Below are 273,625 nucleotides of genomic sequence, written 5' to 3' on the forward strand. Positions count from 1 at the left end.
GAGTGTGAGGGCTATTCACTGAGAAATCCAAAGTGCATTTCTTGTGAGTCGAGTTAAATATGATTATAAATCTGCATTTCAGAAACTGAAAAAGTGTCTCCGTGTGTCAATGCTGACACTGAGGATAGACATCTGCAATAGCCCAGGTGCTATGTGGAAATAATTCATGCAGGATAGCAATGAGAATACTGTCTCCTGTTTCATAATGTTGTCACTCTTAAATGCCCAGCTTTGATAATTGCATGTAGTGGTCTAGCTTTTGAAAATCTAATATTCACTGACATTTTAAATATTTCATTGTCTCTTAAACCAAATGAATTTTTAAATATTCAAATGATTGAAAGATTTTTCTATCAGTGTCACACCCACTGCTACTACTTATAGCCTGTCTGACTTTTTCTATCATTATTGTTCTATCATTATTTTATATTCTAAAGTATCTGAGTTTGTTCAAAATACATGGAGGCTAGGAGAGGGCTATGCTTGAATCCTTGGTGTGTGTATCCCTATGAGTTCACATTAAGAACTCTCTAAACCATATTGATATAAGAGTAAAAAATGCATCAGTCTGTCATAATATCTTTTACTCGTATTCGCATATAAAATATACTATTCTGCAATCACAAAAATTTTAAGTTTTTACCCAGATATGTTTGTCATTTTCTAGTAGAAATCACAACTTGTAGTATTTACTTTAAACACATTTAAAAGCAACTGACTTAATTTAACTGCCTTTATAATCTAAGTACTAACAGTGGACTATCAGACCTCAGGAATATACAGAATTTGGAGTTCATCCTGTGGAGCAAAACTGATGTTAATTCCTTCTCTCCCCTCTATCAAAGGAGAAATTTAGGTATCAGAGGAAATGACTGGTGGGTAGGAACTCATTCCAAATTTACTCTGACAGAAACATTTACATCTGATGTGGAGCCCCTTCCGAGGAAAATCTACTCAGGAAAGAATCAGAAAATACTCAGCACAATGATGCCAGAGTTACTTTTTTAACAAGGTTGAGAGTAGAGAGAAGTTCGAATAAAAAATATGATTTTTTTCTACAACTCGTCTGGATTTACTCTGGAAAAAAAAATACAGAATAGTTTGAGTGTAGGACTTGTTTGCTATTAGGAAGGCAGAAAGCCAGCCAATGTCTTGCTCCTGGAGATTTTGAATTGGAAATGGAACAATCACTATTATTCCACCTCTCTATTTGGAATCTGATGAATCCTCAACCAGGAAAACCCTGCATTAGTAACAGGTCAAAGCTTGATACATTAGGATTTACAAGAAGAGATAAAAGTCAGAAGCATTTTCCTGTGGGAGAAGTTTCCTATATGAGAGAGGTGACATACTAGGATAGGCTAAGGAAGAAGAGCTGATTGAATTCAGGGGATTAAATCCTGAGGCTGTCCCTTCCTTGCTCCTTTTCTAATCAGCAAGCATATGTTATCAGTTAGTCTAATTCCTACTCTGTAATGCCTCTGGTTGCTTCCCTAACTGTCAAGTAGAGAATGCCTAAGATCCTGTGAGGCTCACCTGCTGTCAGAGTGGGGAAGACAATGCCACAGCACTCCGATAGCAGCACTCAATTCCTGTGGATCTGGTCAAGTCCGAGTGAGCCATGGAGCCACTTACTTGGACCACGAGGCAAACCAGCAGGAACTGCAGACCAGCAGGCCAAGTCCCCAAGCATGACAGGCCACAAGTTCAATTCTCTTTCCCTCCCCCAACAGCCTTCCCTGTATCATGGAACAATCTACACACCACCAGACACAGGTCAGAAAGGATTGAGGTTGTTCCTTCTGAATTATCCATGTCTTGCCTGGAAAATAGCAACAATAATTATATCCTTAGCATCTTTCTTCAACAATTTGAGAGGTTAAATATTTAAACCTGGGTGAAAAACTGTGAACTTGATTCTTTCTAAACTCTAGTTAATTGTTTTCTCCTCTGTTCATTCTCTTTATCTGATTTTGTGTATTTTCATTAAAAGGGACATAAATCTTGCTGAAGGAGCATATATTTTCACAAGTACCCTATCTGCGTAAGAAAGGAAAGAACAGTGCCCCTCAGAAAATTTTTCATGAGGACTATTTTTTTTTTTTTTTTTTTATAAAACACCTCCTGATTCAATGGCTCCTTAGCCACACCATTGATAAATCCAGGTCAGAAATGTACACAACACCAGCATATAAAGTCAACAAAACAGACAAGAGGACCATTCTCCCTTTCTAGATACACAAAACTATGAGTTCCAAGTAGCATTATGCATAGGTGTTCTGTTTTAAAATGTGTTCTAAATTCAAATAAGTGAATACTCACGAAAGATAAAAGTACTTTAATGAAATATTTACCTGATTCCTTACTATGCCAATATGCTGCAAAAGAGACAAACAGTATTGAAGTAGTTCCCAATTGTATTTTACCCTAGAATCCTGTTTGGGGTGGATGATGGAATATAGTTTACTAGTATATCTGTGAAGAACTGGAGAAAACAGCAATGTTTCATAAAACCTAGTTTGGGGAAAATAAGCCTGGGAGAAAGATTGCAAGATATGCATGTCGATTCTAGAAATAACAGAAAGATCTGACCCTGGCAGAGAGTCCATAAAATGAAATAAGAATCAACCCAGTGAGAAATAAGAATCAAACTCTAGTGTTCTGGGTTGTATTTTCATATGTTGTGAGAGACTAGCCCAATCTGTCTGGTTCTTTGGAGTCCGAAAATGATTGACAATGTTAACGATGAAATGAGGGTGGAACTTGTTTTAGGTGTAGGGTATTAAGGGAAGTTACTACTAAGGACAATTATTACTGCTGTACAAGGAGAGTAAAACACAAGTTCTGCTTCAAATCTCAAATCATGCCTGATGACCATGGTAAACACTACAGGAAAGACCAGAGATTTTGCCAAAAATGGACAAGGAAGAAGCAGATGTGGGCTTAGCAGTCTCAACAAGATAATTCTGGATGAAAAGCCAGAATCCTCCAACAAGCTCCTCGGCTAAAACCAGATAGCAAACTTTGTATAGAAGCTCTACTTCACATGACCACAGAGAGGGATCCCTTGGGTATAACTGCACTGAGGATGGGTAAATCAACCCTCACTCTGGCCAGTTTGGCTCAGTAGATAGAGTACTAGCCTACTGACCGAAGGGTCCGTAGGTCAAGGGCATGTACCTTGGTTGCAGGCCCTGAGGCTTCTCCCCGGCTCAGGTCCTGGTCAGGGCTCCTGCAGGAGGCAACCAATTGATGTGTTTCTCCCACATCAATGTTTCTCTCTGCCTTTCTTTCTCTTCCATTCTCTAAAAATAAAAAATAAAAAAAATAAAATAAAATGTTTGGGTGAGGATTAAAAAAAACCAGACAAATAATAAATAGATAAATCAATCCTCTCCCAAAGGATTCAAAGAACTGAGAGATGCTCACTTGGCTCTGTGGAAACCCCAGCATCATAACATTCCTAATTATAATGAGTGTGATGACATTATGCTAGGGGTCAGTGGTCTGCAAACTCATTAATCAACAGAGCCAAATATCAACAGTACAATGATTGAAATTTCTTTTGAGAGCCAAATTTTTTAAACTTAAACTTCTTCTAACGCCATTTCTTCAAAATAGACTCGCCCAGGCCGTGGTATGTTGTGGAAGAGCCACATTTAGGGGCCAAAGAGCCTCATGTGGCTTGCGAGCTGCAGTTTGCCGACCACGGAGCTAGGTGATATAAATCAAACAACAACAAAAAAATAATGTGTGATCTCATTTATCTGTGAAATCTTAAAACATACAAACCAGTATCAGAAGCCTGAACTGCATGGCTTTGCCTGTCAGAAACAGAAACAGCCCCAAGTATTGAGTCCAGCTTCCAGACCAATGGTTTCCACCCCTGATATCCCTGCTACCTCAGACATCTATTTTACCCAGCACTCCCCCTACCCCCACATTGCTTCTCAGTTGTTCCCTTTCATTCTCAACACATCCCCAAATAAACATAGTGCTGGTCTTAACTCCGGAACATCCCCTTGTTACTGTCCAGTAGGCTTTGTGTTTCCTCCCCATCAGCGTTTGTTCTTTAAAGGAGTAAGAGTCAGTTCTGAGACTATAAGTGAAAATATATTTAAATAGACTATACCAATTTCCAAACATGGGAAAATGTGATTTTTGTGATAATGGAATAAAATTGAGGGCCTGACAACTGAGCACAAAAAATATTTGGAAAACTCCTTGTAGTTCAGTCACTGAGCTTTTCATCAGCAAATAATAGCTCCTTTATTTTCTGTAAACACCTTTCTGTGTGCCTCTGCTTCCATGGAACAGACACCCCTGCTGTTTTCAGAGATTTAGTGTAATTCTGTGGGTTTGGAAGACCATATGTTTTAAGGGCATCCGAATTAAAGCAGGGGTAGAAATATGTCACAAATAAGATCATTTCCCAAATTTGCTTTCTCCTATGAGACTGATAATTGCTCTTAAGCAATAAGCTATGATATTCTTTCTTAAGAGTCTCAGGATCACTCAGGCAGCCGTCAAGAATAAATAGACCCGGGTATGGCAAACACCCTCAGAGGCCCCCAACAGAAAAAAAAAAAAAAAATCACAACATTTATTTCTAAAATATGCAGCAAAGCTTTTGAACACATGCTTCTCACTCTGTCATGACTCAGGCTAAGATATGAATTCTAGAAGATGATGACGTCACAACTCAGTTTCGCTCAATTTAATTTTCACTTCATAATTTTAAATTTTTTTAATATATTTTATTGATTTTGTACAGAGAGAAAGGGAGAGAGATAGAGAGTTAGAAACATCAATGAGAGTCATCAATCAGCTGCCTCTTGCACATTCCATACTGGGGATATGCCCGCAACCAAGGTACATGCCCTCGACCGGAATCGAACCCGGGTCCCTTCAGTCCCCAACCCGATGCTCTATCCATTGAGCCAAACCGGTTTTGGCTCACTTCATAATTTTAAACCAAAGCACCAACAGCCTTAATTTAAAACCAATATAAAGCCAAAAGACAAATGTTCAAAAAGAAGATAAAATATACCCATATACCATATAGCAGTCAGAGCCCAACTAAGGAGTATGTTTGAATCCCATCATTTTGGGAGAGGAGTTAACTTTTCCCTTTTTTGTTTGTTTTGTTCTGTGCAATAAGAACTTTTAAGATTTACTTTTTTAGCAACTTTCAAATATACAATAAAGAATTACTAAGTAAAGTTGCCATGCTGTACGTTACACCCCCATCACATTTTGTAACTAGAAATTTGCACATTTTGACCACCTTCACCCATTTCACTCATCCTCCACCTCTCGTCTCTGACAACCACCAATCTGCTCTATGAGTTTAAGGCTTTTGTTCATATGTTTTAAGATTTCACATGTAAATGAGATCATACAGTATTTGTCTTTTTCTGCCTGGCTTATTTAACTTAGTATAATGCCTTTGAGGTCCATGTACATTGTCACAAATGGCAAGAAATCATTTTTATGGATGAATAATATTCCATTTTTTATACACACACACACACACACACACACACACACACACATACATATTTTCTTTATCCATTCATCTACTGATGCACACTTGGGTTGAGATATAGATATATAGATTAATTAACCAGGATACCAAAACTGGTCAACCTGACTGGAGGAGGCTGCACAGGCAGCATTGGGGGCAGGAGGGGAATCAGGGGCCTCCACGTGCCTGTGCTGGGGGAGGGCCTGGTCAGCAACAGCCGTGGCTGCTTCAAGGGCTGGAGAGGAAGGCAGGGCCGGACCACCGACTTGAGGTTGGGCGGTGCCGCAAGACTCTGAATAGCACGCTGGGCTCCTAGTTGTAAATAGTGCTGAAGTATGAGGAATGCAATTTCACCTGCATTCCACTCACCTAGTAAAGCACTCTTGCATAAACTTATATTCCTAGGAAGGAAGCTGGAAAATGTGATGCTGATATACACACACACAGCAAGCCTACTTGTGTAGAGATTCATCTATCATGTAAGGATAACTATTTCCTAACTTTCACAAAGGTTCACTGAGGCTAGCAGAGATCTTAAAACTTGATAAGATGCCCTGAGGTCCTTCTGATGCCAAAATGCTAGGGTTAGCATTGGTGCAGTATAGGTATAACTGGTTCTGGAGCAACAATTTCATAAACACTAAAAATTAGTCACTTAGATATGAGTTCCGATTCCCCCTGTATCGCCACTAACCACTCAGCATTCTCATCAACACAGTGTGTTGCCTTTTTACTTACCATAAAGGGTGGCATATGCCTCAAATAAACTAAAATACTCATAAGCTGTAAAGTACTGCAAACTTTAATACATAGATTTTTAGAAAGGAGAAATAAACTAGGAAGAATAAAAGCAGCTTTTACTTGTATACTATATATGAGTAAACATAAGTTATACTAGAGGCCCAGTGCACAAAATTTGTGCACTGGAAGTGGGGAGGAGCCTTTCACCCGGCCTGCACCCTCTCACAGTTCAGGACCCCTCACTCCTTACTGCCCTGCCTGCTTGCAGTTCCTTATCACTCAGCTCACTGCTCCTTAGTTCTGCCATGGAGGCGGGAGTGGCCCCCACCACCACTACTGCACTTGCCAGCCATGAGCCTGGCTTCTGGCTGAGCATGTTCCCCCTGTGGTCAATGAGCATCATAGCGACCGGTCGTTCTGGTCATTCTGCAGTAATGGTTGCTTAAGCTTTTATTATATCCTATGTAATAAAGATGTAATATCAAATGGTCATTATGCCTTGAAGCATAATGACTGACCGTATAATGACTGGATCATGGATCAGCAAGAGGGCGTGGCAGTGAGCTACAAGCAGGCAGTGGAGAGCTACAAGAGGGAAATAGTGAACTACTGGCTACAAGCAGGTAGCAGAGAGCTACAGAAGAGGGCAGTGCAGCAAGCTATGGAGGACCGGGGGCAGTGGGGATGCGGGGAGCTACAGGAGGGTGGGGCAGCAGGTGAAGATCTACTGGAGGGCAGCAGCGAGCTACTGGCTCACAGATTTGTGCACAGGGCTACTAGTAGATATATAAAAGCCTAAGCAACCGATCAACCGGTCACTATAATGCACACTGACCACTAGGGAGCAGACATGAGCTTCCTCCTGGTGGTCAGTGCACTCCCACAGCAGGAGAACTGCTCAGCTGACCAGGATGAGTGGGCCGGGATGAGCAGGATCCATTCCTCCCAGGCTGCCTGCCACTTGTGCACTACTATGTCCCTTGGGGAATGTTGGATGCTGGTTTTAACTCGATCTCCACTGGCTACACTGAGGGGCCTCTAATAAAGACATAAAAAGTTGGAGCAAAGCAATGCTTTTAACTCCACACATCCCCAAACTTCAAAGATTCAAAACCAGAAACTGATTATCAACAGTTTTAAAGAATATTTGATGCTAGAAAAGACTCTAGTTAAATTAAAATGTTTTCTTCTTAGCATATCAGTTGCATATCATGTATATTATATTAAACTTAATGAGCCCTTGTGAGAAAGAATAATGAAGAAAAGCAACAGAGCCCTAACCAGTTTGGCTCAGTAGATAGAGCATCAGCCTGCAGACTGAAGGGTCCCAGGTTAGATTCCAGTCAAGGGCATGTACCTTGGTTGTAGACACATTCCCCAGTAGGGGATGTGCAGGAAATTTTTCTCTTTCATCAATGTTTCTCTCTATCTCTCTCCCTTCATATATATATATAGGCCACCACTGCTGCCACCACCACCACCCCAGAGGTGTGACACCCTGGGCCACCGCTGCCGCTTTCTTGAAAAGGAAAAGCAACAGAGAAGAATTTAAAAGATGAGCGGGAACCTTCGATTATCACAGTGAACAGAGACTCCAAGGTGAGCAGCTGCTCTTAATCCCAATGTATTTCTCTTAGTTAAGCACCTAAAGATTTAAAGTTGCAAATGGTAGCTATTTATCTGATGCTCAAAAGAACCAATGATATAGTCAAAGGCACAGCCAAAAAAAAACGTTTCTGTTGAACTCAGCACAGCAATATGTGAGGGAACTGAAGAATATTCCAGAGTCATATTTATTATACTTTAATTACAACTTTCCCATTTTAGAATTTAAATCATACTTAAAATTTTATTTCACTCTGTTATATTGAATATTTCTAAAACCTATTGGAAGGCCTTCCTAATGAATCTTCCCTGGCTCTAACCTTGACCCCATTCAACTGACCCTTTAAGAGCTACCAAAGTGATCTTTCTAAAATGAAACTCACAGCATCTGTCTCCCCTGATTAAAAGCTTTCCCAATGAAGTTTTATTACTGAGAGGAAATGCCAAGTTATCTAGTCTGGCATAAAAGTCTCCCCTTGACTTGCCCCCTAACTGTTCTTTTTCATCTCATCGTGCTAACATCCCAAACTCACTGAATGCTCCAGCCAGACTGAAGAACTTAAGATTTGTTCTAGACAACAATTATTTACACATGTTCTTCTGTATGCCTGCAATGACTCCCGCCCTTCTTTTCTTCTAAAACCTAGTTCAGGTATTATCTTGCTTACAAATCTTCCACAAGCACCAACAAAATTAATTTTTTTTTTTTATCTGTGCTTCATTTATACTTTTGCGTACTTGTAGTCTAGCGTTTTTACCCCTGTGCTATCACTTCACTAGATCATGAATTTCTTAAAAGTAAACACTAATGTTTCCAGAGTCTGGTACAATGCTTGATTCATTAAAGGTGCTCTATAAATGGTTTATAAATGAATCAATAAGGGCCATGGCATTAGCTTCTCACTTTGTATCCCAGTGTCAGCTAAACCCCTTCACCATTTTCCTCTCCCCTAAATTCAGAATACATATACTTCTTCTTACTTTTGATTCAAGACTGTCGTAATTTCTCTCTGAAACCTAATCCCTGTCAAGGAGATTTATCTATTCCCTAGGACTGATTTTATTACCAGTGTTGTCTGATCTTCTAAATACGTCATCTTTGGTTATATTGAACCTTACAGTCTAAATGGCTAACAACAAAATGTATTTCTCACTCACATTAAAGGACTGAAGTGGAAAGGAAAGTGATCTGCTCCATCTCTCTCCAAAGTTCAGGTTTTAGGCAGAAGGGCAGCCCTTTTCTGGAGAGTTCTTCTCTCTCTGGGATGAGCCAAGGTAGAGACAGTAAAGCAACTACACAATCACACTCAAAGTTTCTGCTTAAATCCACTGGAGAAGCACGTCATCTGTCTGACCCTGATGACAGGGCAGGGAAAAACCTGCCCTCCCCCTACAGGGAAGCACGGAAAACACTCAGACATAGAAGGGAACAGATAATACAATAACACAATCTATAGAGAATCCTTGTACCACATCATCCCTTCCACTATAATTACACCAGATCTTGAGACATCAATGACAATCCAAGTAAAAACCACTCAATTATTTGGCCACCACACTGGCCCCACCTGACTAAGGCACATTCTTCTGTGTGATTATGGCAGATATGGCATGAAACCTAAGGAAAAAGAAAGCAACAGAAAACTTCATAAATTCTCAACAAAGAGCATTTTTAAAATGTCTGTTCATATATTTGACCTCAATAAAGTTGACAATAATCAATATCAAATGGTCTCTTCTTGACAATGTACATATTGTACAGGAGCTTTAATTTTTAAAAACTGTATTTTCATATAGTTGTAACAAATAAAACGGTCTCAATTGCACTTGTGAGATGAGAGTGCTGATTGTCTCCCTGTGTTTGCAAAAGGGAGAGGGGCAACGTCAAGACGTAACATTTCTAAAACTTACTTTCCTCACTAAGGAGAGCTTTACTGTAAGCCCAGCATCTTTTTATTTAGCTATAAAATCTTTATTCCCATGTGAATATTATCCACATCAACAAAATCTAATTAAAAATTACAGTATTATAAGCAAGCTTGTTATGATAAAGAATTTCCACTCACTAAATCACACATTTTAATCACACATCTAGAATAAACCAACAAATAAAGCAGACACTGGCCATCTAAGTTTGAATGTCAAGGGTCATCACATCTAGTAGTAAATTCTGAGAGGGAATAAAATGTTATTTTTTATTAGATATGTCACCTTGTTGCTGTATGAACCTGAAATTGTCCTCCTTTCCTATATAACATAACCAACTACTTTGTCAAAACCTCCTGTGCCACTAGATAGATTTTTCCTGTGATGGCATTTCAGGAATAATATATTCAGACTTGGGCACTTTCAGTTATGAAAATAGCAGATTATCAGTTATTTTTAAATGTATTTACATGTATTTTTTAAATTTACAACGTATCTGATTCAACATTTCTGCTCTCTTCATATGGGTTACGCTTGTCCTGCTGGCTTGAAATAAAGGTGTGCTGTGCTCACTCTCTAATCAATCTTAAATTAACTGGTTTTCTACCCTAGTATCATGGTGAAGTGGAGAAAAGGAAGAAATAATATTATTTACTGAGTGCCCATGAAAGGTCCACTTCCTTCTTTATGTTGATATCACCATTGAGCTAGACTCAGTGACACTTAAATCACCGGCAACTACCCCAGGCAAGATGTAGTGTCATCAAGATAATTCTTTCACACCATCCTCCCAAACACCCACAACTCAGCCTCACAAAGCATCTTCCTTGTTCTGCTCTAGTGGTGAGCCCTGGCAAGCCCACGGCTACTGCTCTATTTACCATCTATTGTGCCAACACAGTGAAATTCATCTGTCATAGCCCTTCAGACCAAGAACTCAAGGGGTGGCCTCCACACCCTCAGCATCCGGCCTTGGTTACATCTGCTACGCTGATATCTTTCCAGGGTTTTTTTTCTCTAGTTCTAGGTAAGGGGCATAAGGACAAGTCCATTAAGCAAGCAGATATGCAGTAGAGGAAAGAAGCGAGTCTTCCTTCCTGCCATACACACAACAATTTTATAAACAGATCCAACCCCACCCTATCCCTTTATCTCTGCTGAAGAGATATACTTCCTTACCTCTGCTATGCCTTTTCAACCTTTCCCAAAAGTAAGAGAAAGGGATAGGTATTGACTTTCTTAAACTGTATGCCCCATAAAAGTGGTCTGTCTTACCTCCAAGTGCTACTTCTTTGTTTCCCATGGTTTAAAAAAAAAAGTTATTTTGACTTATTTTACAACTAAGGCATCATCAACTCCCTCCACAAACATGGCCTTCGTTAAAACAGCTTTTGGAGAGTTTAGTAACTGCTTTCATCAGGCACTTTCACTATAATCCCTAAGCAATTGGTGATTTGGGTGGATGAATACGCTCCTCACCAGTGATTTATATCCTACTGTTATGTGACAGTCACCTCACATAGAGACATTCTACAAATAATCAAATATCAATTTAAATATACACAGTGTTCACTGGGCATATCCATCCTCCTGGCAAAGGAGCTATTTTACTACAGTGTTTAAAATTTCTATGGCTTCTTAAATTCCTCTTGTAATTTGATCTCAAATGCAGGGTCAGGTTTATCAAAGACATGACTTCCGTGTCGTAGTTGCAAATCCAGAGGAAAGTAATGATGCCATTGAATAGCAATTAGAATTTACCCCTTCATGGATATTTCCACAAATTCTGTTATACATAAAAGCTGCCAGGAAATCCCATAAAAAGTAAAATATTAATGGCTAGATATGTAATTGTGATAGAATATGACTCATGTCTCTATTCAGTAGTAGTAATATAAAGCATGTGTCAGTATTATAGAGCCATTTCAAATCAAGAAGGTGACTGCAGAATAGAGAGCCATTCATCACTGCCATGATTTGCAGTAACAAATGAAGTACCCAGAGGCCATGGTTTTAGAGACGCTCAGGATGATGCATAACAACAGATTTATAGTCACTCTTCTAACCTTTAACTCAAGGCTTGATTACTAAAAGCTCTGCAGGAAGTACTTATAGAATATTCACAAAGCATTTAGGATTTTTTATAGCAAAAAAAAAAAAAATCCATGTGTATTTTCAAACATAAACAATATTCAGACCCAAATTTAAATGAGAACATGTTCATGCATAACAACGTTACAGTATTATATCCTGGAAACATTCTCCATGCACTAAGTTGTTTTATTTTCTATTCTCCATTGAAATTAAATGCTGATCATTTCCCTGAATCACAGTCTTAACTGCAAGCCTAGAAACCAGCCAGCATATGTATTTCCCTATGATCTCTCAGGAAAAATGGGTACACTCAGAATATACACATATGGAGGCACTTTTGTTAGAGTTAAGTAGGATCTATATATATGAAAGCCTAAGTGACCAAATGACTGAACAACTGGTTACTGGTTGCTCTGATGTGCACTGACCACCAGGGGGAAGATGCTCAATGCAGGAGCTGCCCCTTACTGGTCAGTGCACTCCCATAGCCAACTTTCCATGGCCAGCGAGCCTCCTGTAGCAGACCGGCCAACCTCCTACAGTCCCTTCCCCAAGTCGGCCAGCCTCCCCTCCTCCAATCAGCCCCAATGGGAGAGGAGGCTAGCCAACCTCCCATGTCCCTCCCCCCAGCCAGCCACCCTAATGTGGCCCCTCCCCCTAGCCAGCTGCTCTTCGCCCCCCTCATCAGCCCCAATGGCCAGGCAGGGGACCTCATCCATGCACAAATTTGTGCACTGGGCTTCTAGTTCAGCAATAAAACAAATAAGCAAATCTACCTAATGAGTCCACATACTCAGGATTATCTTCATCCCATGTTCTTTTATTACCTGTGTAGGGGAGTACTCAGTATCACAAACTCCCAAATGCTAACCCACAAAACTTGACAACAGATCGTTCAGAAAAGCCAAAGCACCATACATGGGTCATGTGTTAGAGTTTTCCCAGAGTCTGAGGGTCATGGGCATTAAAGTAGCTTTGCATCATTCTTAGAAACATCTTTAAACATTACACTTTGTTCAACCTTCCACATAGGAAGTTTTTCTTAGCCTTTTTCAATCATGGTTCTAATATGGTTCTTTTAAAAAAAAAAAAAAAAAAAAAAAAAACTTTATTGATTTATAAGTAACTTTCTAGTCCAGCGTTTTTCAACCGCTGTTCAGTGGCACACTAGTGTGCCGCGAGATGTTGCCTGGTGTGCCGTAGGTGCAGACAAGATAAGAATTTTATAATTTTTCACTATTTTGTTTACTTAATATTTCATAATAAAGTAATTATAAAATACTTTGTGTTTATTTGATTCCTATTCAAGAGAATTACTTTATATATAGTCAATATAGGCACAGAGTTAAATTTTTTAACATTTTCTAATGGTGGTGTGCCTCGTGATTTTTTTCATGAAACAAGTGTGCCTTTGCCAAAAAAAGGTTGAAAAACACTGTTCTAGTCTGTTCCCCATCCACCTTTGTTCTGTCAGATTTTTACTTATAGCCTTTGAAGTTCTGTGATTAGTGAATTTCGATTTGTTATGTCTTTCTAACAAAATTATCCCTTTTATCATTATGAAACATCACACTTTATTGTGTGTAATACTTTTATCTTAAAATTGACTGTGTCTGGTAGTAATACAGTTATTCTAGATCACTCAGACTTTTAGGGGAAGGAAGGACCTCAGAGAGGAATAAAAGACTAGGATTGCTGGGGCTCTGACTTGCCATGGAGAGCAATTACAGCATACATCCTTCAGACAGAGTCTTTTCTTAGATGACATTCTCCTGCAACAAATTGGTTTGAAAGAAGAAATAGTGAAGAAAGATGTTCTGTAGTGTTTTTTGGATATTTAGAGGTAAATGCTCATTTTTCTTCCTTCTAATTACAACCAGAGTGTGCCCGAGTAATCACCGGGATCCAAGCAGAAAAAAGTGGTAACTAAGATATGACATAGGAAAGTTTTGTTACAGCTTATTTTTTATCTTCTGATGATCAATTTCAAGATTTTAAATGAAATGAAAATAGCCACATATAAATCACAAACAATTGCAAAACATAAGTAGACTGTGTGCTCTTTGTCTTTGTAACTCTAGAACTCTCTGGTGTTTGGAAGAAAGGCCAATATACTGTGTATAGAAAAAATCATTGAATTAGACTAAACCAAATTGAACTATATGCTACTTTCATAAAGTCACTGCCCCAAGTACTTTAAACTAGGAACTTGATAGAAACCTCTGAAGTCTATCATTATCAATTTCTACTTCTCTTCGGAGGGAGAGGAAGGGGATGCAGAAAAAGCAGAATAACCATCCTCTGGTCACCTATATGACTTTTTACCTTTCTTATAACTGATTTTTCAATACCTCAAGCATATGTCACCTCACTTAACTACTGTTAAACATAAATGGCTATCTTTCCTCATCCTGACAAAATACTATTGCTTAATGTGCTTTGGACTACTGACCTTGAACAAATTCAAAAAAATTTTAGTTATATATGATTTAATTTTAAAATCACTTTAGAAGTGCAATAGTCTGGAGTGTTGTTTCTGACTATGTTGAGTGGCAATGTTCACCACCCTCTTTCATTCTCACTTAGGTAACAGGTCTTGCTGGATTCTAAGTGGTGAAAGGACAAGTGGAAAAAATTCAACATACTTAATACATTAAAGATTTGCAAGCCACCTCAGAACAAATTCACACTCAGCTTTCACCTAATGATAATTATCACTACATATTTTTTAAATGCTTGTATCACCCTGAAGACTTAATGGAATCTCAGCAGGCACAGACTCTGCTTGTAGTAATTCTCCCAAAACCTTTCTAACTTCAAACACTGATTGCTTCACTATATTTACTGACAAAATTTGTTTATCTTATACAAAAACATCTAAATGATTTGTGTATATGTTGTCCGATGGGGTATAAAGTTTCATTTATGCTAGGTGAATTACTTCTCAGATCTGTTTTGCATATATCCAAACTCATCAAATTGTTCAGACTAAATACGTTCAGATTTGTGAATATCAGTTATACCTCAACATAGATATTAAAAGTAATTTGTGTATTCCTCAAATTATTCAGAAGGTATTTCATAAAATATTTACATAGTATTATTGGAGACGCTGATAAACTATAAATTATGACATATATCACTCAACAGAACTCTAAACATTAACCCAATAAATTTAGAAACCTGCCTAGCAGACTAATATTTTTTCTCTATTTTTCATGTTTGTTGTTTTGTGTTTGATATATGCACTCACATTTACCTCAAATATTTTTGTCTGTGTTAATCCTCACATACAAAATGTGAGGATATTTCCCATTGATTTTTAGAGAGAGTGGAAGGGAGAAGGAGGGACAGAGAAACATCAATGTGAAACACATTGATTGGTTGCCTTCTACATGCATCCGATCAGAACCAAGGGCTTGCAACCAAGGCACATGCCCTTGACTGGAATCGAACTCTGGACTCTTTAATCTTCAGGCCTAAGCTCTGTCCACTCCACTGAATCAAAGTGGTTAAGCTAAAATATATTTTTACTCCATGATAAACACTTCCATTGCATTATACAATAATTGGAACACTCTTGCAATTAGCAGAGTTGAAATGGTCGGGCTCATTAACATGGATCAATATTCTAAATGATTTTCTTTCCAGAACACTTGTGTTCAGAGGTTGGAAAAAGTAGACGTACAGCTGTGAGTACACAATACACATAGCTCATTCTTGTATTATTTATTAATCATTGTATTATTTGTATTATAATTGTAAATCTACTTTTGCCCAGTTCATATTTGTTTCTAAATTCTCTGTGTCATACTTCTGTGAGGAGGCAGGAAGGAATAAAATAGAACTATTTTTTACATGCTCCTAGGGAAAGCAGAAGTAGAAAATTGTGATAAAAAGGAAGGATTAAAATAATGAATAAGCTACATTGTAAATACACCTACTCTAGCAACTGCGAATTTACAATGCCTACCACTTGTGTCTCTAGGGGGCAAAAGATTTAATTTGGAATTTGGGAGTTTTCAGCCAAGGACCATCTTTGGCTTTACTGAGTAATTCTGTTTAGTCCATTGTCTTGGGGTCACCAATATGATTGTGTTGAGTGTGTGACTGACTGGGAAAACTCAGTTCCACATATATTTTCTCCCTTCCTCCCTCCACGTGACTTCTCTTTTCTCTTCCCCAACAGGCCCTTCCTTCCAAGTAACCTGGACTTCCTTAGGGGATGGAAGCTGTATTTCACAGCCCTGCAGCACAACCAAGTGAATGTCCAGCGATGTTCTCAAACTGATGCTTCCATTAGAAAATCCTGGTGTGTGTGAGGACTAGTAAACTACTATCTAAAGACACTTTGCTTTTTCTAAAATATAAGCATAATGTCAACATATGTGATGACATGGTAAGACATGTAAGTTATCTCATTTATTCTAATCCACTGAAAATTTACTGGACTGCCTATATTTTTATTGTGCTAAAATCTTTATTACATAAAATTTGCCATTTTTAAGAGCACAATTTGGTGTCATTCATTACATTCAAAATGATATGTAACCATCACCATAATCTGTTTCACTTTTCATCACCCAAAGTCACTCAGTAACCCAGTAAGCAATGATGTCATATTTCCTCCTACTCCCAGTCCCTGATTATCTCCTATCTCCTTTCTCTGTCCATAAACTAGCCCATTCTAGTTACTGCATCTACGTGAACTCATACAGCATGTGCCCATCTGTGTCTAATTTACTTTTCTTAGCATAATATTTTCAAGGCTTTCCCATGTTGCAGAATGCATCAGAACTTAGTTTCTCTTTATGGATGAAAAATTTTAATTGTACATATTTACCACATTGTGTTTAACCACACATTTAGCTACTGAGAACAATGCTCCAATGAACATGGTGTACATGTAACTGTTTGAATGCCTCTTTTCCTTTTTTTAAAATTAATTTTTGAGTACCTCTTTTATTTCTTTTTGGCATATACCAAGGAGCAGATTTTCTGGGTCATAGAGTAATCCTGTTTAACTTTGGAAGTAGAGTGACTGTTTTATATTATATACATGAGTAGATACAAAAATCCATTAGTCTTTCCACTTAAATACATTTGAAGTTGTGTGTGTGTGTGTGTGTGTGTGTGTGTGTGTTTATTTTAAACATTTGTTTGCATTTTTCATCCATACACATAGTCAGCCATAGACATTTTCTGTTTTCTGCTGTGCTTTTTACTTATTATTGATTTATGTATTTTATTACTCAGTTGAGAATACATATGTATATATTTTGTTTAATTTGACTATCTTCACCCACCCCCTAAACTAGCTGGTGTGTTTAAAACACCTTTTATCTCCAATATTCCTAAAACTACTCTGCCATTTTACCCTGCAACCTGTTGCATGTAGCCACATAAGCTCTGTGAAGAGGAAAGTAGTTTTGATACTCAAGTCATTGCACCTGAACTGAGGTCTCTCAGGACTAACATATGATAGCACTATTTTACTATTCCTTAAAGGAAGGGGAAGACTATTTTTAAACTCAACTTTAAAATATTTATTAACTTTTAATTTTTCTTTATTGCTCTTAAATAGCTGGAAGCCACTGCCACTTGCTTATTAATAAATGCAAGCAATGGCAAACAAGTGAATATCAAAAGAACAAAGCAGAAAACTCAGGAAAGAGAATCTATTTCTATTTTATTTTTACTAATGTGTGTGCCGAGTGCTTACTTTTCTATAGACATAACTGGAGAGAAATTTGCCAATAACTAATTAAGTGCATGTGTATATGCTAAAATTGAATCAAACCATGTCTCACCCAGATCCAGCACTCCACAGCTTAACATATCTCACAGCCTTGAACTTGGAATGTTACAATCATTATAACTGTCAACTGTTTGGCAATTCATAAGATCAGGGGAAATGCCATCGGAGAATGATTGGAGAGCAGGAAGGCAATGAATCAGCAGAGCAAATCCATATGCCAAATGCAGAGTCACTCTCAGCAACCCAAGACCCAGACATTCAAGCAATGTGTTATGGGACAATAGATTTTGTTTTTGGCTCTGTTATATCTTAAGAGACATCTTAATGAAAGGGAAATGATTAATGAGCAGCCTAGCAAGACCTGTACTAGGATTAATAAATGGGAAACCTCTATCACCAACCCCATCGAAGGAGGCACCGATCATAACTTGTCATCTTAATAACATTTTAATGCCAGCTCCAGATTCATTACATTTTTATGGAAATTTAAATCAGAACCAAGTGTGGAACACCTCCAATAATGAGCATGAAAAGGCAAAGAGATTTGGATTAGCATCAGCTCCTGAGGAACTGGAAATGTTTCACGAGGAGCTGAGGGGCTCCCCAGACGCTTTTGGGGTCTTTTAATGACCTAAGTTCAGTTATTATATTTTCAGTATGTGTGTGCACTCAGACTGTAACTATGAATATTGCTTTTTAAACTAAGATTTAAGGGAATAAATTTTTCTCACTATGAACAGTTCCTGTCACAGACCATCCTAAGATGCTTTATTCACCAATGCACTTCACACGGATAGAAATTTTCTATGCACAACTTTACTCCCACAGCTGCACGAAGTGGAATACAGCACAAACCTTCCCAACTTGATTACAGGAGCAAAATAAATAAATAAGTAAATACGGTAATTTTACTTCAGAAATAACATCAGAATTTGTACGTCAGATAACTTCAGAACCTGCCCTCCAAATTACATAACTATCTTTGGTACACACCTCAATATGGTATTTCCAAAAAAGTAGATCACACTGACATTTGATACAGTGGAAGTCATTAAAATCCTCAATGTTTTGCAAAACAACAATGCCGGAAAGTAAATGAGGTTTGTTGGCATCTCTGAAGCGGAATGGATACATACCATCCACTCCGCAGGTGACAGAATCTAGGTAATAACTTAAGTGATATTTTGATGGCAACAATACCCTTTTCCCTTTTTCAGCATAAATATATAGGAACCTTAATATATTTTTAAAACTATACTAACTTTGGATTTATATTTAGTATCAAATGAAAAGATTATGGGATTAATTTTAAAAGGAAAACTTTCTCACTTCTTTGCCACTATTATGTATATACGTAACACTTATGCATTATTAAATAATTTACAATGTCAATAAGAAGGCCAAACATGCTTTTATTTAATGCCACAAATGTCAGGTGCAAGGGCACAAACTATCTCTTCCATTTTCCAGTAATGTTATCATCAGGAATCCACTCCCCCTCCAGCCCCATCAGACTTCTACCTTCTCCTTCATCACCTCATTACTTATTGCATGTCTGCATGAATCCACTTACTGATTTATTTTAAGCATATACTTGTGCAAGGCAAAAGACTAAAGGCAGAAATGACACTATCACTATTTACAATGTGTGATCCACCTGAAATATTTCCACATATTTTTGCAAATGGTTTTTCTTTCTTTGGCATACCCCCTTCCTTTCTCTTCTGTCCACTCATCATTGCCATCCACCTAATGTAATGCCTTTCTTAGCAGCCTTCCCTTACTCATCCACCAAGAAATACTAAATTGCCAGGACCGGTTTGGCTTAGTGAATAGAGCGTCGGCCTGCAGACTGAAAGGTCCCGGGTTCAATTCCGGTCAAGGGCATGTACCTTGGTTGCGGGCACATCCCCAGTAGGGGGTGTGCAAGAGGCAGCTGGTCGATGTTTTTCTCTCATCGACGTTTCTAACACTCTGTCCCTCTCAATTCCTCTCTATGTAAAATCAATAAAATATATTTTTTTTAAAAAAAAAAGAAAGAAAAATACTAAATTTTCTCTCTTCAATACTCTCAGTACTGCTTGTACATGACTCTGTACATATGAGTAGGAAATATGAGTTTACATATTTGTCTATCACCTACCGGACTGTGAACTTTGTATGAACAGGAACTATGACTAATTCATCACAGTGCTTGGAGTATAGTCAGCATTCAAGACATCGATTGGCTTGAAGATGGAATGAAGTAGCTTCTTTCATTTAACATCTTTCCCAACAATTATTTGGCATTTGTTCTGTATCTACATATATTTTTTCCTACCCATAAGTACATATTTAACTTATCTTGATATAGGAAAAGAATTTCTAAATTGTGAAAAAAAATTCACAAAATAAGAGATTTTGCTATAGAAATACTAACAAAATTATAGGAAAACATCATCAAAATTTTAAAATAAATGATAAGTGGAAAAGTTGACCTCCTTAAAGATGACAAATATCTAATTTCACTAATCAGCATTAAGTTGATCATTGGAATGTCAGCTAAACAATAACGAGATTTGTATAAGGGAGAACTTTCCCTTTATACAACAAATACAAACAATACTTCTATTTTCTGGGGTGGGTGGGTGGGGGGGAGGAAATCTAACCCTAACCCTACTAATCCATCATCTGAGTAGAGTTTTTGTTTTGTTTTTTATTCAGTACCATTAAGAATATAGCAAGTGGGCACATACATATCCAATAGGTAGATGTATACTTTCTGCATATTCTAACCACATTCAGCTGGCCTATCAAAACCTTCCCCTTATACAACAAATACAAAGAAAACTCACATTTTTTGCAAAGGTTAAGTTGTGATTAGAGTTGAGTTGTAATCTAACAAACACCAGTTGACTGTAATCACTAGGAACAAATCATGGTAATACATTTTTAGTCTGTTTCCCCCGTCTCCCCACAAGGCAATAAAACATTTACTGAAGGTCAACAATATGTGTATTTACCCATTGTTTTAAGAAATTCAGAACACCAGATTACAACTCTTCACATCCATAAGCACACACTCAAGGGGCTGATTCAGTGAGCACCAAAGACCCAATGAAGCAAGTCCTGATTCTATTCCATTCACCATGACCTGCAGGTTCATAGCTAGATGCTCAACCACTGAACCACACCAGCCAGATCATGTCTGTGACTTTTTAAAAATATATTTTTATTGATTTCAGAGAGGAAGGGAAAGGGGGAAAGATAGAAACATCAATGATGAGAGAGAATCATTGATCGGTTGCCTCCTGCAAGCCCCACACTGGGGATCGAGTCCTTAACCGGCATCAAGCCTGGGGCCCTTCACTCTGCAGTCCAATGCACTATCCACTGAGCCAAATCAGCTAGGGCAGTGGTCTATAAACAGAGCCAAATATCAATAGTAAAATGATTGAAATTTCTTTTGAGAGCCAAATTTTTTAAACTTAAACTTCTTCTAACACCACTTCTTCAAAATAGACTTGCCCAGGCTGTGGTATTTTGTGAAAGAGCCACACTCAAGGGGCCAATGAGCCATATGTGGCTCACAAGCCACAGTTTGTCGACCAGAGGGCTAGGGCAATGTCTGTAATTTTTAAATCAATTTGCTAGCCTATAACTTCCTCTTGGATTTTAGACCTTATATTCAATAGCATACTAGAAATTTCCATGTATAGGATTAATAATTCAAATATATCATATACAAAACTAAATACATAATCTATACCCACCCACCCAACCCCATCACATTGCCTCCTTTTTGTTCCCTGTTGCAGTGACAGCACCCCCTCTATGCAATGTCCACATCCGAAGCCTGGACTTAGCCTTGCCTTACTTATGGCCTTTATCAAGTTATAGCAGAGTCTTGAGGATTTTATTTAACATACATCTCTACAATCTTTCTTTTTGTCCCCATTATCCCTATGAATTACTTACTCCCCATTCTTATCACTAATTCTGGCTTACTGCTACTGTCCTGTAACTGATCTCCTGGCTTCCACTCTGCTCATCTATAATTCACTGTCATATACTGACTTACCTAAATTAAAAATAACAGGTCAGTCCCTCTTTAAATTTTTTAAAAACCATTAACATGGACCACATAATAAAATCAGAAATCCTTCCTAAAACTTACAAACCCTTCATGATCTAGTTCTCTGATTAACTCTTCAGTTATCTCCATCACCATTTCCCTCCTGCTCTTCCTTTGCTCCTAACACACCATTCATCCTATCATTTGTTCTTTTTAAAACACACAATTTGGTTTTGATTGGCTTTTTTCTCTAAGCTTCTGCACATATCTTTTCTTTTACAGGTAATTGTCTTCCCCTGCTACTCTTTCCCTAGTTAGCTCCCAGTCTTTCTTCCGATTTAGCTAAGACATGTCTTTTTCACTTCTTTTGCCCAAGAGTTCTTCTGAGTAGGTCAGAAACTCCAGCTGTGCCCTCATCACAGTTCCCTAATTATACCGTAAGTGTCCACTTATTGCCTTTATTCCCTACTGAATGAGAGCTGTGTTGGACAAGAATCTGTTTTGACTTTATCCTCTCTAAACCATGGGAGAGTACATGGTAGATTTTTTAATAGGTATTGAATTAAGTATTTAATATTCACATACTGGCATTAATTTCTTAGCAATCCAAGGGCCATCCTGTGATTACATGCAAAATAATAAATGATTATAGACCTCTCAATTGATTATAGGTCTCTGAGTGTGAAATGAGTATCTTCTTTCAAGAGCTCAATAGACTTAAAAGCGAGCCTTTAAACTTCTAGAGCAGTTCTAGACACAGAACTGGGAAGCAAAGAAGACGCTTCAAGCATATCTCAGTTAAGATATTATAGTTCATTCTGTCACACATCATTTCTGAAGGCATACCTCTGTCTGTTCTTAGTATAGTTTCCTTCATCCATAAAGTGATCATCTGCCATTACAGGTCTCTTTCAAGGAAAAGCCTCAAAAGACTTAAAATTTTATTTCTGAAAAGGACACATTGATATTTCTCAAATGAAGATAATCTATGGATTAAAACTATATTCCAAAAATAAACACAACCAGTTTGATTCTGTGAACAGCTGCCAATACTCACTAAAAACACCTGGTTCTATTCACTTTGGTAAGGGCTCATTGGCAGAAACAGTTAAATGTCTTTAAATAGCCTCCTCAGAATTACAGTTTTCAATGGGATCCCAGACTATCATGGAAAAAAATTTAATTGACAAAATTGATACATCCTCCCATCTTCCTCCACTCCTCTAAATTCTTCCCAAGCTACTTCTCATTTCCTCTCAAGATTAGATAGAAAGACAGATGGTAAATTATGGATGCAAAGATGGATGGGACAGATGATAGATAAGATAGATTGGATGGCTGGATAGATGGACAGATACATTGATACACAGATAGACAGTATAGATAGAAAAATGGTAGTTAAATAGAAAAAGTAAAAAAAAAAAAAATGTAGGTAGAGAAACCAGTAAAAGGAAGACACTGCAATGATACAAATTACTTTAGAAAATACTCTTGAACTACTTCAAAATGTCAGCAGGCCCATCCCACTTTGTTAATAGCAGCATGAGGTACAATTACTTTTTTCCTTTTGACAAATTATTGTATTCCAGGAGTCTTCAAACTACGGCCCGCGGGCCACATGCAGCCCCCAGGGGAGTCTGATCCTGCCCGCCAGGTTTTTTGGGCAGTGAGCGCAGCCAAGGTGTTACAGTAGGAATTAGTAGTTCATATAGTCCAGCCCTCCAGCTATCTGAGGGACCGTGATCTGGCCCCCACTTTAAAAAGTTTGAGGACCCCTGGTCTACACTATACTGAGAGATAAATACCCATAGTATATAGTATATTGACATAAAGATTACCAAAACAATATTTATAGTTGCATAGAACATTATGGGCATAGATTTCTAGATGTCACAACTATAATTTAAACACTATATGGTTAATCATGGTGAAATTTACATATTATACAACAAACTACCAGCAGTGAGGAGACAAATGTCAACAGTCATTTCCCTTTTGTGTCATTTTTAAGACCTTGCAGAGAAAAAACAGATTCTGAGTGGTAATATGAAATTATCTTATAAAGACAGGTATCTGGATGGCTTTTTTCTTATCAACAGCAAGTTCCTATGCCATCGCTGATTAAGGCAAGGCCATAAGAATGTTGGCAGTAGGTGGTGTTCCTTGCCTGTCGGCATTTATGGATGGTCCCTGGCTCTGTGTAATCCCACTTTCAGTATCCAGAATGCTAACTACAACTAGTCTTTTAGTGAATCACACATATACTAGTATACTAAGAAGTTCTCAAATATTATCATATTCAGTCTTCACAACCTGGAAAGTATTATCACCATTTTACAGAGAAGGAAACAGAGGCTTGGACAGATTAAAGATCTGCCCCATCAAAACACAGATAGTAAGTAATGGGACATGAATTAAAACATTTCTTCCTGAATCCAAATCCCAATCTTAGCTTCAGGAGCTTCTAAAAAGCAGAAGCTTTTGGAATAAAGAAGTTGAAGCAAGGAGGCCATCTTAGAGCTACCAAACTCCAGTCAACAACCTGCTATCTAGGGAGTGCCCAGTAACAAAGAGTTTTAGGAGGACATTTGTATTAATGGGCATCCATTTTTAAATAGCGCATAACTGTTTTCATTGCAGAAGTCTCTGCCACAATCTGGAGTGAGCCTGTGAGCCTTCTGATTACAAATTACCACTTGAAGATTTGAAGATGTCACAGTAGCCTGTCCTTAAACACAGGCCATCAGCTGCCCTTAGGACAACTTCTAGAAACTCCAAATGGTTGAGGCTTGTATAATTATTACCTTACCTGCTTTGGTTTTTTTTCACTGAAAAAAAGATCCAAAGAGTTCCTTAAGCTGCCATTTTAAAATTTGCAGTCCTCATCTTTATTATTATTATTATTCAAAGGTTTAATAATATTTTGTATAAGAATATCAATTTTTCAGATTAATAATTTCAGATTATTGTTTATTGCAGTACAATTCCATGCAATAAAATGCAAAGAACTTAAATGTTTGGGGTAATGGGTTTTTATGGCTATATTACACCTGTATAACCACCACACAAAATAAAATATAAATCATTATCATCACCTTGGGAAGCTCCCTCATGTTCCCCCATTCCTAGCAATCCATGGCCCCATACTCCACCCCCTCCAAAATAAAACACATCCTCATATCTATTGCCACAGGGGAGTAGGGAAGTGATTTATTTTGCTCAGCAAAATATTTGTAAAATATGTCCAAGTTGTTGTGTGCTCAGTGACATTTTAATCTAATTTTTTCAATTTAGTGGAGAGCAAATGAACTTCTTGTTACTCAGAACAATAAGTATTTCTCTGGAAAGATTATATACTATTTCTTTATGGATGAACTAGAAGCATCTATATTTAACTAACTGGATATTTCCAAAGCACAGAAAATGCGTTGGGAGAAACAGCATCAATACAGGAAAAACAGGCCAGTTATTGGCATCAATTGTGCCTAACAGACTAAAGTTTGTAAAACATTCAGACTTCATGAAATCCTATAGTTTAGGATATTGGATATAAGGTAAAAAAAAAAAAAAAAAAGCACTTGTTTACTCCATAAGAAACCAGTGCTACTCCAATGCCATCGAGGGCATTGATTTAGCTCTGCCGTTGGGAAACTGATCAGAAGCATTACCCTGCACCCATACGGACACAATTTCAGGACTGAGTTTTGTGACCTGCAGAGAGAAGTGTTTCTCCCATCACTTGCTGCAGTCTCCCACCCACAATTCCCACTATAACATATGTATTTTTTAATACAAAGTATTAAGAAGCACAGAAAACTCCATTTCACTTAAATCAACCAAGGACGCTTTAAGACCTTGACTGCTACTGTAGCACTGGCATAAGTAGCTGAAAATGCATTGGTGTGATAATGTAAAATATGCCAAGAGTTACAGAGAGGATCATCTCCTTGAAATATGTTGTCTTTTAGGTATAAAACTATCAAAAGCAAGTTGATATAAAGCCCAGTGGCTGCTGTACGGTTTGCATACACTATTTCTCATTTTTAAAAGTAGCAAAATATATCTTAAAGCAAGTGCACTGCTAAGGATTCAGAGTTCAGCTCAGGCTTGAATCCTTTGTTGAGGGTCATGGTAGAATCACAGTGTTGGACTGCAAAGCACCTTCGTATTTTACTGACGAATAAATTGAATCCTCAAGCCCATGCTGCTGGTCAGTGGCAGAGCCTACTGTTGAACTTTCCTGATCCTAATCCTCTGCTTTTACCATGATCATACATTGCATTCTTCTGAAAATCTTCTACCACTACTCATGCTTACAAAGCTTATGTTGAACCTCACTCCTATTTCTTTTCAGATTGTAATAACTTTGTCTTAGGCTTTTTACTTTTTTTTCGATTAGAGAATTATAGTTAAAACTCTTCCCATAGGAAAACAAGACAGCATTTATTTTTTATTGATTTTAGAGAGAGGGGAAAGTATAGAGTGACAGAAACATTGATGAGAAACATCAGCTGCATCCCATCCCCCCTACCACCACCACCACACACACACACACACACACACACACACACACACACACACAAACACACCACCAGGAATCAAGCCTGAAATCTAGGCATGTGCCCTGACCAGGAATTGACCCAGTAATCTCTTGGTTCATGATCAATGCTCAACCATTGAGCCATGCTGGCCGGACAGCCTTTTGTGTTGAGCCCAAAACAATAAAATTGTAAAATCTCCAGCACATTACCATCTTCTCAGTCCCCAGCCAATACTATTTCTGAGAATACAACCTTAAGGTGAAGAAAAAAAAGAGGTGGGGATAGAGATTGGTGAATTCAGAAAACTATCAATAGAGATTGTAAACTGTTCACTCATCCCCAGCCATTACTCTGGACCCAAAGATGGACTGGAGTCAGTACACTAAATGTCAGCGCTATAGGGCAAGGCTCCTGACTTCACTGCCCTAATGCTGCCAAAGCTAAGATCATACTGCTGCTTTAATAGCATAAATAAAATTCCTTACATATGTGTTCCAGAGCCTCTGGGATTCCAGATGAGTCCGGCAAATGTACAAAGGCCCCTGTCCCTGGCTGGAGACATATTATTCTGAATATTTTTGTTTTTGTTTTTGCCTTTTTTGTAACAGTTACCACCTTATAGAGACTCCAATTTATTCATGTGCTCTTCTGCTTCTAGGTTGTGTCAACATCTCGACTTTTAACTACTACTAGTAGGATCCATGGTTTTTAAGGAGCTGAGTTCACATCTCCTGTGTATGATATGTTTCTTACTGAATGACGGTAATAGATTATATCAACTAGCAACTCAAAGAACAAATCCATGATTATACTACATGCAAACTACACAACAAAGTCACCTACTTTGCCACTGAAAAATTCAACTTTAACAAATTATTGCATGCTCACCTCTGGATTCAATGATTCCCCAAAACCATGGCTTATATACCTCACAAATACAACAGCTTTTCAAACCTTAATAGGGCAGGATCCTCTTTATTTGAAGCAGACTTTTATTGAGCTTCTACTCTAGGGCCAGAGCTAGAGCCAGGAACTACCATACAAAGTCAGCCAAAGGGGCAAATTGAATCTGCGGAAACAATTTGAGAATACAGATCTGTTCCATTAGCCATAAATGATTTCATAAAATGATTTTCAAATAAAAAAAAAATCAAATTAAAGACTGTGAGGATAATCTCACATAATATTGGAAAAAAATAATATTGACAATGAGCACAAACCAATATAGAAAATAAGTCTTTCAGACATTCAATATAATCAAAATGAAATTTTTGAAGTCAAAATGTAAAATTAAATTTTGCTGAAAATGGCACTTTCTAGAACAGATTGAGCCAGTCACTGCAAACTGTATTTTAAGAAAGAAGAGACAAGTTTTCTTTAAAGATTATTTTATATGAAACCTTTATCGTTGTGCTGCTCTTTTGCACTCATAATTTTCAATGTCTGTCTAAATAAAAATACTTCCTTCGATTGGATCCATTTGATTTTACAGCATAATTCTTTTCAAGATAACAATCAAGCTGGAGCCTGATTTCACCACTTAAGTGGAAACTGTTTCCTAATGGAAAAATACACCAAAATTGTGTCAATATAATTTTGGGGCAAAGTCATTTAACAATACAAAATTCAACACCAACTCTGTACTTTGCAGAATTCCTCTGCAAATTGTTTCTCAGGACACCAAGCATTCTGTTTTCATTTTTTTTTTTTTTTTTTTTTACTTATTTGGTTATTTTTTCCATTTTTTGTTTTATTTTATTCCTTATTATCTTGTTAGTCCATTTCAGAAATCTGTCTATTTAATGCAAAGATGAGCCCTTGCTAATGGAAGAATGACTACCACAATTTATTTTTAACATTTCTTTTTTGGGGGGAAAAAAAAAAGCTTGTACTTTAACATTAAAGAACATGTTCACTCTAGCAAAGCTAAATGTGGCAATTAAGCACCAAACTCATTGATAATTTTAAAGAAATCCCAAGGAAAACACTTTGGAGTCTCTTTTGCTTTTTAAATTTTTTATTGTCTGTACAATTCCATATTTTAGGTATCTGAGAGCTTTCACAGAAAATCAAAAGCATCACAAATTCAAATTTTACATTTTCTTAATTGTATATCAAGTAAGGCCTGCTTATACCCTATCATCTAAAATGTCATCTAAAAATACTGAACAGAGACCTATCAGGTTTGGCTCAGTGGATAGAGCATCGGCCTGTGGACCAAGGGGTCCAAGGTTCAATTCTGGCCAAGGGCACGTACCGTGATTGCAGGTTCCTCCCCAGCCAAGGCCCTGGTCAAGGATCTTGCAGGAGACAACCAATCGATGTGTTTCTCTCACATGGATGTTTCTGTCTGTCCCTCTCCCACTCTCCCTAAAAATCAATGCACACATATCCTCGGGTGAGGATTAACAGCAACAACAAAATACTGAATAGAAAATGATCTCATTAATCAGCTAATAATTGGAGCTGTTGTGTGTGTGCCTGTGTGTGTGTTGTGTTTTTTTAAGTTGTATAGCAAGGGGAATTTTTTCTACAGAAAAAACAGTACCCTAGAAATTATATGATAAAGGGCCTCTCGGACTGGCGGGCTGGGCAGGGAGCCGGGGCCGCGGGGAGTCATATCCCATGATAAAATGAGCTTCTTGGCATAGAAGGGAGTTAAAGAATGATGGCTTCATTCCAGCGCTCCAATAGCCAGGACAAAGTAAGGAGGATAGTTGCAGAGGAGAGTCGCACAGGAAGAAATCTCATAGCTTGGAGTGTTCCAGTAGAAAGCAAAGATGATGACGGAAAACCTAAATTTCAAACTGGTAGGAAACCGAAGAGGACAATTCCGGGGACTCATAAAACTACTAAACAGATCGCCGCGGTAGGTTGTAAAATAACATCCGCACATGGAGATAAACACTTGGATAAAAAGTCCCACTAAGACAAGGCACCCCCGCAAAATTGATCTGAGAGTTCGCTACTGGGCATTTCTGTTTGACAACCTTCGCCGGGCCGTCGATGAGATCTGTGTCACTTGTGAAATCAGATCAGAGCATGGTAGAATGCAAGGAGGTGCTGATGATGCTGGATAATTATGTAAGAAATTTTAAAGCATTGATTAACTGGATCCAACTGCAGGAAAAGCTAGAGAAGACTGATGCTCAGAGCAGACCCGATTCATTAGCGTGGGAAGTGAAGATGTCTCCGGGACGCCACGTGATTCCAAGTCCGTCCACAGATAGAATAAGTGTAACGTCAAATGCGCGGAGAAGTTTTAATTTTGGGGCTTCCCCAGGCACAGTGGCTGCGCCCTGTGTGGCTTCCGCAGGTGTTAGTTGGGCCGAGAAGGTCAAGGCTCATCATTCAGGGCCTGCCGCTGCTTCAGACCGAGCGCCTGCGCAGTCTTGCCTCCCCAATGGCAGTGCAGAAGACTTCCTGCAAAAACGAACGGAAAGATGCTGAAGGAAGGGAGACTGTGCAGAGAGGGAGGGCTGTTCGCTCACGGTCCACAGCAGGGATGCCAAAAGTTTCGACACGGGCATTAAGGTCGAAGGATGACAGCGATGAGGAAAACGTATTTCTTTTGCCGGATGAGAGCATACAGAAAGGTGAAGTGGGAGACGGACCTTCTAACGCCATAGAGGCTCGGCCCAAAGACTCATCACATTCATGTGAGCATCCTCTGGTTGAAAGGACCCAGTTCACAGCAAGTACACTGGATGACAGCAAGAACTCTGGCAGTAGTAGTATCCTACCAGATAGTTCTGTGTGAAGTTCTGAAATGTCTGCTGTGCAAGGGGATACCGTGTGTGTTTCAACTAATGATACCATGTGTGTGTCTCAACTAATCAGCAAGATGACTCACCTCCTTTGCAAACCAACAAAGAGAGATTGTCAGCAGAGAAAGCACGAATAGAAACTGAAATGGACTCTTCAGAGATTTCAAATTCCATGGCGGAAGTTCTGGCTAAAAAGGAAGAGCTGGCAGATCGCCTAGAAGAGGCCAATGAAGAAGCCATTGCTGAGAAAGAACAATTAACCAGAGAAATCAAAGCAGAAGAAAACAATGACATTAATATTGAAGCTGACAACGACAGTTATTTTTCTGCCAGCGTGGGTGGTGTAAATGTGATTTTCTGTGGTCTATCAACTGGAATGATGTCCTTGCAGATTATGAAGCTCATGAATCTTGGCGCCAAAATACCTCCTGGGGGGATATTGTAGAGGAGGAGCCTGCAAGACCTCCAGGGCACGGAATTCACATGCATGAGAAACTCTCCTCCCTGTCTCGCAAAAAAAAACAATTGCAGAATCTAAGAAGAAACATGAAGAAAAACAGATGAAAGCACAAAAGCTAAGGGAAAAGTTGCGTGAAGAGAAAACATGAAAGCTTCAGAAACTGTTAGAAAGGGAAGAAGCTGTCGGGAAGTGGAAGGAAGAATTGCTAGATCAGCGACGGAGGATGATGGAGGAGAAACTGCTTCATGCTGAATTCAAGCGAGAAGTGCAGTTACAAGCAATTGTGAAAAAAGCACCAGAGGAAGAAGCAAAGGTAAATGAAATTGCTTTCATAAATACCCTGGAAGCCCAGAATAAACGCCACGATGTGTTATCGAAACTGAAGGAGTAAGAGCAGAGGCTGAATGAGTTACAGAAGAGCGGCAGCAAAGACAGGAAGAAAAGTAAGCACGTGGCGAAGTTGTCTAGGAACGAAAGCAAGCGCGGGAGGCAGAGCAGCCGGCCCTTGTGGAAGAACTGCTAATGAAGAGGAAGGAGCAAGAGGCGCAGATTGAGCAACAGAGACAAGAGAAGGAGAAGGCCCGGGAGGACACCGACAGGGAGAGAGCGAGTGGCTGCTCTCATGGCCGCTCAGCAGGAGGCCACGGAGGAGCTGCAGAAAAAAGCACAGCGCAAGCAAGGATGAGAGCATCAGAAGGCACATGGAGCAGATGGAACAAAGGAAAGAGAAAGCTGTGCCCCTGAGCAGTGGATGCAAACACCGACTGAGCCCCCAAGCTGACCCCCTACGAGAGGAAGAAGCAGTGTTCTCTGTGCAACGTGCTGATCTCGTCGGAGGTGTATCTGTTCAGCCACCTTAAGGGAAGGAAGCGCCAGCAGGCCGTGAGGGAGAGCAGCAGCATCCAAGGGCGAGAGCTCTCCGACCAGGAAGTGGAGCATCTTTCCTTAAAGAAGCACATCGTTGACATTGTGGTCCAAAGCACAGCTCCACCCGAGCCTCTGAAAGATGGAGAAGAGAGGCAGAAAAACAAACAAACAAAAAAGCCAAAAAGAGAAAAGCCCGCATGAACTCCAGAGCCAAGGAATAGGAACATTTAATGGAAACAAAGAAATCTGGCTCAGATACGCCTTATAAAGCAAAGCTCCAGCGACTGGCCAAAGACCTGCTGAAACAGCTACAAGTCCAGGACAGCGGGTTGTGGGCCAACAACAAGGTCTCTGCGCTGGACGGGACCCTCGGGGAGATCGCCAGGATCCCGGAGAAGGAGAACGTGGCCGATCAGATTGCATTCCAAGTCGCTGGCGGATTAACCGCCCTGGAACACATTCTGCAAGGAGTGCTCCCGGCCGCCAACGTGAACACGGTTTCCCGAATCCCTCCTAAGTCTCTCTGCAACGCGCAATCAACGTTCACAGCCTCGCCTGCAGCAACTGCCCGGAAAACTGCACCGACGTCCTGTTCAGCAACAAGATCGCCTTCCTGATGGACCTCCTGACACACCAGCTGACGGTGTATGTTCCAGATGAAAATAATGCTTTTTTGGGAAGAAATACAAATAAGCAAGTTTTTGAAGGTTTGACAACTGGACTTCTCAAAGTCAGCTCTATGGTGTTTGGCTGCCTGATTGCCAATCAGCCAGATTTGCAACATTTGCCAATTTCCATGGAGTGAATATTACCATCGTGGCCAATGACTCACTAAGGGGACTCTGTTCAGTGAGAAGTTAGAAAGAGATGAGCAGTTATGTAGTAATTTGCCAGCAGCCATTAGTCCATGTGTTTTCTGACTTTGATAAACTCTCTACACAAATTGGATGGCCAAACACATACCCAAAGCACTGCCCATTGAGAATTTTGCATCTTCACTTTTTTTCTATTCTCTGCCAAAATCACCACAAACTGGGACTTTAGTGTGACTATCTTTGATTTTTAGTTCACACTCACAAAGTGATCTAACCCATTCACAAGCAAAGCTTATGCTTTATCTCTTCTAGCAGCTATCCTTAAAAGAGTTCCCAAATGGCCATAAGTTCGAATTGAGGGAGAATCGGCGTCTGAGACACTGGGGAAGCAGAGTGTCCAAAAGCCTAAAACTTTATAATTACAACCATACAGGACAAGAAAGTAAGCTACAGCTTTAATTACATAGAAGCAGATTAATTGAGTAGAAGCAGGACTCAGATTAAACAGATAAGTATTAAGAGGGGATAAATTGGCTCAATAAGTGGGAATTCCAAAGGAATGGAGACTTCAGACAGGACTGGATCAAGGCATTCAGATAATGTGATTTGGAATCTATTTCTTCCTTCGTCAAATCTTTCTCTCTCCACATCATCTTCATTTTTCAGGGGTGCTCTTTTGGTGACAAATATAGATACCACCACATGGTCTTATATTGCACTTATTGCTAAAAAATTATTCCCAGCAAAGTTTCCAAAAATGACTCTGATTCACCTTGCTTAGGTCATGAGCCCATCCCTAAATCAATCCTGTTGATAAGGAATGTGAGGCATTCTAACAGACAGGAACTGAGAGTGTCAACTTCTATATGTGGGTTTTTGAGTTTTGAGGAGAAGCCACCCATAAAGCAGGGAAAAAAAAAAAAAAAAAAAGAGTTTCCCATGAAAATAGGTGTTTTACTATTCAGAGAAAAGAATCCGCATGATGGGCAGGCAAAAATGCAATGCCAAAGATGACTTTATATTATAAATGTTTTTAATTTCTCCCTCTTTGCCCTCTCCCAGTTTATATCACATTCTTAGGCTTTACTGAGTGACTTATGGGTCACAAAATGACTCACAATATCTCCTAAGTCTCATATTTATTTTTTATTTTTTATTTTCTCTCTTTTTTGTTTTTGTTTTTGTTAATCTGCACCTGAGGATATTTTTTCCATTGATTTTTTAGATAGAGTAGGAGGAAGAGAGAGAGAGAAAAACATTGATGTGTCTAAAATAAATTTTCTTTTCCAGATAAATTGCAGTTTGATTGTTTTCTACCTTACCCATAATTAGCCTTTTATTTGTTTGCTATCTTTACAAGTACCCAACAGCTTGTACAGAAATGAATTTAGAAGGATTGTTGGATTACTTGTAGTTCTTATATGAGGCACTTGATTGGCAATTTATTTTCTCTGCTATGGAATGTAGACAATTTCAAACACAAGGAAGAGACCATCAGCAGCACTCAGTATCCTCCTCCTATTCCTTAGAATATGAAGAAGCAGGTTAGCAACGAGGCTAACCTGCTTCTTCATATTCTATGTTAATATAGACTATTGTTGAAAATTTTTCATTTTGGTCATCATTGGTAGTGTCACTGCCTTTTTCATGGTGCTTCAGTAATGTGTTCTGAAATGCCTGTTACTCAGTTCTAATTGAAAGAATTTTGTGAAAAATAGGAGTTCTATTATTCAGAGTAAAGAAAGAGCAGCTCTTATAATCTCATTGGCCAAGATTCTTAGTTTGACATATCTTAATGATATAACCATTGGCAGGACTGAAAGACATTCATTATACAATTTTAAACATGTGTCTCAATATTGTATTGGATTATAATGCCCATAGTAGCTGTAATTAATACACTTATCATTATGTTGATCATAACAAATCTCATAGATTGTATAATATGCAAAATAATTATAAGCAAAAGCCTTAAATAAAAACATCAAAGTGTCAAATGAAAAAAAAAAAAAGAGAGATAGTGTATATTAAAAGCATTAGTTTGGCCCTTGTCAGTATAGCGCAGTTGGTCGAGTGTTGTCTCCTGCACCAAGAGCTCACAGGCTCCATTCCCCATCAGAGCACATACCTGGGTTGTTGCTTGATCCCTAGTTGGAATGTAAAGGAGGCACTAATTGATGTTTCACTATCATATCAATGTTTCTCTACTCCTTCCTCTCTCTCTCAAATGTTGTTCTATTTAATTCTGCATTAAATAGATGTATGTAGAGGTAGAGAAATTAGCAATTTTGGGTAGTAATCTATATTTGTCACCAAAAGAGCACCCCTGAAATACAGTTCCAGCACTGTATTGAGTCTTCTGCATATATTATTTATATCTCATCCTATATAATAAAAGTGTAATATGCAAATCAACCAAATGGCCAAACAGCAGAACGACCATCCGATGACCATCTGGGACCACGCTATGACACCCACTGGCTCCAGGCCAGTCAAGGTGGGTGCAAGGTGGGTGCAATGCCGGCCATCACCCCATGATTGCCCCATAGAGGGAGGACCAGACCACCGGCCGGCAGGGTGATCAATTGTGGGGCTCCATAATCAACCCCACAGAAGGAGGCCCAGGCCACTGGCTGGCAGGCTGAGGCAGGTGGGAGGGCCTCCCTCTGCAGGGGAAGCCCAGGTCCCAGATGACAGAGGGAAGCTAATGCCAGCAGCCAGGGGAAGGAAGCCTACTCTTGCATTAATTTCATGCATCGGGCCTCTAGTATTATATAAGCAACCTAACTGTTCATCAATGGGTGAATGGATAAAGATGTGATACATGCACAATGAAGTACTACTCAGCCATAAAAAATGAAGTCTTGCCATTTGTGACATGGTTGAAACTTGAGTGTATCATGCTAAGTAAAATAAGTCAGACAGAGAAAGACACATACCATCTGATTTCACTTTTACATGGAATCTAAAGAGCAAAACAAACAAATCAAAACCCAGACTCGTAGATACAAAGAGCAGAATGATGGTTGAGAGAGGGAAAGGTGTCTTGGGGTTGAATTGATTGAAAAGGAACAAAGGGTACAAACTTCGTCATAATGTGAGTCATAGGGATGGAATGTACAGCATGAGGAATAGTCAACAAGATGTTAACTTCGTATAATGACAGATGATAACCAGACTTATTCTGGTGATCCTTTTGCAATGAAAACAAAGGTTGAATCACTGTGTTGTACACATGAAACTAGTGTATCTGTGTCCATAACTTTGCATTCAGAATAGGTGTTATGTGCATCCATTTATATCTGTGTACTTATGGCTCTTTAATTCAGTTGTGGGAAAAAATACGTTTCATACTATACTAGAGGCCCGATGCACGAAGATTCATGCAATAATGGGCATTCCTTCCCAACTGCCAGCACCGCCTTCACTCCAATCAGAGCCACCTTTCTGCCTTCCCACACTGCTCAGAGGCCCGGAGCAGTTGGGGCAATGCAGAACGTCTGCGTCGTCCCCATGGCAATGATACCGTGCCCTGCTCTGCACCCAGCTGCTCGGCACCTGAATATGCAAATTAACCCCATCTTTATTTGTTTAATTTGCATACTCACTCCTTATTGGCTGGTGGGCATTGCAAAGGTATGGTCAATTTGCATCTTACTCTTTTATTAGTGAGAATACTTCTGCCCAAATTGCTTGGAAGAAAGGCTTTCAGCTATTCTTTTTAAAGTTGTCAAGGTTTCAATGTATAAAAAACCTGAATAATTCTTTAAAATAATTTTTAAAATATGAAACTTTAGGTTCATTTTAAACTAACCCACATAGCTGCTTACCAATTATATAAAGTTATTGCACACACACTAATGATACCCGGAAGCACTGCGATATGCATGAAGACATTTATTAGCCATTTACCATTATTCTAGCTTGTGCTATACTCTGATCTCTCAGGTTTAATAGCCTTCTGCTGTCCTTATAGGAATGTATCCAATTGTACAGTCATAGAATATGTCTCGGGTCATTAAAGGGAGAAGCCCTTATTCTTGCAAGTTATGTATTCTCTACTTCATTTCAAGTAAAACTAAAGAATATGCATAAACACAATTTTGTTCATGTGGGAGCTTTTTTGTTATTGTTATTAAGGTCTCTAGTTATAACCTCTTTAGGCTTGATGGTCTTTTTAAAAAATTCTCTTCGGCAATATGTGTCTCTGTGTGTGTGTGTGTTATTGTTATAACAAGTTGAAAATCATGACACATGGATAGAATATTCTTTCTGTTAATTAAAAAACCAATTTCATTAAAACAGCTCTTCTCTGAAAAAAAAGCAAAACAAAAAAAAGCCTGCCAATATTTGTACTAATTATTCTTTTTATCTTTTAAAACTAGAGAAAATCACATTCAATAAAGAAAAAAAATTACATTGTCCATCTTTACTTTTATACTTATTTTCGTAAATTATTTTAAAATGTTACAATAAATTTTTATTTAGAGCATGGGAAACAGGAAAAATCTTTGAGGAAGAAGCAATTTTTAAGTGTAGGTCTTAAAGATCGAGTAGGATTTCAGCAGATGGAGATGAGAAAACTATAGAACACAGCTTTTTTATTTTATTTTATTTATTTTTAATATATTTTATTAATTGTTTTTTGCCCCCATCCCTCTCTCCCACATATACCCTCCCTCCTCAGAGTTTTGTATCCATTGGTTGTACTTATATGCATGCATACAAGTCCTTCGGTTGATCTATTATCTCCCCCAGATCTTCCTCCCCTCTCCACTGTAATTTGACAGTCTGCTTGTTGCTTAGAACACAGCTTTTAAAAAGATGATCATGATAATAGTTGTTATTTACTGATTGCTTACTTTGTTCCAGTAGTGTTTACTTTTCATTATACTTATATTTTTAGAACACAAAAGTTAGGTAAAATTATATCCATTTCACTAATTAGGAAACTACAGTTATGATATAAGAAACTGCCAGAGGATCACCCATTATGTATTTGAATTGACATATAGCATGCAAAGACTTAATCCAATATGCAATGATTTACTGTCTACCTAACAAAAGACAGTATCTTTCCACTGTGAAATATTAGATCATAGTCACCAGTTTCTGGTACGGTGATCTTTCTAGTTTATTTATTTTTTATTTTTTACTTTTGGCCAAGAGATAGACATTGTGCAGTATACATACGTCACACCTTAATAAAGAAATTTTTAAAAATGATATTACATTTAGAAAATAGTGATATAGTCTCCATTTTAAGTAAAAAAAAGTTAAATATAAAAATTAATCTAAAGATTCCTGACCCCTTAATATTCCCTGTCTGACATTAATCATTAATCATAGTTATCTTCAAGCCTAAGGTAGTGCCTGGCCTTAGAGAATGAGGCCCATCAGTATCAGAGTCAGCTTCACTTTAATATTAACCCCTTACTTTCCTTGAGAGAAGAAAATCCTTTGAAAAACTAATGTGTCCAGTTTGTAAACCATTGTTCATGACACTACCACAGATGTTCAAAGAGATCCAACTCTGTCCTATCATTTGGTATTTCTGTGGACTTTGACATTTTTATCACTTTTTGGAGACCCACCCTTCGTGGGAGAGATACTATATTATTCTGCATTTTGAGAGTGTTCTGAATTATGGAGTTTAGAACATCGGTTTTCATCATTTAAAAAAAAAATTAAAAAACACTAAGAAAAATAGGTGGTTTTCTCATGAAAAGGTATTTATGCACAGTTTTGATAAGCATGATACTGATATATCAATTTACATACTACTTTGGATATGTTATAAGACCTACTTAAAAAAAAAAAAAAGTCTTCAGGCCTTCCTAGGGTTACTCAGTTTTTTTTGTATAGTTGTTTCACAAAATGCATAAAACTGCTAGGCCTTTTCATTGCTCACTAAGGAATATACTCTACCGCTCTGAATGCAACAATGTGAGGAATTTTCTAAATTATAAAGCTATTCATAACAAGCACAACGACTTAGCTGTCACCAATGGTGTATGCTTGTTGAGTAACTAAGGAATTACCTGTACAAATCGGGACTTTTAGACTGAATATTTGCATCTGAATGTCACCTAAAAGTCTTCCTTAGTCACAAATTGGTCTGAGATATCAACAATTAAATCTTATACTACTTGCTTAAATTATGAGTCCAGGAATCTTGGATATTTAAAAAGAACCCATACTGCCCAGCTGGTATGGCTCAGTGGTTGAGCATCAACCTATGAACCAGGAGGTCATGGCTCAATTCCTAAACAGGGCACATGCCCAGGTTACGGACTTGGTCTCCAGTGATGTTTCTATCCCTCTCTTCCATATATATATATATATATATATATATATATATATATATATATATATATGTATATGTATATGTATATGTATATATATGTAACAATCCATAACATCACAAATGGATATCATAAGTAAAAATAATTTACAAGGAAAGTGGAAGAAGGTATAGTGATGGAAGGAGACTTGACTTGGGTGGTGAATACACAATAAAATATACAGATGTTTTGTTGTAGAATTGTGCACCTGAAATCTGTATTACCCTAATTCAATTTTTTAAAAAAAAGAAAATAAACGATTTCACTTGTGCTCTCTCTCTTTCCATCTCTCCCTTCCTCGCATCTTTCTCTTTCTCAAGCACACACACATACTTCTGGAAGAAATAGCTTCTAAAAGACCAACAGAAGAAAATCTGATCTCTGGGCAACTAGGGTTCAAACAGTTCATTTTCAGAGGTTAAGTAATTGACACCATTAGTAAGCGGTGACACACAAGTTTCAAATGCTACCTTCAGATTCAAAGAAGCAACAAATCAATGGAATTTTCTTCCATAGATACAGTGAGTACTGCAGTAAAACCTTATGTAATGGCTGAGCCATACAAATAAAATATGACATCCCTAAGATTAACTTGATTTTGTAACACAGGAGTTTCAGAAACCACTAAAAAGATCAAAAGGAAACTGATGGTGTAATCTGTACAAATAAAATAATTTCCATCTCCAAGTGAGTGTTTTCTAATTATTTGGAAAAAGTACTGCTAAGATCTTAAAGGTATGTGGTAACTTTTCTGTCTTGCTTGCCTTATTTCATGACAAGTCTCCAATGATTAAATCTGAATAACAGTTGGAGATGGACATGTCATTGGTTTTTAATGAGGCCTAAAAACTAAAGATGTTCTTTCATCTAGAACTAAATTTGTCATTTATAATCATAATCTTACTATGAAGAAATATGTTCAAGTCAAATTTTTAATAAATTTCTAAAGTCTCCCTTTGTCATCGATATTTTAATTACTCTAGAACACAATATGAATATAATATAGTGTCATAATTTCTGGGAACTTACTACCTTAAATCTCAATTCAATACGTAAAATTTAATTTTTTATTAAATAACCTCTGAAAAATATTTAACCAATATTATTAATTTAATTGGCTTCAAAGTTTGTATCAATCACTTCATTATAGCAAGAATAAAAAGAAGGAAATCAATTACAATTAAAACTGTAAAAACTATTTTTTAATCTGAAAAATACCAGAAAATTTGTAAGAACACCTCAAAAATGTATTTGAGTGTGACCTGTTGAGATGGTGCTACCCCTCACCAAGTACACTGGTTTGTGTTCCTCACAAATGAAGACTATTGTAATAATCCAACACAGAAACTGAAATAAGGATATTACTGATACAATGTCTTTTGCTTTGCATCCTATCAGGAGTCTCAGGATTTAAACTTGTTCCATTATTGATGACTAGAGGCCTGGTGCATGAAATTCATGCACAGAGGGGTGGTGGGCAGGGTCCCTCAGCCTGCCTGCACCCTCTCGCAATCCAGGACTGCTGGCTTCTAACCTCTCACCTGCCTACCTTCCCCTAACCACCTCTGTCCACCTGCCTGATCACCCCTAACCCCTCTGCCTGCCTGCCTGATCACCCCTAACTGCCTCTGCCTCCGCACCTGGGACCCAGGGCAACTTGAACCAAGCCTCGGCTTTGTCAGGAAGGACATCTGGAATGATGTACAGAACATGCTCAGTCTCTCTGGTCTAATTAGCATATTACCCTTTATTACTATAGATGTTCACTTTAGTCAGTAATTAAAGTGGTTGCCAGGTTCCTCCACTAAAAAGTCATGTTTTTCCTTTGTAAAAAATGAGTACTTTGTTGGAAGTTATTTTGGGACTCTGCAAAAATCTCATTCCTATTCCAAAATTCAATTTCTTTGTTTAAAGCAGTATGAACATAAGACACCTATGTCATAATCCATTACTATCATTTTTTGAGACTTTTTTTTTTTTTCTCAAAATTTGACCCTTGGAAACTCCACCAAAGCTGGCTCCTATGTACTTTCAACACATACACATTATTTTTGAGTACTTACTTACTCATGGTCCAAAAAGTTCCCATCTCATTGGTACATTCTCTGTCCCAGACCTGCCATTTCTTTATGGAACCATGTGCCATCTTTTCAGATTACTTTTATTTATTTTAATATATTTTATTGAGTTTTTACAGAGAGGAAGAGAAAGGGATAGAAAGCAAAAAATATCGATGAGAGAGAGAGACATTGATCAGCTGCCTCTTGCACACCCCGTACTGGGGATGTGCCCACAACCAAGGTACATGCCCTTGACTGGAATCGAACCTGGGATCTTTCAGTCCTCAGGCTGACGCTCTATCCACCGAGCCAAACTGGTTTCGGCTGGGATTACTTTTATACATGTTGTAACACCAAAGTGCATTGCTGAGACAGCAATTTTTGGTATGTGTGTGGGGGGTAGGGGTTGAGGGGGACTTTAAGAGCAAAAAATAATTTATATCACTGCCAATAGTTGGTTTTGTCAGATCTTTGGATTTTTGCCATACAAATAAGTGTGTAACGATATCTCATGCTGTTTGAATTTGAATTTCTCTAATGATAATGTTGAGCATCTATCAATATGCATAACACTAGTATTTATCATACATTATATTCTTCGAAGTGTGTTAAAACCCTTTACCCATTTTGTTAAATTGTGCTGTTTTCTTCCATATGTTTGAGTTTCAGGAGCTCTTACTATAGTCTGGTTGATGAATCCTTTAACAGAGAGGTGATTTACAAATCTTTTCATAGTCTTTTCTCACTTCGAATGCAGTGTGTGTTCTAGAGCAAAAGGTTTAATTTTGATAAAGTCCAGTTACCCTTTTTTACTTTCCTCAGGGATAACACATTTTGATTTTGTGGTAAAAATGGATCTTCACTTGTGTCCTGGTGGGCACAGGGTTTGCTACTCTTCTCTCAGAGACTAAAGCTTTCGTTTCATAGGAAAGTGGGGACCCTGAAGCCTTTCCCACAGTGCTGGGGATTTCCCTTGTCCCCACTCCACCTCCAACCTTTCCTGTGGGTGCACATTAGAAGTTCGTGGAGAAGATCCTGAGGATGAGTGCAAATTCCCTGTTTGCCTGTAGAATGATGGAGGGGTAATCTCACCAAAGTCCACATTCAGCCTTCAGCAATGTGTTAGAAAGTTTAACTGGATTCTTACATGCCCAGCATCTCATTCTCCCATTAGGCACAGTTGAGACTGTGTGAAGGGATAGGACTGCCTTGGGTTCTATACCCTTAGAGGGACCCGATTTTCATTAGATATCTGGTAACCTGCTTGTCCTACAACTTCAGCTCTCTTGTGAATAAAAAAAAAAAAGTTACAAATTTTAAGTTTTATTTCTTCTATTCTTGTGTTTGGTTGATAGTGACAGACTTTTTCCAATTTTCTATATCCCAGGAAGAAGCAAAACTCTGAATAATTTTAATTATTTCTGCATTAAAAACTCAAGAGGCTCTAAGCAAACATTTTTCCAAAATAAAACTCCATGGTAAACACCTCAGATGATGCACCAAACTTGCTATGTATGCATTTGTGTGTGAGCATTCATATACATGAAAGTGAAAAGAGGGAAGTTTCCATTTTGTTCTAATAAGTTAGAAAGAAGTTAATGAATATTTCCAAAAACTGTAACGTGTGACACAATTTATTGTACGACTTAGCCTAATTTTATAGTTGATTTATACACTGGCATTTTATATTAGATGCCACTGAACATAATGAGATATAAAATTATGGGACTGCATAAAGCTCGTAAAGAAGACAAGAATATGTACCAAATGGCAGTTACTGTTCAAGGAAATTGCTGATCATCTTTCCTTTACCCTGGCTTATTAAAGACCAATGTTTTCAAACATAATCTGAGGACTCAGCCTGGGGATCCCATCTCTGCTGCCACTATGGGTTATACAAATAAATATCAATACTTTATGAATTTGAGTCTTCAAATACTTCACATTGTTTTATGGGTTTTTTGTTTTTGTTTTTGTTGTTGTTGATGTTGTTGTTTTTGGTATTTTACCTCATGATATAAACTTTATAGCTTTGCCCTAGTCAACTACCAAAATAACATTTCCACCCAGATTTTGTAGAAATTAACCCAAAACCCCTAAAAAAAAAAAAAAATCGAAAGGAACCAAATTATGGTGTCATCTTCACTGAATATGCAGCACTGGCTCTGGACAGCAGACCAAGGATAGGGCCACTGCAACCACTTACTTGCCACTTAAAAAACCTGCTGAGAAAGACTGATCTGTCAGGATGGGGGGAGGTGAAAGATAAGAATAGGGGGAGCACCCAGGCTTCCTTGGAGAAGACTGCCACAGCGGGGAAGGGCACCCCGATGGTGTCTTTGTAGACAAAAGGGACCACATGACAAACTCGGGAGGCCTGCATGGCGGTCTTGCAAACCCGGAGACCTAAAGTAACCACAAAGGATGGTCTGAAATTAAACTTTAACTAAAAGCAGTTATGGTGGATAGTTACATCTGAGTATCTTCACTGACAAGGTGAACCTTTACCTTAACTGAGCCTATCTGTCTTTTTGCATCTATGATAACACCAGTGGCCTAATGCACAAATGAAGATTCATGCAAGAATGGGCCTTCATCCCCCTGGCTGCCTGCACCGCCTTCGCTCTGCCAGGAGCTGCCTTTCCACCTTTCCACACTGCCCAGAGGTCCAGAGTGGCTGGGCTGGTGCAAAATGCCTGCACTGTCACTATGGCGATGACACAAACACCCCACCCATCCCCAGCCACTCTGCACCTGTGTATGCAAATTAACCCGCCATCTTCATTGGGTTGATTTACATATTCATTCCTGATTGGCTAGTGGGTGTTGCAAAGGTACAGTCAATTAGCATGTTACTCTTTTATTAGGTAGATACCCTTTGAAATCTCTGGGTAACTTGTAACTTCCCTTTTTCTGGATACCGTGGGGCACAACCTAATGTGCCAGGCATCAGGACAGATACCACAAATTCCTTCATTACTATCATGTTAATGGTTCCTGCACCCACCTGAGTATGTGACTATCATTTTACTTTTTATCTAATCCTAGGGGTTTCCCCCACTTTACTTTCTCCCATCTCTCTAGTCTATCACCAGTGGATTTCACGTAACCCACCTACATCCCTTCCTTTGATTGCAATGTATAAATACAGATGTAACCTGCCATTCTCTGGAGCATTATCTCAATTCGTTGAGGTTATGCTTCCCATCATATGTCGACAGTTTGGCTCAAATAAATTCACAAAAATACTTTACAGGTTTTAGTGGCTTTTTACGTTAACATCTTGAATCATTCACCAGGCAGGTGGGTGGGAGAGATCCAGCCATGCTTACAGTGGTAACTTGATACAATAATTTCTTTGGTAAAATAAGTTTTTTATCAGATCTATTCTGGAACTTATAATCTTCACTCTATACATCTCCAGGTTTTGTGGGAAATTCGAGAAAAATGAGCATCCTGTCTAGTCACCAAGAACTTTAAACTTAAAATGACATGAACACGTGGAAAGCATTCTGATTTCTTTAAGGCTATGCAGCGATGTGTCCAGGATGACATGGATCCATGCACACTGCTCTCACCAAATTCAAAGAAAACAGAATTTCATTGTCTATTATCTTTTCTAAACTTTCCCACATTTCAATACCTCTTTACAATCCTTCAGTAAACCAACTAACCCTTAAGTTTTTTTTTTGTTTTTTTTTGTTTTTTTGCCAGGTGTCAGTGAAACAAGAATTTTTAGGGCTGAAAAAGGCATGTTTTAATAAATTTTAGAAATTAAGGGAGCATGAAGGAAGCACAGTGCTGCAGAGCAGCAGAAGGTATATTTCCATGGAATAGGGGAGCTGAAAAGCTGCAACAAGTACATTTCCATAGAATGAGGGAGCTCGGAACAGAAGGTCTCTATTTACAAAATAAAGAGAAGGAAGCCCTTTATCCAGAAGGAGAAGAAAGCCCAAAGGGAATGAGAAAACAATAAGGAAGGAGGGGGGAGAACCTCACCTGTTCCATGTGAGGTAAGATCTTTGAGCCCAGGAGTTACTATGGTGACCAGTCTAAGGGAATAGTGACCAATCAGAGGGGGTATTGAGGCACCAGGATCTGCAGCCTTTATAAGCCATAGGGAAAAGGAACTCAATGGGACCCTTTCCCCATGTGGAAGTCTGTACTTGTTCTTTAATACCTTTGCTATATACCACGTTCTATCTGTGGATTCATTTTTCAACTCCAGCGGACAAAGAATCTGGGTTCCAATCCAAAAATTCTGTATCTGCCACAGATTCTCATTTGTCTACCTCTTTTGCATGTCTATCCAAAGACTGTGTTTAAAACTGGAATGAAGCACTGTCCGGGAGCATTGCTGGGCCAGGCTTAATGAAAACCCTCCTAGAAGTTAAAGAATTAAGTGCCAGAAGTGAAAGGTAGCAGCTGTGGAGACCAAGACTCAGGAATTCGGTTTACTCTGGTCATTTTTTACTCAAACCAAATTATTTAAATCTGCTTATAACATTACTAGTGAAATAAAAATCTTTCTGAAACCCTGGTGTTGACTAATTAGGCTATCGTGGCTTCAAATTCAACATGCAAAAAATCCTATGCCAATATTGTAACTGGACCAGGGTGTCACTTTGTTTACCAAACTTGCCTTCAAACACACTCTGTTCAACTCTGTTCTCATTTTTCCTGGTCATATTTCAAACATATCACATGACTTTTGAGTCATTTAAAGTGCTCAGAACCCATGTTCAACTAGATTCACATTCAGACACAAAAAGAAATTCATCCACTCTAAGTCAGAAGTTTAATCTCATTTTCAATCCAAAGGTTTCCTCCCCCATTAGACACCGGCACCATTACTCAGGATCTACAGTGAAAGAGTTAAGACATGTTTTTCATTTTTATTTTACTTCTTCCCACCCCCACCTGTTTTCTGGGTTTTCCAGAACCTGTGAGAAATTCAGAGAAGCAGGGTGAAGTTTTATATCTACATTTCTTTCTCCCTGCCTCACAGTGGCTGACTTCCAATGTCCCTCAGGTTGGCAGGTATAAAAATGTAGGCTTTTTGTGTAGCACAGGTAGTGCTCTGTGGAGGCCCTGGGAGGGCTCAGCATTTCACGTTTTCTAAACATGGGCCATTACCCTTGAACTTCAGCCTTGTCATCCATCCCTCCTCGATTCAAGGTCTCCAAAGTGCTCAACACAACCTCTTACTCTGGGATTCTCTCTGCCCTGGCATGCTAAGGTATTGCTTTCCATTTGCTATCTTGGCCAGTGAGAGTGGAGGACAGAGGTAGTCCTTTTCCACTTTGGCATACAATTCCAGTGGCTTTTCTTGTGGCACTTATTTAATTTATTAATGTCTGTGATTCTCCCACGGGGAGAAAAGTGTTTAAAGATAAACACTAAAGACCAAACACTGGTATAGTCTAAAAGAATTAACAATTAGTCACTCTGGGATGCATCATTGCAGTAAATAATCTGCACACAGTTGATCAGCTCAGCCTCCTTTCCTATCTTATGAAAGCATTTGACTTATGTCCATTTGCAAGACATCTGGAAATAAGATTAAAGCCTCCAACTCCTTTTCATCTAAATCTATTCTTCTGAGACAGTGAGAATGCTAACAATGTCAAAAAGTGTCCTTTGACAATATCAAATGTAAATACACAGCCACCAATTCCCCTTACCTCAGCAAATTTTCTCTGCTTGTCTATTGCACTTCTCTTACTTTGTAAAGGACTAGCTAAGAACCTGAGTGTCAGTTCTATTCAGAATAATGAGTTTAAAATCGCCAGTAGAGGAAACTTATTGTCTATTTACATAGGAAAATGTAGTGGCTGTTACAGACCGGACATGATAGTTTTTCATCATCGCAGATCCAAAACATTGTAGAAAGCAAAAATGCCTAATAATTCGCACATGGGCTAACATAGGTCACAGCAACATAGGCTAACATAGGTTACATGCTGGAGTTTGCCTAAAGTACCACACACAATAGAACTAAATAAGTACACAAATTTCATGTGCACACTACACGAGGCACACAGTTAAGAACAGGGTATACAAAGCGAAATATTTATTCTCTGGAGACAAGCCTTAGACCATGTCCCTTTCTTCAAGACAGCCTTCTCTTTGACCTGATGGGAAACCAAATTGAACTAATTAGGGAAACCAAATTGAACTAATCCTCCTCCCCTACCTGCACCGTTCCTTAAGAGCATGCCAAACATTAGACACAGTCTTGAAAAACTAAACATATGCACACATACACAGAAAACCCTCAGAGTTTCCTGTTATTCTCCATACCTTTTGTTTGCTCTTCCAGTTAACGCTCCAAACTTCTGCACTCCTAACTTTTCACTCCATAATGAGAACCAGAACAGAGAAATCCACAGACACACCCCCAAGCCTTTGCCCTTCTATGTGATTGGACCAGCTGAGAGCCAGGCTGGATATTGGAGTGGAGGATAGTGATAAAAGGGTAATCATGGATTTATCCGCCAGTTCCCCCTGTGAGAGGTCACCTTGGACTGGCAACACCCTTCACCCCAACTGAAGGTCACAGCTGCTCTTTCTGTGACTCCCTCCACAGGCTCTCTTCCTCCAAATTCTGGAAACCACTCCCTTCTTTGGCTTCTTCAGGTAAAGAGTGGTGACATCGGACACTGTTCCAGGATACAGCCTCCCACCACTTCTTAAATATGCCTTTTATTTAACTGTTCTTGATTTATGTAATTTGGAGTGTGTCATTGTTTCCTTCTGGAAACTTGGCTGATGATAGACACTAGAGGGGACAATATACCTGCTTCCTTCTCTGCCATTCACTAAGTAGGTCGCATAATGCATGACAAGGGCGCATAATAAACATTTCATTCAACAAAGGAGGGAGGGGAGGAGGCAGGGAGGAAATCTGCCTGCAGGACAGATTTGTATTCCTTCCTTTGGTGATTACCTGGGAGGGGCTTTATGCCAACCGAGTACATCTCTGCCTTATGTCTTCCTTCCAACATCTCAACTGAACTCTTTAAAAAGCTTTAGCAGTTTTACTTTTAGGTATTTGATTTCTCTAAAAATGCATGCCTCAGCCAGTAGCTCCAAACTTCTCACAGGCTTGTAGATATAGTCCAAACTCTAAAACTTGCCATCTCTAGTTCCCACCATACTCTTTAGACTCATCTGTCATTCTGACAACTCAAATAACCTAAAGACTCTTCACTCTGACAATAATTTGGCATTTCCCCTCAAAAAAAAAAAAAAAAAGACTTTCAGCAGAATGGAAACATTTCCTTAGGTCCAATATAGTATGGAAGCATATATAGGGAAAATATTCTAAAAGTAGTGAATATGAAGGAAAATGAGTAAGATATTCATCAAATGACAAAGTTCAAACTTCTTGTCTTTACACTTTAGATATAATAGTTCCCTATTTTATATCCCCTATATTGTTGGAATCAATCAGAAATTTTGTATTTATTGCTTCAACATAAAGTGATTGGTGAACATGATCCAAAAGGGAATTTATTACAAAACTGTCAGGTAAGTCAGAGATTGATGAGAATAACAAAAGATCTAAATTGGGTAAAAGGACAAAAGCAGAGACTCTGCATTCCCATGCAGGCCGCCACCACCCCTGGAACGCATAGATGCCCGCTTATTTTCTCTTTTCTCTGTCCATTAATTATGTGAAGTGATCAGGATATACACCTAAGATTTTTACTATGGGGGAGGCATAGTTTTCTAAAGGGAAATCAAGTGCCATTATACAGAGAATGGAGACTAGATGCTATGGTAAGGACAAAAAGCCACTATGAAATAGCAAATGTTCACTGAAATTAGATTGTCTTTTTTTTAATTTATTTAGGAAATGAATACATATATACATTTTATATATATATATATATATATATATATATATACATACACACACACACACACACACATATATATATATATATATATATATATATATATATATATATATATATTGATATAATGTGCTAATTAGACCAGACAGCAGAACAACCTTCCAGATGAAGCCAGGGCTGTGAGGGCCCAGTCCCTTGCATGAATTACTAATTTTGTGCACTGGGCCTCTAGTGTATGTGTGTGTGTGTGTGTGTGTGTGTGTGTGTGTGTGTGTAGAGAGAGAGAGAGAGAATAAGAAAGATAATGATGGACTTTTAAATGTAGGCTATAGAAATAAAGTAAATATGATGAACTAACAGAATAGTTTTAAAATGTGTTTTGGATCACAATATTCCATTAATCTATATCTAAGTTACTATTACCAAACTAAAAGTAAAAACTCCCTTGAATATTTTTATTATCTAATGATTTGTTTGTGATATAAAATACTTTAACTTTTTTAAATATGTTTTTATTGATTTTTAGAGAAAGAGGATGGAGGGAGAAGAGATAGAAATATGGATGAGAAAGAAATAAACATCAATCGGCTGCCTCCTACACGCATATGCCCTGGCTGGGAATCAAACCAGTAACCTCTTGGTCCATGCGTCGATGCTCAACCACTGAGCCACACCAGCCAGGCGTTAGTTTAACTTTTTAAATGATTTTTCTTTTACTGAAATACTTTAAGACTTCTTTTTCCGATTTCCCCCCTGTAAGAATTTGTTTCAGTGGAGGAACACAGCTAATCTAAGGGGAAACTTGATGCAATAAACAGATTTGATACACCAAAGAAATATCACATTATAGGAACTGCTCAGAAAAGCAATCAATCAATAGAGTTGGATGCACTTATTCCGTGTTATTCCTGTCGTGATGTGCAAACTAAACACCATGCTTTTCGTTGCCATTTCACTTGGCTTGCAGAACATAATTAGAGAATTATCGGCTGTCTACCCAGAATAGATGTCTAATCTCAAAAGAAGGCACTCGCACACAGCTTGTCCCATTTGTTTTGGTCCCCTTTAATATCAATTGCAATGACTGCCGGTTTGACACAATTTTAGCACAAAGATTATAAGATTATACCTGGTTATATATCACCCATGGAAGGAAAATTAAATGTTTTTCAGCTCTATTACACGAGCCTTTTTCCATCTGCCTTCAATATTTATAGCCTTCTAAGGAAAGGAAGCATCAAAGTGATAAGGCCCCATCAGGAAAGATACAATAAAGCAGCTACATATTTCCATGCATAAGCTCCTCGTCTACTGGTTACATTTAGGACTCTTGGTTATAAACCAACTCACACAAACTTAAGTCAAAAGGCAATTGTTTAGAGCAGCAATTTTCAACCCATGTGCCGCAAGATTTTTAAAGCATGCAATGCTTGACTATTTAGTCAGGGCACTGACCTCTTTTCCTTTAAACTGTCAAAAAAAATATATTACAATAGCAATCCAGTGTAAATGAACCAAAATTATACCTTTGTGTGTGTGTGTGTGTGTGTGTGTGTGTGTGTGTGTGAGATTGGCAAAAATATGTATTTTTTTGTTTGCCCCAGAACTTTAATCATTCATTTATGTGTGCCATGAGATGAAAAAGGTTGAAAATCGCCGAGTTAGTACAACACAATATTGAGTCTGACTTTGCCTTTTGTCATGAAGTTGGGGACTCGGACCCCGAATGAAAAGGGAGTCCTCAGACATTCTCCATTTTAGTAAGGTTCTCCCCATCGTTAGTGAGTGTTTCAGGTTAAAATTCCAGAAAGCAGACTCTGAGACAGAGTTTAGAGCCCAAGGTATTTATAAAGGAGCACCTTTAGGATCAACAGTGTGGCGGGGAAGGCAGGAATCAGAACTGAGAAGAGAAAGAGGCCAAAGTGCTGTACGGGCTTGGAATCATCTCTACCTTCTGAGCTGTCTGGAACAAAACAAATGGGCCTTTCGTCTCCTGCTGCTGTCAGTAATCTGATGTGAACTGACCCTGGGAGGACATGTTGGTAGGTGAGACAGTTCTTCAAGTCACACGGATCCCTCAGGAGGCGAAGGCTATTTGCTGTAACTCCTGGGGTAGCCAGACCTTCCTTAAAGAGGGGCCTGGGTGGCATGTACTTCTATCCACACATCCCTCCTCCCTATGCACCACTGAGATCCACCTCTGCTTATATGTCAGGGAGCAGCATCCTCGGAGTCCAGTAAGCCACACTTCTCCGGAAAAATGGAAAAGCAGGTGTAAACTTCTGCCCCGTCCACAGAGGATACCGGTTTTCACTGTCCTCCGCTCCCCGTGATAGATGTCGCTGACTCTCCGCTACCACCTCAACTGGGCCCAGGGGCTTATTTTATGATGTGACCCACACTCTCATCCCAGAGGGGACTGGGCCATACATATGTCAGTATACCATTTTCAGCTGGAGTTACTATTACTGTTCATGTAAAAATGGGGCAATGGGAGTGCATTAGCCTGCTTGGGCTGACTTAGCAGAATAACAGACTCAGTGCCTTGAACAGACATTGTTCTCACTGTCTGGAAGCTAAAAGCCTGAAATTGAGAGCCAGCAGAGCTAGTTTGTGGTGCAGCCTCGCTTCCTAGCCACTTTCTCACTATCCCTCACATGGCCTTTCCTCTACGAATGCAGAGGGAGAGCAGTATGTTGTCTCTCCCTCCTCTTACAATACCAGTCTTATTGGATACAGGCTCCTCTGTTTGACCTCATTTTACCTAATTACCTCTTTAAGGGCCCTGTCTCCAAAGGAAGTCACATTGGACATTAGGGCTTCAGCATGTTAATTTGGAGGAAGAGAATTCAACCCATAACAAATAGCACCAAGCGTGCCTGAGCAGTTCCCCACGGTTCCTTAAGTGGTCCCGCAGCCCCAATAGTGGGTGAGAACTCCTAAGTCCTCCTAATCAGCATCAGTGACTCCTGCCAAGATGGTCTCGTTTCGTCTCTAAACACAAGAAGCTCACAGCGCCAAGCTGGCTGATGCAAGGAATTTGGATAGGACCCTATTAAGAGTGTGCTTACTTTGGGGACCAGGCATCTCACCCTGCACAGTTTAGAGCTGCAGGGACAGGATGTATGCAGCCCAGCGCAGGTCATTATGAGGAACAGTAGCCAAGATCACTCCTGCTTTCACTCTGTGGTTCTGGCAAAGATAAACTCAGTTGAGCATTGGCTAAAGCTGTGAAAACATTTATTCAGTAACTACTGACTAGAAGAGAGAGAGCTTCGCTCCATTCCTGTTTGTGCACAGGTCAGAATGAGGGAAGGGGAAAGATTATACATATAAAATATCCATTTTAGCCCCAGCCGATTTGGTTCCGTGGATAGAGCATCAACCTGCGAACTGAAGGGTCTAGGGTTCAGTTCTGGTCAAGGGCACATGCCTGTGCGGAATTGCATCAACCTACACGCTGGAGTATGTTAGGGGAGAAAAGGAGAAGGCAAGATGTATGGTCACAGAATCCTATGTTGTCCCAGCCTGCATCACCCTGAATGGAGGTCACCCACCCCCTGAACCACTGCACAAACATTAATGCATTGTGGGATATAGTTCCCAGTTCAACATAAGTACTTGCTTAAAGTGGATTCCCTGTCTAAAATTCCCTGAACTAAATAAAACAAAGCGCTATAACTTTTGGTTTTATTTAAGTTGTCACATTGCCATCTGCTGGCTGCAGCTGGTAGAAGAGGACACGGATGATCCCTGGGAGGCCCTGGTGCCTCTGCTTCGAAATTGGCCTAAAACAGGAGGAAGGATATCATCTCAACTGCCTGAGTCAGGAGAGGCTAACAATGCCTCATGGCTCTTACTGGCAGCTATAGAATCAGCTAGAATACAGTAGAACTTCTATATATAATATGGGAATGTGACTGCTGAGCAGAAAAAGGCATCTTATAAGTTAAGTATAAGGTAAGTAGAGATTACATTAAAATCTGAGATGAACTTGGTACAAAATATCATATATGCCTCCAGAGAAGGACAATGAGGTTATTTTCCCAGGACCAGGTACTATTTTCTCTAACTTGGACAATCACAGAATAAATGCTTCTCGGAGACATAAATTGAAAATCCAATTCATTCAGCTACAGACTGCCTCCTTGCCCTGAATGGGTGGCTCAATTGTGTGGTACATCAATTCCTACACCAAAAGGTGGTGGGTTTGATTCCTGGTCAGGGTACATACCGATGTTGTGGGTTCAATCCCAGGGCGGGACATGTATAGGAGACAACTGATCAATGTTTCTCTCTCACATTGATGTCTCTCTCTCTCTCTCTCTCTCTCTCTCTCTCTCTCAAATTAATAAACATATCCTCAGATAAGGATTAAAAAAAAACAACACAGAAGCCACCCTAAGCAACTCTCCCTAATTGGTTGATTTAAAAGCTTAAGGAAGGCCTGCATCAAGACAAATATAACCCCATGCCCACTTTGCTGTCTTAAATTACCAACTTTATTTTATTTTTAGTTACTTTTTTCTTTCTTTAAAAAAAATTCTTCATTTGAAACATAAATGGCATAACCTAGTATGGCTGCATATTAACACCTATGGATTCACGAATTGGTCAAAATTTTATCTAAAAGGGAAAAGTAGGAATTTTGTAAAACATAATTCCTTTTCTAGAATATCCTAGAGTAGGGAAATGTTCAAGAGAAAGATGTATTGGGTGAGCAAGTAAGCAGTTCAGGGAGCCTGGGAGGAGGGAAGAGGGAACAAAAGGCAGAGCAGGGCATTTAAAGAGAAGTCACAGGATCTGGAAGGTTGCACTTTATGCCACCTAGGACTGCTCTGCAATCCATAACCATCACTGTCTCTGTGGCACTCCAAGAATACTTGCTAGACAGCAAACAGCAGGTCCCAGGGCACTGCCACTGTGACCAGAATGAGTAACCGCAGGCTGAAGAGACTTGAAGGCCTCAGCTTTTCTGGTAGAACCTCTCAAAGGGAGTTCACCAAAAACACAGATTAGCTGTACTACACAGGATATTTATTTCTACTAATTAATAATATCAAGGCAAGAATAAATTCTTGGTATTCTTCAACTTGCCCCAGATAGTCATCAAACTGTGGGAAGACCTAAACTGTTTACTAGGTTTGAAGTGCCATTTTTCATTTCCTTTAAGTCTTCAAATTTTCAATAATCTTAAAAATGTTATGTTTTCTTAATATAGTCTTCTATTGATTCAAGATATGTGGATTTTCATAAACAACAAAAATATGTGTTTCTATCTCCACCTTGATAAATGATGTATACCCTTTGTATTTAATTGTGTACTATTAAGAGATATGTAGTCATTATTTAGGAAACACTGTCCTTATAAAGAGTGTGGCAAAAGTAGGTTTACCATTGTTCCTATGGAAAATAACACAATACTTAATGATAGTACAAGAATAAATTCTGGCCCTGGCCAGTGTTCTCAGTAGTTAGAGTATCACCCTCTCATTGAAGGGTTGTGGGTTCGATTCCCAGTCAAGGTCATGTACCTACCTCTGTTGCAGGTTTAATCCCCAGTCCTGGTCAGGGCACGTGCCAAAGGCAACAAATCAATGTGTCTCTCACATATCAATGTTTCTCTCTGTTTCATTCTTCCTTCCCCCGCCCCTTCCACTCTCTCTAAAAATCAATGGGAAAAATATCCTTGGTTGAGAACAACAACAAAGAATAAATTCTGTGTTTCATGTACTCACAACTGTAAACCTACTTTTGCCCAGCCTGTATGTATGAATGCTCACTTAAGAATTTAGCAGAGCTATCACCTCATCTCAGATAATGTCCTACACTTTCATCACTATGGTAATTGCCTGACAGTGATCAGCACATTACTATAGACATTTAGAAATGAAATTACAATATTTTTTGGAATAGAAGGAAACAATAAAGAGAAATTATTTTATTATAAGTAAGAATTCTATTCATCTCAAATATCAAACCTCTAAAGAAAAAATTGTTTTAGATAATCCTTATAAAGACAAATATCAATACAGATATTTTGGGTTTAAGAAAATTGAAAATAATCTATGAAGAGGAGACAATCTGGGAAATTTGAAACACTGGTTCTAGTCTCAATTGAGATCTTTATTTTTGGGCGGAATAGTTAATTAAAGGAACAAAATTTGAAAAGTGAGACCACTGCCAAAGCCGGTTTTGCTCAGTGGATAGAGCGTCGGTCTGCGGACTGAAAGGTTCCAGGTTTGATTCCGGTCAAGGGCATGTACCTTGGTTGCGGACACATCCCCGGTAGGGGGTGTGCAAGAGGCAGCTGGTCAATGTTTCTCTCTCATCAACATTTCTAGCTCTCTATCTCTCTCTCCCTTTCTCTCTGTTAAAAATCAATAAAATATAAAAAGAAAAGTGAGACTACAGTATAATATTTACATGACAAAAAGTGTAATATTTACATTACAAAAATTGAACCGGTACCAGGTTCGGTCAAACTTTAAGATGCACTTGTGTGTATTTCTGTTCCTGTGTTGCAGAGGCTCCAGAATGAGCCCACCTTATGTCTGAGGATGGCCATGGAATGACTGATGTCCACACGAGAGAAAGTATGAAAGCAGGTAAGTTTTATGGCCTGAGCTAATCTTCCTCAGCTGAAGGGAAAGAGATGCATGAAGTCAGCCTATACTCAAAAGGAAATCTGAGCCAAATGGTAAGTGAGGCTACAAGCATCTGTAACTGAGCTACATTCTTGACATACTAGACTTGGTTCTAGTCCTGGAGGAAGAGTATGTGAACTTGAATCACAAAATCAACATTCTCTCCAGTTCTGCTAATACTCATCATAGCTCTAGAGACTAGCACCCACCACTCTGAGTCCCAACTTTGCAAGTATCAGAATCTAGTTTCTGGCACTGATTGATATTGTCAGGGTGTGCATCAGCTAGAGTGACAGACACATAGCCATGTTTTTCATAGCCAACAGGCATTATGGAAAAGGCTGCAGCTACAGCAGAAGAATAAGGCAGATGTTCAACAGGGCGAGTGAAGAGAGAGAAGTCTTTTACTTCTTCTGCCATCTCCCCTCCTGGTGGTTTGGCATAAACAGTATGCTGAAGAGCAAGGTTGCTAACATTTAACAGCCTTGACTTAAGCTCACCACTGAGAGGGTCATTTATCTGGCTTGAAATTTAACGTGTTACAAAGCCATAGCTTATCTCCTTCTAACTGCTTCACAAATGTACAGAGCAGTACCAGTGCAGATTACTCACCTGAAGCCTTTACCAAGATTGAATATTGCAAAGCAAGACTAGCCTTTTGTATGCTAATCTTCCTTATGCAAACTTACCCAGACCAGAATTTTTTGTTGCTGATTATGTATTAATTTGGAAGCATGCACTTAATTTTGTGATAATCAGTTGAGCTCCCAGTTGGCCTCTGAAAAAAATTACACATTTGATATGACAGTGTAATTAATATGAAAAATCATAATTGGTTAATAAATATAGAACACTGGAATTACATTCATTTTTCTGAATACTTTCAGTGTTTTCTCAATTCGATTAACTATCACATATTTTTCACTTGGAGTTTCCACTTACCAAAATAGGAAAGATATGAACATTAACTTGAATAAACCTCATAACAACAGGAATATCTACATCTACAGTTGCCCTAGACAATAATGAACATGAGGCTGCTGCTATTCTGGCTCCATTCAGGGCCTTGTTACTGATGGCCAACATTCCTCAAGGCATAAGATAGTCAGATCAGGAAAAAAAAAGTCACTGAATATTCTTAGCTGGCTCAGGAAATTTTAAAAATACATGAAAGTATAGGGGTAATTCTGGTGTCTTACTTATCATGTTTCCTTTTTCTCAGTAGAAGCTTGAAATGGATTAGCAAGAAAAGCAATAAGTAGAGGATGAAGAATAAAGTCAAGATTGAGCAGGAAGACAACTAAGCAAGAGGGAGAAACTTGACCTTAACCACAATAACCACTAAAATGACTGGGGTAGGCAGGTGTGGTTGGAGACAAAGACTGAATTTACCTACCCCAGTGACAGCTGCAGAAACTATCATGTTGTCATTCTCAACTCTGGTCTGAGAGAACAGTCTCAACCCAAGCTCAACAAACTACCTCATTTTTTCAAACTCCATATGGACTAACTAGCACAACCACTTTTTTCAAGTTTTACTCAAGATATCTTATATTTAAATACAAACCAGTCAACCAAGTAATTCCAAAAAGAAAAAAACAAAAACTAAGCTTCTAAATTGTCTTATAGAATATCAAACACATAGACTAAGTAGAAATCATAATCCATTATGATAAAAAAAAGCAAAAATATTTGTTCATTCCCATCTAATATAAAAGATGGACCTTTTCTATTACCAATCAAATTTCACTGATTTTTTAATAATATATTTCCCTTATATTGAGAATCAAATCAAAATCATAGTCATTTGTAGTTTTGAAGACATGTAGTCACTGAAATTAAAAATACATTTTAAGAAATTCTATGACAATATCTCCACCACTGTTCTTTGTCAGCCTCAGATTTTCCTTGTAATGATCACAAATCTACTTTTCACCTGCAAAACTTCATTTAATTGAGCTCTACTAAGACATAACTTTGTATTTTTCCTTTTTACTGAATCATTAAAATTAGAGATTTCATACAAATCTCTACTGAAAATCTTCTTTGAAGTTTAGTTTTTCAATTTTTTGGCGATGCAAAGTGGTGCCTTTAAATTATTATAAAATATATATACACATATAATTTTTAAAAAGCTTATTTTCAAGGTATGAGCTAAAAATATTTACATTTGTTTTTATTATTATTTACAAAGAAAATATACTATTTTTCTTTACTAGGGATCATTTTAAACACAAAAATGTTTTGATTAGTTGTATATTTCTGATATCTAATAAAAATTACTTTTAACTTACTTTTATTAAGGGACACTAAAGAATAAAACTGCTTTGTCAAATATAATACAATAGATGAAGGTCATGAAAAATACCATGTTAAATTCAGGTTAAGTAGACTTTAAGGTGGGTAATTTTCCTTATTGTGGCTCTTTATCTACAGAAAATAATTCCATTGCAATAGCAAAAACCATGAGCATTAGCATTGAAAACAACTCCACCTTACCAATTTCCTTGTGTTTACCATGTTTCTTGACATGTAAGTTCATCTATTTAGTCATGATATTGGTCAGAGATCCATCCATTGCTTCATCTTAATTCCCCATTTATATTCAATTTCTCTCCTCCCAACAATGATTGCCATGTTCCTGTAACTGCTCTATTTCTCTCATGATTAGGAAGCTCTTGCTAAGTTATTTTAACTCACACCTTCATCCTACACAAAGGAAATAAAAAGTGTTTTGAACTTTAAGAGTTTATACCACTTATAGTATTATGGTATAGATGCCTACATTTTCCAAAAGTTCAAATATGCTTTTTTTCCATTGAAATAAAGAACAAATGGAGACCAGCCATGAAAATTCCCCAAGCAGACAAAACCATCTTAGTCATACATACAAGCAAAATTTATTTGGCTTATTCCACAAGATTACCTTGACCTGAGTCATTTCTTGTTTGTGACCCTGAAAACCTATGCAAACTTCCCAAGATGGATATAAGGTAACCACTGACCAATTCTCTTTCATATAAAAAAATAAATAAATTTAATAACCAGTCAATGTTAAGAACCAACAGTCACTGCTTTCTCACTGTAGGAGCTACTTTATAACAACAATAAATCCCTCAACCTAATTGCCATGTTTCAGCTTGAATGCTCCCAGTTTGTGAACTGACTTTTGATATGTGTACAATAAATATTTACTGAACACTACTTCTGTTATTTGATTTTTTGCCACCACATCCTCCAAAATCTATGTTTTAAAAATACCATTGTAGGATTTCTATCTCTAACTATAGAGGATGAAATTGTATCTTACCACTCTTCTAAAAAGAACAAGGAAAACATAGATAAAATACTTTTTAACACTGGAAATGCTTTTAATTTTTATTAACCCATGTCATCCCAATACATTTAATTAAAAATTAAGCATATAGTTCAATAAGACCTTACAATATGTGTTTGTTTTTTATCTCTTTGATAACATAAGCCAAGGCAGGCAAGGCTTGAAGTTCAAAGATTACATGGGAGAGACGGACTTCAAAAACGCGCCTGGTTTCCTTCTCCTCCCATTTGCATCCACTACCATTGCAAATTGATGCTGCAGACCCTCCTGTTTAAGATGGAAGTTTTCCCCACGCGCCCGTGCACAGGTGGGTTTGGGACACACTTTTAGCCAATGAATGCAACTGCAGACCTGCCCGTGCCAGTTCCAAGCCTAATGGGCAAGACGTTACCCCTCTGCCCTGTGCACGCGTTTAGTGGATGAGACACAAGTAAACATGAGAACAGCGACAATGCCCTGGCTAACAGCAACCAGCCTTCAGAAGGGCTGTCTAGTTGCTTGTCACTGGTTTAAAAGAAAGGAGAAAACTCAGCCGAAACAAAAGTCCTCAACAGAGTCCAGCCCAAATTACAAACCTACAGAATCATAAACAAATGCTTGCAATCTGAAGCTACTGATGTTTAGAGCGGTTCACAGCAGTTGCTAAGCAGCACAGCCCTGGGAGAAAAGTACAAACACTGCTTTCCAGTGAAACTCTCTCTGGGCAGCAAAGGATAATAAAGACATTCTCCAAAAGGAACATTAAAAGACTTACCATTGAAGGATGGCTTCTGCCTCTCTCGGCGCACCTCCTCTGCGAATCTCCAGATGCAGCCACAGACCAACCCCCACCCGGGTCCCTGCACCAGGAGCAGCGGCTCACCGCATTGCCTGGGCACCGACCGCCTTCTCCTACCTTGAGGTGTTCCCGCCGGCCCTCGCCTGTCCTCCCGCCTGTCCAAGGCCAACAGCATGGGCAGCTTCCATTCGCAGTGGCCTTTGCTCTGCAATGTGGCCTTCCGGGCCTCCAGCAACTGAGCGGCTTCCGCAAGCCCTTGGCGTTTTATGGGCCGCAGGTGAGCCAGGTGGCTGCTCACACCAGGCTTTGGTGATCGCCCCAACCAACAAGGTGCAGCTGCAGGGCCTCCATGCCGCTTGCTTCTCGTGTTCCTGGAATAGCACCAGCTGGAGACACAGAACATTAAAAGTGGCCTCGAAAAAAACTTCCTGGAAATGTGAAAGTTTGGAAACCATATCGGAGGGGGGCAGTAATAGCTACAAAGAAAACTGAAAGTTCCTATGTAGAAAAAAAAACACCATTTCAAACCAAAAAAATATAATCCTGTTGCTTAAAGACAAGCTAATTCTTATGAGAGAGTAATTTGCATTTGACTAAATAAATAGCCTATTCCTGAACTCAAGCACCTATTACCACGTCTTCAAGGTGCCAGTCTCATGTTTAGCATTGGATGTGTTTATATTTTCTAATAAGAAAACTTCACTCTTTAATGGAGCAAACTGCTGTCCCAGCAATCACAGAGACATTATTTATCTAAGCATATACAGCTTTCTCACCCAAACCTCAGGCTGCCCAGCAATAGATTCAGATACAGGGGGAGAATAATCTAAGGTGCTAAATCTGGGATCATTGTCATTGAATGTGAATTGAAATTAAAGTCTGTATTCTCTAACTCTACCCAGCCATTAACCAGCTATATAATCTCACTTGATACTAACAGCATAAAATCACTGCCAACGATAAACCAATGGCCCACATCTGATGCCCCTCAGATAGAAATGTTTCATAAATGATAGGTGTCTGCTTAATGGTCATTTTCACTCAATTCCACATATTCTTTTCTTCCCTGTGTGTGTGTGTGGGGGGGGGGGGGGGGGAGAGACTGGTGTAGTATTCTTCCCTTTTAAACATATTTAGGTTCTTCCCGGAAGAACTTGCCTCTTTAGTTTTCTTTGCTCACTGGGTAAAATTAGAGGCATGTTGACCATTTCTATGATTCATGCAATTAATTCTCCCTGCCCATTTCATATCATTCCAATTCTGTAGGTTAAAAAAAAAAAGTGGCAGTAAAAAGTTTTAAATGTTGCCTCCAACAAATAAAATAATGGAAAAAGTCCCTAGGTTTTAGGCTTTTCACTTATTCAAATCCATTTAATCGGGGGAGAAAAACTTTGTAAGGAATGTAGCTTTTCACCTTAACTTGGGAAGCACAGTCCTAGTTATCCCAAGCTGTGATCAAGCTGACAGTAGATTGAGTAGCATCAGCTAGAAGAGGGGGTGATTTGCATGGATGAGGAAAGCCAAGGTTTCATTTCTCTGAGCCAGCTCAACTGTGGGGCCATAGAATTGGCGGTTCCATGTCCTTGCACTTAGAATCCACATATGCCCCTTCCCACTAGTCTAAGTCCTAAAGAGGCCTTGTTTTCACTCTCCAGTGCCTTTTAGAAGTGCTAAGTGCAGATAATTTTATCACCAGAACACAGCTTTACTGTCCAAAAGTAACAAAAGAAGTTACTCTGGCCAATCCACACCACCAGCAAGTATGAAGGAAAAAAAAATCTCTTTTCTAAAAGCATCTTGCCTAGTAGTTCTCTCATTGCTGCAGGATTGGTGGGCTCCTCCTTCCCTGCTAGAGAGGAAGAGATACCAGACCAGAGAAGTGATACACATGCTCCTACTCATATGCGAGGAAGTAGATTCTGGAGCATTAATTTCTCACCTGCTCATCTGTCCAGCAGCTATAATGCCCAGCCCTCCTCCACCTGTGACAACTGTGGTGCAGGGTCCTCTGTCAGAGTTACTTCCACCAGAGCTAAAGAGTTGCCACACATCTCTATGAAGGGCTCAGTGGTGACAGGGACACAATGCTTTCCCTGAACTCCCTTTTGCTGGCACATGCTCCAATGGTTAATGGATGTGAAATACTTTTCCATTCTTCCCTAAGCCCCTTTCCATTCCTGTCTTTACTCCCCAGACTTACTATAAAACATTAGTAAGATAAGAATTAAAAGTCACATGAATCCAACTAGGAAAAAAAAAAAGGCTAGATGGAATTCTTCAAACAGAAAGTAAATGATAAAAGAAAGAATCTTGGAGCATCAAAAAAGAAGTAAAATGGGGTAATGAAATAAACTGTCTTTATTCTCATGAGTTTCCTAATGAACATAAATTTTTAAAATGTTATCAGATCAAAACCAACAAAACATTTTACCTAATAATAGAAAAACATGTAAATTGACCATACCCCTGCTATGCCCACAAGCCAATCAGGAGTGATATGCAAATTAACCCAACAAAGATGGTGGTTAATTTGCATACACAATCACAGAGCTACCATGATGCTTGTGTCAGCACCAAGCACCTATGCAGGCATTCCACCCCACCCCTGGTCTCTCTGGGCAGGGTGGGAAGGTGGGGCCAGGGTGGAAAGACAGTGCCAGCAGCCAGGGAAAGGAAGGCCTATTCCAGCACGAATCTTCATGCATTGGGCTTCTAGTAAAAAGTATAATATCTCATCTTCAACTGGATTTTATCCCAAGGATTAGAGATAGTTAATATTTACAATGTTAATCAATGTATTATCTGCTAGAACTGCCATATCAAAATACCACATAGACTGAGTAGGTTAAATAATTGCAATTTATTTCCCATAGTTAGAGGCTGGAACTCCAAGATCAAGATGTTGGTAGGTTTGCTTTTTCCTGAAGCATCTCTCCTTGGCTTGTAAATGGTTGTCGTCTCACTGTGTCCTCACAAAGGCCTATCTCTGCTATGTGCATCCCTGGTGTTTCTTTCTCTTCATAAGGGCATGAGTAATATTATATTAGGGTTTCACCCTAATCACCTCCTTTAACCTTAACCATCTCCTTAAGCCCTTGTATTCTAATACAGTCACATCAGGAGTTAGAGTTTCAACTTATAAATTATGATGGGACAAAGTTCAGCCTATAGTATCACCCACCAAGATTTTTGGGCCCAGACATATGACTTGATTTATCAAATAGAATGTGACAAATGTGATGCAGAGTCATGAGCCTAGATTTAGGAATAAGGATACAGCAAAGAGAAAGTAGCGAGCCATAAACAATACATCTTTCCAATAATATAATGAAAAGTCTCAGTGATTCAGGAAAAAAAAAACAAAAAAACACACTACATAAAATATGACCCTATAAACAAAAAAAAAACAAAAAAAGGAAAGAGGTAGAAGGAAAAAGGATAAACAATGACATACATAGTCACATGCCCTCTTCAAGGCTTTGGCCCAGGTTAGAGTCCGAGGATAGTATATGGGTTAGTTTGGAAGCAATGTTAAGGACAAGGTGCTTGGGAAAAGACATTGCTTTGTAGGCTGACCCACACCACCTTGCAGGCAGCCATGTTAAGGGAGAAAAAACCACACCGAGTCAGAAAATATGGATTAAACAAATGCCATACCCTTAGATCTATGCTAATCATATCTTAAGTGTATAAAAGATAACTATTCTCCTTGCTATCAAGAAATGCACAATTGTTTTGGAGGATAAAAAAAACACGACATTAGTACTACAAATAATACTACACAGATGGTCATACTGAGGAGTCATATCATCAGTTATAAGGAAACAGTGCCCATGTTTTTGCTGCAGAGTATTGTGATGCAAAACTGGTTGTAAGATCAAGCTTGGTATTTGAAAGGGAACTCCCTGCCAAAAATCTTGCTGCAGTATGTTCCAAAGTACATTTGTACATAAACGTTTCTTCGTCGAAATGTCAATAAAGCCAAATGCCACACGGCTTTCCAGTCTCCATGCTATGAGGTAGCATATTTATAGTTATGGAAACTGAGCCCATATTAGCCACTAAATAAGTGTATATCTGGTGTCATCTTAAGGAACCCATTAGACAGGTGGAAATTAAGTCAATTAATGATGCGTGATCTCAAGCCCTTTGAGTGGTTTTGCTGATCTTATAATTGATTTCAGTTTGAGAGGGATCATTTGTTTATATGTTGTCATGTTTCTATGTGGTCTCAGGCCAAAAAATTCCAATCTGCAGGCCACTTCTCCCTCTTTCACGTATGGTTTTAGAGCCAAGGCTAGAAAATGTACTTGGTGCTTTGCTTTTCATAATTGAAGTATAGACTTGCTGAAGGGGTTGAGTTCAGGGCACATTTCATTACACATTATAAAACACTTAACAGTTTTCAATTATATCCAGTCAGGCAGCAATATTCAAAAAATGATTTTAGTAAAATTTCATTCCTGTTCTTCCAAATAAGCAATGCTTTTCATCTAAAGCCATGTTTTCCAAAGTGGAGTAAAAATTTCATGTGGACATATAAATTTTTGGCAATGCAGAGTTCTGAGACAGGCCTGTATCTTGAATTTGTTAACAATTCATATTATTTCCATTGCCATCATTTTTTTTCTTTGCTTCTGTAGAGATCCTTATTGCTCTGTTGTGTGTGTGTGTGTGTGTGTGTGTGTGTTTTTCCAGTTTCTTCTCTCTCCTTCTCTCTCCTTGGTGTTACCTTTCTCTCTCCTTGGTGTTACCTTTATTCTCTCTCTCTCTCTCTCTCTCTCTCTCTCTCTCTCTCTCTTTCTCTCTCTCTCTCTCTCTCTCTCTCTCTTTCTTCCTCCTGCCCTTTTTTCTCCCCTTTCTCCCTCATGCACACGCACAAGCATTTTTTTTTCTTCCCCTATTTCTAATCCATAGCACATTAAAGAAACCAGAACCTGATTTCAAGAAGTTTGTTCGACCCATACAGTGTTACCTTGCAAGTGACATGAAGCTAGTCATGAACAAATAATGACACTTCTGCAGCAGCAGGAGTCCCTATTCTCCAGATAATCTGAGGTGGACAGAGTGCTCCAGGCTGGTAGGGGGCAGGTTCAATAAGCAAGGGAACTATAAGACAAGTAGATTTCTGCACCCACCCATCAAATCATAAAAAGTTTATATAGAATCCTTGAGTTTAGTCATGTAGCCAGGCCAGATAGTCTCACTAACACATTTCCATCTCAAGGCTGTGTGCTTGGGCAGCCTCTGGTATAGGGAAGGCTGTGGGGCACAATGGAGGGAGTGAGAGCTTCCAATTGCCCCAGCCCAGTTTGCGAGTCAAACCAGCCTTCACATCTTCTTGTCTTCTTAATGGCCTTCCCCAACAACTGATTGTCCCTACTTCACATCAGCTTCAAAGTGGTATCCCACCTTTGCATCTTACCTGTCATATTACATTGTCTTCCTAAATGTAATATAAATGAAGTAGTGTTTCTCCCATTTAACTCTACAACCTAAACCATGTCACTTATAACACTGAAAATTATCACTGCACAAAATTTTTGTCTTATATCCTATTAGGGTTTGTAGTAGAGTTTGTAATACCCCATACCTTTCCATCTAAAGCTACTTAATTCATAGACACTCTTGCATCCTTAGTTCTCATACTTAATCAGAAGTTAATAAAAGTGATCATAAATGACCCTGCCCCTCCAAGTTTATTTTCCTTCCTTTGTCTCATTCTTAAATATATATATATCAGAAAGGAAGGGAGAAAGAGAGAGAGATAAAAACATCAGGCAATGTATACTGATGGGAATTGAATCATTACCTCCTGGTTCATAGGTTGATGCTCAACCACTGACCTATACCAGCCAGACCCCTTGCCTCACTCTTATATCTTCCCCTCAGTTAGTAAAGTTACTTGAAGTTCTTATTAAGTACTCTATGTGAAGTATGAATTGGGATGAAACTATTACAGTACTCAGTTGAGAGGCTATGTAACTGGGACAATATAGTGGCAGTACAAGAAATGAGTTCAGGATGTATTTTTGAAAACTGAGATGACTACTGCTCATGGTCAGGTTGTGAAAATAGAAGGCTTATATTGATACTGAGGGACTATCAGGTTTGGGAAAAAGAGGCTTAGGATAATAAAATTTTATAGAGAGCTCTAGTAGACATTCAAGTACAGAAAATCAAGCAAGCATTTAGTTATTGAGTTCAGGAACGCAGTGAGTGCTTGTGATATAAAATGGGAATTACAAGTGTAGAGATTGTATTTGAAGTTATAAGATATAACAGAGCATTTAGAATGTGAGTATAAATAGATAAAAAGGAAAGACATGGGGTTGAGCACCAAGTGTCCCAATATTTAGTGATTCAAAAGAGGAGAAGAAACCAGAAAAATGATCTGAAAAGAGGTAGCCTCAGGTTGCCCCTGAACTATGGAAGCTGTGGAAGGGTGCCAACAGTTTTGTTGCACCCTAGCAAAAAGAGACAGTAGATCAGCAGGAGAGTAAGGGATTGGTATCAAGAAAGTGCTATGTGAAGAGACTTCATGATTGGTGGCAAAAGGTGGAACGCATGCACTCCAATAGTAATTCCCTATTTAATTAAACAAGGAGGCCATGAAACTGAGGTGGCACTAGTGCTGTGGCAGCCTATGTAAGTAAACCAACATCTAAGCCTGCAAATTCCTCGAGGTTACAGAATTGAAACCTAAGGACAAGGGATTACAAGCACCCAACTAGGCTTTAGCTAGAGCCAATCAACAATTTTTAAATTTTGCTTCTGCCTTTTTTCTATAAAATCCTCTCCCCCAGCTCCTGCCGATGGAGCATCCTAATCATGCTGCCTGATTGAAATCAGTTTTTGTTCAAATAAACTCTTACAATGTTTAATATGCCTTATCTTTTTAAATTTCTGTTTATCTCTTGACATCACTAACATCCATGAAATCAGCACAGCAGTCACTAATTTAAGGAATATATAGGAGCAGTCACTCGAAAGTAGAAACCAGACAAAATCACTTGATTCCAGAGATCTTGGCTCCTGACACTACTAGGTGATCACATAAGAGCCCCACATCATGTGTACCAGATGGCATCCTGGCCAATAGTTTATAATGATGAAAATTTATTTTGAGATATCAAATCATACCCCAAAGAATTAGTTATCAAGTAACCTAAATTAAAATTGTTTTAAGTTGCTGAATTAGAATGAGTTTACTGTATTGTAAATTAATTTACTGAAGCGGGGTTGGAAGATGATGAGAACTCTGTTCCCCCTATAGGGTCAAGGCATTGCTCAGAAAAATCATATATATTATAGAAAGTAAAGAAGCACTTTAATTCGAACATGTAATTATAAAAAATAAATGTTCAATCCTAGTACATGATTTCACATAGTATTTCTTATTCCTATAAAATTTATTTTGTGAGGAAAGGATGGTAGTCCAATGCCTAGCCTTATAATTCTGTACCTTTTCGATATATCAAGATAGAAAAAATAAAATAAACTCATGCAACTTTTAACCTTTAAATAGGAGATTAATAAAAAGGATTAGACTCTAGTAGAAAGAGAAAAAATGGAACAAATAATGCAGCCCCATAGAATTAAAATATATATATATATATATATATATATATATATATATATATTCAAATAGCTGGATTTATTTGTAAGGTTAGGAATTTGCTTTGCTGTTTCTTAATATTAGCTTCTCCCATTTCCAAATTTCAAATGATAAAATGCAAACATGGGATACTAGCAATGATCTAATGGGATTTTTAAGCATGTGGCCTCAAAGCTGGATTATGTTAAAATGAGAAAGAAAATTTGTTTGGGTAAAGTAGCTTTTCCACCGTCAGCAGGCTTGTCCTTGCTTTTATTATATGCTATCCACTGTGGTAAGAAAGCATGTTGTCCTTGCTTTTAGATTAAATAAGACTTGCCATTGCTCATAATGGCTACCCCATGTCATCTTTGTACCCCATGTCAACTTAACTTTTTACTTAACTTTATTTACTTAACATCTGCATTCATAGAGTTACAAATAAATGATATAAAAGAACAGGGCCAGATATTTAAAACAAAGAATGAATACAATATTATTATGGTAGTCATTATTACAAAGCATTGGTACTATATTTTTATGATAATACCATATTTTGTTATTTAAATCCAAATGTTACAAAAGAAAACACTAAGTTTATTTGCATTATTCTGAAGGCAATCTTTCTCTCATTATTTGCTGCTGGGCCCTCTTCTAAAATATTATAACTGGAGATAGAAATCAATCTCCATTTTCCCATATAACTCTTGTAAAACATCAATGACAAAGATGAGCAGCAAGAATCTGGAATTATGGCAGTACTTTATAACTATAATTTCATTTTATGTTTTCATTAATTTTAAAGTTCTTCTACTAGAATGAACCTTTAAAGGTTTAAGAATGATGTCAAGAACTTTCCAGAAACCCCAGATTCTATTATCAATTTTTGCTATAATAATGCTTTTGCAAATACCACTTGCTTTTTATTTACTTAACTTTTTGCTACTTGAAGAGAAGCCTAATTCTTGAAAGCAGTGATTCAAAACTCTCTAAGCATTCGAATACTCTGAAAGTGGAAAGTACAAACATCTGCATTCCTAAAGTTACAAATAAATGATATAAAAGAACAGGGCCAGATATTCAAAACAAAGAATGAATACAATATTATTATGGTAGTCATTATTACAAAGCATTGGTACTATATTTTTATGATAAGAATACCATATTTTGTTACTTAAATCCACATTTTTCCCCCTCAGAATTTCACTCTAATTGAGGGATATGTGAGTAGTGTGCAAGCATCCATGTTCTGATCTATGGTTTCTTTTAAATTCTTTAAATCTCACCATTAAACAAAGAATAATGAGTGCATTTAAGAGCTCCTTTTTAAACTCTGGTTTCTCTTCAGATCGCATAAATCTTTCGCCTTTTAAGAGCTCCTTTTATTTACAGACATAGTTAATTAAAAATAAAAGAGTACTCTTAATTGAGATCTCCATTTCCTAATATTTATTCCTTTTAACTACCAATTCCACAGAATATAATGTATTTAATCATGAAAAAAAGAAAGACAAATCATCAGACCTTTCGTGTTAGGTTCTGAATGTGGAACTTTCGAGCAACCTTGTTGTCGGGAAAAAAGAAAGCAGTCAGTGTGCTTGTACTCTCTGTGGTGGATCCTTCTCCAATCACAAGGCTGCAACCAGACCTGCAGGGTTTCCTTGCTAAGAGAGTTTTGCAGGATAAGCAAACAAAATCTTACAGCCAAGTCTTTTCTCTGTCCTTTGAAAAAAGCATTAGTCTAATGAAGATATTATTTCAAGTGTGATGAGGGGGTAGGGAATGAACCAAATCTTCCACAGGATTCTTTTTGGGAAATAGGATATTGGGAAGTAAAACAAAGGCCAAAGGAGTAAAAGTAACACAATTCTCTTTCAAGAGGACCACAGTCCTGCAGAGTATGTCTAAGTATTGTTCAGCACACCCCAACTCTTCAAATTGCCAGCAGTGATAAAAGCTGAGAATGAATGGATTGAGAAGGTGGGCAGAAGGTCAAGCGGAGATTAGAGGAGAATGAAGAGGCCCCTGGAGGGGAACTGGAATTCCTTTTCCATCCTAAACCCCCTGACTGTGGGCTAGTTACCTTTGATCAACAACCTTATTTATGATGTATTTTGTGAAGTAAATGTTTAAAAAGGTAAATGTTGATTATAATTGATGTTTTATATTGCTCTTTCAGTTTATTTATAAAAAAAAAAATGTTGTCATATAAGCTTGATAGTTTCCTGTGCTCTTCTCCTTACCAAGGGTTTCTGCTAATATACAGTAAGTTTTAAGATACATGATATTATCTCTAAGGATTGAAACATTTCCTGGACTATGCTTAGTTATAGAGCTGTTCAGAACAATTATTTGCTGAGTCCAAAGCAGCCTCAAAAAGACCCCTTTTGTGTGTGTTTGTGTGCAAAAAAGAACGAGTGAGGTCTTCTTATAACTAGGTATACACAGCTTCAAAATGTATTATTTCTCTTATTTTATAGACTGTTTGAATTACAGCCATTTAACTTTCTCAAATCTCCACTTCCTCCTCTATTGAACCCTCCTCTACAGGTTGTGTGGAATAAAGAAGTTACTACAGATGAAGACACCTGCACTGGTTTCAGGAACATGTGTGACTGGGATGCATGTTCTCTGCCCTAGATTTCTGAGGCACAATCATGACTAAGTTAAGAGCAGAACTGAAAGCATGACCAATGAACTTATCACATCTCAGCGTTCTGTCCCTGGCAAAGATTTACGCGAGGTCCCTGACGTACTTTCTGCCTGGGCTACAGGAGCCTCTCTGCCAAAGCTCCTTCAGCACCGACCACATGTGGAAGATTTAAAGTCATCTGGACGAGGCACCCCGGATCAAGATCCAGTGTGCGACTCCTCTCCCCTCTCATCATGCTCCGTCATCATTCCAGTCATGACCTTTCTTTATTGCTTAGGGGGAAATTTCTAACAGGTCATAGATAAGCCACGTCGAAAATAGCAAGCTCATAATAAATATGCCATGAAACAAAATGACTGGCAGCCAATGCCCCGGGAAGGAAGCAAGGTGGAGAGGGGACCCATTTGCTAGATTTATGTGGCAAGAGATGTAATTTGTATGATTTGTTTAAGACAGGGGTTTCCACATCTTCCTTTCAAAAATGGGCAATATGATAAAAAGAAATATGTGTTTTATGTTAGCCCTGTGAGGGCACTTGGAAATTTCATCTTCTGACAGATGTTTTGCAAGGTTGTCTCTGATATTTCCATCCATCAGTAGCTGAGTATATAAAATTGTGAATAGGTAGTTTCTGCAAAATCACCAAAAACCTTTGTTTGGAGAACTAACTTGAATATTTTCGGTCTGTATAGTTTATACATTTTAAATGTTATTTTAAAGTATTAGTTTAAATTATAAGCCATCGACTTCCTGACACTGCCAATCTGCTCTATTTCTAAGTCAAAACTGCTCCCGGGGCTAGAGAAGTCCAAGGTGCCAGGAAGTGTGGCAGCTGTCTGTGAGTAGCCCCCTTGGGATGGGCTGAGGACATGTGGCTGGGCATTGACAATTTTTTGTACAGTAAAGAATGCCAAGGAGCCCAAAACATGTAAGACGATTGAAATCTGTGTGACTCAGAAGTGAGGAATAGAATAAATACGGTTGAAAAGAAGAGCAATGTGTAGACTCTAAGTCCAGTGTCCATAGCACTGGGTATGTGAAGCTAATGGAACAATCAGAATGTGTGTTTGGTACTTGAGTACTGATGTGGGTGGCCCTTAAACGGTATAAAGAAGGAGACTGGGAACAAGAGGAAAATGGACATCCAGGAGGCAAGAAGAATAGAGCCACCCCCAACCCGCTCCCAAAGAGAATAAACTTAAAGGTTGAAGAGCTAGATATCACTACATTGTTATCTGTATTTTTATTAAACTAATGAAATTAAGCTAGTTTTGCAATCTTCAGATTATTTATTTGCCTATAACATTAACTTGGAGATGTACCAAAAGTTTATTTGGTTTTGCAATGTTAAGTTTCATCCATCACCGATTTAAGAATGGTTATATGAGAAAATATATAGATTAATAGTTACAAAAGTAGACATTCCCTAAAGCATCCGTTTTTCAATATTGCTGAATAAATTGTTCTTCTATTTTGGGAATCATCACTCTCAGGAAAGTCTGAGAACAAATGTTCGAAGACTGAAATCAAAATGAGGTTTTATTTTAATTAATTAAAAGTTATTGAAAACAAGTTATTTTGAAAGCTAGTTTGTAACATCAGTTATTGTATTCATTGTCACATACCCCATAATAACAGTCAGATGGTCAGATGACTTTCCCTTGCCTTTGTTTAATAAAAATCTTGTTTTGATTTTTTGGAATTTAGCAAAAACCTAAAATAACACTGCTGTTCCAGAGTTAGCTTTTTTGGGGGAAAGCAAGTGTTGTTCTTCTAAGCAATGTCACATTTCCAGTACAGGTACCTAGCATTTCTATAACTAGAGAAAACCAGGTGCAATAAAAGCATGTTAGAAATTTACTAGCAAGAGGAAAAAGACTGTTAGGAATTTTTTTTAGGAGATTCTTCAGGCTTATTATCTCTCGTGGCAGTAGCACAATCTTAGCAGTGTGATGAACTGTGTTCTTATGATTAGTTTAATGTTAAAGCTTCTGGTCTCTAGATATTAAATGAACTCAGTGATGATTTTAGTAAGTTATTTCTCATTTTCTCAGCTCATAGCTTAATACGGCTTATCGGTAACAGAGAAATAATGATTACTTTGATTTTCACAGTGCTTTACTGTTACTTACACACAGATTTTTGAACAAAGATCTTTGGAGCCCATAACTAGTAAGGCACATATTGAGCTAAAATGTATCCCGTATGAATGACTCACAGAGCTTGCCTTTCTCAGCAACTCCTGATTATTTTCATGCTATAAGCTGCCAGTATTTAATTTTCAATTAAAAAAATGTAAGCTTGTGCTTCTCAGCATAACAATAAAGCGTTCTGTCCCCATGGATGTCTATTACTCTAGTCAAGAAACTTTTTCAAAGCCCCTGACATCAGGACCAACCACCCACCCTAGCACCAACCACCCATACCCTAGCACCAACCAATCAATGCAGATCACAACCCTGACCATGACCCCAACTGCCTTTCTCCCCATGAGTAATGATGTGTCCCCTATATAAGCTACCTCCTAAAAGCCATCAGGGAGCCAGGTCTTCGACATTAACCTGTCTCTGGGCATGGGCCCCTTCCTGAAATAAACCCTCACTTTCTTTGCTGCAAGCTCCTGCTCATGTCTTACTGGGCTTGGATACACACAGGCAAATGGACCCCATTAATCCAGTAATATGCAACATATTTCTTCATCAATTAAACAGCTATTAATGTATAAATCCAGCAGTTTCATGACTAGTGAAGAGAATGTGACACTGGAAAAGTCTGTAGCTAAATGAGCATAGCCTACTGCATCGCCACTTTTTAAGGTTTCATGTGTAAACATCGCATATCTGCAATGCAGCTAATTACTGAAGGATGAATAAGGAAAGAATCAGAAAGAAGCTAGCCTACATGCCATTGTATGTGTCTGTCTACCCTTATAAAGAATGGATTCATGAACCATTGCCAAAGAAGGTCATCCACTGTAACTGGAATGAAGCACAATAGCAATGTAATTTTCTTAATCTCCCGTACGGCTTTCCTTCCGTGCATTACATTTCCATCCCTCATTTCTTTTGTCTCATTTCATGTCTTCTATTATAGTGCCTTTAATATGCTTACTCCCCAATCTCTTATTGGCCCACGTTCAAACCATTTACTGTACGTAATTAGCTTCAGTGTGTCTGAGCCTGTGATACCGCTGCCTGTTCTGTTCACAGCAGTCTTTTATGTGCTCTCTTCTTCATTGAGGATGTAAAGAGTCAAACTCAATGTCTGCTAAGGACACTGTGGCTTCGTTTTTCACAGTTTCTAGCAACTAATTGTTCTATTATACTCTTTTGATTAAAAGCACAAATCCATTGACAGATGTGCTGTTTAATTATAAACTAATAAGATAAGTCAGAATAAAACTTAAGAAGGGCTATTATATCACAGGTTCCCTAATCCAAAATCAAATACCAAGCAACTCTACAGATATGCTGCATAAAATGTGCTCAGAGAGACTTTAGGGCAAATTGAAGTCAAAGAATTTGCATCCCCTTGACCAAGGCAGCCTTACCATTCCCTCAGCTCGCCTCACTGTTAGAAAAGCTTCTTGCTGACTCCAGGCCCTGACTCCCCCGCTGAGAGCCTTTACAGTACTTTAGAGACCTGGTCATTGTGAAATCTTTCTCTGCCCTTAGAGGTGTAAATATTTGTATAAGTTTCTTGGCTGTTTTACAACCTAGGAAGACAGTCCCCCATTCCTCAGGCCCCCATTTCTGTGGAATAGGAGCCTCATCTCAGTGGGTTCCCTGATGTGCATTGTAAAACTGCCTCCAGTCATGAAGATAAGAGAAAGTTTACTTTTCTTTTCGCTAAAGCCAGTGGAAAACACAGATGGCCTGTGATGTCTCCGTCTCCTCACCTCTTAAAAAAAAAAAATAAATAAAATATATATATATATATATATATATATATATATATATATATATATATATATACTGCTTTTTGTTTCTGTGGAGTTGACTGAGTTCTAATCTCCTGTGAATAAAGTCTTTCTTACCTATTTAAATACGCCCAGTACAATTTTTGCTTTGACTTCATAATGCCTGATGAAATTATTTTAAAAATATTCAAAACCACCTGTTTTATTTCGTAGCTTTCCCCCAGGACTGGCTCTAGCCAATATGAGTGAGTGGATTTTCTAGAGAAGGGAGAACCTTGAACTCTTCGGATGTGAAAGAGGAAGGGAGAAGAGATTAAGGTGTCCTGCAGAGCGGTGAGCAGGTCCTGAGAAAGAGAGGGACTCAGAAGGAAGCGAAGGGACTAAGCTGGTAGATTACCTTTGACCCAGAAGAGCCTCTTTCCCACTGAGGCGGTATGAAAATCAGACAAGTGTTCATTGGTAAACAGGATGTAAAGAGACGTAAATAGAAGCTGAAAGGAGTCCTATTTGATGTCTGTCTCCTTTCTGTAAAGCAAAAAGCAGGACCACCTGTGGAAAATGAGGTTAGGATGCAGGTTCAGGGCTTCTGAATGCCCGTTCCCATGGGGAGCAAGCTCTGACCAGACCAGTTTGAGCATAAAGCTGAGCAAGTCATTTGTGACCAGGTTTCACTTTGTAATATGATGTCAATCTATCACTTTCTAAATCACTAACACAGCTGTCATTCTCCCGCATAAAAATTCCAGATAAGAGTGTTGAGTCACTCCCATTGTGCGTTCTCGTAACAATTTAACAATTTCAAACTCCTTATTATATTTCTTTACAGCTTTATTGACTGTAAGCACAGACTTGAGAGGGGCGATGAGGTAGGATCAATATTTTTGTTTTATCAGTGCTGTGCTTGACAGTAAACTCCTCTACATAAAAAGCCTGGTGATAAAAGTGAACTCTATTTTAATATAATTGATGAACTATAATTTTACTTACAAAAGTCCATGAGACTCAGAGGAATATAGTCTGTTTGGAGATCCAATAGTTCCTGGAATTAAGTAAAAGGCCAATAAATGTTTCTGGAAGCTGAATGTTTTGATGTTTATTTAAATCTTGAATTGTTGTACTTGTTAACTCTGCACAAACTAAGGCTTTATTTCACCAATTAGATACCAAGTTTTTGAAGATAGTAATTCTAGTCACAGCACTACATATTATAGCCCCAACTGAATTAAAAAGAAACTTTGAGAGAGACAGTTTGTAAGAGGACTATAGAACATAATGCATTTCCTGGCTAGCCAAAAAGGGTTTAAGATTTAGAAACATACTTATATATAATTAAAGAATATAATAAATATGAGAATATACTATCTACTAGTGGCCTGGTGCATGAAATTCATACATGGGAGAGAAGGGAGTGTTCCTCAGCCCGGCCTGCACCCCCTCCAATCTGGGACCCCTTGAAGGATGTCCTACTGCCAGTTTACAGGGATTGGGCCTAAACAGGCAGTCAGACATCCCTCTCACAATCCAGGACTGCTGGCTCCAGCTGCTCACCTGCCCGCCTGCCTGCCTGATTGCCCCTAACCACTCTGCCTGCCAGCCTGCTCACCCTCCAAAGCCCCCCTACCAGGCAGATCACCCCCAACTGCCCCCCATGGCAGCCTCCTCACCCCCCCAACTGATTCACCTGCTGGCCTGCTTGCCTGTACCTTCCCTCCCCACTGGCCTGCTCAACCCCAACTACCCCCCACCACTGTCCTGATCACCTCCAATTGACCCCCACTGATGGCCTGCTCACCCCCAACTACCCCCCACCACTGTCCTGATCACCTCCAATTGATCCCCACTGATGGCCTGCTCACCCCCAACTTGGCCCCCCTGCTGATCTGCTTACCCCCAACAGCCTCTGCCATCCCATCCTGGCCTGATCAACCCCCCACACCCCCTCCCCCCACTCCCCACACCCTGCCCCCGCAACCCAAGGTCCCAGCCCCTCCTTTTCTTTCTTTTTTCTTTTTTTTTTTTTTTTTTCAAGCGCCTCCTTGAGTGGAGGCTAGGATCAGCTGGAAGCAAGTATCTAGGATTTATTTATCTTCTATAATTGAAACTTTGTAGTCTTGAGCAGAGGCCAGGGCAGGCCAGGGTGGGCAGGAAGCTTGGCTTCTTCCATTGCCAGGGCAACCCAAGCCTCCTGCTTGCTCCAGCTCTGTGGCCACCACCATTTTTGTTGGGATTTATTTATCTTCTATAATTGAAACTGGTAGCTTTCAGCGGAGGCCAGGGCTGACCAGGGTAGATAGGAAGCTTGGATTCCTCCATTGCCAGTGCAACCCAAGCCTCCTGCTTGCTCCAGCTCCATGGTCAGCCGCCATCTTGGTTGGGTTAATTTGTACACTCACTCCTGATTGGCTGGTGGCCATTGGCTGGTGTAGTGGAGTGATGGTTAATTTGTATGTTTCTCTTTTATTAATGTAGATATCCTCAAATTCATTTTTTTAAAATTCTATTTTCAGATGGTCTTATAGATACTAATGGCAGGAAATTCCAGTATAACAGTAAAAACATTAATAATTTTAGAATTCATGTTTGCCACAGGAGAGACTAACTGGTCAAAACCTAGAAATTTATTATTTTTGCTATTTCTTTTATATGCTTTATAAGAAATACTATTTAAATCTGATGAACAAAAAGATAGATATGGTGACAGTAAAGCAACAAACTATCAAATTACAGCAGGGAGGATAGAGAGATATGGGGGAGATAAGAGATCAACCAAAGGACTTGTATGCATGCATATAAGCATAACCATTGGACGCAAAACTCTGGGGAGGAAGGGCATGTATGGGAGTGGGAGGGGCAATGGTAAGATATGTACACATATAATACCTTAATAAAAAATGGGAAAAAAAAGAAACACTATTTAAATAGAAAATCATTTTATAGCTATTTGGTGTTTAAAATAAAAGATAGACTATCTAAAATTCATTCTTGTCCAATATATGGATAGAAAAACAATGAAATTGGAAATGTGTGCCATTCTATTTTCAAATGAGAAAAAAAAAAAATAGAATTAATGAAAGCTGCACTAACAAATAGCTCTCATTAGTTAAATAGTTTTTCTTCTAATTGGAAATCCTTCCCATTACCTGCAATGAAAAAATAATTCTGTAAAAATCACCAGAAATATAGGAACAATGATAATTTAAAAATGCAAATAACATTTTGACCAAGGAACAAGAAATACTCCTCGGTTAAGAAAAGAAAAAGGTTCTGAAGGCAAAGTATCTACTGTGGTAATAAAAACAATACTGCCACCTTCTGGTAAAATTTTAAATTGCAACCTGGAAATAGGAAAGGATTTAAATTTAACACTTTTTTCTGTGACCAGCAAATCTTATATGTAATGACTCAGATTTGCTTACTAACTATAACTTCATGAAATATAATTTTTAGGATTGAAAATATTCATAATTAAATTTGTGAATTTTTAAATTTTAATCTATGTACTTTATCCTCAGCATATGCCACTGAGGGGAAAAGGCCAAGCTTTGGAACCACATATACTTGGATTCAAGCTTCAGCTCTGACACTTACTAGCTTTTTGGCCTGGAAAATGTCATTACTGGGCTTCACTTGTCTCTCATGTGAAGTAACTCAGTATTACAGAGTATAAAATGAGTGTTACATCTAGCATTTTTCCTCATACTCAATAGGTGAGCAATAACTGATATTTTCAATGAGCAATAGCAGCCTCATTTTCACTAGAATTACTTGATCTTTGTTGTATTTTTTTAAGTGTTTTTCATGAGCCATGTTAGCCACCAAGTTCTGTTGCTTATTTTTCAGACCTTCCAATTGCCTATCAAAGGCATGTGATAATTATTATTACACAATTCACTTATACGTTTACAAGGAAAGCCAATAATAGCTTAACTTACTCTAAGCAAGGCAAAAGCAAGATGTGTATAAGACAAGAAAAAGAAGAAAAAACTGTGGATAGCCATGGCCGATTTTGCTCAGTGAATAGAGCATCCGCCTGCAGACTGAAGGGTCCCGGATTCAATTCCGCTCAAGGGCATGGGCACATACCTCGGTTGCAGGCTCCTCCTTAGGCAGGGCCCTGCTCAGGGATTGTGCAGAAGTAAACCAATCAGTATGTTTCTCTCACATGGATATTTCACTCTGTTTCCCCTTCTCTTCTATTCTCTCTAAAAATCAATGGGAAAATATCCTTGGGTAAAGATTTAAAAAAGAGAGAGAGAGAGAGAGAGAGAGAGAGAGAGAGAGAGAGAGAGAGAGAGAGAGAGAGAGAGAGATATTTGATACAGCGATTTATTTTTAAACTGCTTTGCTGGCAACTAGCAAATAAACTAGTCAGAGTATTATGTCATTGGGAAGCCAAGAGGGGTCAGTTGTTTCCAGAGTCTTTGGAAGATTCAAGAATATAGTTGAGCTGAAACCGGTTTGGCTCAGTGGATAGAGCGTCGGCCTGCGGACTGAGGGGTCCCGGGTTCGATTCCGGTCGGGGGCATGTACATTGGTTGCGGGCACATCCCTGGTGGGGGGTGTGCAGGAGGCTTCTCTCTCATCGATGTTTCTAGCTCTCTATCTCTCTCCCTTCCTCTCTGTAAAAAATTAATAAAATATATATTTTTTTAAAAAGAATATAGTTGAATATGTGCCAGGATGTCTCTTTTTTTATGTCTGTCAAGTGTGTTAACCTGCCCACTTACTTATGTCAAATCTCCATTTTCCTTTAACAGAATTTCTCACATTATCACCACATGGTGCCATACACTCAACCCTAACCTTGGCTCTCTCTAGGAAATATCCTATGTGAGTGTTATGCCCACATTATTATAGAAATGGCTCACTTATGCCAGGAAAGAAGGAATTTATCAAGTGCTAATCTCCAAATTCTTATTGCTGAAATGAAGAGCCAAGAAAAATTTAAAAACAGGTAAACTTCTTTGTATTACTCTCCAACTTTTTGGCACCTTTCTTCCCCAAATCAATACTTTCCTATTTTCAGAAGCCCCCAAAGTTACCCCATTATCCCCTTTCTAGCCTTTGCTTTCAATCCAAACTTTTATTCTCTGAGACCAAATTAAAAATAAGACATAATTAAATCAGTCACAAAATGTGATCTACGAACTTTGCCTAAAATGTACTTAAGCAGTTTCTAACTCTGATTTCACTTTAGGGTAAGGTGACCAGACGTCCCGATTTTTAACAATCTGTCCCGTGTCCAACGGCGTTTTAAAAAAGTCCCAATAATCTTTCCAAAAAATCGGGACTTTTTTAAAACGCCGCAGGACGCAGGACAGATTGTTAAAAATCGGGACTGTCACGCCCGGTCAGTTTATTTTAAGGTCACCTAGAAGATTTTGTTACAAGTGAATTTAATTGGTTCTGGAGGGGGCTGAACAAGTGACTTCAAGTTTAGGCATGTTGTTAATCACTCAACCCAAACTCTAGTTAATGATTTTCAAAGAGTAAAAAATTAACTTTTCTCACTAGAGAGAAAGAAATATACTAAAATCATAGTGTTATTTCCTTTAAATAATAGGACACAAAGATAGTAAGGGAACTAGAAAAGGTGGAACTCATGCAAACAACCTCATCCCATCGCTACCTCCAAATACTTTCTGTAGGATCTATTCGCTCCACCCCCTTAACATTCTTGGAGATTCCGTACCTGGAGGCCTGTGAGGTCTCTGAAAGGTCTTGGTGATCTCTTGCCCCCAGATTAGAACTAACTTGTAGAAAGGCTTGTAGAACTAACTTGTCCTATTAGAAAAGGGATAATAAACTCACTAGTCCTTCTCATCTTCTGTATTCTCCTGCAGAGGAGTGGGAAAGAGGCAAAAAGCCGACACCACCAGGACTTACATAATCTTCTCTTGTAGACCCTGGCTGACCTCCATGCCCTCCTTTCTGGCAGGCCTGTAAAAATGCTGGCTTAATTATAGGGTGCAATTGTAGGTCCATAGTGACTTCTGAAGTGATCAGTTCCCAGACAGGCTGGTGCTCCCTTGAGCCGACTTATTATACTGATGGAGAATATAAGACATTTTTTGCGGGGCTAGCAATCTGAGTCTGTGCCAGTAACCTGCCTCCTAGGGCACACTCTTGCTAGCTGGTAATTAACTCCATTGATGCCTGTCCAGCCTTGCAGAACCTGTTTTCCCGGAATACTCCCATTTTACAGAGGCCATAAGCCAAGAACCATACACAAACCCCAGAGAAGGTTATCAGCACTGGCCCCAGGCCGGGCCTTTGGGTGTGGTCTCATCCCCTATCCCAACTCACAGGGCTTTTCCCAAAGCCTGCGAAAGGTCCAGAAGCCTGATCCTCATTTGGCGGACAGACAAGAAACCAAAGGGTATAAAAGGAAAGCTTTCTCTATATTCACTCAAGATTTGGAAACAGGCTCCCCTTGGTCACTGTACTAGTACATCTGAAAATAAATGGGTTTTTCCTGAATCTCCGAGTACTCCCTGTGTATTTTTCGGTCGCCTGGTAAATTCTGTAACACACCTACTCACACTAGCTCCTGCCTAGACAGATGCTTACCCACTTAAGATGAGATTATGTCCCAATAAACCCATCATAAATTTAAAATATCACAAGTGGAAAATACGTTTAATACACTTTACCTACTGAACATCATAGCTTAGCCCAATGTACCTCAAACATGCACAGAACATTTACATTAGCCTACACTCGGGCAAAGCCATCTAACACAAAGCCTATCTTATAAAAAAAAAAAAAAAGTGTCGAACATCTCATGTAATTTATTGAATACTGCACTGGAAGTGAAGAATGGTGGTTTTAGAGGTACTCACCATTCACATACACAGCTGACAGCACACTGGGCCTGAAGAATGTTTGAAGCATTCAACTACAAGACACCCTGGCAACACAGTGCACTGTGGAGTATCAGGGTTTACCCTACTGATTGCCTGCCGCTTGCTTCCACTGACCAGTATCACTAACCTGGGAAAAGATAAAAAATTATCTTCCTACTCAATGTTTATTGCTTTTCCATCATCACAGAATTGAAAAATCGTAAGTCAAACCACTGTTCAGTGAGGGAGCCTCTACAGGACCTCACAGCAGGCAGCTCACTTGGGCAGAATCCCATGAGGACTGCTCAAGAATGTTGTTTCCTGGACTCTCAGGGCAGAGAAATTCTTGTCTGCAGGTCAATGCAGCTACTCCTCAGGCTTCCTGTCTGGATGTGGTGCTCTCTTGGCTTAAGCCAGGAACCCAATTCTGTGATCCTTTCTTCCCTTAACATATTGGGGTTCATACTCTTCTGATGGGAATGAACTCAGCAAACGTCCAATTAGGAGGAGATACCAGCCTCCTTTCTGAGAAACATCTTCATCACTGGCATGATCCCCAGCGACGTTTTTTTGTTAGTTTTTAAACACTGCTTCTAATATTTCTTCTTTAAAATCAACTTCACTTCGGCATAATTCACTCATAGTAAAATGCATCATTTTAATATGTAAGTTCAATTTTTTTAAGAAGACACGAACATTGCCACCCCACGAAATAGTTTTGCCATGCCCTTTTGTAAATATGGCATTAACTATTACTCCGATGCTAATTTCCTGTGTTACATAATTGCTCTATGGATACATACATGTTAACATTAGGGAAAGCTGAGTAAAACATAAGAAAACTGTGTGTACTATTTTTAAAACTTTTAATAAGTCTAAAACTATTATAAAATTTTGAAGCCAGACAAATCTAAAAAAAAAATAGGATTCAATTATTTAGGATGTAAGGTAAATTTATTTTACTAAACCATTAAAATACTCTGATCCAATGTACTGATTCCATTTTTTAAATATAGAATTTTATTTATTGTATTTTTCAGCACTCACATATAACGTATAAGTTAATGTATATTGTTTGTGGCACAAAAAAAGACCGAAGGATCCTGAATGTGTTGTAGTGAGGGGAAAATGACATATCTCAAATTAATGTCCAATCTGCTTTCTTTAAAAATTATTACACTATTTGGATGACCCACAATAAATTTAATATAAACTTTCCAAAACATTAGTTTGCAGTGTCAGGTATTTCACAACCAACCATCTGTAACATGTATCCTACTCATAAATCTTATATAGCTATCTTTCATACATGTAAACGACTGGGTGAAGAATTTTGGTACATGTTTCATAATGTATGTGGTTTATATTGAATTAAATACATCTGTTGAGATACCACAAATCACCGGATTAACTAAATCACATTCACCAAGTTCAAAAGTACACTGCTTTTCCCTCTCCCAACCATCATATGTGCATGTATTCATAAATAGACAAAGCATATTTCAAAATCTGTACCATTTAATAAGGTTAAATATTTAAAAGCAACCAGTATAGTCTCATTTTAAGAAAAGTATGTATATACATTTTGCACAACTGTTCACAATAAAAAATTTTTGAAAGAAAATAGAGATAAAATTTTATTTATATTTTCTTCTATTTTACATAGCTAAACCAAATGTAAAGTTCTCTTCCTGTATAAGAGTTTTACATTTGGAAGGAAATTAAAATATTAAAATACAAGTTTAAGACATATGTAATTAATCACATACCAAAATCACAACAGGTCAACTGACAGACTCAAGCTTACTTAAAAATCATTACAAATTGTGAAAAATATATGTTATGCAAAATATTGTTTTTTTAAAAGTAGTATAATACCAACCCGTATAATTTAGGTGAATTCAAAAGTATAATGTTTATAAATTACAGTAGTGTCTATAGTGCCCTGTCATGAAAGGAGGTATTCTTTATAAATATATATATATTATAAATAAGAGACTGAGTTCCTTCAAGTGCCAACATTATTTTCACTTTAACCATTATTTAAAAGTTTGGAAAATGTATCAGAAAACTGTACATAGAATACAATAAAACCCCTGAAACTAAAAATCATTACGAATGCCAATTATCTAGTGACTTGTTCAACAAACTATTTGTACGTATGGGGTGATTTTTTTCCTTCTTTTTATTATGTGGCCTTAAAGGAACATGTTTTCATAGTTATTGTTCCCTCTCTTGCTGCTGTTTCACATCTCTATCAATGAGTTCCTTGGAATTTGCCATTATTTTACATCTATAAATTGACTTTATTTTTATTCAATTCCCTGCTTCCACATATAGACACAGAGAGCCTAAACTGTCCTTTAGCCTTGGCTCCAACAGGGGCAGCATTGAAAATGTTTGACTGGGTGGAAGGGAAACTGATTCTGAACTGAGGTATCACGTGTTTCTTTCCAGCCTCCCTTGCAATGTCTCTTTGGTTGTTATTAATTTCCTGCTTCCCAAATACCTGGCTTTTGACTACCCATCTGGCCTCAACCGCTGGTTTTTATATGTCCCTGGTTTAAGTTCATCTGTCTCTCTAATTCCTGACCCTCTGCTCCTCTAAATCTACACCTGTTTACATTCCTTCCTTCTTATATTTCTAGACACAAATGCTACTGGTTTCTTCCATCATCACTGGCCACAGATTACCATGAAACATATGCTCTTCAATTCTGTGGGTTTCCTACCAGCCCTTTCCTCTCAGTCTGCTACTGTCTGTTATTTTGGTCACAGCATATATATAACACATTGTTTGTAAAAAAGCTAACCTTATTAAATTAGTAATCTTATTTCACAAAAATTTCAAGTGGGTATGACTCAACAATTTTCTTAATCAGTAAAATTCCTGACCAGGCAGATATTGTTTTGGTTGATGTTCACTGATCTATTTTCTTCACATTCTGAGTAAACAAAGTTGACTCAAGTGAATTGATGGCTGACCTGAATTGATGGAGTGTTACAACGCTATCAGACATGTGAAACAGCCTATCTTTCAAATGAATGGATTGGTTACAGAGTTTTTTTTAATCAAGAATAGTGCATGCCTACTATAAGGAACACACTATTTTAGGTGCTATAAGAAATGTACTAGCTAATCATTTTTTAATGATAAAAATTAAAGTACTGAGTATCTAAGCATTGATCAAAAGTTTATTAAGAAATCTTTTCAAAGAAAACCAATAAAATGCACCTGTCTTTTTTTTTTTTTTTTTTAAAGAAACCTTTTGTGTCTAATTGGCACTTTTATTTCCTGAAGCTAGTATTCTTCCCAGGAAGATATGTAATTGAATAACACTTTTACAGATTCATATCAAGAGGTAAATGTTAAAAATCAGCAATATCAACAGATTATCTCCTAGATTTCCTGAGTTAAAGTGAAAATATGTATCGACAATGCTGATATTTCTAAATTCACTATATAGTGGGACACAAAGAAGATAACCTGTGTTATAATAGTTTGGTAACTTTCTGTGATAAAGGACAGATTAGTATATGTCAATTTCAAAAGAAATTATATTATCTAGCTGGTTCTAAATTCATGGGCTGTCAATAATAGCTTTTGAAAATCACTCATAAAATTAACTTTTTATACCATAAATTTTAACTAATTATTGGCTATTTTTTCCTGGTTTAGTTTATTAATTGGGAATTTCATACCTAGAGGATGAATTTCATACCTAGAGGTGTGTGTGTGTGTGTGTGTGTGTGTATGTGTGTGTGTTTTGAGGCATTTGGTGAGGTTTTGAAGGCATAGGTCTGTTTCTTACTTTAAAATAAAACAAATGAGTTCATATATATATAAATATATATATATATGCCATAAATATACAAAAAAAACCACATTTAATTATAAAACATCAATTTTTAAAACGATTGTCCACATTGAGTAGATAATGCCCCAATGGCAAAGTGCATTCTTACAAATGGAGGCCAATTCTCCAGCGGTAAAACACTCTTCTTTTTCTATTTCATCCTTCATTTCCTGCTTTGTTGAGGTCAAGGTCCACTGAAACAGTAGACAAACCTGCATTCGAATTTTGAAATGACACCTCTGTGTCTAATGATGGCGGATTATACAAAAAGATTGCAAGCCCATTGAAGAAAATGGTGGTAATTTTACAAATAACACCTAAATATAAAAAGAAAAATTAATCATGTATCAGGCCTTTATTACAAAAATCAATTCTCACAACTAGAAAGTCTTCACAACTAGAAATTCATTACTTTAAAAAATAGAAGTGGATAGGCATCATAGTTCTATGTTTTAAAATTCTAAAATTTTAGGATGAAAAGTGATATTCTTCAATAAAAAGGATACATTTCAATGAACTATCCTGTATTTTCTTTCTAAGCAATAAAAACATGCAATAATTATTTTATTCTTGGTTATAATTGTACATATTTATAAAATAAGTGTTATATAGATGTAATTCCATATTCCGTTTCTAATTTTATTAGTAACCTATCTATAAAAAACTATAATCAAATGTCGATGACAAAGAAAAACAGCTTATAACATCCTTGAACATGAAATAAAAGTTGCAGAGTTTTCATGTTCATAATGGAAAATAACTCTAAAAATAAAAAAGCTTTGAAGTTCTTAGGAGAAAGCCTCTATGAAAATATATCACATTCAATACTCAACCAAATTTACTTATAAGCATCAAGTAAAAATACGAAACATCAAGATTCACTTCACAAGCTTTCATTTGTTTTCAAAGAACTCAGATTTTGAGCTCAGCTATAGTAACAGAAACTAGTTCTGGCCACATCACAAGCATTTAAGTTCCCGTCAAAAAAGCTAAATGGCCTTACAATGCAGTTTTTGCAGTGTAGCTACTTTGCTTGTGTTAATCATTAATATTTTACTCAAAATGTGTATTTGAAAAACAGGAATGATCTAAGTATTTCTAGGTTTATAGGAAGATTAATTACATAAGTACCGTCGTTACAATATTTTTGAAAAATGTAAAAGTCTATATGTTTAGGCATAAAATTAGTCACATTTATCACAGTAGGAAAGGAAATAATTTGTTATCTGTATCTTTTGGTGAAAGAGTACAAACATAATCAATTACATTTTTAAACATGAAGACGTTTTGAACATAAAATGCTTTTTAGCAGGTAAAAGTAGTAGGAAGATTAATTTTGTCTATTCTAATCAATATTTAATTTTCTTTGTGTGTGTAATTTATGTATTTATTTAGGCAGTCGATGTTTTATTACTCTGTCATCATAAATTCAGAGAGCATACTCTGAGGCTAAGCACATATAAGAGCAATAAGCTGTCTTCATACATATGCCAAAACAACTGCAACCACAATTGCAATAAAAATAACACATCATGTAAATATTTTCTATATATAGAATTTGTTTTAAAATATTCTCATTTCTTAGGTTGACTTAAAATTTTTCTCTCACTCTTACAAACTAGATGCCTTGCTTTATTTCCTTTATCTTAATTTTCATTTATGGTTTAACCAAGACTGTGTAAGACAGACTGCCAAAGGTAAAAGAGGTTGAATATCATGGCTAATCTTCTAAACTTAGGAAAAGATTCCCGTAACATGCCTTAGAGCCAAGGACACTTCCCTACCTCAGTTCTATGTGCTTTCCAAAGCCCAGGTACCTAGGTGAAAACATTCCAGCGTCTTAGAATTCTTCTTTGAGAGAAGTTGTTAAGAGAAAATTAAGCGATATGTGAGGTAATGAAAGCTATAATGTTCTTCTGTCGTAGACTGAGTCTTACAGACTCCGAGTAAAGCCTTTGCAGCCTGCGGATACCGATCTCTGCTTCAGGAATGAACATTTCAAACCCGAAGTAACAGTAACTTTTTTCTTTTAATCTGGACATCATCCATCTGCTCTGAAGTTATTAAGAAGTCACTACTTACTTATAACCACAAGCATACGGGCCATCCTGATGTTATCATAAATCCAGCAGGCTCCTTTAATTCCACATTCATTAACATCCCAGAGAATACATGAGCTGTCTATTGTGACCCCAAAAATAATTGGTCCAGGTATTGAGCCTAGAGGATTGTATGTGAAATACACATAAGTAAGGATTACAGTTTATAGTTACAGGTGTTTTTTCTCTCTCTTTTTTAAAAAAAATATATTTTATTGATTTTTTACAGAGAGGAAGAGAGAGGGATAGAGAGTTAGAAACATCGATGAAAGAGAATCATCGATCAGCTGCCTCTTGCACACCCCTTACTGGGGATGTGCCCGTAACCAAGGTACATGCCCTTGACCAGAATCGAACCTGGGACCTTTCAGTCCACAGGCAGAGGCTCTCTCTATCCATTGAGCCAAACTGGTTTCGGCATATAGTTACAGATTTTTATGTCCATGATTATATATATATTATACAAATAAGAATAGCATTACATTTAGTTAAGCAAATATTTTAATTCACTGCTTTTCTAATTTAATATGTGTCTTTGAAATTAGCTATTATACTTCTAATGAATCAAAATAAATTATTGATGCACAAAGTAAGTACTAAAAACAGTATGTGTGTTATATGTGTGTATGCATGTGTGTACATGTACTTATCATATTGACATATATGTGGATGCATGAGAATGCATGTGTACACACCACTATTAATACTAACATGCTTAGTACTGCTATGTTGAACACACACCTTCCTCCAAATGAGGTTAGAAGGCACAAAAACTTTCACATAATTAAAGAGCTTCCAATTGTTACAAATCAAATATATGATTCGAAGTGGTATTTCTTAGACAAAAGTTTCAGCTATATCCAATCCATTCTTTCATGACCTGTGGCATGACAGAGCACTGGACAGAGTCAGGAGACCATTTTCCTATTCTCATTTGCACCATTAATTGTGTAACTGTAGGCAAACCCCCGAATCTCTCTGCGCCTTCATGTATCATCTGAAAAATGGGGAAGTTGGTTCAGGTGACCTCTAATGTTCCTACTTTTGGTGAGTTTTAAAAAAAATGATCTTATTAGTATGTGTATAATATGTTTGTCTTTCTTATTCTTCCTGCATCTGGTACCTTATAAAATTTTCTAGTATAAATTATTTCTTCCATCAGCTCTTAACTATTTTTTCATTATTGATGAAATATAATCATGCCCCAGAGATAAATGCAGGAATAAAAAACATTACAGTAGTTATAGATAAGATTAGCATAATTTGTAGGTAATGGGTTTTATATGAATAGGAAAAACTGTCTCTTATTATGCTTTATTAGAAATGCATTAATGATAATATATTATATTTCAAATAAATATGATATACTCTTTAAGGTTATATTTGCGTTTGAATTAGAAACAATAGCCAACAAAGCAGGTAGGTAAAAAGTAAAGTCATTATTTTCTTATGTAATATACAAATAATATATATTTAATATTGGAAAATAGTTTCTTCAACAGCAATGATGTAGTTTTCTACTGCATTTAAATTAAATACTTTCTTGGCACATATAAATAAATAAATGACACTAATGAACAAAAATAACCAAGCTACTAATGAATTGAGAAAAATGGCATACCTAATAATCGAAGCAACATAAACTGTATTCCCAAGGCTAGAGACCGTTGCTTTTGATTGACACACCTGGAGATAGTAAATACACATGAGGCCAAAATGGTTGAACAGTACATTCACACAGTATCTCAAGTATGATGAGACACAGTGCTGGGACACGAGAGTCAGAGAGAGAAAAGAGATCAACTAGTCTTTAAAAATAAACTTGCAGTTGAAAGGTGACATAATTTTTTTCAAAATAAATTTAAAAAAAGCAGAGTCCCTGTTTTCTAAATAACTCTAATTTCCATGTAGTGAAATATTAAGACTCTTTAATGTTTTTAGACCGTCTCAAAAGCTTCCATTCATTAAGAAGTATACAAAAAGGTAAGTAAGCATCAAGGAACCAAAAGTGAAAAGAGCAAAGTTTATTAGGAGAGAAACAGAAAGGCTGATGAGATTATGGAAGGGCAGACAGGAAATTTTTAAAAAAATATATATTTTATTGATTTTTAACAGAGAGAAAGGGAGAGAGATAAAGAGCTAGAAATGTCGATGAGGGAGAAACATCAACCAACTGCCTCTTGCACACCACCTACCGGGGATGTGCCCGCAACCAAGGTACATGCCCTTGACCGGAATCGAACCTGGGACCTCTCAGTCCGCAGGCCGACGCTCTATCCACTGAGCCAAACCGGCTTTGGCGACAGGAAATATTTTTACAATGAGATGTAGGAGGAAGAGCAACAAAAAGTACACAACACTGAAGAGCCAGATGACAGTGGGCTTCTTATTAGTGCTGTTCACAGGAAGGCTTAAAATCACAGCACCTACTATCTAAGGTAGAATGCATGTTATTCTGATTCTGGCATAAATGGAATGCATTGTACTTCCATCTTATTCATATAAACTGAACATATTTCACCTTATAACTGAAGCCTCAGGAAAGAAGCAGAGAAGCTGAGTGACAGGTGGACAATGTCAGGACACTTTTCACATACATGATCTCATTTAAACTCATACATCTGGTGTTCAATGAAGTAGGTTTTTTAAAAGCACCAAACTAATGATCTTGTAAGGGCTGAATTAATATTAGAACAAGTGGTCAATATAAACCAAACCTTTTTTTTTTTTTCTTTTTCTTTTTCATTGAACATGCTGCCTTAGGGAGGGCAAATTTTAAAATACAATACATACCTTAGGATGGACACAGTGACAGGAGTACCGGCCATGAAGGTAAAAACAATTGCAGCAAAGAAAATGCCAAGGAATATGGGCAAGTTCGTACATCGAGTTTCACATTTTCCAGCTTTAGCTTCATAACCAAAGCTTTCTGCAGGATGTGTTATTTCTGTTTTCATTTCAATACAGGAACAGTTGTAATATGCCTAGAATATTAGACATAAAAATAGCGAAAGTGTTTAATTTGAAAACATGTTTTATCATTGTAAATTAGGCGATCTGTAGACTTGGTTCTCTCCCGCAGTCTTCATCCATACACAACAAATAATACAGAGAAAGAGTAATAAGCACTAAGAAATTAAACAAGGGAAAACAAGCAGCCATATTTATGGAGCAGAATCATCTCTATTTGTCTTTTGGGTACATTAGTTCAATTTTTAATCTATTATTGACTCAGGATTTGTAAAACAAATTGATGAGAATATAGCAATATGTTATCACACTCATTCTACACTGTTTTGAATGAGCTTAACTGTTCAAATAATTTACCTGCTCATTTTCTTCATTTCCATTCTAGGACACACAAATAAAGCATCATAGTGACAATCTCTCCATTACACTAGTTTGAAATAACAAACACTATAAATAAGTGCTTTAGTAAAATTAACTAATGTGTCACAAGAGTTGGGGGGAAAATTGATGCTTTCAATTAAACCTTTTTACTATAATTTTCTGAACTTATTGAGTTGTTTTACCAAAAGCAAACTGTCTCCCTCTTAAGATGGCATATTTATGAATATCAAAATCTAGAAGTGATTATATTATCTGGTAGGCTATTTTATATATAAATAATATACACATATAAATTAAAAAATATGAAATGTTGAAAGGCAACATGTAAATAAATCACAAGTATTGCTTTTGCATGAAAAAATAAGATATTTTAAAAGTTAGTCATGTTTAGTTTTTAAAGCCCTTTTACATCTTAATTCCATCCCTGCAATAAATCTTTTTACATATTAAAAGACTCATGAATGAAGTCAGCAGAGCCAGAGAGGTCAAAAGGAAGTGGTGCTTTTATTGTTCTGAAGTCAGAGACCTTTTTGGTTGCTAAAATGTCTTATGGCCAGTGGTTCTGATTCAGGATTCCCAAACATACCAATGACACCCCCCTTGGACTATTTGAGATTCAGGAACCAGATGCATCAAACTATGAAGTAATGTCAACTTTTAAAATTTTCAGAATAAAAAATGAGAAGTTTTCTTGTCTTTTTTCTAAATGTTTGTTTTTACAATTAAAAAAAAATTATCACAGATGTCCCTCTTCCCCCTTAGTCCTTTTCCAGTTTTGTCCTGTTTGTGATGAAACTTTACAACTTTCTTGCATAAAAAATTATATATTTGCCTAAATATAGTTGTAGTTAGTCAGCATCTGTTTTTATATTTTGGGTCACTAGTGTGAAATATTAAAATTAATATTTCTGTGAACAAATGTGTATATTTAATACATTATTATCAGTGCATTAGCCTATCTGAAATATTCTGTAAGAAAAAAAATCCCAAGAAAAAAAATTAGTTGTTTTACATGGATGGAATATCCTATATATTAAAAGCCTACTATGCAAATTATCCCTTCCACTGGGAGTTCAACCACTCGCTATGACATGTGACCACCAGAGGGCGGCACAGAACATGGCGGGTGTCAGCGACACTGCATTGGCAGTGGGTGGCAGTGGGACTGCTGTGGGATGGTGGAGCAGTAGAGCCAGTGGTGCCAGGCTAAGACCGGTGCAAGTGGGATCCAATCACCCTACCAATTGCCTCACAGATAGTGACCATCAGAGACAAGGAACAGGGCTGCTGCTAGCTCCCCGGTGCTGAGGGAGCCAACGGGGTGCCGGCCCTATCAATCGCCCTGCAGGCAGGATGGTAGAGGGGTTGCGATCTTTTTTTAAAACATATTTTTATTGATATCAGAGATGAAGGGAGAGGGAGACAGAAACATCAAAGATGATAGAATCATTGATCAGCTGCCTCCTGCATGCCCCCTATGAGGGATCAAGCCCGCAGTCCTGGCATGAGCCCTAACCGGGAATCAGACAGGGAATCAAACTGTGACCACCTGGTTCATATGTCAATGCTCAGTCACCGAGCAACACCAGCCAGGCAGATTTTACTTGCAATCTTAAATTTATTTTTATAAGGGCGGGGGGAAAAGAATGCTATTTCACTAGTCCATATTTTAGATACTCAAGATTATGTTCTTTTGTTACCTTATTCATGTGTCCTTTTATATCATAATATATATTTCCCACAGATGTTTTTAGTGTTATCACATTATCTATTATTGCCTAACATATTATGTAGTACTAGAGGCCCAGTGCACAGATTCACGCACATTGAAAGGAAATTTAGAAGAAACATTTTTAATATCACAATTCATCCTTTCTCTATAATACAAGTGTCAACCAAATTCACAATTGACAATGACATATGGAAACACACGCGTGTGATTGGTGCCAGCAAGAGCTTTATACGTATCGTGCATGTGTGAGTCAATGTTTATTTTTAAACTGCTAATGTGCATCATATGTACCAGCCAGTCGGTCAGTCAGACAGATTGAAAGTTGGTCACTTAGCTTTTTATATACCGTATTTTTCGGACCATAAGACGCACCGGACCATAAGACGCACCAGTTTTTAGAGAAGGGAAATGAAGAAAAAAAGATTCTGAAACAAAGTGTCCTAAAATATTTTATGTGCATTAAAACCCAACATCACAGTCATAAACACATGTAATCAACCCTGTAAAGTAAACAGCCGCATTTAGAACCATTTTAGAGCCGGGCAAGCAAACAGAGACCACACAGAGCCGGGCAAGTAAAAAAACTTTTTTTTACAGTATATGTGTAGGCTATATTTGGACCATAAGACGCAGGGACTTTTTCCCCCCACTTCTGGGGGGAACTAAGTGCCTCTTATGGTCCGAAAAATACGGTAGATAGAATAGTAATGTGACTAGTTTCCAAGACTCTTAAATTTAGCTAAGATGAAATCTTTAGATTTTATATATATATATATATATATATATATATATATATATCCATTAAACTCTATTGGATTCTATTAAAACAATTTGACTACATTTAAAAATAAATATCTAGGTAAAATGATACACATTCCAAATACAGAATTTAAACTAAATTTGTATTTGAGATTGAGATAATGATTTAATATCCATATAATAAAAGCCTAAGTGACCTGTTATGGTGAAATGACCAGAATGACGGGTCACTATGACACATACTGACTGCTATGGGGCAGACGCTCAATGCAGGAGCTGCCCCTGGTGGTCAGTGTGCAACCACAGGGGTCATACCACTGAGCCAGAAGCCAGGCTCACAGCTGGCGAGCGCACAAGCCAGGCTAAGGCCCCCTTCTCCCCATAGTGCATGAATTTCGTGCACCAGGTCTCCAGTTTTTAAATAAATCCATTGTGTATCAAATGAAAGCAACAAATATTTATGATGTTACTACTAAGTACACTGTAGTTAGCAAGAATAGGACAAGTTCCCTGACTTCAAGGGAGGTGTATAGTTGATAAAAAAAATAAATAAAACAATCAAAAAAGATAAATAACACTTTACTGCTGTAATAGAAGTAATGTTACAAAGATGTATGTAACTGCTAAGTTAATTTTTTGACAACAGTTGCATCTCAGGTTTAAAAGAAGGCTCTTTCTCTATTGGTGTGATCAGATTTTTGGTGTGTGTGTGCACACACGTGTGCGCGCATGTGCATGTTTAAGGTAAGATCTACTATCTTAACCAATCCTAAGTGTACGATACATACTTGTTGACTATTAGTACAATGTTGTGCAGCAGATCTCTAAAGCTTATCCATCTTGTGACTGAAGCCTTATGCCTGGCTTCTGAATGGAGGAGGTGGGCCCGGAAGGAAAGAACAGGCATTGTGTGACTCCATAGAGGGACCAAGAAGGCCATCCATACATAGACAAATACACTGCCTCTTTAAGGTGAAGTAGCAGACACAAGTTACCTCTGAACGTTTCATTGAAACAGAACTTTTACAGCCTGCAAAGCAGGGAGAAAAGTATTGGACTCCGTCTCTGCCACAGACAGGATAATAATGTGACCGCATGCAGTTACAGTTGGCATTACAAGGAGTGGTCAAGTTTCCCAGGTTTCCTGTCCTGTCAACAAGAAATGAAAGATGGGAAAATTATCTCTGTTGTAATATTTAATGAACAGTCCAGAAGCATTGGTATTTTTTCCAATGTAGTCATTTATTCACTCACCCAGCATATATTTAATTATTAAATAAATAAACAAAATGTAAAAAAAAAAAATCTGCCTTTTCCCAGAGTTTAATTTTTGTGGAAGTGAGAAGCATTTGAAACAATCTGTCTATATAAAACTCTAATATGCAAATAGACCAAATGGCAGAACAACCAAACAACAGAACATGGCAGCTATTGGCTGCAGCAGGATGATAAAGCAGGTGAGGAGGGGGAGCAAGACCAAGGTGGAGCTCTGGTAGCTGTCATTGGGGAGAGCCTCTGGTAGTTACTGAAAATTCTTTGCTCCCACACTCCAAGGTCCCACCTAGCGCTCGCCAGCACCACACCAGCCCTGCTCATACCTGCTGCCAATGCCAAAGCCGCCACTTGCACCCACCACTGGCCCCGATCACTAGATGCCATCAGCAGATGCAAGTGGCGGCAGCTGCCAGTCCCAATCGCCCCTGAAAGCATCTCCATCTCCCCCTGCTGCTGAGTGTGATCCGGGCAGCAGCCACTGGTCACATATGCTGCAAGTGCTGACTATGATTGCACCTGCTGCTAGCGGCAACCCAATCACTCCGCACTGTCAGTGGATGCGAGTGGGGCTGGTGCCATCAATGAGTAGGAGCGGTGGCAGAGAGAGTGGGGCTACCGACAGACAGGGGACTAGGGGCTGCAGCAGGAGAGGCCGGGAAGGGTGCAGAGGATGGGCCAAGACCCACCCCTGTGCCCACCACAGCCTCGAGGCCCACAGTTCCTTTCAAGGTGCACGATTTCATGCACTGGGCCCCTAGTGGTTATATATTATGTCAGTCAGTGAGAAGAAAAATAGGCAGAGTAAGCAAACATAGTTTATCATTTGATAGCAGAGAACTCCTTTTTTTTTAGAGAGGAGGGGCTGATTCTGAAGACTACAGGGTATTCTGCAGCATCCATCCTGGATGCCAGTAGCATCCCCTTAATTGTGACAACTGAAATGTCCCTAGACATTGCCAAATTTCCCGGGAATACAAAGAAATTTTTAAAGCTAGAGAGATGAGTAAAATCATGGTATTCAACATATTCATTTTAGCAATAGGAAAAATGAGACCCACAGAGATTAACTTACTACTTTCCTTTCTTTGCCAAATATATTACTCCTGGTTCCCAGGCTCAGTATTATTCCAAGCTACCTCTGAATAGGAGGCAATATAAAGGGTTACCCTAAGCAAGGAAACCTGTCCAATCCCATATTTATTCATTGATTTAGCCAATTATATTGAGAAAGTGCTGGGCCCTATGCTAGCTATTGGGAATACAAAGCTGAGTACGCAATCCGTTGTCCTCAAATATTTCAATCTGGGAGCAGAGAGAGATGGACACATAATTATACACAGTCTGGTGAGTGTGGTAAAGGTAGAAAATACCAAAGGGACTCACATCTATATCATTCATCTGTCAAGGTGATAAATTAGTGTGACATTATCCAAAACTTTATGTTCTTCCAAGAGGAACATACAAAACAAGTCATTTCTTGGGACAGGTTTGGGTGAAGTTTACAGATGAGAAAGCCAGGTCTGCCCAACTTCCACAGTCCCAGGTATTTTTCTACTATTTCCAGACACAGGACTGAGTCCATTCAAACAGGTTCCTGAGCCAAGCCTTCATTTTCTAGCATTTATTGGCTTAACATATCTTCTCTACTGTTCCCTCTTCTAAAATCTTCATCTCTCAAAACTTTTCACATCCTGAAAAGATATTTAATCCCATTTTTCTCTTATGTCACAAAGCTTTCCTGAGTCTAGTCAAAGGAAACTGAAAAGCTCTCTTTGAATTCCACACCCTTTGTGTGTCTCTCATTACCTAATGCATTATTCATTCACTGTTTTGTTTCCCAGTCTCTCCTTTTACAGGGAAAACTCCTTCAGTGCATAGGTTTTTGCAATAAGTTCTGCCAGAGGGAGCAGTCAACAAATGCTGACCACATGCGGTGGAGCGGAACTAAACATGGCTTTACAACACTCAGCATCTCATTAATGTAAAAGAATGACAGACATGAGCAGAAACTACCAGTCATAACTGTTAATGGCAAACTTTTCCCAAATATATCTCCTCAGATTATCTGAACGCCATGTCATACGAAATCATGGAGTCCCTGACCTGGAGTACCATCTCCCTAAAAAGTGTCAAACATATAAAATACACTGCCATGCAACCTCCTGGTGAACCCCTGCTCAGGAACTCGGACTTCAGTGTGAAACAAACGAGGCAAAGAAAAGCAGAACAGTTAAACCAGTCATGGGTAGAAGGCACATGTTTATAGATCAGAAGGATAAGAAGTAATTTATTCCACTATAGTAAACCTGACCTTCTAAAGCCGATAAAGCAATGATTAGTATCACCTAGGACTAGCTTCATTTTAACTTCTCTACTAACCCATTTTCAGCCCACCTAATATAAGACTTTCGCCATAGGGAGGCATCTTCATTTTTTAAAATTCAAATTAATAGGGACATACAATGTGAAAGCCTCCCTACGATGTGAATCCCCTCTGGGCAAAGATTCTGCTATATTCAATCATTATAACCCTGAGCAAAGTACTCAATACAGAATAGTTGCTCTCTGAATAAAACCCAACTTAAAAAGGTGCCTATTCTTACAAAAGAAAAAGCTTTTTAGTTAAAACATTAAAAAGCCAATCTCTCATCACTTTACCATATATTTAGAAATGTACACATGGTTCGTTACTCTGATATTAATATCAAAAAGCATTGAAACATACTTACCCATTATATGATTCAGACACTCCAGCAAATGGCTCATTTTCACAGCTGGCATAAACAAATACAAAGCTCAACAGAAGTGAAATTAAAGTTGTGTTCAAAGCAAACTTCATTGTGTTTTTACATGTCATCTTGAACTTCGAAACAAGAACTCCACCTAAAATCTGACCCAGAGCAGCACCAGGAATTAAAATAGCCCCTAATGAGAAAGAAGACAAAAAGCATACAAATATACTCAGTAACTCCTGGAAAACATAAAAAACAAATAGCAAATTGGTTTTAACATACGAAAGCATTAGTGATTTAGACACGAGTAAATGATTTGTTATACTAAGAGATTAAGAAAATTAATGTTTTAAATATTAACATTACTATATAGTCTCCTTAGCTATATAGCTATACAGCCTCTGTACCTATCATGTTCATACAAAATATTGTTTGATGTCAGAAAATCAGAAACTTGTATCAAAATCAGTATAAAGTTTAAATTTCAATGACTCAGCTAAACAAAAGTATATGCTATTACATTAGACATTTAAATTGGTACAGTAAGATTACGCTAGGACAAAGAAAATGTTTTACCTCCAAGGGTAGCTGCAAAGCTGGATGACAATCCAAATTGGTTTTCTATAAATTTAGGTAAAAATGTAGCAAATCCAGTAGTAACTAAGGCTTCTGAAGAAGTTGATATAACTAAACACATAAAGACAGTATTCCTCATGGACTTCTAAAGAAAAAAATACAGTTCATCAAATGAGTAACTATGATACAGCACAGAATGTGCAAAATACAGCACAGAATGGCAACTTTATAATAAAAACCATACGCTTATCCATAACATTTCAGCTTTTCCCTCCAACACAAAAGTATAAATATGGGTTAAATAGCTTTATTTAGACAATGTTGAGAAAATGTATCTGTGAAGCACTTGAGAGAATCGACAAATGATACATCAGTAGGGTGACTGTGCCTTTATCATATGCAAGGGACCTGAAAAAGGAGGTATGAACCACTTGGAAAGCCTACCCTTCCCCAGTCTTATAAAAGCTTCATACAATAAATCTGTCCCTTATCTGACATTTTTATTGTGTTCTGAATTGCTATGTCCAGTAAGTGAGCATAGAGAATGGTCTTTAAGTATCAAAGTTGTAGTATTGTTCTGAGTCTATATCTCAGTAGTTCAGAAACTTAAATAGGCAGAGAGCTAAGTCATTTTAAAAAGGTGTCTATGATGTTAGCCTTCTCAGAATGTTATCCATCTATCAGAAGGGAGTGTAAACATTCATTAATTCAATATACTTAATCAAATATTGAAAACCAAAGTATAGTTCTGAAATATTAAATACAAAAAAATTCATAAAACCAATACAATACATACAGACACATATGTGCACACACACAAACACATGAGTCAAAGGCAGATGTGATCTAAGAAAAAGTAAATAATTTCAAATCTCAAAAAGATAAAATTACAAATTTCTTTATGTATAAAACTTTTATAATGCTAAATAGAAAGAATGCTTTTCTACTGAGTTCAAAAGAATAGATCATAACACTTGTGTCTTTAACCTCAAGTTCAAACCAAGTAACCACTAACCTCCTCTTCTTTCACAAGACAAATATTTAGGTTTGGCATTCTCAAATATATATTTACCATTCAGTGATAAATGATTGATCCATTATATAAAGGAAATGGCATGGACTAACAGGTTATTGAGCTAATAAAAGAACCACTGAATATTGATATTGCCAATAAAGTAACTCATGTTCTTTCAAACCTTCTATTCTGAAATATTTTTCATTTACTCTAAGTTCAAAGTTCAAAAAAAATTAAATTTGAGGGTTTTTTACAAGAGCTAGAATAATAGTAAATAAGAAAACAGCAATGAATGCATTGTGGAAATAGTCAAACAACAATGCATTGTGGGAATATTTGTATGGATATGTGTTTATGTACATATGTAAAGTATACATATATCTACATATGTATCATATGTTTGAGGGTGGGTGTGTATATAAACCATGTTATTTTACCTTTAGTGCAGCTGGAAAATCTTTAAAACTTTCCCCAAAATTCTCATCTATATGATCTAAGGAACTATTACTCTGATGAGTCTGGGAAATTTTTCCATCTTGAACTTTTGCTGTACCTAAAAAAAAAAAAAAAAAAAAAAAAAAGGTAAATGTTCTTGCTCTATCACTTCATTCTTCATTTAAAATATACTTTTTAATTGACACATTCTTCTACACTTATATAAATTTCATAAGAATCTAATTCCTCTTTTTGTAAAAATAAACAAACAAACAAACAAAAACCTGTATAAATATCCAAGTCTACAATCTGGCAAGCATTAATATTTAATATTTTTACAATTAACTAAGGAAGTTCCAACTGGTCTAAAATTTAAGATGAGACAACCTTCCTCTAATCACATATTTATTCTCTATTATAAAACTTTCTTTAAAATTATCTCTTTTGCTCAAATGTTTTTCTTTCACGTCTTTTATATATTAAACAAAGTATGTTTGTGGCTTTTTTTCTTTTACTCTCTTTAATTCTAACATACTTTGCAGATGAAACAATGTTTAATATCTATTACCAGGTCCCTTTGATTTTTAATAATGGTTCCATGAATAAATCTGAGAAAACAGTTAATATATTGAATAATAAGTTGGATGGTCCAAGGTATAAATAAATAAATAAATAAATAAATAAATAAATAAGCCCAGCCAGTGTTGTTCTATGCTTGAGTACTGACCCCAGTTCAATTCCAGGTCAGAACACGTGCCCTTGGCTGCAGGCTCAATCCCCTGTACAGGGCATACAGGAGGCAGCTGATCGATGTTTCTCTCTCATCAGTGTTTCTATTTATCCCTATCCCTTACTCTCTCTAAAAAATCAATAAAAACAACTTTAAAAAAAAATAAAAAGCAGTGGTCCCACCTACTTCTACTCTGTCAATATTTGTTTTGCCTATTTCCAAATGGTAATCTTCTATCCTTTTTTAAGTAATAGAAACAATACATATGTGTGTATATATAAGAAAACAACAATGCATTATGGAAATATTCAAACAGCAATGCAAACCCTATCTATTAAGAGTAATATGCAAATAGACTATAACTCCACTACACCCACAAGCCACACCCACAAGTCAATCAGAAGTGAATATGCAAATAAACCCAACCAAGATTAGCTGTGGCCATGGAAAGAGCAGGTGGGAGGCTTGGATTTCCCTGGCAATGGAAGAAACCAAGCTTTCCGCCTGCCGTTGCCAGCCCAGGCCTCCACTCAAGGCTACAAAGTTTCAATGATAGAAGATAAATAAATCCCAACAAAAATGGTGGCAGCCATGGAGCTGGAGAAAGCAGGAGGTTAGGGTTACCCCCAGAGATGAAAGAAGCCAAGCTTTCTGCCTGCCCTTGCTGTACACATCCTCCACTCAATGATACAAATTTTGATTATAGAAGATAAATAAACCCCAACATAAATGACTGTAACCATGGAGCAAGCAGGAGGCTTAGTTCCACACAAGGCTATAAAGTTTCAATTATAGAAGATAAATAAATTCCAGATACCAGTGCCTCCGCTTGGGTTGCTGGGAGACTGTGGACTGGCCAGTAAACCACCACAGGTCCCTAGCCTAGGCCACTCCACACCCCAAGGGAACACCCACCCTGATCCGGGACACCCTTCAGGGCAAACCAGGTTCCCAACCATGCACCAGGCCTCTGGCCTATCTAATTCTATCTAATAAAAGAATAATATGCAAATTGACCATCACTCCAACATGCAAGATGACTGCCCCCATGTGGACACAAGATAGCCACCACAAGATGGCCAGCAGGGGAGGGCATTTAGAGGCAAACAGGCTGGCAGGGGAGCAGGTAGGCATCAATCAATTATTATTTTTTTAAAGATGTTTTTATTTATTTATTTATTTTAGACTGGCAGGGGAGTGGTTAGGGGGTGATCAGGCTGACAGGCAAAAGCAGTTAGGGGCAATCAGGAAGGCAGGCAGATGAGCAGTTGGGAGCCAGAAGTCCTGGATTGTGAGAGGGATGTCTGACTGCCCCTTTAGGCCTGATCCTCGCACCTGCTCTCTCTGTGGCCTAAAGGGGCAGTTGGATATCCCTTAGGGGTCCCAGATTGGCACTGTGCCTCCTAGAGTGTGTGTGTGTGTGTGTGTGTGTGTGTGTGTGTGTGTGTGTGTGTGTATTAGAACTTCATGATTATGCAGAAGCAAAATGTCAGAAAGAAATATTCTCTTCTATTAATCTTTTCTTTTTTTTGAACAGACTAGTAAAAATTAGTATCCTACAGCATATCTTTGATGATAATTGAAAGAAAAGCACTTGTACTTTTAACAGCAAATAATAAACATCAATGATTTAAAGCAGATGGGCTCTTGAGTTTAGTGACTAACTAAATACAAATAGTTTAAAAGATATTATATCTTATATAGATATATACAGCAGGATTGTAGATAACAAATAAGTAACAAACTTATTAAGTATATAGTAAATAGGTGAATATGTAGTTTTACTGATTACGAATTGAAAATTAAAGGAAACCATGAATATTAAGATTTCTCCCTAATATTTCCAAAAATAGAGAAAGCTATTCAAAAGTTTGCATAGGCCAAAACTGAGATTCTAAAAAACAAATAAATTTTCTATGCTTCTTACCACTCATATAGAAAGCAACACTTAACCTAGAATTGGACTAAAACTTTCTTGTCTTAAAGATATTATTTTTACCTGGTAAATGTTTTGGAAAGCAAGAAAAAGGTATTATTAAACACCAAGCACAGAAACAAGCCATAAGAAATCCAATCCACCATGCTCCGAGCCATCGTGGGTCATCCTCAGTTATATCAGTGCTATATGACAGAAAAACAAAAGGTCAAAAAGTCTTCATTCTCTGCTATATTAAATACGTCTCACAGCATATCTGACCTATGTTAAAAGCCCATACACTGTGCTTCAATTACAGCATTCTTTTAAATATAAATCTTTGTAAAATGATTCATTACATTTTTACAATGGTTTCATATTTTATAATAATAGACTCTTCCCCAAAATACTACCTCCACTCCTACAAAACTTATGCAATTCTCCACTGAAATTAAAATGTCCTTTCTTAAAATCAGCTCTCTGCTTTAAGGCTTCCCCTATCACCTATTTCTATAGTCTTTGTATAAGACAAATAAATATTACCTTTTACTTTCCTCCATGTTCAGTTATTAAAACTGCACAATTGTGATCTCTAAGATATCATTAGAGATACTAGTTAACTTAGCCTGAGAATCATATACTTTCGACTCTTCAAGCTACCTACCTCCTGTTAAATCTACTAAAATCATAACTAATTTTGATTAAATTCTTTTGAATAATCTATGGCATCTTATATGTGCATAGAAAAATTATACCATGTGACTATTAAATATCCTTATTTGTGAATAATAAATGTTTTATACAAAAAGATGGTATGAATTAACTCATGAAATGTAACCAAAACATTACATAAAAATTGTGTGTATTTATCAATAGTTTTGTTTCCTGAAAAAAAAAATCTTCATAATATGCTAAAGAAATACTGTGAAAATATTTCTATGATGCTAACACTAAAATAATAAAGTAAATTTAAATAAAAGAAAAACAGATATTGCCTTGCCTTTGTTCCAAACCAACATCAATGTACACGGTTAACAGCTGTCCTCCCAGCAAATAGCCAACAGCAGGGCCTAATATTGACATAGAATAGCCAATTCCTAAAAGGACAAAGACAAGAAAAATTGTCATCTGTACAAGTTTGCTTTAAATGTCTAACAATAGTAAAGATACACATAATTTACTATAGAAAAATCAAAATGGTTAGAATTACATGAAAATTACACATATTAGCCCCAGCTGGTTTGGCTTAATGGACAGAGCCTCGGCCTGAGGACCAAAGGCTCCTGGGTTTGATTCCCGCCAAGGACATGCATGGACCTTGGTTGCAGCCTCCTCCCCAGCCCCGGTCCTGGTCAGGACACCTGCAGGAGGCAACAATCAATGTGGTTTTCTCACATCAATGTTTCTCCTTGCCTTTCCCTCTCTCTTCCACTCTCTCTAAAGGATCAATGGAAAAATATCCTCAGGTGAGGATTAATATAAAAAAAAAGATACAAACAAAAAAAAATTACACATATTTTCACACACACACACACACACACACACACACACAAAAATGTGATGCCATTTGAATAATATCACTTGTAAAAAACAGCTTAAATTATATAATTTAAAAGCTATTACACTGAAATAATAATTCCAATAACAATAAGTACAATAAATCTAGTTATTATAAATCCATGAGGGTTATATCTTTAACTAGTGACAGGGGTAATACATTGACTATTATCCTTTATAGATGGTTGTATTAATTATTGTTTACAATCCTTATGGAAAATATAGGAAAGTATAAGCCTTTTCCACTCTGTACACACTACAAAAGCCTTCTTTATTTTATATTACAGCAGCTGATAAAAACCTGGATCTGGTCATTAGTCTGTTCCTTAAAAAACAAACAATTCATTTAGCCACTTGCTTTTAGTGAACCTCCCATTTTTACTTGCAGCAGAATTAAACGGACCTTATTCTCTCAGATATGTAAAAATTCATCATATGTAACATTTAAATTTTGCAAACTAACCCTTCACCAAACTCTGAATCAGTGGGTACTCTGATTTTGGGCTTCCCAGCCTCCAGGAGTTTTAAGAAATAAATGCATGTTGTCCATAAGCTAACCAGTCTATGGTATTCTATTATAGCAGTATGAATGGACTAAGATAGTCCTCTACATCACTAGTAGAATAATAAATTGATAAAGTAAAAACTCACGTGCAAATAAATTGCACATTAATTGGCTATCGGGCCTTGGATTGGCTGTAGGGCCATTTAGCTCTCCCTTGCAGGTACATCTGGTAAGGAATTTGAGATAAACTTATACTATCAGAAAATCAAATCACAAAGAGCGGGTGGGGTGGGGCGAGGGGAAGAATCCAATTATATAACAAAAGTGTTAATCTGAAGTGAAAAATTCCTCAGAGTTTCTGGGCACTATCTTGTGTTTTCTTTTGTTGACTTTAGTCAGTAGGATGGAGTAAGTCCCATAGAGTGGCAGAGCTGCATCTCCACACCCTGTGTAAATCAGCCTGGCATTCAAGCATTCTAGAGAGTCTACCACTTGAACAGCCCTTCCAGGAAGGTTGGCATGCCCAGTATAAGAAATAGTGCAGGACATTCAACAAAATTCAATGGAAAGACATGTTATGTCAGTAAATAATAATTTTTAAAACAGCAATATTGCATGTATCTGATAGACACTCTTATGACACTACAACTAATTTTAAATAAGCATATGCTATGTTTTACTTATAAATTTAAATATCAATAAGATGAAATGATACTCAGACATTCATATTACAGAGCAAACTTACCTATATAGAGAGAAGATTTGTGTGTGGGTACAGAGTCATCAAGAAAGGCTGTTCCCAGCGTATAGAGGGGAGTTCCTCCTGCTCCCAGCAACAGTTGTCCCAAGATGAAGACATACAAGAAGTTGGAAAGTGAAGAACTTGAAGAGGTACAACTGGTACTATTCCTTGCTATTGAACAAGTATCTTTAGAAAAGGAAAAATAAAATTGTAAGCATAAAGAAATCCAGAGAAAGACAAACATCATATGGTTTTACTTACATGTGGCATTTAATGAACAAAATAAATCAACAAACATAATAGAAACAGACTCATAGAGAACAGACTGACAATTAAAAGAGGGGAGGGAACTGAGGGGCTGGATAAAAAAGGTGAGGGATTAAAAGAAAAAATGAAAAATAAAACTTATGGTGATTATCAGAGGAAAAGGGGAGTGGTGAGAAGTAGAGGAGGGCATTAAGTGGTGCCGGAAGGATAGTTGATTTGGGGGGTAAATACACAAAACAATATGCAGATGATGTATACAGAACTGTACACTTGAAACCTATATAATAGTATTAACCAATGCCACCCCAATAAATGCAATAAATGAATACATGAGCACAGAAAAAAAAAATCTATAAAAAAAGAAATTCAGCCGAAACCAGTTTAGCTCAATGGATAGAGCGTCAGCCTGTGGACCGAAAGGTCCCAGGTTCGATTCTGGTCAAGGGCATGTACCTTGGTTGCGGGCACATCCCCAGTGTGCAGGAGGCAGCTGATCAATGATTCTTCTTATTGATGTTTCTAACTCTCAATCCCTCTCCCTTCCTCTCTGTAAAACATCAATAAAATATTTTTTAAAAAAGAAAAGAAATTCAGCTAATAATTTAAATATTTATCTTGGAGAAATGGTTGATTCTAGGACTGGGCAAGAATTATACAGGATGAGCCTGGATCATCTCATAGTGCCAACAAGTAAAGAAGTGTTAAAAACAAACAAACAAAACCACACAATGATGGAGGTCTGTCAAAGGGACACATGAGCCAACTGAAAGGATTCTGATAGCTAAAGCTGGAATAATTTGAGCAACAAAATTAAGTAGTGTTGGAATACACATATATCCACACTGAAAATCAAAAGGCTAAATAAACAAACAAATGTGGGAGAAAAAGACAAGTCTTTAGTTCAGAAGCATGTCTCGTAATTTATGTCAGAAGTCTACCCTCAAAGGGGTGGAGCATAACACCCCACTTCTAAAGTGTGCGAGCACATAGTGACTTTCTTCCAAAGAGTATGTACGGAAGGCAAGAACAAAGAAGAGTGACTTCACAGTGTATCAACCTGAAAAACAGTACCTCAATCAGGTGATCAAGATCATCATCAAGAGCGATAAGTGATGTTGAGAATGTATACCCTTGATGTGATGAAAACGGCATTTTGCCTAGGTGATCCTCTCCTAAAAAACCCATAACCCCAGTCTAATCACCAGGTAAATTCCAGTAGAAGGCTATTCTACATCTGACTTGCACGTCTCAAAACTAACAAGGTCATAGAAAAAAAGGGAAATATCTGAAAAATCATCATAGCCAAGAGAAGCCAATTGAGCATGACAACTAAATGCTACACAGTACCCTGGATCAGATCCTGGAATAGAAGAGAACATTAGATAAAAATTAAGGAGATGTGAATAATGTATGCACTTCAGTTAATAATTATAAACATTAATGGATAACATATCAACATTAGTTCATTAATCGCAAGAAATGTAGCATATAACGTTAATAATAGGGGGAAATGGAAACTATATACTATCTTCAGAATTTTTCTGTAAATCTAAAATTGTTCTAAAAGTCAAGTTTAAAGTACAGAATAAAACAACCCATTATAAAATACAGGCTTAAATGCTCATAAAAATTAATAGTAAGTAAATAAATAATAAAAATTCATAACAGCAATTTTAATTAAGCAGATTCCACCAGAAGATGCAAGAATAAACAGAAAAAGTTAAAACAACAGAATTTAATTTTCATCTTTCTAGGTCCAGGAGCACAAATTGTTAAAAATAGACAAAGAAAGAGAAAACCTCTACAATATAATGGGTAACATTGAATTTAGGAAAGCATACCAAATTCCATTCTCTGATTAAATGTGCCTTCAATTTTTAGGTCCCATGGACAAGTCTAAGAAACACCAACCAAAATATTACAATGCAAAAATGTCTATATACATTCCAAAGACTAAATGACAATAAAATCTATGATCAAAATAAAACAAAACTAGAAACTTCTAGGCCCTTCTATTGAAAATTCAAAAAAAAATTTAAACTAATAAATTATTCTTAGGTCAAAAAAATTTGGAATTACAAAGTTTCTTGAAATGATTCTAGAAATAAGGCAAATCAAAAATTATATGCTAAAACGACTATAATAGTTATAAGAAAGAATCTTATTTAAATAGAAAAAAACACCAAAAATAATAAAATCAAAATATAAAATATATAAAAATAAATCACACATTAATGACCTGTGCCTAACACTACCACCACTGCAGCTAGATGAGATTATAGAAAATCTATAGAGAAAATAACACACAAAAGAATACCTAGAAGAACAATGAAAGGGGCAAGCAATTAAGAGGCTTCCCAAAAAACAAACAAAAAACAGAAATCTGATTAATGGAATAAAAAAATCATAATTAACAAAAAGAAATTTGAAATAATCAGTAAAATATGCCAGTAGCTAAAATAATGAAAAAGAAGAAATTATATATGTATACAAATAATACATGAAATAAGGAATTAAACTCTAAAGCACACATGTCAAACACAAGGCCCACGGGCCAAATCCGGCCCGCCAATCCTTGCAATGTGGCTGCACCGCGCTGTCATCACTGCACTCCGCTGCGTTCCATCACAATGACGCACAGTGACATAGGAGGCTTGTGATCTCGCCGGCTCGCCTGCGCCCTGCTTGCTATCTATTACGCATGCGCATAGATAACAAGTCACAGGAGATTCAGGAGGCGTGACCTATAGTCCAGCATCCGATGTGGTTGTGCGGGTGGCAGAGCAGAGGAGAGACTGAGTGTGCGGGCATAAAAAATACACAGCAGAAGCTGCCAGTTCCTGGCATAAAGTGCAGGCATAAAAATCGCAACAGAATCTGCTATCTGTACCCAGCCAGGCATTTATTGACTGACTTTTTTTTTCTCCACTCCATCTGCCAAATCAAGCTATCCCTGTGCAGTTTTCAACTTTCTCCTTCTAACGCAGATTTCCAATAAACTACATCTTTTACTGCCAATATTGATCCCAAAATGTCCAGGAAAAGAAAAGTTGACGGTGAAGGCAGACAATTTAATGACAAATGGGAAAATGAATACATGTTTGTGCTTAGAGAGGGCAAACCAGTGTGTATATTGTGTTATGAGACAGTGTCGGTGATGAAAGAGTACAATATACCTCGTCATTTTGACACCAAACATAATGTTAAGTATGGCAAATATACTTTGGAAGAAAAGCATAAAATTGTTAAAGAACTAAAAGGCAAACTACAATCACAGCAGCAAATGTTTACAAAGGCTACAGCGAAAAATGATGCTGCAGTGAAAGCAAGCTTTATAGTGGCTGAAGAAATTGCCCGTACTTCAAGGTGTTTTTTAGAGGGTGCCTTTTTGAAGCAATGCATGCTAAAAGTGTGTGAGCAAGTATGCCCAGACCAGATACAGAGTTTTCAAAATGTCAGTTTGTCAAGAAACACCATTGCAGATAGAGTTCAAGAACTCTCAGGAAATCTATCATCACAGCTGGCCGAACAGGCATGCAGTTATCTCGCTTTTTCACTTGCTATCGATGAAAGCACAGACAACACTGATACAGCGCAGCTGTCCATCTTTATACGTGCTACGAAGACTGACCTGTCACTGAGGAACTTTTGGATGTAGCTGCCATGCATGGGACGACGACTGGTAGAGATATATTTGAGGCTGTGGAGAAATCTATAAATAATTTTAAATTACCCTGGGAAAAGTTGGTGGGGCTAACTACCGATGGCGCACCTTCAATGTGCGGAGAAAAGAAAGGCTTGGTTGGACTAATGAAGGAAAGAATGCAAAAAAGTCACTGCCACACACCCTTGATTACTTATCATTGCATTATCCACCAAGAGGCTATGTGTGGAAAAGTTCTGGACATGAATGACATAATGACCACAGTCATTAAAACTATTAACTTTATACGGGCACGTGGCCTGAATCATCGCCAGTTCCAGCAGTTTTTACAGGAGGTGGGTGCAGAGCATGGAGACGTGCCATACCACACAGAAGTAAGATGGCTGAGCAAGAGCGCAGTTCTCAAAAGATTTTTTGAGCTCAGAGAACAAATTGCTCTTTTCATGGAAAGGAAAGGAAAGCCCTTGCCTGAACTGTCGGATCCCGCCTGGCTATGTGATTTTGCTATGATGTGTGACATATGCGAGCATCTCGCCCAACTGAATCTGAAGCTGCAGGGACGCAAACAAGTCATCACGAAGATGTCTGACATGATCACAGCATTCCAGCGTAAACTTCAACTATGGAAGTCCCAACTGGAACAGGACAATCTTGCCCACTTTCCCGTTTGTTTGAGTATCTCAACCACTATTTCTGGTACTTTTCCTTGCAGTCGGCTGGCTACCAAAGTTAGCTGTTTACTAAGTGAATTTGAGCGGCGCTTCTCTGACTTTAGAACACAGCACTCAGGCTTTGACATCTTTGCCAATCCTTTTACAGTTGATGTCAACAATGTGCCCCATCACCTTCAGATGGAGATAATCGAGCTTCAGTCTGACAGTGGCCTGAAATCAAGGTTTCAGGATGTTGAAATTGAGGACTTCTACCCTCTACTGCCCCCTGACTCAATGCCAGAGCTCCGACTTCATGCTGCCCGTATTCTATCCATGTTCGGGAGCACCTATCTTTGTGAACAGATGTTTTCAATAATGAATCTGAACAAAAACAAGCACAGATCACGCATTACCGATGACAACCTCCATGCTGTTTTGCGGGTTGCTACAGCCCAAGAAATAAAACCGAACATTGACTCATTGATCCGGGGAAAACGGTGTCAGACATCTAGCCAGAAAACAAAACAATGAGCATTTTAGGTACATTCCAATATTACTGTTTTGCTTGATACCAATATTACTGTTTTGCGTGATAGCATGTGAGTTGGTTAACAGCACTGTTAAGGAAAAGATTGTTCCACTCATTTTAAATTCACATTTCTGGTTAACATTGTCAGTTTATGACTGTTCAGTAAACCATTCGGCCCGCGATTTAGGCTGGATTTTAGATTTTGGCCCCTTCTCTGATTGAGTTCGACACCCCTACTCTAAAGAGAGGAATTGTTTTTTTTAAATCACAAGAAATTACTTAGAACAGATTTCTAGCAAATAAATTTGAAAATCTAAAATGATTAATTCTCAAGCCCACATTCAGAGATGAATTTTACCAATCTTGTAAATATTAAGTAATAATGACAATAATAATGCTACTTAAAACTATTCCAGAACATAGAAAAAGGGTTAAAAAGTACCAAATGTTTTTATGAATTGAATACAAATTGACACCAGCATGTGAAAAAGTTTAACAACAAAAGAAAAATACAGTAGGACTTTATATGTATATTTAATTTCAGAGAGAGAGAGATAGAAACATCAATGATGAGAGAATCGTTGATGGGATGCCTCGTGCATGCCCCCTAGTAGGAATACAGCCAGCAAGCCGGGCATGTGCCCTGACAAGGAATTGAACCGTGAATTCTTGGTTCATGGTTTGACTCGACCACTTAGTCACACCATCAGGCTCTTCTTCAACTTTTCAATAATGTATTAGAGCGAAAGAGAAAGGAACTAGAGGCTTACAAATCGGAAATGAAGAGGTAAAGCTATCTCAATTTGCAGAAGTTATAATTGTCTTTCTGGAACACTAAAAACAATAAATGAAGAAACTACTAAAAACAATAAGATAATTTATGAAAGCAGTAAAATATAAAATTAACATATCAAAAAAAATCAGTAGGCTTCATATGCCCAAGTTAAATGAAAACATTGTTACAGAATGTTCAACAATAACACAGTCCCGTATAAAGTTATTGGATTTTCAAGATGAAGAAAAACTTATTTGAACAGTCAGGGAAACAGTTACACTTAGCTGACATCAGACTTCTCTACAGCAATACTAATCCCATAAAGAAGTAAAGGAATGGGAAAAGTAACCAGTGAAAGATAATATGACTCACAATGTTATGTTCCAATAGTCATAGGAACATAAAGGCAAACGACAAATATTTAAATATATTTAAAATCTCATGAAATTAACTTTTCCTGGAAAAACAAAAACTATTAACTAGAGAGTACATTTCAGAGATGCCATGAGGACCTGAAAACCATACATCACAAGTAAATATTAAATAACTTACTACATTACATCTGTTAAAAACATCTTTAAAAATAGCTACATTTACCTATAATGTAAACTATGTGGTATTATTTGCTGAGAAAACTATTTGAACCTAGAATTTCAACTTCTAATGGGGAATAATAAAATATCTGAAAATAATATTTATATCACCAATTTAAAAACATCTGATTTGACAATATAACACAAGAGGGAGCTCCTCTGTTGTGTATGAATGTGGAGCATTGTTCATAATAAAACTGAGACATAGAACTTCACTAAATGAACAAACTAGTGATCTGTCTGGCCTACTAACATGGATGGGAACTAAAGACAAAAAAGGCTAGGGGGAGGGGTTTGGGATGGGAAAGGAGGGATGAGGACAATTATGTGAAACCATAATCATTAAAAAAAAATAAGTAAAAATAAAGACAAAAAAAAAAGGCAAAATAGCATTTTCCTTCAAATCTTGGAAATTTAAAGGGGCTCTTTTCCTGGGAGTTTATTCTGCTGCCTTCAGTATAGCAGGATGTTGCTGTCTGAGATGACATTCCACACCCCCAACAACAGTTTTGTGAGAGTATTTTTAGGAAGTATCTATATCTCCTGAGAAGCGGAATCGTTTTCTGGGGAATCAGGTCTGCCTCATTGGCTGCACCAGGTACTTTGAGGTGGCTAACTTTAATCAAAAACAGTCTCTTCTCCAACAGCATGGATGGAACTGGAGAGCATTAGGCTAAGAGAAATAAGCCAGTCAGAGAAAGATAAGTATCACATGATCTCACTCATTTGTGGGATATAATGAACAACATAAACTGATGAACAAAAACAGATCCAGAGACAGAGAAGCATCAATCAGACTGTCAACCTCAGAGGGAAGGTAGGGGAGGGTGGGAGTAACGGGGAGAGATCAACCAAAGGACTTGTGTGCATGCATATAAGCCTAACCAATGGACACAGACAACATGGGGGTGAGGGCATAGTGTGTGTGTGTGTGGGGGGGATTTGGTGGGTAATGGGGGAATAAGGACACATGTAATACCTTAATCAATAAAGAAATTTTATAAAAAGTCTATTTCTCCCTTTCCATCTCTTTAATAAACGGTGTTGGAAAAACTGGACAACTACATGAAGAAGAAGGAGGAGGAGGAGGAGGAGGAGGAGGAGGAAATAGACCACCATCCTACATCATACACTAGAATAAACTCAAAATTGGTAAAAGACGTAAATGTATGTCGCCTAACTATAAAAATCCTAGAAGAAAACATAGGCAGTAAAATTTCAGACATCTCTCATAGCAATATTTTTGCTGATGTATCTCCTACGGCAAGGCAAAGAAAGGACAAAATAAACAAAAATTGGACCACACCAAACTAAAAAGCTTGCACACTGAAAGAAGCCATCAAGAAAATGAAAAGGGAACCCATGATATGGGAGAACACATTAGCCAATGATACATCTGATAATGGATTAATTTCCAAATACATAAAATCTTACACAAATAATATGGTTTTAGAAATGGGTAAAGGACCTGAATAGATACTTCCAAAGAAGATACATGAAAAAATATTCAATGTCACCAATCTTCAGAGAGATGCAAATTAAAACCACAATGAAATACTCCTCACATCTGCCAGAATGGCTACCATCAATAAGTCAACAAACAAGTGCTGGTGAGGATGTGGGGCAAAGGAAATCTAGTGCACTGTGGGTGAGCATGCAGTCTGATGTAGTCACTGTGAAAAACAGTATTGGAGTCAGCAGTCCCACTTCTGGGAATATATCCTAAGAATCATGAAACAACAATTAGAAAGAATATATGCACCCGAATGTTCATAGCAGCATTTCTTACAATAACTAAGATATAGAAATAGCCCAAGAGCCCATGAGTGGATAAAAAAGCTGTGGTACATTTTCACCATGGAATATCATGCAGCCGTAAAAAGAAAGATCTCTTACCCTTGAGACAGCATACAGGGACTTGGAGAGTATTATGCTAAGTGAAATAAGCCAGTCAGAGAAAGATAAGAATCACATGATCTCATTTATATGTGGAATCTAATGGATAAAATAAACTGAAGAACAAAATAGAATCAGAGGCATGGATACATGGAATAAACTGACAGCTTTTGGGGGGAACCGGAGGGCTGGATGTAAGAAGGTGAAGGGATTTGCCAAAAAACATATATCCATAACACAAAGACACAGAAAACAGTATGCTGATAGCCAGAGAAAAAGGGTGATGGAGGGAACGTGGAGGTGGGCAAAGGGGTGGAAAATGGGAATGGAAAAAGTCTTTGGGGCAATGGGCTCACAATACAGTGTGCACATGATGTCTTATTGAGCTATACACTTGAAGCCTGTATGGTTTTGTGAAATAATGTGACCGCAATAAATTCAATTACTAAAATTAAAATAAGATTTTAAATTTAAAAAAATAATAATTAAGCAGCAGTATGGTAGTACAGAACAAGGCTAAGAAGTCAAATACACTTGTAGTGTTTTCATGACAAACTATTTAAATGAATAATTATAATAAAAAGAACAATAGAAAATGTTAATAGCCAAAGGAGATCATATGTACACATTAGTGAAGTATGTAAGGGAAAGAAAAAAAAAATCAACACTAACATAAATGAATAAAATACTGAAATACATAATTTCAAAAAACATCCTTAATATTTAAAGTATATATATAAACCCATATACAGTACTTCAATATGCATAAATGGGTGTCAGAGAAAGATGACATTAACAGCCATAACTAAGACACAGCTTAGTATGGACTTTCAAGAGATAATTACTTGCATAGACTTATTGACTACTGAGACTGCTGCATTCTTTTTAGAGTACCAGCAGAATGCTGTATATCAAGTATCAAAAGCACTTCTAAATGACTTCAGAATACACAGGTGAACAGAGGCTACTGAGTTCTTAAGTAATGTAAGAATGGGATAAGAAATTCTAAAAATATCAAATTACGGAAGTACAAAGGAAAAAAAATAATGAACCTATGAACATGAATAGCACCTTCTGAAAAATAATCCCTTAACCTTTAACTACAAGAAAATATATCCTATTTTACACATTGCATTGTTCGGGAGGAGAAAAAAAAAATATACAAATATTGTTAGACTCATGGTGCTTCTCAATACTCAAAGCTTTCACAAACATTCCCCTGTCTAACCTTCATAACTTTCTGCAAACATTTAATAAATTAAGAAACTAGAAACCCAAAGTCACATTGTGCAACACAAACCAATAATCTGATTCCTATTCTTCTAGTCCTCCAATGTATTCACCATGAGCTTTAAGCTACAATTTAATAAATTGGACCATCCTCTAAAAGGGTATAAAGCAAGATTTCCCCAAATATATTTTATGAAACCCCTAGGCTTCTGAGAATTTCCCTGAACAAAAGGGTTTGACTTTTAGCTTGAAATAAATCCTAGCTCTAGAAATCACATCTTCCTCCCCCTCTCCTGTGGCAGGATAAAGAAAACTTCTTAATCTAAGCTATGTTTCAGCTCCTGAGCCCTAAGGTAGAGTGACCTCTTCGCTGCTTTCCCATGAGAGGGAAGAAGGGACACGGGAACAGACCTCAGAGCTGTTCTTAACACCTGAAGAAATGATTCAGCTCCATCATCTCACCTCTGACCAATCAGCCCCCAACAGGACCCCAAACCCCGAATCCACAGTGTCCTGTGCTATTGCCCTATACAATCTGTAACCTATGTGCCATCAGGGACTTCAGGCTTTTGAGCATAAGCTTCCCATTCCCCTTCATGGCGCCATTATAATAAAATAACTAATATTCCTCCAATTCTTACTGTCTAGTGTTTGGTTATGCTAGTAATGGGAGAACAAACTCTTTCTGTTTGTTTGTTTATTTATTTACTAGAGGCCCGGAGCACAAATTCATACACAGGTGGGGTCTAGGCAGCCTGCACCGATGGGGGCCTGGGGGCCATCAAGCTTGGATGGCAGATGGAGGGGCCGTGGGTGGTTGGCCAGGGTGAGGTGAAGGGGGACCAATTGGGGGCAAGGCCGGCCAGGTGGGGGGCCAGATCAAGCCAGTTGGCTGCTGCAGTGTGCATCATAGCCACCAGTCGTTCTAGTCACTGGAGAGAGAGAGATATATCAATTTGTTGTTCATCTATTTGTGCATTCAGTGGTTGATTCCTTTATGTGCCCTGACCAGGGACCAAACTTCAACAGTGACTATCTGAACAATGCTGTAACCAATTGAGCTTCCCAGACAGGGTTTTCTGTTCTGTAACTGGTTCTATTGTCAAATTAGTTTGCAAAACACTGTATTCTATTACTTCAACTCTCCTCTTACAGAGTAATACAAATGCATTTATTTGTAGTAGAACAAAGTTTTTGTTTGCTTTTTTAAAATATATTTTATTGATTTTTTTACAGAGAGGAAGGGAGAGGGATAGAGTTAGAAACATCGATGAGAGAGAAACATTGATCAGCTACCTCCTGCACAACTCCTACTGAGGATGTGTCTGCAACCAAGGTACATGCCCTTGACCGGAATGAAACCTGGGACCTTTCAGTCCGCAGGCCGACACTCTATCCACTGAGCCAAACCGGTTTCGTCAGTAGCAGGACAAAGTTTTACATACTATCAATCATAGAGCTACCTTTTTTTCTCCATTAATGTCTATCATCTCACAGAACCAGTACTCTATAAAACACAATCTTGAAAAATACTTGTCTGAAGTATGACAAAAGTATCAAGTAGAGCAAAACAATCCTGGGCAATAAAATTTTTAAAATTTAATCCTTATATAGATAAGACTTAAATCATAGAGAGTTATTCTTATCAATCAATGATCACTGAATGATTCCTACTGTCAAGATTTAGGATTTTCTCTTTTCACTTTCTCCCTTACTATTCTCTCTCCTTTGGAATAAACATCCACTACCACGGATGTAGAAACTATGAAGATGACTACAAATTTCAAAGTTGAATTTCCAGTATCTCTTATGATCTAAAGCTTCATTTTCAAATGCCAAATATCTACCTCTAAAACAAACTTTCTCACAAAACCAAATTCTCTGATTTTCTAATACCTGTTTATAACATCCATTTTCTAATCAAGTTTAAAACATAAAAACCCTTCAATAGCATATTCCTAGCTTATAATGACCACACATGCTTTTCCTACTGAAATTTTAATCATTGTTCAAGCCCAGCTCAAATTACACTTATTAAAAGTTTTCCCCTAAATTGCCCAAAGGGAATTCTTCTTTAAGTGACTATAAACCACATTTTAATTGCCCGTGTGACACACCAGATTCTTGCTTATCAAGCCAAACTAATCTCTTTTCTTCATTTATCTCAGTAGCAATAATTATACTAATATTTATTTCATGCTTATCTTAAGCAAGGTCATTCACTGGTATCATTATCTAAACTCCAGAAATATCCTATGAAGGAGTTACAATTACTTTCCTCATTTTACAGACCAGTAAAGTTGGGATTAAATTAACTCCTACAATAGCTCTAAGTCTTAAGAGGCTAAGCTTTCAACAGATTCAACTCAAGATTAATCGTGACATAAAGTAAAAACTTACCAGTTGCTTAAATAACCTGAGATATAAATTCAAAACATTTCTATAAGGGTTTCTATCAAGATAAAATAAAGAGACAAAAGCTTTTGACATAAGATCGAACAATCTCCTTTATCTTTTTGAAAATGCAAATTCATGACCTAAATAAGAAATTTGAATATCTCTTAAATAAAAATATTGACCATGGTGATATAAAATTTGAATGAAGCCATAATTCTGTAATAAGCTAAAGTGAGACTCAAAAGTCTACCTCTGAAATCAACCTAACTTAAATTATTTTTCTAGAGAATGTGTTTTAAAGCTCAATAAAAAACAATCAATTCTTGACTTAAACTGTCTCAATATAGAAAAGAAAAATAAGAAGTTCCATACTTGTTATAACAGCATTAGCACATCCCTGGCCTGGTTGCTCAGTTGAAGTGTCATCTCGTGCACCAAAAAGGTAGCAGGTTCAATTCCCCATCCAGGTATATGATTCCTGGTCAGGCATATATCTGGGTGGAAGGCCCAATCCCCAGTCAGGGTGTGTACAAGAGGCAACATCCAAATTGTAGGTTTGAGTCCCTGATCTAGATGCATATAGGAGTCAGCGAATGGCTGTTTCTGACATTGAGGTTTTTCTCTCTTGCTCCCTTCCTCCAAAATCAATAAAACATATCCTCAGGTGATGATTAAAAATATATGTATATTAGCAAAATTTCATTTCAAAACAGCAGTCATTTATGAGAAGGAACTTTAAATATTTCTTAAAATATGTAAGTTAAAATATGTGTATGGATATTTTTATGTATCAATTAAGGCTGAAGTAGGACACAAAAGAAATAACTAAAGCAAATTAAATATTTTTTAATGAATGTAGATTTTTAACAAATATTTTTTTATTGATTTCAAAGAGAAAGGGAGAGGGAGAGAGAGATAGAAACGTGAATGAAGAGAGACAATGACCGATTGCTGTTTCCGCATGCCCCACACTGAACCGAGCCCACAAGCCAGACATGTGACCTGGTCTGGAATCAGACCGTGACTTCCTGGTACACAGGTCAACACTCAGCCACACTGGCTGGGCTATGCAGTAGACTTTAACAAAGGCAGAGTTTAGAGAACAAACAGTGAGGGCTACTACCACTGGACAGTTACAGGAGCCCTGCAAGTTCCATAGCTGTAAGGAGCAACCTCTGTGAGCTGTGGCCTGAGGTAGAAGCACACAGCAACCTTTGCAACATGTCTCGTGGGGAGCAAATGAGGGAAATAAACACTACAATCTCTTCTCAACATGCAAATTCCCTTTCACTGCACTCAACTGGAAACCAGGAGGCAAATGTGCTGGGGCAATATGGTCCATGGGAAATGGTAAAACAAGTGACAAATAATGAATGTCCGATCTGGGGGCATAAACAGAGACTATCCAGCACTGGCCAATATTTTCTTTGGTACCTTAGCACACACTTTTATCTTCATTCAGAGGAAAAAAATGTATCTCCAACACAAGAAATCCACAAAAACCTATCAGCAAAATATCATCCTGGGCAACATCAATCCAGTTATTCTCCCATCTGAACCCAACACTGAGATGTTAGCCACCAGAGGACTCTACATAAGTGGTAGAGGAAAAGAAGGGCAGTAGGACAACTAACAAGCTTCCTTCTGCAGCTGGTCAGAAAGCCTGTGCTGACAGTCATTGCTTATTTTCCCATCACGCAGGTCAGGTTACCTTTACTTGACTGGCACCCCAGTTGGTCAGCAATTTTATGTTGTCTTTACAAGTCTTCAGCTGTTCTATTACTATTGGTTGCTGCAGTTTTCCTTTTAACAAATAGTACTGGGTGTGGGAGTGTTCAGAGGCACCCACATGAATTCACTCAGTCCAAAATACATCTTCTTTGTCAATATATAAAAGCAACCCAACTTCCTCTTGTTAACTAGGATCTCTCACTTGTGCCAGTTCAGTGACCATCTCTTCCCGATTATTTTGCATGAACAGATAAAAAATGATCAGAGAACAACGTCAGCTTTGATTCTAAGGGAATAAGGACTATGTTGCCTGATAGAAGCATTCATACTTTGGGGACTAGGACTCCACAAGACCAAGGCAGGAAACAAAATATTCATAAATAAAATTTAAGGTACAGCAGTAAGAGACACTAATCCATAGACACTTCCTTGCTCCCTTAAATATGCATTCTGGCTAAGGAAGAGCCAACAACGTAAGTAGTTTCTGCCTTATTTAACATATATGCCATGTCTTAGATCACTAGTTAAGTATACAATTTTACCTATATGTTCCCAAAAATTCTAGTTTAGCACTTCTTAGTTGGGATTCAGGAATCTGTATTTTAACAACTCCACCAGGTGATTCTCATCATGAGAGAAGTTTGGGAAACACTGTTTTAAGGGAAGGAAATTATTATTCTGAAAGTTGAGACAGACACCATTCTAGCAAATCAGAGGCTTCTGAGTACTGGGAGACAAAGACAAGCCAATTTCATGAGAACGAGCATGTTACCATACTTTCTTTTTGCTGCAAGTGAGTTTCTTGGTCAGGAGTGATGATATATATATGACACAATGAATAAGGCATTCTGTAAGTGGAGCAACTCTGAGTGTGGGTAGAAGCATTGCTGCCAGAAGAAACAAACTCATATCTAGAATATACTCTTATCTCAGGAGGATAAATTGCAACCAGGATAGATATATTTTGGTGCCCTAGGGTATACTGGTTGCTCTGGGGAATGCTGCAATACCAGGAGCTCCCAGGACTGGCCCCTACAGTTTGTAATCAAGCAATGAATCTGCAGTGGAGGTGGAGGTAATTAGAACAGCCTTAAAGAGGGAAAGGGCATGTTTTGTTTGTTTGTTTGTTTGTTTGTTTGTTTTTACTCTGGCTTAGCTTCTTTTTATGCTATTATATGGCCACCTTTAACCTGGGACAATCATATAAGTGCTACAGTGACCAGGGAAAAACACTGACACTCACTGGACAGACCATCTTTTCTTCCTGATTGAGAGCCTTTTCCACAAAGAATGCCCTCAAATGAGCATTAACAAATGGCAAAAAAATATCTTTGTATTCCGGGTCCATGCCAAAAGGCACACTACACATCTCTTAGCTAGAACTCCTTTTACTTTGTAAATAACTTTCATTTTAGTTTTTTCCCCCGAGCTTCTGACTGGCCAGCTTATCTATTGTGTGGTTCATGAATCAATATAAATCTGTAGTTTATCCCTATCAAAGGGAATTTCCACTTATCACTGCTTTTCTGGGACATGCTTAATTATGGCTGTTACTCAAGAGCTGTCCACTTTTGGTAGGTGCCAACATACCTAACATACCCTCGGTAAACCAGGCTATACTTCTTCCTCTAAGAGCCAGACACAGGGAACTCTGAGGTCCTTATGATAAAAGCATCTAGGTTTTGTTTTGTTTTTTTAGTAAGGCCATGCTAACTTCTGCCTACAATGATAACCTTTCTGCATTTGAAGAGAGAAATGCAAGACAATAAAAATAAGTGGCCATGCCTGGCTGGTTTGGCTCAGTGGATATAACGTCAGCCTGTGGACTGAGAGGTCCTGGATTTGATTCCGGTCAAGGGCATGTACCTTGGTTGTGGGCGCATTCCCAGTGGGGGATGTGCAAGAGGCAGCTAATTGATGTTACTCTCTCATGGATGTTTCTATTTCTCTATCCCTCTCCCTTCCTCTCTATAAAAAAATCAATAAAATATATTTTAAAAAAATAAAATACTAAGTAGCAGTAGTCTGAGATAGATGCCTAAATAGCTACTTGTGCCTTCCAAACCTACTTGTACCTAAGATTTTATTTAACAGTGAAGGGTGCCTTACACATCTAATATTTGTGATTTGTAATAGTAGATACCACATACCTCATGATCGGAGTTCAGATCACAGGGTGTTCATAAATCAGGCTTAATCTCACAAACCAGTGTCAAGGAGCACACCAAGAGTTTCTTTTCAAAAGGAGAATGGTGTAGGCAGAAGGATGATCTTACTACAAAAACTCAGGGTTCTTACTTGAGTATTGCCATGCAGACTTGCCAGAGGCTTCCTATATCCTCCCTGCCTTAATCACAGTCTGTATCTGCTGCAAGAACTTCATCTTGCTCCAGCCTTATGCATTATCTGGTAAATGGTTTGGAGCAATGCACGCAGGTGTGGTAGATGATATCTCCCAAACCCCAAGGCCTCAGCAAGTGCAGAGTATACAATATGCAAAGTGGAAGCTCAAACATATGGCACAAGCCACCCGACCACTAAAAACTTAACTGTTACGGTATGACTCTTATTAAAGTTTTTGTGGTGTATCTCATATCTTCTGGTACACACATGCTTTATTATGGCAACTAAAATACTTCAACTCACCAAGTCCAACTAGCTTAATACCTTCACTATAGAGTCTAGCATGATCATGGTACCTGTAGACTAGAGTTCCACATTGACACTATTGACATTTGGGGCCAGATAATTCTTTTTTGTGGGGGGCTCTCCTATGCCTTGTAGGATATTTACCAGAGTCTCTGGCCACCACTAACTAGATAAAAGTAGTACCCTTCATCCTAATTATAACAATAAAAAAGCATCTCTGGAAGTGAAAAATTGTTCCCAGTTGAGAACTACAGCTCCAGACCATCTTAAGATAAAGAACAAGAGGATGTGTGTAATACTGAGATAAGATAGTGATAAGCAAATTGTCCACAGAAAAGCAAGTTATCTAGACTGTCTTTGCAGTTGAGAAGGGAAAGAAAACATTTGTTAGATTAACAACCACAGATTAGGTGTCAGGGTCTGTGCTGACTTGCTCCTGAAGAGGGAAGTTCCAAATGTGGAACCATAGCTATAATTAGTACACCACCTGATTATGTTTACAACTATCTAAAGGCATTTTCTATTCTTTATTCTGCATCTGCACCAAATACATAAAAAAAGAGTGTAGTACGAATCACCACCCCTGTCTTTCAAATATTTAATGGTATCACTAAGCTCCATAATTCCTTATTGGTCTACTATCTCATATAGGGGGTTCTACTTAGCTCTTCCTTCAATAATATCTCTTATTCCACAAATCAGGAAAAAAATGTGGGGATTCTGCCAGCTGGTATACCTATATCCTTTCTACATCCCCTGATTAGGAAAATAACTACAGGATGGATCCACTGTGAGATAGAGTAGTCTTGGGCCACCTTTATTATTGGAACTCCTTTAGTCCTCATTTTACAAGAGGACCATGGAAGTATTCTAGAGTTCCAGAGATCAGATCAGCTCAAAGTCATTATTGAATTACCACCAATGAGTTTGAATACCACACTTTCCCCTCAAACTTGGGATAAAAGGTGTCAAGATAGGTTTACGGGAAGAGAAACACTATATACTTCTGACTGTGTTGTAAAGTTCTTTACATAGTTTTATCTTTCCTACCTCTCTATATAAAAACCTAATATGCGGGAGTTCGACTGGGAGACCAATCACTTGCTATGACTTGTGCTGACCACCAAGAGGCAGCACGAAATGAAGGAGGCCCCAACCAGCAGCCAGAAGGCCCTGATTGGCCCTGATTGCTGGCCAGACCTAGGGACCCTACCTATGCATGAATTTTGTGCACCAGGCCCATAGTCAATAATAAATTTACTTAGGCCTATAACTGGTTTAAGGGTTGTAAAAACCCACCATACTGATTAAGATAGGGTTCCTGCCCATAACAATACTCATATCTGACAAAACAGACTTCAAAACAAAGGCCAAAAGAGACAAAGAACATCACTATATAATAATAAAGGGAATGATAAATAAGAAAAATATAACCTTTGTGAACATATATGTACCCAACATAGGAGCACCTAAATATATTTTAAAAAACTCTTACAGGACATAATGGGAGAGATCAATAGCAATACAGTTATAGTAGGGAACTTGAACACCCTATTGACATCATGGATAGATGTTCCAGACAAAAACTCAAAAAGGAAACAGCCACCTTAAATGACACAGTAGATCAGAAGAATTTAATTGATAATTACAGAACATTTCACTCCAAAGCAGCAGAATAGACAATCTCCTCAAGTGTACAAAGAACATTCTCAAAGATAGACCACACATTAGGATAGAAAATAAGTCTTTACACATTCAAGAAGACTGAAATCATATCAAGCATCTTCTCAGATCACAATGGCCTGAAACTAGAAATCAACTACAATAAAAAAAAACCCTCAAAAACATCCAAACACATAGAGGCTAAAAAGCATGTTATTAAACAATGAATGGATTACCAATGAGATCAAGGAAGAGATAAAAAACTTCCTGGAAACAAACGAAAATGAACACACAACCACCTAAAATCTCTTGGAAGGGGCGAAAGCAGTCCTGAAAGGAAGTTCATAACACTACAGGCCTACCTCAAAAAACAAGAAAAATTTCTAATAAACTATCTAGCCCTACACCTAAAAGCATTAGAAAGAAAACAAGAAAATCCCAGAGTAGGCAGAGGGGAAGGAAATAGAGACTAAAAAACAATACAAAAGATCAATGAAAACATGAGCTGGTTCTTTGAAAAGATGAACAAGATTGATGAACCTTTAACCAAACTTAACAAAAAACAAAGAGAGATAACTGAAATAAATAAAATCAGAAATGAAAGAAGAGAAGTAACATCTGACATGCCAGAAATACAAGGATTGTAAGAAAATACTACATATAACAAACTGGACAGCCAGGACAAAATGGAAAAATTCCTAGAAACATATAATCTTCCAAAACTCGGTCAGGAAGAATCAGAAAGCATGAATAGGCTGATAACAACTAAAGAAATTGAAGCATAAATAGAAAAACTCCTAGCAAACAGATGGCTTCACAGGCAACTTAACCAAACATTCAAAGAACTAACACTTATCCTCCTAAACTATTCAAAAAAAATAAAAAAATAAGAGAAGACTTCCAAGCAATTTTTATGAGGCCAGCATTATCTAACTCCAAAACCAAATGAGGTCACTACGAAAGGAAATTGCAAGCCAATATCTAACTCCAAAACCATATGAGGTCACTACTAAAGAAAATTGCAAGCCAATATCCCTGATGAACATAAATGCTAAAATCCTCAACAAAATATTAGCAAATCGGATCCAGCAATAAATTAAAAAAGATCATATTCCATGACAAAGTGGGATTTATTCTGGGAATGCAAGACTGGTACAATATTCATAAATAAATTATAACAAATAAATAAACATGATACAACACATAAAAAAAGGATAAAATCACATGATCATATTAATAGATACAGAAAAAGCAGTTGACAAAATTCAGCACCCATTTATGATGAAAACTCTCAGCAAAGTGAGAATAGAGGAATGATACCTGAACACAATAAAGGCCATATATAAAAAAAACCTACAGCCACCATTATACTCAATGGGCTAAAACTAAAAAGGTTTCCCTTAAGATCAGGAACAAGACAGGGATGTCCACTTTCACCACTCTTATTCAATATAGTACTGGATAGCCATAGCGATCAGAAAAAGAGGAAGACATAAAAGGCATCCAATTTGGAAAGGAGGAAGTAAAACTTGTCATTAGTCATAGATGACATGATAATTGTACATAGAAAATTCTAAAGAATCCACTACCAAAAAACTGCTAATAAATAAATTTGGCAAAGGAGGAGGATAAGAAACTGAAGGCATTTTTATATACCAATAATGAACTCTTAGAAATAGAAACTAAAAAAAAAAAAGCAATCCCATATACCATTAAAACAATAAATAAATAAGATACCTGGGAATAAACTTAATAAAAGCAGTAACAAACCTGCACTCAGAAAACTATAGTCATTGAAAAAGGAAATAGAGGAAGATACAAACCAGTGGAAGCATATACCGTGTTCATGGATTGGAAGAATTAACATTATTAAAATGTACATACTACCCAAAGCAATCTACAAAAGTTCAATGCCATCCATGTTTCAGATCTAGAAAAAAAATTTTTTAAAAATTATATAGAACCAAAAAAGAGCCTGAATAGCCTCAGCAATCTTGAGAAGAACAAAATTAGAGGGATCACAATACCACATATCCAACTAAACTACAAAGCTATTGTAACCAAAACAGCCTGGTACTGACATAAGAACAGGCATGTATATCAACTGAACAGAATAGACACACCAGAACTCGACTGATGCCAATATGGTCAATAAATATTTGACAAAAGAGACAAGAGCATACAAAGAAGTCAAAACAGTCTCTACAATAAATAGTGTTAGGAAAACTGACAGGTACATGCAAAAAAAGAAAATAGAACACCCTCTTACACTATACACAAGAATAAACTAAAAATGGATTAGACTTCAAAGTAAGTCACAAAACCATAAAAATCCTAGAAGAAAACATAGGCAATAAAATTTCAGACATCTCACATAACAGTATTTTCACCCATACATCTCCTGAGGTAAGAGAAACAAAGGACAACATACACAAATGGGACCGCATCAAACAAACAAACAAACAAACAAACAAACAAAAAAAGGAACTCCCAACAAAATTAGAAGGGAACCCACGGTATGAAAGAACATATTCACCAATGGCACTTCTGGTAAAGGGTTATTTCCAAAATACTAGTATATAAAGAATTCATACAACTCAACACTAAGAACACAAACAATAAAATTAAAAAATGGGCAAAGGACCTGAATAGACACTTCTCCAAAGAGGACATATAGATCACCAATAGACATGATCTCAGCCATAGTTCGTTTGGCTCAGTGGCTAGAGCTTCAGCCTGCAGACCGAATGGTTCTGGGTTCAATTCTGGTCAAGGGCACATGGTCGGGTTGCAGGCTGATCCCTAGTAGGGGGCGTGCAAGAGGCAGCCTATCACTCATTCTCATCCTTCCTCTCTGAAATAACAGATCTCAGAAGGGATAGGGCTTATAGGGAAGGGCAAGCCATTAACCAAAGAACATATATGTACACTAGAGCCCGATGCATGAAATTCATGCACAAGGCTGGGGGAGGAGGGGTGTCCCTCCGCCTGGCCTGCATCCTCACAATCTGGGACCCCTCGGGGTATGCCAGACCTAAATTGGCAGTTGGACATCCCTCTTCCAATCCAGGATGTTGCATGCACCAGTGACCATACTTTTCATACAGGTGAAAGGCATCTTGCTGTTGTAGGGGCAGCTACAATTTTTTTTTTTTTGCCCTGATTATAAAAAGTAGTGCATAACTGCAGTAAGTTACCTTCTACACACAGACCTACACTATGGAGCTTTGCTTTCCAGAGGTTTGTGGCATTTACTTAGACACATGCCTATTGCGGATGATTAAGTGAGAAAAATGTTACAAAAATATCTACAGAATATGCTTCCATTTTTTTGTGAATTAAAACCACATTCTCTACAAAAAAAAAAAAAAAAATAGTGCATAACATGATCCTTCTGAGGCAGTAGTACCATTTTCCCCATCTTATGGGTGGAAAAACTGAAGCAGAGGGAAGTTAAGTAATTGGCTTTATCACACAGTTATAAGTGTCAGAATAAGGGCTGACCACAAAATGTGCAAGCCAGAGTCCAAGCATGTCATCGCTGCAGCATCCTGTTTTCTCAGTGTTAAGAGTAGCCTTGCTGGGTTTTAATTTTTAAATCTAAGAGACTGTTCCCAATACAGGTAGTCTTGGGGACACACATCATTTCGTGGTTACGTCGCCATCTCCCATTTACAGTTTTATAAAAAAAAAAAGTTCCGTCATTTCGATGTATTTACATATGTGCTTTATGTTTTTCTATTATTTATTTACCACAAGTAAAGATCAGGAATTGTTATCTTCCTTCAGAATTTTTTTTTTTTACTGTTTCACTTCATTGCTGCTGTGTATGTGCTCCATGTGAGTGATGTAGGTGCTTAGGTGGATGGGTCCCAACTTACAGCGAAAATTGCTTTACATTGTGCTGTAGCAACAAGATCTCCAACGTTACCAGAGGACCTGCTATATATAGGGCAGTGTCCCTAGGCCTGCCCGGCAATCAGAGCCATCTGTGGGGCGGCTGGCAGGAGGAGCGATTGTGGGGGGAGAAGGGGAGGCCTGCTGGCACCTGCCTTGGCTAGTGGCCTGGCGCTGCCTGCTTGCCTGCCCTGCCCCTCGCCACCATGGCCAGTCGCCCCCCTCTTCAGGGCAACAGGCGAGTGGGGCAATGTGGCTCCCCCTTCCCCCTGGCACCTGCCTTGGCTAGCAGTCTGGTACCTTCTGCCGGACAGCCCTGCCCCCCCATCTCCACAGCCAGTCACCTCCCTCTGGCGGGGAGGGAAGAAGGCAGATGCTCAACACAGGAGCTGCCCCCAGTTGGTCAGTTTGCATCATAGGAACCAGTTATTCCGCCATTCGCTTGATTTGCATATTAGGGTTTTATCATATAGGATATGCATAGTCCATGTACACAGACAATAGTGTGGGGAAGGTCAGGGATGGGGATGGGGGATAGGTGAAAGGGAGCAAAGTGAGGGAAAATGAGGGACATCTATAGTACTGTCAACAATAAATTAAAAAAAAAAAAAAAAACACACAACAAAGGAGGTTTGACCAAATAGATAAATTATCTATAAAATGAAATAATATAAGCATATTCTATATCTCTTTTTTCATATATAACAACGTCCAATATTATTCTAAGTAAACAAAAAAGTAGAGATCCACAATTTTAAAATCTTGTTTCCTTAAAATATGCATTTGAATGTGTATGTGTAAATGTGATATAATGAATATATGAGTATAAGTAAGATTGTGTGAATAAGACTGTATGCTTACTATGCAAAATACATGTGTGTAATTATCTGATTATTTGTGAATGCGTGTATAAATATTTATATACATTTAAAAGTTTGAACAATATTAACAGTATATCTAGGTTATATTATGAGCAATTTTTTTTCTTTTTTTTTTTTGTTCCACTTTGTTTCCTTTTATTCCATTTTTGTTTTCTATCTTCTGAATGTCCTGCAAAGGACGTATTAAAAATTTTAAATTAGGAAAAAAAGATACTTTAAAAGAGGCAAGTTGCCATTTAAAAGGCAGTATTTCAATATGATTCTTTAGTGGATCCAATTAATCTGACCTACATCAAATAAGTTTATTTACTTGCCTCATAAGAAGAATACAATACTGGAAACATTATCTAAGTAACACCCTTTCTAATATATTATTTTGAAAGTGGTTAGCTTTACTTTGGGGATATGTCAATATCAAGTGATGCCTACAAAAAAAAAAAAGAGCCCAGCCAGGGTGTGGCTCAGTGTTTGAGAGTCTACCCATGAATCAGGAGGTCAAGGTTCAATTCCCAGTCAGGGCAAAGGCCTGGGTTGCAAGCTTGATCCTGTGAAGGGGGAAGTGTAGAAGGCAGCAGATTGAGGATTCTCTCTCATCACTGATGTTTCTTTCTCTCTCTGTCTCCCTCTTCCTTCCTCTCTGAAATCAACAGAAACTTATTTTGTTTAAAAATGCACCATATTAAAAGACTTGTAGTTATTCATATTAGTTTTAACTACCATTGCCAATAACTAAACAAACCAAGATAGGCAGTTTTTTTACATTAGTATAGCCGTTACTGAATTATCATTAACATTATTATTATTCATTGCTCCTACTTACTGAGCACTAACCAAACCAAACACTAGGTTCAGCCTAGTGTACAATCTCCCACAAGGTAGCAGTTTGTATCATCCTCATGATATAGTTGCATAAACTTGTCCAGGGTCACATACCAGTAATACTATTATACAGTGCTGAAGCAAAAATGTAAGCTCAGTTCTGTCTGCCCCTAATATTCCTGCTCTACTACTGCATACTTTCACTTAATATAATGGGCCAATAGCATTAAAATTAATTTTAAAAAAACAAACAAACAAAAAAACACACAAAAAAAACACACACACACTGCCTAATTTGTGCATTTCTTAAGAACACTAAGAAAATAGAATTTCCTCATTTTGTTCTTTCCACTAACCACATTTTAACCAACCTTTCAGAAGAAGCTACAAAAAGCATTGCTTAATCTTTACCTCCCACATACACTACATCTGTATGTGGGAGGGACATGATCCACTTGAATACCCTGTCAAAGCATTCCCTTTTGCTCTATAAATTAAGATAAATAAGGCCTTGGCTAGTGTGGCTCAATTGGTTGGCCATCGTCCTATGCCCTAGGAGGTTGCCAGTTTGATTCCAGTCAAGGGCATATGCTTAGGTTGCAGGCTCCATTTCTGGTCTGGGGGGTGAGGAGGAGAGAGAGTGTAGAAGGCAGCCGATTGATGTTGTACCATTGATGTTTCTCCCTGTCTTTCCGTCTACCTTCCTCTCTCTCTAAAAATCAATAAACTATTTTAAAATAATAAAATAAATAAATAAATAATCCTGACATTTCATACCACCTTAGAAGTACAATAGATACACAGTGAAATAATTAAGACAAAAACCAAAAGCTACTCTTTCTGAATATTCTTCTCATTTTAGCTTCCTGTTCACACTGTAAAATTTTCAAATCCTAATTCTTACCCCAAAAAAGTTCATTTATGGTAAAAAAATAAAATAAAATAAAATAAAATTTGCCTCTGATAAAACAATTCTTCCCAAATTCAGTGACCAAAAGGAGAGAAAATGCCCCATTAAACTTTCAGCCAAGTTTATGAAAAATGTGAACAGAGAATCACAATCTGCTTTTATCTGTGATTACCTACTCTTAATGCCTTCTGTGGCAGCACAAGTCATCAGATTCCTAATATGCCTCCATGAAGGGATCCATTCATTAATTTATTTGACAACTCAACACACATTTCCTGATCGCCTACTATCTCTCACATGCCGTTCTAAGTGCTAGCCATAAGGACATTTCTAAATTCAACAAGAGCTTTCAAAATCGCATACAGTACTTAGATTCACAAAATTCACTCACTTTTACAGTGATGCAATGTAGATACCTCTTTAACTTCCCCCAAAACTCACTGAACCATAGAACACATTTTTAACATACTCTTAATATCTTCAGAAACTATGCTTTGCAGATCATACTGTAGGAAATTACGGAGACGTAGTTTCTTGGTCAAGGCCATGCATTTTGAAAATGTCTATCTTTTTACAAACTATAACTGTGAACAGAATTGAGACTGTACTAACTTCTCATTGAAACATGTTTTTCTACTACTTATTTATTTCTGTGAATTTCCTCTATTTCAGACGTTTGGTCATTTGAATTTCAACAAAAGTGACTACATTAAAGTGCCTAGTATTTCATGAAGGTTGTGAAACTCCTACATTAAAGGAAGATATAAAGCCACTAAAGGCCCAGTACATAAATTCATGCACCAATAGGGTCCCTCGGCCTGGCCTGTGGAATAGGGCTGAAACCAGCTCTCCGACATCTCTCAAGGGGTCCCAGATTGCAAGAGCGTGCAGGCCAGTCCGAGGCACCCCACCAGTGCATGATCAGGGCTGGGAGGGACGCAGGAAGTTGGCCAGCCAGGGAGTGACCATAGGAGGGCTCCAGGGCGTGTCTGCCCCCTCCCAATCAGCTGTACCATCACAGCAAGCTAACCTACTGGTCAGAGTGTCTGCCCCCTGGTGGTAAGTGCACATCATAGCAACTGGTCAATTGGCCAACTGTCTGCCCCTGATGGTGAGTGTACAACTGTACATCATAGCGCGCAGTTGAGCCACCTTAGCATATCATTAACACATTACGCTTTTATTGGTTAAACAGCTGACTGGACGAATGAAAACTTAGCATGTTAGGCTTTTATTACATAGAATAATCCTGAACTGAAAAGAATCCTTTCTCTTTATGCCCACAGTTGAAACTTTTCAATTAAACACTAAAAATAATTAAACACTAAACTGGGCAAGAGTTTCCAAAAATAGACTAATAAGATAACCTTGGTAATTTTTGTTAAATATAAATTCCTGAGTTCTCCTCCAGACTTACTGAATAAGGATCTCCAAAGGACATTAATAAATAAGGGTAACAACCATACAGAGTAATTCATATTATCTAGGAATTCTGGTGAAGAATAAAGTACTTCTGATATTAAAAAATTGTGGTATTTTATATGGAGCACATCTAGCTCTTTTATTCTGTGTTAACTTTAAAAATATTTCTTAACAATTTGTTTTATTACAAAATTAGATCTTCTAACCTAAGAAATCACCTCAATTCACTTCAATTATATGGACCCTGAGAACACTGTCTACTAAGAAGGGTTCCTGGTGGCTTAACTGGACTTAAATTCTAAAAAAACAGAGCCTCGAAACCGGTTTGGCTCAGTGGATAGAGCGTCAGCCTGCGGACTGAAAGGTCCCAGGTTCGAGTCCGGTCAAGGGCATGTACCTTGGTTGCAGGCACATCCCCAGTATGGGGTGTGCAGGAGGCAGCTGTTCGATGTTTCTCTCTCATTGATGTTTCTAACTCTCTATCCCTCTTCCTTCCTCTCTGTAAAAAAAAAAAATCAATAAAATATATTTAAAAAAAAATAAAAAAACAGAGCCTGGAAGCCATTTCTAGAGAGGGGCCTCGCACACAAACTGTACGTCAGGGAGGATCCGGCACTACACTGCCTTCCTACCTTGTACATATTTCTGCGATCTGAACCAACCCTTGAGGAATTCCTGGAATCCTGTTTCAGCCAATAGGACTGAGGTTTCTCCATCCAATTGAAGCTGCATAGCTATATCCCTAACAACATATTCACTGACCAATCAGAGCCATTCTATTCTGACCAATAAGGACAGTGCCTTTTGGACTAAACGGGGAGGAATCGGAGACCTTATGGAAACTGGACCAATAAGGGACCAGAGGTGGGACTTCTGTCTATATATGCCAATGTGGACCCATTTTCCCTTCCACTGATGACTGTGTTTCCCCAGATGGAGCTTAAGTACCAAAGACATTGTCTCGCCAGAGCAGAGCAGCTCAGACAGCAGACCTGCTCAGCTAAAGGAAGCCCTGGTCACAGGGCTGCCTCACAGTCCTGCTGTACGTATTACAATTGAGCTGTTCCACAACCATGCTATATCACCGCCATTCTGTGTCACTCACTGTTCCTTCTTCACTGCACCCCAGATTGGGGATTCCTGTTGGCGTCAATGGCCATCACTGAACAGTTACAACAGAATTAAATCCTAAGAAAAATAAGTTATTTTCTTTCATAAGAAGTAATATCAAGAACAGGCCAAGCAAAGTTAGAGCATCGTATATTAAATAACTCTTGAAAAATTAAGATTCTCAGCACAATATCTGTACCAATCTAGGCCAGTATTCCATACTTAAAAAAAGGCCTTGAGAATCCAAGATAAAAGACAAAACAGTAACTAAAAATTAAGGGCAATGTTGAGTTCTACTCTAATTACTTTCCTAGTTTAACTTTATTAAGTAGTCACCCTGCATAACCATAGTCCTTTGTTGCAAAATTCTCCCTAAAATGTCAATTAACATTAGAAATTCAGTGCTAAAGCAAAAAACTGTTGAGAGCTACCTTTTTTTAAGAGAAGAGGATGGGAAGGAGAAACAAGAAAAGAATACAACTTAAGGAAAGTTATTCAAATATTGGTCAATAAATAAAAAGAGCTTTGCCAAAACCGGTTTGGCTCAGTGGATAGAGCGTCGGCCTGTGGACTGAAAGGTCCCAGGTTTGATTCCGGTCACAGGCATGTACATTGGTTGCGGGCACATCCCCGATGGGAGGTGTGCGGGTGGCAGCTGGTTGATGTTTTTCTCTCATTGACGTTTCTAACTCTCTATCCTTCTGCCTTCCTCTCTATAAAAAATCAATTATGTGTGTGTGTGTGTGTGTGTGTGTGTGTGTGTGTGTATATATATATATATATATATATATAAAAGAGCTTTACTGGATTAGTAATTATTCTCTTTAATTCCTAAGTATTTACTAACGACTAATGACACCCAGCCCAAAGTCTCAGAGAAAAGATTATTTTGCTTAACAAGATTACATTAACACTGATCCAAAAGGAATTAAGCAGTGCTTGGATAAAAAGAAAATGTAATATGATAAAGATTGATTTATTACTTTTTTTTAAATATTAAAGTTTTATCAAAATGTTGCATTATGTTAATGTAATGTTAAAATACATCAAAAGTGACAAAAGAATTTACTTGAAAATGTTTTCTGACACCATTTTATTTTTCAGGTTAACATATGCAAAAATTGACTCTTAGAAGCATTCATATCTCTTAATTTTAATTCTTCCCCCTTTTTATATACAACAGAAACCATCAAAACTTACTTTTAATAAATGTTTTTATCTCCCTTCAAATTAAGAAAATCACTTCTCACCCTTATATCTCCATAAAAGTGCCCCTTAAATAACACTTTCCCACCCTGGCTCCTGTGACCCAGTTGGTTCGAGTGTCTCCCGATCCACCAAAAAGTCCAGAGTTTGATGGTCAGGGTACATACCATACCTAGGTTGCAGGGCACTGGGGGCCTGTATAAGAGGTAACCAATCAATGTTTCACTCTCATATCAATGTTCTATCTCTCTCTTCTCCTCTCTCCCTTCCCATCTCTCTAGAATCAATAAAAAGCATGTCCTTGGGTGACAAATAAATAAATAAAATACTTTACGAAAGTACTTAAATTTATTTTTTTTACAAAATAGAAAATTCAAACTGCTTCCAAAAACACTTTTCTACCTTTTGCTAAATCCTGACCTCCTTTTATATTCTCACTCCTATGGAAACGTTAGTATCATACTTCACATTTTGTTTTCTTCTACTTACCAACTATATTATACTACTTTAATCTCTTCTTACAGAAACTATCTCATCCAAACTGAGCCTGACTTTGACTTAGCTCAGATTCAAAAACAAAGGCCACAAAATAGCACACAGGGAATATGTTAATTCTTTCAAGGACAGTTTCAAATTAAGTTACATGTATGATTTAATTAATAAAATAACTTCTTAATGTTATGGGCTCTAGGCAATTTATGTTATGTTACCTAAGAAGATGTACATCCCCCGGCTTCTAATTTATCCACAGGATGTTTCCATCTAATTTGTTTCCTTTTCCCACATCAATCTTCAGTTTTCTTCTACACTGAATAATTCAGATTTTGGTGATAGGGTCCCATATTTGCAAAAGTAGATTAATTCACTTGAGCAGACTATTATGTTTTAAAGGAAGCACAGACCAGCCCTGGCTGAGTGGCTCAGGTGATTGGAGCATCATCTGTACACCGGAAGGCTGCAGGGCTGATCCGGGCGAGGCACACATGGGAGGCAACCACTTTGTGTGTTTCTCTTTCCATCTCTCTCTGTGTCTGTCTCAGTCTCTGTCTCTCTCAACTTCCTCTCTCTAAAATCAATAAAGGTATATTCCAGGGTGAAGATTTAAAAAATAACAATAAAGTACAAACCATTATAACTGGCTATTTGTAACTGGGGGAGAAATTATTTAAATCATAAAAATATCTAAATTACTCAATATAGTTAAAAAAAAAAAACCTACTACAAATAATAACAATTTAGAAAACATTTAAGAACTAGTATTAGTTTTGGTTCTTATTGAACATCTATGAAATCACTTTTAAGTTACTTCACCTCTTGTCCTAAAAGTTCTACATCGCAAAAACAGGGATTTCTGATTTCTAAAATTTCTTATGTTCTAAATGTCTGAGTTCCTTTAAATATATAATGCAACTTCAGTCCTGAGTTTTGTATCTGTTACAGTGACAACACCTGCACATACATACCAACATATAATAATATTTCCATTAAAGAAATTTTTCAGGTAAAAATTCAAAATAGCAGCTGGCCATTTTCATATTGACTATGGGAGAGTAACTGCTATATTCCTTCCTAAAAGTCAGTGTGACATTATCTATGAAAAATTAGAATGAGGAAGCCCTTCAAACCCAGTATTTGCACTTCTAGGAATGAAGACTAAAGAATGACTTGCACATTTACATGAACTTGTGTGTTCACAGATACATATTACAACACCAGATATACAATATGCTGCTCTACATAGTGTTCCACATTCTAGCAAAGGGCCCCAGTAGGTCAAGGCAAATATCAAAGACTCATTCTTCATTCCTCCTTCACAACCAATCCACTAGAAAGTCCGATCTCTTTTTCCTTTAGAATACACTGAAAATAGTCACTCCTTTCAATCTCTTCAGCTAACAACCCAGTCCCAACCACCTGGGTCTCACCTTGACTACTGTAAAATCCACCCACCTGAGTGATTTCTTCCCACTTAATCTTACCCTTCAGAACCACAGAAGCCAAAATGATCATTTTAAATAAGACCATGCACTTCCCTGTGTAAAACTCTCTCTCTCACACTTTCCATTGCCTGCCTCTCCAAGCTCATCTCACACCACGTTCTCCTTTGTTTTGATCATGCTAGGCAAAACTGAGTCATAAAACCTGCCACGCTCTTTCCTGCTCCAGGTCCCTTGATCGAGTTTTTTCCCATCCTGGAAAGCATCTTTTTTAAAATATATTTTTATTGATTTCAAAGAAGAGGGGGGAGACAGAAACATCAATGATGAGAATCATTGACTGGCTGCCATCTGCACACCCCACACTGAAGATTGAGTCTGCAACCTAGGCATGTGCCCTGACCATAAATCAAACCGTGACCTCGTCGTTCATAGGTTGATGCTCAACCACTGAGCCTAGCCAGCAAGGCTGGTTAGCTGCTTTTAAGGCTGGTTCCTCATTTTCAGTTATCAAAATAGCCTTCCCTTTGACACATATCTTTTCCTTTTGTACACTACTACTTTATATTATCTGTTCCATTCATACGCTCACCTCAATCTTTATCTTGTTTACTTACTTAATTTTCTATTTGTTCACACTAGTAAATAAATGCAGATGGCATCAACTATTTCACTTCTATTTTCCCAGCAACATATAGTTCATATCAATATTTATTTCACAGATGACAGACTAACATAAGGGCAACCTGAGTTCTTGCTTTCATTCGCCACAGGTAAGCTATTATTTAAATTAAGAGTCTTAGAGTAAAAATTTTACAGACAAGCCAATACCATTATCTAACCTACTTCGGCTAAAATATGAAAAAAAAATATCAGTAAGAATTCGGTGAAGCCAAAACCAGTTTGGCTCAGTGGTAGAGCGTCGGTCTGCGGACTGAAGGGTCCCGGGTTCGACTATGGTCAAGGGCATGTACATTGGTTGCGGGCACATCCCCAGTAGGGGGTGTGCAAGAGGCAGCTGGTCGATGTTTCGCTCTCATCGATGTTTCTAGCTCTCTATCCCTCTCTCCTCCTCTCTGTAAAAAATCAATAAAATATATTTTTTTAAAAATTTTAAAAAAAGAATTTGGTGAAAATTTACACAGTATACAATAATGTACTAAAAGTTTATGATTTGGCTTCAGCAATCTTCTTGGCTTCATCTCTGGCCCATACTGTAACTTATGACCATTTCCCTGTGGGAAATATAAATTATCCAGATTGTCTGCAACTCTGGGTGAATGGGACAAGAGACAAAGCTAAGAAGATTGCTGAGGACAGATCAGGCTTTTGTACTGGAATAGGTGATTATGGTTTATAGAGTAAGAGGTTTGTCATCAAAGTTTGTGTACTACATGAACAAGTAGGGCATCTGAACTGCAAGAGTGTGAGATTAGACTCAGTACAAAGATTACCTCCTACATGCTATAAACATTGTAATGTTCTTACCATCATAAAATCAGTATCGTTTCTTGTGTGACAAACTAAAATTTATTAGATTTCAAAGGTGTTATACTAAAGCCTATACACCCTGTTCCGAAAACTACCCCAGTGAAATTATATTGTTGGCTTTATGAAATATTGTCCAATCTTAGATAATGCACTAGAATCTACAGAAGCCCTTTGGATCTTGGTGCCACCCCAGGCTGGGGAGGGACGATTTGACATTGGCTCCAGGGTGTGTCCAGTCTGTCTAACCAAGTCCCGACATGCTGGCCACCTTCTAATTAATTTCCCTTCAATGTACACAAATCCATGCACCGGGCCTCTAGTCATTCTATAATTGGGAATTTGGTCTTAGGAAATGTTAACATTTTAATATTCATTTTAATATTAATTTTTAATATTAATTCTCACAAACTTAATCTTAACTTTTAAAAAGTAATGCCAAAATTGCAGAAGACCCCAATTCTACTTTCTTTTTACCCTAAGCCTTTTCTTCACTTACCCAAGGCCCTGAAAGCTTCTGATTTGGTAGCCCTCTATTTTATTCTATGTTACTATTAAGAAGCCAGAAGGACAATAGAAATGATAACATCTACTTTCACTAGTACATTCCTCTGGTAATACCATAATTATTTTCCCATTAAGAGTTATTTTTTCAGAGAAAAAAAAAAAGAAAAACAAATAATCAAATTTCTTTTTTAAGACCCTGAATAATACTTTTGCAACTAACTTGAACAACACATTATATAACTCCTGAAGTTCTGTGCCTCTGGGGACTCTTTTTTTGTGTGTGGAAGTATTTGTTTCCAACTTTATTTGCAGGTGAATAGTACACTGACAAAACATATTTTGTACAATCAGGTCTGCACTTCCCCCCCACACCGTGGTGCTACGGAAGCCATAGTCCCTCCAACAGCTAGACAGTCCCAGATAATGAGCTTATGAAAAACACTTTCTCTTCTTCCTCCAGGAACTCTTAAATCCTTCAGTTCTTAGGAGAAGCTTAAGTTCTAGAAATTTTACCTCTTTTTATCTCAAATCAGGAATAAACAAGTCTGAGTACAGAGCTGTAAGCACAGCAAATAAAAGCACAAAGGGAAAAACTATAGGTCTTAGAACCCGTGAGGTCACAACCTCAAAAATAAGTCATCATTTTTGAGGACTGTGTGTAATATGGGGAATGAGTATCAGAGGACTAAAAGTTTGGAACCACTGAAGTGAAGTCTGATGCACAATCTGTCTCTGTAATCTACTTCACACAACTCCCATCACAACAAAGCACTGAGCAATGGAAGAGACCTTACTCTACTTACCTGTACAAGTGAGTTGCAATATGTAGCTAATGGCCTAGTTTCATACTACTTCTTAAAGTAAAACAAACAAAAAATGCAACAGAAACTTACCTTCAAAAGGGGACCCCAACTGGTATTTTCCACTAAAAAATTTTGGCAATGAAAATACAAGTGCTCCCAGTCCTATCATAAAAGATGCAAATGCGAGCCATCTTGGTTTGTGTCCTCTTTCGCCAACATATGAAACAAATAAAGACAACAAGCAGAATGCGATATCATAGCTTGATGATATCAGGCCAGTCAGGGAACTCTTCATTTCATAGCGCTTCTCAATAGTAGAAATACTAATATTTACTAGGCCATTTACCACAACACCTAAAAGAGAAAAAAAAAAAAAGTATGGCATTACAACTTTATCAGATAGATGATTATTACCAGCACAATGTACCAACATTTGGTTGTTTGTTATTTTTTTATATTTTTAAATGTACCAATTTAAAAAGACTCAAGGTTTCAAAGGTAGGAAACTTTAAACATACCTGCTCACAAAATCAGTTTGCTCTTAAATTGAACACTTGAGAATTTTCAGGTGTTAAATAAAATTGATGCTTACTACATCCTAAATTGTAGCTAACTTCATTTTTCTTTAAATGGCAATCAAAAAGTGAGACTGGTAAAGTTCCATGCGGACAGTTTGCCAGTTTCCAATTGTATCATACTTTTACCACCCTAACTTAGAAGAGTACTAAAGTACAGCTGATTCCAAAGGTCATTTGAGCAATGCTCAAACACTTCCCAAGTTATTAAGTCCTTAAACATATTTATATATAACAAGAGATCCTTGACTTAAGTCTTTAAAAGTTGAAATTGAGCTCTCAAGCCTTTTTCTTTCTACTGCTCTTGAAGATATCAAAGTTAAAGGTCCTGGAGCAAAGGTAAACATAAATTGCCCTAGCCCTAGCCAGTTTGGCTCAGCGGATAGAGCATCAGCCTGTGGACTGAAGGGTCCCAAGTTCAATTCAGGTCAAGGGCACATGCACAGGTTGTGGGCTCAGTTCCCCAGTAGAGGGCATGCAGGAGGCAGACAATCAATGATTATCATCATTGATGTTTCTATCTCTCCCTCTCCCTTCCTCTCTGAATTTAATAAAAATATATTTTTAATGTAAAAACAAATTAAGAGCATTATTTCAACCACTGGGATTCTAAATCATAGGAAAAGTAAAATAAAAATAAAAAACCTTACACTTCATCTGTTTATTATAACTATGATGGAGGCATATAATGCAAAGAAGTAAAAGCTGAAAATACAATTTTGATAGATGACAAAAATATCCTGTCCAAATATTGAATAAATTTAGTTCATACATTACTATAAATTGAAAAAAATGGCATCTGACCAAATTACAAAGTGTTTAATTAGTTACCCCTTTTACTTAAAAGAATATCATGAATTGTTTTCATTTGTTTATAAATAGAAAAAGTATACAGAAGTTATGATGTTTGTAATTTTTTAAGATTTTTCTTTATCAAGAGAACTGCTAACAAGTTTCTAAAAGCTCTAATATACTTGCATGCCAGTTTAAATCTATAAGTAAATTACAATTACTAACATGTTAATGAAAAATAAAGTATCTAAAGTACCTAGGAATGACAATTTAACTGGTATAAGGAGAAACACTTTCTCATCTAAAAATCAGCTTCCTAACATATTTACCATACTGATTACAAGTCATTCATTTGAACTCCTTGCCTTTATGGTAAAACTTCTGAAAACATTCATTTGTAAACTCTTATGGAAGTACTAGAGGCTTGGTGCACAAAATTTGTGCACTGGAGGGGGTGTCCCTCAGCCCAGCCTGCACCCTGGGACTCCTAGGGGTATGTCCTACTGCTGGTTTAGAGATTGGGCCTAAATCATCAATCAGGCATCCCTCTCAATCCAGGACTGCTGGTTCCTAACCTCTTGTCTGTTGGCCTGTCTGAGAGACGCCTGAGATGGCACATGGACATTATTTTAATTCTTATCAGCTGGGCCCAAGGGCACTGGCAGAATCCAGTTATCAGTACTGATTTCTTATCTTTATTCATGTGCTTGGAATGAGAAACAAATAGGACCTTGACTTACCCAGATCTTGATATGCCAAATCTTGTACCAAAAAATGAGGAGCTTACCCAGATCCTGATGAATAGGATGTGGGCACACCCAAAACTCCTTTTGACCTTAAACTTCCCTTTGGAAACCAATAAATTATGCTGTGACTTTCTCTCCATCAGAGAGATGGCACCCACCTAGCGCCCAGCTTTATGAATTTATTTCTGCCTCTTGTCTCTTTCTTTCTCTAATTTCTTAATCCCCAGCTCCTCCACTCAGGAACCTGTCGTTTTCCGTGCGGGACGCAGAAAACAGAGAAATTGCCCACCTCAATTGCCCCTAACCACTTCTGCCTGCCAGCCTGATTACCCCCTAACTGCTCCCCTGCTGGCCTGATTGACACTTAACTGCTCTCCTGGCAGCCCAATCACCCCCAACTGCCCTCCCTGCCGGCCTGGTCATCGCAGTGGAAGCCGAGGAACAGCAGCTGGGACCCCCACCCCCCACCCCTCCACACCCCATCTCACCGCTGAGGGAACTCCAGAAAGCCACTTGGAGCAGCAGCCGGGACCCACCCTCTAGCGGCCCAGGGAACTGCAGGGGCAGGCGCAGGGAGCAGCTGGCCCCACTCTGCACTATGCAAGCCACCATCTTGTGACAGCATTATGGCATAGGGTTAATTTGCATATTACCTCTTTATTATATAGGATGGCACTTTAAGCTATGAATCTGAATGTGAATTTTATGCTGCAGAAGTACTAAGAACTCTACTTTAAGAAAGAAAAAAAAAAAGAAATTCTATGAAATACTGCATATTATGCTTGAAGTTAGGAAGTATGCTAGGAAATTATGTCCTAAGAGAAATCCTGTTTATCGCTGAAAAATGTTGGGTTAAGACAGTGGTCCACAAATTCATTAGTCAAAATGAACCAAATATCAACAGTACAAGGATTGGAATTTTTTTTGAGAGCCAAACTTTTTAAACTTAAACTATATACTTTAAACTTAAACTATAAACTTAAACTATGTACCTATGTAGGTAGGTACATTGTTATTAACTTACTTAGGGTACTCCTAGACTGGTCTTTGCTAAAACCTCAAGGGGCCAAAGAGCCACATGTGGCTCTTGAACCACAGTTTGCCAACCAGGGGGTTAAGGAAACTCACTTGGTAAGGTTTGGGGTTCTCCTGCAGTTAAACATGTATTCATATACAATGGAAATGGTCTTCCCAAGGATCATGTTTGAGAGAAAAGGTAATAAAGCGGGGACCTCTGGGTAGATGTAGCTGCAGGCTAAACACGTTTTAAGAGTGACAAGTATATTTTATAATAATTTTTAAAATGTTATATTAATTATAAAATTATGTCATCTGGAATAATATAGAAATTGTAGAATACCTTTTAAGAGAAAACACAAGAATTTTTTTGTTTAGGTCCAACTGTTATGGAATAAGAAGCTAGGAAAACTCCAGAACAAGCATAATAGGGAAACTAAGATAGATAGCTACAGAGCAGTTTTCAGCCACACAGTAAATCCTATCTTCCCTAAACCAAAGATGCTTAAGACTAAACTGTTTATAGCTTAAATCAACCTATTCAGGGAGACAGATAACAGAAATCCAATTAGTGCCTTTTCCCAACCACACCTAATGACTGAGAAATTAAGAGAGAAAAAAATCTCACTTTGGTACATCAACATTAAGCTGATGAATTTTCTATAGATTCTCCCCTAAGACCTCCCCTAAAGGCCCAGCCTTTAAAACCCCTGGAAAGGAAGGTCTCATGGACCTCCCCCAGGCCATTTCCTTCCCCCTGTCTCTTCCCCCCAGGCACTATCTCCTAAACTCTAAGGGACCTGGAAAGACTTGCAACCAGGGGAGCAATGGCAGCAGCCGCTCATCCAGGGCTAACCCTCAGAACTTGTCTCCAAGGCCCCCCTTTTCTCTGACCCCCCAGTGAAACAGGAATTTTGGGGGGTGAAAAAGACAGGTTTTAGGAAATTTTAGAAACTAAAAGAACCATAAAAGCACAGGGCTGCAGAGCAGCAGAAGGTGTTATCTCCATAGAATAGGGGAGTGGAAAAACTACAATAGGTAGATTTCCACTGAAGGAGGGAGCTGGGAACAGCAGAAGGTCTATATTTACAAAATAAAGAGAAGGAAGCCCTTCATCCAGAAGAAGAAAGCCCACAGGGAATAGAAAGACAATAAGGAAGGAGGGCTCCACCTTTGAAACCAGGAGTTACTATAGTAACCAGTCCAAGGGAATAGTGATCAATCTGAGGGGTTATCAAAGCACCAAGATCTGCAGCCTTTATAAGCCATAGGGAAAAGGAACTCAGTGGGACCCTTTTCCCCTCCCCACGTGGGAGTCGGTACTTGTTTAATAAATCTCCACCTTTGCTAACTTTGGCTGACAAAGAATCGAGGTTCCAGTCCAAAAATTCTGCTTCACCAGTGAGCCAAAGTAGCTCAGCTGAGACTCTCCTGTTGCTGCTGCTGTGCCCTTGTTTCACTGATCTAAGTATATTTTTGCTTTGGTCAATAAGTTCTTGCTTGCTTTTCTACACTTTGCCTTTTGATGGAAACATTTCCTTTAAGGAGACAAAATCCTGCCGTGGCTGGTGTGTTGAGTGGTTAGAGCATTGGCCTTCGCACTGAAAGATCTCAGGTTCATTCCCAGTCAAGGGCACGTACCTGGGTTGCTGGCGTGTACAGGAGGCAACCTATGTGTCTCTCTTACATAGATGTTTCTCTCTCTCCCTCCCTCCCTTTCCACGCTCTCTAAAAATCAATGAAAAAATAATCACAGGTTTTGGACAACTGAAATCAAGAAATTGACTAGGATGAAGATATTGAGAGAAAGTGAACTTTGGCGCAGATAAGAAAGGTGGAAAGGGAAATAGCTCTAGCATAAAACTACCTTTAGTAGAAAATCTGAAGTTAGTCCCACTTACAATCAATAAATACTTAACACCTAACTTATGCACAGCAAGGGGCATTATGTTCCTTTGAAATAGGGGAGCAAATATGTTTATATTTATTCTTCTGTTAATCTTAGAAAAGAGAATTTTCAACCCCTCCGCCAAAGTTGCCAAAGTTTCTTCCATCAGTCCTTGCTTGCCTCCTTACACAATATTTTTAAAAATATGTGCATATCCTTAAACTCTAATTAACCTTCAGCATGTCCTTTCACATGCTCCACCTCAATGCCTACGCCTCCTCTCTGTGTCATGTTCCTGTGGGTGTCAGTTCCCATTTCTCTCAGGCCCCGCATTAGACCACCCTCCGCAGCTTCCACCTTCTCTGTGCTCCCTGCAGGGAGCCACTCTCCTCCACCCTGATCCTCCACCCTGAGACTCACTCCTCCAAAGCAGCCTTGGGGGCAAACTCCTGAGCGCATAAGCCTGGACTTGACCAGCAACTCCCAAGGGAACGTAAAAGAAACCCCTGAACAAAAACGGAGGCTGCATCCCTCTGCTGTTAGAAGGACCTCACCCTCCACACGCCTGAAACCTTTGCGAATTGCACTACACTTGCGCCTTCATACAACTCCGACTACATATATAGCCACAAAATATGAGAACTTAATATCCCACCTACACTATACTGCTCAACAAGCTGCTCCTTTGAGAACCAGCCTACCCTCACCTGCAAATTTCTTAATTAATACGTTCCAGGAACTGTAAAAACAAAAATCCCTTCAATTGGAGGTTTAGCAAAATGCATACTTTTGTCCCGTGGAACGAATCCCCTCTAGCACCTCCCCACGGGATGGCTCGATAATTTCAATCTTCCCCGGAGGGACCGAACCTGCTAAACCGAGGCAGGTAGGACACCAAGGAGCAAATGCTGCGTGCAAAGTTTTACAACATCTTAGCGACTACAGAGAAGCTGAAATGTGGAAGTCTGAGCCTCGCTGGTTACTGTGGACCGGAGCTCCTGCAAGACCGCGGCCCGGCCGCCTCGCGGGGCAGGCGGACCCGGCTCCTGCCCTCGCCCCCCGCCCGCACCCGCACCTCGCACCCCGCACCCGGGTCCGCCCGGCCCCCGCCCCCCGCGGCGCGGACCTCACCTTGGATGAGGGCCAGGAGGCAGTAGTGGATCAGAAAGCCCTGCGGCGTGTTGCAGGGCTGCAGGCACCGGGGTGTGAAGCTGCCCCACCCGCACGGCCCCTCCGACCGCGACTCCGGCCCGGGCGGCGCTCGGGGGTCCGGGGCCGCGGCGGCCGGCAGCGGGGGCTCCGGGGGCCGCGGGGGCTCCGGCGGCTCGGGCGGCAGCGAATTCTCCGTCCGGGCGCCGGCGGGCAAGGCGGGCACCTCGACGGGAGAGGGCGATGCGGAGACGCGGCGGCGCGGGGTGTCAGGGCTGGAGCTGAGGAAAGCCGGGTTCTCAATGCCTCCGCCGCGCTTCATGGTCCGGACGGGTTCCCCGCTTCAGGGTGTCTGAGCTGGAAAAAAAAGAAAAAAACCAGGTCCCGCTCTGGCTCCTCCCCGGGCAGGTGACAGCGCCCCCGTGCGGGGAGACCCCGCCTCCCCGCTTCCCCTCCGGCCTCGCCCCGGCCGCCGGGCGCCTCCAGCGCCGCCTCCCGCGGGCGGGTCTCACCTGCGGCCGCGGACCCGCCGGGTGCGGGGCTGGGCGGCGCCCAGGTGAGGAGGCGGGAGGGGCCGGAGGGAGGGAGGGTTCGCCGGCCCGCCGCCCTGATCCTGGCGGGATCCCGGGCACCGGGAACCTAATAGAGGGTGTAGGAGGCTGGTGACCCTAAGCTCTCCCTGGGAGCTGGCAGCAAAGCTGCGAACACAGTTGCATCAGGAAATCTTTGAAGGAAATATCCCGCGGCTCTCTTCCCGGGCTGCGTGTGGACTCCAGGAACCTAGCAGCCGCAGGTACAGTGCTTTGGATTCCGTGAGCATCCTGGTGAGGCTTCTACCTGTCATCTCCCTAAAAAAATTCCTCCCCGCCTCCTCCCCATCGTAACATAGCCGCCTTTTTTTTATTTGACTTCCCCCAAACTGAGAGAAAGGGAATTAAGAAACTTTAAAAAGCAGGTATGTGATTTCTACCTGTGGAATACATTTTTAAAAGCACACTGAAGAACTGAACACCATTTATACGGTAGTGGTTACAATTGATTCATTCATTCGTGGAAATGTATTTATTTCCTGGGTGCCAAACACTGCTCTAGCCTCTGGGGGTACACGCGTGCCTAAAAACTGGCAAAGACCCCTACACTTATGCTGTTTGCATTCTATAATAATAAGAGAGAGAGAATAAGTAATAACTATATAGTACATTTCATTGTGATAAGTGCTGGTGGGTGGGGGTGTGTGTGGGTGGGTGGGGGGGGGGGGGGGAAGAAGAATAAAGCAAGAGCAGGCTGGAAAGTGTGTGTGTCCGAGAAGGGGAGGAACACAATGCACTTTTAAATTAGGTGGTTAGGGAAGGCCTCCTGACTATTGAGCTAAGACCTGAAGGAGGTGAGGGAGAACTGTAGCTGGGGTAGAATGAGATAGTGGAGAACAGCAGGAGTCCAGGCAGGTAAAGGGGTGCAGGTGGGGTGGAGGAGAAGTGATTGGGACCAGACTTTGAAGGCCATTATAGGACTTTAGCTTTTATTGTGAGTGAAAGACGAAAATGTGGAGCCAAGGAGTGACATGATCCTGACATGATTAGGTTTTTCAAAGGATCCATTCTCTCTCCCCTTTCTAAAGATAGACTAATATATCCCAAATATATTTGAAACAATGATGTTTTTAAAACTACATATTAAGATCTTAAAATGTTTCTTTCCCTAAATTAAATGTTTATTCCAATAAGGAACATAATAAAACATACATGTTCTCTTTTTGCCCGTTTCTCAAGGCTACATACACAAAATTGTTGTGCTTCATAAGACTGTACAGTGTTAAGGAACGCACTTCCCCAGATCTAATTACTGATTATAAAATATCTCAAAACAGGTCTCAGATGTTACTGGATACGATACTGCTATATTATATGTTTTTTCAATACACTACTACTATTATTCACATATAAGGTCCCCATTTTATTAGACATTAGAGTACTTCACTACATATTAATTCATCGCTCTATTAAGTTCTACAGAGAATTTTCAAGTCTTGCTATCTTAATTTAACACATGGCTGATTGCCTACCCAAGAAGCTACTTGTATGATAGATTCAGTGCTAAAACATCTCAAATAGCCATGATTTGGTAGCATATAATAGACATATCCAGTTGTAGCCTTTAACCTAGAGAAGAGAATATGGTGATAAAAAGGCTCCTAAAATAAGATGGGTTTTATTTCTTCTAACTATAGACACTAGGCTCAGTTAAGACGGCTTAGAGGAATGTTTTTCAAACACTATTACTTCTAAATAAACTAGAATTCAGAAGAAAGAATTGCATAAATGCTACTTTGTGAAAATTTAGTTTCAGTTATATATGCTTTATTTACTGAATCGAGAAATGAAATTTTAAAAATATATCGTACATCCCGTGTTTCTTGTTTCCTCACAGTCAAAAAAGGTCTAGACTGACCCAAGGTATAGGAAAAGAGTAGAAATAAGAAATAATTGATGAACCAAAAGACAGATATAAAGACAATAAAGCAACAAGCAGACTGTCAAATTAAAGCGGGGAGGGTAGGGAGATCTGGGGGAGATAAGAGATCAACCAAAGGACTTGTATACATGCATATAAGTACAACCAATGGACACAAAACTCTGGGGAGGGAGGGGATGTATGGGGGAGGGGGCAATGTTAAAATATGTACACAGATAATAATTTAATTAAAAAAATGAAAAAAAAGAAATAACTTTTTTTTTTTTACATTTTTAAATTAAATTTACTGGGGTGACATTTGTTTTGAAATTACATTTTAAATGTATGCCAATATTCCATTATTAATCTTTATACAAGCAGTAGCTATTATTATCTACGTTTTACACAGTAAAGAGCAGATTAGTAACTCTCCCTAAGTCATACAGGATAGCTAGTAAATGGCCTGCCACTTTTTAAGGCTATGAAGTCAGTTCTCTCAGTCAGATATCTTCCCTGGTCTTTGCATTTTTCTCTTTTAATTGCTACAGCCTAACTCTGTTGGTTAGAATTATTGCCTAGAAATTCTAAGAGATTAAGACTCTATATACCAGATGTTGTTGAGGTTTGAAGATGAATTCTGTTCTGAATGCCCAGAGTTTTCAGATATCCACATTAGATTTAGTATGCAATCTGCCTAGGCTGTCTATCAAAAAAAAAAAAAAAAAAATAGACAGATATGGACTTAAAGTGGTATCACCATTTTATCTGTGAAATATGAAACAATTTAACCAATAAGCAAATTATCTTTCATCAGCGGTAATTAAATACAGTCATATCTTAGGGGTGGGGGGTTGGAGGAGGATATAGGGAGGATAAATGGTAATACTCAGAGGCTTGACTTGGAGTGGTGAACACACAATACAGTGAAAAGATGATGTATTGTAGAATTGTTCACCTGAAAGCTGTATCATTTTTTTAACCAATGTCACCTGATTAAAAATTTCAATTTAAAAAATAAATCAGTTCAAACCATACTATCAAAGTTAAAGTAGCACCATCATCATGCACTTAAATCTATACTAAGGAGAAATCTCTACTCTTCCAACGTTCTAGAATTTTGTTGACAGACTAGCATAAGTACTATTGCTTCATTTTAAATACAAATTGCTCTTACTGAAAGTGCTATCAACACCACTTTCCTGTTCCCCTACATCCTTTATGCTGCAATGATAGAAGGAAGGTTCAGGTTTGCAACAAAGACAGATAAGCAAAACAAAACAAAACAACAAAAAAACTTGATGGGTTTTGTTTGTGCTAATTCTATGGAAAATTATCTTTTACAGTAATACAGTGATCCCATTATTTTTTTTTAATTCTTTGGTCAATCTAAGGTAAATCTAGTAAGCATAGTCAAAATATACCATGTTAAATTTCAGAAGGTAATTAATAAATTGCTATTAATTTTGTGAATTTTATTTGTTACATTTTTGAAGGTGAAGAATGGAAAAAAGAATAGTACTCAAGCCGAAACCCGTTTGGGTTAGTGGATAGAGCATCGGCCTGAGGACTGAAAGGCCCCAGGTTCAATTTCCATCAAGGGCATGTACCTTGGTTGTGGGCACATCTCCAGTAGGGGGTGTGCAAGAGGCAGCTGATTGATGTTTCTCTCTAATGGATGTTTCTAACTCTCTATCCCTCTCTCTTCCTCTTGTAAAAAGTCAATAAAAGATATTAAAAAAAAAAAAGAAAAAAAAAAGAATAGTACCCAAATTTTATAGTGAAGCTCCAACAATCTCCAGAGGAGCAGATGTCCCTGCCTATGGATATTCTCTAGGTTATATAATAGGTAGGTCTTCCTAATCAGGCACTGAATAAACCAAGGAAAATGGCTTAATGAAAAAAAGCTGTCAAGATTATCTCACTTACTCTTCTTGCTCCAATTCCATGCTTAAAAACAATCTTACGATTATAATTTGGCCTTCCATGTAGATATACACCAATAGGATGAAGTATATGCCTGTGTCGAGTATTTTATCATTTTCCTTTCTGCGTACTTTTAATATGGTATTAGTTCCCTTATAGTTGTAGATCGACTGTGACTCCGTTATAACACTGAGACTCATAGAATATTAAAATTTGAGGAATCTTGGAGAGAGCCTGAATGCAAACATGGACAAGGGCAGATACTGTTGAAGTAAATTACAAATGCCAGTATTGAATGCTCTTCCCTCCTCTTGTCAAAGTGGCTTCTTCCTGGTGCTCCTATCTCAGTTTACATGCTTCCTTTTCAGAGGCCTTCCCTGGGCCACCCACCTAAGCATCCTTTATGACATCACTGTATGTGCATCTTCCACTTTTTACTAGATATTATTTCCTTATTTATCTGCTGTTGACCTGTCTCCAAGGAATATAAACTACTTGAGAGCAGAGATTGTCAAGCTTGTTCATTGCTGTATCCCCATAGATGGAACTCATAGTTGTAGTAGGTACACAATAACTATTGCTTGAATAGATGGATGGATGGGTGGTTAGATGGATGAGTAAATAAATGATTAAAAATATATCTTGTGAAAAAAATCCCAGTATTAAAAATTTTTTAATGCCACTTGATCTCATATTACTAAATAAAAGCAATGAAACAGTCTAAGTGATCTCATATTCTTCACTTTCTTTGCCATTTAAATGCTCCCACAAAATGTGTAAAAATAACAAATTATGTCTAAGAAAAGAAAGTAATGCTGAACTAGATTACTTAAAATAATGTTTTGAATTATAATTGTATATAAAAACATTTATATTAAAAAAATTGCAGCTATATTTTTTAGTCACACTAACCATAAATCATTAAGTACATACATAAACAAGGATGATCATAATTTTTTGAAAAGAAAACAAACATTTAATACAGTAATCCCATAAGAAAGTTAACCCAATAGGTTGTGAAAAATAAATTACTAGTGTAAAACACTATATTGTATGAAGTTAAGCTTTTAACTAATATGTGATAATTACTATAATTTATTCAAAACATTATGAACTCTATAAAAGCATACTTACGATACAAATATCACAATGTTAGATATAGTGAAGGAAGCATTGTTGGACTTAAGTATATTAAGAAATGCTTTAAACTAGAAGAAATTATTCTATTGTACATTAGAAATTAGGATATAATTTCTAAAACATATTGCTTTTCCACTCAAGATCTGATTTTGATGCCTAGAAACAGTCAATAATATGCCATGATCCTATAGGATATATGTAATCACAATTTTATGATCATGACAAAATACAATCTTTACTGAATAAGCTAACTACAACTCTTGATAGTCCCACCAACCCACAATTTAATTCCTATCCGTTTTTTAACAAAATGAAGTAAATGGTGAACATTATTAAAATTTAGATTTATAGAACCATGAGGGACATCAAGATATCATTTGTTCCCTTCTGGGAAGATTAATGTCAAGTGCACCCAAAAGCTTAATGCAATAAAAAGCAGGAACTAGGCCAATAACAAATAAGATGAGTGGTGAGTGAATAACTTGTATATTTTTTCACAGTAATCTTTCCATAATTTACTGGGAATTGGGAGAATTCTAGTGTAACGTTGACAAGAATATAAATTTATTTAAATTTGTTTCATCAAACAACTATTTAGTGTCAGGTTCATAATTAGAATTCTGCTGTCTTTCCATCAGACCATATTTATTCCTTCTCCTGATTGTAGTCCCATAGCTAGCAACCTTGTTTTCCACCAGACCTTGGCTAGGCAGTAAATAGACTGTGATCTAGTCTAACTGGAACTACTCATGAACTCACTGTTTGTGAGATGTTTGTTTGTTGTAACCATCTTTCTTTCTTAGTATTTTTGACTGAATAGACAATAAATCTCATGCTTCTGAGTAATGTTTACCCCCACCCACTCTGGTTTTCTTTTAATGTCTAAGACATTAAAAGTACTTGTTAGCAAGGAGAGAAAGGTTCAGTTCTGGGTGGGAAATAAAACAAGAATGAAGATACTATCTAGTTTTGATGTCATTCATAGAGTGAAATGAGTCATGACACAGTAAGGTACATATAGTTATACACAAACAAATACTTTTTCAAATAATGGACCTAAACATAAAGGTTATATTGCCACTCCAGACTGCCTACAACAGTATTCTAAAACAGTAAGTATGGTATGCAATAAGCATGAAACTACTGTAGGCATAAACATTAATTAGTTACTATAATGTATATGTCATATTCAAACATCAATGTTGATGACAAAATTTTGGATTCAATTACACATTTATACTAATAAAAGGGTAATATGCTAATTAGACTGGGTCAACCAGACATCTTCCGAATGTCTGACTTCCTTCCGGAAGTTAGGGGGCAACCAGGCCAGCAGCAAGGGGGAAGTTAGGGAGTAGCAAGGCTAGCAGGGGAGCAGTCAGGGAGAGGCCAGGCTGGCAGAGTACCAGGGGTGATTAGGCTAGCAAGCAGAGGCAGTTAGGGGTGATCAGGCAGGCAGGTAGAGTGGCTAGGGGCAATCAAGCAGGCAGGCAAACGAACAGAAGCTAGCGGTCCTGGATTTTGAGTCGGACATCCCCCAAGGGGTCCCAGATTGAAGAGGGTGCAACCCAGGCTGAGGGACCACCCCCCTTGTGCATGAATTTCGTGCACTAGGCCTCTAGTTATTTTATAATGTCCATGTTTCAGAAACTTATACTCATCTTTCCTTTTTCCCTAAACCTCCCCCCCCCAAAAAAAAAGTTAAGAGTAAAGGCAAAAATCTTACAGTGAAATACAACTAGTAAAATAAAATTACCACAGCATACTTAATGACACCAGACAGAAGAGGCTGGAAAATAATTTCCCACCAAGCAATAGGTGCCAACCTGTGGCTGTCCCAAACTTAAATACTAAAGAGAATCTCAATAGTCCCTAAATATTTTTGCTTTTATTAAATGAATATATAAAGAGATGTCACATAATTATTATGGTTCCTATTTCTTATGTAGTAGGTCTAGAAATGTTGATTTTTTTTCATCCGAGAAAAGCAAAAGCTAATACAGCAGTCCCTTCATATCTCCAGGCGATTGGTTCCAGGACCCTTCTGGAATATCAACATTCACAGAAGCTCCAGTCCCTTACTTAAAATGGGGAAGTATTTGCAGATAGGCTAAAACAGGTTATGCCTGGTATAGGTGACAAATTTAAGTTTTGCCTTTTGGAACTTTCTTGATTTTGTTGGTTTTTTTCCCCCAGAATATTTTCAGTCAGTATTTGGTTGAATCTGTGGATGCAAAACATAGGGATACGGAGGGCTGACTGTTTTCCATTTTAGATGTTCTGAAGAGAATAGATTTAATCATAAAGAATAATTGTTATATAGGTTTCACTTCACATAAAAGGTATATGGAACTTCCTTGCACTATTTTTTGCAAACTTAATTAAGGGGCATTCTACAAAATAACTATCCATTCTGAAAAATGTTAAGATCATGAAACACAAGGAAAGAGGAATGATTATAGATCAAGGAGACAAGACAACTAAATGCAATGTGACCTCCTAGATGTCACATCCTGGAACATGAACAGCGGTGGAAAAACTGGTGAATTCTAAATAAAGCTGTAGTTTAGTTTTTTAACATGTGTTGCGATATCAGTACTGAGACTAGGCTACAGAAGACTGTGATTTCCATCTTGTTTGCATTTACTCTCTGCGTCTCCTTGCTTGTTACATGGATGAAGCAAGTTCCACGATGTGAGCCCACATAAAAAGGCCCCCAGGCATCTGAGAGTGGCCTCTGGTCAAAGCCACTGAGGAATCCCTTGAGAAAAATGAATCCTACCAATAGCCATGCAACTCTCATATGATTGAGCCTAAAAGCAGATTCTTCTGCAGGTAAGCCTTGAGATGACTGCAGCCACAGAGGACACATCGATTTCAGCCCTGTGAGATCCTGAGCGGTGGAACCCAGGTAAACTGTACCCAGGATCCTGACCCACAGAAACTGGATCATATATGTTGTTTTAAGCTACTAAGTTTTGTATTGGTTATATAGTAATAATGAAGACCCATGTTTCTATACAATTATTATTCCTATTTTTCCAATGAGAATAGCAGCTTAGAGATAACTGTCCAAAGTTACATAATTGACAAAATGCATTCAAAAGCTGGTCTCTCAAGGTCAAAGTCTATTCAACAATAAAGATAAATTGGAGGGAGAAAAAAGACCCTTGAATATTGCTCACTCATTTTAGGTATGTTTCTTCACAAATGTGTACTTTAAATGCTGTTCTCTCATATGCCTTTAATTAGTAAAAAATTTAAGATTTTGGGTGTCAAAGTCTATAGTTTTAATCACTGAGTTATAATGTGCTCATAAGATCCCTGAAAATAGTGGTTATATATAATTTTTCTTTTTAAATATATTTTTATTGACTTCAGAGAGGAAGAGGAAGGGAGAGGGAGAGATAGAAACATCAATGATGAGAGAGAATCATTGATTGGCTGCCTCCTGCATGCTCCCCATTGGGGACCAAGCCGCAGTCCAGAAATGTGCCCTCACACCTCAACCTTCTGGTTTATAGGTCATAGCTCAACCACTGAACTAAACTGGCCAGGTGTGGTTATATTTCTTAGTTAAATGATTCTAAACCAGAATAAAGGTTTACAAAACATTCGAACCTATTGCCAAATAAATTTAAGAAAGAAAAGTATCTCTTAGAATATAACTACGTCAAAGTAAAACCCTGGGGTTTGGGGTTTTTTTTTTGCCACCATCTAAATGGGTGATATTAACTAATCCTACTTAGTTGAGTTCTCTCAGCTACTTGGAAGTACTTTTGGCAATTAACATTTAGTGGGCTCAGCAATGATAGATAAAACCAGACATTCTATAAGATTCTGTAGTATCTTCATGGAATTTCAGGGCTGATCAAAGAAAAAGATATGACCATGACCATGAGATAGCAGTAGCACAGATGAGATTTGGGAAACCCTCTGACAAGTTTGCATGTGGGAGAAATCCCTCACAGCTCAATGCCATGAGAAGCTGTAGCAAAAGGGAGAAGATGAGAAGCAATATCCAGAAGGGGAGGAGGGCCAGGGAACGCTGGTGGAGAGGAGACGGAGAGAAGGGCTTGCATGTCCAGGTGATGTCATGCAGCAGATGAGCAGGGACTCTGGGTCAGGGAGCTCTGAAAAGTCAGCAGCAGTTTGGGGTCTTGGATAGCTGCAGGGTTTATTTTATCTGTCGTTAGCGATGTTGGGCTCAATTTCCTGTGATAGGCAAAACAGTTTCCGATGGCATGCAAAATGGCTAAAAACCTGTTTATTTGGGCTATGTTTAAAACAATTGGATGTGTAAAAATTTTAGTTTGGCCCCAGTGGTCTTTTGAGCTAAGAGATCTCAGAGACCACTATGAAGAAATAAACAACTTAGGGACCAGCTCTGGTTCGTTTATATAACAGATTGGCACTTAGGTTCTATAATTGGGTCAAATGGCAACAACTTGCCATTAAAAACCACGAGGCCACGATAAATTTCGTTATTTGGCAGGTAGCTACCAAAGAAGTATTTGTTCAGGCATACCAGAGGCTTGAAGCTCTTTGAGAAAATATTGGCTTCTTGCCAGCCATTACTGTAGACTCTGCCCCAGGCACTTTCATGAGGAGGTAAGGTTACTTGAAGGAAAAATAAGAGAACCTCTTTCTTGACTGGTTTAACTATCTGCTACTGACCATTGTTCATAAAGGTGTAACAGTTTTCATTTCAGGCACTAGTCACAGTGCACAATTTAGAATTGTAAATATTATGTGCTAAAAGTGCATATGGAATGTAACAAACTAAGCATAATGTTATAAAATCTAAATTCCATAAACTCTATCTTCAAGCCAGAACTCTAGAAATTAGAGAAACTTAGTTTGTGATAGAAATATTTTTACTAAGCTATTATTTGGTAACCTTATTTTTTATGATAAACTATGTCCCATTGCAATAACAAATTACCACTCGAATTGTGGTGGCTTCATATAATAAAAATTGTATTTCTAGATCAATGTTAAATGAGGATTTGAGTGGATTTGCTATGCTATACATAGTCACTCAGGGGCCCAGGTTGACTTAGGAGTTTCCAGCCTGCTGTTGTACCATTTGAACTCTATGGGCACAGCCGAAGAAAAGAATTTTGATCTGAAAAATTTCACTTCTCACATTTCAGTGACCAGAATGAATAACATCTAACATCAAAGGGATTGGAAAATGTGAGGGAATATTTGATGAATATTATTTCCGTGACAATGCCATTCCCACAAGTTTCTGAGGACTAATATGATAGATGTATTAGTTTCTTATTGCTGCTATTCCAAATTACCACACAGTAGTAACTTAAAATAACACAAATGTATTACCTTATAGTTGTGAAGTTCAGAAATCCAAAATTAAAATCAAAGTGTCAGCATTTGGCATTCCATGGCTTGTTGCCTTCTTCCTTTCACCTTCAAAGCAAGAAACGGCAGTTGAATGTTTCTCACATCACATCATTCTGACAGTTAACTCTTTTGCTTCTGTATTCCACATTTCAAGATCTTTGTAATTATGTTTAATTTGGATAAACTCTCTAATTTTTTAAATAAATAATTTTTAGTGATTTCAAAGAGGAAGGGAGAAGGAAGAGAGATAGAAACATCAATGATGTTAGAGAATCATTGATTGGCTGCCTCCTGCACACCACACACTGGGGATTGAGCCTGCAACCTGGGCATGTGCCCTGACTGGGAATCGAACCATGACCTCCTGGTTCTAGTCCGATGCTCAACCACTGAGCCACTTCGGCTGAGCTAAACTTTCTATTTTAAGGTCAGCTGATTAGAATATTAATTCCATCTGCAAACTGAATTCTCCTTTGCAACATAACAATATATTCACAGGCTCCAGAGATTAGGGTGTGGACATTTTTGAGGGGCCATCATTCTGCTTACCAAGTAGGATATAAAAAGCATTTGTGGCCGAAACCAGTTTGGCTCAGTGGATAGAGCTTCGGCCTGCGGAATGGAGGGTTCCAGGTTCGATTCCAGTCAAGGGCATGTACCTTGGTTGCAGGCACATCCCCAGTAGGGGGTGTGCAGGAGGCAGCTGATCGATGTTTCTCTCTCGTTGATGTTTCTAACTCTCTCTCTCTCTTCCTCTCTGTAAAAAATCAATAAAATATATATTTTTTTAAAAAAGCATTTGTGCAGCTTTGGCACATCTGATATTAAAGATAATGCATATTATAGCTGGGTCCGGTGCGGCCAGGCCCGGAGCAGCAGCAGCCACGCCCAGAGCAGCCAGGTCGGGAGCAACAGTGGCCAGACCCGGAGCAGCTGGTGGTGGAACGGACCAGAGCAACAGAGGCCAGGCCCGGAGCAGCCAGGCCCGGAACAGCTCGCTCCTTGCCTGCCTCCGCCCCAAGGCTGCCTCTCAGACATGGTTGGAAACTTCTGGGGGAACTTGAGGGTCTGCTGAATCAAATGAGGAAGGCTTAGATCTGGATGTGTTGAGTTAGTATAGCGCTGGGGTGTTGATCTGTGAGTGCCTTGTGTGGGGCCTGGATGAGGTTGGTTGATCTATTTGGAAATGTCTTTTGTGTGAAGTGTATCCATGGGCATGTGGAGGTATTATTGATTTGAGAAAATTCTAAGTAACTGATTTACTATCTGAAAAATTTAAAGTTCTGAAAGTTTAAGGTCTCTTGCCAAAAAGAGGTTTTAAAGCTAACACCTTAATTTTAATGGAGAAAGGGAATGACAAGCCCTTCCCACCCAGAACAGGTAATCCAATTCCAACCAGCAGCTATGTTTAAAAAATGTGTCCATTTACACTTGAATGGCTACACCTTTTGATAGCCTAAGGGCAAGTTTACATGTAAACAAGTTTGCTCTCAATTCCCAGGGCAGAAAAAAAACAAGGTTTAAAATTATTAGATTTTAAAATTTATTCTTAGAAGTGTAAAAGTTTATTAATTAAAAAAAAACAAAACAAAACAAAACAACAACAACAACAAAAAAGGAGATTGAAAAACCTGATGAATAATAATAGGGGTTCATTGTAGTAGAGTCGGCGATATGGGAGGGGAGTGGACTGACTGTTCTCGCGGTGGGGGGGCGGGGGGAGGAAGAGACTGAACATAAACTGTGCACCTATCGATGAGGACAATGGGGGGTGGGGAGGGGGCGGAGGATGGGGTGGGAACCTGGTGGAAGGGGGAAGAAATGAGGAACCTTTGTAATAATATGAACAATAAAGATTGATTTATAAAGAAAGAAAGAAAGAAAGAAAGAAAGAAAGAAAGAAAGAAAGAAAGAAAGAAAGAAAATGCATATTATGTTAGGCAATGAAAGACTAAGGAATCTCAGAGAGAAGGGGGAGATTAACCAAGTAATTTATATGCACATATGGATAATCTATGGACTCAGACAACAGTGTGATAAAGGCCTGGGGAGGGGCAGAGGCATCAACAGGGGAAAGAGGAGAGGGCTTCTGTAATAGTTGCAATAATAAAGGTAAATTTAAAAAAAAATTTTAAAGTATAAGAACTGGCAAGTTTCCTTTTATCAGTTCATGGAAACAAAATACAATGTTTCCTTTTAGAGACAAGGAAGAAGAAAACTTAATTTAGTAATACATTGCATACCCATTTCAGTATCAGTTTCTGGAACAAGTAATTCCTGTTTTCCTAGATAGTCCTATAATCTATTTCTCCTTTTAAAAAAATGCACCCTCATCCAATGCTTTTAGAATAAAAAAGTATTAAGAGTATGTACATTAATCAAAATAGAGAATAATAATGTTAGCATTGCTGAATCAAAGAAAAATTGTAGAAATTTGGATGCAAAGTGGGAGGAAAAATAAATACTGAACATTATTCTGCAGAATATACTTATCCTTATATTTTATTTACAACCACACAGAGATCAAAATATATATGAACTTGGAAGAAATAATATTCAGAGTGATAAAACAGGATCTCTTTATTCAAGAACTATGACATTTTAGAATGACAAAACCATATCCAATAAAGCATAACTAGCTATACCTAGCATGAAATAAGCAGAAATGTATAGAATCTATACTATAGATCAATGCTATAGGAGTTTCATCAGGAAGGGGAAAAAAAGAGAAATATATATGTGTGTGTGTGTGTGTGTGTGTGTGTGTGTATACATATACAAACATAATATACATGTATACGTATACATACAATACATACATATATACATGTACATATATATATATATATATGTATATACCTAAGCGACCCTCAGGACCAGTCCACTGGAACGACTGGTGCTGACCCCTGGTAGTTAGTGTGCTCCCACAGCAGGAGCGCTGCTCAGCCAGAAGCCTGGCTCATGACTGGCGAGCTCAGCTGTGGTGGCGGGAGCCTCTTCCGCCTCCATGGCAGTGCTACTGAGCAGTGGTAGCAGCAGGCAGGTGGCAGCTGCAGGTGGTGGCAGTAGGTGCGATGGGGCTGGTATGAGCAGGAGTGGCGAGGTGCCAGCCCCCACTCAGGCTCCTTCCTAGCCACCTGCCACTTTAGCACTGCTATATCCCTCAGGGGATGTCAGACTGCTGGTTTCGGCCTGATCTCCAGCAGTCCGACATCCCCCTAGGGGTCCTGGATTGCAAGAGGGTGCAGGCCAAGTGAGGGACCCTACCTGCACATGAATCGATGCACCAGGCCTCTGGTTATATGATAAAAGGTCTAATGGGACAATCATTTTTTTAATAATAGATTTTAAGTTTTAGAACTGTGTTTTAGGTTAACAGCAAAAGTAATACAGAAACTTCCCATGTACACCCTCTACCTAGTCCTATTCATGCATAGTCTTTTCAATTATCAACACCTCCCCAACAGAGTGGTACATTTGTTACCACTAAAGAAACTACATTGATAAATCATTGTCACTTACTTGACTTCATTCTTGATGTTGTACATTCCACGGTCTTGGACAAACTTTAAAGACATGTATCCATCATCATAGTATACAGAGTAGTTTCATTGCCCTAAGAATTATGTTCTCTGCTTTTGCCTTCCTTCCTTCCTTAGCATCGACAACTATTATCTTTTTACTGTTTCCATAATTTTGTCTTTTCCAGAATGTCACATAGCATGTAGTCTTTTCAGATTATCTTCTTTCAGTAATATGCATTTAAGTTTCCTCTATGTCTTTTCATGGCATGGTAGTTCATTTCTTTTTAGTGGTCCCTGAGTTGTTTATTTCTTCATAGTTGCCTCTGAGATCTGTTAGCTCAAAAGACCACTGGTGCCAAACTAAAATTTTACACATCAGCCACATATATAATATCACTCGAAGTTGCACCCCTCCTTTCCTTTGTGCCTTCTGATATTAAGGAAAAAGTCCTTTCCCTTTACACAGTTAACCTTTCTTCCTGTGATTTAGAATCCATTTTATCCCTCTCCCTCCTTGATTCATCTAGCCTATTAATTATTTTCTTGCTCTTTGATCACAGTCTCTTCCTACTTGCTCCTTCTCACCAGCCTTTGAACATGCTTATGCCACCGTTGTGACACTAATAGCAATAACCACCACATCTGCCATCCTCAACAAACCTCAAGTCTTCAGCAAACTACTAGCTTATGTCTTCTGTTTACAGCTACACTTACAGAAGTTGTTTACATTTGATGTGTCCAATTGCTTATATCCAACATATTTCTTAATCTATTAGCATTTAGTATCTGCTTCTATAATTCCTGAGAAACTTCTCTCATCCTAGTTTCCAACTAATTATTTGTGGTTAAATCCAGAAGGCATTTTCACTGCCTACTCCCTTGGTGCCTCAGCAACATGTGACAATTTTGACTACTTCCATCATCTTCATATTCTCTCTTATCTTACCTTATATTGATTTCTTCTTTCTTCTTCTTAGTCTCTTCCTCTAGCCATTTCTTATATAATATGTTCTTCAAAATTCCTCAGTTTATAGGCTTTCTCTTCCTGGAAAAATTTATCTTTATCCAATAAAGATAAATAATTATTTTTATACTGATGATTCCCAATTATGAATCCAATTGAGCTTCATATCTATATTTTCAATGCCAAAAGTCATTTAGCTAACTCATGGATACTTCAAAATTAATATGCCCACAACTGAATTCTTATCTTCTAAATCTTCTATTCTACCTATCCCATCTATTAAAAGAGTAATTTCTTCTTCTTAAAATAATTTTGTGCATTATATATGTCTCTCCCACACTGCTTATGGGACCTAGGGGAGCTGATTGCATCTTCAGCTTCAAGGCCAGGACCTAATTAAACCATCCAATTATACCAATTATATTCCCCTTGGTATTAATTAATTTAGGAGCTCAAATTTGAGTCAATCTGTTATTATTTACTTTGCAACTGTTATTGACAGGCATGGAACCAAAAGTCATCCTACCATACGGAAGGAAGTGAGTATTTTTATTGTTCTTTTTAAACTTGGGAAGATAGTTTTTCTCCTCCAATGAATGTATGCTATGCAGCATGTTAGCTTTGCTGCTGCTAATAATATTTTATTCCCTTAAACTTCTTTATGTTACAGATATATATTTTCATAAATAATAAAATAGTATGTTATAAAAACCTGCAATTTGGAATTTTTTGTTCAAAACTGTTTTTGTAAGATTTATTTATTTTGATAGCTATACATCAATTTTATTCCATCTTCTAGTAGTATGCTTTCCATTACAAAAATATAACACATTGTATATGTACATTATCTTACTATTTATATTGTTTCCTTTATTTCCTAATACAAACCAAGAATATCTATAAACATGTTGAACATTTCTCTTTTTGGACATATGTAAGAATTTTCTAAGATATATATTCCTAGAATGAAATCTCTGAGCTACAGGGTATATACTTCCAATTTAGAAGATAAGACTAAATGCAAATCCATAATGCTTGTACAATTTTCCCACTTTTTCAGCAGTCTAAGAGAGCCCCTATTTGGCCAAATCCTTTAAAAGAAATATTGTCATGCCTTTTTAATTTTTGCAATTCTAATGAATGCATAATGGAATCTTTCTCAATTTGTGTTTTCATGCTTGCTTAATTAGGTCAAACATCTTTTCATATGATTATTAGGCAGTTGTGTTTCCTCCTCTATGAAATGCCCATTATTTTTCTACTAGAGGCCCAGTGCATGAAATTCATACATTCAGGGTTGGGGGGCGCTGTCCCTCAGCCTGGCTTGTGCCCTCGCAGACCAGGAGCTCTTGAGAGATGTCCCTTTTACATTAAGCTGGCAGTCGCACATCCTTAGCACTGCTATGGAGGCAAGAGAGACTCCCACCTCCACCACTTGCTCGCCAGCCATGAGCCCAGCTTAGGGTTTCTGGCTGAGCAGTGCTCCCCCTGTGGTAGTGCACTGACCACTAGGGGCAATTCCTGCATTAATCATTTTCTCCCTGGTTGTCAATGCTCATCAAAGCAACCAGTCGTTCCGCTGTTTGGTTGATTTGCATATTATCCTTTTATTATATAGGATAGGTATAGAGTTCCAATTTTAAAGATGAAAATAGTTACAGAGATGGATGGTGGTGACGACTTACTATTTGCAACAGCATGGATGGAGCTGGAGAGCATTACGCTAAATGAAATAAGCCAGTCAGAGAAAGATAAATATCACATGATCTCACTTATCCTATCTAATAAAAGAGAAACATGCAAACTGACCATACCTCTGCTATGCCCACAAGCCATGCCCACCAGTCAATCAGGAGCGAGTATGAAAATTAACACAACCAATATGTCAGTTAATTTGCATAGAGTGCAGAGTGAAGACTGAAGACAGCATAGAAGGAAGCAAAGTGCTACATAAGGGAGCTAAGCTGCAAAGAAGCAAGTGGGGCGGCAGGGAAGCTGGCTGGGCTGCAGAGAAGGAAGAGAAGCAGGCGGGTGGCAAAGAAGACCACAGGAAGCCCTATTCTTGCAGGGATCTTCCTGCAATGGGCCTCTAGTCTGTGGAATAAAACAAACATTAAACCCAAACTAATAGAAAAATAGATCATATTTGTGGTTACCAGAGGCAGGGGTTGGAGGGTGGACTAATTGGATGAAGGTGTTCAAATATGCAAACTTCCTATTATAAAATAAACTAGAGGCCCAGTGCATGAAATTTGTGCACTCGGGGGGGTCCCTCAGCCCAGCCTGCATCCTCTCAGAGTCTAAGCGCCCTCAGGGGATGTCTGACTGATAGCGTAGGCCTGCTCCCCGTCAGTTGGATATACTTAGCACTGCCGCGGAGGAAGGAGAGGCTCCCGCCACTGCCGCTGTGTTCACCAGCTGTGAGCCTGGCTTCTGGCTGACGGTACTCCCTCTGTGGGAGCACACTGACCACCAGAGCACAGCTCCTGCATTGAGTGTCTGCACCCTGGTGGTCAGTACGCATCATGGCGATCAGTAGTTCAGCCCTTTGGTCTATCTGCATATTAGCCTTTTATTATATAGGATATGGACTGGTAATGTAATGTACAACATGACTATAGTTAACACTGCTGTATGTTGTAACTGAAAGTTAAGAGAGGTGATCCTAAGGATTCTCATCACAAGGTAATACACATTGATTTTCTTTTTTTATCTATATGAAACAATGGCCACTAACTAAATTTATTGTAATAATCATTTCACAACATACGTAAGTTAGGTCATTATGCTGTGCACCTTAAACTTACACAGTACTGTATGTCAATTATATCTTAATAAAATAAGAAAAAATTAGAGTAGACTCAGTGCAAAAGGAGTTATATGCCATTAGTAAATCAAAACTTGATACTTTTTCTATTCTACATAAGAAAGATTACATGCTTCATTTAAAGCAGAAAACATTCAATCCAATATACAAAAGAATCCAGAAAAGGGAAATCTTGAAAAACTAGATTTTCATAGAAATTATTCCACAACTTTAGAGAAAATGTTATTTGAAAAGTACAAATAAACTCTCATCAATTCTAAAATATAAGCATTTCTGCTATAATGTCATATACCAAATTCCTTTAAAACGTCCCTTTTAGGTAAAATTAAGCACCAAAAATAACTAGGTTTAGGAAGAAAATATTGCAGAAGTAAACCACTCAGAAGGCTATGCAACTTTGTAACCTGTCCTAACAAAAACAATCTGTCTTAATAAATCTTAGTACAGCTAAAGTCCCACTAGTCTTTTCACCCAGCATAGTCAATCAATTGTAGGTTTAAATGCTGGAGCTCACCTTTCTCCTTTGACATGCAGCTCCCTGAGGGCATGAATTCTCAATGTTGATATTTCATCACAAATTAAAAATATGATACTTAGACATATTTACAGCTTCTTCATTGGTACTTACAGCATCACGAAATGCATTAACATTGTAGAAAACACAAAGATTCTTGATAACATTAAATCATTCAAAACTGATTCTAGAAGAAAAGTATTTCTGTAGAATTTTTAGCTATTTTTTCTTAAAATGTAATTGATTGCTAAGGTCTTCTCTTTAATAGTGAGAAAACTTCCCCAGATTGTTTCAAAAGCCACAAAATTGGTATTAATGAATGGAATGTCTGAGTTATATTTACATCATTTCTCTGAGTTGTATTTACATCATTTACCAATCCTCTATGAACTAGTCTCTGACATATGAACTATTGTATGCTCTAATGTAGCAGAATGTTATATTCAAATTTAAAGTCTTAATGCTACTCCTCAAATTAGTATAATTTTGCTTATACTTTTACTGGCTTGTTTTTTCGTTTTGTTTTGTTTTTTTAACAATGCTATTTGAAGAGTACAAATAAAGTCTCATCAATTCTATGATGATATGTATTTATACATACATACACATTACTAGCACCTTCAAAATGGATCTGAATGCTATTGATTTACCTTATTTCCTAATTATATAAATTATCAAATACTATTTTTAGCCAGTAGAATGTTAAGAAAGGATATAAGTAACCCAAAACAATTAAACTTCTAATTCTCCTACAAGTATCTATGTTGCAAACTAACATTTAAAATCCTATATATATTAAAAACATATTAGAAATGTTTCATAAGAAAGTACTTTATTCTGAAAAGAAAGATTTCTATAGATACTACTTAGGTAAATATTATGTCTGATTTTTCTTTTTGAATGTGAAGTACAGCAACACATTTTGTAGAATCTTTGAAGGAGAAACTCCTGTTCTCAAACTCTGATCCTCAGATGTTCTGCAATCCTGCTGGTTCAAATAGAGAAGAGCCAAGCAGTTAGAGTTTCATGTAAAGACTAACATAAATTTTTATAAATTGCATGTCGCAGTTAAGGAAGAAACTTATATAGTATGATATGAATACTCCTTGCTTCACATTTCTTTCTGTCATAGATGACCTCAAATAAAACTATTTCTACCCTTACACACTAAATCATTGACTAATATGAATAACAAAGGAGAAATGTTATCAGTTGTTCTTTCTTCCAAGAGAATAAAAACCATTGTAGAAAAATTTTTGTTTTATAACAATCTGATTTTCATTCCAATATTTGGAAAATTGCTAAATAATTTGCATGGATGTTCAAAAATACATGAAGTAATTATAACAAAAACATTTTATTGACACATTTAAACTGAAGAAAATTTGCACAAATGGCTGAAACACTTTCTACATAAAAATTTGAATGTGTCTTCACATGAAATTATTATTATTAATCACAAAATTAAATACAAAAGAACAAAAATGGATATCAAGTCAGGTATCAGGTACTAGTTTTTAATCAATAAAATTCAAGTGAAGTTAAAAATAGAGAGGTATTATGGATCAAACTGAATTTTATTCTATTGATACTAAAATTAAAGGACCATGGAAATATGTATTGTAAACTGGCCAATTAACCAGAGAAATTTTCTAAGAAAACCTTTCCATGATCAAATGAAAGTTAAGTAAAATGTTAATTTTGTAAAAGTTTAAAAAAAATTTAGAATAATTATAACATCAATTTAAAATTTTATTATATGAATTAGAATGGCAAATTTAATTTTGTTTTGAAAACTTATTGAGAAATAAATATCCACAATGCAAATAAAAAGCAACAAAAAGAAAGCATATAAAACCTAAGTAATCTAATATAACCAAAGGCCAATAACTAATATGTAACTTGAACTAACTTGAGTTAATTGATCATATAGTGTCTTAAAAGTAATTTTTATGTTTCAAGTTTCAGAAAGTTAATATAGTACAAGTATTATTAAATACTCAGAATTAATAGTATTTTCCTACTTCCACTTCATCCTTTTCTTTAAAGTATTATGATTCTATTAAAAATATCAACTGTATAAGAATATATTTTAAAAATTCAAAACACAGACTATATTATTATATTTATACTAAAAATATAATAGGATCATAGGTATCACATTTATTAATTAAACATACTAGAGGCCCAGTGCATGAAAATTAATGCATTGGAGGGGGCATCCCTCAGCCTGGCCTGCCCCCTCTCAAAGTCTGGGAGCCTTCAGGGGAAGAAGGCGAACCAGTGATTGGGGGAAGGCAGCACCCCATCACACTTCTGCTGCTGCCACTGCTGGCAATGCAAGCCTCAGCCAGCCCTTGGTTACCTGAGCCTTGGTTGGTCCTGGGTGGCTGGGCAGCCACCATCCAAGGCTTGCCTGTGCCTTACTGTGCACTTGGCACCCCAGCGGGGCTGAGGGGACTAGGTGCCACCAATATGTGACTGTGGGCGCCGCCATCTCTGAGGGTGGGGTATATTCCATTTTTATTGGCTGTGGACACCACCATCTTTGCAATGGCGTGAGGGTCAATTAACATATTCCCTTTTTATTAGATAGGATAATTATATTATTTTTAAATTTAAATATTCAATAAATATTAATAATATAAACATAACATAAATAAATATAATAAATATACTATAAATATATAACATGCATAAATATTAATATAATATTCCACTGATAGGCTGACAATGCATAATTCTTACACAATGATAATCCACTTATAAATGAGTTTTCTTTTTTTCTTTTTGTTTTCCTTTTGGGTTCCTTGCATTTGGAGTTAAGGCATCACTGTTTTCCCTTACAAACTTTTTGTATAGGACAAATGCAATACCAGTGAAGACGATGGTGGATAGTTTGCCAAGAACACCTAAATTAAAAAAAAAAAATACAACCATCAGATGTGTCAATTTATTTAAAGTAAAAATGTTTACGGAAAGACTGTCACTCACCAAAGAAAAGTAAGTATATTTTATCTCTAAATGTACCAATTTCCCAATGTAATTAATGTCATAAAAATATCAAGTTATTTAAAGGAGATTTTAGAAATGTTTACAAACTTTCTTTTTTTTTATTCCTCATCCAAGGATATTTATCCATTGATTTTCAGAGAGGGAGTGAAAGACAGAGAGAAATATTGATATGAGAGAAACACATTGATTGGTTGTCTCCTTCAAGTGCCCCAAACAGGGTATGTGCCCTTTAATGGGATCAAACCCGGAACCCTTCAATCCACAGGCCGACACACTATCCACTGAGCCAAACCAGCTAGGGCTACAAAACCTTTTAGATTTCTTAAACATGAGCCCTAGAAATATGCAACATGTGCTATTATTTTACAGAATATCAAGATGTCTACCTTCAAAACTTAATTAGTAATAAGAACTAGAACCTGTTTAAGTCATTTCATAAAACTTTACTTTTCTTGAACTATTTTTGATTTTCCAAATATAAACAGAAGTGTTTTACAAATATCAATTGATTATATAGTGTTTTAAAAGTCATTTTCATGTTTCAAGTTCCAGAAAGTTAATATAGTACAAATATTATTTAAAAGTAGTTGAACTTGCTGAAACTGGTTTGGCTCAGTGGATAGAGCATCGACCTGTGGACTGAAAGGTCCCAGGTTCGATTCTGGTCAAGGGCATGTACCCAGTAGGGGGTGTGCAAGAGGCAGCTGATTGATGATTCTCTCATTGATGTTTTAACTCTCTCTCCCTCTCCCTTCCACTCTGTAAAAAAATCAAAATATATTTAAACAAACAAACAAACAAATAAATAAATAAAAGCATTTGAACTTTGGGTGAAAATAAACATGTTGATTACAGTAAAAAATATTGCCCTGGCTGGTGTGGATCAGTGGCTAGAGCACTGGCCTGTGGAGTGAATGGTCTCCAGTTGGATTCCAGTCAAGGGCAAATGCCCAGGGTTGTAGGCTCGATCACAGTGCGGAGCGTGCAGGAGGCAGGTGATCAGTGATTCTCTTTCAACATTGATGTTTCTATCTCTCCCTGTCCCTTCCTCTCTGAAATCAATAAAAATATAATTTTAAAAAATATTTCAGAGCCACAATATCAATTATCTAACAATATTAATAATAGTGGCTTCAAAAGATAAAATAGAAAAAATTAATGAGTATGACATTTATAATGACACAATAATATTTCATACATTTAAATACTATAGCCAAACACCATAAACAACCCCAATGTACATAAAGGAGAACAGATAACCTATAGTACATACACAAAATTTTTTTAAAAAATTTAAAAACATTAACTACTGCTATAGAATAATATGAATGAATCTCCCACAAGCATGACATTAAGCAAGACAGACAAAAACAAACAACAACAAAAAAACACCAGTATATACTGTATTATATTTGCATAAATTTATAGAACAGGCAAAACCAACATATTATAATAGAAATGTGAAAGAGGCTTATCTGTGGAGGAGAGAAATTGCCTGGAAAAGGGCACAGGAAAATTTTGATAGCTTATTTTAGCGCTGATTCCACAGGTGCATTCAATTATCCAAAAAGCCATCAACCCAAACACTTAAAATCCATATTAGATAATTGTATATTAATTACAAAAAATCTTTTTTTTTTTTTTTTTTACATTGCTGCTTGATACATTCTTCACAAACCAAACACAGTATAGCCAGCAGCTGGGCAAAACAAAACATTTGTCTACACCTCAGTGGCTTTCTTCATGCTTCTTTACATTCATTAACCCAAAAAAGTTTAATTTTGTTTGGTTTAGAAATATTTTATAGCAAATCAAAATTATGCAAGTGGAATCATACAATGCATATTCATTAATGTCTGGTTTCTTATAACATTTTATAATTCATTCATATTTTATGTAGTTGTGTGCTTTCCTTTTTTGTCATTGTATATATTCTATTATTGATTTTATTATAACTTATTGTCTATTCCATTGTTTATTGGCTATTTGATTGTTCACTTGTGTGAAAATTCTTTCAAGTTTTTTTGTCCACTGCTAGGGTCTTTCCGCATTAAAGGGTTCATGAATCTGGAGAAGAGCTGTGCATAAATAATGAATTGAGAGACTAGACAAGAAATATAAATTTGGGAGGCATGTTGGAGCCAGAGGAGGCTCCACTTTCTAGTGAAGTGGACTCTGAATCTCTGGACCCATGGCTTTTTATCCCCACATTTTTCCCATTCACAAAACAAATATATATATATATCAAAGAAAAGGCCTGATAAACAATAAAGAACCATCAGGTTGGGGGAGCTGCCTTAGGCTGTTCCAGCAGCAGGTAATAACTTAGATTTTCAGCCCTGCTGCAGGTGTCCAGCAGCCTCCCGATGAACTTCTTTCATTTATTATGCTAACAACTGGAATTTGCTTCCAGCAGTCTATGATACTTTTCTACTAAGTTATCTCTCCTTTGCTTTTTACTTGTTTATGGGAGTTCTTTATATATTTTGGACATAAGTTATTTGACACCTTTTCTACCTTCCTCACTATCTTCTTCACTGTAGCTCTCTGTTTTAACTTTGCTTTTGAGCATAATTTAATAGTTTTTAATACAGTCTGATTTTTCTCTTATGGCTAGTGCTTTTTGTATCCTGTTTATGAAATCTCTTCCTACTATAAGGCCATGGAGATAGCCTCCTGTTTTTCTCAAAAGACTTTATTATTTTACCTTTTATATTTAGATCTACAATGAATTTAGAATTGATTTTTGCATACAATTCAAGGTAGGGATCAAGATATATTTTTAGATATGCATATATAAAATGAACCATTAGTCTTTATTTGAAGACTGTTTTTTATCATTGTAGTGTCTTCTTTCTTTGCCATAAATAAGTTGAGTGTGCATGTGTGGGTTTCTTTCTGGATTCTCTATTCTGTTCTATTGGTCAGTGTGATAATAGGTTTTGTATCTGATAGTATACAAAATCCTTCAATTTTGTTTTATCCTTAATATTCCCTTGATAATTCTTGGACCTTTGGCGTACTACATTTTTTATGTTATATTTGTGCCTGGTATGTAGGCACACAATTAATATTTGTATACTGATGTATAATAAGAAACCTTACTAACTTTACTTATTAACTCTAATGTGTTGTATTTATTTATATGAATTCTAATTACAGGTATGTTCACTTAATAAAAATGTGTTGAGTTATACATTTATAATCTGTATTCTTTACTGAATGTGTATGTGTGTAAATATATATTTCAATAAAAATTCCACCAAAACATACACACACACACAAACATTGTGTTTTAAAATAGGAAATACATGCAAAATACTTATAAATCATCTCTCTAGTGCAATTAAAGAAAGAGCTGACACCCAGTGGGTGTTGCTCAATATTTGAGCATTGACCCAGGAATAAGAAGTCACTGGTTAGATTCTGAATTAGAGCACATTGTTGGGCTGCAGGCTCAATCCCCTGGTAAGGGCATGCAGGAGGCAGCTGATTGATGATTCTCTCTTATCATTGATGTTTCTCTCTCTCTCTCTCTCTCTCTCTCTCTCTCTCTCTCTCTCTCTCTCTCTCTCTCTCTCTCTTCCTCTCCTTTCCTCTCTGTCTAAAAAGAAATAAAAACATAAAACAAACTATGAATGTAATGTAATCTATACTAATAATCTATACTAATAAAAGTATAATATGCTAATTAGACTGGGTTGACTGGACATCTTCCAGACATTCATTCGACTTCCTTCTGGACAAAGCCATGGTGGCAGGGGCCAAGTCAGAGGTAGTTAGGGATGATCAGGCTGGCAGGGGCACAGGCAGTAAGGGGCAATCAAGCTGGCAGGGGAGCAAGCAGTTAGGGGCATGATCAGGCCGGCGCAGGGGAGCAGTTAGACAGCAATCAGGCAGGCAGGAAGGCAAGCAGTTTTGAGCCAGGGTCCAGATTGTGCAAGGGATGTCTGATTGCCAGTTTAGGACCAATTTCATGTGTAATCTCTGTGGGATCAGGCCTAAAATAGCAGTTGGACATCCCCTGAGGGTTCCCAGATTGGAGAGAGTGCAGGCCGGGATGAGGGACAGCCTCCTGCCGGTGCATGAAATTTGTGCACTGGGCTTCTATTTTTTAAATATATATATAAAAGGGAGAAAGCTGACGGGAATCCTTCATTTGAGGTAAAAAGTATGTAACACGTCATTCCAATAGAAATTTAAGATTAAGAGAAAGAAAGATCAGAAGAATTTTCTTGCTGCCAAAGGGAACTGATTGATTGATAGTATAAAAATTTTACCAACTTTTTCTGAGTGATAAACTATTTGAGATGATAAATGCACCACAGGGGAAATTTTTTTGGACATAAAATGAACAAAAATAGAATTTTAGGATTAAAAAATCTACTCATATTCAGTGTGGGCTTCTAGGGTTCATGGATCCCTTTTGAATAAGCCTTGATCTGTAGTAGTAGTGTGCATACAACTTCTTGTGTAGTGTTGTACATCCACACTGTCCAATAGAGCAGTCAGTTGTGACCATTAATCATGTACAAGTTAGCTATTGTTACTGTGAAACTGAATTTTTAATTGCATTTAATTCTATTAAATTTAAATAGCTATATGTGGTTAAGATGTACCATATTAAATAGTGTAGCTCTAGAATCTCTTGTCTTCCAAATTTACTGCTTATTAAATTTAATGCTTTATTAAAAATGTATATGTCTACCTCTAATCCTGATATTCAAATTCAGAGCCTCATTACTTATATTTTTAGAAAGCACTCCAAGTTTTTTTTAAATGACTCATGGAATACACTTTAAAATGTACTAGTTTACAATGAAATTGCCACAAATGTATATTTCTATTAAGTTTCCTGTGTTTTCTTTCTCTTACTGTAATTTCCTATGTTCTTTATTATTGTTATCTTACTTTAGTAGCTCCTTAGCAGGATCTCTAGTAGTTTATCAACTTTCTCAATTATATGCAATGTTTTAAAATAGTTAAGCATGTTACAGTTTTACCTAAAATGAATATTTAAAGGCTCAGCAGTATTTTAAGAGGAATTCGTAATGGTTTTGTTGAATTATCTCTGCAAAAATTATTTTGACTTCTTAAATGTCATTTTTACTTTTTAATATTTTTCTTAAATTTACTTTATTCAGGTTAAGTGTTGACTAAGTTTGCTGGAAAATTAATTTTTGAATTAGAAGGCACTACTGTAAACAGATAATTGTTCCTGTTAAATATTAGAGCCTATCATTATGTGGTTCTTTGAATTACTGAACTCAGTAAAATCACAAAACATAAAAAAGCACTTTACATTATTTATCACACCAATAGCATCTATTAGTATACAATAAAAATCATTCAATGTTAATAATGATTAAGACTTCAGAAATTATGTAGTCTAAATCCTCTTTTCACAGATGAAAACATTGAAATACAGGAAGATTAGTGATGTTTCCCAAGTAATATCTAGACTTCCCCAACATTATCCCCAATAGCTCAGACCACCCTAGTATCTCAGTTCCCTATATCTTTTATTTGTTCAATCATTACTGGATGCTTGCTATGTGCCAAGCACTGTTATATCATTGAGCATGAGACTATATGAAATTTACATTTAAGTGGGGTAAGAGTATGTTGATGCTCTTTAGTAGTGCCAAAAAATAATTTTTAAAATATTTTTATTGATTTTATTTTTTATTTTTTTAAAATATATTTTATTGATTTTTGTACAGAGAGGAAGGGAGAGAGATAGAGAGTTAGAAACATCAATGAGAGAGAGTCATTGATCTGCTGCCTCTTGCACACCCCCTACTGGGGATATGCCCGCAACCAAGGTACATGCCCTTGACCGGAATCGAACCCGGGGCCCTTCAGTCCCCAAGCCGACGCTCTATCCATTGAGCCAAATCGGTCCCGGCCCCAAAAATAATTTAAAAACATATATATATTTTATTGTTTTTTTTACAGCGAGGTAGAGGGATAGAGAGTAAGAAACATCGAAGAAAGAGAATCATTGACCAGCTGCCCCACCCCCACCCCACCCCCCGCACACCCCTTACTGAGGATGTGCCCGCAACCAATGTACATGCCCCTGACCGGAATCGAACCTGGGACCCTTAAGTCCGCAGGCCAACGCTCTATCCATTGAGCCAAACCAGTTTTGGCCAAAAGATAATTTTTAATCAGACAATCTTTTACTGTGGAAAGTAAAAGGGTCACAAGATCAAATAACTTGGTTAGATAAATATATATATACAGGCAAAATTACTCCTGAACTGAAAATTCTGATAATCACCACTCTCTACTCAAGAATAATATAAAACAACAGTGTATTTAATGTAGTGACCCAATTATTTACATAAATTCTATAGTACTTTAGTTTCAAAAATATTTCCTATGTAATGATATAAGGCTTCTTTAATCATCAAAGTATCCATTTGTTCATTGTTTATTATTACTGTACTTTACTTTAAATAACCATAAGGTTTTAAAATAACTTTACTTCTTTATATTTCTTTAATGGATATCACTTACATATTCCTAAAAATAGGTAGGCCATTTTTATTCGGTCATAGATCCAACAACTTCCTGTGCCTTCACACTGTCCACTATCCCGAAAGGTACAAGAAGTTTCTCCTACCATTTTAAAAACTATTGGTCCAGGTATAGTCCCTATGAAAAATGCAGTAATTGTTAATTCTGTATAAAAACATTATAGGTTGGTATCAGAATAATTTTCATCCTAAAATTAAATATCTATCTATCTATCTATCTATCTGTAATATATTTAGTTACTATCACTGTAAACGTAACATTTTAAATTATCTAAAAATTGGTCCTGGATAATAATATAAAATAGACTAAGAATTTACTTATAGATAATATTATTAATAATTAGAAACAATGTGTTTTTGAAAAATCCTTATTCTTGGTAGAATTGAATCTTTTCAGAATAGTGTGGATGATGTCATTTAGTTGACATCTCAAAATTGTTGGGAATTTTTGAGTGAAATATTTAAGAAAAAGGAATTTTAAACATAAGATACTAAATATTGATTTTAAGAACCACTATCCAATATCAGAAAACCCTGTCTCAGTAAGTGCTGTCATGTTGTATATAATGGCTCAAGGTAAAAAATCCTAGGCCTATTACGCTTTTTCTCCATTTCCCATGATAATTTTCCAATCCATGAAAAATCTTTATAACATTAACTCCAAACATACAGTATATTGGAAGTGTTGATTTCTCTTTGTCTATACTGCAACCCCAGAATCTAATTTATTGTGAATATGAATTATATTTTAGAACCTCCATTTCCATTTTCTGCACATTATATTCTATTATTTCTCCTTCAGCAGCAGAGTTATATTTTAAAAGCAAATCAGGTAAAATAATTCCTCAGTTTAAAATTCTCAGATGCCACAGCCCTGTCTAGAAACAGTCTATATCTGAAATATCATCTTATTCTACCCACTCCCATTCAAAAATGCATGTCTCACTGGGTTCTTTTCTGTCTATGAATTTGCTGTTTGTTATGCTCCATCTTCCATTAACCTGTTGGAAGCAGGACGTATAAATATGTCAAACGTAAACAATATAGGGTACGGGTAGGACGTATGAATACGTCCTTGAAATATATGTTGCGCCCTAAAATGGGCAGGATGTATATTCCGAACAACAGAGGTATTAGTCATCCATACATGACTCCACATGAATTTAAGACATGGAAGGAATCAGTATAATTTCGCTAGTGAGAGTGGTGGACGTGTTCAACAAGAATTGTTTTGGAGTTAACACATGACTTACTGAATAAAGGGTATAGGATTTACTTAATTTCTATACGTCAATTCATTTGGCTGAACTCTTGTGTCAAAACAATACAGACATTGTTGGAACAATGAGGATAAACAGAGTCGGAATCCCCAGTGAAATAAAAACAAAAAATTACATAAAAATGAACATATAGTAAGATTCAAAGACAAACTTATGGTTTTAAAATGGAAGGATAAAAAGACGTATTGATGTTCAGTTCTATTCATAATAACGAAAAGAATGATTGAAGAGAGAGGAAGAAGGCAAGAAAAACCGAATGTTGTCCTGGAATATGGATGGCGTAGACTTGGGAGATGGAGTTATGGTGGCCTACACGGCTGCCCATAATAGGGTAAAAATATTTTATAAAAAAAATTTTTCTACGATTAATTGATATGTGCTGCTTCAATGCATATATTATATATTGGGTCGGCAGCTAAGTAATTGCGGGTTTCACACATATATGGCTTCAGTTGAATTTTTAGTTTGCAGACGTAGTACAAATGTAAAACACATTTTGTTATTTGATAGTTGGCTATTCAGCTGTTAATTAGTAAAAAAAGTTTTTTGATCTGTTTTATAGTTTTCGTTTGGCGTTCGTTGAAAAATGGAAAATCAAAAGGAACATTTTCGTCATATTTTGCTTTTTTATTTCCACAAAGGGAAAACGCATTGCAAGCTCATAAAAAGTTATGTGCTGTTTATGGTGACGAAGCCTTAAAAGAACGGCAGTGTCAAAATTGGTTTGCCAAATTTCGTTCTGGTGATTTTTCACTCAAAGATGAAAAACGCTCTGGTCGTCCAGTTGAAGTTGATGACGCCCTAATCAAAGCAATAATCAATTCGGACTGTCACAGTACAACACGTGAGATTGCAGAGAAGCTTCATGTATCACATACATGCATTGAAAATCACTTAAAACAACTTAGCTATGTTCAAAAACTCGATACATGGGTTCCTCACGAAATTAAAGAATCACAGTTAACGCAACGCGTTAGCAGCTGCGATTTGCTAAAGAAACGTAATGAAAATGATCCATTTTTAAAACGACTGATAACTGGCGATGAAAAATGGGTTGTTTACAACAATATCAAGCGGAAAAGATCGTGGAGCAGGCCAGGTGAACCAACTCAAACAACATCAAAAGCTGATATTCATCAAAAGAAGGTTTTGTTATCAGTTTGGTGGGATTACAAAGGAATTGTCTACTTTGAACTCTTACCACCCAACCGAACGATCAATTCTGATGTCTACATTGAACAACTAACGAAATTAAACAATGCAGTTGAAGAAAAGCGGCCCGAATTGACAAATCGAAAAGGTGTTGTATTCCATCATGACAATGCAAGGCCACACACATCTTTGGTCACTCGGCAAAAATTAATGGAGCTTGGTTGGGATGTTTTGCCACATCCACCATATAGTCCTGACCTTGCACCATCTGATTACTTTTTGTTTCGATCTTTACAAAACTCCTTGAATGGTAAAAATTTCAATAATGATGATGATGTCAAATCATACCTGATTCAGTTTTTTGCTAATAAAAACCAGAAGTTTTTTGAACGTGGGATTATGATGCTGCCTGAAAGATGGCAAAAGGTCATTGATCAAAATGGGCAATACATTACAGAATAAAGTTATTTAGTTCCATGAAAAAATTGTCTTTGATTTTCTTTAAAAAATCCGCAATTACTTAGCTGCCGACCCAATACAAAAAAGATAAAGGTCATTTGGATCGATTACACTTTTTGGTAGGGTGTGTAGAGAAATTGGTAGATAACAACATAGTGAAAACCCACCCAAAGACATCAACAAACAGCTGTACATCTAAACCATCATGCTTAGTTGAAAGGCATTTTCCAGAATAAATGGAAAGCGATATAGGAAAAACTAAATCCAGGAAATGCCAAGTTTGCTACAAAAAAGGTGTTAGGAAAGAATCTACATACTGGTGTCTGGATTGTAAGGTAGCACTATGTATCAACAATTGTTTTAAAATATATCACACGGAAGTTGAGTTTTGAATTTTTACATCTATATTTCAATTTTTTAAAACTCAATATTTCTATTTTATTTGTGTGCTTTTGTTTATTGTTCTGTAACTGTTAACTTTTTAATATTTTTTATTGTGTATCAAAATAAAAAATATAGATTTTTTTGTAATCTTTATAATTGTTTGTAAAATTTATAATTTTTTAATTGGATGTTTCCATTTTTTTGTTGGTATTCTTTTAGATTTGTTTGTAATTTTGTATTTTCCTTTCTGCTTTATATATAAATAAATGAAAAAATATATATTTCATAGTCTTTTCATTTCTTTTAAGTATAAATAAAAAAAATAATAATATGAAATTATGTCCTCCGGGCGTGACGTACTGACACGTCCTAGTGAAAGAGTACGCGCCCGTTATATGTTGCGTAATTAAAAAGGGAACTCCCCGGTTAACAGGTTTTAAAAGTCTGTCCTTGTCTAGTGGACCATTGTTCACTATAAAAATATCCTCTATTTTTTCCCCTGTTAAAGCTAATTTTAACCCTGCCTACTAATGTAGCTATGGAATGATTTCTCTGATCCACATCAGAGCCACACTTAAATTTTTCTACATTCTTTTTTTTTTTAAACGTTTGTTGTTTTTTTATTTTTATTTATTTTTTCTATTTTTCAGGTTTTTTATACATATATATATCTTATTGATTTTTTACAGAGAGAAAGAGAGAGAGATAGAGAGTTAGAAACATTGAGAGAGAATCATTGATCAGCTGCCTCTTGCACACCCGCTACTGGGATAGTCCCCGCAACCAAGGTACATGCCCTTGACCGGAATTGAACCTGGGACCTTTTAGTCCTCAGGCCGACGCTCTATCCACTGAGCCAAACTGGTTTCGGCCAATTTTTCTACATTCTTAACTTCATTTATCCTGTCTTTCAGTCTTCAGTTTAATCTTATTTCCTTACCCCACCAATGTTTTCAATCAACTTCTTGAATAGGGGTTCTAATAATAGTCATAATGTGGATTTGAAAGCTAGTTTTTGCTATTTTAAGAAAGCCTGGAGTACAGAGTGCATTACCCTCAGCAAAATTAATTTGTACTTTGGATACAAATCTTTAAAAACATCAGATTCAGTGACTTTGGTAATGAAATGTATAAAAGCACTCATCTAAGTTATTGACTTCTCAAATAAAAAGTAATGAATAATTATTATGCTTATATGTTTTATTTCAGCTTCACACACCAATTGGATGAACCTGGTGAACATACTTCTGATCAAATAAATGATCTCTTCTAATTGAATATAATATTAATGCATATTTTATGTGACAGGATGGGTTATATTATCTTTTTACATTGTTTTGTCTCCCCCATTCACTTGTTTTGCTGATTGCCATTATTATCTATTTGAAATTGTAAATGTACATGTGAAAATATAGACACATGAAAATATGAACATTTCAATGCAATAAAAAATTGCTAAAAGTTCATACCAAATACTCGCAAAAACACATAGGTCAAACCAATCGCTAGAGAACGTTGTTTCTCAGCTACAATCCTGCAAGCAAATAGCAATATTATTAAAACATTGTTATCATTAGCTTCAGAGAATGTTTTCTAGATTCAAGGTTAATTTTTTTCCAGTATATGAATTAAACTAAGAATCTTTGGACAATTAACAAAGTTTGATCTGCTTCAATTAAAAAATTACAACTCCTCCCATTTCTCCATATCCTGCCCTTTGCCAACCAATTCTGAGATTTTGCTCTTCACAAGGGGTAAGCAGTTATGGCCCAAATCCCTGCCCCAGAATCCTGAAAAAATAAATAAATAAATCATAGTTTCCCCACTTCTCTTTCTTCATTCTTTGGTTTTCTTTCTTTCTTTTTTTAAAAAAAATATGTTTTCTTTCCACGCACCCACCCTCCGCCAGCCTTCCCTTAGAGATTTCTCACTCTGTTCCATGCTTCTATGTTTTTGGATGAACATTTTGTTAATTAGATTCCACATATGAGTGAGGATCACATAAGACTTGTCTTTCTCTGACTGGCTTATTTCACTTAGCATAATACTCTCCAGCTCCCTCTATGTGGTCTCAATGGGTAAGAGATTCTTCTTTTTTACTTCTGCATAGTGTTCCATGGTACAAATGTACCACAGCTTTTTTATCCACTCATTTACTGATTGGCACTTTGGTTGTTTCCAGATCTTAGCTATTGTTAATTGTGCTGCTATGAACATAGGGGTGCATATTTCTTTCTGATTGGTGTTTTAGGTTTCTTAGGATATATTCCTAGAAGTTGGATTATTGGGTCAAATGGCAGTTCCATATTTAACTTTGTGAGGAAACTTCATACTGTTTTCCACACTGGTTGCACCTGTCTGCATTCCCACCAGAGGCACAGAAGCATAGAACAGACTGGTGAATATCAGAGGGAGGGCAGGAGAGGGTGTTTGGGTGGGCAAAGATCAACCAAAGTACTTCAATGCATATATGTATAACCCATGGACACAAACAATAGGGTGGTGAAGGCCTGGGGTGGGGAGTGGGGACAAAATATAAAGGACAAATGGGGAGAAAGGAGGATATATATAATACTTTCAACAATTAAGATTTAAATTTTTTAAGAGTCTAAAAAATAAGAAGAGGGGTATGAGGGGAGCAGGCTGGAAGAGGTTTATGAGGGATAATGGAGGACCTATCTAATATGTAATACTTTTAACAATAAAGATTTTTTTAAAGTAAAATAATAAGAAGAAATAAAATAAAATTATGTCCTAAATTCTTTCCTCTTTTAGTTTTCCCTCTTTCATCATCTTCCACACTATTTTCAAGGTACTCTATCTAAAATGCATATTTGAAAAATGAATACATAAGTAAAATGCATATTTGGTCACTTTTACTTCTGAAGTTTATTGTCAATGACTTCTGGGTGTGCACGGGATAACATCATTCACATTAGCATGGCAAAGAAAACCATACGTTATTAGGTCCTTAGGAAGCTCAAATCTCCTTGTCCCGTTTCACCATTATGTTACTCCTGTCATAACAAAACTCCTTGCCCACATATTTTATGTGTTTAGCATCTATTTTCACTGCTCACTTTTCCTATTAAAAACTTGTCCCCAGTCCACTTGCATTATGAGAAATTACTTATCTTTATAACTTAGTTCAAGTGTTACACCTTCTGTAAGTTTTCTAAATTTTCCTAAGTAAAAATTACCATTTTCTTCACTTTGTTCTGGGTCAGTTTTATAAGCTTTAATCAAGGCACCTCTAACTATTCAATGTACTTCTTTTTAAATGTTTTTCTCCCCCTATTAAACTCTAATAAACTTAAAGTCAATGTCCATATCTTATTGGTCCTTATAGTTTCAGTGCCAGACATATGTATGTATAAGTAATAAGCCGAAACCGGTTTGGCTCAGTGGTAGAGCGTCGGTCTGTGGACTGAAAGGTCCCAGGTTCGATTCTGGTCAGGGGCATGTACGTTGGTTGCGGGCACATCCCCGGTGGGGGGTGTGCAAGAGGCAGCTGGTCGATGTTTCTTTCTCATCGACATTTCTAGCTCTCTATCTCTCTCCCTTCCTCTCTGTAAAAATCAATAAAATATATTTTTAAAAAACGTATAAGTAATAAAAAAGCTGCTTTCTATATTTATATGTCCAAGTTTCATCCTCCATTTCAGTTGCAACCTCATTGCCCTGGCCCAGTAGCTCAGTTGGTTAGAGTGTTGTCCTGCTAAGCCAAGGTCTTGGGTTTGATCATGGGTCAGGGCACATACGAGAATCAACCAATGAATGCATGAATAAGTGGAAAGCAAATCTCTTTCTTTAAAATCTATATTAAAAATGTTTTTAATTGCAAGCCCATTTAAGGAGAGACCACATGTGCCCAATTCAGATTTTATTTCTGCACATATTTATTCATGTTCTCTAGTCTACTTTCTTAAGGGGCAAAAAAATTGCTCCCCATGACTTAAATTCATATGTTAGTCCCTGGGAAAAATAATTTTAAAATAATGACCCATTTTTCTATTAATGTGATAAAAAATATTGTCTATTTTACATATTCTGGAAAAACAAAAGAATAACAAATGCTATTTTAATTTAGAAAAATGTTAAACAAATGTAGCAAAATTCTAAAAATTGTGTTCCTTTGTTGATAATACTGATGTTTTTTCATAGTTAAATTGGCTAATAGAGAAGTAAATATTCAATAAATACCTACAACCAATGACTCAACATTATAATTTGATCTGTGTTATAATTAAGAACTTTCCTATATTTATGAATTTTCTGGGTGTGGTACATTAAATATTTAAATTTAGTTTTGTTTTATGTTAAAGCTAAATTAAATGGGGCATCTATAGACTATTCAAATAAATTAGATAAAGAATTAGACATACACATAAATTTTGATGATGTAACAATTTGCCTATATATGAATTTTCTATGTTAAAGCTAATTACTTAATTTGAACTAAATTTGATATCATTGGACTTTATGCAAATAAATTAATCAAAATAGAGAATTAAACATACACATTAATTTGGAGAATGTAACAATTTCCCCTCTAGCAGTAACCTACAGTGAAACAAAATAGTAAACAATTTACTACTATATTTTAGATCTTCCTAAAATTGTCTTCTTATATACTAAAAGTAAATTACTATGAATAATAATATACATACCGAAGGATGGTCAACATGTTTGGTACACCAGAGAAACCAGCAAATACAATCATTGAAAAGAAAAAAACAACGAACATAGGTAATTTATAGCAATCTGATTTACATGTCCCAAGTCTGGCATCAATAAAATCACCTTGCTCATCTGATATTGTTATTCCTTCATCAATGCAAGAACAATTGAAATATATCTATGATAAAAAAGATGGAAAATTATCTTTTAGAAATATAATCATAAAGAAAAAACTTATTACTGTAAAATAAAACTAAATCAATAACTACATGGAAACTAGCCAGTTGTATTAGTAAATGCCCTTACATTAAATATGCCAGTCATCATTTAGAAATGAAACAGTAATGATAAGTCCAAGCTATTTTACCTAACAAAAATTCAAGTATTTGTGTGTGTGTGTGTGTGTGTATGTAATTATAATTACTTAGAAAAAATTCTATTAATTTAAGAAATTCCACCAAAAATATTTACACCTAATAGCACAAATAATTTTTGGAGAGCTATGTAAATTGAGGGGAATTAAGTATAACGTAATAAATAAAATTGAGCTTTAGCTGATATGGACAGTTACCCAACTGTGGAAGGTTTGGGGACTATACTGCAAAGATAAGACTTTATTTTATATGTAACGATGGAAGGGATATTATATATTCAGCAGAATAGGCATTGTTTAGGGCACTAATACATTAAGGACACACACAACTGTTGTAATTCCAGTGTCTTTTAAAATTTTTTTTAAATATATTTTATTGATTTTTTTACAGAGAAGGGAGAGGGATAGTCAAAAACATCAATGAGAAACATCAATTAGTGCCTCTTGCACACCCCCTACTGGGGATGTGCCCACAACCACTGTACATGCCCTTGACTGGAATCGAATCTGGGACCCTCGAGTTCGTAGGCCGATGCTTTATCCACCAAGCCAAACCGGTTAGGGCTTTTAAAAATTTTTTATGAATATAATAATAATGAATCATACTAGTTCAGGTATATATTGATTTTTAAAAATTAATTTAATTTTTTATTTTTTTATTTTGTTGCTTACAAAGGCAAAGTACTTAGGGCCAATAAAAGGCACAATATATCCCTAAGTGGGAGCCAATGAAAATTTGGGGTAGTTGTTGTAGGGCTGATAATTCAAGAAAGATGAAAAAGTGCCGGGACCGGTTTGGCTCAGTGGATAGAGCTTCGGCCTGGGGACTGAAGGGTCCCGGGTTCGATTCCGATCAGGGGCATGTACCTTGGTTGCGGGCGCATCCCCAGTGGGGGGTGTGCAGGAGGCAGCTGATCGATGATTCTCTCTCATCGATGTTTCTAACTCTCTATCCCTCTCTCTTCCTCTCTGTGAAAAATCAATAAAATATATTTTTTAAAAAAAAGAAAGATGAAAAAGTGATATTTCCAAGAACTAACCAGATTTTGATGATACAGAGAACAATTAGGAATTTACTAATCTATTTAAAATATTCTAGTTTAAAAAATTATCATAAATTCAACAGAAATAGGGAACTAGGTTACTAGTGAAGGTATAAGAGGTAACAAAAATTACTTGAATCAAAGAAAAGTGAATTAATATTTTTAGTATATGTGCTGCCGAAGCGAACACAATTAATTTTTTTAAATGACTTGAATCTGAATGATTCATAAAATGATCATCCAAAAATCATCTGTTTGTAGGAGTTACTAAGTAGTTACTAAATATGCCCAAAAAAAGAGATAGAGAGAGAGATATTGGGGGGTGGGAGGATGGGGAGGTAATGGGGAATAAGGACACATATGTAACACCTTAATCAATAAAGAAATTTATTTTAAAAAATTAAGTTTAAAGAGAGAAAGAGAGAGAAAAGAAATATCTAAACTGCCAAATTACTCATTCCACCATATTTTTTTAGTGCTGATGTACTAAATACTAAACATCATTCTGGGTGTTATGAAAACACATTAAACAATACAATAGAAATGTAGGGCTTCTAGGGGTAAACTTATCATAATGAGTGACTACCTCAATGACTACATCTCAGGTAGGAAAGCAGAATCATGCTTCATAAAAGCAAGGAGAAAAATGTGGCTGAAGCAGAGTGAACATGAAGCAAACTAAGAGAAAATAAAATTAGTGAGGGGAGATTCAATTATACAAAAACTGATAAATAATTACAACACCAATTTAAGAACTTTGGTTTTTAAACTTAGTGAGTGGCCAGATTAGGTTGGCTGGCCTGCCTGCTGGTTGAACTCCTGGTTGAGGGGACAATTTGCCTATTAGCCTTTTATTATAATATATAGGATATACACTGAGTGGCCAGATTATTATGCGTTCAGAAATCATAATAATCTGGCCACTCAGTGTATGTTTAAACCAGAGGCCTGGTGAATGAAAATTCATCCACTCGGGGGGAGAGGGGAAAGGGCCCTTCAGCCTGGCCTGCATCCTCTCACAATCCTGGAGCTCTCAGAAGATGTCTGACTGATGGCTTAGGCCTGCTCCCTGGGGACTAAGCTGCAGTCTGGCCTCCCTCTGTGGGAGGCAACCAGGTAGGCTGATCAGGGGATGGCGTAGCCGGTGAGTGGCTGGCCCCACCCCCCAGTCACCTCTCTGTCGCCACTGGTCACCGCCAACCCCCAATCACTACTATCCCCTCTCTCTGCCCACTGATGCGCGCATTGGCTGGCCTTGCACCACGTGCTTGCCAGCCCCACCCCCATCAACCATCGTTCAGCTATTCAGATGCACCTTTATTATATGGGACTAGAGGCCTGATACACAAAATGTGTGCAAGACTAGGCCTTTCTTCCCCCGGTTGCTGGCACCAGCTTCCCTCTGGCACCCAGGACCCAGGCTTCCCTCCAGCAGCTGGCAGGCACCCAGAACCCAGCTTCCCTCAAAGCCCCAGCTTCATCCGCAAGGTCATCTGGTCTAATTAGCATATTATCCTTTTATTATTATAGATGATATTTTTTAATTAAGGTATTATATGTGTACATATCTTACCTATAGATGATATTTTAAAATGTCACTTGGTTATTATATTGAGACTACTGGTGTCACCTATGATTGTTAAGGTGAAAGCAGAGACAGCATTAAAAAGCTCTTGAATCAAGCCCTAGCCAGTTTGGCTCGGTAGATAGAGCATCGGCCTATGGATTGAAGGGTTCCAGGTTTGATTCTGGTCAAGGGCACATGCCCAGGTTATGGGCTTGATCCCCAGTGGGGGTGTTCAGGAGGCAGCTGATCAATGATTCTCTCTCATCATTGATCTCTCTCTCCTTTTCTCTCCCTTCTCTCTCTCTCTCTCTCTCTCTCTCTCTCTCTCTCTCTCTCTCTCTCTCTCTCTCTCTCTCTCTCTCCCTTCCTCTCTGAAATCAATATCTTGATACAAGGTACAAGGCAATAGTGATTGGGATCAGATTAAGGATCAGAGGTAGATAGATCCAGCATTTATTCTGAAAGTAAATTTGAGCAGCCATGCGCAGCCCGCCCTGGTCCGAGGAGCAGCAGCTTGTGATCAGCCCACCCCTGATTTGAATGAATTTTCTGAAGGACCTTAAAGTAGAAGTGGTTATCAAAAGGAGATAGTTATGTGGAGGCTTCCCTGAAAGAAACTAAGACCTTCCATCCAGAGAGGCCATTAGTCCATGGTTCAGAGAGAGAACCCAAAAAATAAACACAACTTCACTGTTTTTTCACCATCTTTCTGATTTTTCCACTAGAACTCTTACTTTAATCCACCCAGAAACTGGAAGGTAAAAGAGCTCTCATTCTATAGATGAGTCTCCTGGAACAATGAGAAGGGTAAAGAAAGATGAAAAGTAGATGTGGATCAGACATAAGATATATAGTACAAAAAATGGTTGCATGCTATAGAACCTAGGCTGACTAAAAGCAGAAGTGAAATTATGAAGAAGGTTTAAGTAACAGATTATAGAATCACCAGATATCAGGCTCTGAGAGGATCAAAAAACTATGGAATTCTATTCAAAGAGATAGAACTAAAATGCCAAAAGTTATATAAAAATTAAATAGTAAAATATATTTAATTCAAACAATAAAAAGAAAGGTAGGTCTTTTTAAAAATATATTTTTATTAATTTCAGAGAGGAAGAGAGGGAGAGAGAGATAGAAACATCAATGATGAGAGGGTATCATTGATCAGTTGCCTGCATGTTCCATACTGGGGCTCAAGCCAGCAACCTGGGCATGTGCCTTGACTAAGAATCAAACCATGACCTCTTCATTGATAGGTTGGTGCTCAATCACTGAGCCACACCCATGATCAGGAAGGTATAACTTAACCCACCATGGCAATAATTATAATAAATGTCAATACTCTAAAATATCCAATTAAAAGGCAGATTAACAAAATTGAAGAAAAAGCAAAACCACATTATATGCTGGCTACAAGAGACACTTTACACATAAAGACACAAATATTTGAAAAATAAAATGATAGAAGTAAGATGCACCATGGGAAAAAATCACCAAGGAAAGCTAGAGTAACTATTTAATATATAAAATGTAATATATTACTTGAAGACAAGAGTATTACCAGAAATGGAAAAAGAGATTTTATAAAGATAAAATAAACAATTAGATGTGACAATTATAAAAAATCATGCACATAATAACACATCCTGAAAATACATGAAGCCAAATAATAAATATGATATGAGTTATTTTTCCTACACACCATTTAGGATTTAATATAATATTACAAGGTTTATAAACTGATAAGAATATTTAGCTTAAAATTAAGAGAGAAACAAATATAAATAGACTCATAGTTTATCTAGATAGTGGACTTAACAGAAAGAACTTTAAAATCACTGATTTTTTTAAATGGATGGTAAAGTGGATAAAATATCTTAAATGATGCGAAATTTAACAGGATTTGGATTTGACAAAAATTTAAATGTTAGAAGTGAAAAATATGATGAGTAAACTTAGAACCTCTTAATGGGCTTAAAAGTAGATACTGGAGAATAGAGAATGTGACAAGTCAACAGAAAGTACATACATTTAAGCAAAAAGGTGGAAGGAGATGGAAAATAGAGAAAAGAACAAAAGAGTACTGGACACAGTGGAAAGGTCTATTTGTAGTCTGTGGTAGGCAGAATTCTAAGATGGCACCTAAAATCCACCCCCCTCTTCATGGGACATCATACCTAGGACCGTGAATTAATGGATTCTACACATTTTACTAAGTTACATTATTATATGGAATAGTTGACTTTTAAAAGGAGAAAGTAAAGCTCATTTAATCAGGTAAGCCTTAAAAGGTACTGAGCTTTTCCTGAAGTCGGAGATTCAAAGCATGTGATAAGGGAGATTTTCTGTTGCTGGCCTTGAAGATGGGGGGAGTCATGTGACAAAGAATTGGGCCCTCAAAGAGCTAAAATTGGAGCTAGCAGACAGGTAGCAAGTGAAAAGGGGCCCCCTATTTTATAGACCAAAGAACTGAATTAACCAACCTAGTAAGGAGATTCTTTCCAAGAGCCTCCAGAAAGGAATGCAGCGCAACCCACACCCTGATTTCAGCCTAAGACCCTGAGCAGAGGAGCTTGTCATATCTGTCATAATTTGGACTTGTGACCGTAGAACTGTGAGCTAATAAATGGGTATTATTTAAAGACAAAATGCATTGGTACTTGCAAGAGTATATTAATACACCTCTCCCTTCCCCGCAAAACACACACACACACACACACACACACACACACACACACATACACACACACACACACACACAAGTGAGACAGAAATAATAGCTGAGAGTTTTCCAACTGATAGACAGAAATCTATAGACTAAAGATGTTCTATGAAACCCAACCGAAATAAATACAATGAAAACGATATCTAGGCACATTAAAGTAAAACTACCGGGAGGGGGAGAGAGAGAGAGAGAGAGAGAGAGAGAGAGAGAGAGAGAGAGAGAGAGAGAGAGAGAGAGAGAGAGAGGGAGAGAAATTCCTAAAAGCAGCCAGAGACATAGATAACATAATGGCTTTCAAAATGCCAATATAGAATTCCAAACCCAGTGAAAACAGGTGGTTGTTTTTTTGTTGTTTTGTTTTTTTAAACAAAAGAAGGTGAAATATGGTTCTTCAGGAAGAAAGAAAATGATCTCATATGAAAGCATGGAAATGCAAGGAAATGATTAGGTAAATATAAATGCATACCAACTATACAAAATAACAACAATAATAGTACATTTCATTAAAAACATATGAAAATGTATGAGATTAAGAAGTATATTGAAAAAAGCACAAACAGACTTGGGTTTGAGTCAAAGATCTATGCCTTAGGGGAACCATGACTTTATATAGCTTACCTACTCTTCTGATCAGTTCCTCAAGCTTACTCAAAACATGATATGAACTTTCATTTTGTAGTTTTCCCAAGTATAGTAAGAGAATCTTATGACAAATATCATGGAGCAAACTTTATATATATATATATATATATATATATATATATATATATATATATATGCACATATATTTTTAAATAAAATACTTCTACAATATATTAAAACAAAACAAAACATATGACAAAAATAACACAACAGAGAAACCAAGATGTCAGCATAGGTAAACACCTAAACTGCTGCCTCACACAAAAATATGAAAACTACAACTAAAAGACAGAACCTCAGGAAAGCTGGTGGAGTAGAAATTCTACATCTAGAAAGGAAAGAGAATCAGAGGAGCTGATTATTATAACTAATAAAGGAAGGACTTTACTGCTTAATAAGGGAGGTAGTATGATGTCTATAGGTCAGGAAATACATGTCTCTGTTTTTCTCCCCTTTACAAAACTACCCAGATGAGAGAAAAATTGAATTTTTAAAGCCTGAATCCCTACTTCTGTTCTACTTAAAGGGGAGAAGCTGAAGTTACAGTCTATTACTTAGATAAAAGCTCATTTATGCAACTTTGGATATAAGAAAATGAATCTGGAGTCAAACAAGTAGCTGAGTATTTAGCTGCTTTCCATGATAAAAAAAAATTTGTCTATGGGTTAGTAAAAAACCTAGGGAAATAAGGAATTCTGACAGAAATGGCCCCCAAAATGAATATATAGGGGAATTTTAAAATGAGACCTGATTCATGTAAATATCAAAGAACAAACAGGGAAAACAAATGTTCAATTTTAAATTATGTGCATAGCTGCCATAAGGTAAACAGCATCCACAAGCTCAACCCCTTACTGGAGAGAAAAAAGCATAACTCAAATAATTACCTTTTCATTTTGAAATGTTTTAGATTGATTACAGCCTGCAAAGCAAGGAGAAAAATATGCAATATTATCTCTTCCACATACAGCAAGATAAAATGAAGATGAGCATCTACAATGAGAATTGCAAGGAGCTGCCAGGTTTCCCAACTTCCCTGTTCTGTAAAAGAAGAGATTGAATGTGATTATAATGCCATTGTATAATATATTTATTAATGTATACATCAAGGTACCAATGAGATCCATAAAATATTTCTTTTTTAATTGCTTTATTAAAGTATAACTGACATAGAATAAACAGTATATATATATATATATATATATATATATATATATATATATATTCTCTCCCACTCCCTTCCTCTCAGAGAGGAAGGGAGTGGAGGAAGGGACTGGGAGAAAAAGATAGAAACATCAATGATAAAAGAGAATCATTGATGGGCTGTCTCCTACACACCACCTACTGGGGATCAAGACCACAACCTAGGCATGTGCCCTTGACTGGAATTGAACCTGGGATCATTCAGTCTGCAGGCTGACACTCTATCTATCCACTGAGTCTAACTGGCTAAAACCATCAGCACAATCATATTAACAATCAACTGCCCCAAAATTTTCCTTGTGCTCCTTTGTAATTCCTCCACACCCTGGCATCTGTCTGACACTATCATTAGCTTGAATTTCATAGCATTTTGTGAAATATAGTAGTACATTATGTCCGTTTTGTTTGTCAGGCTTCTTTCATGTAGCTGATCCTTATGTGGTCTTTGTATGGTCATATACTTTCATGTCTCTTGAATAAATATTAAGGAGTAGAATGTTTAGATAATATGGTATGTGTTCATTTAACTTCTAAGAAACTGTCAGTTTTCCACAGTGGTTGTGTTATTTTACATTCCCATCAAAAGTGTATAAGACGCCGAAACCGGTTTGGCTCAGTGGTCTGCGGACTGAAAGGTCCCAGGTTCAATTCCGGCCAAGGGCATGTACATTGGTTGCGGGCACATCCCTAGTAGGGGGTGTGCAAGAGGCAGCTGGTCGATGTTTCTCTCTCATCGATGTTTCTAGCTCTCTATCTCTCTCCCTTCCTCTCTGTAAAAACATCAATAAAATATATTTTAAAAAAAAAAGTGTATAAGACTTTCAGTTGGCTTTCTGTATTCCTCATCAACACTTGGCATGATCAGTCTTTTTTATTTTAGACATTCTAAGAAGAATATAGTAATTTCATATTGTAATTTTTAATATGAATTTCCCTAATGACTAATGTTGTTGCTCATCTTTTATCATATTTACCCTTAAGTATTTATTTCTCTTGATATGAACATCAATATTTTTATTTAATATATATGTCCAGTTGTTTGTAAATAGCACATAGAAATACTATACATTCCTGTATTATTAATCTTTTCTTGATACTATTGTTAACAATATTATTTTTAATATTAATTTCTGCCAATTTTATGTAGTAAATAGAAGTACCATAGAATTTTGTATGTTGCTCTTGCATCCTTCAAACTTGCCAAACTCATTTTACAAGTTTTAAATTTTCTATATAGACAAATAAACACAGGTGTACTTCTACTTTACCTATCTGAATGCCTTTTATTTATTTTTCTTCCAGTAATGACTAGAGCCTCCAAAACAGGGGTCTTCAAACTACAGCCCGCGGGCCACATGCAGCCCCCAGGGGAGTCTGATCCTGCCCGCCAGGTTTTTTGGGCAGTGAGCGCAGCCAAGGTGTTACAATAGGAATTAGTAGTTCATATAGTCCGGCCCTCCAGCTCTCTGAGGGACCGTGATCTGGCCCCCACTTTAAAAAGTTTGAGGACCCCTGCTCCAAAACAATGTTGATATAGAAGTCTTCAACACAAACATTCTTTTTTTTCAATATTTTTTTTTTATTAAATTATTATCTGTGTACATATTTTACCATTACCCCCCACCCCCCAAAAAACAAACAAACATTCTTATTGTATTCCTGGTCATTCAGTGGTTTATCATTCTCTTAGTTTGCTCAGCCTGCTATAACAAAACAATCAACTGGGTGGCTTAACCAACAGACATTATTTTGAACAGTCCTGGAAGCTAAGTCTAAGCTCAAGATGCATGCAGTTCTGATGTCTGGTGTAGGCTCTCTTACTGGACTGAAGACCATAATCCTCTCAGGTACCTTCACATGAGGAATAGAGGAAAGGCTTTGGTCTTTTCCTCATCTTCTGAGGTTACTAATCCCATTGTGTGTGTGTGGGATCTACTCACATGGCCTCATCTAATCCTCATTATCTCCTAAAGGCTCTACCTCCTAATATTATTAAACTGATGATTAGGGCACATAAATTTGGTGGGAGATGGAAACACATTCAGTACAAAATAATCACTATGTATGATGTTAGTTTTATATTTTCATAAATTCCCTTCCATCCCTAGTTTCCTAAATTGTCAGAGTGCTCTTTTGGCATCTATTCACATTATATAATTATTTTCATTTTTAGTTTGTTGATATGGTGAATATGTATTTTAAACCTCTATTGTTGAAAGTAATACATTTGTCTTCTTTTCCCCTCCATTGACTCCTCCTAGCCCAGCCCTCACCCACCCCACCCGCATCCCACCCCAGTCTTTCACCACCCTGTTGTGTGTATCCATGGGTTGTGTAATAGTTCTTTGGTTGATTTCTTTCCACTCACACACTTTCCCCCTCCTTCACTCTGGGATTCCACAGTCTGTTCCATGCTAGTCTCTGGATCTAGCTTGCTCCTCAGTTTATTTTGTTCATTATATTCCACATATGAGTGAGATCATGTGATACTTGTCTTTCTCTGACTTCTTTGTTTTGCTTAGCACAATACTCTCCAGGTCCCTCTATGCTGTCTCAAAGGGTAAGAAACCCTTCTTTTTTTCTTTTCTGTTTTTCTGCTGCATAGTATTTAATGGCGTATATGTGCCACAGCTTTTTTATCCACACTAACCCACACACAGTTGAAAGTTTACATAACTTAAGTTGACCCTCTGTATATGTGGATTCCCAACTTGCAATTAAAGTTACTGTTTTCCATCCTTGGTTGAGAATCATCAGAGGTGAAACCCAAGGACACAAAAGGCTGACTATATGTTTATTGAAAAAAATATACAGTCAGTGGTCCCACACATTCAAACACATGTTATTCAATATCTGGATCATATTGAATAGACCTGTGGGTCTATTCTATCATCTGTTTTGTCTCATAGATTTTTACCATGTCCTTGGCCTGCTTGGTAATTTTTTTAATGCAAATCTTTGCCAAAGATAATTTATAGCTCTATATATCGATATTATCTTTTGTGCAGAGCACTGGATGTCTCATTATGCTGCTAGGTAGAATGCTTGTTGATCACATCACTCTAAAAGAGAACAAATTAATTTCTGGCTAGGCTATAGTACTTTAGAAAGGCCCTCATTCATTGGTCTTAGCCTTTCATTGAGAACACGTGTTCACCAGAGTTCCTCCCCCTAACACATTCTAATCTCCCTAACACATTAATCTCTTATGTAAAGAGAATCACAATACTGAGAAAATGTTTCTCTGCTTTTTCCAAGATTCTGCTCAATTTCAGCATCTTACCTTCCTAATTGAATGAAAACCCAACAGAGTGTTATCTCATTTGTCTACCTCTCTCTTAATCTCTGATATTCTGCCCTGTCCCATGCTCTATTTTTATCTCTTTAGAATCATAGGTCAAAAATTTGTGCTGATTTCTTGTCATATTACTAGATGCTTATTGCCTGGATCCTGTGTCCAAACTCTCAGTTTCTCATCAATATACAAAGTTAGCAAATATCCTTGGAGAGGGGTGGGGTGGGAAGGAGAATTACAGAAGGTTGTTCCTCCTCTCAAAGGTTTGCCTTTTTCAGGATTTTGGCTTTTAAATTCCTACTTGCCAAGCAGCTTTAAACAAGATTTTAAAAAATTTATATAGCTTTTCTAGTCACTAGTGTTCTCAGTGAGAGCACTGGTCTGCCTTAAGCTAGACCATTGTAGCTGGAAGTGGAACTTTATTTTTATGTTTTACTTGCTCAGTTCTTTGGTTTCCAATTCCAGTTTTGTTCCCCTGTACTTAATATCAATCTCTGCCAAGTTCTTTTAATTTTTGTATGTTTAGCTTAAAGGAGACATTACTCATGCATAATTTCAGATATACTTCAATTATATTCTTTGATGTCTTTAAGAAGGCAGACATACCATTTCAGAACATTTCAAGGTAAGTCTAGCTTTGTACAGACAGTACTATCCTGCATTGCTAGCCACTTTAGCACACAACTCTACTTCTAGGTTCTGAATCATTTCAATGTGTTTTTTCTTTAGTATTTTATGCATTCATAAACAATCATGTAATAAGCTATCATTGTTGTTTCTGCCTTTAATATGAAAGGTAAAACTATGTTTTACATTTTTATATGTTCAATAATTCTAAGAATGATAAAGTTATAAAAGTCACTGGATAAATAATAGTTAATTGACTAAAAAAATACATTGTTGGATTTGGATGTAAATATCTAATATACAAAATTACATTTACCCGTTATAATCTTCACTGATCCCAGCAAATGGTATTGGATCACAGTGTACAAAAATGGCAAGCATAACCAGCACAAGTGACATAGCAGATGTAGTCATTGTAAATCTCATAAGGCCTTTGCAGTACATATGTAACTTGGAAGCAATGACGCCTCCCAGAACCTGGCCAAAAGCACCTCCTGGAAGTAAAACAAGTCCTAAAGGGAAAGAGGAGAAAGAGGAGACACAATTAAAGATAATCAACTAAAGATGGTACAGAAAATTCATACATGGATGCATTCCTCTCTGCTCTAAATATATAGCAAACGTAGATTTAAATAAAAAGACAGAAAATTTGATACAGAAGGCATGATATACATTTCAATAAGCCTGAACCTTAAAATTAATAAAATTTTGTGAATGGGGTGAAGCTATAGGCCTAATGGAATTAAGGACAGAACTGGTCAATTTTGTTCCGATGGTAGCAACGATATCTAGGATAAACCCAAAACTTAATCCATGCAAACAGAATATGACAACTGTCTTATTGAAAGCTATTAATATATAGCTGCCTGGATTTATGGTTTGTAGCAAGAGGCATGCCCATAAGGACAAGGGTTCACAAACAGAGATTTGTTACCAAGTACCCTGTTTCCCCGAAAATAAGACAGTGTCTTATATTAATTTTTTTTCTCATAAATTGTGCTAGGTCTTATTTTCAAGAGATGTCTTAACTTTTCACGCTCTAGGTCTTATTTTCAGAGGATGTCTTATTTTTGGGGAAACACGGTAGTAAACCAAGCCTCCCATTTCTTCTGTGTAATGTCAACAATCTCACAACAAAGTGGGACTCAAGAATAACCATTCAGAGATATAATTTTCTTTTCCATGAAGCCTAATGGATTAGAAAGAGATAAAGCACAAGAAGGAGAGAAAAGGAGCAGGAGGAAGAGAAGAAATATAGTTAGAAAAAAACTCAGATAAAGATAGCACAGTAATTTCATACATTGATATAATCTCTGCACCAAACATATAGAAATGGTAGGTTTAAATAGGAAAATTGGAAGATAAATATAAGTAAAAAACAAACAAAAATCTCATTAACATCAGATTAAATTTATAGCATAGAATCATCTGACAGTCTTATAAATAACTTTTAAATGCCTGAAAAGATTGACAGTGTAATTTCAATGAAAATGAAGAAGTACAATCATAAGAGAATGTAATAAAAAAATAAGAGCAGGTGGATAAAAAAAAGAACAAATGAGAAGCCTGGATATTTTTAAATTCAATTGTTAAAATAAAAACTCAAATCCCAGACGAGAGACATTTGAAACTGAATTAATAAATTGGAATAAAGCATTATGTTAGCCGAAACCGGTTTGGCTCAGTGGTCTGCGGACTGAAAGGTCCCGGGTTCGATTCCGGTCAAGGGCATGTACCTTGGTTGCGGGCACATCCCCAGTAGGGGGTGTGCAAGAGGCAGCTGGTCGGTGTTTCTCTCTCATCGACGTTTCTAGCTCTCTATCTCTCTCCCTTCCTCTCTGTAAAAAATCAATAAAATATATATATATATTTTTAAAAAAGCATTATGTTATTCATCCAGCATGCAACTTTAAAAAAAAAGAGACTGAGCCCAGCTGGTATGGCTACGTGGTTGAGCATCAACCTATGAACCAGAGGTCACCATTTGATTCCAGGTCAACGCACATGCCAGGGGTTGCAGACTTTGTCCCCAGCAGGGGGCATGTAGGAGGCAGTTGATCAATCATTCTCTCTCATCATTAAAGTTTCTATTATTCTTTTCCTCTCTAAAATCAATTTAAAATCAATTAAAAAATTAAAAAAAGAATAACTAAAATAAGCATTTAAAAGACAAATGAGTACAGTGGAGAAATTTGATACACATCACCTCAGCAAGATGATGGTCAAATTCTAAAGTAGTATGTTTGTGGTTTTCCTTTCAAAACCCATAACTCCTGTCTAATCATGAGAAAAACATTAGATAATTTCCAATTGAGAAACATTCTAAAAAATACTTGACAAGCACTCCTAAAACTGTCAAGGTCATCAAAAACCAGAGAAGTCTGAGAAGCTGTCATAACCAAGAGTAACTAAGGAGGCATAAGAACTAAATCTAATATGGTATTCTGAGTGAGATCCTGGAACAGAAAAAGGATATTATGTGAAAGCATAAGGAAATATAAATAAATGTTGACTTTATTTAGTAATATTAATATTGATTTACTAATTCTAAGCAATATACCATGCTAACATAAGATACTAACAAAAAGGAACCTATGAGTATATATATATAGAAACTCTACTATCTTCAATTTTTTTTCTATGAATATAAAACAATTCAAAAAATAAAGTTTGTTTTAAAAGACCTTGACAATTGTATAAGAAGTTCCACAAAATGTTTTACAGTAGTCATGAGAAATATAATGAAAGATATACCAGAAAAACAATATTTGCAAAATTGTTACTGAGAATGAGAATTTTCCATAATTAAAGAAACATTAGTCTTGAGAATAAAAGTACATTTCAACTGCTGAGAAGTAAAAAGTGAATAATTAATTGCATCTTGCATATAAAGAAGCAAGCTAAAGAAATTCACAACATCAATACTAAAGCGAAAATTATAAAAAGTTGTCAGAGAGCATGTTATTTGCAAAATAATTACAATTATAGCTAGTTTTAAAAAAGGTAATATTAGTAACCTAGACCAAACACATATGAATGTACACACACACGCTCCTGAAAAGTAGGGGTAGTGAACTGTCAGTGGTTAGTTAAAATCTCCTAACCCAAATGAGGGAGGTAAAATGAAGAAAAAGAGATGATTAATAAACAAAAAATACAAATAAGTTAAAAATTATTTAATAAGCTAGAATTTACAATAATACTAAATAAGTAAAATTAAACTATTAAAAAGACATTATTAAATTGGATATTTAAAAAAGCAAACTTTGAAAATAAAGTTAAAAATATATAAAATATATTATGTAAAAACTGCCCAGATTTCAAGAAATTTAAAAATCCAAAATCAAAATGGTATTTTAATTCAATGTTTTCAAAATAGACTTAGCTTGTAACACTATTAAAAATGTTAAAAATTAACTCTTAGAACAATCAGTTATTTTAAAAGAGAAAGAAACACATATATTTAGCAACTGAAAATCTCAGTAATTCATGGAATAAATAAAAATGTGATAATAAAAATTAAAAATGATTAAAAATAAACAATAATAAAATTATATTTGAATGTATGAGAGGCTACTAAAGAAAATATATAAATAATGATACCTTCATCATAAGATTGTTAGGACAACTAAATAAATTAATATTTAAGTGCTTAGAATAATATCTAGTTGCAGAGTAAACATATGAATGTTCATTAAAAGGCAGACATTTTCAGACAAATTCATTTATTAATAAGCAAAAAAGTACAGAGTAGAGGCAACATTTATCAAGAAAATTGTGAGAGTGGAAATTGAAACAGGAGACTTCATAGGGCAAGCAATAAGCCTAAAGATAAGGAAGTCAAGAAGAAGCAAAACACATTTTACCCCAGAATCACAGAAGTCAAGGGCAGTAGGTACCAACAAAAACAAGAGTGAGTAAGTTATAAACAAGAGGAAGAATGGAAGTTTGTATAAAATGTTTGATCCTCAAAATTTCTCTTCCCAACTGCATGGCCTGTGCTTGACCAAGGAGAAGAACTTAGACTTACTCAGTTTGTGCTTGACAACTATACATTTTGGAAAACAAAACACACCTATAATCGGAAAACTGAGAATCCAACTCAGGTAAGAAAATATTGGCTGTCAGTCTTATTGGCCTAAGCCAGTGATTTTCAACCAGTATGCAGTGGCACACAGGTGTGCTGCAAGAGTTTCTAAAACATAAAATACTTGACTATTTACTCAGGGGCATTGACCCCTTTTCCCTCACATTGTCAAATTTAAAAAATGACAACAACCAACACAACAATAGCTATCCAGTGTGAGTGAATCAAAATTATATCTAAGGCCATGAAGACCTTTTTCTATGCCTTATTCTAAAAAGCTTTATTATTCAACTAGAGGTCCAATGCATGAAATTTGTGCAAGAGTAGACCTTCACAGGCTCGGTTGCCCTCGCAACCCCGCTGACTTTGTATGGAAGGTCATCCAGAAAGTTGTCCAGATGATTTTTCTGCCATTCAGCAGTTCGGTAGATTTATATATTATGCTTTTATTATTATCTAGAATTTGTGTTTGTGTATGTAGTGAGGTAGAGGTCAAGATTTATCTTCTTTTCATAAGAATATCTAATTGACTTAAAATCACTAATATCTAATTAACTCAATTTTAAATATATTTTAAATTTATATTGTTGAGGGCATAAACATGTATAATTATATTACCTATCTCACTTGTTGACTCTTCTGACATTATATATGATCTCTCTGTATACTAAGTAATGCTTCTTGCTTTGAAGAATCCTATATTTAAAATTATTATAGTTACACCACCTTTTGTTTTGGTTAGTATTAATATAGTACAACTTTTTAGATTCTTTGACTTTCAACTTTGTCATGTCCTCATATTTTAGCAGTGACTCTTTTAAGTAACATAGTGGATTTTCCCCCTCAATCTGGCAATCCTTATTTATATACACACTTGGGGCCCGGTGCACAAATTCATGCATGGGTGGGGTCTCTCAGCCTAGCTGGCTGGTGGGGAGAGACCGTGCAAGGTTGGCTGGCTACAGGAGGTTTTCTGTGGGAGACCACTGACCACAAAGGGGAAGCTCCTGCATTCAGCATCATCACAGTGACCAGTGGAAGTCAAACTATTTGACAAGCCTTATTTGTCAACATTCGAATTGTTGGGTCATAAAGGTTGCTTAGGCTTTTATATATATAGAAAATGGCCATTCTATTTATCGGGCAAAAACTCTCCATTACCCTCTGATGCTGTATACCCTGCAAACAGAAGCACTGACTACTGTTTGTTCTGTCATTTCAAAGATCTTTGTACAGCGAACAGCCTTGGATAATAGAGGTAATGTCCTCCTCCAGAGTGAAGGCAGGGTTGCTTCCAGTTTTTGGAAGACAGAGGTAGCGTCCCCTCTGGAACTAAGAAAAGACAAGTGTGCTTTTATTGGATATAATAAAAGTTAACATTTCCCTCTGGATCAAAAGGCATGCATGATTACTATCCATTATAAAGTATTTGGGTTCCCTAAGCTCAGGGAATGTAGTGCAATCCACTCCTGTAATGCAACCCATGTGCGTGCAGGTATCACTGGCTCTCCTTCACATCATCCTGTGGGGTTGGGGCTCAGAAAACTCACACACACACACACACAAAGAGACAGAGGGAGGGAGGAAGGGAGGGAGGGAGGGAGGGAGGGAGGGAGGGAGAGAGAGAGAGAGAGAGAGAGAGAGAGAGAGAGAGAGAAAGAGAGAGAGAGAGAGAGAGAGAGAGAGAGAGACTCCAGCTATTGCTATTGCTGTAAGTCACAAACTTCCCTTCATCTCTGACGAAGGAGTCTTAGGTCTTCTGTTAGCATCTATGACATTATAACAGACTAACTTGTTAGCTTTTAAAGAGAGTAAAACTCAAACCCTTAACAGATCTTAGCACTTACGGTGACAAAGATGGGATGCTGACAGAGATATGGCTTTATGAGAGATGAAGAATGATAGTCTCATAGACCAAGTAATAGGACTTTACAGAAGTACTGGGAATCAGTAGTGAACATGCTGATTATTGCCTATTAGTGATAAAGAATTGGGACGGTAGCTGCATGCTGAAGTAGACTTAAAAAGATAGCACCAAAGAAAGTGCCATGGTAGGAATTAACTCTCCTCTGGGCAAAAGGACTTCCTCACCAATCTGATCATTGGCCTCAGATTTGCCCATGGTAACAACTATTACTAAGATACATCCCGGCTGGACAGAGGACTCCTCCTAACTTCAGACAACAGTTACGAAGGTGTGCAACCACACTGAGTGTGAAAGTGGGAATTTTATAAACACTGTGGACACAAACTTGTGAACAATCAGAAGTTTAGCTAATTTGTTTGTTTGGTTATGGAGTGGAGTGCGTAATTGCTTGTTAAGGTGAAATGGCAATAGGTGGGCTATCTTAGCAACCAAAGACACAGACCAATTTTCATTCATGCTGCAAGGCCACAATTATGCATTCTCAGTACTCCCTCAGGGATACCTAAACTCTTCTGCCATTTACCTCAAGCATTTATTGTCACTACTACTACCCTCTGATGCCCAAAACGTTCAATGATAGATGACATTCAGTTGGCCGGAGGGTCAGAAACCACAGACTCAATGGCTATGACTTTGGTGTTATCACACCTTCATCAGCAAGGGTAACTGATGATGCCCAAAAAACTAAGAGAGATTCATAATATCCAATACCTCTGGCAGTTTAGGAAAAGCAATTGTCTCCCTTCCCCGCAACCAAAAGGTAGCCTGGCATCACTTTGGACCCTGAGTATTGGAGACATATATGACTCACTTGGGCATTCTACTTGGTCTTTTATATCAGCTAACCCACAGGGAGTGTAATCTGAAGACCTACATTGGAAGCTAATAAGCAAGCTCTCACACACTCCCTACTTTGAGGTAGCACAAACCTACTGACCCATTTGATCCGCAGGTCCCCATGACTGATGATTTTGTGTTGAAGCCTTTGGAAAAGGGAGGTAGCCTCCACTCAAAAGTGTCTCTTAGGGTATAGGACTCATTAACTCCCTGAAACCTCTACATTTGAAAAACAACTCTCGGTTTACTATTGGTTTTCTGTCAAAACTTAAGCCCTAACAACAGAAGCTTTGATATTCTCAATTTTGGGGTAGACCAACTCAGATTCATAACTAACTATTTGACAAGCCTTATTTGTCAACTGGAAATGATAATATTTAAGAGACAGGCATGTTCATAAGAGACTTGTAAGTTCTTAAAGAAACACCTCCAACAAATCATACAGCCCTCAGAAGACAATAGAAATCTCTCTAAAATAAAATTCCTCTTAGTTACTCAGGGGAGCTTTTTGGAGAGATTACTGAAACATTATTTACATGCACTTAACAGTTATCTCTACAATAAGATTAATCAAATTAGAAAAGGTTCTATAGGAGAATCCAAGATGGCAGCATAGGTAACACCTAACTGCAGCCTCACACAATTTCAATAAAATACAACTAAAATATAAAATGGATATTACCCAGAAATAGAGGAAAGTCGACTGACTGGAAATTCTACAACAAGAAGGAAAGAGAAAACCAGAAGAAAAATCAGAAGAGCTGTAAAAGCCTAAGGTACAGAGACACATTGCGCGCGTGAGGAGAGAACGGAGCCGGAGAGGAGGGGGAGGCTGAGTGCCTGGCTGGAGTTCCCTAGCGGGAAGGAGATAAAAGCTCTGGACTGTGCTGAACCCCAGATCCAACAGCATTGAACCCCAGTTGTAGGCCAGACTCTGGGGACCCAGGCTCATACAGAGGGAGCCTAGGCTGTTAGGCGGAATCTCAGGAGAGCGGCCAAAGGCAGAGCCCCTGGAGGCGCGCACATTACACGCAGAGGATGGACTGTTGACTCTGCTGGTAAATTGCCCTAGTGGGAAGGAGACAAAAGCTCTGGACTGTGCTGAGCCCCAGTTCCGACTGCACTGAACCCCAGTTCTAGGCCAGACCCTGGGGACCCAGGCTCATATAAAGGGAGCCCAGGGTGTAAGGCAGAAACCCAGGGGAGCAGCGAAAGGAAGTCCTGGAGGCATGCACATTGTACCCAGAGAACGGAAAGGTCGATAAGACCTTGAAGATATGAAAAGGGATCAACTAGAAATAATAAAGGATTAACAAGAAATAATAAGGAATCAACAAGAAATAATATGGGATCAACAAGAAATAAAGAATATATTGTCTGAAATAAAAAATATTATACAGAATCCTAAAACAGAATTGAAGATCGCAAGAATCAAGTTAAAGATTTGGAACATAAAGAGCCAGAAGATACTCCTCCACAGAAGCAAGAAGACAGGAGAATCCAGAAAGTTGAAGATAATGTAAGAAACCTCTGGGACAACTTCAAATGAACCAACGTTAGAATTATTGGGGTCCCAGAAGAAGAGAGAGAGCAAGATACCGAAAACATACTGAAAGAAATAGTGACAGAAAACTTCCCCCACCTGGTGAAAGAATTAGATCTACAAGTCCAGGAAATGCACAGAACTCCAAACAAAAGGAATCCAAAGAGGACCACACCAAGACACATCATAATTAAAATTCCAAGAGCAAAGGACAAAGAGAGAATATTAAAAGCAGCAAGAGAGAAACAGGTAGTTACATATAAAGGAGCACCCATACAATTGTCAGCTGATTTCTAAACAAAAACCATGCAGGCCAGATGGGAATGGCAAGAAATATTCAAGGTGATAAATAACAAGAACCTACATCCAAAAATACTCTACGCAGCAAAGCTAGCACTCAGAATCGAAGACCAGATAAAGAGCTTCACAAATAAAAAGAAGCTAAAGGAGTTCATCAACACCAAACCAGAATTATAAGAATTGCTGAAGGGGGTTCTTTAGGAAGAGGAAAAAAATAAAAGATAAAAATTATGAACAGCAAATATGTAACTATCAACAAGTGAATCTAAAGACCAAGGGAATTAAAAAACCTGATGAACAATATTAACTGTTTGTTTTTAAAAAAATATATTTTATTGATATTTTACAGAGAGGAGGAAGGGAGAGAGATAGAGAGCTAGAAACGTCAATGAGAAAGAAACATTGACCAGCTGCCTCTTGCACATCCCCCACCGGGGATGTGCCCACAACCAATGTACATGCCCTTGACCAGAATCAAACCTGGGACCTTTCAGTCTGCAGACCAGGGCTCTACCACTGAGCCAAACCGGTTTCAGCTATTAACTGTTGAATATAATAGAATTAGAGGTATGGAAGGGGAGTGGACTGACAATTCTCGGAGAAAAGGGGAGTGGGGGGGGGGGTGGGGGAAGAGACTGAACATAAACTGTGCACCTATGGATGAGGACAATGAGGGGTGGGGAAAGGGCAGACAGAGGGTAAAAATGAGAAACTTTGTAATAATATGAACAATAAAGATTTGTTTAAAAAAAAAAAAGAAGAAGAAAAGAAAAAGAAAAGGTTCTACAAAATTTGTCTCTGGTTTAGTTGAACTAATCAATGACTCCACCTCATCCCTTGAAAGCACTCTGGTCAGACTGTCACTCATCAGCATTGTTATTTGTGGTAATGGAATTGCCCAAAACTTCATCCTTGCAGGCCAAGGTAAAATATATGCACTAGCTAATACATTCTGTTAAACCTGGATTAACACCTCAGGCTAAGAGGAAAGGTCAATACAGAAACTTACAGAGAAATCCATATTGTTTCCTAAGGTAGACCCTGAAGGCCAGTATATTTATTTAGCTGGCTGAATACAGGACCTTGCCAGCATGGTTAAGGCTGATATGGCAGGTAGCCTTATCCTGTTGCTTAGAGTCCTTGTTGAGATCAGCTTTAATCGAATACTGTATGAAACAAGTGCTGAATGGATTTAGTCTCAATCTCTATTAATTAGATGAATCATGCTGGCAAATAACGTAGATACTCATTTGAAAAGTTATCATTATGACTCTTGAAAACTGTACCATGTTTTTGGTTTTTATATTATTTGCAGTCTGACAATGCCACGCCCTTGATCACAAAATCTACTCAATAATAGGCTGATAGTGTTGTCTCACATCTTAATGTTTGTTTTTTATTTGGCCCACATGTTTTATGTTCTTTGCTTTCTTGTTTCTTTTACTATTAATAAAAAAATCCCCGAATTGGTATACTTTTTACCCTCCTTCTATTGGTTACCTAGTAGTTATAGCATGCATCCTTGACTTTTTTACAGCATAAAATAAATGATTACATTTGCCACTTCATCATTAATGCTGGTACCTGAAAACATTTAATTCCTCTTTTGGAGAACCAATTGTCAGTAGCCAGTAAACTGAAGATATACGCAGTAGCAATTACCCTTCAATAACTGAACCCAAAAGCTTGTCAACTTTTACAAATGGGCACGAGAAAACTTATGCAAGCCTAGTGCTAGTGTACTGTTTGAAAGAGAGAAAAGGTTGGAGGCAATTTCATGTCCATTAGTATGACAATGGATAGATAAACAGTGGTAAATTCATAAAATAAATTCCTATAGAACAATTAAAATGCATTAAATAGACAGAGGTCAACATAAATCCAATCAACATAATTTCAATGACAGTAACAGAAGAATATGTACAAAATGATACATGAATATTAGAAATAGATTTTATATGGATAGGGATATGGGCACTGAAAATAAACAAACGTGGGGAAAGGATACACTCTAACTTTAGGAGAGTGGTTACCTATGGGGAGGGAGGAAAATCTATGGGATAAGGGAAGGGTGCAGAAGTCTTACAAAATTTTATATGTTAAGGAATGCTGATGCATTGACGTCAAAGTGATCATTTTTAAAAATTTGAGCAAACGGTATTTAGGTATTTAAAATCTTAGCAAACACTATTACTCCTCTACTTTCCCCTTTTTGAAATATTTTATAAGTACCATATAAAAATTTTACATAAAAATTTTCAAATTAATTACAATGAGCATAAAAGTTACCTGAAAGTGTAGTTGCCTGACTAGGTGTTAATATAAATTGATTTTCTAAATATTTAGGCAAATATTGAATAGCTCCAATTTGAAGTAAAGATTCTGAAGCTTTGGTCATAGCTAGACATACAAACATTGGAGTCTTTAACAGAATCTGAAATAGAAATGTTACATATGGATTATTTTATTTTGTTAGCTAAAGAATCAATATTCCATTCATATGTTAATAACCAATCCACAAAAATTTAACCTTTCCTAATGCAAATTGAAATATAAAAATACAAATTGAACAGAAATTTACAATTCACCAATCTACACATAACATGAAAGACATGTAGTGTTTGAACCATTTTTATTTGTAATTTGATCTCTATACTGCCTGTAATTTTTACTTGTGGCTCTACAGTTTGCCAGAAAGATTGAGAAAAATTATAAATATCGATAACCAGGGAAATTAAAATTTCTCTTAACTTTATTTTTTTTTCTTAGCAAATATTTTCATTTTCTAAAAATAGACAAAGAAAAATTAAGCAGCACTAAGGGAAAATCACTAGGATTGAAGTCAAGAATCTATAATATTTTAATCCAGGAAATTCCATATACTAAAGAGTAGAGTCATTTAAATTCTGCTTTTATCCCATTAAAAAATGGGCAGAGGACTTGAACAGAAACTTCCTCTAAGGAGACATACAAATGGCCAACAGATATATAAAAATATGCTCAACTTCACTAGCTGTTAGGAAATGAAAATCAAAACTACAATGAGATACCACCTCACACTCATTAGAATGATTATCCTATATAATAAAAGGCTAATATGCAAATCAACCAGTTAGTGGAACAACCGGTCTCTATGATGTGTACTGACCACCAGGAGGCAGACACCCAATGCAGGAGCCACTCAGCCCGAAGTTGGGCTCATGGCTGGCGAGCACAGCGGTGGTGGTGGGAGCCTCTCCTGCCTCCAAGGTAATGCTAAGGCTGTCTGACTGAGGGTTCCTTTCTCTCTATAACATCTCCATAAATAAAACTTGTGATTACTAGTTTTATTGATAACTAGAGGCCTGGTGCACAAAATCCCTCAGCCCAACCTGCACCCTCACACAATCCAGGACCCATCGGGTGATATCTGACTGCCAGTTTATGCCTGATCCTACAGGGACTGAGCCTAAACCAGCAGTTAGACATCCCTCTCACAATCCAGGATCCCTGGCTCCTAACCACTCACCTGTCTGCCTAATTGCCCCTAACCATTCTGCTTGCCTGCCTGCCTGATTACCCCTAAGCACCTCTGCCTCAGCCCCCACCACGATTTCATCTGGAATGACATCTGGAAGGTGGTTTGGCTAATTAGCATATTATGCTTTTATTATTATAGACTAAAGGCCTGATGAATGAAATTTGTGCCAGGGGTTCAGCCCTCACAGCTTCGGTGGTCTGCCTCAGCCCTGGCAGCCCCAGCTTCATCCAGAAGCTTGTCCGGAAGGACATTTAAAAGGTTATTCAGCTGTCCAGTCTAATTAGCATATTATGCTTTTATTAGTGTAGACTATAAGCCCAATGCACAAAATTCATGCAAGGGGCTCAGCCCTCGCAGCCCTGGCTTCTTCTGGAAGGTTGTCCAGATGGTTGTCTGGAAGGATGTCCGGATGGTCATTTTGCTATTTGGTCTAATTAGCATAGTAGCTCTTTATTAGATAGGATAGATACTATTCAGAGTGATTAACTCTGTATGTGCCTGTCTGGTGTTTTTCAGTGGTTGAGAATCAACCTATGAAGCAGGAGATCATAGTTTGATTCTTGGTCAGGGCACATGCCCAGGTTGCAGGTTCAATCCCCAGTGGGGGGGGGCATGCAGGAGGCAGCCAATTAATGATTCTCTCTCATCATTGATGTTTCTATTTCTTTATTCCTTTCCCTTCCTCTCTAAAACCAATTTAAAAAGACATGACTGTAAATTACATTAAAATATTAATTCTCAAACTAATTTCTGTATTTCTTTCATATGTATATATTTTGGAAAATATTTACTGGTTGTTTTATGTTTTCATATTTTAAAATTAACTTAAAAATTCTTTTTCTGGCCCTAAACACTGTATTTTAAAATTTAACATATTCTGTGTATTCATCTAATTTGTCTTCTGAGTGCTTTACATAGTATAATTCCACCATATTTATCTACTCCCATAGGGTTAAATTCTTAGGCTGATTTCAACATCCTACTGTTACAAACAAGGCTACATTAAACATCCCTATGCATGAGCCCTTAAGGGCCTAGGAGAAAGTGTTTAGAAAAGAATATATCCCAGAAGAAATTTCTAGGTGACTAGAATTTGTTATACTTCATTCCATTATCTGCAGATTCTTTCTCCATACTGTATTAGCTTACACTCCCAATATAATGTAGGAGACTTTCATTTTCTTCCTTTAATAGCTATACTTTTTAAAATTCACCAGAGAAATATTTCTGATTCCACATCCTTTTTCAGATTTACCATTCCCACCCCTACCCGCCCCCCCCCGCCCCCCCGCCATGAAGAGGCATTGAACATGAAAAGTTCTTTCTCACTGTTTCAACAAAGCAAGTACAGACATGGGTCACTTAAATATGTGGACATGTTCTAATTGGTCATTAAGGGATTTGGTCATTGTGTGAAATCATAGAGTGCATTTATAAAAACCAAGGTTGTATAGTCTACCACATACTTAAACTGTATGGTATAGCCAATTGCTCTTAGGCCAAAACCTATGCAAAACAACACAAGACTTAATTGAAAACAAGATAAAATGAGGCAATAAGAAAATGAGGTGACCCTGGCTGGTGTACTCACTGATTATAGAGTCATCCATGCACCAAGGGGTTGTGGGTTTGATTCCCAGTCATGAGCATGTATCTGGGTTGCAGATTCAATCCCCAGCCCTAGTAGGGGTGCATGTGGAAGGCAACCAATTGATATATCACTTTCACATGGATATTTTTCTCTCTCTCTTCCCCTTCCTCCTTCCTTTCCACTCTTTCTAAATATCAATTTAAAATATCCTTGGATCTGGGGGAGATAATATCAATAGATCAACCGAAGGACTTGTATACATGCATATAAGTACAACGAATGGACATAAAACTCTGGGGAGGAAAGGGATGTGTGGGAGGGAGGGAGGGGGGCAAAAAAAAATCAATAAAATATGTAAATAAATAAATAAATTAATTAATTTAAAAAATTAAAAAAAATATATCCTTGGGTGACGATTAACAAAACAAAAACAAGGAAAAGAAAAAGATGATGTAAACACAAGACATATAAGGCTGCTGTATAACATGACATATTGTTTATCAGCAAACTATTTTATAAGTAAATTGAGTACACTCAAAAATAATAATAAATAAAAAGTATAGTAAATACATAAACCAGTAACACAGTCATTTATTATTATTACTAGAGGCCCAATGCACAAAGATTTGTGCAAGAATGCGCCTTCCAGAGAAACCAAGATGGCAGCCTAGGTAAGCACCTAAGCTGCTGCCTCACTCAATTTCAAAACAACAACTAAAAGATAGAATGGACATCATCCAAAACCACAGGAAAGCTGGGTGAGTGGGAAATCTACAACAAGAGAGAAGGAGAGAGGATCACGAATCAGGGGAGCCACAAAGCGCTGAGTTAGGGAGATGCACGCTTGCAGAGAGGAAGGGCGGCAGAGTGACCGGCTGGCGGGAGGGGAAAGGAAGCCCCCAAATGCACTGAATCCCAGCCCCGGCCCAAATCCCATGGACCCAGGCTCATACGGGTGGAATCTGGACTGTAGAGAAAGGCACCCAGAGACTCAGAGACTGGGAGACTCGAGGGAGCCAGGAGCTGCAGCGGGCAGGGTCTACAGATGCACGTGAGTGAGTGCACACAGAGAGGTCTGACCATGGAGGTTGCAGTGGCCTCTCCATAGGAGAAGGAATCGGTAGCTCCAGACAACAGAGACTCAATTCTGGGCGAGCCCCTGGGGCACCCATGCTCTTGACAGGAAATCTGGGCTGTCAGGTGTAAACTCAGGGGAGCCGTGGAAGGCAGAGGTCTGAGGCAAGTGCACAAGGGCAGAGCTGACAGGAAGCCAAGACTGTCAGCTCAGCCCTGAGACTCTGCTCCATCCAAGCTGAGCACAGAGGCTTTTGCAATTTTGTAAGTCTGATCCTATAAGACTGTCTCCAATACAGAAGGTATCCTGGAGTAGACACAGCTAATACTCACATTCAATTGGCCTGGAGGTCAATTCCTCCCAGTGATACAAACAACAATCAAGACTTACCTACAATAAGGCTGTACATGTAGTACACAAAGGGGAGCACCAAGAGTGTCTTCCTCAGGTAACTGGGGAGACTGAGCCACTGGGCCATATAGGACACCAAATACGCAAAGCCATCCTACCAACTCAGGGAAGCAGCAAAAATGCTGAGACAAGGAAAGAGATCTCAAATGAAAGAGATGGAGGAGAACAAAAGACTGGATATAGAGTTCAAAACCACGGTTATAAGGTTTTTCAAGAATTTCCTAGAAAAGGCCAATAAATTTAATAAGACCCTCAAGGATATGAAACAGGACCAACTAGAAATTAAACATACACTGACTGAAATAAAAAAAAATATACAGAGACCCCATAGCAGACTAGAGGAATGCAAGAATCAAGTCAAAGATTTGGAATACAAAGAGGCAAAGGACACTCCTCTAGAGAAACAAGAAGAAAAGAGAATCCAGAAAGTTGAAGATAGTGTAAGGAGCCTCTGAGACAACTTCAAGCATACCAACATCAGAATTATGGGGGTGCCAGAAGAAGAGAGAGTGCAAGATACTGAAAACCTATTTGAAGAAATAATGTCAGAAAACTTCCCCCACCTGGTGAAAGAAATAGAATTACAAGTCCAGGAAGCGCACAGAACCCCAAACAAGAAAAATCCAAAGAGGACCACACCAAGACACATCATAATTAAAATGCCAAGGGCAAAAGACAAAGAGAGAATCTTAAAAGCAGCAAAAGAAAAGCAGTTGGTTACCAATAAGGGAGCACCCATATGTCTAAAAATTCTTAACTAATTCTATTTTAGCAATTAGATGGGTATGGTTCTACCAGGTTGTAATAAAATAAAACTTTTTAAAAGAGTAACAAGTTATTCAGTTTATCGTTTTTAAGTTATCCCATTTAATCTGCATACCAATTCTTACCTGGTAAACTGAAAGTACTGTAAAAACTTCTCAAATTATTATTTACATAAAGTCCAGATGGGTTTAAAGCAAATCAATCTCACTTGAAATGAATGTTTTGCTCTTGTCCAACTTTGGCAATAGTTGTGTTAGGAATAGCACAAGATTATTTGTGGTTTTCCTAACTTTTCTTCTTCCTGGGACAGGCACTTATCATGCACTAAAAGTACAAGCCAATGACATATGCAGAATCTGCTCTGTACTTGTGCTTTCATAATTAAGGTTCAGTAGGAAGATTTTTGATAAATTAGGTCAGTGATCCTCAAAGTATAGTCCTAACTTCCAGGGTTTTTAAATAATTGTTGAAAAATTTGCCAATTTCATCCACTGTGTTTTGGAAGTGAAGATTTTCCAAACTGCTCACTATAATATTTTAGAAGTAACACCTTCTAAGAAAATTTTAAAAGAATTAAGATATCTTCTACTTGTCTAACCAGACAAGTTCCAGTCAGAAGTCTAAGACAGTTAATAAGGCATTATTGTTGTTGTTGTTATTGTTGTTATTATTATTATTATTATTATTATTATTATTAACTATTGTAGAAGCCAGTGCATGAAATTTGTGCATGGGGAGGGGGTCCCTCAGCCCAGCCTGCACCCTCTAATTGGGACCACGCCCCCCCCCCCCCCCCCCCCGGCCTGGGGATGTCTGACTGCCGTTTTAGGCCCCATCCCACCTAAACCGGTAGTCAGACATCCCTCTTATAATCCAGGACCACTGGTTCCTAACCACTCACCTGCCTGTCTGCCTAATGCTCCCAACTGCCCTCCCCTGCCAGCCTGATATTGCCCCCCCCCTCCCTGGCCTGATCACTCCTAACTGCCTCTGCCTTGACCCCCACCACCATGGCTTTGTCCAGAAGGAAGTTACACATCTGGAAGATGGCCAATCAACCCAGTCTAATTAGCATATTACCCTTTTATTAGTATAGATAAATTATATAGATAGGATTGCTTAAATGGGTAGGAGAGGTGAAGCCTTTTTCAGCATAAGGAAATGTTCTTTTCAGACAAAAGTTAATCCTTATATCTGGACTGATAGCCAGCCATATGTACTATACTGCCAAACTGGTCATTAAAAAATGAACCTTACACCAAACAGCTGTTGCCCTTAAAACCCCTCCTCAGCCCCAGCATAGGTTCTGCCTTTGCAGTTCATCCAAATTAGGTTCTGATTGGTCGGTTTCTATGTCATTCAGCGTCAAAAGTTCCACCTCCTAGGCAGCCCTTGGCTCCTCTGGGAAATCCAGAACGGCCCCACCTTCATGTTAGCATCAGCCCTTCAGTCATGCCCCCAGTCCACAACTGGGTATATTTCTGGCTGCTCTGAGAAGTGGCACCTCAGGTCTGTGCTGGTAGCAATTTTGAATTCTCATCCCTGCCCTAACCTTCTTACAGTGCAAGCTCCATAAAGGCAAGCATTTGTCTTGTTCATTCTTAGTTCACTCATAGACTTTACCTGTGTCTATACATCTATGCTAGCACTGTATGGTGACTGGTCGAACAGTCATTTCAGTAGTATTGGTCTCTCTCTCTCTCTCTCTCTCTCTCTCTCTCTCTCTCTCTCTCTCTCTCTATATATATATATATATATATATATAATTTTGTATCCTAATAATAATCAAAACACTATATTTCCAAGAGAGAGGTATTGAAATTGACTTGGTTTTATTTCTTGCACATTTGTCTTAGAAAAGACTTAAAATATTTACGTTTAAATTTTCTGAAAACATTTTTAACAATGTAAAAGAAGCTATACCTAATTTATTTCTATATTGTTAAAATATATGAAATACTTTGGTAAAAGTTAAAGTTACTAGTACATAAAAATCTAAATAAAATATAAACCACTACTAGAAATGTTTCATGATTTGATAAAAAGATAAAAACTTTTGTGTTTAAATGAAAACAAGTAAACAAGATTTTATACAACATAGCTATTCATTTTAAGAAAAATTAGATGAATTTAATAAAAAAGTACTATGTATATGTTTATACCATATATACATGTTATGTTATATTATATTTTTAATAAATACCTAAAGCATTAAAGGAGAAACTCATTAAGGTAAGATTGACAAAGAGGTTTTGTCCCAATGAAGAAGAGAAAGAAGAACATTTGAAGTTGAGAGATTCACATCTAAAAAGGTACAGAACTACTAAAGTATCCAATGCATCCATGAAACAGCAAGTGACTGAAATGTGGGGAAGATGGGGTAAAATTCTGAAATAATGGAGGAAAATTCAGTTGATGCTATTGTGAAGGGTATTCAAAGTCTCATTAAAAGAATATGGAATTCACCAAAACCAGTTTGGCTCAGTGGATAGAGCATCAGCCTGGGACTGAAAGGTCCCGGGTTCAATTCCGGTCAAGGGCATGTACCTGGGTTGCGGGCACATCTCCAGTGGGAGGTGTGCAAGAGGCAGCTGATCAATGATTCTCTCTCATCAATGTTTCTAACTATCCCTCTCCTTTCCTCTCTGTAAAAAAAAAAAAAAAAGAAAAAGAATATGGAATTCACCTACCAAGTAATATTGGAAATGACTTGATAAAAACTACATGTGAGAATGATAATTCTGCAGGCAAACTAAAGGGTAAAGTTGTGAACAGAAAGGAAAACAAGTTGAATGTAGGTTGGGTGTTTTTCACCCCACTCTGCCTGCATTGTATAACTCATTTCTCACCTATAGAAACAGAGTTCATCTCCATTTGATATTAAGATGAAATATTTTTAATAAAATATGATGTTTGTAATAATATTGTTAACTTCTAGAGTTCTAAGACATTTAAACATAATAAAAAGATATATAATGTTAATACTTATATTTCATCAGGGAAAAAATAAACACAAAATAATATTTAAAAAAAATAAAAGAAGGAAAAAACTTGGTACCAGACTCTGACATTAGCCAAGTTCTTGGCAATGCTTGCTAGGTAATGTCCTGTTTTCCCATTATCCATTAAATGAATAGGTTAATTAAGACTTTAAAAGTCTCACTCAGATTTAAGTTGAACACTTGTTGGTTATTTTCTTAAATCCACCATATAAAATTGTACAAGTCAACTTAATTGGCATGTTCTACTTTACCCAAATAGAAGCAAATAAATCACCGATACTAGTTCCAAATTCCTGATCTTTATACTTTTTGTCCATTAAATTAGGCTTTTGGTGTTTCCCAGATTTTATCCTTGATATACCTAAATGTTAACAAGCAAAAGAATCTTATGACATGTTCAAGTAAGAATAAAAAAATATGAACAATAAAATGGTAATAAATACATATCTATCAACAATTAAATCTAAAAATCAAAATAAATGAACAAGAAATCTATGAACAACATAAACAGATGAATAAAATAGAACCAGAGGCATCAGACTTGGAACAGACTGAGGAATCTCAAAGAAAAGGTGGGAGTAAAGGGTGGGAAGAGATTAACCAAAGATTTATATGCATATATGCATTACCTTTGGACACTGACAATAGGGTGGTGAGGGTTGGGAAATGAGTGTGTGTGGGGGGGAATGGGGAAGAAAATGGGGGACATATATAATACTTTCAACAATAAAATTAAAAAATAATAAAAATAAAACACATGTGAAACATATACACACACATCCTAATAAACCTAGTTTGTCTTGGAATGCCAAGTGAGCTATTTTTGAACAAGCTAAAGTCAATCTAATTAACTAAAAGGTACATTCTTCCTACAGTGCCCTTCTAAAGAACATACTGTTATAATGAAAATTTTCCAATAGCTAAGCCATTAAATACTCGAAACTCACTCCTATGACTGAGTAAATGGATTTCTAATTTAATTTAAAATTTAAATAGCCACATGTGGCAAGGTTCTACAGTATAGTCCTACAATATAAAATAGTAGTCTTTAATGTTAATAAAACATTTTGTGCCAATAAAATGTACTATCATAAAGAGAATATATTATTTCTCTGTTTTTAAAAGAATTTTAATAATTTTTATTTTATACTAGAGGCCTGTGTCATGGTTCCTAAGCCTGGCCTTCGATCAAGACCATCTTCTCCAGCAGCTGCAAGCTGGCCCCATCCCCCACCATCTACCACCCCCGGGTTCCACATTCGCCTTTGCTTTGGGTGATCAGTGCCTGACAGCTGGGGGAAGGGACCAAGAGGTCGGTGTTCCTGCCCACTTGCCGGCCCCGCCTCCACCTCAGGTGGCCATCAGGCCATTGGAGCCTGTCAGCCAGGGAAAGCGACCAAGAAGTGATCAATGTGCCTCATAGTGACTAGTCCAGCAGTCATTCTGCCGTTAGGGTCAATTTGCATACTACCCTTTTATTATATAGGATTACAACAATTCCATGAGGTAGTACATATATTATTGGTAAATAATGAGAAGCCTGGTGCACAAATTCGTGCATGGGTGGGGTCCAACCAGCCCTGGCACCGATTGGGGGTGGGAGAGCTGGTTGATGGGGGGTCTAGTCTTGGGGAGGGACTGTGGGTGGTTGGCTGGCCAGCCCTTCCCCCTGGTGGAACTCCCAGTTGAACTCCTGGTGGAAGGGAAAATTTGCATATTAGCCTTTTATTATATAGGATGCTAGATAAATAGATATATTTCTTTAAGAAAACTTATAAACTCTCTATATAAACCATTTTTTCAAAATAAATGACAAGGAGCAAAAAAAAATATTCACTTATGAAAGTCTGGTACATAAATAAAATAGTATCTGGCCACACAAGGCATCATTTGTTCTGATAATACTATCCCATGTCTCTGTATATCCATGACAGAGAGAAATGTAGTACAAGCATATTCTGGAAATGAGGGGGTGGGAACAGGGGAAGTGAGGGTGGGACGAGGAGCCTACATTAGGCTCCTTTAGTTAAATGAATTATATCAGTATAATCACCTTTTATATGCCGTGGAAAGCATGAAAATCCTATTGATGTAGACCATGCTATAACTGTGACAAAAACAAAGCGAATCCACCAAGTACCGAACCAGTATTTATTAAAAAAACCGGCATCAACTCTAATAGAGAAAAGCAAAAAAATTTAAGTTTGTGTATTTTATTACAAACAATCTACAATCTAACAGAGAAAGAAAAATAAAGAGAGAAATGAAACATTTTCTGTCAATTTGTCCCTTTTGTTTTCTTTGCTGAGAATGAATAGTTGTGAGTCTTTCAATTATGGAGTTCCCTTTTGTCTTGTGGGACCCTAAATTTTTCCCTTTCTTTTTTCTCCCCTGTCCACTCAAGTGGTGATGAGTAATTCTTTAATATTTTTAAACCTTTCTTCTCCAACAGAAGCTAAGCATTTGGAAGACTTTACCTTTAAATCTCACCTCTCCTTTTAAATCAGCCTTGCCACTTTAAATCATGTACCTAGCCCTTTAGTGAAAACCTCCCCTTTAAGTTGCACAATTAACCCTTTAAATCACGTTTATTATGAAATCTCTTTCTTATATTGCCTTCTCTGAACTCTCAGACTAAGAGTGAGTTACCTTCTAGTGATCATACCTAATCAACCTCAGGACCTGTCATTTTTCTTGCTCCACCTTTCTAAACCACAAAGCCTTACAGTGGAAGAGTGGGATGGGAGTGTGAAGGATCCTGTGTTGGGATTTTAACATTTTATCTTTTTCATCACAGATTATAATTTCAGCATTCCTTGTCTTCCACAATACTGCGACTATGATCTTGTGGAGAATTTTCATAGTTGTGAAGTTATTTTGTATAATTTAGGGAGGAGATTTAGGGAAGTAATTACTACACAGCAGCCACTGTCTTCAGTAAGACTTTGTCCAACCAGCCATCGTGGGGAAATGCCCACAACCCCAGGAACCACAGTTTTGGAGGTGCTGGTTTCTCACAGGTGACTTTATTGCCAACAGACATACGATGAGTAGCTTGCTTATAGGTCTTATCTCTCATAGAATGTGGGCCAACTCCTTATCCATTGCTATATTACTCAGGGATACCAATTTCAAAGTACAATGACAAAGGATTGCAATCTTGATTTCCATTGTATAGTATGCTATGCCTAGAACGTTTCAACTCCTGATTGTCAAGAGGGGTACAAGTTTTCTTATTTTTATAATTTTTAGGAATTTTATTAGATTCACTTTTGAACCCAGTATATATTCTAACTATATTCATTATGTTGCATATAATATGATAAAAGTTATACACATTCATGTGAATAACTGAGTATCTAAAAATTAAGGAAAATAAACTTTAAAAAAACTACAAAGTATAAGCAAAGAATTTAATAAAGTAATAGATATAAAAGAAACTTAGAAATTAATATCAAAATCAAATATAATTTACTAATAAAAGTAAATGATTAGTAAATGTCATAATACAGTACAAAGATTCCAGATTCCATGCACAACACTAACAGAATATATGAAATCAGTAGAAATAAACTTCATAGGATATCTTCAATAAATAAAATCATAAAACTTTAGTGAAGGGAATAAAAGAAAATAGAGCAATATACTATATATTCTTACATAGTCAGTTAACAGTTATTCCCAATTTGACACATAAATTCAAGTATTTCAAATTAAAATGCTTTGATTATAACCTGAGATTATTAAATTTATCTGAAAAGTAATTTTGCAAACACAGCCCGACTTTTAATGAATAATTATGAGTAGAGTCTTATTCATCAAAATAGCAAATTATATGATAAAGCTTAGTTATTAAATATAAGTAGTTATATTTATTTTTATATATTTTTCTTGATTTCAGAGAATAAGGGAGAGGAGAGATTGAAACATAAATGATGAGAGATACTCATTGATTGGCTGCCTCTGTAGGCCCCCTACTGGGGATCAAATCAAAACACAGGCATGTGCCCTGACCAGAATCAAACCATAACCTCCTGGTCCATAGGTCAACACTCAACCTCTGAGCTACACTGGTGAGACGCAAGTTATATTTAGTAGTTATATTTAAAATGTTTTAGTATTGGCATTAAATAGAAAAATATGTCAGATGTCCAGCCAGCGATGTGGGCCAGTGGTTGAGTGTAGACCTATGAACCAAGAGGTCACAGGTTTGATTTCCAGTCAGTGCACATGCCCAGGTTGCATTGTAGGGCTTGCAGGAGGCAACCAGTGATTCTCTTTCATCATTGATGTTTCTATCTTTCTCTCCCTCTCCCTTCTCTGAAATCAATAAAAAAAAAAAATTGTTTTTTAATGGGGAGAGCATAAGACGGAGGATGGCAGGACAGAGCAAGACACCCATGGTGTCAAAACAAGCCAAAGGAAAATTGTTTGGGCAGAAAATGAAAAATGATCCCAAGTCAAATTTATTAAAAATATTCCTTTAATAACTTTTGGTCAAAAATGTTTGTATATTTTCAAAAAACAACTCCAAGACCATGTGGATTCCTGCAACATAGAGGAATTGACAGGACTGCTCCAGCCATGAAGACAGAAGAGAAGCAGTCCAGAGATGGAAGATGCTGACGTCACCTTGCCATACTAGCAGTCAGCAGCTGTGCATCACTGCAGGTTGCTCAGGACCAAACCAGAAAGGGTCAGACCTGCATTGCCTCCATTTGTCTACCATTCAGAAATGAAATATCATTGCTGACATGTACAAATAAGGAACTATCTGGCATTGATATTGGGACTCAAAAGAACTGTTGGCCCAGAATGAAACTCACTACAGATTCATTTGCCTCCCAGCATAACCATTATTGCTTGCCTCATTTTTGGTTCTTATAAGTATATTTTTTATATCACATGATCTCACTCATCTAGGGGAAATAGTGAACAACATAAACTGATGAATAAAGACAGACCTGGAGACAGGGAAGCATTGATAAGACTGTCAAACCTCAGAGGGAAGGTGGGGGAGGGTGGAGAAAGGGGGAGAGATCAACCAATAGACTTGTATGCATGCATATAAGCCTAACCAGTGCTCATGGACAACAGGGGGCTGGGGGCATATGTGGGGAGGGGTATGGGATGGTAATAGGAGGATGAGGACAAATATGTGATACCTTAATCAATAAAGAAATTTTAAAAAATGTCAGAAATGGATTAGACAAATAAGAGAGAAGGAAAAAAACACATTTATGGGAAATGTAAAGTATGATAAAAATGGTATTTAATATCAGTAAAAACAAAAATTGAAAAAAAAGAAAATGATCCAAAAAGTCATTAGTACAATTAGCTATTTCTTTGAGAGAAAATAGAATCTTGGCCCATGCCTCCTATTATAGGCAAAAATAAATTGAAATTAGATGGCTACTACCAAAAAACAAAACAGAAAATAACCAGTGTTGGCAAAGATGTTGAGAAATTGGAACCCTTGAGCACTACTGGTAGGAATATAAAATGGTATATCTACTATGGATAGCAGAATGAAAATTCCTTTTAAAAATTCCATTTCTGCCCCTGGCTGTTGTGACTCAGTTGGAGTGTCCTCCAGTTTGGGTTCAATTCCCGGTTAGGGCCTACACCGGTCCCAATTGGGGTGCAGTTGAGAGGCAACCAATTAATGTCTGTCTCTCTCTCTCTCTCTCTCTCTCTCTCTCTCTCTCTCTCTCTCAAAAAAAAAAAAAAAAAAATTAATAAGCATGCATATCCCTGGGTGAGGAACTTTTTTTAAACAAGCCAAAGAAAAATTGGGAATATATCACAAAGGATTGAAAATAGAATCTCAAAGAGATATTTGCACACTTATGGAAATTGTAGAATTATCCACAATAGCCACAAATAGAAAGTAAACTAAATGTCCACTGTCAGAAGAATGAATAAAGAAGAAAATTCTGTCATACACTACAATATGAATGAAACTTGAGGACATTATGCTAAGTGAAATAAGTTAGTCATAAAAAGACAAATACTGCATGGTTCCACATATATGAAATATCTAAAGTAGTCAAACTCTTAGAAACAGAAAGTAGCATAGTGATTGCCAGGGGCTGGGGAGATAGGGAAAAAAGGGAAGTTGCTGTGCAACAGATAAAAATTTTCAGTTTAGCAAGATAAAAAGACCTAGATATCTGTTGCATAACTAAGTGCATATAGTTAACACTGTACTGTACATTTAAGAAATGGCTAGGATGATAAAGTTTATGTTACATTTTTTTTTTTACCACAATTTAAAAAAAATTATATGCAGAACTAGAGGTCCGGTGCATGAAATTCGTGCACAGGGAAGGGGAGAGAGATCCCCTCAGCCCAGCCTGCATCATCTCCAATCTGGGACCCCTCAGGGGATGTCCGACTGCCAGTTTGGGCCCGATCCTATGGATTGGGCCTAAACCGGCAGTCAGATCCCTTTCACAATCCAGGACTGCTGGCTCCTAACTGCTCACCTGCCTGATTGCCCTTAACTGCCTCCTACCCCCCAATCCCCCACTGGCCAGCCTGATCACCCCTAACTGCCTTTGCTTGCCAGCCTGATCACCCCTAATTGCCCCAAACTGCCACCCCCACCCCCACTTACCTGATCACCCCTTATTACCCCCATGCCTACTTGGTCGCCCTCAAATGCCCCCCTCTACCAGCCTGGTCGTCCCCGACTCCTCCCCCCCCCCCCCACTAGCCTGGTCACCCCGTGCATCCTGCTGTTCAGTCATTTGGTGGTCCCTCACTATCCCCCCTGCCGGCCTGCTCACCCCACACAGCCTGTTGTTTGGTTGACTATTTGGTTGTTTCTATCATGATGGCCCCTGGCTTTTAATATATTAGGATTACTATTGATAGTTAGCTTGTTATTCTAAGTGGTGTTTTTTATATTCTATATCAAATAGTACCATAAAAATACACATTTTAGATGTATTTATATGTACATATATATGCATATCAGTCACATTTACATATATTTTTTAAAAATATGGTCATTAAAAATTAAATGTATCATACATAATAAAAGTATAATATGCTAAGTGTCTGATCAATTGGTTGACCATTTGGTCAACTGCTTGACTAGTTGCTATAATGCTCACTAACCACCAGGGGCCAGGTGCTCTGAGCAGTAGGTAAGCTTGCTGCTGGGGTCCGGTCACTTGAGACTGGGCAAGTGAGCTGGACATGCCTTGGAACCCTCTTATGGTTCCTCCCAAGCTGGCTGGCTTCCATCAGCCCTGATCTGGACTGGGTGAGAGGGCCCTGATTGGCCATGATCACAGGCCAGGATGAGGGACCCCATGGGTGAACAAATTTGTGCACTGGGCCTATAGTCTATTTATAAGCTAACGTGTCTATTGAATAAATACTTTACATAATGTAGGCAAAAAAAAGGAAAGAAAACGGCTTACCTTTCAATAATACTACTCTCTGGGGTGGTAACCAATGGTGCTACTATCGCATGACCGAAAGCATATCCAATTGTTACTGAAGCTTCCATTAAGCCTATAAAATGAATATTAAACATCAAACTACTATATAAGCAAGCTTTGTCACAAGATAATAAAAGTTACATCACTAAAATGGATTCCTTCTTAAAGCTTCATAGTATACTTTATTAGTCAGGGTGCTCTAGAGAAATAGAACAAATAAGGATTTGTGGGTGTGTGTGAAGTGATTTCTGAACAATTTTTTCCCCCCCACAGATGACCATCTCCTGTTTTTCTGATCAATATCTCTCAGTGGGAATTATTTTTTCTACTTTCTTTTTAAATGGAAAGATTACAGTTTTAATTACTTAAGAATGCATTTTTTCTACTGCTCTATATTTTTTAGGGGGGCCTTCAGATGACTTATCTACAATTCCAAATCTCAAGCAGCTTTTCAGAATTAAGTGGTTCAATGTGATTTTAAAGTTAAACACACCAGTTACCATTTATTACAATCTATACCAAAAAGAAGGGTAAATGCTAATTAGACTGGGAGACCTTCCAGCGGTTCTCTGGACAAAGCCAAGGTGGCAGGGCTGAGGCAGAGGTGGTTAGGGTAGTCAGGCCAAAAGGGGAGGGAAATTAGGGGAGGTCAAGCTAGCAGAGGGGAGAGAGCAGACTGGTATGGAGGGTAGTTGGGGGCAAGCAGGACAGCAGGGGATCAATTGGAGCTAAGCAGGCTGCGGGGGGGGGGGGGGACAGTTGGGGATGAGCAGGACAGCAGGGGGGAAGTTTTGGGCTATCAGGCCAGCAGGAGGAGGCAGTTAGGGGTGATCACCCTGGAAAGGGGGGCAGTTGGGGGCAATCAGACCAGTGGGGGGACAGTTGGGGGTGATCAAGCTGGCAAGGGGTAGTTAAGGTTGAATAGGCTGGCAGGGGGGCAGTTGAGGGCAAGCAGGACAGCAGTGGGGGCAGTTAGGGGTGAGCAGGCCAGCAAGAGGGGGCAATTAGGGATGATCAGACTGGAAGGCGGGGGAAGTTGGGGGCAATCAGGCTAGCAGGTGGAGTGGTTAGGGGCGATCAGACAGGCAGGCAGATGAGTGGTTAGAAGCTAGTTGTCCTGGATTTCAGATTTTTAGAGGGATATCTGTCTGCTGATTTCGTCAGACATCCCCCGAGGAGTCCCAGATTGGAGAGGATGCAGGCCAGGTTGAAGGACACACCCCTGTGCACAAATTTCATGCACCAGGCCACTATGGTTATTATAGAAGTCAATAATTAGCACCTGAATATCATTTTAGATATGCACACCAAAATATAGAAGCTCAATAAAAATTCAGAACTGGTAAATTATATTAGAAAGAAAAAAACTTGCCTAGATAAGTACCAACTGAGTATCTGGAAATGCTGTCATCAAGAAAGATTACTGTCAGGATATAAAGAGGCATTCCTGCTATTCCCTGCACGGCCTGTCCAAGCACGAAGAAAGTCAGATATTTTGAGTTGAATGAAAAGGATTTGCAAGCTTTGAGATTCTTCATTTCTTCGCAAATATCTTTTGAAAGGATAATTTTAATTTTTTGTTAAATGAGTCAAAACTTAAACACACAACAATTCACAGTGTATTTTATGAAATATTTTACCTTTTATAAGATATTTCCACCATTATATTTTTTCTTTTAGTTAAGATTTCATTTACATTGAATGTAGTAGCTCTACAATTAATCAACATGTTCTCAGAAAAATGCAATGATAAAATAAAATTTGTGGGAATACTGAAAAAGATGCAAATATTATATATAAACCAAACATAAATGCATATGTATAACTATATGTATACACATACTTGATTGTATAGGTAAATATACATATCTTAAATTTGGCATCTGATAACTCTGACTTTTGACCTAGGATAAAAGTACCCTTTTTAGATTATCTGAATTATTAAAGATTACCTTCTGAGCTTAGTTATATATCTACTTCTCTGACAATTAACTTTGTGTCACTCTGATTAAAATAATTTCACATTTCATACCCACTAACTTCTAAAACATATGTCCATAAGGACAAGGCATTATACCAGAGATTTTTAATAAGTGCACCATAAGAATTTTTAAAACATGCAATCCATGACTAGTTAGGGGCATTGACCTCTTTTTCTTTATATTGTCAAATAAACAAAATGACAATAACCAACACAACGGTAGCCATGCAGTGGGAATGAATCAAAATTATACCTATTTACTGTAACTCTGTGTTTTCTTCTTTTTTTTAAATTGATCTTTGTTACTGAAAATATTACAGATATACCCCCCTTTTTTCCTACTGACCCTGTTTACTCCAACAGATTGGCAAAAATATATATTTTTGGAGTGCCACGGAATTTTACTAATTGGTTTATGTGTGCCATGAGATGAAAAAGACTGAAAATCACTGTATTACACAATAAAATTTTTTGTTAGTCATTGTATAATAATCCACTAGATTTTAAATTTTTTACAGGACAGCCTATTTCTTAAGCTTTTTTTTATTCAGATGCTTATAAAACAATAGTAAATAAATGTTTGTTAGAATTGCAATTGTTATTAGCCTGGTGAATCTAAACAATGCTATTAGATCATTTTGATTATGTACATTGATTGGAACTTAACAAATGTTCTGAAAATATTACTGTGAAAAACTGGTTAATGTGTATATTGCAAAATAGTACACTAATGGAAAATTTCAGCTGGTTCAGTATTCATATGGACTATTTGATTCCATGTTAAATAGGAGGTCTCTAGAATTGTTATTCTAATCACCAATAATTCAACTTTATATAGACATATCAGTATCAACACCCTAGCCCAGTGGTCAGCAAACTGTGGCTCAAGAGCCACATGTGGCTCTTTGGCCCCTTGAATATTTAGCAAAGTCCAGCTTAGGAGTACCCTAATTAAATTAATAACAATGTACCTACCTATAGAGTTTAAGTTTAAAAAATTGTCTCAAAAGAAATTTCAATCGTCGTACTGTTGATATTTGGCTCTGTGGACTAATGAGTTTGCTGACCACTGCCCTATGTATTTGAATTCCACTTAGCAGGTATATAGCTATTCAATTTAAACTTTCAAACACAATGAACTACAAACCTTCTTGAATTGCAATTTCAAGCATCCTACAAACATCTTTACCTTTCTAGCTCACTCCTTCTAGTAACCCAATTTCACCAATCCCTAAAACCCACCAGGACTATATAATCTATTGATCTTGCTCCTTTTCACTATCTCAAGGTCCCTTTTTACCCTTACTTCTTTCATTGTCATCATAACACTTTTAAATCCCTTGCTCTCTTGTATGTCATACAATCCCTCAATGAAATTGCAACCCTAGTCAAGTTAAACTCTTCTCCTTACTCTATACTTACACTTTAAAAATTGAATGTAGCCATAGGAAAACACACAACCATGCAAATCTCACTTTGAATTTATGATTATTAAACTTAAGGAGGTCCTTCACCCTCCTTAATAAAATATGTCCCTAATCTACTACTCTTGCCTTCTCCTAGAAAATTCAGCTTATTGGTTTCCTTTTCCTAGAGCTCACAGTCCTGATATTCCTGCTATCCAATATCTGAAAACAAATATTTTCCGCAAATAGGATAAAACTAATCTTCTAACACCTTTCTTCAGATTAAAAAAAAATATTTTATTTGGACTATAGTTTCAAGAAGGGAACAGTCAGTACTATAAACACTGGGGTTAGTTCAAGTACTAGAACAAGTCAAAAGTTTTAATTATATTAAATGACATGAATTATGTTGGTGGCTTGGTGAAAATAACTTTATTGCAGTGTTTAGGGTTTAAGCCATGCTCAAGTGGGTTGAAAAAAAAAATGAAATAATGTCAGAAAGCTTGGCCATGTCTTTCAAAAAAAATTGTCAATTGAAAATGATGAGATTTTGCAAAGTGATAAAAGAACGAACTGTGAGTTATATCTATTACTGTTTTTGTTTTTAAATGGTGGGAATAACTTGAGCACATTTAGGTGTCAATGAGTACCACGAAAAAAAGAAAGGAATTTGCAGAAGGAGGTACAGATCATCACTGGAATAAAGTTCCCAAGTAGGTAAGAGAGAACAGGATGTTTAGCAGGAGGATAGCCCTTTCATTTTAACAGGAATGAAGAAGTAAGGAATGAAAATATATGTGAAGTTATAGTTTCTATACTATAAGTAAGAAATTAAGGCAATTTCTTCTTATGGCATGTATTTTCTATACAATACAGAAGATAAGTTAAGTGAGTACTATTAACTGAAGTATCCCCCCACAATTCATATGTTGAATTCCAAATTCCCAATGTGATAGTATTTGGAGGTAATTAAGTCATGAAAGCAGAGTATTCATGAATGGGATCAGTGCATTTATAAGATGAAACACTGGGGAGCTTGCTCTCCCTCTCTTTCTTGGCCACGGCAATATGAGGACATACCAAGAAAAGGGTCCTCACCAGGAACTAAACTGGCAGGCACCTGGATCTTGAACTCTCAGCCTGCAGAGGTGTGAGAAATAAATTTCTGTTGTTTAAGCTACCCAGTCTATAATATTTTTGTTATAATAGCCCAAACTAATTAAAACAAGAGGAAAGTTGTGAATTATAAAAGAGAGTAGACTTTAAAAAAATGTCAGGGAATGGATTCATGTAAGAACAGAATTGAGGTTGATAGTATCAAATTCATTGTGGGACTAACTGGTCCTTTTTTTTGTGATTTTTCTCTAAAATGCTCCTCAACAATGTAGGAAAGATAACTAGTTAGATAAAAAAATTTTCCACCCAGGAACAAAATAGGACAATGGGACAGGCATTTTAGGATTATGATTAGAGTATGTTTGAAATCTTATATAATAAAGAGGTAATATGCAAATTGACTGTCACTCCAACACAAGATGGCTACCCGTGTGGTCAAAGATGGCTGCCCCCAGGTGGACATAAGACAGCTGCCACAGATGGCCGGCAGAGGATGCTGAGCGATCAAGTCAGCAGGGGAGGGCAGTTTGGAGGGACCAGGCCTGCAAGGGAGGGCAGTTGAAGGTGATCAGGCCTGCAGGGGATGGCAGTTAGGCCTGCACTAGCTGGCAGAGGAAGGCAGTTGAGTGTGACCAGGACTGCAGGGGAGGACAGTTAGGGGAAACTAGGCCTGCAGGGAAGGGCAGTTGAGGGTGATCAGGCATGCAGGGGAGGGCAGTTGGGGCAACCAGGATGGCAAGGGAGAGCAGTTAGGGTGACCAAGGCCAGTAGGGGAGGCAGTTGGGGATGATTAGGCCTGAAGGGGAGAATAGTTAGGAGCGACCAGAATGGAAGGGGAGGACAGCAAGGGGCAATCGTGCCTGCAGGGGAGCCATTAGGCATCAATCAGGCTGGCAGGGGAGCGGTTAGGGTGTGATCAGTCTGGAAGCAGAAGCAGTTAGGGGCAATCAGGCAGGCAGGCAGGCAAGCAGTTGGAAGCCAGCAGTCCCGCTGGATTGTGAAAGGGATGTCTGATTGCCCATTTAGGCCAGATCCCACCCTAACTGGGCAGTCAGACATCCCTCTAGGGGTCCCAGATTGAAGAGTGTGCAGGTTGTGCTGAAGGACACACACACCCCTGTGCACAAACTTCATGTACCGGGCCTCTAGTACTTAATATAATATTTTATAATAAGGAATATAAATTTAAAAACTGATGAGGAGAGCCTAATTAAGGAAGAAAGTAGATATTAATAAATTTAAGGTTCTAATAAAAGAACTGTGGTTTTAATTATATGAGTGAGTTGGAAGAATGAGTGGGTATAATCAGAGAATGGGATAATAGATATTTAGGAAGTTCCTGGTGAAGTGACAGTTCACTGCAACCATGGGAATGTTAGGTGGCCAATCACATGTAAAAATCTAGAAACTAAAGATCAGAGTGTGATACAAGTGTTTCCACAGACTAATGAAGAAACTTCAGTTTTAACTGCTAAATGATTTGATGGAATATGATACCTACTTGTTGGTTGAAGCAGGCCTGAAGATCAACTTGTCCTAGGTATGGAAAACTGTGATGGGATGAGGGAGTGGCAGGTGGTGGTAAATGGACTATTTCAAAGAAAACATAAAAATTATACACACACACACACACATACACTAATGTGTGAACAGAGTAGAAAATTGGTTATGTAAGAGATAAACATTAAAATAAAGCAATATATCTGCATAGATAGGTGTATGAAAATATCAAAGGGAAGCTCCCATTTTGAAGTGGGAGGAGTAGCTAGAAAATATCTGACCTTTCTTTTTTTGTGTGTAAGTTTTTTATGTTTGTATTTGTGCTTGTGTGTCTGTGTTTTGAAGTCAAAATAAGTGGATTAATTAAAGCTCCTTGTTTTGAAGTCAAAATAAATGGATTAATTAAAACACAGGAGAAATTACTGAAATTCTCAAGAAACAGATATAAAAATTGATAAAAGAAAAACAATTTCACAAAATAATTATCACAAAGCAGTCTTTGTTATTCCTAGACCCATCTCTTACATGAAAAATTATGATCCTGAGAAGATGAAAGAATGGACATATATTACTAGGGAGCTACAATTAATTAGCTTAATGAACTTGATTATATAAATAGATACAGGTGGATGGGTATACAGACAGACAAGTATTATAGTCTATTATAAGGTCCTAGAGGCAATGATTTAAAGGAATAATTATTTGATGTATGACAGTAACATTTAAATCTTACCTTCAGTTTCTATTTTCAATTGATAATCTTCACCACTGAAGTATGGATAAGCAAGTAAAAGTGATCCAAATCCTACTAAAAAGGAGGAAACTGAAAACCAATGTAGAATGTTTCCTCTCCCTCCATAGTATGCTATAAACAATACTACCAGGCAAGATGAAATATCATAACTCGATGACAACAACATACTCTCAATGGTTTTCAGACCACTGCCCCTCTGAAATGTGTCAATGCTCACATCCATAAGAGCAAACACAATACCTAAAATGTAGATAGAAAAAAAAGAACACAATAATATGCATTTTAAGAGACAAAACAGATCACCATTGTAAACATTACAAAGCAAAACGTAATTTACAGTGACTCAAACTTATTTCACTTTATTTAAATGTGTTTAAAATTTATGAGCATAAAATGATCCTTTTTATAAAACCCAACAAGCTTTAACCTCTATGAAATATTTGCCAATGGAATTACTATATTTATTTTTTAAAATACTATATTCATGAGTAATTTATGAAGAATATGATCTTTTCAATCATCTCGGTATTAATATTTATTTTGATGTATTATATTTCAATAATAAAAGTGAATAAGTGACAATCTAATATATATCATCCAGAACAGAAAATAAAACATAATCAAAATGGTTGAAGTCCAACATGTACTCCCAAACATATTCTTCTCTCTCCTTCCATAACTCATATCCTATACTTGAAGTTCACCATTTCTTAGCCTTTTTAATACTTTTTTGACAATGTGTATACATCTTTTAACAATACTACTTTTTTGTCATGTTCTTGAACATGAAATAAATGGTATCATATATGCCCATGTCCATCACTTAACATCTAATGGGGAAGAAGGGGTAATCATACTAAATATTTGAAACAAAAAAAAAATTGACATAGAATATAGAAGATAGCTGCTGACAGGAAGGCAGCCTACAAGATAGTGTGTGAATGAGAGAATGAAAGGAGAGTGTATGGACGTATGGGGAGTGTCTATTTGTGAGTGAGGGACAGCTACATTCCAAGGGACTGTTGAGAACTGCCGTACCAGGCTCCCCTGACCAGGCAGCCTCCACTGCTGCTGAAATCTCTCCCAGAGTAACCAGCTTTGCCACAGAGACTGTGCCATCTTGAAAGGAAGAGTGGCTGTTATCGGAAGCCTAGCCTTACTATCAATTGCGAAGAACCGGATACCTCCCGGGACCATACAACCACAACACCCACAGACAGCTGTGAACCCACAAATACCAGGTCTCAAGCAGCGCGAATACACTGACTCGGACAAGCTCTGCACCTTCTCACGGAAAGGTCAGGTTTCCCCCAGAGAAAGGTGAGTCTACAATTCAGGCTGAAGGAAGAAATGTGTGCAGCAGGATCTAGAGGTTCAGAGGAAGCCTGCACCCCACAAAACCTATGGATGTGGGGCCAGCATAGTCCACAAATGTGGAAGGGGGTCCACAGGGATGCACAGAAGGGAACTCTAGGAATAAACCAATAGCTGGGCTGGGTACAAAAAGGAAGCCTGAGGCTTTACCAGTAAATAAGCTGCACTGTGCCAGGGGAAAAACACATGCACAGAGACATGTGCAGAGTCACACGCAGTGCCAGGGTGAAAAAGTCATAAGTTTGCGCACTCACTCTGGTTCTTTTTTCTCTTTAAATCCTTGCTTATGACTATTAAGCCCAGTACATAGGATCACCCAATAAAAAACACTCTCAGAGACTACAGGGAAAAATTGTTTTTGTGGAACCTGGGAATCAGAGCAGGGAGAAACAATCAGAAAACCAGCTCTGGGGCAGTCCATTCCCCCAAACCAGTATTAGGTGCAGCAGGGAAAACAAATTCTAAATACTGGGTAGAGAAGACTTATAGCCCCAGATGTCAATACAGAAACACCGCCACCCAGGGTTTGAATCACAAACTGACTATTGGATAATTACAACCACAGGCAGGCTGAGTAATAAATAAATACTGTCTACTTGAAAACAAGATTGAGGCTTATGACACAGAAGAGCTGTGGAATACAGGGAACTTCAATACTGTCCTAACTACCTGACAGGAAACAGGTGTGCCAAACAGAACAGTAGAGAAAGTGAATGACCTTCACATTTTCATTTTTTATCTTTCACTTAGGAATCTAAATTTCTTTCTTTTTTCCTCACTTGATTTTACATTTTTAATTATTATATTTTTGTTTTTAATCATTATTATTACTACTATTATTTTACCTCTTTTAAAGTTTCATTTTATTTTCTCTTTATTTTATTCTGGGATTAGTATTCTATATTATATTTTAATTTTTCCTTTAGCATCATTTTACTCTATCTCATCTTGATCTTTATGTCAACACTCTCTTCCTCACTTTTTCCCTGTTGTTGTCCTATTTCCCTTACCCTATTTCTGCTTTAGATTTTCCCTATTCCTTCTTTTTCACCCCATGCTAAAAATTCATTCTACTAATATATATATAATTTCAAATCCCCTGTTCCAAGTTCATATACACTTCTCTCTTCTCTTTCTTCACTATCCAAATTTTTTCTCTCTTCCCTTTTTTTTAATTTGTTTTTTGTTTTATTTTGTTTTGTTTTGCCCTTCTTTCTGTCCTATTGTTGTTGTTTGTTGATTAGATTGTTTTTGTTTGTTTGTTTGTGTGATTGTTTCACTACTTTTTTGCTTCTGTTTTTCCTCTCCTCACTTATTATTAGTTGTTATTTTTAATTTGCATTCATCTCTGGGTATTAGTTGTTTGTATTTTTTTGGATTAGTTGTAGTTCTATTGGAGTTTTATCCCCATATAGTTTTTTTCCCCCTTCTTTTTTATTCTCTTTCTTTTCTCTCTTACTTTTTTCCCTATTCTCAATGTAAGTTTTGCATTATTTAAAAAACAAACAAACAAACAAACAAAAAACACCCTAATTCTTTTTTCTCTAGTGGTCAGCTTTATTTGGGGTTATTAGTATCATGAAAACATTTAAGTTCAGTGCCTTGTGCATTGTGCCTTGTTGTGTTGTGTTTTGTGCCTTTAAGTCAATGCAGGTGAGAGAGAGCTACATAACCAGACACCTAGAGAGGAGAGATCATGAGGAGAGACAAAGAAACAGTTCATATATGAAAGAAAAGTAGGCATCACTAGAAAAGGAAGTAAACAAAATGAAAGCAAGCAAAGAGAAAGAATTCAGATAAATGGTCATGAGGTCACTGAAATGGTTGGAAGACAAATTCATCAATATGTTTAAGAAACAAGAGGAAATGAATAAGAACCAAGAAGAAATGAAAAATTACATCACTGCAATAAAGAACTCAATAGAAAGCATCAACAGTAGACTAGAAGAAGTAGAGGACTGCATCAGTGCGCTAAAAGACAAGATAGGAAAAAAACACCCACACATTTAGAAAAAAAAGCTTAAAAAATATGGGGAGATCCTAAAGGAACTTTGGGACAATGCAAAACAAAACAACATCCACATAATAGGGGTGCTAGAAGAAGAGGAAACAAAGTCATTGAAAGGAAGGGTCTAAATCCAAGAATACTGTACCCAGCAAGACTATCAATCAAGCCGAAACCGGTTTGGCTCAGTGGTAGAGCATCGGTCTGTGGACTGAAAGGTCCCGGGTTCGATTCCGGTCAAGGACATGTACCTTGGTTGTGGGCACATCCCTGGTAGGTGATGTTCAAGAGGCAGCTGGTCGATGTTTCTCTCTCATCGATGTTTCTAGCTCTCTATCTTTCTCCTTTCCTCTCTGTAAAAAATCAACAAAAATATATTTTTTTAAAAAAAGACTATCAATCAAAATTAAGGGTGAAATCAGAAGCTTCATAGAGAAAAAAGGACTAAAGGAGTTTATCACCACCAAACCAGCAATGCAAGAAATGCTAAAGGGTCTGGTGTAAAAAGAAGAAATAGGAAGTGAAGAAGGAATACAGTCATAAAAATAAAAATGGCAACAAACAAGTACCTATCAATAATAATTTTAAATGTAAATGCATTAAATTCCCTAATCAAAATACATAGGGTAGCTGAGTGGATAAGAAAATAAGACTCATACATCTTCTATCTCACCCACTTCAGAAAAAAAGGATTCACACCGACTAGTGGTAAAGGGATAGAAAAAGGTATTTCAGGCAAATGGAAATGAAAAACAAAACAAAACAAAACAAAAAAACGGAAATAGCAATACTTATATCTGACAAATTAGATGTCAAAGTGAAGGACCTAACAAGAGAAAAGAGGGCCACTTCATAATACTAAAGGGAGTAATCCAACAAGAATATATAACTCTAGTAAATATATATGCACCCAATACAGGAGTACCCAAATACATAAAACAAAAACAAACAAACAAAAAACTCCTGGATGATATCAAGGGAGTGATTGACACCAATACAATCATAATAGGGGACGGTAATACCCCACTAACAACACTGGACAATTCCTCCTAAATGACACACTAGATCAAATGAAATTAATTGACATCTTTAGAACATTTCACCCCAAAGCCACAGAGTATACATTTTTCTCAAGTGTACATGGATCATTTTCAAAGATAGACCATATGCTGGGACACAGGCAAAGTCTTTGAAAATTCAAGAAGACAGAAATCATATCAAGCATCTTCTCAGATCACAATGGCATAAAACTAGAAATCAACTACAATAAAAACAATTTTTAAAAATCAAACAGCCTGGAGGCTAAATAGCATGCTATTAAACAATGCCTGAGTTACCAGGGAGATCAAAGAAGAATTAAAAAACATTATGGCAACCAAGGACAATTAAAACCCAACAATCCAATATTTATGGGGCACAGTAAACGCAGTCCTAAGAGGAAAGTTCATAGCTCTTCAGGCTTACCTCAAAAAACAAGAAACATTGGTAATGAATTATCTAACTCTACAACTCAAAGAGTTAGAAAGAGAGCTACAAGAAAAGCCCAGCATAAGCAGAAAGAAGGAATTAATAAAAATCAGAGCAGAGATAAATGACATAGAGACAAAAAAAAAAAAAAAAAAAAGGAAAAAGAAAAGATCAATAAAACCAAGAGCTGGTTCTTTGAAAGGAACCTCTAGCCAGGCTCATCAAGAAGCAAAGAGAGAGGACCCAAATAAAAAAACATCAGAAATGAAAGAGGTAAAGTAACAACTGATCCCACAGAAATGCAAATGATTATGAAAAAATACTATGAACAACTCTATTCCAACAAAATGGACAACATAGTCTTAGAAAAATACAAGCTCCCAAAACTCAACTAAAAAGAATTTAAAAACCTGAATAGGCCAATAACTACTGAAGAAATTGAAACAGTGATCAAAAATCTTCCAACAAATAAAAGCCCTAGCCCAGATGGCTTTACAGGGGAGTGCTACCAAGAATTCAAAGAACTAAAACCTATCCTCCTCAGACTATTCCAAAAAATTGAAGAGGAAGGCACACTTCCAAGCTCTTTCTCTGAAGCCAGCATTACCTTAAATCCCAAAACCAGATAAAGAAATGACAAAAAAGAGAGAACTACAGGCCAATATCCTTGATGAACATAGATGCTAAAATCCCCAACAAAATTCTAGCAAATCAAATTCAACAATAAATTAAAAACATTATACACCATGACCAAGTGGGATTTATTCTGGGGATTCAAGGATGGTACAATATCTGCAAATCAGTAAGTCTGATATATCAAATAAACAAACTGAGAGACAAAAATCACATAATCATGTCAATTGATGCAGAAAAAGCATTTGACAAAATCCAACATCCTTTCTTGATGAAAACTCTCAGCTAAGTGGGAATAAAGGGATCATACCTCAACATAATAAAAGCCCTATATGAAAAACCTACAGCAAACATCATACTCAATGGCAAAAACTAAACTCATTTCACCTAAGAAGAACAAAACAAGGATGCCCACATTCACCACTCCTGTTAAACATAGTATAGGAAGTACTAGCCATAGTGATCAGACAAGAAGAAGAAATAAAAGGCATCCAAATTGGAAAAGAAGTAAAACTGTCCTTATTCACAGATGACATGATACATAGAAAACCCCAAAAATTCCATTAAAAAAACTACTAGACCTAATAAAGGAATTTGGCAATGTAGCAGTATACAAAATTAACACATTAAGAAATCTATGGCCTTTTATACACCAATAATGAACTCACAGAATGAGAAATGAAAAAAAAAAAAATCCCATTTACCATGGCAACAAAAACATTAAGATACCTAGGAATAAAAATAACTAAGGATGTAAAAGACTTGTACTCAGAAAACTACAGGATATTATGGAGGAAGACATAAACAAATGGAAGAACACACCATGTTCATGGACTGGTAGAACCAACATCATTAAAATGTCCATACAATCTAAAGCAATCTATAGATTTAACGCAATACCTATTAAAATACTAATGGCATATTTCAAAGATCTAGAACAAACTCTGCAAAAACTCATCTAGAATAAAAAATAAAAAAAATGGACCCTGAATAGCCACAGCTATTCTGAGAAAGAAGAACAAAGTTGGAGGGATCACAATACCAGACATCAAGCTGTATAACCAAACCATGGTTCTCAAAATTGCCTGGTACTGGCACAAGAACAGACATATAGACCAATGGAACAGAATAGAGAATCTGGCCCAAGTAATATGCAAATTGACTGTGACTCCAACACACAAAATGGCCATCCCCATGTGGTCAATGACCACCCCCATGTGGACATAAAATGGCCGCCACAAGATGGCGGGGAGGGGAGGGCAGTTGTGGGCAATCAGGCCAGCAGGGGAGGGAAGTTAGGGATAATTGGGCTGGCAGAAAAGGGCAGTTGGGGCTGACCAGGCCTGTAGGGGAGGACAGTTGGAGGAAACCCAGGTCTGTAGGAAAAGGGCAGTTACGGATGACTAGGCCAGCAGTGAAGAGCAGTTAGAAGCGACCAGGCCTGCAGGGGAGGACAATTGGGGGCAACCAGGCCTGCTGGGGAGGGCAGCTGGAGGTGACCAAGCTTGCAGGGGAGGCCAGTTGCGGTCAACTAGGCTGGCAGGGGAGGGGAGTTAGGGGTGATCAGGCTGGCAAGAGAGGGCAGTTAAGGACTGCTGGCCCAGCAGGGTAGGGCAGTTGGGGGCAACCAGGCCTGCAGTGGAGGACAGTTAGGGGCAACAAGGCTGGCAGCGGAGGGCAGTTAAGGGTGACCAGGCCATCAGGGAAGTTAGGGGCAATTGTGCCTACAGGGGAGCAGTTAGGCTTCAATCAGGCTGGCAGGGGAGTGGTTAGGGGGTGATCAGGCTGGCAGAAAGAAGTGGTTAGTGGCAATCAGGCAGGTAGGTAGGCAAATGATTGGGAGCCAGCAGTCCTGGATTGTGAGAGGGATGTCTGACTGGTTGTTTAGGATAGGCCTTAACGGCCAGTCAGACATTCCTCGAGGGGTCCCAGATTGGAGAGGGTGCAGGCTGGGCTAAAGGACCCCCCTCCCCCCCAACCCCATGTACAAGTTTCATGCACTGGTCCTCTAGTCGTATATAATAAAAGCCTAATATGCTAAGTATCCTGGATTATGTTGACATTTTGTGATTGACAAGACAGGCACTCAGTAGTGCAATAGCTACATCAGCCCTGGTGAAGATAAATCCACGTATTCAGTTCTTTCTTGTATAACTTACATTCTTAATATAACTGTCATCATAAACTTGAGTCCTCTGAACAAGACATACTAGTATAATGGCGGGAAAAGAGGCTGGCTAATATTCTGAGGTTGGTTACCTATCTACCTCATTATTGAGAGCTTCCTCCGCAATGAATTTCTTTATTGAACATTTGTTTAGGATAATTCTGCCCATTCAGATTGACATACCGCTTACCCAGCCCTCCTAGTTACCAAATGGTCAACCATTAGACAATGGCAGCATGGTTTCTAGGAAATACAATCAAATTTTACTACCCAACATTCTGCCCACTAGGAGGACTTCCCTTTTCCTCTATTTTTTTCTTTTTCTTCAGGGAATCCCCTAAGTGGGACTATAACGTTACCAAAACATACTTCTACCTTCAAAAACCACAGGCACATAATATTGTTTCTTTCTTAAAAGTAAATGGTACAAATGAAGAAACTTCTCTTTCATTTCAGAAGAGGTAGCCCTGCACAATCCAAACCAATTTTTCTGAAGTAACAGGCACATTTTTAGTGTATAAGACACTCCCAAGACAAACTATATGTTGGTCATTCTGGAAGGCCGGGATCTCATTCTAGTTATGAGTTTGGCATCAATAAAGGGCGATGGGGTGTGTCATGAGAGAATCAGCATTCCCTAAAGTCGGGTGAGGTAAATTCCGTATCTTTAAACAGAAACTTTTTTCCCCCCCAGTCATAAGAGAAAATGTTGCTCTTACTGAGAAAGGAGACTTGGAATTTCAGGGTTGATAGGTCTCAGATTCACTGAATTCCACCCAATTTCCAGGGTCCCCTTTTCTCCAGTCAATATCCCAACTCTCACATAAGTGATTTAGTGAATCTGTGAATTCAAATTGTATTGTAATTCTATAACCATGAATTAGTGTTGGTACTATTCAAAATATGCAGTGTGTGACTAGAAGCTCACACATTTTCTAATTATGCCTTAAACTCATTTTCTTTCTGTAAACTTTTCAGTACAGCCTGAAGCAGTCAGTCAGCCAAACCCAGAAGCTCTGTAGTCTAAAGTTTCACCGTAGAAGTCAATTGCAGAAGCTCTTGGGTCTTCCAAAATCTTGCCTTCAATAAGAACTTTATCTCAGGCAACGTTTTAAATAAATTTGTCATTGCATGTCATGGATTTCTAGTGTACCATTTTCCACAAGATACTGTTGTTTTTGCTGCTTTCAAGATCAGTTAGCTCAGATAACCAATCCCAGGTTCCTATGCTTGGGGATGGTTCGGTTGTTTTTTTCCTGGTTTAATGGTTGGCATAGACTACTGTTAGAGTAGGCAGCTAGGTAGATATGAGCTGGGAGAGGTAGCTGGGTCTTGGAGGGAAACGAAACAAATCAAAAATAGACAATGGAGACAGCAGACCACTATGTGAAAAGGAAAGACTTAGGGTTCCTACAGGATGTGGTCTAACTGTGGCTAACACCTGTGTGAAAGGGCCTTATAGTTTGAAGATATATTTTTTTGAGATGTGAGGGATGTGGTAACTTGCTCCTTGCCTAGAGGTGTTCCAGCCTAGGGGTATAAATCCTCTGAACATCCAAATATCAGGGCTCTTGGTTTGGTTTAGGCTGGCTGAATTGCCCACTCAGGTTCTATCTGAGTGTATTTATTTCCTACATAAATAAACCCTTGCCTGCTTTTGTTGCTATTTGTTGTCTCTTGTTTGAATTCATTCCTACAAGCAAGAGCAGAACTAGGGGCACAGAGTACTATCTCTGGCCAGGGTCTATCTCTGGCCAGATACCCCCTTGACCCTCGCTGACATTACTGTATCAAAACTTACATGATTCTTATAATTTATAGATAAATTAGTTTTATTACATTGGTGAAGCTAAAAGTTCAATCAAGAACTTTCAAATATCTTATTATCTCATAACATTTTTGAAAGGAACATTACTTTAAACAATTTCTTAACCATACTTATCTTTAATAAAATGTTATTAATATTTTTTCTGAAGAATATATATTTTTAATATGATCTGATTTCTATAGCTTTGCAGCAAAGGGTTGACAAGCCTTGGTTGCCCAAAAAAGACCTATCTTCAAGACTGACCTTTGGTTGTCTCCTGGGAGATGACTCTGAGTTCTTGAATATTGTGCCTGATAAGAGTGCTTTTATATGCCTGAAGCCTTAGGCCACACAGTACCAATTGGATCAGATAATTTACACTAAGAAGGTGATTTAAAGTGAACATCTATTGTTGAATGCCTGACACCTTTGGCCATGCAGTATCAGTTTGATTAGTTTATGTTAACAATGTATTTATGGGAAATGCCTTTTTTGGTGTATGTGTGAGGAGGGTGTGTTATTGGAGTCTGAGAAGCTGAAGTTAGTCACAAAGATGCTGCATCTCTACATGACTAACCTCTCAAAAATCTTGGACACCAAGGCTCGTGTTATCTTTCTTGATGGGCAACTCTTTGCATGTGTTATCTCACATTATTGCTGGAAAAATTAAGCATCTCCATATGTCTCCACTGGGAAAGGACACAGCAGCTTGGGCTTGGTTTCTAGACTTTATCCCGTTTGCCTATTCCCTTTGCTGATTTTATCTATTCACTCTAAGAAATCATAACCATGCATAAGACATCTTTCTCTGAGGCCTCTGTCCTTCTGTGGGAGGCAGTTAGAGAGACATGAGCAGAGCAAGGACAATGGGTCAGGTACAGAAGGTCACCAGAGTAGAAAGCAAAGGACAAATTGTAGGGTGGGACCTTATCTGGGGTGACATTTCCTCCCCTAGCATATCTCTGGTCTTAGGGTTTGGACCTGACCTATCCTCCCTAGAGATAACATAAAGGAAAAGTTGTATTTCATCTCCAGGCCCAGAAAAGCAACAAAATGAGATGCATGATTAATCTCAAGACCAGCTGCATTGGGTAATGGTCCCGTGCCCTGGTGCCAACCAATCAATCAGTGGAGACAAGGCCCTGAAAGGACATACTTGGAACATCTCTGGCTATTCTATTAAAATTTACTCCTGGGTCCTCCCCTAAAATCTCCAACCAAAACTCTGAGGATGGAGGACCCAATGGGCTCTCCCTCCTAGGAGCATGCCCAAACTTTTCCCTTTCCCTTTTCCCTCCCCCAGCCCCTTTCTTTACTCCCGGGCATGTTAACATTAGCTTCCTCACTCCAAACTCCTAGGGCCTTCTTTTACCTCTGTAACTTGTTTCTTAAGCCCATTTCTTTTAGGAATTACTTTTTCTATCTCCATGATTTACCAAAAAATGTTCTTTTACAGTTTGGGTCTTGGCTCTGAATTTTTGCCTAGCCAGAATCCAAGTACTAAAGTCGTTGAATCCAGGTTTGGTCTGACACCCCCCCCCCCCCCCCCCCCCCCGCTCAGGCACCTGGAGCCCATTCCTGCCAACCTACAACACTTCTAGTCAATCATTCAGTCTGAGTGAGGTCTTAGGGACCTCCAGCATAATAGTTAATACATTTGAAGTTTGTTAAGGCCTCCAAATGACCCTTCACTGTAGATTATAATATTTTAATTGAGAAAAGACTTCCTACAAATATCTTGCCTAATAATAGAGAAAAATGTAAATTGAACATACCTCCACTTCACCCACAGCCAATCAAAGTGATGCAAATTAACCCAATAAAGATGGTGGTTACATACTTGGGTATTGGGAACCTCCTAGGCACCCAGGTTACTCCCAGCCGGCCACTGGGTGGAGGCTTTAGGCTTGGGAAGGGGCTGAGCCTGTGACTGGATGGGTGGGGTGTTGGGGAAGTCCTTCCCAAGCCCAAAGCCTGGGGCAGAGGCTGTAGGCTTGGGAAGGGGCTTAGCCTGGGACAGGAAGGAAAGAGATAAAATCAATGGAAACATCCTCTAGTGAGGATAAAAAGAAAAATAAAGAAAGGACTGGAGTTGTGTTAATGAAAATACCTTGGCGGCTGCGGTGACTGGCAGTGGCTGCAGCAGTGGGGTAATGGGGCTGGCACTTTCTTCTGATCAGCCCAGTCACCTCCAGCAAAGGGAGTCCAGACTGCAGATTAGGTCTGCTCCCAATGGGGAGCAGGCCTAAACTATCAGTAGAACATCTCCTGAGGGCTCCCTGTATGTGAGAGGTGTCAGGCTGAAAGGAGGGACACCTCCCCAGTGCAAAAATTTCATGCATCAGGCCCCTAGTATATCTAAGAAAACACTACTGTCTCTGTACTGAAATATTTTATCCAAAATCATTCAGAGATTTTCTTTTTTACAAATACTTTATAAAACTCTTCAAATAAATTGTCTTTATTATTATTTTAAACTAGAGGACCAGTGCATGACATTTGTGCACTGAGGGGGTGGGGGTGGGGCAGAGCTCAGCCCAGCTGGTGACCTCTTGCAGTCCGGGACCCCTCAGGGGATGTCTGACTGCTGTGGAGATGGGAGAGGCTCCCACCACTGCCACTTTGCTCACTAGCTGTGAGCCCAGCTTCTGGCGTAGCTGCGCTCCCCCTGTGGGAATGTACTGACCACCAGGGGCAGCTCCTCCATTGAGCATCTGGCCCCTGGCAGTCAGTGTGCATCATAACGACTGGTAGTTTCCACTATTTGGTTAATTTACATATTAGGGTTTTATTATATAGGACTAGAGGCCCAGTACATGAAATTCATGCACGGGGGGGGGGGGGGGGAGGGGGACTTGTCCCTCAGCCCAGCCTGCACCCTCTCCAATCTGGTACCCCTTGGGGGATGTCCAACTGCCAGTTTAGGATCTGGCCTAAACTGGCAGTTCGACATCGCTCTCATAATCCGGGACTGCTGGCTCCTAACCGCTCACCTGCTTGCCTTCCTGATTGCTCCTAACCACTTCTGCCTGCCTGATCAATGCCTAAGTGTTCCCCTGCCAGCCCAATAACCCCCATTTGCCCTCCCCTACCGGCCTGATCACCCCCAGCTGTCCTCTGCTGCCGGTCTGGTCACCCCGAACTGCCCTGCAGGCTATATTGTGGTGGCCATCTTGTGCCAACATGGGGTGGCCATCTTGAGCAAGGGCATTATGGTCAATTTGCATATTACCTCTTTATTATATAGTATGTTTTGTTAAAGTTAAATGTGCAAAGCTTGGGGCTCCCTTAATTTCATTCCAATATATGAAAATTAATCAATGTAATTCACTGTATTAAGATAATAAAGAACAAAAACAAATGAATATCAGAATGCAAAAAAATATTTTTACAAAAACCAAACACTTTCATAATTTAAATAGTCATTGAACTAGAAATAAAAGGTAACTTCATTAAACTGATCACGTACATACAGAGTGGGCCAAAAGTAGGTTTATAGTTGTAAGTACATGAAACAGAATATATTCTTGTATTATTACTTATTAATTGTTAAATTATTTTCCATATGAACAACTTTAAACCTATTTTTCCCCACCTTGTATATGAAAATTCTACAACGTAATTATAAAGTTAATCATGGAGTTACCATATGACCCAGAAATTCCACTCCTAGGTATATGTCCACACAAAAACTTATAGACCATTCTAGCTCTACATGTAAAGAACTTGGAAGTCACCACTGTATCCTAACAGGTTACAAACTGAACAGTCTGAAAAAATTAATAACTCTTCTTGGATGCTTAACAGAGGGGAAGAAACAGGGCAAACTGGTGATATTGTGAATTCAAATGTCTTTATAACTCATTAGCCCATACATTTAAATTTTGTGTTTCATTCCCAGAAACATCAGCTTTACAGTTAAATAAATAAAATGAGAACTTACTTTATTTAGTGCTTTGATGGGAGTTTTTAAATTCTCAGACCATGACTTGAGCTGAAATTTGAGACCTGAGTTTGCCATTTCTCTTCATAAATTCATAAGGGCACTGAAAACATTCCATTCAACACCAGAATCCTTATAGTCAACATTACTACCAAAGTGCAGCAGCCACTTGGGCTTTCAAGGTACATGCTTCAATTGACACTTCATCTCAATAAACATGGTGAAAACTTGATGAATTGTGAACTTACTGCATGCCAAGAATTACTATCCATTTCCCATTGGCAAAGAGCTCAGCACTTGACTCAAGATTAAAAGCATAACAAAACCAATTCTAAATTACCATCTTTATGAGTATTCTAATGATCTGATGCATAGATTTATGCACCTTGAAAGGAAATTAATGAGAAGGTGGCTGGCAGGATGGGACTGGGTGAGAAGGGCCAGACACTCCCTAGAGCCAACCTCCCATGGTCCTTCCCTGGCCAGCTGCACCTGGGTGGCTCAAAGGGCATCTGTGGAATGAGTAGGGTCCCTCTGGCAGGTGGGTTCCCTCGTCCTGGCCTGTGGGGATTAGGCCAAAACCGGCTGACATACCTCAAAGAGTTCCAGAGTGCAAGAGGGCACCCTGCAAAGTTGCTGTCGTACAGGGTGTGGCATGCAAACGCAAGTGTGCAGTAAACCAGATTCGGGCTGACAGTGCCCTAACAATAACATAACCCACAGCTGATGGTGGAATCATGTGGCCCCACAAGGAATTAATTCCCTCCTCTCTGGTTTCAGGGTGAGTCACCCAAGAAACACTGCTGCCAAGTCACTGCAGCTTGGCAGCTCCTACATTGGACATCTGCCCCCTGGTGTTAAGTGTACATCATAACTACCAGTAGGATGGACACTTAGCATTTTAGCCTTTTATACATATAGATATTTATGAGACTAACCCCTGATACCAATTCCATAATAGTCTGAATCCAATCAGGAGAGAGAAACCACACAGTAATTTGAACAAGGACAGTTTGCTATAAAATAAATTATTAACTATAACAGAGGATTAAAGTAACAAGGAATTAGCTAGTAAAGGAAGTAAAGACAATGTCAAAGAATATAGAAATATCTAGCCTAAGAAACAACCACTTCCCCTAGGACTGAGATGGAAACTCAAGGGCTAAAATCCAGACCTAGTTGAAGAAGACACAACAAACTTTTGGCAAATTAAATCTAGTAACATATCCAAAAGATAATAATTTTGTAATAAGGGTTTACTCCAGGAATGCAAGGTTGGTTAAGTATAAAAAAAATAAAAGAATGCAATATATAATATTAATAAAATAAATAAGAAAAATTATATAACTGTCTCAGAAGACACAGGGGGGAAAAACTTGATAAATTTCAAAAACCAATTGAAGATAAAATTTATTAACCAGCTAAGAATAAAAGATAACATCATCAAAATAATAAGGGGCATATACAAAAAACTTACAGTTAACATATTTAATTGAGAAAGGCTAAGTTATTTCCACCTAAAATCAGAAAGAAAAACAACTTCTCTTTTCAAATATCTACTCAACATTGTATTAGAGGTCTTAACCAGTGTAACAAAACATACAGATTGGAAAGAAAGAAATAAAACTGTCCTGACTCACAGGTCACATGATTATGTTTGTAAAACATCCTAAGAAAACAAGTTAATTTACCAACATTGAAGGATACAAAACCTAAATAAGAAAAGAGGCATACCATGATCAGGCATGAAAACACTCAATATTGTTAAGATGTCAATTTTATGCAAATCTACAGAATCAAAGAAATCCCAATTAAAATCCCATTAAGTTTTTGTAGAAATCAACATGTGGAAAAGGCAAAGTATCTATAACAGCAAAAACAACTTTTTATAAAAAACAAAGTCAAAAGAATACCTGATTTCAATAAATATAGTAAAGCCACAGTAACCAGTACAATATAATATTTGCATAAATAGATAGAACAGAATACAAAGGTTATAAAGAGACTCAGAAAAAGATCAGAATTTCAACAAAAGTGCCAAAATAATTCAATGAGATAAAATACAGTCTTTTCAATAATCTTGGAATAAGATTTTATATGGAAAAAAGATAAATTGTGATCCTTTCCATACACACACAAAAAAAATTTCATTCAAAATGGATCAGAGACCTAAACATAAGGGCTAAACTATAAAACTCCTACAAGAAAACAAAATAGAAAATATTCATGACATTGACTTACACAATACTTTTAAAAATAGAAACCAAAAAGAACAAACCATTTAAAAATGAACAAACTGGACTTCATTAGAACTGAACCCTTTTTTTCATTCAACAAGATCAGGTAAGAAAATGAAAAGACAAACCACAAAATGAAAAGGCAAACCACAAATTGAGGGAAAAGGGGAGGGAGAGAGGCAGACAGGCAGGCAATCATGCATGGCCTACAGCCTGATCATAAAGAAACATCAAACATACCCAGGTTGAAGTTCAACATATGGAATAAAAAACCCATATACTTTAAGACTTGCATGGTCACAATATATGTAAGGGGGCTTGAGGGAATGAGAAAGTGTTACAGATTAAAGAAGACATCCAAAATATGACAACTAAATGCAACATGTATTCCTGGATAGAATTTTGGGTGGAAAAGGAAAAGGAGACTATTCAAACAGTTGGCAACATCTGAGTGAGATAATCAGTTCATAGTTTGATGGTAGTGTGCACTGACACAGTCTTGACTGGGTGGGTGAATGGCGGTTATATAGGAAAGTGTCCTCACTTTGGGAAGATGTACACTGGAGTGTTTAGCAGTAATGAGGCACCATGTCTGAAAAAAATCTATATGTTCAGGGAAAGAAAAGGTGAAGGACAACATATGTGGTAAATGTAAACTACTAGAGAAATTGGGTGAAGGGGACTCGGAATTCTTTGCACCCTTTCCATAGGTTTGAAATTATTTCAAAATCGTTTAAAACATAACAATAAATATATCAACTGATGAATACATAAGTGAATAGATATGTCATTTTTATGAATGCAAGACTCAATGTTATACCTAAGCTGAGCCAATGGCCTGTATAGTCAGTTAATAAATAGTAGAGCTAAACATTCACTGAAATCACTTGTTTAAGAAGCTTCAGTGGCTCCTCATCACCTACAAAATAAGGAGGCTATATTAAGTGAGAAGAAGCCTACAAAGCAACTCACTAATTGCCCAGTACACTAGTGGAAAGGAAACATCTTCTAGTATCCTTTCAAAATTCTCACTCGGGTATTTGAAGACCTTCATAGTATGGTTACAATTTGTATTTTCCTTCCTTTTATTTATTTTTGTATTCAATAAATATTTATTGAGTGTCTTTACTGCCTTAGTCACTATATTAGTTCTGGGGCAGGGGTTGAGACAATAAAGAAAATAAGTATAATTATACTTTTTGGTGCTTGGGTGAAACTATTATCCAGCCAAATCAGCCACTCACCATTCTGAAACAAGGCTTTCCTGTATCTGAGTATTTATTCATCAAAACATCACATTCATTCACTCATTCATTCATTATATATATTCCTTAATTACATTCCCAGCTCTCAGAACTCTACGTTTATCAAGGTTTAATTCAAATGCCTATTCCTTAGAGAAACTTCTTTGATGGTATCAAGAAAAAAAATCTAATGACTATTTATTTGCTCCTCTCATATGATTCTAACCACCTTTAGACACTTTTATTACAACATAGCATTTTATTACAACATAGCTTATTTCAACATATCATTTTAGAACAAAAAAGATACCATGTTTAGCACACTCCAAGGACATCAGGGGATACAGACTACTAAAGAATGTAGGTGCAAAGGCGGTGTTGAGGGCCATGGCCACATAGGGAAAGCATACCCTTCTAAAGGCATTCAAATCCACATTCTTCTTCAAACTGTGTGGGCAAAGATAAATACCTTTGAGTTGCAGTTGGTTCTCTCATATAGATTGTTTGAAGCCTGATTTGACCTCCTGTATCCACACATGAGGAAATAAGATCCAGGAAGGAAATGGCTTGGCCCATGTGTCTCAAAATTGTGTTCAGAAGCAGAAACAACCTGGCAGTCACAGGTCTTGTTTGCATCTTTAATCCCCCAAGTAACTCAACCCTGAGCTTCTCAGAGTTGGTGACCAAACAACAGTAATGACTCAACATTACTCTCTCCAGGTGGCTCTCTGGAGGCCAGACCCCTATCACCCACACTGTGAGAGGTTAACTGTGCCAATAAGGTGTTTGAGGACAGGAGCCCAAACCCATGGTGGCAGCCCAATTAGCCAGCTTTTATCCTAGTCATACCTTTCAATGTTAGAGAGGACTAGCTGCCTCAAACTGGACCACCTGGCCCCTCTCCTGCCTCCCCCACTCAGACAACACTGAGCGCCCCCTACTGCCCCCTCCCTCCCCTGGCCCCCAGCCCAGGCTCACCCTGGGACAGCACCAGCACGTAGAAGAAAAACAGTAAGCAGTGGAGGTTATTAAAACGCTGACAACAGGTAACACCTATATAGCACAAGCCACAGTATTCCTCCCCAGTTTCTTCCGGCTTCTTGGTCATGGGGGCTATGGCCCTAGCCTTGCTTCTTTTCAGTTTTTGGAAATTGTGGAACTTGATCAAGCTATTTGAAACAACATCCACATTCCAGGCTTTTCCCGCTGTGCTGTCCGCAGGCTCAGCGGGCAGGACCTGAGACTGCACAGCCTGGGGCTCCTCTTCCTCAGTCTGTGGGCTGAGGCGGGGGCCCTGCCGCTGGGGCTGGGCGGCCGCCTTCGGGCCGGGCGGCCTGTGGCTCCCCATGGCCCAGCGCCTGCTCCGCCCGCTCCAACTGACCGCCCGCGGGAGTGGACGCCAGGGAACGGGCGCCTGCCCGAGGGAAGGGGGGGGGGGGTACGTTCTTTCTTGGCGGGAGGCAAACGTCCCTGCCAGAGCTCCGTTGACAGTTGCCCTGAGAGACCATCCAAGGTTATTTCCTCTTGGCTTCCACGTGGGAGAGGGGCAGAGAGAAAGAATTTATTTATTTATTTATTTATTTATTTATTTATTTATTTATTTAACGACTGGACCCTGATAACTAACATACACAGGACTCTCCAGTAACTCTAACAGAAGTGTTTTTAGGAAGTAAGGAAAGAGAAATGTGCAGTGATGGGACAGAGGAACTGTCCCCCAACACCCCTCCTCGCCTCCCACCCCGAGATTTCTTGTACTGTGGTGTTTTCCCAATTGGATAATCTCTCTAGAAAGGAAGGACCTAAGAATTGTTGGAGGAGAAATCAGAAGACATGAAAAAAACACTTCTACCACATTTGGAGAAACCAGCAAAGATCATAAAACAGTGTCCCAGTGAATGCTCCTAAGTAATTTTACACATACAAATTATTGCAAAATTAATAATTTTACACACAAAAATTATTGTCCTAGAAACTCTATTTCTAGCCAAGAAGAGAAAGGATTATTATTTTCCTCCCTAAATAAGGGGATCAGACCTCGAGTGTAATTTACTTTCCCAGGTGCAAACATCTTAACTGAAAATAAAGACGGTAGGAGAACAGTTACGGGACATGAAATGTTTATATGAAGATGAAACTTCTAACTGGTTTTCTTTTCTTCAGCAAAGGCAAAGTATGTTATTCAGGCCGTGTATGTGGGAAGGGTGACTTCCCAGGAAAACTGAAACTATTTCCCTCCCATGGATACCGTGTTAAAAAAAAATAATTAAACTTTTTTAAAAATCCAGCTCTTCAACAAGTTTTTGTGCTGCTAGAAAGTGCTGGAGCTGGTTAACTGAGGGTGTGTGTGTGTGTGTGGGGGGGGGGGGGAGGGCGAAAGCAGGTAAAGGAGAGGGGGGACAGAAATCACTAAGAAGAGCTAGGCAGAAGGGTTCCACAGATCCCACCCCTGACCTGAGGCCTGAACTTGCCTCAACAGAGCTCTGTGCCCAACAGTGAGTGAAAATGTAATCCCACCTATACTAAGAGACCTGGTCTGTCAAATATTGGCCACTACTTAAGAAGAAACAGTGCCTTAATTTTCATCTGCCTTTCCTACTTAGCTAGGATGCCCTCCATGTCACTTCATAACATCAATAAGCATAAAGGAAACAGGATTCCTTGGAGGTCGAAAAGTAGGGGCACTCTTATTCTTGTGCTTTGGTACCAGACTGGGCACGGTCTGAGAGCAGAGGGGGAAAGCCTGCTTTGTTCAAAATAAATGGTACTAGGATTTTTGCTTCCACTCAGAATATAGAGAGCCACGTAGAATATTACCCCCACGTTAACAAACGTAATCAAAAAGAAAAGGAGAAAAAGCTGAGTAATATAAAATACTGTCACCTTTTCTGCCCATAGAAGAGCTATATTCCCAAAGCAACAAGGTAAATTGGTTCCAAAGGCTAACAAACCCCTCAGAAAAAGGATGGGACACATGAACACTTCCACCTTTGGCAGAGAATGGGAGGAGGTAGCAATTATAAACACAGGCATTAGGGCGGTGAGGGCTTGTGCTTGGGGTATGGGTGGCGGCAGGAGGTCAATGGAGGGAAAAAGGAGACTCGTGTAATACTTTAGACAATAAAGAATTTTAAAAAATTATATATACATACATATATATACATATATACATATACATATATATATATACATATATATATATATATATATATATATATATATATATATATGAAGGAAACTACTGAAATTGTAATGAATTCTTAAAGGCACAGTGAGGTCTAGCATATGGTTTAGAAACCCTAGAAACGTCAGAAACAAGGGGAGTCTTTGCCATGTGACAGGGCACGAACACGCTCCTTCATAAAGAATGCATTTGGTGCCCTGGCCGTGATAGCTCAGTTGGATGAGTGTTGTCCTGTGCACCAAAAAGCCCCCAGTTGATCCCAGGTCAAGAGGCTTACCCAGGTTTTGGGTTCAATCCCCAGCTGGAGTGTGTGCCCGAGGCAACTGAACTATGTTTCTTTTTCACATTGACTTGTCTCCCTCTCCCTTCCTCTCTCACCAAAATAAAAATAAAAATCATGTTCTTGCGTGAGTAGTAAAAAGAAAATAAATCCAAGAATTCTCACCATTATATTCCTAATATTTCCAAGCTATAAAGATAATTGAATGTAGAATGAAGCTGTTTACATGTAAATATTTCACTTTAATAACTCAATGAAATTCTGTTCTTGCACATAGGAGAGTACATAATTTCCCCTAGTCTAGTATATTAAAATTTTTAAACACACCTACAATAAAATATATTTTACACTGTGATTCAGTACACAGATATACAGTACTAATGTGTATGTTTGTATATTTATGTGCATGTGTGTGTGTGTGTGATTGAAATACACACACTTACTGTAACAATAACTAGCCAGTGTTACTTTATAGATAATTATTAGTTAAAAACTTACAACAAAGGAAATCATAAATGAAAAGCACAAGCCTAGAATATTTTTATTTCTCTAAGGGTTTCTTAATCAAATGATTCAACAAACTAATTGATGCTCTGTAGATTTGAAACTACTGCAACTCAGTATTAGACACAATTCCCTTTTAGGTTTTAGGTTATGAGAACTAAGTTAGTATTTTTAAATCATAATTTTTAAACTCATAGTGTTTTCTTTGCCTATTTTATTAAAAAACTAGGGCCCAGTGCACAAATTTTTGCACCTTGAACTGTGGGCTGTGAGGCTGTGGTGGGCACAGGGATGGGTCTCGGCCCACCTCCCCACCCCAATCCAGCCCCTCCTGCTGCAGCTCCCAGTCTCCTGTCTGACAGCAGCCCCCTCCTGCCTCTGCTCCTATGAGCTAATGGTGCTGGCCTCGCTTGTACCCACTGATAGAACTCAGTGATTGGGGCTGGCACCAGCAGCAGGTGTGAGCAGAGATGGCGCCACCATCAGTGGGTGCCATCAGTGGCTTCTGCCCCAATTGCCCCTCAGGAGCAGCGGGAGATGGAGAAGCCCTCAGGGGTGATCGGGGCTGGCAGCTGCTGCTTGCACCTGTTGACAGCGCCAAGCAATCATGACCAGTTCCAGGAGCTGGCAGTGTGTATGAGAGGTGGCTGCCAGCCCCAATCATTCCTCAGGAGCAGGGGGAGGTGGAGAAGCCCTGAGGGACCATCAGGGATGGCAGCTGCTGCTCCCACCCGCTGATGGCATCAAGCGATCAGGGCTGGGGCTGGCACTGGACACCGGCAGCAAATATGAGAAGCAGCACCAGCGCCAGCAGCAGGTGTGAGTGGGGCCAGTGCTAACAGCAGGTGCGAGTGCTGGGCGGGACAGTGGTGCATGGGAGCAAAGGATTTTCAATAATCAACAGAGGTTGAACGGCACCCCACCTTGGTCTGCCATCCTCCCCCTCTCCCCTCTTCCCCCCGCTCACCTGCTCCCCCATCCCATCACAGCCAATGCCCACCATGTTCCATGCTCTGTTGCCTGCTGCCAATGCCCTCCATGTTCTGCAAGTTCCCCTGGTGGTCAGCGCATATCATAGCAACTGGTTGTTTGCTTGTTCCTCCATTTAGTCTATTTGCAAATTAGCCTTTTATTATATAGGATTATTCATTTTTAACTTCCTATCTCTCAAAGTTTTTGCCAGTGTTGTTCTTGGCAGGTAGACAGACCTTTATTAAACATCTAGTGGGAATAAGTGAATAATTATAAGATGCTGAAAGGAAATTTAATATGTTGGAGAAACACTTCAAATATTTGTTGATACATTATTAGTGTAAATATTAGCTGTGGTGACAAAACTAAAGTATTATGGAAATAATGCAGGCTCTATGATGTCAAGAAAGGCTTCTAGCACAGTGCAAGTGGCAGGACAGATGTTTAATAAATCACAATTTGTGTTATGAGGCAATCAGATATATTTTAATATTCAACTTTTTAAACAGTTATAGTTAATTCTCCTGCTCTTCAAATTCCCTTCAGTGCTGTATTCTTTTCTTTCCTTTACCTCTTTCCTCAGAAAGTAATAATAACTGGCCAATGTTAGTGTAGAAATGGTTAGTAGTTGAGAACTTATACAAAATAAATCATAAGTGGGAGCTCATTTTTGACAAACATTACTGGTGAAATACTGACTGCCAATTTGGCCTTTGATTTCATCCTTTCTTGGTCCATTGCATGTATTGGGAATGATATTTACTAATAAATATTAATGAGATATTAAATATTTTGTTGGCTCATAATGGATTGGGACCTTATAAACCTTAGTAAATTTCCAACAGTTCTACAGTCTCCTTTAGTTCACCAGATAAACCATAAATACATAACCTTGATTTCATATTTAAAATATTTTTGATGCTTATAAAAATCTCAATACCAGGTCACATTCCAGATCAATTAATCCAGAATCTCTGGTTTGTGAGATCCAAGAATTATGATTTTTTAAATTTTTTAAATTCCCCAAGATGCTGCCAAGTTTCCCCTCCCTCTTTTCTTCCCTTTCTTCTTCCCTCTGCCTTTGCAGGATAATGTTTCATTTGACAATAATAATCCTTGGAGGGTGCTCTAGCAATTAAGCTCTAGAAGATCAAGAAAAATTCAATGGCTATGCAGATTACTTTCAGAGATGTTAAATTTATCTTTATTATATAGAAATTCCCAGATAGATATTTTGTTAAGGAGCTTTTCCCATTCTCTCTCTAGCAAAAGGAATAACATAGATATAGGCTAGTCACAGAAGTGAATTCTTCAAAAGAACAATTTAAAATTAAAAAAATATATTTTCATTGATTTCAGAGAGGAAGGGAAAGGGAGAGATAGAAACATCAGCGATGAGAGAGAATCATTGATTAGTTGCCTCCTACACACCTCAAAATGGGGAATGAGCCCACAATCCAGGCATGTACCTTGACTGGGAATTGAAACATGATCTCTGGCTCATAGGTTGACAACCTCTGAGCCATGCTGACCGGGCTAAACTAAAATTTAAACACAAATATCTCATTTTTGGTTCAAAGTGTTTTGAGACCTTTCTCTTCTTTCCTTATTTTGAGAATAGATACCATTTTATTTTCCATCCTTCATAACTTTTTCAAAGTTGTATAATTACAGTTTTAAATTAAGGTATTTTTGTACTTCTACTTTTTTTTTCATGAAACATCTGATCATTTCCTGATATTTTGCATTTGATTCCAAAAAACTATCTTGTGATTTCAAATGTGTCATAATGATGTTGATTGAACATACTCAAAAAGAGTCAGGAGACTATGGCTATAAATAAATGACAAGGATTTATTCAAGGGTCTTAGGGTTTGCAAACTAGAAACTCGTCTAAGCAATACTGAGAGTGTTTCAAAGGAAAAAGAAAAATCTGAGAATTTTTATAGTAAAAAGAATATTCTTGAGAAGAATCAGTTCTGTATTCACAGCCCCTGGATTGGTAGTCCAAGATAAGTATTCACCAGATGTCTGATGGCCTAGATAATGGAACACATACTGATATACATCCAAGTATTGATGCAGGATTGAAAAGTTTCAAGGTTTAAGTTCCCAAAGTCAATTAAAACAAGGATAATCATTTCCTTATGCCTCAACTCACTTGAAGTTAATAATTTAGTAGCTTGATATTTATATTATAAAAATAAATATCACCAGTTAGAGCCATTCAAACAGAACATTAACAGTAGTTACCATGCAAGTAAAACTGGTTTCTCTTGAGAGAGAAGGATTTTTAGCTAGTGATTTGGAAGCACTTTCTCTATGATTAAGAACATATTTTTATTATAGAGTCTTGGCTTACAAACATAAGTTTTAAAAAAGGAAACCTGTTCATGAGTTAGTACAGAGAATTGTACATTTGGGCAAAAGTCTATTTCATGTTTTTGTGTAATTTTTTTCACAACTTTTATTGCATAATAAATTAAGTGTAACTTATAAATTTAAAACTAATTAAAGAAACATTTAAAAGCAAAACAGTCTGTTTTTCATCCCCTTCAAATCTTGAACTGGATTGCATAATAGTAAATAAATGTCAAAATCTTTAAATAAAGATAATATGTGCTTCAACTAAATATATACATTGTATTCAAATAATTTATTCAACCTAGTAGAGTTATTATAAATAAAAAATGTACCTCCTTTGTAATCTGAGACCAAGCTCAAGATTTACCTCTTGATCTACACTAATAAAAGAGAAATATGCAAATTGACAATAACTCCATGACATCCACCAGCCAATCATGAGTATGTAAATTAACCCACCAAAGATGTTGGTTAATTTGCATACACAGGTGCAGAGTGAAGACTGAAGACTGAAGACTAAAGACTGAAGAAGACTGAAGACTGAAGACTGAAGCCTGGAGAGGTGTGGCTTCTCCTCTGCAGCCAGAGTTAAGGCCTGGGTCCTGGGTGCCAGAGGAAAACTGGTGCCAGAGGAAAACCAGTGCCAGCATCCAGGGGAAGGAAGGCTTATTGTATGAATCTTCACGCAATGGTCCTCTAGTTTATTAACTAAATGTCTTGGGCAAGTCACTTAAACTCTTTCAACTAAAGAATCCTTATTTATAAAATGGAGGTTCTCCCTACCCTATTTTATATGGTTGTTATGAAGGTGACAATATAAATGAAAGTGAATTAAAAATACAAAAATATAATTTTTATGTAAAAATAAATTTTAAAATAAAAACTATAAATAATTTATATTATAAATAAAAAATATATCAACAAAATAACCACAATTATTTTCTCCAATGTTTACTGTTTACATTTCTAGTTGAAAATAGAGTTCATTATTTACAACACTAAGATCCTAGAAGGTAAACTGCTTTGTTATTGTATCTCTCCATTTCTAGAATCTAGGATAACTTGTTGGATTTTTAAAATTGGAAAAAAAAAAAAAAAAAGGAAGTGAAAAAGAAAAATGCGATTTGTTGTGTACTTACTCTCTATCAATCATCATAGTGGATATTTAACATTTTACTCATTGTTTCAGATTCTCTGGTCTGTTCACATTTCAAGCACACAATAGCCACATTTGTAGCCATATGGTGGCTACCATAACAAGTATGCAATTAATTACAGAAATTCGTATTAGTTCTAAAAAGTTAAATATATATTATTTGGGGGCTAAAATTTGCTAAATCACAGAATTAAGAATTCTTTTAGCTATTAATTACTTAACTGATGCCTTGGTGTCATATATCTTTTTTTTTTTTTAAGAGTATGTTTATTAAAGCTGAGGACTATGAAACAAGGAAGGGCTTAAGGTAGAAGAAGCAACAGGAGAGTCTAGGCTGGGCTGCTTTGGCTCACTGAGAAGCCTGAGAAAAGGGGACCTTGGGGACAGGTTCAGGAGGTTAGCCAGAGATGAGCCGCTGCTGCCCGTTGCTCCCCTTGGGGACCCTGAGAGAGAAGAGGGCAAGGGAAAGGCATGGCATAGGAAGTGCTCCAGAAGGGAGAGTGTGCCTCCATATCTTTTACATCTTACTATAAAATTATGTTTTCCCCATTTCTATAATAAAATTTTTAAAGCCAAGTTTAATAACTTAGTTGTGTCTCTTTAAATATTAGCATTTATTCAAGTGGAGAAATGTCTCACCACAGGATTTTTCTTATATAATACAGGATGTTGCCATCCAGCTATAAGAATTGCAGTCTAAATATTTAAAAGGAAATAGTGGATCTTTGTTTGCCTTGCACATTTTACCTTAGCTAACATCACATTCAGCAATCCATGTGGGCTATTTTTATATGAAGAAACAATGTCTGTATTGAATTCCATTGAATGAATTAACTCTAATTTATTTAACCATTTCCATATTGATGGTATTGGCTTGTTTTCAGTTTTTGCCCTGATAATACTGAATTGAAGATCATATGTAGAGTATTTTCCTGAAAGACAGATCAAATTTATCAGGGAGTGTTTCAATTGGTAGCTATATTTCAATGCCTATATTGAAATTTTACATAATAGTTACTTGTTAACTTCTAGAAAACGCAAAGTGATTTTAATATCTATACTACTATAGATTCAAAGAGCTTTAGAAATATTGAGACATCAGTTTTAATTAAACAATAAATGTGTAAGAGATCCTGTTAAATACCCTCCACATATCAATTTCAGCTAAACATGTATGTAGGAAGAACTACTCACTAAAGTAACTTATGGAGGATAATTCATGCAATTCTCTTTAACAAATGAGCCAATAAAGCAGCTAAACAACACAATGGTACACATTAATATAGTTTAATATGAGGATGACCCCAACAATAAGGGATATAGAACTGTGTGCCTTTAGTGAATTGTCCTTGTTTGCTTACTTGGACCGGTAAATTATGCTTGCTTCCTCACTGCTTGAAGAGTAGTTACTTTTGCTACAGCTTCCAATATTATGCTTCCTGTAATTATGTTGTCAAGAATTACATATTCCACACTAAAAAAAAAGCAAGATCTGAAAGTTCTAGGCTAAAATGGCTACAATCTACTGCAAAATATATATATATATATATATATATATATATATATATATATATATATATATATATATATATATATATTTATATTTTAAATGAGGGTGCTGTAAGTACTACTTTTTCAATGATTACAGGCTTTTTATTTAACTTCGTTTTTTGGTGTCCCAAGAGGAAAGTATACTGAGATTAATTTATTGAGATTTGAAGTCTAACCCACTGGATAAATGCTAAATAATTTTAAAACCAGAGGAAAATAAAATGGGGGGGAGCATGAAGGAAGCATGCTGTAGAGTGAATAAGACATAGAGCTTGGATCCAGCTCTTCTGCTTAGTTGTTAATGTGATCTGGAGTAAGTCTTTTACATGTTCTGACCCTGATCACAAGGAGCAGCCAGTTGTTACAGAGAATGCAGAGAGGCAGCTGGTGGTCCGAGATGGTGCCAGCTCTCAAGTGGACACGGTGCCAATAAAGAGCCAGGTTTGTAGTCTTTCTTGATTTCCTGGTCATTCCAATCAAGCTCCTTGACTTACCTCAGGATCAGATTAAATCTTATTTGGAAATTAAATGAAAAATGCCTTGGAAAATGTATAGTGATTATTGGGTAATACAAAGAGTGAAGTATTCACAGATTATAAGTGAGTAAGTATATTTCAATTTGGAGATGAAATATTTTTGTCTAGATAGTAGCAGGCATTTATTTAATCCTTGCAAAACTCCAGAAATCATTTCAATTGATATACATATACACCTCAATATACACGCACGTGCCCACACACACATACAGACATACACACACGTACATAAACACACAGGATACTTGTTGAAGGGGAGAAATTTAGGCTTTCTGTGGGACTGGCCTGTGCCCCTTGGTGTTTGGAGGGCCTGCATGAACACAGGGACTGGTATCTGCTTCTCTCCTTGTGCATCTGTGTGGAAGTGGCTCTGACTGTCTGTGATGGTAAAAACTAGCGAAGGCGGTAGACAGCTCTGGCAGATGTTTGGGATTCGAGTGAAAAGAATGTGTATTTCCTCTGAGTCCTGTAGGTACTTCAGCAGCCTTTCTCAGTTTGAATTACAGAAAGTGATGCGAGTAACTCTGTCTTACTCCTTGTGAGGATGGTAGTATATAGCTAGTATCATTCTATATGCATAGGAGATAAGTTAATTTATTCATACATGGGATGCCTTATGGCACTGGGGATTAATGATCTCATTGTTGGGAAAGGCTGTCCCAGAGGGTAAGTAGATTGAAATAATCCTGGGAAAAACCTATTTTAATCATTCTATTTTTAAAAGAGAGCCAACAAAAGTTGACTAACTTATGAGCATGTGAAAGCTTCCTTTTGTTTCTTTACTTTAACATCTTTTATTTACATATTTAAAATTGCATAGGCTTCTTCTTTCTCTCACATTTCAGGAATGTGGTGTAGGATTAGACGTAGATTATGTTAGGGGTTGCTGTGTCGTCCAAGGTGTGGGGCAGGGTGTGGCACACATAAACTCAGGGCATGATTTTTTCTGTGGTCCCTTCTTCCTTCACACCCTGGATATAATGCATTGCTCTCTGGAGTCTGTAAGATACTAATTACTGAATTATATACCGTCCTCCCTGTAAAAATGAAGACATCAGACAGGTCAGCCATAGAGCAGGGCAGTAGGTTTAAGAACACAGAAAGTTTCCATTAGGCTCTGAAACTAGAAGACCCTTGGTGCTGATTTACCATCAGGGCCTGGGAGTTTAAACTGCTGCCTCCCCTGGTTAACAATAGACTTCTTTTATGAGGTGCATCCTGATGATAAGACCCATTGGCATGATCAAGAAACACGTCTAAGTTTAAAACTATTTAAGCTAGAATGCGAGAATTTTACACTTGTGGTTGAGTCATCTCTTCAAACATTTGTTGAGTGTTCTCCCTGTGCCAGCCATTGCCATAAGCACTGCCAGTACAGAGGTGACAAAGACACGATCCCTGTGGTCCTGATGCTCCTTGTCTAGTGCAGAAGGCCATTACCCGCAGTTATGAAAGCGTGGGCTAGTGGTGTGTGAGATGTGTACAGGATGTTACGGAGCTGTACAGTCCTTCCACTGGAGGCCAGATGCGATCAAGCATGGTGGGGACCATGTAGAATAGTATTGGTAATGCATCCCTAGAACAGGGAAATGGCAGGGCATGCTGGAGAATGTGCCCCCTCCTAGTAACCTTCAAAGTCCTTCCAGATGAAGCCCCCTGCTTTCCTCCGGTAGTACACAAGCTTTTCCTCAACTTTGCTGTTACTGCTGTTCAACTTCAACGTTCAATGACTGTGCCCTGGGGACTGGCTGCGGGTACAAGCATGTGTGTGCTGGCTGAGCTTGTGAACAGAGCAGCAGGGTGGGGAGGCACAAATGATTGGGAGCCTACCCCCATTCTTTAGGAAATAGGAACAAAAAAATCCTTAGCTGCCCAGCCAGTGAACTGCTTGGGATAGAGGGGGCATACTTTTAGAAGAGCTGTGGGAAACAAGTGAGTGAAGGCAGGGCACTGTGATTTATTTCTGTTTCCTTAGCAATTGGCCTATGATTCATGGTCAGTGAATGCCATTTTGACAAAAATGAAGATTGATTGAATGAACGAGACATCTGTTCCCCTCGTGTTGCGCAACATCTGAAATCACTATGGTACATATTTTGCACATTTGGAGGGTGTGATGTATGTTTGAAAACATTATCTTTAAAAGAAGAATGGAACTCACAGAAATGGTTATCTATACATTCAATAAAAATGTACGAAATTTTTTAGCAATATTCCAGGTAATGTGGTAACTTGCCTGATCCATTATCAACTATTTATGTGGGGAAATGTATTGTATAGTTAAAAAGAAACATCAATTTTAAAATTCAAGATTTCCTCTATTTTGTTGGATTCTAAAACTTTGAAAATTGATACTTAATACAGGGCATTGGTAATTATTTGTCAAATATTCAAATAAGTGCACCTAAATCATTATTCCTTTTGAGTAAATATGGATTATTCGTTACTATCAATGAAGAGGTATTTCTGGTTTTAGGAGCTGACACTATTCACCTGTGGTTCTTTCCATTCCTGTAGCACATGATTCTATCACTAATAGTACTTCTTGTGAGTCTTATTCTTGAGACCACTTGGGAACACATGGAGAATTTGCACATTTGTGTTTTATATACTCTACTAGAGGCCCAGTGCGCAGAATTTATACACGAGGGTTGGGGGGAGGTCCCCTCAGCCAAATCTGCACCCTCTCCAATTCAGGGCTCCTCTCACAATTCTATACTGCTGGCTCCTAATTGCTCACCTGCCTGCCTACCAGGTCACCCCTAACTACCCCCGCCACTGCCGCCCCCCTCCCCCCCCCCCCGTCTGATCAGCCCTCACTGCCTCTGAGTGCCGGCCTTATCACCCCTAACTGCCCCCCACTGCTGGCCAGGTCGCCCCCAACTTCCCACTCCTTGCTGGCCTGGTCACTTCTAACTGTCCCCTGCTGGCCTGGTCACCCCCAACTGCCCCCCCTCCCCACTGCCAGCCTAGTCAACCCTCAGTGCTCTTCCTGCCAGCCTTATCTCTCCCAATGGCACCCCCTGCCAGCCTGGTTGACCCCAACTGCCTCCCCACCCCCACTGCTGGCCTGGTTGCTCCTCACGGTCCCTCCACTGGCCTGGTTGCCCCATGCAGCCTGCATGTTCAGTCATTTGGTTGTCCCTCACTAACCCCCCTGCTGGCCTTGTTGCCCCACACAGCCTACTTGTTCAGTTGTTTGGTCATCCCTCACTATTCCCCCTGCCAGCCTGGTCATAGGCAGTCATCTTGTTGAGGGCGTGATGGTCAATTTGCATATTACATCTTTATTATATAGGCTTACTATCACTCTTCACCCCACAGTCTTCATAACAGTGATTTGTTTTATAACATGAAGAAAAGGGCATAGATTGTATGTCAAAAACATATAAACGTATCTTGAGATCATGTGCTAATGACTATGCCAATGTCAGTATTTTTCTCCGAAAATTATTTTTTAATACTTAAAGTCATGGATACTGTTTATAGGTCTTCCTATCACTGGGCTCTAATTTCACCTTGGAACTGGTGACTGTGATGCTTGTTGGTGGACGTTCCTATGGTGTGCCAAAAATTCTCCAGGAAGCCAAATCCGCTATCCTACCTGTTCCCGAGAAAGCTGCCAATTCTCAGGTAATGGGCCCTGGGTGTGTACTATCTGGATACTACCAGGTGGCAACTTTTATAGGAAGGTCTAAGATTCAGAGAATTTTTAAAGATTCACTATTACCTTAAATCATCCTATCTGGTGGGGGATGGATGGAAAAGGTGAAAGGCATTAAGAAGTACAAATTGCCAGTTATTAAATAGTCACGAAGATATAAAGTACAGCATATGTAATATAGTCAACAATATTGTAATAAACATGTATGGTATCATATGGATACTGGATTTATGAAAGTGATCACTTTGTAAGGTATATAAATATTTAATCACTATGTTATACACCTGAATATAATATAATACTATATCTGTAGTTGAAAATTAAATTTGGATTTAAAAATAAAAAATGTAAGTAATCCTATGAATATCAAAGTAGACATTATGGCTATACCATATGAAAACAATTTGTCAATTTTTGACTTTAGGTAGAATAATATATTGCCTTTTTGGAGTTTTCATTTGCTGCCATCTTGTGGACATATACTTTCACCTTTTAAAATATTAAATTTAAAAGAAATGGATTTAGACTTAAAATAGACTTCACATTCTGTTACATTGTTACGCACCTTTCCTTTCAGGAAAATACTTTCAATTATTTTCAACCACAAAATGCTTTGATGCTTCTAATCATGCTCTGATACTCTTAAAGTTGAATTAGAGTTATTGATTATATTCAGTGTACAACAATATATTTTTCTTATTTTGTGTTAATTTTTTTAAAAAAATTATATCTTTTTGTTGAAAGTATTATATATGTTTCTCTTTTCCCTCCATTGACCACTTCTAGCCCACCCCACCCTATTGTCCGTGTCCATGGTTTATGCATATATGTATGCAAGTTCTTTGGTTGATCTCTTCCCACCCACACCCACCTTCCCTCTGAGATTCTATGATCTGTTCCATGCTTCTATGTCTCTGGGTCTATTTTATTTATCAATTTATTTTGTTCACTATGAGTGAGATCATGTGATACTTGCCTTTCTCTGACTGGCTTATTTTGCTTAGCATAATACTCTTCAGTTCCCTCTATGCTGTCTCAAAGGGTAAGAAATCCTTCCTTTATACTGCTGCATATTATTCAATGGTGTAAATGTACCACAGCTTTTCTTATCCATTCATCCACTAATGGGCACTTGGGCTATTTCCAGATCTTAGCTATTATAAATTGTGCTGCTATGAATATGGGGATATATACATTCTTTCTGATTGTTGTTTTAATTTCTTAGGATATACTATTATTCTTGGAAATGGGATCACTGGGTCAAATGGCAGTTCCATATTTAATTCTTTGAGAAAACGGCATACTGTTTTCCATAACTGTATCAGTCTACATTCCCACCAGCAATGCACTAGGGTTTGCTTTCCTCCATATCCTCATCAGCACTTGTCATTTGTAGATTTGTTAATATATTGTGTCAACTTTTATAACATTGCATACTATAAGTGTAAAGCTTTAAAGATTTTTTAAATTTAAGCTTTTTTAATCAGGATTTTAAATTTGTTTTATAAAAGAACATATGATTTGTAAGTTTTTAAGGTATGGATTGATTTTATACAAATTGATAACGAATGGGGCTAACGTGGCCCACAATTAAGTTTTGGTAGATTGATTGAGATTTTATGTAGGAAGTAATTTGACTGGTGGGATCTCATTTTTACAGAGATACCTTCTCTTATATTCTCCAGAAAGAAACATTGGGGCTAACTTCTGGTCACTCTGTGTACCTTGTGAAAGTCCTCCAATTTGATTTATCAAGTTGTGAAAATGTAGAGAAGACACTGAGCATATAGGACCCTGGCCTACAGTTATCTGTTCACTCTATGACAACATGTAAGTTTGATTCAATGGGAAAAGCAAGGAGTATGTTTCACCTTCTAGTTTCTGTTGTGCTCTTTGACCTAGCTTTTCCGGCATTACAATTGATATTTGCTCCTTAACCTCACTTCCGAATCTACTTTTTAAATCTATGCAGAACTAAAAGGCAAAAAGGGGGAGTAATTAGTATTACCACAAAACGCAGTAGTTTCCATTTGTATGTGCCAAACAAAATAGCAATTTAATTAGAGGAAGTGGAATCAATGGTAAAAGGTCTCTATTTCTGAGCGGTGTAGAAATGAGTCATAACTAAAGAAAGAATATCTTTGGGAGAGCAAGCAAAAGAGAGAGTGAAAAAGGTATTAAAGTAAAGTGCAGGAGTTGAGAGAGTGACCTTTACTTAGCTTGACCAACTTAACTATCTTCAAATTCAGGTAATTTCAAGAAATTCAGAACAACCCTTTGTATTCTTGGAAAATTTTTGACCTGATTCAAGGTCCTGGAGCAAATAATAAAAACACTTTTCTTTACATTTCCTAGTAGCAAGATAAGGAATCTAAAGGCCAATGAAACTGAAAATTGGAAGAAATAGAAAATTAGCCTCTATTGACCTCTTCAGGGTCCCACTACACAATGCACCAGTATTGTCCCATTTCCTTCTTCCCCCTTCTGCTGCTCTGTTCTAGTCACAGGACTGGGTCCGCAGGCTGCAGTTCCCAGGCTTTGTAGTCATCTGCTCCCTGATAGGTTTGGCCAGTGGGAAGGTGAGAAAGAAGAAACCAGACTATTTCTTTCTTCTCTATCTGCCTTGGCAGTTTCTCTGCCAACAACTGCATCATCCCCATGATTTCAATGTCTACCTTTTACTAACAGCCCTTGAACTTCAGGAATACTGCCCTCCCCTTCTTTCCCTGCAGCCATAGGAGTGGAGCAACTGTCTGATCCTGCTCATAGCTGGAGTGCCTCCCTGTGCTATGTCTGGTTTCTCAGCCTTTCCACCACTTGTTTAACCAATTCCTGACACATTTGTAGAGAGGTCTCTGGTTTCTGTTTCCCTGTCAGGACTCTGACAATATATACAATACACATGCATACATATATGTATATGTATTGTTTAATTCTGAATCTGATTCTATCTCCAACTCCCTCCTAGAAAAGCTTCTTCGGTGAAGCTGAGGAAAGTAACCAAGGCTCCTTTGGGATTATAATACGGTATAATTAAGCTTTAAGTAGATCATCTTGGTCAGAGAAAGGTTTGACTGATAGGTGTTTTGGTTTAAATGTTTGGAAGAATTTGCACTTCCCCTGACCTCACTGCATTGGTAGAACCCATTGACTGAAAGGAGGGGATCTTCAGCAGGGCAGAGTCAGGGGAAGGCCTGAGGGGATTGGTAGTGAAGATGGAGGAGGGCCTGAATGAATTCCTCCTTTAGGAATGCACAATCTCTTCATCATAGTCATTGTCTCCCCAACCCAGGGAGGGAGAGATGTTGGAAACCCAGGCGATTACTAGGTTCATTCCCTCGGGAGTTTCTAGGATGTTTCTGAGGAATATTAAGGCATCCTACAAACCTTTAATGGCAAAGCATTATTTTAAAAAATAAAAAACATTGCTCACTCAAAGAAAGTTATTCACCCCATTAATAAGGAAACCGGCAAGATAGACTAGTTTCCAAAAAATTGCTAATTTAAATACAATATTACTTAATATCCTTTGGGGCAATAATACTGTAACTTTCAGGGTTCCTTGTTTTTGCAGGACAGAAATCATTTCATTTCTCAAACAAAATTCATTTATATTACTGTAGTGATTAAAAACATGAATGTAGACATTAATCTATTCTAACTCCATTATTTATCAGTTCTATACAATGTTTCCATGGATTTCCTCAAATGCAGTTTAGTTAACAGTGCTATGAGGTTCCTGTATTAATTGAGATGACCTAGGTATCAAATCTTCTCTGAAGTGGTTTGCACAATGCATTTCATAAATATTATATAATTAAAATTATAATATTTATAGCTGTAAGATAAATCAAATCTATCTATCCTATCTAATAAGGAGGGAATATGTTAATTGACTGTCCTGCCCTCAAAGATGGCAGTCCCACCCCCTTCAGGCCTTCCTTGGTGGCAGGCTCACAACAAAGCCAGGCCCACCCTCAGGTGAACCCAGCCTTGCCAAGCGCCTCCAGAGTCCCCCAGTCCCCTCAGGGCCAGCCCAAGGTGCAGGCAAACCTTGTATGGCAGCTTCCCAGCTGAGGCTCAGGTAACCAGGGCCTGCAGAGGCTTGATGAGAAGTGATGAGGTGTGATGATGCTTGCCTCCCACTGACTGCCAGGTTGCCTTCCACCCCTGAGGGCTCCCAGTCTGTGAGAGGGGGCAGATCAGGCTGAGGGACACCCCCTCCAGTGCATGAATTTTCATGCACTGGGCCTCTAGTAAACAGATAAAACTGCAGGCTTTAAAAATCCATTTTTAAAATAAAATGCTTTTATTTAATAATTATTTATTTGTGTTAAGTTAGCCACAAATAAATTTTAAAGGAGATTAGCTACTCTGAGAAATTACCTTCATTTTGTGCAACCTGACAGCTATCATCAGTTTCATGTCAGCATTTTTGTTTTCTACAGTAAACATCAGTCAGAATTGTTACACTTCTGTTACAACTTTATTATACATTTCTGCCCTTCAAGACCATTGCAATTATTATACCATTCCTTCTGTGTCATTTGCCTATAAGATTTATAAGTCTAATTGGTCACATTGAGGTAGATTTTATTTTAAAAAATATACTTGTTATTGATTTCAGAGAGAAAGGAAGAGGGAGAGATAGAAACATCAATGATGAGAGAGAATCAATGATTAGGCTGTACTATCTATTTTATCTATACTTATAAAATACATTTCTATGGTGTTTTACCAATAAAGTGGCCTTTTTTAAGAAAAAAAATCAATGCTGATAAATGATCTTTGTCACCATACCCAATTAAGAATATCACTATAGTGGGAAATATTTGTTGGTTTGGCTGTCTAGTATTCTTTCTCTTTTCTGTGGTAACTAGTTTTCTCTTATGTGTTCTGGTTTGGACTATCTTACCTAGCACTCAGTCCCTATTTCAGAGTGGCCACATTACCAAGGCTGGCTCATGGCTGGTCACATGACTCAAACAAGAGCCATAAGAATCTTCACTGAAACTGATCTAGAGACATTAAGATGTTTCCCAGGAAGGTTCTACCTGGCAGGATGTAAATCTGAGCTAAATGCAATCTTTAAGAATGTAGACAGAAAGAATTTGATTAGACTATTTAAATCTTGCACACCTAACACATTTCTTCAATCCCAGTAATATGTGCCATTGAATCTTTTGTATTTATTTTCCTTATTTTGACTTATGCTTTTATCCCTTAGAACTTAGTGACTCCTAATACAATTTATGTCCTTAAATATGGTAGAGATACCAAATTCTTCAGCATTTGAGCAAAGTAATCAATGATATTTTAGCTTCATCAGTAAAGGGTAACTTAGAAAAAGTTTTAGAAACAACGTTTATGTCCTTAATTTTGTGAATTATAAATAAAATATGTATATTATCCTTAGTGTTTAACAAGTTTCCTGTTGTTCCTAATTTTGTCCTTGGTGTGCCCTACCTTGTTCTGTTAAAAGTAACCAATTGCTACCTTAGTGTTTTTGTTGTATGTCTCTGAAGGTGTTTTGTTTTGTTTTGTTTTGTTTTGTTTTGTTTTGTTTTGCTTAAAAACTAAATTCTTCAGTACTTTCTTCCTCTGTTTATCTCCTTTCATGTATAACTTCCTTAAATCAGATTAGATAGAACTGCATTATGCTCAGGGGAGAAGGGGAGGAGGGAACCAGTTAGTCTCAGATGCAGCAGGGGAGAATTTAAGCTCCGTAAAACTCAACCTGAGGAAGAATGAAAAGAGAGCCACCTGGCATGTTCCCCTTATGGGTTCTTTAGTGGGAACAAATGTAGCCAGACTGACACAGGTAAACCTCACCTTCCTCCCTGACTGTAGTTGTATGCCTTACTGCATGTATGTCTTACTACACTGGTTAGCACATGGAGAGATGGGATGTGAATTATCTCCCAGAAGAAAGGAACAAAGGGCTGAGCAAACTGATAACTGCCCTGAGTTTGCCAGGCTGTCTCCTGGGCAAGGAAAACAACAGGCCAACAGGGGCTTCCCAGCTCATTTTCAAAACAAGATCATTAAGAATATTTACTGAGCTTGGCCACTGTAGTCCAGTGGTTGAGCATTGACCTATGAACCTAGAGGTCACAATTTGATTCTGGTCAGGGCACATGCCCAGTTGTGGGCTGAGTCCCTACTGGGGAGGTAGCCAGTCAATGATTATCTCTCATCATTGATGTTTCTATCTCTCTCCCCCTCTTTCTTCCTTGCTCAACTCAATTTAAAAAAAAAAAAAGAAGAAGAAGAAGAATGTTTACTGAACAGCCACTATGAGTTATTTTAGAGTTTAGATGAGTTATTTTAGAGTTTAGATATTATGTCCTAACCTAAAAAATATTTTGCCTCGTAATGAATTATTTGAGCAAACTGTGAAGCCTAAAGTTTAGCATATGTCCTCTTTAATCTGTCACAGGTATGCTGATGGGAGTAAAATGAATTTAAGGAATGGTTACTGTTTCTCATTAGGACTGAGAATAAAATTATATGAGATTTTTACCAAGTTTTCTTGCATTTTATAATTTTTATTATACTCCAAAGTGTGCCTCAAGGGAATAAATTTTGAGGTAGCTATATATTTTTGTACTACAAAAAGCAAAACAAAAGTCTTTATGTAGCACAATAGCTAAGAAGGACCTATAGGAAATTATGGTGAGATATACAGATTAAAACTTTTGAATTCATTGACATATTCAATTTGGTCTAACTTACTGGGATAAAAAGAAGAGATAAAGCTGAAGTAGGTATCATAAATGGGGAGGCGGAGGATTGCCCAGAAAATCATAGGCGAAAACAAAAATAAAACCACAACTAATGCATATTTTTAATATCCCTTAAATGAAAATGTATCTTGGAGAATTTAACTAGCTATTTCTGAAATATAACTTCCATATCTTCCACTTGCCACTGTATTTTTGTGTGGCACTCACCACCTAAAACCTGAGCTCTTTGGACAAGTGCATCGTCTGTAAATTCAGGTGGTTGTTGCAAGTCCAATAAAAAACTAAAATCCACAATCCATGAATGAAAGATAAATAATAGCTTGATGGAAAGAGGCAACATTAAGAAAAGAAAACACTGTATATGCCTCTACAAATATGATTTAATTGAATTAATGAGAATTTGTATTCTGACTATTGAGTTTGCACTTACACGCAAGACCCAACTTACTAAGTATATCAGTTAATTAATAATGGAAGATTTTGTAATCAAAGAATACACAATAATTTCAAAAGAAACATCAAAGTGCTGTATTCAAAGTAATGTCCATTGCTAGCTACACATTTCCCCCATTTTGCAGGTACTTTGTGGATACAGTCCCAATAGAGCTTTTCTTGTTTTGAGGCAAACCATTCAGAGACCCAATTTTCTATTTCTTCATACATTTTGAAGTGCTGCTCAGAAAGTGCGTGTGCCATCGATTGGAACAAGTGGTAATCTGAAGGAGCAAGGTCTGGTGGATTGATACTTCCCAGGCAAGATTTTTTAGCGTGTCTTTAACTGGTTTTGAAGTGTTTGATGGTGCGTTATCATGAAGCAAAATTACTTTGCCGTGTCTTTTGGCACATTCTGATCATTTCACGATAAAAGTGTGGTTCAAATTGATTATTTGTTGTTGGTAGTGATCAGCATTAATGGTTTCACCTGGTTTTAAAAACTTATAAAACACCACATCTTCCTGATCCCACCAAACACAGAGCATTGTCTTCTTTCTGAAGAGATTTGGCCTTGCAGTCAATGTTGATGGTTGACCTGCATCAACCCATGATTTTGTGCATTTGAGATTCTCAAAATAAATCCACTTTTCATCGCCAGTCACAATTTGATGCAAAAAAGACTTTCTTTCGTGTCACTGAAGCAACATTTTAATGACGATTTTTTTGTTTTCCATTTGTCTTTAGTTCAGTTGATGTGGCACCCATTTTCCTTCCTTTAAAACCTTTCCTCTTGCTTGTAAATTATCAGAAACTGTTTTCTGAGCAACGTTTAATCTTTCTGCAAGTTGTTTTTGAGCTTGACACGCATCTTCATCCAATAATGCTTGTAATTGTTGGTTTTTAAACGTTTTTGGTTGACCTGTGTGTCCTTTGTCTTTCACATCAAAATCATCACATTTTTAAACCAGAGTTTACAAGTGATGGAGCATATTCACCATAAGCTTCCCAAAGTATATGATAACTTTCAGCAGCACTTTTCTTCAAAATAATGAATTAAAACTTCCCAAAAATGCTTTTTTTTGGCATGAAATTCAACATTTTTAAGTGTAAAAATATCTATGATGTTAACACCAGCAAATCTGACTATGAAGTTTTGATGTTTGCTGTCAATAAACAAAATAGCATCATATCAAATCGCATATATATTAAAATATGTGTAACTCCATCTATTGGAAAAAATCCACATTATTAGCTGGTACACCTAGTAGTTCCTTTCTTGAAAATAACCTATCAATTGCCAGACAAATCATTAATTCATTTTTAAAACAGAGATTTCCTGATTGTAAGTTTGAACTAACTGGTTGTTTGGTTGAACTGATTGACAATTTTGCTTAAAAATAATCAAATCAGAACTACATGTATCTAGATAAAGTTATTCAAATTGCTTAATCTTAATGCTTCACCCATGTTCATAAGGATCACTCAGATGCTTTGGTACCAGACAAACTCTTGTTGAATTTTGGCACAAAGACTTCATGTTTATGAAACAATATTTGGGCAGTACCAAGATCAATGTCAAATAACAGTGAGAAAAAAGTCTAAAGTTAAAGACATAACTTTTTATTACTGTGCTTCCTTTTCTTGCATTTTGCGGATTATGTGGTTGTGTTTTTTTTTGTTTGTTTGTTTGTTTTTTTTACAAATTAAAGATTTGTGTCAACCTTGCATCAAGAAATGCTGAAGGCATCATCTTTTCAACAGCATTTGTTCACTTTGTGTCTCTGTCACATTTTGATAATTTTCACAATATTTCAAACTTTTTCATTATTATTATATTTGTTATGGTGATCTGTGATCAGTAAACTTTAATGTTACAAGGGCAAAGCCTATCAACAAAAAGATTATGACTCACAGAATGCTCAAATGATGGTTAGCATTTTTTAGCAATGAAGTATTTTTAAATTAAGGTATGTACACTTTAAGACATAATGTTATTGTGTACTTAAAAGAGTATGGTAGAGGGCAAAAATAAATTTTATATACACTGGGAAACCAAAAAGTTCATATGACTCACTTCATTGTAATATTCTCTTTATTATAGAGGTCTTGAACTGAACACATAATATTATACCCTAAGATTGGTTATATTTTAAGTTCTGGAATATTATAGACCAAATTTAATCACAACGTCACACATATGATATTTAAATAGTTTTGAAGTAGTAGTCACTCAGTTATTCATTGAAATAAAAATTTTTAAAATGAGATAGAAATTATTAAAAGGCACTTTCAGCACTTAGACTAAGAACCCCCATAAAATGACTGCATATGTGTTAAATATAGAATTGTCCTACTAAACCCATTTAGGATGATGCCTTTCTTCTGTCACTGGTAGGAAAAGGCAGATGAGAATTTTAATGACCAAGCAGACATAAATAAAAGAAAAAGTCATATGTGTCAAGATAAATTTAAATTTAAAACTTTAGGAAGATGCTGATTACTTCCAAAACACTGCTTTATAAAACGGGTGAAGAAAACTCAGTCTCTTAAACAGCATCATCTTTACTGTACAATGACTTGCAGAATTTAAATTATCAGAAACTCTGAGACTAAAGACGCAAAATAGAGACTGCTATGGATCTATATTTTGCAAAGAATGCAGTTTGAGTGAATAGAAAGGAAATAGAGGTAAGAGAGTCAGACCTGTTCCTCTAAATAGAAGACTTCTGTTAAACCACTTAACTTCAACAGACATGAATTTCCTCATTTTTAAGTTGTGGAAAGCAAGTTTGCCTCTTACATTATCAGGATGTTGTAAGGGGGTTGTAATGAAATATACACTGACTTCCTTTGGGGAAGAAAATTTCTCAAACATAAATTCAATAGGTTACAAACTCATTTCCATTAGAAGAGTTGAAAGAGGATATAGCCATATCTAAGCCACAGTTCCTAAGAGCAGAGATAACCAATGTAGCCACACAGGTTGGTTCTATAGCCTATTAGAGTCTATATATTTTTTTCATAGAGTATTTTTAACACAAAATGAACATAAATTTCTACATACAATAGGGTAAACATTTGTGGTTAAAATCTTCTGTAATTTATAACTTAATATACATGAAAAGTTTCTTCTATTAACAGATTATAGAATTATTATCTAAAAACTTAGAATTGCATAATTTTTAAAAATTATTTTTATTTTTATTTATTTATTTTAAATCAATCTTTATTGTTCATATTATTACAAAGGTTCCTCATTTCTTCCCCCCTCCACCAGGTTCCCACCCTACCCTCTGCCCTTTCCCCACCCCCCATTGTCCTCATCCATAGGTGCACAGTTTATGTTCAGTCTCTTCCCATAATTTTAAAGCTATTTTAAGACTTGAATCAAAACTGCAGAGTAGTTTATTTGTAAATTGACATACTATAGAAAAATATTCTTTAATAAAGTTAACATTTTTAATATGCTCTAGGTACTTAGTATAGTCTGTAAAATTAAACATAGGCAATATGGTCAATAATTTAAATAATCCATTTTTAAATAAGATGAGAAACACCTTGAATTCTCATGGCCACGTGGGAATGACATCATGATTGTGGCTGGTACTACTCTTCAGGCACCCATGCTGCCAGGAGACATGAGAAGCATGAGGCTTTCCAACCATTTGGGATAACCATTCTAAACTGAGAATAAAAATAGTTCCTGGTTGCAGCAAGTCTTAGAAAAACAATAGGACAGCTGGCCATTGATGAGAGCATGCCTAAAGGCAAGAATGGCATTCTAAAGCAGCGTTTTTCAACCGCTGTTCCGCGGCACACTAGTGTGCTGCGAGATGTTGCTTGGTGTGCTGTAGGTGCAGACAAGACAAGAATTTTATAATTTTTCACTATTTTGTTTACTTAATATTTCATAATAAAGTAATTATAAAATACTTTCTTTGTGTTTATTTGATTCCTATTCAAGAGAATTACTTTATATATAGTCAATATAGGCACAGAGTTAAATTTTTTAACATTTTCTAATGGTGGTGTGCCTCGTGATTTTTTTCATGAAACAAGTGTGCCTTTGCCCAAAAAAGGTTGAAAAACACTGTTCTAAAGGCTCACACTATTGTTTCTCTCTGTTGTCCTGTATTAATATGAGGGAATTTTGTGTCCTGTTTCTATTAGAAAGTATTTAATCCAATTTATAAAACCTATTAGATATTGCTTAAATCTTTGGTATAGAATATCTATAATAATAAAAGCATAATATGCTAATTAGACTGGGTATCCTTCAGGACAACCTTCTGGATGAAGCCAGGGCTGCAGGGAAGCCCGGGTTCTGGGTGCCTGAAGGCAGCCAGAGGGAAGCCAGGATCCTGGGTGCCAGAGGGAAGCTGGTGCCAGCAGCGTGGGGGAACGACGCCCTACTCTTGCACGATTTTCATGCATCCGGCGTTTAGTAGAAATATATTGAATTTTTTAAAGATAAATGCCATTTAAATGTACTTTAAATTGCACAAACATAAAAAAATAGCATTCTGAACAAACTCCCTGATGCTTTCTACTATCCACATATATCTGTCTTATTATATGTGTAATTGAATGCATCTGGCCATTTAAAAAAATATTCTTTATTCATTGAATTGAAGAAGTTTTCATTAGATGGATTTTTAAACTACTTAAAGTAATATATTTCTAGTTCTTAAGATTGTTAGTTTAGAAAAATTTAAAGCCTATAAAAAATTTTAAAAAAACCATTTTTTACACTTCAATTACATTTAGCTTCTTATAGTAAGCACTTTGAAAAAAAATATATATTTTATTGATTTCAGAGAGGAAGGGAGAAGGAGAGAGAGATAGAAACATCAATGATGAGAGAGAATCATTGACTGGCTGCTTCCTGCATGCCCTCTACTGGGAATTGAGCCCGCAACCCAAGCATGTGCCCTTGACCAGAAGTAAACCCGGAATTCTTCAGTCCACAGGCCGACACTCTATTCACTGAGCCAAATAGGCTAGGGCAGTAAGTACTTTGGATATTCCATGTATCTACAATTATACCACTGTAGAATGTGGTTTTGTTTTTCATGCTTTTTATTTAATTTGTTGTTGTTATATTTATGTGTTGTTACTTTCAGTCCCAGAATACATGAAATTTTAGAAAATAGAAATTATGCCTTATATTTATGATTGTATCTGGTGGGCCTAGTATTGTGTCTGGCACATGTTAAATTCTGAATTAAAATTTAAAGGATAAATGAAAAACAATGAATAATTTACTAAAATTGAAAAATATATAGCCATGTCCCTATATAGTCACTTTATATACTAATACTGCTACTTGTATTAAAAATTAATTTATTTAATGTAGAAGCATAGGAGTTTCTTGTTTGCTTAGTACTTTATTCCAAGTTTTCCTTTAGCAAACAAGCTTGTTTTTCTTTAATTATTCTATGTCTGGGATTTACCCAAGATAATATAGCGTTTTTCTCCTTTACTCTTTTTGCTATTAAGAAAAAATATAATGTGGCACCAAAAAAATGGTTATATGATGTGATGAAGGTGTTAGCTAATATTTTGGTGGTAAATATTTTGTAATATATAAGTATATAAATCAACGCATTTACATCTTAAACTTACATAATATTATATGCCAATTATATCTCAATAAATCTGGAAAATATAATTCTTCAGATTCAGAGAGATAGAAAGTAGAATAGAGGTAACTAGAGGCTGGAGAGTTAATGTTGAATGGTTACAGGTTTAGCTTGAAATGATGAAAAATTCTGAAGATGGATAGTGGTGATGGTTAAACAACAATGTGAATGTACTTAATGCTACTGGACTGTACACTTAAAAATGGCCCAAATGTACATTTTTATGTTCTTTATATTTTACCACAATAATATGTATGTATGTATATATATATATATATATATATATATATATATATATATATGCTATATTTTTAAATTAATTTCAGAGAGGATGGGAGAGAGAGAAAGACAGAAACATCAATGATGAAAGATAATCATTGCATGGCCCCACACTGGGGATCCAGCCTGCAACCCAGTCATGTGCCCCAACTGTGATCTCCTAGTCATGCTGGCCAGGCCATGCAATATTTTTTTTAAAAAGAAAAAGTATGTGGAAAAATTTTATTTTATACATCTGATTATTCTTTGGGATTTTTAAAAACCTTGAGCTTATAAACTACCACACAAAGATAAAACTCAAAATAAAATATGAATGTCTAAAAAAAAAAATAGGTTAAAAATGGACATGCTGCAATTCTAAATCAATTGTAAATTTAGATTTTATAGGCATTCCTTTCCATATATACACTAGGTGGAGCCATTTGCTTAAAATAATTGTAGGAAGATTGACAGGGAGAGTGTACTTTTAATTTTATAAGAAAGAGTCAAACTATTTTTCAAAGTAGCTCTATCATTTTGCATTCTCTCCAACAACATATGAAAGTTCAGTTGTTCTGTATTCATATTAGTATTTGGTCACACTTATTTTAGTTATTCTAATAGCTGTATAGTAGTATCTTGTAGTTTCAATGTGCATTTCCTTAATGACTAATGATATTGAATTTCATTTTTAAAATCATCATTCAAAGATATGTTTATTGATTTTAGAGAGAGAGAAAGGGGGAGAGAGAAAGAGAGGGAAACATTGATGTGAGAGAAAAACATTGATTAGTTGCCCCCTGTACATGCCCAGACCAGATATTGAAACTGCAACCTAGGTGTGTGTCCTCATTGGAAATCAAACCCACAACCATTTTTGGTGTATGGATGATGCTCCAACTAATAGAGCCTCCTGGCTGGAGCCTCCCATAAAGATGTTGAACATCTTTACACGTACTAATTTTATATGCTCATATTTTGTATATCTTCCTTGCTAACATGCTTATTCACATTCTCCCCCCCCCCCCCAGTATTTATTGGGTTGTTTTCTTAATGTTGAGCTGTTTTAAAGTTCTTTATATATTGCTAGGTGGTAACCTAGCAACTTCACATCTTTCCATTTATCCAAAATAAATGGAAACACATGGTAGTATATAAATGTTCATTGCAGTTTTATTTATATTCACCAAAATTGAAAACAACCTATTAGCTGGTGAATGGATGAATAAACTAGGTACATCCATACAATAAAATAGTACTTAGCAATACAAAGTAACGAACTACTGAAACATGTAACAATATGAATCTTTTAAGTATTTGAAGTTGAGTCAGAGAATTCAGACACAGAAAGCTACATATTCTATGACTCCATACATATGATGATATTCTTGAAAAGGAAAAATTATGAAAACTGAAAGTGGATCAGTAGTTGCCCAAGACTGGTAATGGGGAGAATGAACTGGTAATGGGGAGAATGCAAAGCATTGTTGGTAAATCTTTTGGAGAGAATCATATATTCCATATTTTATTTTTAGTAGTGGTTATAAGATTATAAACATTTGTCAAGATTCATTGAATATGGACCTAAAATGCTGATTTTACTGTTCAAATACTTTGTTCAATTATTATTGGGTTTTGTTTCTTAGTGTTGAACATTTTAATATTCAGTTAACCTGTCACCGAAGAATATCATCACAGCTGCTAATTACATCTTCAACAGTGCTATAGGGAGTTGACAACCTGAAATTGTTTCAGCGTAGGAAGATGCCAGCAGCATCTCCATGAATAAACATGACCTGGCTACATTCAAATAGCCTGGCTGGCCAATGTGCAATGGTATGCATTAGCCTTTAGGACAGTAGTGGCCTATCTATAATAATAAAAGCATAATATGCTAATTAGACCAGACAGCTGAATAACCTGAATGAAGCTGGGGCTGTGAGGGCTGAGGCAAGCTGCATGACTGTGAGGGCTGAGCCCCATGCACAAATGTCGTGCATCAGGCCTCTAGTCCTATATAATAAAAGCCTAATATTCAAATTGACCAAACGGCAGAATGACCAGCAGAACAACTGGTTGTTATGATGCGCACTGAATCACAAAGGACAGACACTCAACACAGGAGCTGCCCCCAGCCTGCAGGCCCAGGTCAGTCAAAGCAGGTGCCAATGGGGGCCACCTGATCATCCCACTGGTCACCCCATAGATCGGCCCTGATTGCTGGCCAGGCCTAGGGACCCTACCTACCCATGCATGAAGTTCGTGCACCAGGCCTCTAGTAGTGACATAAGTGTGGTGATGGAATTCCAAGTTTACCTGTAGTAAAATTTCCTAGAATCTACTTAAATTAGTAGAATCTAACTTCACAGGGGAGTGGCAGTACTAAGAGCTTATTGCCAATTTCAAGAACCAGGTTCTTCTTGCAGCTCCACAACTGAACACATCTGCAAATCAGATACAATGTCAACCACAGGGATTTTTTGAAGTTTAAATGGGAACAGAAAGAAGGGTTGATGTAAAAATATGCTGCAATAGCAACATGTTACGTATGCTAAAGGAAATTTCAATCCAAGGTCAAAGAATAGGAACTTATTGCTCAGACCAGAATAGCTATCATTCTGCAAGGGTTTCCCAGAGACTACACTGCTGAGGTTCAGCTCACTCTCATGTAAGTTAATTCATGGCGGCCACTCACATTTATATTATGACAAGTGATAATTTTCCTTTATCAAGTGAGTAGATTATTAAAGCCCATAGTAGCTTGAAATGTGTGTAGTTGAAAAGGGGTAGGAATGGGAATATTTTTTTCAAGACTGCACTTATCTGCATATTTATAAAAGCAAACAATGGAGCATGCTGAAACATCTTGCTTATAGGTAAGCCCCAGCCTTGACTGTCATAGGGAAAAGACACCAGAATTTTCAAAACCAAGTATGTAAATATGCTTAAATTCATGTAATGTTTTTTTGCTAACCCACCAAGAGTAAGTTGACAGTTTGAACAACTTGCTATATAAAACTAAAGTGCATGGATGGCATCACACTAACATTTGTATAGTTTATCTACTTTAGAAAATAGTTTCTGAATTTTCTCTCCTTTATCCATATTATAAAGCCAAAAAAAAAAAATCTTTTGAAGCATTTTAAAAAGTCTCTCTGCAAATAACTATTTGGTAACTTGGGTTCAGTTGCTTTATGTGAGTATGAATAGATGCAATAAGCACTTCTATAATACAAAGTGAACTATTTTCTTGTGAAATTCTCATCAGTGGAAAATTAAATGGAATATTCTGTCCATTTCATTTTACAATAATTTTACCACTTATTTTTGTACTATGTATGGCAACATAAAATTTTTGTTCTGCTTTTTTTTAATTTAATTATTTACTGTTGAAAGTATTATATGTCTCCTTTTTTCCCATTGACCTCTCCCCAGCCACCCCACCTCCCAGCATATGCCCTCAACCCGCAACTGTCTGTGTCCATTGGTTATGCTTATATGCATGCATAAAAGTCTTTTTATCATTCCATCAGACTTTAAGCCTCTAAAATAAAATAGAAAGCATCCACGTGCATCTTTAAAATATGGTAGTGACAGAGAAACAAAAGTCAAGATTTTCATGTTGACTGGCTTTTACAAAATCTGCCAAAGTTCTTCACCTGTTCATATTCAGAACTGTTTTCTCATAGGCAATATTTCAGATAAACATATCATCATCTACATGGGAGTTAAATATACTTAGTTCTAATTTTAGTATTTTAGCCTAATCTATCTATATAATAGAGGAATATGCAAATTAGCCAGGATGCCATAATGTCACGACCAAACAGCAGAGACCTGAGGCTACACGCACCTGGCCAGGTTGAGGGACCTCAGGCCTCACCCCTCACCCTGTCCCCACCCAGTGGGGCTTGACAGGAGACCTCAGCCCACGGCCCCCACCCCGGCACCAGGCCAGGGACCTGAGGCTGCGGCCCCCGCCTGGTGGGGCTTGATGGGGGTGGTGTTGGTCAGGTCTGGGTCTCACTCAGTGGGGATGGGGCTGGCCGGGTGTGGGTCTCCTGCATTTTTTAAGTGCATGGAGGTGATGGGCAGGGACTGGGCTTTAGGTCCCACAGTGCGCCCCAGACTCTGACAGGAGGGAGATTTTCATAGATTTTACTAATTTTCTTTCATCTTTAACATTTCTATTATAGAAAAAGGGCAAATAGCAATATTAAAATATTTCCTCTAATTAATTCCCTTTTAATGTGCACAAATTTTGTGCACTAGGCCACTGATATTTACAAATAAAATAAATCTAAATTTTAAATATATTTTATAGAAATCTTCCTATATTTCATTTGCAGTAACCAAGCTTGGGTTTCCTAGAGGAATGACATCCAGTATACTTGAAAAAAAAAATCATGCTTTGTTGGCACTTTTTAAAACATATTCAGTGAAAGCTCATATTCATGTAGTGAGAAAATTCTGAATTTGTAGCCTATGAAGTAGCCAAGAAGAGAAATTGACAGAAAAGCTTCAACAATGTAACAGAACATGAGAATATTGTTGAGTGAATTTGATGTTGGGAATTATAGTAGAATTGTAGACTTTAGCCCCATAGAGAAATAGAACTAGACTATAAAGTAGGCTCATAGCTATAAAGTAACAGAATGCTAGCCTATCTATGAGTTCTGACCATAATCTAATTAGGGTAATCTGTCTTCCTCTTGGCTCTGTATTTTGAGAAGAATGCATAGAATCTCAGAGATATCAGATTCACATAAAAGGTTTCAAAGCAGCCATTACAAATATGTTCCTGAAACTAAAGAAAAGCATGATTAAAGAGGTAAAGGGAGGTATGATGACAAGTTTCTCTCAAACAGAAAATATTAATAAGAAGAAATAAGTGATTAAAAAAACACACCACCAAATGGTAATTGTGGAACTGAAAAGTATACTATGTGAAAAACCATGTGTGAAATATGGACTCTCACAGTTTCTGTTGTTTGTTTGTGCTTTTCTCTTTTGCTGTTTTTTGTTTTGTTTTGTTTTGTTTTGTTTTGCATATCTTGTAAACTTTTTTGGAAACTGAAAATTTTAGATAATATACTGCAGACACTCTGGATACTGGTTACTCTCCTTCCAGGGCTTGTTATTGTCACTTTTTATTATTATTATTATTATTATTATTATTATTATTATTATTTGTTCTGTGACTGGTTGGATTATTTTAGTGCAGTCTGTTCCCCTTGTGCCCGACACACACACAATGTGAAACCTCATGTCGCTCTTCAAGAATCACTGTACTAGTAGTTATCCTCGGATGAAGGCTCTCTTCCTCCCTTTCACTGACCACACATAGCTATTAAGCTCCATTAACTGCCAGCTAATGGGTCTCTTGTTTTCAGCAATACTCTGAGGCATAAATGGGCAATATCTTTGAGATACTGCAGGTTAGATTTCAGACCACCACAATAAAGAGGCATATTGCAATAAAAAGCATCATAATCTTTTTGTTGGTGAATGATCTTGTCTTCAATTTGTAAAAACATAAAATAAATAAATACAATATCTGTGAAGCACAATAAAGCAGAATACTATAAAATAATGCCTATATTGTTCTACAAACTGGTCCAATCAAATGGTGGCTTTTTTGAAGAAATAGATTCTGTGGTCAGTGTTTGATAACTGCTCTAATCCCGGGAAGACTTCTCCCAGTTAGCTTTTTTCAGTTCTCTCATGCAAACTTGTCAGCCTACAGTCGAAGTTATATCTTCACTAAATCCAAGAATCTCCTCCCAATTGCCTTTCACCACAAACCCCACTAATTTT

At 37.5% G+C, this 273,625-nt stretch overlaps 2 protein-coding genes and 1 pseudogene across 4 annotated transcripts; 1 reads left to right on the plus strand and 2 right to left on the minus strand.

Annotated features, from left to right (window-relative positions):
- The first annotated feature begins 28,853 nt into the window (after nt 1-28,853).
- Nucleotides 28,854-32,145, plus strand: LOC311621095 (S phase cyclin A-associated protein in the endoplasmic reticulum-like; annotated as a pseudogene). Its single transcript has one exon. The product of its transcript is annotated as a S phase cyclin A-associated protein in the endoplasmic reticulum-like (transcript).
- A 49,041-nt stretch (nt 32,146-81,186) lies between these two features.
- On the minus strand, nt 81,187-186,188 carry SLCO4C1 (solute carrier organic anion transporter family member 4C1). Of its 2 annotated transcripts, XM_084881791.1 has the most exons (15): nt 161,381-161,950; nt 158,022-158,134; nt 142,653-143,027; nt 136,594-136,857; nt 103,481-103,663; nt 101,674-101,770; nt 100,758-100,879; nt 98,031-98,146; nt 96,579-96,723; nt 96,000-96,195; nt 92,991-93,144; nt 88,947-89,137; nt 87,775-87,839; nt 86,137-86,274; nt 81,187-84,371 (listed from the first exon to the last, which is right to left on the minus strand). In XM_084881791.1, the coding sequence occupies exons 3-15, from the start codon at nt 142,990-142,992 to the stop codon at nt 84,211-84,213; spliced, it is 2,172 nt and encodes a 723-aa protein (XP_084737917.1). In that variant the 5' UTR covers nt 142,993-143,027; nt 158,022-158,134; nt 161,381-161,950; the 3' UTR covers nt 81,187-84,210. The 2 variants fall into 2 exon arrangements, with proteins under 2 accessions (XP_084737917.1, XP_084737918.1); XM_084881792.1 differs by lacking the exons at nt 158,022-158,134; nt 161,381-161,950 and adding an exon at nt 186,133-186,188.
- LOC311621597 (solute carrier organic anion transporter family member 6A1-like) lies at nt 162,334-241,891 on the minus strand. Its single transcript, XM_084881794.1, has 13 exons — nt 241,495-241,891; nt 223,619-223,879; nt 222,887-222,975; nt 218,255-218,348; nt 216,862-216,955; nt 211,482-211,603; nt 209,680-209,789; nt 201,354-201,498; nt 190,687-190,882; nt 175,685-175,749; nt 170,921-171,058; nt 164,129-164,292; nt 162,334-162,368 (listed from the first exon to the last, which is right to left on the minus strand). Exons 1-12 carry the CDS (start codon nt 241,862-241,864, stop codon nt 164,144-164,146), a joined length of 1,833 nt encoding a protein of 610 aa, XP_084737920.1. The 5' UTR covers nt 241,865-241,891; the 3' UTR covers nt 162,334-162,368; nt 164,129-164,143.
- Nucleotides 241,892-273,625: the final 31,734 nt, after the last annotated feature.

Source organism: Pipistrellus hanaki (assembly GCF_964339955.1).
Source record: "Pipistrellus hanaki genome assembly, chromosome: 4".
Taxonomy (NCBI): Eukaryota; Metazoa; Chordata; class Mammalia; order Chiroptera; family Vespertilionidae; genus Pipistrellus; species Pipistrellus hanaki.

Bases quoted from the DNA above. Each gene is read 5' to 3' on its own strand.
- SLCO4C1 (XM_084881792.1), bottom strand. From the start codon at position 142,992: ATGAAGCGCGGCGGAGGCATTGAGAACCCGGCTTTCCTCAGCTCCAGC. The intron at 87,840-88,946 runs GTATGTATTGTA...TACTATCTCCAG, and splicing joins GTCACTGTGTCCATCCTAAG to GTGTGTCAATCAAAAGCAAC. The intron at 86,275-87,774 runs GTATGCCATTTT...ACAATCCTCTAG, and splicing joins TATGTTGCTTCGATTATTAG to GCTCAATACCTGGACCAATT.
- LOC311621597 (XM_084881794.1), bottom strand. From the start codon at position 241,864: ATGGGGAGCCACAGGCCGCCCGGCCCGAAGGCGGCCGCCCAGCCCCAG. The intron at 223,880-241,494 runs GTGAGCCTGGGC...TCTACATTTTAG, and splicing joins CGTGCTGGTGCTGTCCCAGG to GTATTGTGTTTGCTCTTATG. The intron at 218,349-222,886 runs GTAGGTATCATA...GTGCTTGGACAG, and splicing joins AGGCCTGCTTCAACCAACAA to GCCGTGCAGGGAATAGCAGG.